This window comes from Pipra filicauda, unplaced genomic scaffold (assembly GCF_003945595.2).
Source record: "Pipra filicauda isolate LSUMZ 115617 unplaced genomic scaffold, ASM394559v2 scaffold597_size247288_pilon, whole genome shotgun sequence".
NCBI lineage: Eukaryota > Metazoa > Chordata > Aves > Passeriformes > Pipridae > Pipra > Pipra filicauda.
In genome coordinates this window covers 1-247,274 of record NW_024104750.1, presented here as the reverse complement: position 1 = coordinate 247,274, position 247,274 = coordinate 1, and the positions used below count along the sequence as shown (strand labels likewise).

General features: G+C 50.2%; 5 protein-coding genes and 1 long non-coding RNA gene across 22 annotated transcripts; 3 read left to right on the top strand and 3 right to left on the bottom strand.

Moving 5' to 3' along the window:
* Positions 1-2,793: 2,793 nt before the first annotated feature.
* LOC114002489 (PHD finger protein 7-like) lies at positions 2,794-9,084 on the bottom strand. 4 transcript variants are annotated; one of them, XM_039387879.1, is made up of 14 exons: positions 8,713-9,084; positions 8,524-8,615; positions 8,337-8,438; positions 8,056-8,180; positions 7,815-7,977; positions 7,622-7,728; positions 7,316-7,408; positions 4,971-4,991; positions 4,753-4,871; positions 4,407-4,620; positions 4,134-4,281; positions 3,566-3,830; positions 3,285-3,409; positions 2,794-3,207 (listed from the first exon to the last, which is right to left on the bottom strand). In XM_039387879.1, exons 1-10 carry the CDS (start codon positions 8,753-8,755, stop codon positions 4,547-4,549), a joined length of 939 nt encoding a protein of 312 aa, XP_039243813.1. In that variant the 5' UTR covers positions 8,756-9,084; the 3' UTR covers positions 2,794-3,207; positions 3,285-3,409; positions 3,566-3,830; positions 4,134-4,281; positions 4,407-4,546. The 4 variants fall into 4 exon arrangements, with proteins under 4 accessions (XP_039243813.1, XP_039243811.1, XP_039243812.1 ...); XM_039387877.1 differs by having other exon boundaries at positions 4,134-4,278; XM_039387878.1 differs by having other exon boundaries at positions 4,134-4,278; positions 4,971-4,995; positions 7,320-7,408.
* Positions 5,151-32,961, bottom strand: LOC114002488 (PHD finger protein 7-like). 12 transcript variants are annotated; one of them, XM_039387872.1, is made up of 22 exons: positions 18,949-19,488; positions 18,760-18,851; positions 18,573-18,674; positions 18,292-18,416; positions 18,051-18,213; positions 17,858-17,964; positions 17,531-17,644; positions 17,280-17,398; positions 15,983-17,108; positions 15,794-15,885; positions 15,607-15,708; positions 15,206-15,319; positions 14,954-15,090; positions 14,563-14,650; positions 14,375-14,476; positions 14,145-14,257; positions 13,894-14,012; positions 13,569-13,724; positions 13,298-13,440; positions 12,730-12,994; positions 12,449-12,573; positions 12,339-12,371 (listed from the first exon to the last, which is right to left on the bottom strand). In XM_039387872.1, exons 1-9 carry the CDS (start codon positions 18,989-18,991, stop codon positions 16,033-16,035), a joined length of 1,941 nt encoding a protein of 646 aa, XP_039243806.1. In that variant the 5' UTR covers positions 18,992-19,488; the 3' UTR covers positions 12,339-12,371; positions 12,449-12,573; positions 12,730-12,994; positions 13,298-13,440; positions 13,569-13,724; positions 13,894-14,012; positions 14,145-14,257; positions 14,375-14,476; positions 14,563-14,650; positions 14,954-15,090; positions 15,206-15,319; positions 15,607-15,708; positions 15,794-15,885; positions 15,983-16,032. The 12 variants fall into 12 exon arrangements, 9 of the variants coding, with proteins under 9 accessions (XP_039243807.1, XP_039243808.1, XP_039243806.1 ...); XM_039387873.1 differs by lacking the exons at positions 12,339-12,371; positions 12,449-12,573 and adding an exon at positions 5,151-5,215; XM_039387874.1 differs by lacking the exons at positions 12,339-12,371; positions 12,449-12,573; positions 12,730-12,994; ... (5 more) ...; positions 14,563-14,650; positions 14,954-15,090 and adding an exon at positions 7,086-7,162.
* Positions 32,962-65,768: 32,807 nt separating this feature from the next.
* FBLN2 (fibulin 2) lies at positions 65,769-178,181 on the bottom strand. Its single transcript, XM_039387881.1, has 18 exons — positions 178,108-178,181; positions 140,297-141,740; positions 101,263-101,374; positions 96,561-96,690; positions 92,378-92,564; positions 90,846-91,052; positions 88,495-88,611; positions 87,965-88,066; positions 86,495-86,629; positions 81,055-81,189; positions 78,822-78,959; positions 78,386-78,529; positions 74,593-74,721; positions 73,934-74,059; positions 73,201-73,317; positions 72,085-72,213; positions 67,932-68,055; positions 65,769-66,682 (listed from the first exon to the last, which is right to left on the bottom strand). Exons 2-18 carry the CDS (start codon positions 141,615-141,617, stop codon positions 66,325-66,327), a joined length of 3,711 nt encoding a protein of 1,236 aa, XP_039243815.1. The 5' UTR covers positions 141,618-141,740; positions 178,108-178,181; the 3' UTR covers positions 65,769-66,324.
* Positions 178,182-219,840: 41,659 nt separating this feature from the next.
* On the top strand, positions 219,841-225,101 carry LOC114002499. 3 transcript variants are annotated; one of them, XM_039387883.1, is made up of 11 exons: positions 219,841-219,858; positions 219,947-220,018; positions 220,106-220,612; positions 221,304-221,375; positions 221,464-221,535; positions 221,623-221,721; positions 222,178-222,285; positions 223,329-223,400; positions 223,603-223,674; positions 224,213-224,378; positions 224,902-225,101. In XM_039387883.1, the coding sequence occupies exons 3-11, from the start codon at positions 220,507-220,509 to the stop codon at positions 225,098-225,100; spliced, it is 966 nt and encodes a 321-aa protein (XP_039243817.1). In that variant the 5' UTR covers positions 219,841-219,858; positions 219,947-220,018; positions 220,106-220,506; the 3' UTR covers position 225,101. The 3 variants fall into 3 exon arrangements, with proteins under 3 accessions (XP_039243817.1, XP_039243818.1, XP_039243819.1); XM_039387884.1 differs by lacking the exon at positions 223,329-223,400; XM_039387885.1 differs by lacking the exons at positions 223,329-223,400; positions 223,603-223,674.
* A 3,113-nt stretch (positions 225,102-228,214) lies between these two features.
* LOC120324575 lies at positions 228,215-246,637 on the top strand. The gene is made up of 13 exons (XM_039387882.1): positions 228,215-228,648; positions 229,004-229,075; positions 229,164-229,235; positions 241,638-241,682; positions 242,037-242,144; positions 242,837-242,908; positions 242,997-243,068; positions 243,156-243,254; positions 243,711-243,818; positions 244,865-244,936; positions 245,133-245,210; positions 245,749-245,914; positions 246,438-246,637. Exons 1-13 carry the CDS (start codon positions 228,552-228,554, stop codon positions 246,634-246,636), a joined length of 1,260 nt encoding a protein of 419 aa, XP_039243816.1. The 5' UTR covers positions 228,215-228,551; the 3' UTR covers position 246,637.
* LOC120324576 lies at positions 232,541-233,472 on the top strand. The gene is made up of 3 exons (XR_005565994.1): positions 232,541-232,572; positions 232,775-232,846; positions 233,385-233,472. It is a non-coding gene; the product is annotated as an uncharacterized LOC120324576 (long non-coding RNA).
* Positions 246,638-247,274: the final 637 nt, after the last annotated feature.

Here is a 247,274-nt window from a genome sequence, read left to right as displayed (position 1 = left end):
GGTGGGTCTCTGTCCTTGGAACACCGAGGTCTCCTTCAGGTGCTCCTCCACTGGTTCTGAGGCAGATGTGAGACGAGTTTGCAACACAGGGCCAGAGCCCTGAGGCGTAGAGCCCCCTGACTCGCTGGTCAGCCCTGTGTGAGCCCGGTCTCTCTCTGCCGTCTCTTTCTGTCGTCTGGTTGAGGAACACCAAGGTCTCCTCCAGGTGCTCCTCCACTGGGTCTGAGGCAGAAGTGAGACGAGTCTGCAACACAGGGCCAGAGCCCTGAGGCGTAGAGCCCCCTGACTCGCTGGTCAGCCCTGTGTGAGCCCGGTCTCTCTCTGCCGTCTCTTTCTGTTGTCTGGTTGAGGAACACTGAGGTCTCCTCCAGGTGCTCCTACACTCTCTGTGCAAAAGAAGCGAGAGGCGTTTGCAAAAGAAGGGCTGTCCCTCCTCTTCCTTCTCCTCTCGTTGTCAGGTAACACTGACACTGGGCCTGAGCCCAGAGTCCCGTTTTGTGCCCTTGGCCTCACGGGTCACAGTGGCCACTGTGACATCAGCATCCTGCACCTGAAATACGGGCAGGGATGGCCCCAGCCCACCCCCCCCACTGTGAGGCAGCCCCTTGGTAACCGAGGTTCCGAGGCGGGTCCCAAGCCCTCGGTAAGCACAGAGCCGGGGCGGCTGCTGCTGCAGCAAGCGCAGGCTCAAATGCCAGGCCCTGGGGCAGCCACCGAGGACTCTTGGGCAGCCACTGTTGCACAAAAAGTGCTGTTCAGGCAGTGCCACTCCAGGGCTCCGGCCCTGGCCAAGGCAGATCTCTGCTCCTGCCCCTGGCCCAGGGAACACTGCCAGCACATCAGGGACGCTGATTCCCCAGCAGAGGTGCCTGAGGACTGCAGGAAAGCCGACATCACTGCAGTCTTCAAAAAGGGCAGCAAGATGGACCCAGGAAATGATGGGCCCATCAGTGTCACCTCCATCCCCAGAAAGGGGACAGAACAGCTCATGCTGCATGTCATCTCTAAGCCTGTGGAATAAAAGGAAGGGCAAATCATGCTTGACCAGTCTCCTAGCCTTCTCTGCTGGGGTGACTAGCTGGGTACATGAGGGGAGAGCAGTGCCTGTTGTCTGCCATGACTTCAGCAAGGCTTTTCACCCTGCCTCCCAGAACACCCTCACAGACAGCTCAGGAAGTGTGGCTTAGATGAGTGGACACTGAGGGGGTTGAGACCTGGCTGAATGGCAGAGCTCAGAGGGTTGTGAGCGCGGCGCTCAGTGCTGGGGCCAGCCTCCTTTGACCGGTTGCCCGGTGACCTGGCAGAAGGGACGGAGAGCACCCTCAGCATGTTTGCTGATGATATGGACTGGGAGGAGTGGCTGAGGCACCACAAGGCTCTGTTGCTGTCCAGCGAGTCCTGGGAAGGCTGAAGCTTTGGGCACAGAGGCACCTAGTGAATAGCAAAAAAATCCGGTAGCTGGGTCTTTGTCTCGCTGCCTGAATTCAGGCTGGCAGGCAGATTTTAAACCAGCACAGGGCATAGCTGCCCCTTGTGTAAGCACCACACTGCAGCGCAGATTAGAGCCGTAGAAGGGTAGAAGGCTTGGGGTTGGGAGAGCCCTTTAAAGGCCACCCCGTGCAAATCCCACAGCCTCGGGGCTTCCACAGGCAGCCCCAGGGCTCTGGGTAGGGCTCGGCCCACAGATGTGTCTGGGGGACAAGGCTCCTGTGCTGGAGCCTCTGTGGAGCTGCTGGGAGCCGGATGTTTTTCCTGGAGCTGGTTGGAAGGGATGAGGTTTCTTTCCTGGGCTCTGGGCAGGGCGCAGCTCTGATGTCCTGTCCCACTCGGCAGGTTTGGGGAAAGGTCGATGGATAACCTCTGGATGGCGCACGGTGCAGTTTTTGCCTCCAGGGCAGCGAAGCCCAACCCGCGGCACTCGCCGCTCGCCGTCCTCTCCTGCGCTCCATTGGGCGGGACCCTCGGGACCCTCCCCCGCTGGGACCCGCGATCGTCTGGGTGCCCAAGTTCCGCGCCCGCGCTCCCCTCGGTGCCAGAATGTTCCCGACGCTTTCCCGGGCTCGCGGCGCTCCCTCGAGCCCGAGCGCCGCCACTCCAGCGCCGACCGCGGCCGTTCCCAAAGCGCCGCCGTGTGCGGGGAGGGCGGGAAGGCTCGGGGCGACTGAGTGCGGGGGCTGCCCCGGGCAGAGCTCCCCCTGCGATCCCAGCGCGCTCCCGGCGGGCAGTTTGGAGCCAGGCAGCCATTCCTGCGGGCTCTTAGAGCGGGAAGCGGTCGCCGCTGGGTCACAGCGCACAGATGTGCCTGCGGGACGAGGCTGCCCCGGCAACACCGCCGTGCGCGGGCAGCGGGGCCGCCCTGAGGGGAACCCGCCATGGCACCGCCGGGGCCGCCCCGCACAGCCGGGCTGCGGCTGCCCGCACCTGAGGGGAACCCGCCATGGCACCGCCGGGGCGCTCCTGCCCCCGGGCCGCCGGCAGCAGGGACAGGACGGGGCTGCCAACACCCCGCCACTGCTTCCCTGCCTTCAGTGCATCGAGGCGGTGGCACCGCTGGATTGCAAAACATTCCAAACGTCTCCCTTGCAACACCAAGGGGAAACCATAGAATAGGAAGGAAAGGAAAGCTGTGCCAAAAGCCAAGGGGGAGGAAAGGGAAACCTGCGCAAAGATACTACTGAGCCTTGGGCTTTGCAATAGCCTCCACTGTGTCAGGTGAAACATTAGGATGAAACAATCTACTAAACACTGCGACATCGAAAGTGCCATTTGCATAATTTTGCAAATACACAAAAATATTTTAAAAAGCAGTCCTATACATTTATTGAAGGGATTTGATAAGTTGCTGACAGAACCAGTTTCACGTCTGTGATGTTCTTGATGCTTCCTGGATGGGGGTGCATCTCCCAGCACTTGGGGCTGCCACACGGCTCCTGTCACGGCAACTTCTAGATTGGCTGCATTAATTTGGAGTCTGACGTTGCTGGTTTTGCCTTTGGGATGTCCTCGATTCTTCCTGGCCGCTGTTGCACCTCCCAGCCCTTGGTGATCTCACGTGGCTCCTGTCACGATGACTTCTGGACTGGCTCTGTGTATTGGGGGTCTGATATTGCTGCCAGAAGTGGTTTCGCTTGCAGGATGTCTCTGTTTGTGCCTGGCTCTGGAGTCACCTCCACTGCCTGCTCTGGGCTGTGTGCGGGGCAGTAGGAGCTGGGGGGAAAAGGGGTGGGTGAGCTGAGAAGTGCTGGGCCCTTCCCTGGTGGTGGTGAGAAGGAGACAGGAGGTACCTGTACGGTGGAATGAACTGGGTGACACAGTGTCCCTGCTTGGCACAGGGCAGGTGGAAGCTCAGGTCACAGACTGTTTCCCAGCAGGAGATGGTGGCCCCGCTCTGGCCACAGATGCAGCAGCTCTGGAAAGAGCAGAGCAGCCCCATCAGCAGCAGCCTCAGGGCCTCCTCCTTGTCCCAGAGCTGGTTGGAAGGGCTGGGCTTTCTTGCTTGGGGTCAGGGCTAAGCTCCAGCAAACCTCGCCTGGCACAAATCTCCCTGCTCTTCTCAGGCTCTCACCTTCTGTGCTTCCCGGGAGACTACATCTAGGATATCCCTTGGGAGAAAGCCCTGGAATCCTACTTGATCATCATTGTGCAGAGGAAGGTGGCTGGCAAAAACCTGTAGAAAAAAGGACACGTACTGATGAGGAGAGAGTGGCAGGGACTGCCTGTCAAAACATGAAGCAACTCACCCGGCAGAACTCGTGGAAACAGAGCCCATTTATCTGGATTTTTTCTCCACGCGTCCGGGTCAGCCTCTGATCGTCCACACAGCTGGCATGCTGGAGGGGAGAGAGACCATGGCACCTCTGCAGGGCTGGGGCAGCTTCCCTGCAGGATTGACCCCAAGGGCTGCTCTGTCCCTGCCTGGCTGGCTGAAGGGCAGGGCTGGAGGCCTTGGGGAGGACGGGACATTGTGGGCACGGGTGTCCCACCAGGTGTCCCCTGCCCCAGCTGGGCCCTGCTTGCTGAGGAAAGGAGGGTCCCAGCCCCGGGATGCCTGGACAGCTCCTGCCTCCCCGTGCCACTGCTCCTGGCACCAACAGCCCCTCTGCCAGGCTGAGGGAGGGGCACTTTGCTCTCACCTGGTTCCCTCCCTTCGGGGGGCTCCTCCTCCCTGTCTGACGTGGGACGTGTCAGCGGTGGGTCCCTGTCTCACCGTCCCACTGGTGAGTGGAGCTCCCAGCACTGGGTGCTCTAACACGGCTCCTGTCACGGTGACTTCAGGATCTGCTGGATGAATTTGGGGTATGACAGTGCTGGTGGGAGCAGTTTCACCTGCAGTCAGGACTCCGACTGCTGGAGCAGCTGCTGTCCTCAGTTGCTGGGAAGCAGCTGTGGGATGACCCCGATGTTACCTGACTGTCAGGGCTGGAGCTGCTTGTCTTTTGTGAGAGGGATTTCAGAGTCTCCTCCGATGTTGCCTGTCAGTTTGTATGGAGTTTGCTTGTACTGAGGGTGATGGTCTCGTATTCCTTGAAGTTGTCAGAAGAGTCCTTCATGAGATCAACAAGCTCTGGGTCTTAACTGGACGCTGTAAGGGGAGCAGGAGGGTCAAGGCTGCTCCAGGCCCTGGATAAGATAGGCCAGAGCAGTGTCTCCAGTCCTCCTGGAGCAGACAGGCTCTGCCAAGCCAACCCTGGACACCCCTTTCCAGGCCCAGGGGCACCAGGCCCAGGGTCATCAGGGTGCTTTGCCTTTTACCTGTGCCCAGGACTGCACAGCCATCACATTCCCAGCTGGTTATGATGTCCCTCAGGCCAGAGCAGTGCCTGGGGGTGCCCTCGGCAGCACAGGAGGAGCACAGGAGCAGTTCCCAGGGCCTGGGGAAGCAAACGGGTTCATGGAGGTGCTGAGCTCTTCTCCTGGGTCCTTGTGCTTCAAGCCCTGCAGAGCCCTGGGGTGCACCTTTGGCAACTTACCCCTCCTCCTCTGCCTCCTGCCTGCCTCCTGGAAAAAGGCACTCACTGGCATCGCAGTGTCTGTGTCTGTCTCCTAGCTGGGCAAATGCATTAAAGCCCTGCCATGATGGTGCTCTGATGGGAAAAGGAAAACTGATGAGCTACCTCTGCCCTGGCATCGGGCAGGTGCAGGGTGTCCCTGCTCTTCCCCCTGTGCCATCCCAGCAGGCGATGGTGGCCCCGCTCTGGCCACAGATGCAGCAGCTCTGGAAAGAGCAGAGCAGCCCCATCAGCTGCAGCCTCAGGGCCTCCTCCTTGTCCCAGAGCTGGTTGGAAGGGCTGGGCTTTCTTGCTTGGGGTCTGGGCTAAGCTCCAGCAAACTTCACCTGGCACAAATCTCCCTGCTCTTCTCAGGCTCTCACCTTCTGTGCCGCTCGGTTGACTGCATGTAGGATATCCCTTGGGAGAAAGCCCTGGAGTTGTACTTGATCATCATTGTACAGAGGAAGGTGGCTGGTAAAAAACTGCAGGAAAATGAAACTCACTGATGAGCAGAGAGTGGCAGGGACTGCCTGTCAAAACATGGAGGGAGCCCAGAGAGCAACTCACCAGGCAGAACACGTGGGAACAGATCCCATGTTTCTGCATTTTCTCCCCACAGATGTCCGGGTCAGCCTCTGGTTGTTGACAGAGCAGTCATGCTGGAGGGGAGAGAGACAATGGCCCGGGCATGGCACCTGTACTGCCCACCCCGACAGCCCCTCTGCCAGGCTGAGGGAGGGGCACTTTGCTCTCACCTGGCTCTCTCCCTTCCGGGCCTCCTCCTCCCTGTCTGACGTGGGACGTGTCAGTGGTGGGTCCCTGTCTCACCGTCCCACCGGTGAGTGCGCCTGGCAGTACTGGGTGCTCTAACACGGCTCCTGTCGTGGGGACTTCTGGATCTGGTGGATGAGTTCCATGTCCGACGCTGCTGGCGGGAGTGCTGTTGCCTTTGGGAAGTCCTGGCTGCTGTCTCCCTTGAGTTTCGCCTGCCAGCACTCGGTGCTGGCGTGCAGTTCCTGTCAAGGGGACTTCTGGACCGGCCGGATGGATTTGGGGTCTGACGTTGCCGGCGGGAGCGGTTTCGCCTGCGGGACGTCCCTGATGCTTCCTGGCTGGGGATGCGGCTCCCAGCACTTGGTGCTCTCACACAGTTTCTATCACGGCGACTTCTGGACCGGCCAGATGGATTTGGGGTCTGATGTTGTTGGCGGGAGCGATTTTGTGTTCGGGATGTCCTTGATGTCTCCCGGCTGCGGCTGCTCCTCCCAGCACTGGGCGCTCTCACCTGGCTCCTGTCGTGGCGACTTCTGGACCGGCCGGATGGATTTGGGGTCTCACGTTGCAGGCGGGAGCGGTTTCGCCTGCGGGATGTCCCTGATGGTCTCGGCCTGGGCCTGCGCCTCCCAGGACTTGGTGATGGCTCATGGGTCCTGTCCAGGGGACTTCTGGACCGAAAGTGTGGATTTTGGGCCCGACGTTGCCGGCGGGGGTGGTTTTGCCGGCGGTCAGGCCCCCGACTGCTGGAGCTGCTGCTGTCCTCAGTTTCTGTGAAGGTGCTGTGGGATGACCCCGATGTTACTTGACTCTCAGGGCTGGAGCTGCTCGTCTCCTGTGAGGGAGTTTGCACAGACTGCTCCCATGTTGTCTGTCGGTTGGTACGGCGGTGGCTGGTCTGTGGTGTTGAAGATCCAGGGGCAGGCACCTGGGCGCTAGTGCTGGGGCTGATGGTCTCCAGTGGTGCAGAACTGGGAGACAGCCCTGGTAGCACGAGGATGCCTGCGTTGGTGCTGGTGGTCTGGGGTTCCCTGGAGCCATTACAAGGCTCCAGTACTGACTGCCTGGCCATGCTGACACCAGGAAGCCGGGAGTCAACTCGGGAGGCTGTGAGGGGAAGCAGGAATGTCAAGGCCTCTCCAGACCTGGGGCAGGATAGGCCAGAGCAGTGCCTCCAGCCCTCCTGGAGCAGACAGGCTCCGCCAAACCCACCCTGAGCATCCACTGCCATGCCCAGGGGCACCAGGCCCAGGGTCAACAGGGTGCTTTGCCTCTTACATGTGCCCAGGCCAGCACAGCCATCACATTCCCAGCTGGATCTGCTGTCCCTCAGGCCAGAGCAGTGTCTGTGGGTGCCCTCGGCAGCACAGGAGGAGCACAGGAGCAGTTCCCAGGGCCTGGGGAAGCAAACGGGTTCATGGAGGTGAGGACAAAGTGTCCAAAGCGTGGGAGTATCTGGCTGAGCTCTTCTCCTGGGTCCTTCTGCTTCTAGCCCTGCAGAGCCCCAGGATGCAGCTTTGGCAACTTACCCCTGTCGCTCTGCCTCCTGCCTGCCTCCTGGAAAAAGGCACTCACTGGCATCACAGCGCCTGTGTCTGTCTCCCAGCTCATCAAATGCATTAAAGTCCTCCCATGTTGGTGGTCTGATGGAAAAGGACAACTGATGAGCTCCCTCTGCCCCGGCATCGGGCAGGTGCAGGGTGTCCCTGCTCTTCCCCCTGTGCCATTTCCAGCTCCTGCAGGAAGCTGAACCTGGGACTCACGGAACAGGGCAGGGCCAGGACTGCTGGGGCAGGCCCTGGCACGGCACAGCACTTGCACCCCCTGTGTTGTGAGCCAGGCAGAAGGACACCAACCTGAAGGGGATTCGGATCCCCATGGTGAGCAGATCCTTGCGAAATGCGTCATCATTTCTGCAGAGGGGGCACTGGATGGAGAAATAACCAGCATGCAGAGCCTGTCCCTGCAGGAGAAACACAACAGCCAGAGTGAGGCCCTGGTGCTGCTGAGCCCATGCTGTGCCCCCAGAGGTGACAGAATCACTCCTACTTGGATGCAGTCCCTGTGGAACCAGGCACTTTTGCAGGCTGGGCACACCAGGGTGTTAAAGGTCTTTCTGTCCTCCACAGGCTCCATGCAGATGAGGCATTCGGTGCCCGGCTCTGGAGTCGCCTCCACTGCCTGCTCTGGTCTGTGTGCTGCACAGAAGGCCCTGGGGGGAAAAAGGGTTGGGTGAGCTGAGAAGTGCTGGGCCCTTCCCTGGTGGTGGCAAGGAAGGGACAGGAGGTACCTGAATGGTCTGCAGAACTGGGTGACACAGCCTCCCTGCTTGGCACAGGGCAGGTGGAAGCTCACATCACAGTGTCTTCTACAGCAGTAAATGGTGGCCCCGATTTGGCCACAGATGCTGCAGCTCTGGAAAGAGCAGAGCAGCCCCATCAGCAGCAGCCTCAGGGCCTCCACCTTGTCCCAGAGCTGGTTGGAAGGGCTGGGTTTTCTTGCCTGGGGTCTGAGCTAAGCTCCAGCAAACCTCGCCTGGCACAAATCTCCCTGCTCTAGTCAGCCTCTCACCTGCTCTGCCGCCTGGGAGACTACATCTCGGATCTCCCATGAGTGAAGACACCAGAGTCCTCCTCGATGAACCGGGCGGTCAGGAAAGTTGTTGGCAAAAAACTGCAGGAAAATGCCACACACTGATGAGCAGAGAGTGGCAGGGACTGCCTGTCAAAAAGTGGAGGGAGCCCACAGAGTAACTCACCAGGCAGTTCTCGTGGGCACAGAACCCATGTATGAAGAGTTTTTCCCCGCAGATGTCCGAGTCAGCATCTGATTGCCGACACAGCAGGCATGCTGGAGGGGAGAGAGACAATGGCCCCGGGCATGGCACCTGTACTGCCCGCCCTGACAGCCCCTCTGCCAGGCTGAGGGAAGGGCACTTTGCTCTCACCTGGCTCCCTCCCTCTGGGGGCCGCCTGCTCCCTGTGTGACATGATGACTGTCAGCGGTGGGTCTCTGTCCTTAAAACACCGAGGTCTCCTCCAGGTGCTCCTCCACTGGTTCTGAGGCAGAAGTGAGACGAGTCTGCAACACAGGGCCAGAGCCCTGAGGCGTAGAGCCCCCTGACTCGCTGGTCAGCCCTGTGTGAGCCCGGTCTCTCTCTGCCGTCTCTTTCTATCGTCTGGTTGAGGAACACCAAGGTCTCCTCCAGGTGCTCCTACACTCTCTGCGCAAAAGAAGCGAGAGGCGTTTGCAAAAGGGGGGCTGTCCCTCCTCTTCCTTCTCCTCTCGTGATCAGGTAACACTGACACTGGGCCTGAGCCCAGAGTCCCATTTTGTGCCCTTGGCCTCACGAGTCACAGTGGCCACTGTGACATCAGCATCATGCACCTGAAATAGGGGCAGGGATGGCCCCAGCCCACCCCCCCACTGTGAGGCAGCCCCTTGGTAACCGAGGTTCCGAGGCGGGTCCCGAGCCCTCGGTAAGCACAGAGCCGGGGCGGCTGCTGCTGCAGCAAGCGCAGGGTCAAATGCCAGGCCCTGGGGCAGCCACCGAGGACTCTTGGGCAGCCACTGTTGCACAAAAAGTGCTGTTCAGGCAGTGCCACTCCAGGGCTCCGGCCCTGGCCAAGGCGGATCTCTGCTCCTGCCCCTGGCCCAGGGAACACTGCCAGCACATCAGGGACGCTGATTCCCCAGCAGAGGTGCCTGAGGACTGCAGGAAAGCCGACTGTGGTGGATGAGAAGACAGAATGGGAGAGATATGCTGCCTGGTAAAACATAAATGGGATCTAAATGGACCTGTTGCTTACTGAATAATTCACCCACCGGACTGACAGTTTTTCCCCAGTTTATTGTTGTGTGTTTATGAATTCTTATGCACCCCAGTTTATTGTTAAATTTTATGAATTCTGGCATACCTCCATATTGTCTCCCTTTCTCCCTCAGATTTTCCCTCCAAAAGTTGTTTGTTACCCTGTCTCCCCAGTTTTCCCGCTCCTCTGCCGCTGATTGGTCACAGCCTGCCACAGTGCAGGGAGAGCTACCATTGGCCCTTTCCCTCAGAGACCCGAGAGTTCCACCCACCTTTCCCCTGTCTCCCTATCACACTTTTCCCTGAGTTGTCAATCTCTTGCGCCTCCCCAGGTTAGAATCCACCCCTCAAACCTACTTTATTTAAACCCTTGTTTCCCCTAAATAAAGTGGCATTGCTGCACGAGACCTCAACTGTGCCGAGAACCCTTATTGCAGTGCCCGGTCCCATTTCCCTTCCCCCCACGGACTGTGGCAGCCGACATCACTCCAGTCTTCAAAAAGGGCAGCAAGATGGACCCAGGAAATGATGGGCCCATCAGTGTCACCTCCATCCCCAGAAAGGGGACAGAACAGCTCATGCTGCATGTCATCTCTAAGCCTGTGGAATAAAAGGAAGGGGAAATCATGCTTGACCAGTCTCCTAGCCTTCTCTGCTGGAGTGACTGGCTGGGTACATGAGGGGAGAGCAGTGCCTGTTGTCTGCCATGACTTCAGCAAGGCTTTTCACCCTGCCTCCCAGAACACCCTCCCAGGCAGCTCAGCAAGTGTGGCTTAGATGAGTGGACACTGAGGGGGTTGAGACCTGGCTGAATGGCAGAGCTCAGAGGGTTGTGAGCGCGGCGCTCAGTGCTGGGGCCAGCCTCCTTTGACCGGTTGCCCGGTGACCTGGCAGAAGGGACGGAGAGCACCCTCAGCATGTTTGCTGATGATATGGACTGGGAGGAGTGGCTGAGGCACCACAAGGCTCTGTTGCTGTCCAGCGAGTCCTGGGAAGGCTGAAGCTTTGGGCGCAGAGGCACCTAGTGAATAGCAAAAAAATCCGGTAGCTGGGTCTTTGTCTCGCTGCCTGAATTCAGGCTGGCAGGCAGATTTTAAACCAGCACAGGGCATAGCTGCCCCTTGTGTAAGCACCACACTGCAGCGCAGATTAGAGCCGTAGAAGGGTAGAAGGCTTGGGGTTGGGAGAGCCCTTTAAAGGCCACCCCGTGCAAATCCCGCAGCCTCGGGGCTTCCACAGGCAGCCCCAGGGCTCTGGGTAGGGCTCGGCCCACAGATGTGTCTGGGGGACAAGGCTCCTGTGCTGGAGCCTCTGTGGAGCTGCTGGGAGCCGGATGTTTTTCCTGGAGCTGGTTGGAAGGGATGGGGTTTCTTTCCTGGGCTCTGGGCAGGCGCAGCTCTGATGTCCTGTCCCACTCGGCAGGTTTGGGGAAAGGTCGATGGATAACCTCTGGATGGCGCACGGTGCAGTTTTTGCCTCCAGGGCAGCGAAGCCCAACCCGCGGCACTCGCCGCTCGCCGTCCTCTCCTGCGCTCCATTGGGCGGGACCCTCGGGACCCTCCCCCGCTGGGACCCGCGATCGTCTGGGTGCCCAAGTTCCGCGCCCGCGCTCCCCTCGGTGCCGGAATGTTCCCGACGCTTTCCCGGGCTCGCGGCGCTCCCTCGAGCCCGAGCGCCGCCACTCCAGCGCCGACCGCGGCCGTTCCCAAAGCGCCGCCGTGTGCGGGAGGGCGGGAAGGCTCGGGGCGACTGAGTGCGGGGGCTGCCCCGGGCAGAGCTCCCCCTGCGATCCCAGCGCGCTCCCGGCGGGCAGTTTGGAGCCAGGCAGCCATTCCTGCGGGCTCTTAGAGCGGGAAGCGGTCGCCGCTGGGTCACAGCGCACAGATGTGCCTGCGGGACGAGGCTGCCCCGGCAATACCGCCGTGCGCGGGCAGCGGGGCCGCCCTGAGGGGAACCCGCCATGGCACCGCCGGGGCCGCCCCGCACAGCCGGGCTGCGGCTGCCCGCACCTGAGGGGAACCCGCCATGGCACCGCCGGGGCGCTCCTGCCCCCGGGCCGCCGGCAGCAGGGACAGGACGGGGCTGCCAACACCCCGCCACTGCTTCCCTGCCTTCAGTGCATCGAGGCCGTGGCACCGCTGGATTGCAAAACATTCCAAACCTCTCCCTTGCAACACCAAGGGGAAACCATAGAATAGGAAGGAAAGGAAAGCTGTGCCAAAAGCCAAGGGGGAGGAAAGGGAAACCTGCACAAAGATACTACTAAGCCTTGGGCTTTGCAATAGCCTCCAATGTGTCAGGTGAAACATTAGGATGAAACAATCTACTAAACACTGCGACATCGAAAGTGCCATTTGCATAATTTTGCAAATACACAAAAATATTTTAAAAAGCAGTCCTATACATTTATTGAAGGGATTTGATAAGTTGCTGACAGAACCAGTTTCACATCTGTGATGTTCTTCATGCTTCCTGGATGGGGGTGCATCTCCCAGCACTTGGGGCGGCCACACGGCTCCTGTCACGGCAACTTCTAGATTGGCTGCATTAATTTGGAGTCTGACATTGCTGGTTTTGCCTTTGGGATGTCCTCGATTCTTCCTGGCCGCTGTTGCACCTCCCAGCCCTTGGTGATCTCACGTGGCTCCTGTCACGATGACTTCTGGACTGGCTCTGTGTATTGGGGCTCTGATATTGCTGCCAGAAGTGGTTTCGCTTGCAGGATGTCTCTGTTTGCGCCCGGCTCTGGAGTCGCCTCCACTGCCTGCTCTGGGCTGTGTGCGGGGCAGTAGGAGCTGGGGGGAAAAGGGGTGGGTGAGCTGAGAAGTGCTGGGCCCTTCCCTGGTGGTGGCAAGGAGGGGACAGGAGGTACCTGTACGGTGGAATGAACTGGGTGACACAGCCTCCCTGCTTGGCACAGGGCAGGTGGAAGCTCAGGTCACAGACTGTTTCCCAGCAGGCGATGGTGGCCCCGTTCTGGCCACAGATGCAGCAGCTCTGGAAAGAGCAGAGCAGCCCCTTCAGCAGCAGCCTCAGGGCCTCCTCCTTGTCCCAGAGCTGGTTGGAAGGGCTGGGCTTTCTTGCTTGGGGTCTGGGCTAAGCTCCAGCAAACCCCGCCTGGCACAAATCTCCCTGCTCTTCTCAGGCTCTCACCTTCTGTGCTTCCCGGGAGACTACATCTTGGATATCCCTTGGGAGAAAGCCCTGGAATCCTACTTGATCATCATTGTGCAGATGAAGGTGGCTGGCAAAAACCTGTAGAAAAAACAACACGTACTGATGAGGAGAGAGTGGCAGGGACTGCCTGTCAAAACATGAAGCAACTCACCCGGCAGAACTCGTGGAAACAGAGCCCATTTATCTGGATTTTTTCTCCACACATCTGGGTCAGCCTCTGATCGTCCACACAGCTGGCATGCTGGAGGGGAGAGAGACCATGGCACCTCTGCAGGGCTGGGGCAGCTTCCCTGCAGGATTGACCCCAAGGGCTGCTCTGTCCCTGCCTGGCTGGCTGAAGGGCAGGGCTGGAGGCCTTGGGGAGGACGGGACATTGTGGGCACGGGTGTCCCAGCAGGTGTCCCCTGCCCCAGCTGGGCCCTGTTTGCTGAGGAAAGGAGGGTCCCAGCCCCGGGATGCCTGGACAGCTCCTGCCTCCCCGTGCCACTGCTCCTGGCACCAACAGCCCCTCTGCCAGGCTGAGGGAGGGGCACTTTGCTCTCACCTGGCTCCCTCCCTTCGGGTGCTCCTCCTCCCTGTCTGACGTGGGACGTGTCAGCGGTGGGTCCCTGTCTCACCGTCCCACTGGTGAGTGGAGCTCCCAGCACTGGTGCTCTAACACGGCTCCTGTCACGGTGACTTCAGGATCTGCTGGATGAATTTGGGGTATGACAGTGCTGGTGGGAGCGGTTTCACCTGCAGTCAGGACTCCAACTGCTGGAGCAGCTGCTGTCCTCAGTTGCTGGGAAGCAGCTGTGGGATGACCCCGATGTTACCTGACTGTCAGGGCTGGAGCTGCTCGTCTTTTGTGAGAGGGATTTGCCTGTCAGTTTGTATGGAGTTTGCTTGTACTGAGGGTGATGGTCTCGTATTCCTTGAAGTTGTCAGAAGAGTCCTTCATGAGAGCAAAAGCTCTGGGTCTTAACTGGATGCTGTAAGGGGAGCAGGAGGTCAAGGCTGCTCCAGGCCCTGGATAAGATAGGCCAGAGCAGTGTCTCCAGTCCTCCTGGAGCAGACAGGCTCTGCCAAGCCAACCCTGGACACCCCTTTCCAGGCCCTGGGGCACCAGGCCCAGGGTCAGCAGGCTGCTTTGCCTTTTACCTGTGCCCAGGCCAGCACAGCCATCACATTCCCAGCTGGTTATGATGTCCCTCAGGCCAGAGCAGTGCCTGGGGGTGCCCTCGGCAGCACAGGAGGAGCACAGGAGCAGTTCCCAGGGCCTGGGGAAGCAAACGGGTTCATGGAGGTGAGGACAAAGTGTCCAAAGCGTGGGATTATCTGGCTGAGCTCTTCTCCTGGGTCCTTGTGCTTCAAGCCCTGCAGAGCCCTGGGGTGCAGCTTTGGCAACTTACCCCTCCTCCTCTGCCTCCTGCCTGCCTCCTGGAAAAAGGCACTCACTGGCATCGCAGTGCCTGTGTCTGTCTCCCAGCTCATTGAATGCAGTATGGTTCTCCATGATGGTGGTCTGATAGGAAAAGGAAAAGTGATGAGCTCCCTCTGTCCTGGCATCGGGCAGGTGCAGGGTGTCCCTGCTCTTCCCGCTGTGCCATTTCCAGCTCCTGCCTCCTAGTCAGGCTCTCACCTTCTGTGCCGCCCAGGAGACTACATCTAGGATATCCCTTGGGGTGAAAACACTGAGTCCTACTCGATCAACTGCTTGGTGAAGGAGGTGGCTAGCAAAATACTGCAGGAAAAATGTTACGCACTGATAAGCAGAGAGTGGCAGGGACTGCCTGTCAAAACATGGAGGGGGCTCACGGAGCTACTCACCAGGCAGAACTTGTGGACACACAACCCATTTATCTGGAGATTTTCCCCACACATGTCCGGGTCAGCCTCTGTTGACACAGCAGGCATGCTGGAGGGGAGAGAGACCATGGCACCTCTGCAGGGCTGGGGCAGCTTCCCTGCAGGATTGACCCCAAGGGCTGCTCTGTCCCTGCCTGGCTGGCTGAAGGGCAGGGCTGGAGGCCTTGGGGAGGATGGGACATTGTGGGCACGAGTGTCCCAGCAGGTGTCCCCTGCCCCAGCTGGGCCCCGCTTGCTGAGGAAAGGAGGGTCCCAGCCCCGGGATGCCTGGACAGCTCCTGCCTCCCTGTGCCACTGCTCCTGGCCCCGACAGCCCCTCTGCCAGGCTGAGGGAGGGGCACTTTGCTCTCACCTGGCTCCCTCACTTCGGGGGGCTCCTCCTCCCTGTCTGACATGGGACGTGTCAGCGGTGGGTCCCTGCCCCTCAGGCCAGAGCAGTGCCTGAGTGTGACCTCAGCAGCACAGGAGCACAGGAGCAGTTCCCAGGGCCTGGGGAAGAAAACAGGTTCATCCCCAAAGCGTGGGATTATCTGGCTGAGCTCTTCTCCTGGGTCCTTCTGCTTCAAGCCCTGCAGAGCCCTGGGGTGCAGCTTTGGCAACTTACCCCTCCTCCTCTGCCTCCTGCCTGCCTCCTGGAAAAAGGCACTCACTGGCATCGCAGTGCCTGTGTCTGTCTCCTAGCTGGGCAAATGCATTAAAGCCCTGCCATGATGGTGCTCTGATGGGAAAAGGAAAACTGATGAGCTACCTCTGCCCTGGCATCGGGCAGGTGCAGGGTGTCCCTGCTCTTCCCCCTGTGCCATCCCAGCAGGCGATGGTGGCCCCGCTCTGGCCACAGATGCAGCAGCTCTGGAAAGAGCAGAGCAGCCCCATCAGCTGCAGCCTCAGGGCCTCCTCCTTGTCCCAGAGCTGGTTGGAAGGGCTGGGCTTTCTTGCTTGGGGTCTGGGCTAAGCTCCAGCAAACTTCACCTGGCACAAATCTCCCTGCTCTTCTCAGGCTCTCACCTTCTGTGCCGCTCGGTTGACTGCATGTAGGATATCCCTTGGGAGAAAGCCCTGGAGTTGTACTTGATCATCATTGTGCAGAGGAAGGTGGCTGGTAAAAAACTGCAGGAAAATGTAACTCACTGATGAGCAGAGAGTGGCAGGGACTGCCTGTCAAAACATGGAGGGAGCCCAGAGAGCAACTCACCAGGCAGAACACGTGGAAACAGATCCCATGTTTCTGCATTTTCTCCCCACAGATGTCCGGGTCAGCCGCTGATTGTTGACAGAGCAGTCATGCTGGAGGGGAGAGAGACAATGGCCCCGGGCATGGCACCTGTACTGCCCGCCCTGACAGCCCCTCTGCCAGGCTGAGGGAGGGGCACTTTGCTCTCACCTGGCTCTCTCCCTTCCGGGCCTCCTCCTCCCTGTCTGACGTGGGACGTGTCAGCGGTGGGTCCGTGTCTCACCGTCCCACCGGTGAGTGCGCCTGGCAGTACTGGGTGCTCTAACACGGCTCCTGTCGTGGGGACTTCTGGATCTGGTGGATGAGTTCCATGTCCGCCGCTGCTGGCGGGAGTGCTGTTGCCTTTGGGAAGTCCTGGCTGCTGTCTCCCTTGAGTTTCGCCTCCCAGCACTCGGTGCTGGCGTGCAGTTCCTGTCAAGGGGACTTCTGGACCGGCCGGATGGATTTGGGGTCTGACGTTGCCGGCGGGAGCGGTTTCGCCTGCGGGACGTCCCTGATGCTTCCTGGCTGGGGATGCGGCTCCCAGCACTTGGTGCTCTCACACAGTTTCTATCACGGCGACTTCTGGACCGGCCAGATGGATTTGGGGTCTGATGTTGTTGGCGGGAGCGATTTTGTGTTCGGGATGTCCTTGATGTCTCCCGGCTGCGGCTGCTCCTCCCAGCACTGGGCGCTCTCACCTGGCTCCTGTCGTGGCGACTTCTGGACCGGCCGGATGGATTTGGGGTCTCACGTTGCAGGCGGGAGCGGTTTCGCCTGCGGGATGTCCCCGATGGTCTCGGCCTGGGCCTGCGCCTCCCAGGACTTGGTGATGGCTCATGGGTCCTGTCCAGGGGACTTCTGGACCGAAAGTGTGGATTTTGGGCCCGACGTTGCCGGCGGGGGTGGTTTTGCCGGCGGTCAGGCCCCCGACTGCTGGAGCTGCTGCTGTCCTCAGTTTCTGTGAAGGTGCTGTGGGATGACCCCGATGTTACTTGACTCTCAGGGCTGGAGCTGCTCGTCTCCTGTGAGGGAGTTTGCACAGACTGCTCCCATGTTGTCTGTCGGTTGGTACGGCGGTGGCTGGTCTGTGGTGTTGAAGATCCAGGGGCAGGCACCTGGGCGCTGGTGCTGGGGCTGATGGTCTCCAGTGGTGCAGAACTGGGAGACAGCCCTGGTAGCACGAGGATGCCTGCGTTGGTGCTGGTGGTCTGGGGTTCCCTGGAGCCATCACAAGGCTCCAGTCCTGACTGCCTGGCCATGCTGACACCAGGAAGCCGGGAGTCAACTCGGGAGGCTGTGAGGGGAAGCAGGAATGTCAAGGCCACTCCAGACCTGGGGCAGGATAGGCCAGAGCAGTGCCTCCAGCCCTCCTGGAGCAGACAGGCTCCGCCAAACCCACCCTGAGCACCCACTGCCATGCCCAGGGGCACCAGGCCCAGGGTCAACAGGGTGCTTTGCCTCTTACATGTGCCCAGGCCAGCACAGCCATCACATTCCCAGCTGGATCTGCTGTCCCTCAGGCCAGAGCAGTGTCTGTGGGTGCCCTCGGCAGCACAGGAGGAGCACAGGAGCAGTTCCCAGGGCCTGGAAAAGCAATCAGGTTCATGGAGGTGAGGACAAAGTGTCCAAAGCGTGGGAGTATCTGGCTGAGCTCTTCTCCTGGGTCCTTCTGCTTCTAGCCCTGCAGAGCCCCAGGGTGTAGCTTTGGCAACTTACCCCTGTCGCTCTGCCTCCTGCCTGCCTCCTGGAAAAAGGCACTCACTGGCATCACAGCGCCTGTGTCTGTCTCCCAGCTCATCAAATGCATTAAAGCCCTCCCATGTTGGTGGTCTGATGGAAAAGGAAAACTGATGAGCTCCCTCTGCCCCGGCATCGGGCAGGTGCAGGGTGTCCCTGCTCTTCCCCCTGTGCCATTTCCAGCTCCTGCAGGAAGCTGAACCTGGGACTCACGGAACAGGGCAGGGCCAGGACTGCTGGGGCAGGCCCTGGCACGGCACAGCACTTGCACCCCCTGTGTTGTGAGCCAGGCAGAAGGACACCAACCTGAAGGGGATTCGGATCCCCATGGTGAGCAGATCCTTGCGAAATGCGTCATCATTTCTGCAGAGGGGGCACTGGATGGAGAAATAACCAGCATGCAGAGCCTGTCCCTGCAGGAGAAACACAACAGCCAGAGTGAGGCCCTGGTGCTGCTGAGCCCATGCTGTGCCCCCAGAGGTGACAGAATCACTCCTACTTGGATGCAGTCCCTGTGGAACCAGGCACTTTTGCAGGCTGGGCACACCAGGGTGTTAAAGGTCTTTCTGTCCTCCACAGGCTCCATGCAGATGAGGCATTCGGTGCCCGGCTCTGGAGTCGCCTCCACTGCCTGCTCTGGTCTGTGTGCAGCACAGAAGGCCCTGGGGGGAAAAAGGGGTGGGTGAGCTGAGAAGTGCTGGGCCCTTCCCTGGTGGTGGCAAGGAGGGGACAGGAGGTACCTGAATGGTCTGCAGAACTGGGTGACACAGCCTCCCTGCCTGGCACAGGGCAGGTGGAAGCTCACATCACAGTGTCTTCTACAGCAGTAAATGGTGGCCCCGATTTGGCCACAGATGCTGCAGCTCTGGAAAGAGCAGAGCAGCCCCATCAGCAGCAGCCTCAGGGCCTCCACCTTGTCCCAGAGCTGGTTGGAAGGGCTGGGTTTTCTTGCCTGGGGTCTGAGCTAAGCTCCAGCAAACCTCGCCTGGCACAAATCTCCCTGCTCTAGTCAGCCTCTCACCTGCTCTGCCGCCTGGGAGACTACATCTCGGATCTCCCATGAGTGAAGACACCAGAGTCCTCCTTGATGAACCGGGCGGTCAGGAAAGTTGTTGGCAAAAAACTGCAGGAAAATGCCACTCACTGATGAGCAGAGAGTGGCAGGGACTGCCTGTCAAAAAGTGGAGGGAGCCCACAGAGCAACTCACCAGGCAGTTCTCGTGGGCACAGAACCCATGTATGAAGAGTTTTTCCCCGCAGATGTCCGAGTCAGCATCTGATTGCCGACACAGCAGGCATGCTGGAGGGGAGAGAGACAATGGCCCCGGGCATGGCACCTGTACTGCCCGCCCTGACAGCCCCTCTGCCAGGCTGAGGGAGGGGCACTTTGCTCTCACCTGGCTCCCTCCCTCTGGGGGCCGCCTGCTCCCTGTCTGACATGGTGACTGTCAGCGGTGGGTCTCTCTCCTTGGAACACCAAGGTCTCCTCCAGGTGCTCCTACACTGGTTCTGAGGCAGAAGTGAGACGAGTTTGCAACACAGGGCCAGAGCCCTGAGGCGTAGAGCCCCCTGACTCGCTCGTCAGCCCTGTGTGAGCCCGGTCTCTCTCTGCCGTCTCTTTCTATCGTCTGGTTGAGGAACACCGAGGTCTCCTCCAGGTGCTCCTACACTGGGTCTGAGGCAGAAGTGAGACGAGTCTGCAACACAGGGCCAGAGCCCTGAGGCGTAGAGCCCCCTGACTCGCTGGTCAGCCCTGTGTGAGCCCGGTCTCTCTCTGCCGTCTCTTTCTATCGTCTGGTTGAGGAACACCAAGGTCTCCTCCAGGTGCTCCTACACTCTCTGCGCAAAAGAAGCGAGAGGCGTTTGCAAAAGGGGGGCTGTCCCTCCTCTTCCTTCTCCTCTCGTGATCAGGTAACACTGACACTGGGCCTGAGCCCAGAGTCCCGTTTTTGTGCCCTTGGCCTCACGGGTCACAGTGGCCACTGTGACATCAGCATCATGCACCTGAAATACGGGCAGGGATGGCCCCAGCCCACCCCCCCACTGTGAGGCAGCCCCTTGGTAACCGAGGTTCCGAGGCGGGTCCCGAGCCCTCGGTAAGCACAGAGCCGGGGCGGCTGCTGCTGCAGCAAGCGCAGGGTCAAATGCCAGGCCCTGGGGCAGCCACCGAGGACTCTTGGGCAGCCACTGTTGCACAAAAAGTGCTGTTCAGGCAGTGCCACTCCAGGGCTCCGGCCCTGGCCAAGGCAGATCTCTGCTCCTGCCCCTGGCCCAGGGAACACTGCCAGCACCTCAGGGACGCTGATTCCCCAGCAGAGGTGCCTGAGGACTGCAGGAAAGCCGACTGTGGTGGATGAGAAGACAGAATGGGAGAGATATGCTGCCTGGAAAAACATAAATGGGATCTAAATGGACCTGTTGCTTACTGAATAATTCACCCACCGGACTGACAGTTTTTCCCCAGTTTATTGTTGTGTGTTTATGAATTCTTATGCACCCCAGTTTATTGTTAAATTTTATGAATTCTGTCATACCTCCATATTGTCTCCCTTTCTCCCTCAGATTTTCCCTCCAAAAGTTGTTTGTTACCCTGTCTCCCCAGTTTTCCCGCTCCTCTGCCGCTGATTGGTCACAGCCTGCCACAGTGCAGGGAGAGCTACCATTGGCCCTTTCCCTCAGAGACCCGAGAGTTCCACCCACCTTTCCCCTGTCTCCCGGGCTGCCCCGGCAACACCGCTGTGCGCGGGCAGCGGGGCCGCCCTGAGGGGAACCCGCCATGGCACCGCCGGGGCCGCCCCGCACAGCCGGGCTGCGGCTGCCCACACCTGAGGGGAACCCGCCATGGCACCGCCGGGGCCGCCCCGCACAGCCGGGCTGCGGCTGCCCACACCTGAGGGGAACCCGCCATGGCACCGCCGGGGCGCTCCTGCCCCCGGGCCGCCGGCAGCAGGGACAGGACGGGGCTGCCAACACCCCGCCACTGCTTCCCTGCCTTCAGTGCATCGAGGCGGTGGCACCGCTGGATTGCAAAACATTCCAAACCTCTCCCTTGCAACACCAAGGGGAAACCATAGAATAGGAAGGAAAGGAAAGCTGTGCCAAAAGCCAAGGGGGAGGAAAGGGAAACCTAAACAAAGATACTACTGAGCCTTGGGCTTTGCAATAGCCTCCAATGTGTCAGGTGAAACATTAGGATGAAACAATCTACTAAACACTGCGACATCGAAAGTGCCATTTGCATAATTTTGCAAATACACAAAAATATTTTAAAAAGCAGTCCTATACATTTATTGAAGGGATTTGATAAGTTGCTGACAGAACCGGTTTCACGTCTGTGATGTTCTTGATGCTTCCTGGATGGGGGTGCATCTCCCAGCACTTGGGGCGGCCACACGGCTCCTGTCACGGCAACTTCTAGATTGGCTGCATTAATTTGGAGTCTGACATTGCTGGTTTTGCCTTTGGGATGTCCTCGATTCTTCCTGGCCGCTGTTGCACCTCCCAGCCCTTGGTGATCTCACGTGGCTCCTGTCACGATGACTTCTGGACTGGCTCTGTGTATTGGGGCTCTGATATTGCTGCCAGAAGTGGTTTCGCTTGCAGGATGTCTCTGTTTGCGCCCGGCTCTGGAGTCGCCTCCACTGCCTGCTCTGGGCTGTGTGCGGGGCAGTAGGAGCTGGGGGGAAAAGGGGTGGGTGAGCTGAGAAGTGCTGGGCTCTTCCCTGGTGGTGGCAAGGAGGGGACAGGAGGTACCTGTATGGTGGAATGAACTGGGTGACACAGCCTCCCTGCTTGGCACAGGGCAGGTGGAAGCTCAGGTCACAATCTGTTTCCCAGCAGGAGATGGTGGCCCCGTTCTGGCCACAGATGCAGCAGCTCTGGAAAGATCAGAGCAGCCCCATCAGCAGCAGCCTCAGGGCCTCCTCCTTGTCCCAGAGCTGGTTGGAAGGGCTGGGCTTTCTTGCTTGGGGTCTGGGCTAAGCTCCAGCAAACCTCACCTGGCACAAATCTCCCTGCTCCTCTCAGGCTCTCACCTTCTGTGCTTCCCGGGAGACTACATCTTGGATATCCCTTGGGAGAAAGCCCTGGAATCCTACTGGATCATCATTGTGCAGAGGAAGGTGGCTGGCAAAAACCTGTAGAAAAAAGGACACGTACTGATGAGGAGAGAGTGGCAGGGACTGCCTGTCAAAACATGAAGCAACTCACCCGGCAGAACTCGTGGAAACAGAGCCCATTTATCTGGATTTTTTCTCCACACATCTGGGTCAGCCTCTGATCGTCCACACAGCTGGCATGCTGGAGGGGAGAGAGACCATGGCACCTCTGCCAGGCTGGGGCAGCTTCCCTGCAGGATTGACCCCAAGGGCTGCTCTGTCCCTGCCTGGCTGGCTGAAGGGCAGGGTTGGAGGCCTTGGGGAGGACGGGACATTGACGGGTGTCCCAGCAGGTGTCCCCTGCCCCAGCTGGGCCCTGTTTGCTGAGGAAAGGAGGGTCCCAGCCCCGGGATGCCTGGACAGCTCCTGCCTCCCCGTGCCACTGCTCCTGGCCCCATGCTGGCCGCCCTGACAGCCCCTCTGCCAGGCTGAGGGAGGGGCACTTTGCTCTCACCTGGCTCCCTCCCTTCGGGTGCTCCTCCTCCCTGTCTGACGTGGGACGTGTCAGCGGTGGGTCCCTGTCTCACCGTCCCACTGGTGAGTGGAGCTCCCAGCACTGGGTGCTCTAACACGGCTCCTGTCACGGTGACTTCAGGATCTGCTGGATGAATTTGGGGTATGACACTGCTGGTGGGAGCGGTTTTGCCTGCAGTCGGGACTCCAACTGCTGGAGCAGCTGCTGTCCTCAGTTGCTGGGAAGCAGCTGTGGGATGACCCCGATGTTACCTGACTGTCAGGGCTGGAGCTGCTCGTCTTTTGTGAGAGGGATTTGCCTGTCAGTTTGTATGGAGTTTGCTCGTAGTGGGGTTGATGGTCTCGTATTCCTTGGTGTTGTCAGAAGAGTCCTTCATGAGAGCAAAAGCTCTGGGTCTTAACTGGACACTGTAAGGGGAAGCAGGAGGGTCAAGGCTGCTCCAGGCCTGGGTCAAGATCGGCCAGAGCAGTGTCTCCAGTCCTCCTGGAGCAGACAGGCTCTGCCAAGCCAACCCTGGACACCCCTTTCCAGGCCCAGGGGCACCAGGCCCAGGGTCATCAGGGTGCTTTGCCTTTTACCTGTGCCCAGGACTGCACAGCCATCACATTCCCAGCTGGTTATGATGTCCCTCAGGCCAGAGCAGTGCCTGGGGGTGCCCTCGGCAGCACAGGAGGAGCACAGGAGCAGTTCCCAGGGCCTGGGGAAGCAAACGGGTTCATGGAAGTGAGGAAAAAGTGTCCAAAGCATGGGATTATCTGGCTGAGCTCTTCTCCTGGGTCCTTGTGCTTCAAGCCCTGCAGAGCCCTGGGGTGCAGCTTTGGCAACTTACCCCTCCTCCTCTGCCTCCTGCCTGCCTCCTGGAAAAAGGCACTCACTGGCATCACAGCGCCTGTGTCTGTCTCCCAGCTCCTTGAATGCAGTATGGTTCTCCATGATGGTGGTCTGATAGGAAAAGGAAAAGTGATGAGCTCCCTCTGCCCTGGCATCGGGCAGGTGCAGGGTGTCCCTGCTCTTCCCGCTGTGCCATCCCAGCAGGCGATGGTGGCCCCGCTCTGGCCACAGATGCAGCAGCTCTGGAAAGAGCAGAGCAGCCCCATCAGCAGCAGCCTCAGGGCCTCCTCCTTGTCCCAGAGCTGGTTGGAAGGGCTGGGCTTTCTTGCTTGGGGTCTGGGCTAAGCTCCAGCAAACCTCGCCTGGCACAAATCTCCCTGCTCTTGTCAGGCTCTCACCTTCTGTGCTTCCTGGGAGACTACATCTAGGATATCCCTTGGGAGAAAGCCCTGGAATCCTACTGGATCATCATTGTGCAGAGGAAGGTGGCTGGCAAAAAACTGTAGAAAAAAAGGACACGTACTGATGAGGAGAGAGTGGCAGGGACTGCCTGTCAAAACATGGAGGGAGCTCATGAAGCAACTCACCGGGCAGAACTCGTCGGCACAGAGCCCATTTATCTGGAGATTTTCCCCGCAGATCTCCGGGTCAGCCTCTGATCGCTGACAGAGCAGTCATGCTGGAGGGGAGAGAGACAATGGCCCCGGGCATGGCACCTGTACTGCCCACCCTGACAGCCCCTCTGCCAGGCTGAGGGAGGGGCACTTTGCTCTCACCTGGCTCTCTCCCTTCGGGGGCCTCCTCCTTCCTCTCTGACATGTAACGCATCAGTGGGGAGTCCCTGTCTCACCGTCTGAGCGGTGAGCGGGGCTCCCAGCACTGGGTGCTCTATCACGCCTCCCATCACGGCGACTTCTGGATCTGCTGGATGAATCTGAGATCCGACGCTGCTGGCGGGAGTGCTGTTGTCTTTGGGAAGTCCTGGCAGGTGTCTCCCTTGAGTTTCGCCTGCCAGCACTCGGTGCTGGCGTGCAGTTCCTGTCAAGGGGACTTCTGGACCGACCAGATGTATTTGAGGTCCGACTTTGGCGGCGGGAGCTATTTCGCCTGCGGGATGTCCCCGATTCTTCCTGGCTGGGCCTGCGCCTCCCAGTACTTGGTGTTGGGACATGGCTCCTGTCACGGCGACTTCTGGACCGAAGGCGTGGATTTTGCGGCCGACGTTGCTGGCGGGAGCGGTTTCGGCTGCGGGATGTCTCTGATGCTTCCTGGGTGGCGGTGCAGCTCCCAGCCCTTGGTGTTCTCACATGGCTCCCGTGACGTCGACTTCTGGACCGCAGGTGTGGATTTTGGGGCCGACGTTGCTGGCGGGAGCGGTTTCGGTTGCTGGATGTCTCTGATGCCTCCTCGCTGCAGCTGCGCCTCCGAGGACTCGGTGGTGGTGGCAAACAAATCCTGTCATGGGGACTCGGGGACCGGAGGTGTGGTGAACATCTCCTGTCATAGGGACTCGGGTACCGAAGGTGTGGATTTTGGGGACGACTTTGCCGGCGGGAGCGTCTTCGCCTGCAGGATGGCCCTGATTGTCTCTCCCTGGGCCTGCACCTCGCAGCAGTTGGTTCCGGCACATGGCTCCTGTCCAGGGGACTTCTGGACCGATGTTGTGGATTTTGGGGCCGACTTTGCCGGCGGGTGCGGTTTTGCCGGCGGTCAGGCCTCCGACTGCGAGAGCAGCTGCTGTCCTCAGTTTCTGGGATGTTGCTGTGGGATGGCCTTGATGTTACCCGACTATAGAGGCTGGGGCTGCTCGTCTCCTCTGAGGGAGATTGCACAGACTGCTCTGATGCTGCCTGTTGGCTGGTGCTGGGGTTGATGGTCTCGTCTTCTGTTGACACAGCAGGAGACTCCTCCATGAGTCTAGCAAGGATTGAGAATTCACTGGAGGCTGTAAGGGGAAGCAAGGAAGGTCAAGACCGCCCCAGGCCCAAGGCAGAATAAGCCAGAGCAGCGCCCCCAGCCCTCCTGGAGCTGACAGGCTCTGCCGAGACCACCCTGGGCACGCATTGCCAGGCCCAGGGGCACCTGACCCAGGGCCATTCAGGTGCTTTGCTTCTTACATGTGAAGCGCTCAGCACAGCTGTCACAATCACAGTTGTCCGCGCAGACTGTCGTGCCACGGCGTCTGCGGCTGCTCTGGCGAGCACAGTTGTCACATTCCCAGCCGGTTATGGTGTTCCGCACACCAGAGCAGTATCTGTGAGTGCCCTCGGCAGCACAGGAGGAGCACAGGAGCAGTTCCCAGGGCCTGGAAAAGCAATCAGGTTCATGGAGGTGAGGACAAAGTGTCCAAAGCATGGGATTATCTGGCTGAGCTCTTCTCTTGGGTCCTTCTGCTTCAAGCCCTGCAGAGCCCCAGGATGCAGCTTTGGCAACTTACCCCTCCTCCTCTGCCTCCTGCCTGCCTCTTGGATAAAAGCACTCACTGGCATCACAGCGCCTGTGTCTGTCTAACAGCTCGGCGAACGCATCATTCTCCTCCCAAGTTGGTGGTCTGATGGAAAAGGAAAACTGATGAGCTCCCTCTGCCCCGGCATCGGGCAGGTGCAGGGTGTCCCTGCTCTTCCCCCTGTGCCATTTCCAGCTCCTGCAGGAAGCTGAACCTGGGACTCACGGAACAGGGCAGGGCCAGGACTGCTGGGGCAGGCCCTGGCACGGCACAGCACTTGCACCCCCTGTGTTGTGAGCCAGGCAGAAGGACACCAACCTGAAGGGGATTCGGATCCCCATGGTGAACATCTCCCCAAGAAATGCCGGCCTGTTTCTGCAGATGGGGCACTGGAAGGAGGAAAATCCAGAGCGCAGAGCCTGTCCCTGCAGGACAAACACAAGTAGTGAGAGTGAGGCCCTGGTGCTGCTGAGCCCCTGCTGTGCCCCCCGGGTTAGGGAACCACTCCTACTTGGATGCAGTCCCTGTGGAACCACGTGGTTTTACAGGCTGGGCACACCATGGTGTTGAAGGTCTTTCTGTCCTCCACAGGCTCCATGCAGATGAGGCATTCGGTGCCCGGCTCTGGAGTCGCCTCCACTGCCTGCTGTGGGCTGTGTGCAGGGCAGTAGGAGCTGGGGGGAAAAGGGGTGGGTGAGCTGAGAAGTGCTGGGCCCTTCCCTGGTGGTGGCAAGGAGGGGACAGGAGGTACCTGTACGGTGGAATGAACTGGGTGACACAGCCTCCCTGCTTGGCACAGGGCAGGTGGAAGCTCAGGTCACAATCTGTTTCACAGCAGGAGATGGTGGCCCCACTCTGGCCACAGATGCAGCAGCTCTGGAAAGAGCAGAGCAGCCCCATCAGCAGCAGCCTCAGGGCCTCCTCCTTGTCCCAGAGCTGGTTGGAAGGGTTGGGCTTCCTTGCTTGGGGTCTGGGCTAAGCTCCAGCAAACCCCGCCTGGCACAGATTTCCCTGCTCTTGTGAGGCTCTCACCGTCTGTGCCGCTCGTTTGACTGCATGTAGGATATCCCTTGGGAGAAAGCCCTGAAGTCCTACTCGTTCATTCTCTTGCTGGTCAAGGATGCTGGCAAAATACTGCAGGAAAAGGACACGCACTGATGAGGAGAGAGTGGCAGGGACTGCCTGTCAAAAAGTGGAGGGAGCCCACGGAGCAACTCACCAGGCAGAACACGTGGGCACAGATCCCATGTTTCTGGATTTTATCTCCACATATGTCCAGGTCAGCATCTGATCTCCGACACAGCAGGCATTCTGGAGGGGAGAGAGACAATGGCCCCAGGCATGGCACCTGTACTGCCCACCCCGACAGCCCCTCTGCCAGGCTGAGAAGGGGCACTTTGCTCTCACCTGGCTCTCTCCCTTCAGGGGCCTCCTCCTCCCTGTCTGACATGGTGACTGTCAGCGGTGGGTCTCTGTCCTTGGAACACCGAGGTCTCCTTCAGGTGCTCCTCCACTGGTTCTGAGGCAGATGTGAGACGAGTTTGCAACACAGGGCCAGAGCCCTGAGGCGTAGAGCCCCCTGACTCGCTGGTCAGCCCTGTGTGAGCCCGGTCTCTCTCTGCCGTCTCTTTCTGTCGTCTGGTTGAGGAACACCAAGGTCTCCTCCAGGTGCTCCTCCACTGGGTCTGAGGCAGAAGTGAGACGAGTCTGCAACACAGGGCCAGAGCCCTGAGGCGTAGAGCCCCCTGACTCGCTGGTCAGCCCTGTGTGAGCCCGGTCTCTCTCTGCCGTCTCTTTCTATCGTCTGGTTGAGGAACACCAAGGTCTCCTCCAGGTGCTCCTACACTCTCTGCGCAAAAGAAGCGAGAGGCGTTTGCAAAAGGGGGGCTGTCCCTCCTCTTCCTTCTCCTCTCGTGATCAGGTAACACTGACACTGGGCCTGAGCCCAGAGTCCCGTTTTTGTGCCCTTGGCCTCACGGGTCACAGTGGCCACTGTGACATCAGCATCATGCACCTGAAATACGGGCAGGGATGGCCCCAGCCCACCCCCCCACTGTGAGGCAGCCCCTTGGTAACCGAGGTTCCGAGGCGGGTCCCGAGCCCTCGGTAAGCACAGAGCCGGGGCGGCTGCTGCTGCAGCAAGCGCAGGGTCAAATGCCAGGCCCTGGGGCAGCCACCGAGGACTCTTGGGCAGCCACTGTTGCACAAAAAGTGCTGTTCAGGCAGTGCCACTCCAGGGCTCCGGCCCTGGCCAAGGCAGATCTCTGCTCCTGCCCCTGGCCCAGGGAACACTGCCAGCACCTCAGGGACGCTGATTCCCCAGCAGAGGTGCCTGAGGACTGCAGGAAAGCTGACATCACTCCAGTCTCCAAAAAGGGCAGCAAGATGGACCCAGGAAATGATGGGCCCATCAGTGTCACCTCCATCCCCAGAAAGGGGACAGAACAGCTCATGCTGCATGTCATCTCTAAGCCTGTGGAATAAAAGGAAGGGGAAATCATGCTTGACCAGTCTCCTAGCCTTCTCTGCTGGAGTGACTGGCTGGGTACATGAGGGGAGAGCAGTGCCTGTTGTCTGCCATGACTTCAGCAAGGCTTTTCACCCTGCCTCCCAGAACACCCTCCCAGGCAGCTCAGCAAGTGTGGCTTAGATGAGTGGACACTGAGGGGGTTGAGACCTGGCTGAATGGCAGAGCTCAGAGGGTTGTGAGCGCGGCGCTCAGTGCTGGGGCCAGCCTCCTTTGACCGGTTGCCCGGTGACCTGGCAGAAGGGACGGAGAGCACCCTCAGCATGTTTGCTGATGATATGGACTGGGAGGAGTGGCTGAGGCACCACAAGGCTCTGTTGCTGTCCAGCGAGTCCTGGGAAGGCTGAAGCTTTGGGCACAGAGGCACCTAGTGAATAGCAAAAAAATCCGGTAGCTGGGTCTTTGTCTCGCTGCCTGAATTCAGGCTGGCAGGCAGATTTTAATCCAGCACAGGGCATAGCTGCCCCTTGTGTAAGCACCACACTGCAGCGCAGATTAGAGCCGTAGAAGGGTAGAAGGCTTGGGGTTGGGAGAGCCCTTTAAAGGCCACCCCGTGCAAATCCCACAGCCTCGGGGCTTCCACAGGCAGCCCCAGGGCTCTGGGTAGGGCTCGGCCCACAGATGTGTCTGGGGGACAAGGCTCCTGTGCTGGAGCCTCTGTGGAGCTGCTGGGAGCCGGATGTTTTTCCTGGAGCTGGTTGGAAGGGATGGGGTTTCTTTCCTGGGCTCTGGGCAGGGCGCAGCTCTGATGTCCTGTCCCACTCGGCAGGTTTGGGGAAAGGTCGATGGATAACCTCTGGATGGCGCACGGTGCAGTTTTTGCCTCCAGGGCAGCGAAGCCCAACCCGCGGCACTCGCCGCTCGGCGTCCTCTCCTGCGCTCCATTGGGCGGGACCCTCGGGACCCTCCCCCGCTGGGACCCACGATCGTCTGGGTGCCCAAGTTCCGCGCCCGCGCTCCCCTCGGTGCCAGAATGTTCCCGACGCTTTCCCGGGCTCGCGGCGCTCCCTCGAGCCCGAGCGCCGCCACTCCAGCGCCGACCGCGGCCGTTCCCAAAGCGCCGCCGTGTGCGGGAGGGCGGGAAGGCTCGGGGCGACTGAGTGCGGGGGCTGCCCCGGGCAGAGCTCCCCCTGCGATCCCAGCGCGCTCCCGGCGGGCAGTTTGGAGCCAGGCAGCCATTCCTGCGGGCTCTTAGAGCGGGAAGCGGTCGCCGCTGGGTCACAGCCCACAGATGTGCCTGGGGGACGGGGCTGCCCCGGCAACACCGCCGTGCGCGGGCAGCGGGGCCGCCCTGAGGGGAACCCGCCATGGCACCGCCGGGGTCGCCCCGCACAGCCGGGCTGCGGCTGCCCACACCTGAGGGGAACCCGCCATGGCACCGCCGGGGCCGCCCCGCACAGCCGGGTTGCGGCTGCCCACACCTGAGGGGAACCCGCCATGGCACCGCCGGGGCGCTCCTGCCCCCGGGCCGCCGGCAGCAGGGACAGGACGGGGCTGCCAACACCCCGCCACTGCTTCCCTGCCTTCAGTGCATCGAGGCCGTGGCACCGCTGGATTGCAAAACATTCCAAACCTCTCCCTTGCAACACCAAGGGGAAACCATAGAATAGGAAGGAAAGGAAAGCTGTGCCAAAAGCCAAGGGGGAGGAAAGGGAAACCTGCACAAAGATACTACTAAGCCTTGGGCTTTGCAATAGCCTCCAATGTGTCAGGTGAAACATTAGGATGAAACAATCTACTAAACACTGCGACATCGAAAGTGCCATTTGCATAATTTTGCAAATACACAAAAATATTTTAAAAAGCAGTCCTATGCATTTATTGAAGGGATTTGATAAGTTGCTGACAGAACCAGTTTCACGTCTGTGATGTTCTTCATGCTTCCAGGATGGGGGTGCATCTCCCAGCACTTGGGGCAGCCACACGGCTCCTGTCACGGCAACTTCTAGATTGGCTGCATTAATTTGGAGTCTGACATTGCTGGTTTTGCCTTTGGGATGTCCTCGATTCTTCCTGGCCGCTGTTGCACCTCCCAGCCCTTGGTGATCTCACGTGGCTCCTGTCACGATGACTTCTGGACTGGCTCTGTGTATTGGGGCTCTGATATTGCTGCCAGAAGTGGTTTCGCTTGCAGGATGTCTCTGTTTGTGCCCGGCTCTGGAGTCGCCTCCACTGCCTGCTCTGGGCTGTGTGCGGGGCAGTAGGAGCTGGGGGGAAAAGGGGTGGGTGAGCTGAGAAGTGCTGGGCCCTTCCCTGGTGGTGGCAAGGAGGGGACAGGAGGTACCTGTACGGTGGAATGAACTGGGTGACACAGCCTCCCTGCTTGGCACAGGGCAGGTGGAAGCTCAGGTCACAGACTGTTTCCTAGCAGGAGATGGTGGCCCCGCTCTGGCCACAGATGCAGCAGCTCTGGAAAGAGCAGAGCAGCCCCATCAGCAGCAGCCTCAGGGCCTCCTCCTTGTCCCAGAGCTGGTTGGAAGGGCTGGGCTTTCTTGCTTGGGGTCTGGGCAGTGGCACAAATCTCCCTGCTCTTCTCAGGCTCTCACCTTCTGTGCTTCCCGGGAGACTACATCTTGGATATCCCTTGGGAGAAAGCCCTGGAATCCTACTTGATCATCATTGTGCAGAGGAAGGTGGCTGGCAAAAACCTGTAGAAAAAAGGACACGTACTGATGAGGAGAGAGTGGCAGGGACTGCCTGTCAAAACATGAAGCAACTCACCCGGCAGAACTCGTGGAAACAGAGCCCATTTATCTGAATTTTCTCCACACGTCTGGGTCAGCCTCTGATCGTCCACACAGCTGGCATGCTGGAGGGGAGAGAGACCATGGCACCTCTGCAGGGCTGGGGCAGCTTCCCTGCAGGATTGACCCCAAGGGCTGCTCTGTCCCTGCCTGGCTGGCTGAAGGGCAGGGCTGGAGGCCTTGGGGAGGACGGGACATTGTGGGCACGGGTGTCCCACCAGGTGTCCCCTGCCCCAGCTGGGCCCTGCTTGCTGAGGAAAGGAGGGTCCCAGCCCCGGGATGCCTGGACAGCTCCTGCCTCCCCGTGCCACTGCTCCTGGCACCAACAGCCCCTCTGCCAGGCTGAGGGAGGGGCACTTTGCTCTCACCTGGCTCCCTCCCTTCGGGGGGCTCCTCCTCCCTGTCTGACGTGGGACGTGTCAGCGGTGGGTCCCTGTCTCACCGTCCCACTGGTGAGTGGAGCTCCCAGCACTGGGTGCTCTAACACGGCTCCTGTCACGGTGACTTCAGGATCTGCTGGATGAATTTGGGGTATGACAGTGCTGGTGGGAGCAGTTTCACCTGCAGTCAGGACTCCGACTGCTGGAGCAGCTGCTGTCCTCAGTTGCTGGGAAGCAGCTGTGGGATGACCCCGATGTTACCTGACTGTCAGGGCTGGAGCTGCTTGTCTTTTGTGAGAGGGATTTCAGAGTCTCCTCCGATGTTGCCTGTCAGTTTGTATGGAGTTTGCTTGTACTGAGGGTGATGGTCTCGTATTCCTTGAAGTTGTCAGAAGAGTCCTTCATGAGATCAACAAGCTCTGGGTCTTAACTGGACGCTGTAAGGGGAGCAGGAGGGTCAAGGCTGCTCCAGGCCCTGGATAAGATAGGCCAGAGCAGTGTCTCCAGTCCTCCTGGAGCAGACAGGCTCTGCCAAGCCAACCCTGGACACCCCTTTCCAGGCCCAGGGGCACCAGGCCCAGGGTCAGCAGGCTGCTTTGCCTTTTACCTGTGCCCAGGCCAGCACAGCCATCACATTCCCAGCTGGTTATGATGTCCCTCAGGCCAGAGCAGTGCCTGAGGGTGCCCTCGGCAGCACAGGAGGAGCACAGGAGCAGTTCCCAGGGCCTGGGGAAGCAAACGGGTTCATGGAGGTGCTGAGCTCTTCTCCTGGGTCCTTGTGCTTCAAGCCCTGCAGAGCCCTGGGGTGCACCTTTGGCAACTTACCCCTCCTCCTCTGCCTCCTGCCTGCCTCCTGGAAAAAGGCACTCACTGGCATCGCAGTGCCTGTGTCTGTCTCCTAGCTGGGCAAATGCATTAAAGCCCTGCCATGATGGTGCTCTGATGGGAAAAGGAAAACTGATGAGCTACCTCTGCCCTGGCATCGGGCAGGTGCAGGGTGTCCCTGCTCTTCCCCCTGTGCCATCCCAGCAGGCGATGGTGGCCCCGCTCTGGCCACAGATGCAGCAGCTCTGGAAAGAGCAGAGCAGCCCCATCAGCTGCAGCCTCAGGGCCTCCTCCTTGTCCCAGAGCTGGTTGGAAGGGCTGGGCTTTCTTGCTTGGGGTCTGGGCTAAGCTCCAGCAAACTTCACCTGGCACAAATCTCCCTGCTCTTCTCAGGCTCTCACCTTCTGTGCCGCTCGGTTGACTGCATGTAGGATATCCCTTGGGAGAAAGCCCTGGAGTTGTACTTGATCATCATTGTACAGAGGAAGGTGGCTGGCAAAAAACTGCAGGAAAATGAAACTCACTGATGAGCAGAGAGTGGCAGGGACTGCCTGTCAAAACATGGAGGGAGCCCAGAGAGCAACTCACCAGGCAGAACACGTGGGAACAGATCCCATGTTTCTGCATTTTCTCCCCACAGATGTCCGGGTCAGCCGCTGATTGTTGACAGAGCAGTCATGCTGGAGGGGAGAGAGACAATGGCCCGGGCATGGCACCTGTACTGCCCGCCCTGACAGCCCCTCTGCCAGGCTGAGGGAGGGGCACTTTGCTCTCACCTGGCTCTCTCCCTTCCGGGCCTCCTCCTCCCTGTCTGACGTGGGACGTGTCAGCGGTGGGTCCGTGTCTCACCGTCCCACCGGTGAGTGCGCCTGGCAGTACTGGGTGCTCTAACACGGCTCCTGTCGTGGGGACTTCTGGATCTGGTGGATGAGTTCCATGTCCGCCGCTGCTGGCGGGAGTGCTGTTGCCTTTGGGAAGTCCTGGCTGCTGTCTCCCTTGAGTTTCGCCTGCCAGCACTCGGTGCTGGCGTGCAGTTCCTGTCAATGGGACTTCTGGACCGGCCGGATGGATTTGGGGTCTGACGTTGCTGGCGGGAGCGGTTTCGCCTGCGGGACGTCCCTGATGCTTCCTGGCTGGGGATGCGGCTCCCAGCACTTGGTGCTCTCACACAGTTTCTATCACGGCGACTTCTGGACCGGCCAGATGGATTTGGGGTCTGATGTTGTTGGCGGGAGCGATTTTGTGTTCGGGATGTCCTTGATGTTTCCCGGCTGCGGCTGCTCCTCCCAGCACTGGGCGCTCTCACCTGGCTCCTGTCGTGGCGACTTCTGGACCGGCCGGATGGATTTGGGGTCTCACGTTGCAGGCGGGAGCGGTTTCGCCTGCGGGATGTCCCCGATGGTCTCGGCCTGGGCCTGCGCCTCCCAGGACTTGGTGATGGCTCATGGGTCCTGTCCAGGGGACTTCTGGACCGAAAGTGTGGATTTTGGGCCCGACGTTGCCGGCGGGGGTGGTTTTGCCGGCGGTCAGGCCCCCGACTGCTGGAGCTGCTGCTGTCCTCAGTTTCTGTGAAGGTGCTGTGGGATGACCCCGATGTTACTTGACTCTCAGGGCTGGAGCTGCTCGTCTCCTGTGAGGGAGTTTGCACAGACTGCTCCCATGTTGTCTGTCGGTTGGTACGGCGGTGGCTGGTCTGTGGTGCTGAAGAGACAGGGGCAGGCACCTGGGCGCTGGTGCTGGGGCTGATGGTGTCCAGTGGTGCAGAACTGGGAGACAGCCCTGGTAGCACAAGGATGCCTCCTTCACAACAACCACAGCCCACACAGATGACAAAACACACTACTCTGCCATCAGTAACAGCACTGCCAGTGTAGGGGTTGGTTTTATTTTATTCCCCCTGAACATGATCTATCACATACTTAACAGTATTGTTTTTACAGATGCTTTATTTTGTACTTCTGAAAACTGACTGCAGCAAAATGTGATGTTCCAGGTGGCAGCCTCTTGAGAAATAAGGAGGAAGGAACTGATGTTTTGAAAAAAAAAAAAAAAAAAATTAAGTGATTTAAAGGTAGAAAGGAACATTGGAAAATTATTACTTTATGCAAACACAAGAAGAATAAAATCAATTAGAGGCGAAGGTTTAAGGACTGGCTTAGAGATTAGAAAATCTGTTCTTGGAAAGTGCTTGATGAACTTATTTATTTTTTTGTAAGCAGGCTCTGAGTCTTAACTACACTGCTTTATATGGCAGATGATTTATTTGTCACCAACATATGAGAACCTCCTTCCACATCACCAATGAGTGATGCTGGCAAAGTGTGTACCAGGGGACATGATCCTCACAGGATAAGAATATTTGTGGGTTGGAAGAGACCCACCAGTTTGTCAGGGGCTCTCTTCTGAACCCATGGGCAGCAGCAGCAGCAGCAGCAGTGTTACTTCCAGGCAGCTGGTTTATGTGGCCGTGGAACTACTCATTAAAATCCATAATGTTTATTTGCAATATGCAGCTGGCAGGGATTTCCCTGGGACTCAGCTCTGCCAGCAGGTAGAGTTTTCAGCTGGTGAAGAACTGCCTGTCAGCAGCAGACTAAAACCAGGCATTTCTCTGTACAACTGAAAGGCAGGTGAGCAGTGTCACTATAGGGGGGCAAAAACGCCCACGTTAAAATCAATGCATGCAGCTATAAAGGCCACGGCACCTTTTCCCCACCCCTTTCCTCAGTACTGAGGCAAAACCAGAGCTGGGTTAGAAGCAAACTCTGGTGTGTGCACAGTTCAACATAATGTGACCTGGGAAGACTTCAGGACATTCCATCTACTGTGCAAGTCCCCAAAAGGCAGTTCTAGCACAAACCCTCATTCTGTCCTGCTTTTACCCCTCATACAGACGTATGAGATAGAGACAAAGGCAACACCCAAAGAGAGGGAAATTCCCTTAATGCCATCTCTGTATTTCACTTCCATTCAGGTCCTTGCTTAACTGGATGTTACCTTGCTCCCTGCTCCTAATTCTCACCTAAATTATGTGTTTTCCTCTTGTGCAGAACAAATGGAATCCTAAATCCTCTTGAGTTCATCTCTTGGCCTCAGTGCACACAACAGCACGGGCTTTATGCTGCTCACAGTAGTGTGCTCCTCAGAGGTTCACTTTGCCCACACAAAACAACTCCAGACACAACACACCTGAGGTTATACAGGCAAACAGACCCTGAGAGACCACAGAATGTGAGATTCAACTTTTTACTCCAGCACAGAATCTGATCAGGGAAAAATCCATGAGGTAAGTGATGCCTCTGATGCAGTTAGGGATAGAGGCATCAGGATATGAATTCCTGCAGGACCCTGGACTGCCTGGGGTACTAAACCTCCCTGCAGCACTTTTCACTTACTTAACCTTAGAGTAAATGGGTAATTTGAAAGTGAATTCTGAAATTGTTCAAAGAAGGATTCTTTTTCTATCTATATTCTCTTTTATTACTTACACTGAATTTTTTCTTCTGAAGAAAAAGGAGGGGTGAAACAAAACCTTCTGCCCAGAGAAGCTGTGGCTGCCCCATCCCTGGAAGCATCCCAGGTTGGGTGGGGCTTGGAGCAACCTGGGCTAGTGGAAGGTGTCCCTGCCCATGGCAGAGGTGGAATGAGATGGTCCCTCCCAACCAACCATTCCATGGCAGTCACACCTTTGGCTGCAATTTAAACTTATCTCAACTGTCCTTATGGTCTTTAACATAACAGAAGTCCAGTGTTACAAATCTTGAAATAAATAACATTGCCAACAAGAACCTACTTTCATTTAAAAGGAGAAAGAGGATGAGAAGTTATAAAGCACATTATTCTTAAAGCTACTCACTGTCTCAGCCTCTGTGCTTTCTCCAGCCCAGTTCCTGCCTGTTCCTCACTCCAGCACATCCCTTTGCTTGCCCATTTGTGGAAGGAGAATACAGTTCTCAATTTATGCCATTAGCAACACCAGTCCCTTAGAGAAAGTTCTCTTGTTCTTCCTGGAGTTGGTCCCGTCCTGATTCAGATTAATCAAACAAAAAACCCCCACCTGGCCAGTGCACCTGGAGGAAAAAGGGGCTCTAAATGCAAAATCGGACTTTAACCTAAGGTAGGAAAGCATGAAAGAGTTCTTTCCCCCTCTTGCAAAAGCATTGAAGGTGGTAAAAAACCAAAATCCAGCCTGAAAAACCCTGGTTTCAAAGAAAGCATGGTCATGTTACTGTCAATACTTGGTATAAAACTATTAGCAAGGGGTTGTTTATTTTTCTTCTTCCAGGCACAGAAAGTTAAGACACTCAAAAGCATTCTGAGGAGTATCAGAACAACCTTGCCATGACAATACTAGTGATTCTGTCTCAATATCACCAACAGAATTCCTTGCCTTAAGTAAGCAACTCTGTCTCTGAGGCATTTCACACACACCCCCAAAAATTAAAAGAGCAAAAAATCCCCAAGAACAACAAAACAAATAGAAAAAAAATCCACCTACGAAAAACCCAAACCCAAATCCAAACAAAAATCCCAAACCTAGACCCACAAACCAAACACATCACACACACAAAAAACCCCAGAACAACCCATCCTCTCCCCCCAAAAAAATCAAAACAAAACAGACCCCCAAAGTAAAACCAAGCCAGACAACTCTCAGAGCAGGTGGGAGGATTAATTGCACAAGTGAGCTACTTAATGCTGAGGGTAAAACCAAGTAGAGTAGAGCTGAAGTAACAAATGAAATCACAAGAATCCAGGAACTGTTTATTATTTTTAAAGAGGTACAAGGCACTCAGATGTTTCCTTCAGACATACCACAATGCCCTTTATTTATATAAAATTTTCATTCTTTGTAGGCAAGAGCATTCTACAAAACTGGGGACATTTTCCCAGGCTCATCCAACCCACCTCAGCATTTATATTCTGGGTTTTTTCAGCATTAGTACAGGTGTATTTATTTATTTTTACCACTAAAAAAATAATTAAAGTAGAAGCTTGACATCCTGGCTCGCAGCCCAGGAGCTCTTAAATATGTTTAAAAACAAGAATCCCTTGAGTCTGTACAAATACAGAAGTATACAAATAAAAATATAAATCTGAGGGGCCATCCTTCAGAATTTCTTCTTCATTTTATTTTTTCCTTGGGCAGGGTCTCCCTCCTGCCAAACAGGGCAGATTTTCTGGGAGGATATATTTTAACAAAACAGCCTGTGGAGAAATATGAAGTAGCTTCTGGCACACAACAAATTCTCTTAATTCTGATTTACTGTGGAGGTGGACCTGCATAAGATTTACATACCTTGTAAACTATGGATTTATGGGGTACATAAGTTGTAAATGGGCACCGTGTTTTTGTGAACAGGCACTTTTTATATTCCTTGTGATTCAAGCATGATTTAATATGCATATTTGCAAAGTTTCCAAGAGGAAGTTGGATTAATTTTGCTCCATTTATGATCCTCTGCATCACTCGCTGTAGCAGCCAGTGTTTGCCAGGTTTTAATCTGCCTGGGATTGTTAGAAATAAGTGTTGAATAAATAAGTACCTGACTAATCAGATTGGTTGGCCAAGGTCCCAAGGCACAATTAACCTGCCTAAACCATGTGGCGGAGCTGGAAGTTCTGAGCTGTGCTCTGAGCTGCTCTGATCTCCTCCCAGGCCCAAGCAAACCAACCTCCCCTCAGCAGCATCTTTCAGCAATGAGATTATTTAGGTGGCTCTGCTCTGATGTAAATTCCTCATCATTTATGCAGAAAAATAACTGTGCCTTGTGCCTCCTTGTGTCTCAGAGGAGCACATATCCCAGTCCATCCTGCTTTTTAGCACACACTTTCAGTGGGACTTTTCATAGGAAACCCATGCCCAGAAATGTTTGCAGTCAAAGCACACCCAATCCATACCCCTGGGAGGTGACTTACTCCTCTCCTCTCCACCTGGAGCACAGCATCCAGCTCTGTGGGCCTGCAGGAACAAGTCCAGAGGAGGCCACTAAGTTGATCACAGAGCTGGAACCCCTCTGCTCTGGAAACAGGCTGAGAGCTGGGCTTGGGCAGCCTGGAGAAGAGAAGGCTCCAGGGAGAGCTTAGAGCCCCTTGCCCCAGGACAAGGAGGAATGGCTTCCCACTGCCAGAGGGCAGGTTAGATGGGATATTGGGAAGCAATTCCTCCCTGTGAGGGAGGGTGACCAGGGACAGAAGCCAGGGAATGGCTGGAGCTGTGTCAGGGCAGGCTCAGGTTGGATCTCAGCCAAAGGTTCTTCCCCCAGAGGCTGGTTGGGCACTGCCCAGGCTCCCCAGGTCAGTGGGCACAGCCCCAAGGCTGCCAGAGCTCCAGGAGGGTTTGGCTGATCCTCTGGGGCACAGGGGGTGACTCTTGGGGATGGGCCTGTGCAGGGCCAGGAGTTGGACTGGATGATCCTTGTGGGTCCCTTCCAGCTCAGCATATTCTGGGATTCTGTGCTCTGTGGGGAGGCCCTGGCACAGGTTGCCCAGAGAAGCTGTGGCTGCCCCATCCCTGGAGGTGTCCAAGGCCAGGCTGGACAGGGCTTGGAGCACCCTGGGCTGGTGGAAGGTGTCTCTGCCCATGGCAGGGGTTGGAAGGAGATGGTCTTAAAGGTCCCTTCCAGCCCAAACCATTGTACGGTTCTGTGTAACTTACCTTGAAACAGTAAAACTGATAAAGATTTCAAATTCCCAAACCAGACTTTCATATCTTGCTTTGCCACTGATCACTATTGCCTGTGCAAATCACTTAATCTTTGTGGCAGTTTCCCTTCAGGCTCATGTCTTTAGGACCAGGACAGTCTCTAACCATCTTTTACAGGTGATCAATGACCCTGCGTATTATTAACAAGTCTCAGCTGAAAACGAAGTTGAGCTCCTACAAAAATTAACCTTTTGCTTCTTTCTAAGGAGGGAGAAAAAAAAAAAAGGCACCTTTCCAAACTGTTCTAAACTATCTTTATATAATATATTCACTGAAGTTTGATTTCAGAAGCCTTCCATATCGATTTGTCAGCTTTGTGGCAGCTGAAGTCGATTCTGCTTTAGCAGTACACCACAGTAAATCACAGCTTTCCTCTCCCCCTTCTCATTTTTCAACACTAACAATACCTACAGGATCACTGACAGATTTTCCTTGCTAACCTGCTTCTGGTTGTTAACACACCACTCCATGTCAAAAACCATCTCCTGCCTGCTTGGAGCTGTGGAAATGAGTACAGGGATGGAAGCAGGGGATAGGAGGGTGTGTTTAGTGCTGAATGCACCCACTCTGAAGTGGCCCCTAAATCCTAAAGAAAGCAGTGTTTTTATGCACATGGCTCAAGACCAGCCAGGTGTTTGTCCAAGTCTTCTCTGCACTTCGCGAGGTGTTTATTTGGTCATAAGACATCACTATAATTTGTTTCTGGATTTGGTTCCTGTTGTGAGGGGTTTTTCCCTAAAGCATTTGAAAAAACATAATGACTTTCTCGCAGGCCACATTTGGATTATTTCCATAAAACCTGCATGCCTTGCATTGGAAGGTGCAAATCTTTTGGGGACAGCAAGGATTGTTCGGGACACTCTGCACCCTGGGGAGGGCTCCTGTGGGGACACACCCTGAGTCCAGCTCAGGAAGAGAGAAAGGGTTCACAACAAAAACAGTGTCCAGGAGGGAATACAGGCACAAGGGGATAAGGACATCAAAGCACACCAGAGGATTAAGGTATTGCCTGCACAGCCTCTCCCCAAGGGTTTTGTGGTGACAGGCATGGAAGGAACACACAAACGTGCAATATGCATTCTCTCTGGGTACTTTGAGTCTCTGCTTTAGTAACACAGGTTTTGAACCATCTATATGAGGCTAAAGAACTGATAAACACAAAAAATAACACTTTGTGACCAAAAAGAGTTGTGATGGAAATGTTATTTAGAGCACATTTCTACAGAGATCGACACAGAGGTACTGACAGCAGTCACATCACAGCAGTGCTGCACAGGGCACGATTTATTTTCTTTCCAGTTCCTCACGATCGTATGCAGCAAAACAGAGCAATTCTGTCCTAAGGAGTGAGAGTTTTGGAAAGCCCCACAGCAAAGGGCGACCCCCTGAGCAGCCCTGTGCAAATGCTGTGCCTCCCTGCAGGCAGCAGTGGAGCAGAACTGGGCACTAGGTGGTGGTCATGAACCACTGCAGAGCAGCAGCCGCACGCTTGGGTAAGGAGGAGCTCCAAAGCAGCGGGGAGGAAAAAAATGTTATAAGCGTTTAAAGTAATAACATTTAGCTGGTCCACGTAGAGTTGACTTCGGTATTCATTGGGCACACACACTCACTAGTGCCCACATCTCTTCCCTGCAGGAAGGAGGGTGGCTCAGCCAGGAGCCCCTGGGGCTGCTCAGCTGAGGAGGATCTCCAGGAGGGACCCAGGCACAGTCTGCAGTTGTTGTCTGGAAGAAGGGAAGGAATATGCTCAGTGCATCTTCAAAGTCCTCTCTGAGCATCACAGCAGTGCTGAGAACTGGGGACAAGGGGAAGAAGGCAGGGCCTTCCACTGCCTCATGACTCCATGTCCTACTGGACATGATGGTGGAAGAACTGCTGGCACAGCACCTGCACCCAAACAGGGGGCATGCAGGGTGAGAACCCTCCATATCCCAAGCTGCAGGATAATCTTTTCCCAGAGGCTCTGTCTTAGGAGGGAACAAACTCAGATTTTCACAGGATCTCTCAGTGTTTTGTTCAGAGTAGCAAACTATGCTGCTTTGTCAGGTACAGAATGATTTTTCCACCATTAGGTTTTTCAAGCTGCAATTGTGTTTAAAAATACTTACATTCTTCAAAGAAAAAAAATCGAGGCCACACTTAACAGCAAGCCCTTTAAAAGCCCTCTCTTGCTTTCCTATTTCTAGAAGCAATGTGTCTTTAGAACAACTCTTCTCCCTAACTCCTTTAGGCAATCCAAGATGAAAAAGGTGAAGGCAGGGGTGGGAGCAATGCAGTGAAGCTGCAGCAGGAAGTTCAGTGACAAAAGCCATCTGTTTGGCTTGATTTAAACTTCAGTCCTCACATTAGAGACTACAATAAAGCTGAAGGTCAAGAGCTGATAAGCACTGCTGAAGGACAACCTCCGCCCCCTCCATGACACTCCAGCAGGGTTAGAACAGCAGTGGTGTCACAGCTGTGCCACCCTCCCATCCCAGCTGGCCTGCTTTAGTAATTCCAGGAATAGAGACAGGAACTGCACCAGATTGGGAGATTCAGCCCCAATGCCATATTTCAGCCTACTCTTTTTCCTTTTCTTCCCTTCCCTTCGTGCACTTAATATATTGTATTTCAACCCTATTGACTGTGCCCCACTGCAGAAACTGTCCCTTCCCAGCCGTCTGCCCACTGGAGCCAGCTGAGAAGACAGCAGACATCTGGATGCCTCGAAGCCCAGCGAGTCTTTTCAGCAAAAGTTTTTCACACACTCTGGGCCTGTCTCCTGATGAAAGGAATTCCGAAGCAGAGCCCGTTTAGCAGCAGGAGCAGTAACGGGAGTAATAGGGGAGTGCAGTGCTAACCGTGGTGCTTAGTGACTGTGACACTGCCTGAGTGATTGATTAAGAGCTTGAAACTCTGACTGTGGCACTGGGCTGTTAAGAATAAAAGGAACTTTCACTTCTCCCTCGTACACATCCATCACGAGCAGACAAGCGTCAGCTTCTCCAGTAATGACTGCGGCTCCTTCTGGGAGAGGGAGTGCGAGATGGAAACGCAGTTTCTTCTATGATTTGAAAAGCATTTTAATTCATCAGGTTTTTTGAAAGGATCTTTAAAGAAGAAATAACACTCTTTGGTAACACAGCTGGGTTTCAGCGTGTTCAGCATCTCAGCTCTCAAAGCCTCTTCCTCGTTTGCTGAGAACCTGGCTGGAGATTTGGAAGGGAATGGCTGTTGTTGTTCCCCTGAGGATGAGCAGCAGTCCCCAGGGCAGGACAGCCATCAGCACCTACCAAATGCCAGGGGCTTGTCTGTGTCTTCAAAGCTATGGATGCTCTGAAGCCCTGCCTTGAACAGAGAACACATCTGGATGCTGTAAAGGGCATATCTGTGGGATCAGCTGGTGTGTTACAGGGTGCTCTCATGTTTCTGTACTGTCCTGTATGCACATCTCCAACTATTTTGGTTTCAGTATGGACTGTGATGGGAACTGTGTGATACAGGGCCTGGTTAATGCAAGTGAGAAAGGTCTGTGAATTGGATCACAGAATCCCAGAATGGCTTGGCTTGGAAAGGACCTTAAAGCTCATCCAGTCCCACCCCCTGCCATGGGCAGGGACACCTTCCACTAGCCCAGGTTTCTCCAAACCCCGTCCAACCTCTCCTTGAACACTTCCAGGGATGGGACATCATCCAGTTCCAACTTAAACATATAAGTGGGCTCCCCCTTCTTTTGGCTTCTACCTTCGGCCTTAGGGGACCCTCATGCCAGCAGTTCTTCCTGTGACTGCTGTGGCCATTGTGTCACAGGGCTGCTGTGGGAAGGTGCCCGAAAACTTCATCAAGATATCAAGTCACAACACTGAATCATAAGGAGTAAGCCAATCCAAGCTGCTAGAAAATAAGGATTATCTTTAGGAATAATGACAATACCACAAATCTCTGGAGAGGTAATTGTCCTCAATAAGACAATATTACAAAGTCATTTAATGCTGCAATTTAAAAATGTCACTAAAGAGAGACAGAGAGTATGAAAACACGAAGACAAACTCAGCTAAGTATTAAAAGCAGCAAATCATCGGATGAACCATTTACTGCCTGGACTGGCTCACATGAAGGTGATTTGCTGAACCAACTCTCTCGATGCTGTTGGCATGGCCATGTAGGAACAATATTACAGTTTCCAGCACTGATCTCTCTTGTTCAGATCATAAAACAACTTGGGGTTTTGTAAAGTAGTTTCACATTTCCCTCAGCTGCATTTAGCTCCACTTTACTTTGACCTCTCTTTCTCAAGCTCTTCCAACTTTGGCCTATCTTCAAAAAAAAAAAAAAAGAGAAAAGAATTTACATTATGGTCAAATTAAGGCACATTCAAACATTTGCCACTTTAAGAAGCTTATTTGCCTTTCCAAAAATAGCAAAATCTTCAGCACAAATTTCAAGAGAATTTCATCTATGCATCCAGAACATTTCAATTGCTTGCAACATGACACTTCTCTGCTCCATTAGCCTCCTCACAGTGCTGTTGCAGCATCCAAGTCAGATAATGGCTACAGGAAAAAGCTTATTGAGACCATGTACACCTGCAATATCACTTGCTTAGTTCCTCATTTCATCCTTCTCAGCTCTTCTTTCAATCTGTCTCATCCACTTACTGTATCTTGTCATAACCTGGACTCAGCTCTCTCAGAGATGGACAGCCAGGCTGTCACAGAACTGCACATCCCTTGTACTCTGGGGCTCCAAGATGCCGTGCTCTGAGGTACCAAAGAGCACAGGGACTTCCATGGCCAGTTGTCTCTGAGTCAGCAGTGCCCTGGCAGCCAGGAGGGCCAACCCTGTCCTGGGACATCAGGGAGGGGATTGTCCTGCTCTGCTCTGCCCTGGGGCGGCCTCACCTCAACATTGGGGCAGTTTGGGGGGACACAATGGAAGGAAGGGATTGAGCCATCAGGGAGTGTCCAAAGGAGGCAACAGAGATGGGGAAGGGCCTTGATTTGAAGCCGTGGGAGGACACTGAGGGCACTTGGTGTGTTCAGCTGGAGCAGAGGAGACTGAGGGGAGACCTCAGTGCAGTTCCAGCTGCCTGGGCAGGGGCAGAGGAGGGGCAGGGACTGAGCTCTGCTCTGGGGGGACCAGGGACAGCCCCCAGGGAATGGCTGGAGCTGTGTCAGGGCAGGCTCAGGTTGGATCTCAGCCAAAGGTTCTTCCCCCAGAGGCTGGTTGGGCACTGCCCAGGCTCCCCAGGGCAGTGGGCACAGCCCCAAGGCTGCCAGAGCTCCAGGAGGGTTTGGCTGATCCTCTGGGGCACAGGGGGGGACTCTTGGGGATGGGCCTGTGCAGGGCCAGGGTTGGACTGGATGATCCTTGTGGGTCCCTTCCAGCTCAGCACATTCTGGGATTCTGTGATTCACTGCAAGTGAAAAATGGAAGCTCCCCAAAGTCAAGCTCTGCTTCATTCAGACCTTAATTAGCCTCAGTTAAAAAACCATACAAATGTACACATCAACTAACAGCATTTGAACAATTCATTTATTAGCCAGGCTTTACTATTAGAGTAATGAGCTGCCCAAACAGGTAACAGCAGCTTCTGTTATTCCCAAGACACACATTGTTCTAGTTCACTAACAAGATGAGCAAAACTTTTTATATTCTTGATCAAAACAGGCTTCAAAAGCACAATTAAAAGTCAGCATTTGCTGGTGTCCACGGTTCCAAGCTAAAATTAGCCTGAAGTGAACATACCCACAGCAATAAAACCCCCAATGCCTGGCTGTTCATACAAGAGGCAAACACAAAGGGGGTGTGAGTGTAGCCAAAGCTAATCCATTCAGCAAGTTGAAGAGCTATCTGCAGAAAGCTTTTTTGGAGTAGTCAATCAGCACAGACAGCTACGATGCTTTCCTCTTCAAAGCACGCCGGCCTTTCATGTGGGCTGGCTTTGTGCATAAGGAAAGTATTTTTAGCAATGCATTGAGTGGTTTGACATTGAGAGAACTGAGGGACATTGTCAGACTGGGAGAACTTGGATTGTTATTACTTGTACTGAGGACTTTCTGGGGCTGGAGAACAGCTCTCCTCTGATAGCAGGCTGGAAGCACTCACAGACTGCAGCAGTTCACATTTCTGCATTCAAAGGAAACCCCCGTGCTCTCAAGTCATTGTCCAGTCTTCCCAGTGGTTGATAAAATATTCCTGTGTGGGCTTCCCTCCTCCTATTTCAGACTCAGGATTTAGGTAGACACAAGGTCAAGAACATTGGAACGGATGTTAACAGATGTTAAGATATAAAACACAAATAGAAGCAAATTTATTTGCAAATATAATCCGCCTCCCCAGGGAGTACAGAGCCAGGACAGCAGCTGCATCATTATGGAGCTTGCAGTCTCAGGAACATAAGATTTCATGAGTAAAGAGGGTTTCCACAGAAAATCTCTTCCTTGGTCATCCCTGTTGCAGGAGACAAATCTTTGGGGCCACAGCATCCAACCTGATCTGGCTTGGGCAAGGAGCTGCCTCATCCCAGCAGCCTTTGGATGCAGGAAGGTGTGTGTGGGCAGTGTCCTCCCTCACTGTCCCTGCCCAGCACAACTTCCCTGTACCAGAGACACCTCACCAGTGCCAAGAACCAACGCCACCAGTGAAAAGAACCCCCTTCACCAGTGCCAAGAGCCAAGAGACACCCAAGGCTAATGCTGCTTACTCAGATTATCACAGACTTAAAAGGAGAGAGCAGGTAGATATAGACAGCACCTACAGTCAGGAAATTATATTTTCACCTTCACTACCAAAGTTTTTAGTCATCACATTAACATTCTGCCACTGCAATTGCTGAATTCTGTACGTAGTTAATTAGGAGCCAAGTGTTATCTATACTGTATAAAACAGATCTGTGCCATTGCTTGCTGTTACATGAAAACCTGCAGTCCTTAAACTAGTCAAAGCACAACAATCTTTATGTCTAACTGAAAAATAAGAGAACCAATCAGTATGCACAGTCTTTCATCAACCAGAAGTCTTAAATTAAGACTGGTATTAATTGTATATAATTGAAATTATAGTTCCCCAAGATAAATTATATCTCACTCGTAAATCTTACAAATACTTTTTTCCTAACATTTATAAATAAGTTCTCATTCGTAAGCATTTAGAGATTAATGCAGAGCTATGGATGTAATTTCTTTGCAAATGAAGCTATGTCAATGTCACTGCTATTTATAAATCTCTAGACTCCGTATTTTTTTAATCAAGTGTAACAGGTGATGAATCAAGGCTTTTTTTTATTGTTTGGTGTATAAGCCCTAAGAATCAGAAACAGGTTCTATAATCTAATTTCCCCAGAGATTATGTAACAAAAGTGATAAACTTCTAGTTAGTACAGCAATGGTTTTGACAGCTATAGTTTTTTTTCCCCCACAAGAAAGTAATTTGAATTTAGATTAAGACACATCACTATAGCTTTCCTTATAAACTGTTGGATTGGGTTTCTTGATCGTTCCGTGCGCACATTTGACTGAGGAAACCAAAATGTGGAAATTAAAAATGTAGGAAGAGAGGAGCTTCTGCATTCCATTGACCTTTATATTAGTTAAGCATTTTGAATTTTAATATATGTATGATACATGTTTTAATTAAAGTGTAAATCAGAACTCTGAGTTCCTCAGATTTATGAGCCATGCATCACCCAAGCTTCATTCTAACACCTTGCAGCCAGCAGGCTCCTTCATGGAGCAGCACTGGTGCTGGATGGAACACTGCTAGATGCTGAGAGTAGAAGCATTTATAGGTTAAAGGTGGGAACTTCTGCCCAGTTATCTTTGGTTTTAATTTAATTTTGAATACGAAGGCAATCAGAAGAAAATATTAGAGATAGAAAAGGTTCTAGCTGGGTGTGTGAATTAATAGTGACAGAGGAGTAAAAGCCTCTTTCTGCTTGTAACTAATGATTTTACAATATAGTCTCTCAGCATTTTCCCCCAACCATACAGAGAATCACAGAATTGTTAAAGTTGGAAAAGACCTTTAAGATCATCACCAAGTCCAACTGTCAACCCAGCATCACCCCTGAATTCACCACTAAACCATGTCCTCAAGTGCCACATCCACGTGTCTCTTGAACACTTCCAGGGGTGGTGCCCTGGGCAGCCTGTTCCCATGCTCAGCCACGTTTTCCATGAGGAAATTTTGATGAGCACATACATGAAAAGAGTTTACACAATTCTTTGTGCTACATCTAAGTATATTGAGATAATAAGGGGTCTGCTGGGTTCCCTGCGGCCATGGAAGGGAAAGGGGGACTCCTGCTTTCAACAGCATTCCATAAAAAGCCATTCAGGAAAAAACAAACAAAAAACTTAGAAAAACATCCCCTTCCCAAACGAGAAAACACTCCCTCAGCACAAACTCCTGTGAAGTACACGATGCTCAGAAACCTGCCTCTGTACATTGTTTATATAAGTGGAACACAATAAGCACATCTTTCACAAATAAGCACTCTGAAGGATGTTAAAAAATAATTCCTCAGATTGGCTGTTTATTACCTTCCCTCACAGATCTTTTACGGTAAGTTGTGTATTTATAGTAGCTGAAATACATTCATCACAATTGCCATTACTCAGTCCAGCATTTCCAGCATGTTCTCTTTCTCTCTTACCTTTTGTACTGCAAAGCTGCACAATTCTCGGAGATGCTAAAAAATAACTCTGGTGGAAGAGATCATTCCCACTGCCTTTCTTTAGATCACTCACATGAATAAATGAGTTCTAAGAAAACAGTTTGGATGGAAAACTTCAAACAAATTGGTTTCTTGTTTGGGTCTCACCTGCCAAGGGGGCGTCCAGGATTATGTAAGATAGACCACCCTGTAACCCTGCTGCTCCCAAAGAAAGGGGGGCATGGCTTAGCCCCAGTTTGAAAGCCTGTGGGTAACTCTGATGTGTCTGGAAAGCAGGATCACAACAGAAATGATTCCCTGGTTGGAAAATTGCTGGAAGTTTGCTTAGTTCTGAAAGAAACCCCAAAGCTCTGGGGTCTGATGCTCGTACTGTTCCTGTGTGCAATAGTGGTACCCATCATCATTCCGACTCTTCCTGCTGATGGATGAAATGTAGTGCTCTGAATTTTATCTGGTTTTAGAGCAGCTGATGCTCCTCTTTAAAAAGAGCCCTTTATCCTCTGAAGCTGAGAAACAGTTCTTGCAACAATTCATCATGAATGACAAAATCCTTAACAATGCTGTTCTCATTGCAGCGTATCTATAATTCTTAGATGCTGTTTCCGCTGGGAACAATGTTATCTGGGGAGAGCAGAGTGGTTGGGCTGCAGTGCTGTGCACACAGATGTGGGAGCTGAGCCTCCCAGCCCCTCTGCTCCCTGCAGGCAGCCCCCTCCTGCCCATGAGATGGGCAAAGGGAAGGGACAAAATCCAGAAGGCAGAACTTCAGGAATGAAGGGAACATATGGAAATGAGAGGCTATAAGTAACTCTAGAGTTAAATAAATCATTGAATCCCAGAAGGGTTTGGCTTGGAAGGACCTTAAAGACCATTTCATTCAACCCCCTGCCATGGGCGGGGACACCTTCCACTAGCCCAGGTTGCTCCAAGCCCCATCCAACCTGGCCTTGGACACTTCCAGGGATCCAGGGGCAGCCACAGCTTCTCTGGGCAACCTGTGCCAGGGCCTCCCCACCCTCAGGGAAATTCTTCCTAGAAGGAAGGATTTCTTCCTAATATCTAATCTAAATCTACCCTCCTTCAGCTTAAGGCCATTCCCCCTTGCCCTGTCTCTCCAGGCCCTTGTCCCAAGTCCCTCTCCAGCTCTCTGGGAGCCCCTTTTTGGCACTGGAAGGGGCTCTCAGGCCTCCTTGGAGCCTTCTCTTCTCCAGGCTGAACAGCCCCCAGCCTGGCTCCAGAGCACAGGGGTTCCAGCCTTGTGATCAACCTTGTGGCTCTAGAGAAAACTACCCATCTGCACTGCCCATCACCTCTGAAAGATGTTTGTTGCCCCCTGTGCATCCTGCAAGTTTTGCTTCTTGGTTCCCAAAATAACACAGGCCCAGCTCACGCCCTCACTGCACCGTGCTCCCCCTCAGCTGCTCCGTGCCTTCCTTTGCAGCCAGGCTACATGGGTTGCAGAAATTCATGCCATAACTGAAGGCAGTGGCCATTAGCCTCACTTTTATTGTGACTGGTAAACCCCACAACATTTGCCCAGGCAGAGGAAACAATGGAACGAGGGGAATGGCCACTGGAATGTCATGAGCACACTGTGAGAGCGTCACTGACTGCCCACAGCAAACAGAGCCTGTCTGCAATGTCAGTGCAGCATCAGGCAGTTTGCAGAGGCTGATTTAGCACCAATTTATGCAATGCAGGGAGATAATTAAGCAAGGTCACCGTGGGTATAACTCTGCAAAGCCACAGGATTACATCAGGAATGACTTGGGCTCAAGGCAAGTGGTGTTGGCACCTCCGAGCCTGACTAACCATTGGGGCTGCAGCCAAAGAAGGTGAATGGGTGCAGGTGTGGGCTGCAGTTCCTGTGAAAGTGCTGTGGTAAGAGAACTGCTAATTAATTCGATACCAAAATACTTGCTTAGGTGAAGGCTGCTTCTGTAATCCCTGCAGCTTGAAGCAGCCCGACTGCAGCTTTGGCCCCGCTCCGGGGTTTGCAGCCCTGTCCTGGAAGACTCTGAAGATGTTCATCCTAGCAAAGGAGTGAGAGAACTGCAAATTGGCTCTTCCCTCAGGCAGATGTGGTGGGACCCCCGTTCAGCCCACACAGCAGAGCTCCCCCCCCGTCCTCGCAAGTAACTTCTCTAAGACTGTCCTGCTGCCCATTCCCTCTGTGCCTCAGCCACGGGAGCCCCTCCAGATTCCAAGGGGAGCAGAAAGCATTTCCCTACACACATCTGGGGGATAAAGAGCACACAGGTCACTGCCACTGGGGGATGGTAAGCCCCTAGGAATGTAAAATAAATCTGAGGAGCACTGGCTTGCTCAAAGCCTTGGAGAAGCTGCATTTGTTTTATCTAACACAAATGCCCTTGACTCTCAAGGGCAAAGTCCTCTTTTCCCTGAAGGCTTTTTCCCTTGGGCAGCTTGGTCCCTTCCCTGCTACCCTGGATCATCCTTCCTTCCCACCCATCCTGCCTTCCCTCCTCTGCTGGCAGAGCAGCCCCATTTACCTTCCAGCTATGGCTGCCGTTTCTTTCTCTCCAGTTACCATAATCCAGTTTTTTCCTGGAAGAGACTGAGAAGACATTGCAGCACCATCACCCCTTCAAGAGCTCAAACAAAGCAAGAAAAGGGATTGCCTCCCAAGTTAACTGTTCTTTCCCCATGTTGCTGCAGAAGTACAGGCAATGTTTTAAAAGGGTTGTTATTCCTTCCATTTCAAACAGGAAGGGAGGAAACTGTTGCAAGGATGGTGCACTGAGATCCAGGAAAGGTCACCTGTGCTGGGCTCAGAGGTACCACAGAATCAGCTCAAAGTGCTGAAACCCAGGAAATTCAGAAGGCTTTTGTCAGTGTTCCACTTCACTCCCTATTAATGCTTCACCCAAAGATGAGCTTTTCAGAAGTTAATGCAAAACATCCAGCAAGCACCATACTTTTGATACAAGTTTTTGATGAAGAAAATCCCTAAGGTTGTCCTTTCAATCAACCTGTTTGGATATACCTTATTGCTGTTACAACTACTTCTATAGAAGACAGATAATTTAAGATTCAGCTCTATTATGATGAAGTAATTCTCTAGCTTAACATAGAGCCTGGGTGTGTTTCACTTGTACAAGGCAGGAGAACATATTATTTCCTGATATGTCTGATATCAGGTAGTGATATCTGATAGTGAGGTCGATGGACCTGACAGGCAATGAACACTTTCCAGTTTGAGCATTTTACCTAATTTAGGGAATAAATAAATAAGTAAATAAGTAAGTAAATAAATAAATAAATGAAATCTTGAAAATATTTTACAACCATAAGCCAGCTGCCTCGAGTTAGATAGGATGTCTTCTGGAAGAAACCCAAGCTCTCCCAAACCTTGTGAACATCTTGTAACTTATCTAGTCTGACAATCCTCTACATAAATAGCAAATAAACACAATTACTGCCTTAACAGTAACCATACAGCTAAGGGAGACAAAGAAAAGGGGGGCGGGAGGAAGAGGCAATTGTGTTCCTTCCTTACTTATTCCTTGAAAGAAAACAAGCAGCATCTCTTTCAGTGTCTTTTTGCCCATCTGTTTTGAAATCCCCCACAAAAGCTGTTAATTGTCCTTGATAGCATGTGAGGTTATTTTTGGTTTCAGCTTACACAGTGAGATCAGTGACAGCTCTAACTTTGTTAGTCTGGATGCTGCATCTAACTGGGAGCAGCAAACCTCATGGCCATGGCAGTGATCTGCATAAACAGGGGAAGACAGTGGTCTCCTTTACTGCTTGTATTTATTTAATTACTCTGTAATAAACTCTTTCTAAAGATTCTCTGTGTCACGTGAAAGAAAATTGGAGATGACAAACTTTGTCCCCAAAAAACCACACCTACCTTCTGCATTCCTCAGTGCTGGTGCCTGGGGAGGCCATCAGGGTAAAGCCCAGGATTCAGGAGAAACTGGAGGGAGGTGAGGGGCAGTGATCCTGGAGTCCCAGGAAAGGTTGGCCTGAGCCATTCCTCTTCTAATGATTCTCATGGCTTCCACCAGGAGACTGGTGGAGAAAAAACTGAGCCTTCCTGTTCTTTGGACACCTTGTGTTATTCTGTGTGATAACACCACCAGCTTCTCCGTTTGCAACTTGACCTTTCCCAGTGCAGCCCTGACCCTTCCAACAGCTTTGGGAGCACCAAAATCCAAGTGGTGGGAGGAGGGTCGAGCAGAGAGCTCCTGTGCTGCTCAGCAAGTCAACACTACTCCTAAGGTTCAGTTTTTTGCCCAAACTTATTTAGTAGCATCCCAATATACAGCCCACATTAAATTAGAGCTTCAATGTTTCTCAGTTCTTCTGCAGATAAATCATTAGATCTGTCCCCACCATTTACCATCCTACCTCTGCCTGTCCTAATGAGCAACATGTTCCATTTATCACCACCTCTGTCATCATTTATCACGGTGTAGTCCCTTAAAATCCTTGGACAAACCTCTTCTCTGCACTGAGGAGCTGCAGGATTTGACCCACTTAAATTTAATAAGAAATAGATTCTTTCTGAAGTCTCTCTCATGTTAGTAATTCACATGGATTTCTTTTTTTAGATTTGGTATCATTGCCTGGCATTTAAGGCTCACATAATTAAGGAGATTTATATTTATATTGTCTTATTATTTACTCATGCCTGTTACTTCAAACCTAATGACAAACAATGACATTATTACTCAAGTACTTAGGATATCCATAATCTAAATTAGGATCCAGCACAAATGACTGCTTATTCCAATTTGATGGATAAATAAATATTCATCAGTAAAAGCAATGAGGACACCAAGTAAGCCCTTGCTCTCTTTATCCTCTGCCACATATCCAGGACATACAGTTTGCCTTAAAGGTGAGAAAATGCAGACATCAGTACCAAGGATGGGGAAACAGGTTAAAAAGTCAAATCCTACCAGAATAATTTTGGATGTGAAGATCTTGAGATACAAGCAAGACAAGGTTTGAGGGAAGAGATAACATCTTTATTGCATAGGATAGAATGGTAAAAAGAAAGAAGCTTTCAGGCTCAAAATGCTTTTTCACCTTGCATGCTGTAAAGCTTGTCTACTTTTCCAAGTATATCATTATGTCTCAGGAATGATATTATCTCTCCCTGCAGATTTTATAGTGCTTAAAATGTCAGCTCTTCTTGAAGATGTCTGCTTTGCACCTTCCATCTGTTCTCAGAGCTGAAGCTGCTGTCCATCTCTGCCCCTCACCCCTCCCACAGCAACATGGGACAAGCTACACTTCAGTAGAGAAGAGTTTCCAAATAAATTATGGCTTTTAGATGAATATTAATGTCATTTCCATACCTAAAACTGTTGGCAGAGACCACAGAGCATGGCTATTATATGCTTGCCATGTGAAATTCTATTTATAGGACCCAGTTCTCAGAGAAGGCACAAGAAAAAGTTACCACTTGTTTCAGTCTAATATGTACACAGTAAAATCAGTTTAAAATCCTTAAGAAAAATCGTTCACTAGGAGAAAAAAAAGAAAAAAGAGTTAAGAGGTAAAGAGTTGGTGGGTGTAATAAAATCAGGTTGAGTTCTTTCCAAAAAAGAAATAAGGAAAACTAAAGCAAACAGGAAATACCCTAAACTCACATTTTAAATGCTTAGGTAGCATTTATTTTTATTGGAACTGGAAAAAAAAAATCAGATTGTTGTGTTCGTGCAATGTGGTTTAAGGCACAGTGTATTTCCCATTTGGAGAGGAAAGCAAGGCAGAGAGGGTTTAGCTGATTTGCCCACTCACATCAGGGAATTAAACCCTGGCCCTTTCCCAAGGAGGTGCCCACACACACCAGTGTCCTTTGGACAGAGCAGCCCCATGAAGGCCCAAGGCCAGAACAGCTCTCCCAGGTGAAGGTCCATGACATTGTTACAGAGGGCAGAGGGGAGGAATATGAGGCCTTCTGGCCAACAAGGCATCTTTTACACTCAAACATTTTGCAGCAACCTGCCAGGGTGAGGTGGCCTTACAGTGCCCACAGGCACAGCTTCCAGCCCCAGAAATGCATTGATACCCTGATGGGGGGGCTGGTGGCCTCAGCACCAGTGACAGTGAGGCCCAGGGACTCACTTGGTGTGTTCTGGGCTGGTTTCTGTCCCAGCAGTGCCACCACCCAAACGTAAGGGACAGGTCACAGCCAAACACAGCAACGCCTGCGCTCCCAGGAGAGATCACGAGGCAAGACAGCCAGGAGACAGCATCTTTTCATGGAATCACAGGATATGCTGAGTTGGAAGGGACCCACAAGGATCATCCAGTCCAACCCTCAGCCCTGCCCAGGCCCATCCCCAAGAGTCACCCCCTGTGCCCCAGAGGATCAGCCAAACCCTCCTGGAGCTCTGGCAGCCTTGGGGCTGTGCCCACTGCCCTGGGGAGCCTGGGCAGTGCCCAACCAGCCTCTGGGGGAAGAACCTTTGGCTGAGATCCAACCTGAGCCTGCCCTGACACAGCTCCAGCCATTCCCTGGCTGCTGTCCCTGGTCCCCCCAGAGCAGAGCTCAGTCCCTGCCCCTCCTCTGCCCCTGCCCAGGAATTGGAACTGCACTGAGGTCTCCCCTCAGTCTCCTCTGCTCCAGCTGAACACACCAAGTGCCCTCAGTGTCCTCCCACGGCTTCAAATCAAGGCCCTTCCCCATCCTCTTTGCCCTCCTTTGGACACTCTCTAATGGCTCAATATCTTCCTTATATTGTGGTGCCTAAAAGTGCACCAATATTGCAGGTGAGGCCGCCCCAGGGCAGGGCAGAGCAGGACAATCCCCACGGCTGCTCCCTGGGGCAGCCCAGTCTTTACCAGCCCGCTGGCCCTGTGCCCTCCCACGACAAATGCAACCCACGCTCCCATCCTCAGAAGCACCAGCGACATCCACCCACTCTTCTGGCTCCTTCCTCCAGCATGATGTCAGTCTGTTCTACACCACCAGAGCCAGCTTGTTCTCCCCTCAGAGTCCTGCACTCAGAGACTCAAAAATATCCCTCCCTTCTGTTCCTGCCAGCTTCCAGCAAGGGGGAGTTCTGCTGCGCTCCATTTTTAAGCCACACTGCAGTGACTTCATGCAAGTCTATAGACTCATCTTGCCAAGAGCCCAGAACCAACCTGCCTCCCTTGAATTGTGGTAAACCTCGGCCTTAGGGTTTGGGGGATGTGCTTCCTGCCAGCGAGCCCTTGAAATGGTGCTTTTCAACTCTTCCCAGTGGGAAGGCTCCAAAAGCACGTCTGTCCCAGTGTTCGGTCTCCGGCGTGTTGAGCACCACGTGAGGAGCTGGTGAGAGCTGAGTGGGGAAAGCTCATCCCTCCTGAGTGGGGAAAGCTCATCCCTCCTGTGTGGGGAACAGCTCTTCCCTCCTGTGTGGATGTGCATTTCTCCTGGCTGGCTCTGGAAAACGTGGGCACAGCAGAATGAATGGAAGTGCCTCGAGCTGTGCTACTTCCCCAACAGGCACTAATTTAAAGTAGGTTATGAACCATCCAGTTTATTGGTGTAGAGTCCTTACAATTTTGTACTGTTAAGGCTAGTTTTAAACATTTATTCTGTCTGCTAGCTGGGCAGTGGCTGCCAGCAGGGCTGGGATCACTGCAACTAGTTCAGTCATTGTTTTTACCAACTGCACTTAAAACAAAATCTGAATTTTTTCATGGGTAACACTCCTCACCCCTCTCCCCACACCATTTGTTTCCCTTTTTATTTGGTTCCTACATATATGGTGGTCCTCTCTGGCAAATTGATAATGATCAGGTAAACAATCCCAGGGAGCATTTTTTCTGCCCCTGCCATTCTTTCACAGTCCAAGGAAAGCCAAGATAAAGAGTGCCCAGAGATCCAATCTATTCCCAGGTCTTTCTGCTTTTCTTCTTTTTAAAGCAGAAATACTACATTGATTTCATCCCTGTCATGAGTTTCTTGATGTCAGCAGTAAAATCAGGAGTGATTTTACCCTGTGCTTCCCTAGAATATCCATAGAGAAATATTCTTATTCATACATGCAAATGCAGGTCAAAGACACACTAAACCCAACTGAAATCAAGTCAGACCATCAAAACTAATTTCCTCCATACTCAAAGTAAAACACTGAGCCATCTTGAATTATTAAGACTATTTAAATGCCACCTTTTCTTCCAATAAATACATATTAATTAACACTTTCAGACACTTTTCCTCTCTTGTTCTGAGTCAAGTAGTCATTTGTTGTTTCCAAGATTTCCCTTCAGTACAAGAATGCAGGACAGTAGCAATTTCCCCAGGAAGCTCATAAAAATCCCCTTTCAGAGGATTTCCAGAACACTATTCCAAGAAATAAAAAGCAAATTAGAGCATCTCCCACATTTCTGGGAGTCTTTACATGTACTATGGGTCTTGAGATGATTAAATGCCACTAAGTAAGCAGGGAGGTTTCTACCAAAAAAAACCTCTAAGCTTTCTTTGAGATAAAAAATTATCTTTCATCTCAGCATCAAATTAAAAAGTGAGGATTATCAAAGACACCAGTATTTCTGTGAAAATGGTGTTTATGAGATGACAGGGAAGGATCTGCACAGGGGCTCTCCAACACCTTCCCTCAGAGCCCGTCCTGCTGCTGTGACCATCCCAGCCCCAGCTTCCTCGGGGAATGTCAGCCCTCCAAGCCACTGTGGGGAGCTCCTGGCCCTTTGCCACCCGTGCAGGATATTCTTGGCAACAGTGATAAAGGCACTTGTTCCAAATAAGGAGAAATCTAGAAACTGGTTTGTCTTGGCGCTCTTGGAGCCGAGCAAATCTGCCAAAGCTCCTGGAGCCGGACACGGGAGGGGGGGAAAACACCCACAGCAAACCCAAATGAAGCAAGAGTGAACTTCTGACTGTCTGTCTCTCCAGTACCAGCCAAATCTCATTAAAGAGCAACGAGGATGAAATACATTGACAGTAAGTGCAACGGACTTGATGAAAGACCTTCAATTGTTTATGCTAACCCAAAGTTTCAGTTTCACATTCCACACAAGCTTTCCAAACAAGAACAGTGCCAGAAAACATGGAAGAATGATCTTAATTTTACCTTTTTCTTTTTTTTTTTTAACCTGTCCTGCAAAATACACAGGCTACGAGGAAAAACCGGGCAGCTGGCATTGGGTGCTTGTGGGTTTTGTTTGTTATTTTGGTTTTTTTTAAAAGAGGGCTTTCCTAGCTGGGATAAAAATGCTTTGGCTTGGTTGTGAGACAGAGCTACATGTTCCTTCAGATCCCAGCGTGGCCAAAGATTTAGCACTTGGAGAAACAACATGCAGCTGGTGGAGGCAACAGAGCTGCACACACCTTGTTAGGCACCATGGAGCAACTACCCTACAACCCTCACAGTTACTACACACCCGCCAGAGAGACACCTCTACGAAAACTGAATAATTTGGAAAATAAAAACTCCAAGCTCCAGTCCCACTTCTACTCCAAATATTTATGATTTAGTCTGACTGCCCCCGCTCTATTTCCTCCACTTTGATCAACTAATGACCAAGAAAAGCAATTACCAGCATAAGAAAAATATATTCGTGGTATCTTTGAACTGTTGTGGCAAGTGTAAATGCATTACTGCTGTGAGAACAGAGGAAATAGTTCTTCAGTGGCTAAGATGAGAAATGAGGGCAAAACAAGTAGGAGGAGGTAGGGGAGAGACTATTATTTTATTAACTAATTAGATCAGTGTGGAAAGAAAAGGAGCCTGCAAATCTCTGCGTTATTGATTCTGAAGAGGAAGCTGCAATATACAACAGAGATAATGAAACACTGGGATTTGCACTCAAAAATGGCTTGTCCTGCCTGGACAGGGGAACAGAGTGACCTACAAAATAATGTAGTCTTGGGAGTGGGGGGATAAATGGATAAATACATCACTGACAGCTGTTTGGGAGAAAAAAACCCTGGTCTTGTACTCTGCTCTTCAAAGTCTTCCAGTGCCAGCACATGAAAGAGAAGAAGAAATCCTCTGCCCTTTCTCTATTTCTTGTAACCAGCTTATGAATCATTATTATACTCCCGCTTTCCATGGACATCTCCACTTCCACTGTTGTAGACTGTCAGCTATAGCACCACCAAAAAAACCCAGAATAAACCCAAGCAGGTCTGCAGGCCCAGTGGGCCCAAAACTGACTGAACTACTTCAACCCCAGCTGTGGGTTGGGTCAGACCCTGTCACAGCAACGCCTACCACACTGTTTCCCAGAGTGAAGATGGTGCTTAAGGACACCAACTGAAAATTCCAATAACCTCTCCAAAAAAATTTACATGACAAACACATGGGAACAAATATTTAACACTAAACTCTGCATTTCTACAAAAACACTCCAAGAAAGAACGGAACATAATGCCTTAATACAAAACAAAACTAAATGTATAAACAAAGAGTGGAATTCGGAAAAATATAAATCATCCTTTATTAGTGATTTCCCAGGGTGCTCATTCGAAAACACACTCTGAAGCCCAGAGGTGCACAGGCAGCTGCTTTCCAAACCTGCAACATTGCAGTTTAAAGCCATGGTGTTATTTAGAATAATATTATTCCTGAGGTTCTGGCCTGGCAGCTCAGAGGCACTGCCAGCTCCCAACACAGGTGCAGGCTCTCAGGCATCCATGAGAAAGGGTTGATGGATTTTGGGATGTTTCTCTTTTTGACCTGTGCCCCTTTAGGAAGAAGTGATGAAACGAAACCCTCCTGGCAGTGGGGTAATGGCAGGAGAACCCACAGGAGGGAGCTGCAGGAGAGGGGAGGCTGCAAGTGGGACTCACAACAGCAGGAGATGGAGATTGTTGGGGGTTAATGGTGCCAAAGTTACCAAAGAGGCTGAACTCCAGGGATTTCCAAGGGTGGGAAAGCTGTGAGGTGAGGCTGATGAGGACTTTCAGAACCCTGAAAAAACACCACATGTGAAAACCAACTGCACCACCTGCCACGGGATGTACTGCCCAGGTGAGGTGCAGATCACCTGCTCAACACCCCCATGGCAGGGATGTGAACACTCACTGTCTCCTCCTCTGGACACTCACAAATCCAAACCACCAAACACACAAAGAAAACTTCCCAAACTTCAACCACCAACAACCAAACTCCTCCTACAGCCCCTTCCCACAAAAGGTGGAGGAGCCTCCTGGTGCAGCTCTAATGCTTCCTGTGAGCTTTGAGTGTCCTCCCAGACTGGAGCCCTGGCCTCCACCCTCTTCAGATCACTTGATTTACCAGTGGAAATGTGCTTTTGAACAAAAGTATAGGCACCTACATGGACTAATCACATTTTTAAATGGCCTTCATCATTACATGTGTCAGCATCTTCCAGATGTGGTTCAGGCAACGTCACAAGCACGTCATTTGTGTCTTTGTTCCTCTCCCCAGAGGAAAATTAAGTTATGATTAAAGCTGTGCCTTCACTTCACTCAGCCCATACACTTCAGTGGAGCTCTGTGCCAACAGCTGGGGGAACCTGTGGAAAACACTTTCTTGAGAATATTAAGTGTTTTTTTCTCAGGAACTCATTATTTTCAAGGTCATTGAGGTTGGGGGGTTTGTTGTTTGGTTGGTTTTAGTGCTACCTGAGTCAGCAGGACATGCCTGGTGGTATCCAGCACAGCCCCCCACAGCTGCATGTTTGTGGCACCAGAGAACACTCTGGGCCCCTCACCCTCCAGCCCTGGCACCACCTCCTCTGGAAACCCTCAGGGAAGGAACCAACACTCAGCAGGATTTTTTCCAGCCTCTTACTTGGTAACAACAGATGTAGAACCACAAATGCCCTTACAGGGTGACAAAGAGGGGTTGGTTTAGAACTCTTACGGCGGATGCAAGGACACGAAGAGGTTGTGACCATGACGTGCATCACAAGTGCTTGGCACCCAGTTATGTTTGGACAGAGCCCAGCACAGACTCCAGCTCCCCCAGATCCCAAGAACTCCAGCCTTCCCAGTGACTGGCATTACTCACAGCAGTAGCTGCTGGTTTGGTACAGACAGTGCAGACTCCTGCCCATGCAAATCATAGTTCAGAGCAGTGTTGTCCAGTCCAGAGGAAAGCACAGGAGAGCCTGCCTGCTCTGGAAAAGTTGACAGATACCTGCACCTCCCAGGTCTGCAAAGGTAGGAAGCATTATGCTGACTTTGGGAATCCCTCAGCTTTGTGACTGAGCTCCACACCTGTGCCCTCTCAGCTCATGATGATCCAGTACAGGGCTGTGATTTGCTCTCCTCGATGCCACAGCACCTTCATGGCCATCAGTGGTGGGCTGAGCATTGCAAGACATGATACAATATTGCCTGTCTACCCCAAATCTGTGTTAAACACCTCCAATGGGGAGTTCTCTGATGGCCTGTCACTGCTGATCACACTGATGGCCAGCACAGTCCTTCCCCTGCCCACAGGAACAATTCTACACTATATTGTGGCATTACTCCAGATTTACACTTTTACATTAGGGTAAAGCACCAGTCCTAAGCCACACACTTGCCTGGGTGGTTTAGTTATATTTAAGACTCCGAGAGTTTTGCCTACACAAACTCTTGCAAAGCTTTAAGTTCTTTGATACCTTGAATCATGTAAAGAGAACTTTTAATTTAGTGAGAAAATAAGTGTTTTGGCAAAAGGGTTTTACAGGAGTAACAGCCAACCAAGGGGAAGCATTCCACAAAGGTACCCAGCAAACACCAACCCCATGCAACTTGCTGAAAAACAATCCACTGGTTTTAAGTCACCCACAAGAGATTAAGGAAGGAGGGAAGCATAAAGAAAGAAAGAAAGATAAAGGGAAAAGAAAGAAGTAGAGAAAGAGGTTGGAATGAATAAGGTTGGTATAGCCACCTGCAGCTCTGTCTGAAATAGCCCTGCTCGCTGTGAATGCCATTTCTCCAAGGTGCAACTGGAAGACTGCAGCATTTACTGCAAGAGGCCTCTGCAACAGCTCAAATGAGCAGGGATTAGCACCTACACAACTGCTGGGAAGAACATCCAGAAGAGAAGGAAATGCTAATTTTACATTTTGCTGGCTGGAACCCCGGTGTGGTACAAGCTGCTCCACCTCAGCACAGGATACTTGAGGAATTTTTGGTGCCAGCACAGGAAGGGGTATCCTCATCTCCCCACAGTGAGTTTGGGAGCTGGGCTGCACCATCCCAACACAGGGAGGTCAGAGGGCACCTCCTCCCCGTGTTCCAGGCCGTGGAGCTGCATCTATTCCATCTTCCAGGCACAGTTAGATGTGGGAAATGGCCTGTCAGCCTCCCAGGCACACCAAGGGCTTCTCTCTCCATTGGTCAGGGCGTTTGCTTTCTCATCACCAACAACCCCCAAACATTTCCCCATGGTGTGTTACCTGCAAAAGATCCCTTGGGGTTTGTCAGTCCTGTACCTCTGGTTTACATGGTCTACTCCAACTCCAAAAATGGCAATGCTCCACCTCAAGCATCCTCCAGTGAGGATTAGCAGGGTTTTTTCCCCATACTGAAAGTATTCCACATACATTTTTCTCCTGGCTATCAGTGCTGGGGAGGACCTATCCCCTTCTATGGTGCATCTAGTGGCAACCAGTAATTCTGTCATCAGAGTGAGCCAAAAACTCTCTCTGGAGAGTAGCCCAGTGGAGTCTGTGCTGCTGTAAGGTACCTCATTTACAGAGAGAAAGGCATCTCCCCCCTCCCATTCTCTCCAGGCATTTATGTCTCCATTTTGGATGTATTTTCCTTAAATTGGATCAACTGGTGTTACTGTTTCATAACTACTTTCTAGAAATGGTGGCACAGAGGAGAGTTTAGTACTCTGCACATTGGACTATTATTCCTAAATAAAATTCGATTTGAGACCTTCTCCCCCCAGAAAAGGAGAGCATTCCTCACTTGTTCCACTGGGAACACTTTGTTAAACTCCGACTCCTTCAGATGGCCCTTCCCACAATCTGTTTCTCTTCAGGAACTCAGCGTTTCACTGTGAGATCTGGTTTAATGCTTTACTTACAGACTCTTCCCAGTGAACCAAACCTCATGAACCCTGCACAGAACTAATTTCCACTCCCTTCTCACACATTCTGTGTTGACCCACCTGACCTTGGATCACCTGGATCACCCGGAAGCACCAGGTAATCTCACCTGAGGCCAATTCTTTACCCGGAGAGAGCTCAGGGTAACTGTCCCATCGTGCTGATCTCAGCCTGGGAGATCAGAAGCCCCTTTTGCTGCAGCAGCTCCCCAACCCCACACCACCAGTTCAGCCCTTCCATCCCACCACTGCACCATCCCACGCTCCAAGCAATTAAAAATCCTGCTGTGAATTTATGCAGTTAACACAATTCTTGGCTACCACACAGAAGACTCCCTGATGTACAAAGGCTCTCCTCCCACCCCTCCCATCACAGCATGAAGGGCACCACACTGGCATCCTCTTCCTCTCCAACCCCAGCTAAAAAAAGAAAATGCACAGCAGATGTTGGAATTTTTAACCCCACCATGACGGGAGCCTCAGCTCATGGGAAGTCAATGCCACTGTCTGCCCTGAAAAAGCCCCCTGAACAAGCTTCCCTGAACAAGCTTCCCTGAACAAGCCTCTGCACTGGGGTGCAAGTGGAAAATTCCATCTTTCCCACAGTGCCAGCAGGGATGAGAGGATGGGGCAGGCTCAGCACAAGGAGTGACACTGAGCTGGCTCCTCCAGCTGCAGATGCCAGGGGACATCAGGCAGGACCCTCGAAGGGGGGGAGCTCATTTGAAAGGGCTCCAAAGCCCTGGAACAGTCCCACACGCTGCCTGCTCTTTGGAGGGAAGATGCAAGAGAAAGAATTGTGCCTTAGAAGACAAAAGGCTCAAGTCTGTGACTTCAGTTTCACATCATTGAAACTGGATATAATTAAATCCTGCTTTTCAAGAGATGTTCAATTCCAAAATTAATGTCTCTGGGATGCAGAGAACACTGAAAGTGTGAATACACTTTTTATTTAACCTCAAAATCTATTTTTACTCCAGAATCCTAATGCTCCACGACTGGAACTTTCTCTTCCTGCCAGCATGGCCGGGACCAATGGAAAGATGAAGAAAATAAAGGTAAATGAATGGGAATAACAGCTCCCCAGGTGTGAGGCAGGTCTGCAGAGGGAGTCTGTCTGCAGGGAGCTGTCTCCTCAGCAGCCCCTCCTGAGGGAACAGGAGGAGCAGGGCACAGCCCAGCTCTTCCCTCAGTCTCTGCCACGACAGAGGCCCCATGACCAGGACCTTTGCAGGGCAGGCCCTGATGCCCTGTTGTTAAAGCATTATTGTAGCATGGCCCTTATTCCAGCTTTAACCTCCAGGGATGATCCAAACCATGAAATATGTCTGAAATCTGCTTCTGTCCTGAATCACCAGAGTGAACAGAAAGATAGAGAAATAAAGGTGAATGCAGGTCTGTTTGTGGTAACTTGGGGGTAAGGTGAGAATTCTGGCCCATTGGGGGTACCAGCTCCCTCTCCCATGACAGGGGTGCCCTGCTCTGGTCCTGCAGTGGGAGGAGAAGGAGCAAGGCCCCAGCTGAGCAATCCAATGCCTTTTCCCCATGCCAGGCTCACAGAGGAATGCTGGCATGGACTGCATTCCATGCACTGATCCACATACGTGTATTTTTTACATACAAAGACATTGTAAAATACCCCCTCCCTGGTGCAGAAAGGGAACAGTTTAAAATATTAGGCAAAAACATCACTCTGACCCATCAGCTGCTGTTTCAACTCTATGTGATGCACATTCCAGTCAAAAGAAAACCTGATGTTTCTTTCTGTAATAGGCTTATTCCAATTTCCAGCAAACACACAGAACAACATCTCTTCTTGCTTCCAGTGGCTCATTTGACCTTGCTCAGTCTCTGGGATCACTGGATCTCCCAAGGAATACAACAGCAGAGTGCAGAGAGGTCAGATTTCACAGAGGCAGGACTAAGTAACCTGCAAAGCCAAGCAGAACACACATTGTTCAGGCAGGTCACAGCAAGGCCATTTCCATCTTGGGGAACACACCAATAATCTGAGTTTTTACACATGTAGAATCAGATGCCCCAAGCCTGCTGTAATTCTTTATTAGCTTTGCAGCTGTTGTCTTCCTCATGAGTTTATGGGCTTGCACAGCTCTTGGGTAGCTGTTCTTAATTCACCTCAGCCAGGCAAAGGGTGGGGTGGCCACAAAGAAGCAAAGGGAATAAACAAAAGCTACACAACTCACGGGTTAGAAATGGAGAAGGAAAAGTTAAAACATTTTTTTAAAAAAAAAGGCTGTTCAAGAGGGAATTCAGGAAAGTTATTGCTGTTTTAAGAAATTATAAGGGGCCATAAAGGTACAGCCCAGGCCTGAACTCTTTCCACTGAGACCTCTTTTGCACATGGATACACTCACTCATTATCTGTCCAGGTTACTCACCCAAATAAAGGGGGAGCAGCATTCCTGGAGATGGGGACTGGGCCTTTTAGGACCTAGACTAGTTGAAGGAGACCAAAATTCCAGTCCAAAGCCATTGCAACCCGATGAAAGCACATCCTTGCTGGTGAGTGGGGCTGTGCTGGTGTGTCTGCTCAGGTCCAAGCACGAGCACTGCCCCACCAGACAAAGCAAAAGCCACAGTGCAGCTGCTGCTAAACCTGACAGGGTGAACACTGTGGGCTGGGAAGAGCTAAAAAAAACATTCCTCTGGTTATTTGGGAAGCAGAAAATGTGACATTACCTACTGTAATCCTTTCCTTTGCTTTGACCAGTTGCTCCAAGCAACATTTTCCCAAACTTTTTGAACAGCTACTGGGCACAGTGCTGATGGAGATGCCTTTTTTCCTTACGTAGCATTTTCCTCATAATAGTATGCAAAGCCTCCCCTAAAACTTTCTTCATCAATTACCTGCCTAGAAAATGAAGAGTTGGTGTTACAGACTGCCAGACTGTTAATATGATTGACTGTGGCTGGTTTTAGTCAGCAAAAGGTCTCCAAGTAACAAATGACTTGTCCATTTGTTCTCTAACAAGAAGGGCTGTCAAGGCCTGAATATCATTTATGCTCAATCAAATCCTAATGCTGATGGAAAACTCTGGCTTTTGGTGACTCTTGATGTGCCCCACTGGGGCTTGGAGAAATGTATCCCCACTTAACATGTCCATGGATAATGGATCTGAGAGCCTTCAGCTCATGGCTCCTTCGGGCCAGGCCTGGAGCTGTAAGGTATGAATTAACTGAGATGACAAATTGCATAAACATGTGTTTCTCAGTTGGCACTTCCCTGCTAAATGCTTATGAAACTGTGAACTATGGAAAACAAAAGATGGATGGAAGAAGATCTCTTTTTACAAAATTATTTTTATAGGAAAAAATCCCTAAAGAAAAGCTTGATGTGTGCAAGCTCACAGATATTCCTTATTTTACAGCTGGGGAACAGCAGGAACTTTTCCCTGCTAATGAGACTTTATGATCTCGGATACAGAAAGATTTGCACTTTATTATCAATAAGAAAGTCCAAATTCAAGAAGTGACTTGAAATGGTAGAGACTGGCCTGGGGATATAGTGAATACAGAACATTTCCTCTCACCATACAGGTGGTGTTTACACGATTTTTAGATGCAGTTCAAACAAATCTTTTACAATATAATAAAATCATTGACTAAGGCAGAAAAAGCCATAAGATTTGATTTCTCCATTTTTTTTCTTTGTGTACACACTGGTCAAAATAAGATTGACTATAGAAAAGGACAGATTATTATTTTGCCAAGAATGGGTCAGATGATCCTTGAGGTCCCCTCCAACCTGGGATTGTAGGATTATTAAACTGCAGTGTAGCTGACATCAGTATATTGTAACTATGCTCTTCCTTTAAAACATTTTGCAGAATAATTAGAGCTGGAACAAAGGGAGCTCAGAAAATTGCAACACTAGAGATTTTTTTGTTTTTTTGGGAGAAAAAAAAAAAGAGCTGCAAGGAAGTTCTGATATTCCTTCTAAATTCTAACAAATACTTTGATTATACTACACTTTGCCAGATCTGGCCTCCAACTTTGGATTTCATCCAGTTTCCTGAAGAACGAGAGGAAATCCAGCACAAAACTTTGGTTGTGCTCTTTTCTAAATGGCAAAATACAACCCACCAATTTCACTGGCCTTTCCCTCTGTGTCGTTCAGCAACACAACTGAAGGAATTTTCCTGAAGCAGAGAAGCAACTGCCCTTTCTGTCTGTTTAAAATTGACTCAGTGGCACACCCAAGCTTTACAATAAGGAGCAGTAAAGATTATTTCATTATTTCCATTTGGATATTCCTTTAAGAATTCCAAAGCAGTGAATCTGCAGTTCTATATAGCAGAATGAGGAACAGAGGAGCCTCAGCACCTATAAAGAAAACTACTAAAAATGGCAATGTGAGCTTTTACCCCGAAGTGTAACATTCTGTGAAGGCCTCAGTCTTTAGCATGTGAGGAGTTCCTACTAAAGCAAGATTCATCCATCTTTTTCACTGGAGGAGTTTTCTTTTATTTATATATATTTTAAGGCAACATATTATGAAAGTTGGAAGGAAGAGAATAATCCCAGGAGGTGGGTTGACCATCAGTGTCCACGTACGGCCCCGACACAGCATCTCAGCCCCAGGGAAGGCTCTGGCTGAGCCAAGCCACGACTTTGTGTCAGCAAGAGAAAGCCCTCAAAGCTTTTTTCCCCAATGCTCCCACGTGAACATCTTCCCTCTCTAGTGCAATACCCTGCAGAGGCGACTACACCTAAAAACAATGGCTAGGAAAAGGTTCCAGCATTCAGCACAAGGCATGTGCTGCCTTCCAACCCTTCCTTCGTTGGCTGGCAAATGATGATGCACAGAACTGCATAAGGAAACAAAACATCAAAAGATAAAAATTAACTTAATTTACACAACCAATAAAAAAGTTTAAAGCAATGATAGAAAAATAATATAAAGGCTAGATACATTAAATGCCAGTTCAACAGTATTAAGCTTTGGTAGAACAGGTAAAGAGCATAGCACCAATCAAATCCCACGTCAGCACAGGCCTCAGTACGCATGAGCCGTGATGAAGATGTAAATTTTGGCAAGAAAAGTGGTGTATGTTCCCTGGCGCCACAGTTTCATCTCCACGTCCAACAGGAAGTCTTTGGGCTCCTTGACTTGGCGCTGCAGGTACACGATGCCGGTGTAGGAGTTGAGCCTGCGGGTGCTGAAGTAGCCCTCCTCGTTGCCCTGGGTGATGGTGAGGATGATGTTGTCCCCGGCGTAGGCAGGGGAGGGGCCGATCCGGAAAATGTGGGCTGGGACCACGATGTTGGTCTGGAAGTTGAGCTGGTAGTAGGTGATTCTCACCGGGGTGTTCTGGCAGTCCAGGTAGTTAAAGCAGCTGATGCGTTCACACCTCCTGGGGAATGAGACAGGGAGAGCCTTCAGTGTCCAGGGGACAGCAGGGAAAATGCATTTACCTCAGAGTGCTGCCAAATATCAGCTAGACCACAGTCCCAAACTTCAGAGTGTTATTAACAGGGATAGCACCCAGGGAATGGACTGTCAGGGCAGGGTCAGGATGGATCTCAGCAAAAGGTTCTTCCCCCAGAGGCTGGTTGGGCACTGCCCAGGCTCCCCAGGGCAGTGGGCACAGCCCCAAGGCTGCCAGAGCTCCAGGAGGGTTTGGCTGATCCTCTGGGGCACAGGGGGTGACTCTTGGGGATGGGCCTGTGCAGGGCCAGGGGTCGGACTGGATGATCCTTGTGGGTCCCTTCCAGCCCAGCATATCCTGTGATTATCCTTGTTCTGCTTTTCCAGTGTCCATAAAGCATTTGTAAATTATGTAACTGTACTGTAGTGTCAGGAAAAGATCACGGACATGGGGAGCTGCATTGGGAAGCTCCACAGCAAAGAAAGAGCCAGTCGTGCTGCAAAGCATGAGCTTGGAAGAGGAGTCAGTGGTTCCTCACTGACAGCACAGGGCTGGGACAATGCTCCAAGAAAATAAGACTAAAAACTCTTGAAAAGATAGCTGAAACATGGGGCTGGGAAAGAAGCTCCTCAACTGGCAAAGCAGCTTAATTCTGTAAGGCAGGAAAAGTATTTTTTTAAGCATAAGCAACTAAATATGGGTTCCCAAAGCACTGGCAGATACTAAGGCAGGAAGAGGGAAGGGATATTTTGGGGCTCCCATGCTCCTCAGCAGCTGGGGGTGTGCCCTTCCCAGAGCCCTGTGGCCTGGCAAGCTCAGTATCCTGCTCCCCTCCAATGTTTCAGCAGCCCCTGAGGAACTGCAATCTGAACATTAACCAGGGAGCCCCAAACCCACTGTAAAAGTGGAGCTCTGAGCAGCCTGGCTGCTGTGATAGAAGCAGCATAAAAGATCTTACTTTTTTAGAACTAACTTATAAGCAGAGCCCTTTCAGAGCTGCAACAAGGAGAGCTCCAGGCTCTGGTGCTTGCTGTTCCAGCAGCAGCTGGGGAGCAAACAGGGGCTCCAGGGCTTGGAAGAAGGAAGGATAACCAGACACAAACTACATGGGGAATGTTTATGTGCTCCAGGTACTAAAGCAGTTTCTCAGAGCTCTGAGCATCTACACCCACCCACAAACTAAGCACTACAGGACTGGCCTGGTTGCTGGTGTTGTTCCAAAGGCCACACTCACATGTCAGACACTTTTCTGTAGTTGGAAGGGCACTCGAAGGACAGGCAGCGGAAGCTGCCCTGGATGTTGTAGCAGGTCTCTGTAGTTGAGCAGTTATGGGTTCCTATTGCACACTCATCAATATCTAAGAAGAAACACAAGAAAAAGGCATTCTAAGTTCAAAAGTGAGAATTAATCACAGTTGATGGGCTGTGATTTGCTTATGAGACTGTGTGCCTGAGGAGTCTGTGGGTTTGGCTCTACAAGCCGAGGGCTCTCGTCCTCACCCCCCAGTCACTGTGTGTCACCTCCACAGTACCTGTGCCCCAGACCAGGGCTCTGGGAACCCCCCAGGGCACACCTGGGGTGGGAAATGCACACCCAGGTGAGGTGTGTCAGGTCCATCTCTGTGCACAGACACTCACTGGCATTTGCAGTGACAGAATAAACCACGGTGATGCCAATTCTGACAAAATTCTTCAATGTCTAAAAATGTCTTCTATGGAAAAAACCTCCTTCCTTGACAATACCAGGCAATAAGAGATAACAGACCCACCTGGCAGCATGTGCAGTAAACAAGGGAGCCCACTCTTCCCTACAAGCAGCTTGTGACACTTTCCATGGTGTTTGACAGTCTCTCTGCTTGGCAGAAAGAGTCCACCCAGCACATGACCATGCTGGCCTTCTGCTGCAGGGGAACTGTGTTTCTTTACCTGTACTTTAGAACCACTGGCACACTCCTGTAACCCACCTGTCCTCATCCACACACAGCTGACCAACACAGGGTTTTACTTTCCATGGAGAATAAACACGAGAAGGGAAAAAAGTTCGCAAACCCAGAGATCCCACTTCCCACTGCAAGAAAGAGCAAGCATGAACACCTAGACAGATTTGCTTGTGTAGCCACGTTGTCCCTGCTCCCGAGGTGTCAGAGATGTAACTAATATTAAAGCCAGGCTGGAGGCAAACAGAATTAAGTGAGTAGGTAGCAGCAGTCTAAGGCAGCGGAACCCTGGAAGTCCCAGACCAGCCCACAGCTGTATAAGCTTCTCCCAGCTCTTCTGATGGATGAGAGCTTTTCGTTTCCTGAAAGTGATGGGCCAATTTTTACAGCTCCACAGGTCACTGGGACTCCCTGAACCAGCCCAGTTTCACACTTAGAGCTTGCCTGGGTCCCGTGAGGGGTCTCCAAGCCAACGAGGTGCTCCTGCTCCGTTCAGCAGGTGAGGGCAGTGCAGTGTGTCAGCTCCAGGGCTGGGGAAGCAGCCAAATGCTTTCCAACAGCAGGGCCACAGACTTGGGCATGGTGTGGGCACTGTGGGCAAGCCCTGGAGCACGAGGGACAGTCCTTGAAGAAAGGAGGCCATGTCTATAAATCCCTCACTCACTGCAGAACCTGTGAGAGAGCGATGGCTCCTTCCCATGGATGAGGCTGCACAGGGTCCACGAGGAAACAAACACCCCATCACCCAGCTGAGAGTGGCCTTCCCCTCCCCAGAGCAAACACACTCTGGTGTGCATGGATACCCTCTGTCTGACTCCACATTAACCATTCACAGCCTAGTGCACAAAAGCTATCCCTCAGGAATAAACAGATCCTGTCAGGATAGAACCAACCCATGCTAAGGCCAACAGGACCTTCTCACTGACTTTTTGAGAAGGGATAAACTTGGGCTGTGTCAGAAGAATTATCTGTGCGTGAACGTTGCTCTGGATGAAAGCAGAGCAACCAAATTAAACCTGGATTTAAGGCAAGCAAATCCAAAGCAAAGTTCTCACTGCACAATCCAGGAGATGGGAGCTCTACCAGGGCACTGTGAAACATGGGAACTCAGGAACAACACTTCAGAACAAGGCACACAGTTTTGAACATTTAAGATATATACATAAATATCTCCCCACAATGAGATGTAATTACAGAAGGCAGTAAAGAACATTTAAAGCTCAGAGACACTTTATGGCCCAGAGCATAAACGTGGTTACCTAAATAACACATATCCACAAGCCCAAGCCATGGGCCTTAAAATGCTGAAAAACAGATGCAGCATCAAGGATCCAGCTTGAGCAGCCAACATTGGCAAAGATCATCTCCCAGTCACATTGTGTACTCCCAAAAGTCTAGACAATGCACGGAGGCTTTAAAATGAAATAAATGCTAACAGACAAGGCATGTGGACTGTGCAGGGCCCTGCAGCTCTGCCAATTGTCACAGAAGAGACAGACTCCTAGAGGGAAACTATAACCTCCCACTCCCTCCATTCCCCTGGGATGAGAACTGATCTCATACACTGAACTGGTTGGTTTAAAAGTCTTGCAAGGAAAAGTATACAATAGGAAGTAGGAGAGAATCAAAGCAAAGTAAATCCCTTGCTGATTCGGAGCAGTGCCCCTAAGGTGAAAAGAAAATTTCTTCCACATTGCAATCGTTGTCATGAAAGCACTCCCTCCCTGCACCACTTTGGCTGCACTGCAAAATACCACAGGCAGTTCCTCCAAAAAAGATCCATATGTTGAGACAGTGTTCCATGAGATACAGCTCGTCTGTTTGAAACTAAAGGTACAAAGAATGTGCCACCAGTAACTCCGAAGAACTGGTCAGACGATGAGTAACTGGAGCCAGACCTTTAGCTGGTGGAAACCAAGATTATCTCCTTGAGCTTAGCACAGCCAACATCAATTCAGTGTTTCTCTGACCATGTTTTCAGAAAGAGCTCAATATCTAAGCCTGCCCTAACTTGTAATACAGACTTGCAGAGCTCAAAAACAGGGAATGTGTCTGGGGGGCTCCTTCCAGAGCCTGACTAAACTGCAGCTCCAGAGCTGTTGAGTTTTGCACGTAGAACAACTTCACCCTCCAAGGAGGTGCCTGGACCAGGTGCCAGAGACACTCGGAAATGCCCTTCCAAGGTTTTCTGTTTGGGCAAGTTGTGCACTGGGAAGCCTCTCCACACAGGTGAGGGTCGTGCAGGGAGGGTTCCACCACACAGACAACCCAAGTGCAGGTCTGGGTGGATGTCCCTGCCCTCTGCCTCCAGCACACTGGGTGCCTGTGGGAGAGCCGTGCTGGCTCAGGAACACAGTGACTCACACTATTAACTCTGCAATACATTCTCAGCCCAAATCTCACTGCTGGCAGAGGTGGCAACTAACATGCCAGCACTCAAAGTTAGGAGGAAAATACAAACCAAGCCTGTGGAGAGTTACAGCTGCAGTTTTCTAAAGGTGAATTTTTACATAAGAATTTAAATGCACATGGATACCACTGCATTTATACTTAAAAACACATTCTAAAAAATATTTTAAACTTTTTTTAAAGGATTTTAATTGTCATTTAATCTGCTTCCCTGCTCCAAAGTCAGGATTAAGTACACACATGCTGCTCATGATTTACACAATGCAAATTCGTTGCCATTACCGCCAAGAATTCAAGCCTAGGAGATACATAACCAAAAGTTATATGAAGGGTTCCTGAAAACTAAGGGCAGGAAATGCCTGGTAGTTAATGTAACCACTGCAGGAATGTGTGCAGTGTGTGCAAAGGTAATCAGATCTTCCATCATCATTACACAGGCAGGGCATCCTTTGGAAATGGGGGTTCAGCTCAGAACCAGACAGCTGTGCACCAGATGAAAACCACCACACTCCCAGCAGGCATTTCTATGGTTCTGGAGAAAAGGGGGGTGTGAGGGGAGGGTACTTGTCGTTGCACTAACATTTCCTCATGCCAACATAATTAAGGTGACAAACTGCTGGATGACCAAGTTCCCATTACAGCTCCAACATTTAATCTCCCAGTTTTCTGGGGCAGAAAACTGCAACTCATAATGAAGGCACAGATTTCTACACCTGGCCCCTCTAAAAGCCCAGATCATTCAGTGCTGTGCCAAGGTGCACACACAGCTCACACGAGTAATCCAGTGCTCCAGCTGGAAGGATGACATGGGCTCCCTTGGGAATTCATTTAAGCAATTCCCTCACATATGCAGCCCAGTTGCCACAGCACTTTCTTGTAACACAGGAGAGAGCTGTCTTTGCAGATACCAATATCTGGCAACTTTGTCAAAAACTGGCTTGTTAATAGTGACTGAAACATGGAGGCTTGACTGAATAACCATAATGGCTCGTTCCAAGGATTAAAGCCTCATGATATATAATCTTGCAGTCCCCTCCTTACCTCGACAGGTCCTTCCATTGGCTGCCATGGTGTATCCCTGCTCAGGACAAGCACACTGGTAGCTGCCAGGAACGTTCACGCAGCGGAAGGTGCAGAGGATGCCTGCACTCTGTGTGCACTCATCAATGTCTGGGGAGAAAGCACAGGTACCAACGTGGGAAACCAAGCAAAACAGAAAGCTGGGAAGGGCAGCTGTAGAACAAGGAAATTCTCATCAGACACATTCATAATATATTGCTAAACATGAACGTGACCATGGAAGTGTCATGTTGCTGGAGGACTGCTGATGGTGCTTTCTGGAATGCTGGACACAAGACTGCTCCCAGAAATACTGGCTGCAAGTGGTATGGACTCCTGGAAAAGAATAATGAGTCTAGGACACATTCAAGTTTGAAAGAGTCTCTCTGGTACCTCTGTAATTCACAGATTCATAGAATCCCAGAAGGGTTTGGGTTGGAAGGGCCTTGAAATCTCATCCAGTGCCACCCCCTGCCATGGGCAGGGACACCTTTCACTAGCCCAGGTTGCTCCAAGCCCTGTCCAACCTGGCCTTGAACACTTCCAGGGATGGGGCAGCCACAGCTTCTCTGGGCAACCTGTGCCAGTGCCCACAGCAAAGAATTCTTCCAGAATTTCTTGGGGAGCTTCCTTGTGCCAGGAAGAGAGTGGGCTTCTTCACCACTTCTTAAATAGAGACTCTCCAATGTGTCAGTGTCAGTAACTCCAATTAAACAGGTAAACCCCCTCCCTCCTCCATTCTGACCACTCTGCTCCTCATTCACCCACCACGAGCAGCATCAAGAGCAAACCTTCACTCAACCATGGCTGAGTGGAGGCTTTCATTGCTGCAACACAGGTAAACACATCTTCCCACCTGATTTTTCCAATCATAAGCTCTGGCCCCATGAAACTAGTCTGATAACCCCCCTGTTCCATGGTCACCCAGGTGTGTTCCATCCAGTGCACTGTCCAATAGCTGGAGTTCCCTTGAGCAGCTTCAGGGGCAGCTGGAACCCACCATCACCCTCAGGCAGCACCTGCAGCATTCGGTGCTGCAGAGAGTCAGCTCCAGGGAATAAACACATTTACCTTGAGCTGATGGAGCAGCAGCCTTACCTTTACAGGAGTGCCCATCTTCTGCCAGCTGGAAACCTTGCCTGCAGTAGCACTGGTAGGAGCCATAAACGTTGGCACACTCCTGGCTGCAGGGACTGTTATCACATTCATTCACATCTGCAGCCAAAAACAAACCCACACACATGGCCACAGGGGCTCACAACAGTGTCTCCCACCTTTTCCTGCCCCTGAAAACAGCCCCCTTCTGGTCAGAGTGACTAAGGATGGACTGATTTGCCCCAGTTTGTCTCAGCTCCAAGAAGCCTGAGGCTGCCTGTTGCACCTGAATTTCATTTCTATATATGCCAATACATAAAACACACACACATGCAGACATTATGGGTTACAGCTGATCAAAAATATGTAATCATTGCCTTACAAAAATCACGGAGAATTAAACAAATTTCCATTCAATTCAAAATCATTTTTTTAAAGTTTGATTACTACCAAGTTTCATCTTTATCAAAATTTGAATTAAGAGTCTCCTATTCTGTGTTTGTTCTGTTCTCCTTTTCTCCCATCTGAAAGGGAAGCAGAAGTATGTGGGGGAAAGGAAGAAGGGAGAAACTTGTCGATGCTCATCTGACAGTTTGAGTGTTGAGTGCTTGACTGAATATCTGCAAATCTGAGCACACATAAGGTTTACTGTATTTATATTTCACCTCAACTCCTTCTCTAAAGTCCCTGAACTCCCTCTGCAGTTTCTTCTTCACGGAAAAAAGATGTCTGGTACCTTCACAATGTTTGCCATCGTAGGACAAGCGGAACCCAGAGGAGCAAGTGCAGTGGTAGGAGCCAGGGGTGTTCTCACACGTGTGCTGGCACAGGCGCCCCGGGTAGTTCCAGCACTCATTTATATCTGCCAGCACAACAAGCAAATACACAATCAGCTGAGGAACACAAGCATCAATATACAATCAACTGAGCAACACAAGCATCAAACAAGATGCAGGAGGATATTTTTAGAAGTGTCAGAGATTGATTTGCAGCATGTGAAGTGCTGCAAGCTCAGGTGTGAGGCTGACTCTGTGCCCTAATTGGGGTACAGTGGGGATAAAATACAAAGGGCTATCTCGTGGGTCTTAGGAAGAAAGTGGTGAAATCTTCAGACAAATTTCTACAGCAGCTGAAGCACAGCCCTCAGGGAATACTTTGCAGATGACTTTAACTGATGACTTGCAGTTAAACCAAGCCAAGGACACCTGGTCAGAAATCCCAGCACGGAGGGACAGAGCTCTAAGCTGTAGGACATCAGCTTTGGAGGTGATTCCATCATCTTCTGAGGCACTGCATTGCAGAACTAATGCCTGCACACTGCAACAGTGCTGAACAGTGCCTGGAGGGCCGAGGCTCCATCAATCAGTGCTCCCACCTCCCCCGTGCCTCACATACCGATGCAGCTCCTGCTGAAGGCGTCGTACTGAAAGCCCATCCTGCAGTCACAGCGATAAGCCCCGGGGAGGTTGTGGCAGATCTGCCCCTCCCCACAGCGGTGCACACCAGTCTGACACTCATCCACATCTGCACAGACAGACAGAGCAATTTGCTTAAAGGTAGTTTGCTTAAAATCAATGTTTATGAAGAGAGAGGGGAAAAAATTAATAAATAACAGGAATAGAAACTGTTATGGTTGTCCCCTGGACAGAAGAACTACCATCAGCTTTTCCCACTCTGCTCTTCTCCAAGCCAGCTCTGTGTGTCTGTAAGTCAAACCTCTGAAAAGCAGAACATTCTCTTCACAGTGAAACCATCCTGGAACTGCAATGGAGCTCTCCCAGTATATTCTGCATTTCAATGTAAACACTTTTTGATGCTGATCAGACCCTGACATTTAAACACCCCCTGTGATGTTCTGTCTCTCCGTGACTCACATCAAGCCATTTAAAGCAAAACAAGAACCAGCCAGAAACTCTGCTCATCCCTTCAATTAAAGCAATTGCTATTTTCATCTCCAGTTGCCCTTTCAGTCTCGCTCCTGCTGTCTAACTTTTGCTCTTTCCCAATGTTGATCTTTTTTTTCTTCTCTCAATCAACTCCCATTTAGATATTCCTCATGGCCTCTCATCCAAAATCCAATACCAACAAATTAGTTGCTTCTCCACTCACATGCATCACTTCCAATCTCATTTAAACATCCTCAGATGAAGATGAGAGTTTTCAATACACACTGATTTACAAGACTTGCAACATGACTAAATAGCTCATCAGTCTCTAACAAATCCCTCTTGCCATCTGTGACAAGAAGCATCAAAAAGTCTGATTAACCCTCAGAATTGTTTGTTTCTTCACGTATTCAGAGTTCTGCCATTTCCTAAACCATCAGATCCTGCTTTCTTTCCATTATTCACATCTTCTACTAGTTTTACAACCCAAATCTCTGTTCATGTAATAATAATTAGAATGGAAGTCTAAGGCTGGAGGTTCTCCATGCTGCTCTATTTGAAGTCATAAATTTGAGCACTGAATCATTCAAAGGGTTCCTGGGCAGTTCTCCATCCAACAGCAGCTTGGTGAGTGCTCTGGGAAGCAGACCCTTCCTGAGGGACTGATGGGGAAGTGAGAGCAGAAACTTGGATTTGGAGAAGTGGAGATCATATCAACACTGGTGAGGGGCACTGACAAATACTCTGTTCAACATTTCAGCAGATTCCCACCTACACAGTCCCTGCTGGCCCCAGGGTCAGGAATGGCAGGGAATGCCAACCCAAGGAATCTCTGACAGGCTCCAAGATTTCTGCTGAAACACGGACCCCTCATTTTCTTGTAAGATCAGAAGTAGCACCAAAGCAAGGAAGTCTCTAATGCAGATACAAATTTGTAAAGCAGCAGCTTTATTTGTAATGAATTCATGTGTGCAACCACTTCATTAGTTTGTCCAAAATTACATATTCCATTGCCTTTACACTTTAATTAGTTCTAGGGCATTACTCCATCAGAACTGTGCCATATTTCACAATACTTACAGCAGTTTTCAGTTAAGCCTAGGAGGTTGTTTTTAATAACTCATTTACTAAATCAGTAAATCTGAACATTTTAAAGACAGATGAATCCTCTAAACAGAGGAGATGACCCTACGAGTGTCGTTCGGCTGGAGAAACATGTGCAGATGATGTTTTTACTACTGTGAATAAATCTGAATCAGGAATCTAATTAGCTATTGTAATGCCTCAAAGAAACTAGTCTTTATCACAGAGAGGGGAAATTAGGACCATATGCTTTTCCTTTTTCTTCTCTGTTCTCTCTGCCTGCTTAAAAAAAGCCATTCCAAAAAAATACCAAAAGCTATAGACCAGCAAGAGGGACAGAGTGCACACAGCAAAGTCAGAGAAATCATCAATTAACTTTAAATTTGTTTTGCCAAAATCAAGCTAGAGAAGCTTCCTTATACCTGCTCCTTAACAACCTTGTCAACCATTTAAAGCAGAGACAGAGGGCCATCAGTAATCACATTGCATTGTGTTATCTCCTCTTGCTTTAGAGACAGAGATGCTGTCTGAATAATGGCAATCTCCTCCTCTGTCACATATTGGCACATAATCACTCCTTTTTAGGAACAACTGGGGTGAAAAGCTGGATTCTTTCTCTTCCATCAATTTGAAATTTAGGAATGTGATTTGCCCAGTCATTATAGAATCACAGAATTGTTAAGGATGGAAAAGACCTCTAAGATCACCAAGTCCAACTGTCAACCCAGCACCATCCCCATGGTCACCACTAAGCCATGTCCCCAAATGCCAAATCCACATGTTTTCTGAACACTTGCAGGGGTGGTGATTCCTGCACCCTGGGCAGTCTGCAGGGCAGGGCAAAGGGCTGCAGCCAGGACTTCTGTGCTGCTCAGGGATGACAAGGCAGTGAAAACAATGGAGACACTGGCATGGTGGTCCCCTAAAAACAACGTCAGGGTCACCACTCCAGCAGGTGTACCTGGCCCAGCAGGCCTGGCTTAAAAAGGACTGATGGAAAGCAGTTGAAGAATTGTCTTCACAGCAACTGAGAGGGACAGGACCTTTGGACCTACTGAGATACTTCAGGCTGCTCTATAACAGGACAGCAAATAAGACTGCACTACCCCCACATTTATGAAACACCACCCCAGAGCTGTATTAGGAAGGTTTCTCAATTTCCTCAGTTACACACAAGAACTGTCCCTGTCTTCTGCCCCTTCCAAACCTTCCCCGTCTTCTCACTGGCTGAGCATGGTCTGGATAGTCCTGGGGGCAAAACCATGAGGGGACATAGAACACAATGAAGGGCAAAAAGGTGAATACAGAAGTTTCTGGGGAAATAGGGTCTGGTTGTACCACTGTTTTTCACTGCAGTCATGGCCAAATTCATGGCTGCCACCCACCTGCAGCATCACAAAGCATATTTTGTTTATTTGTCATCCTTCCTTTTATTCAAAGGGAAGGTAGGTAGAGATCACTGGGATATCATCACTAACCCAACTGCTGATTTCTCATTTCTTTTTTGTTTCCTCCTCTGTCATTTTTTTTTTTGATTTCCTACCTCGTGTAACTCGGAATACAGGGAACTAGAGAACACCCAGCCAGCCTTGCCTTGGGCACCAAGGACTGAGCTTTCCTTTCCTTCATACCTCCTGTGCTCATTTACAGAACAAATGCTAATAACAGCTAAAATCTGCTATTCTGAGTCAGTAACTCCCTAAATACATTGGAACAAACACAAATCAGGATCAAGCTGCATGCCAGCCTACATGAATATTTCATACATTCCTTCTTCTCTGAATTCTTTTCACAACGTAGGAATTTATCCTAAACATCCCCACAAGTGGATGTAATGGGGAACACCATTCACAGCCCTACGAAGAACATCCACTTGGTGCTACTCCTGTGAGAGCACAGACTCAGTGATTGCTGCAGATCACATCACTCACAGTGAGATGTTGGAACGTACAGCAAGGGATCACGGCTTTGACTGACAGCACGAGCCTAAAAAGTAACTAAATCCCAATTCACTCCAGAATGGAAGCCAGTGACTCCCACCTGCAGTCAGAGCCAGCGCTGCTGAGCGTGCCAGGAGGAATCCAGGGAGCAAACAAATCCCTGAGCTGCTGGGACAGCAAATTCCCATTCCTCAGACACGTCTGGGAATCTGGAGGTAACTCAAAGCCTCTTTTTAGAACTGAAATGTACTTTTTCCTCTGACCCCGAGCCCCCCTTACCGACGCAGCGGGTGCCCTCCTCGTTGGAGTGGTATCCTCTGCTGCAGCTCAGCATGTTCCTCTGGCAGGTGTAAGACCCAACTGTGTTGATGCAGTTGAATCCTGGTTTACAGGGCTCAGGGAGGGACGTGCATTCATTAATATCTGGTGAAAAAAAATGAATTAGAATAGTGAGAGATGCTATTTAACCTTTCTAGCCTGTTTTCTTCCAGCTGCCACTTCTTTTCCTTCATTTCAGTTCCTTGTGCTCCAAAGATAAGGCCGATGAAGGTCTGCTGTGGGAAGACTTTCAAATGCAATAACTTTAAAAGGACAGCAATGTTTACATTAAATTCACAACAGGGTTTGAGGCAAACCACATATACAAGGGTCAATACACCCCCCTTGGACAGGCTGGAAGGCCCAGGAGTTACAAACACACTCTGGTCACACCTACCAACACAGTTTCCCTCAGGATCTTGCAGAAACCCATCCATGCAGCGCTGCTTTGACTCACAGTAGAAGGACCCTTCCGTGTTCTGACAAACAAAGTTGACTTTGCAGCTGTGAGTTCCTCTCTCACACTCATCAATATCTGTTAATCAGACCAGAACAGCAAACTGGGATTAGTTGAGCTCTAACTTTCAGCAATCTTCATGACTAGCTAACTTCCAGAAAGGAAATTAGGAGGCACTATTTAAACCAGACACATGTTGCTAGTGGGAAATCTGAGGTTTAGGTGTGTTTGTTCTTGGACATCCACTTCAGTACAGGCTTCAGGATCTGTCAGGTCCTGCAGCAAATTTGACTCAGGTCCCTACTGCCTCGTTTGCAGCATCTCTTGTAACCCACAAATACCAAAATACCTGCAGTTTTAAAATCCTAAAGATCCACATTAAAACTACAAATCAGGTGCTCATAATAAAATACGTACCACAGCCTTTCCTAAGCAAAATGGGCTCTTATTCCTTATATACCTCAGGAATTCAGGGATGTAGAAACCTGCCTCCTCTGAATTTGATTCTCACAGGTAACCTTGTTTGAAGGGCTGGGATTTCACTGTGTACACACAGACATGCAGTCATGCAGGTGTATATATATATATATATTTATATATATATACTTATGTACACACAAAACCCACTTACCCAGCTCGTAAAACTATGTGGAAAAAATCTAAATGAGGCAGTAGTATTGGTAGCAAATTTTGCTTTTTTTCTTATTCTGCAGCCAGAGCCCACCACAACTTTCTCATTTTTTATTAAGTATATGAAATTATTTCCCAAATTATGTTCACCAACTCAGTGTTTGCTTTCTAGAGACGTTGAAAACACCTCCTGCAGGTTTCGAACTTATAAATTTACACCCAACTACTCTGTGCTGAGTCACTGTGGTGTAGTGGTGTGGCTTCCATCTTCCAGCTGAAGAAATCCCACCTTGGAGCAGACTCAGCTATAAATATGTTCAACATTCAGCTCCTGTGCACATTTTCAAATGGTGCTTTAACACATGGTGGTTCCCAAGGAATATCTTCACTAGAAGATAAAGACAAATGGAAGGAAGTCCCCAGTGGAAGAGTCCCCACTCCTCCAGGCAGACAAGGGGAAAACTGCTGGCACTTCTCCTTCTACTCCAACTCCTCATTAAATGTTAAGGTCATGAGGGAACATCACCAGTCCCTCACAAGGCACTATATTAATAACTCTGCCTACCACAGTTACAGACTGAGACAAAGAAAAATGAGTATTTCATAAACCTCACATTAATAAAATAAGATTCAATAGTTATCTGTAGGCAATTTTGCATAGGGTACTTCTGAAGTTCTAGCCTTTCCTATAAGGCATGAATTTACAGGCTACTTTAAAACAATTTGTAAATCTTACAATCCCCTATTATCTAACTTTAAGACTAGAAAGTAAATTAGATTAGTAATAAATGTTAGAAATGCTCTAGAATGAGACAACTGAACAAGACACAAACAGCCTCTTTAAGCAAACCAAGCTTTACTTATGACAGGGAGATTGCTGGTAATTTCTGGTTTATGGCCTAATGTTCTGGTTCAAAGGCTAAGCTCTTCCCTTGGGCATCTCTTACTCCAGCTGTCAGGGAACTGGGTGAAAATTTAGGAGTAAAGAGCACTGACTGTGCCCTGAAGGCAGGGCAGGGTGTCCTGCACACTCCTGAGCTGCACAGCTGCTGCTGCTGCAAGGGCTGATGTTGCCTGCCCTGTTAGACACCTCCAGATCCAAGATGGGGGGATGCAGAGTAACTTCTTAACCCCACGGCCATTCCAAGCATAACTAAGTGCAGGCAGCCCTCCTGAACACAGGAAGGCTGGGGCTGTCAGCCCGTGAGCCCTCCTGGCTGTGATCCAACAGCAAACAGCACCAGCCCCTCCGGAGCACAGCAGAGCCAGGCAGAGTTAAGGGGAATTCCTCCATCAGGGAATTCTCTCCGTAATGCCTTAAAAACAGGGCAAATCCTAGTTCACAAGGTTTCACCCATTTTCTAAATAATTTATCACTGGAAACCATTTCAAATAAATGAATGTACAGAAGGGGCCTACAGAGCCCAACACTTCCACGATGCCTTTTGTAGCTACAACCCTCATATCCCAGATCAGCAACAACAAAATCCTTTGCAATCCCTTTCCCTTCCTTCCTGTAACAGCTGAAAAACACTTGTCTTACCAACACAGTCCCCATCCTTGAGCTCATAGCCTGGCTGGCAGGTCAGCTCCTGCAGGCACCTGAAGGAGCCCATGGTGTTGACGCAGTGCTCTCTGCGCTGGCAGGTGTGTCTCTCTGTCACACACTCATTAATGTCTGCAACAAAGAGTTAAACCAATCAGTGCCACGCTTTCATCAAGTGATCCCCCTCTTCCTGCTCTTTTGGAAGGAGTCAAAAGCTCCAGTGAAACCATTTCTTCCAAAAGATAGTCAGTGTAGGCTTTGTTACAGCGATGTGATGAGTGACTCAAGGTCTCCAGAGCAACTGAAGAGACACAAATGCCATGGAGATTTCCTTCTCCTCCCCTCTTCCCAAATGGATGGTGCAGGCACTGAGGACAGGGATGGAGAGAACTGATTGAATGCAGGGTGGGCAGAGGATTGATGATCAGCCACTGGGTTACTGGATTTCCTGGGTGGGAACCCCCTGGACAACTGAATGAGGAAGTGATTGATGCTTTTTGCTCCCCACCAGCTTCTCACAGCCCAGGCTATTTATCAGTCCTGCTGCTCTAGGCCAGGCAGGAGCTGCTGGGCTGGAACTGCTGCAAGAGAGGGGTTCTGAAGCTGCCTGCTCTGCTGAGGGGGAGGAATCCAAACACCCATTTCCTAAGAAACACATCATTAGAACTGGATAGCAAGAACACAGGGAGAGAGGAACCCTGGGGGCTCAATCAAGTTGCAAATTCCTATTTCAATCTTTAAAGAGATCTGATTTCAGCAGGTGGAGTAGGGGAAAAGTTCTTTTTTTAAAAAAAAAATCACTTAAACACAAGGTTGCAGAGTGTAGGACAATTAGGAAAGGAATATGAAACACCTTTGATAGGCTGGGCTGAAATCATCTCAAATCCAGGTTTTGCTGATGTTAATAATGAAAGCTGGAACAGCATGATGAGCAAATACCTAGAAGTTACAAAAAGGGGCAGAGACTGGGAAGAGAAACTTTCTTGCCAATCTCCACAAAATCCCCCATGTTCCCATCTCTATATAAAGCTCAGGAGTATTTCCAGAGCTAACAAAAGCCAAATGTGACCAGAGCCATTACCAGTCATCTGGCTGCTCTGTGCATGAAGCTGTTTTCATACTACACAATAAAACAAGTATCGTTTAAATCAGATTTTCATTTTGGCTGTAGAACCTCATTCTCAGATAAGTACATCAGATATATGACTTCTTCCGTGGAGCACGAAAACAGGAAGAGCCATTTTTAAAAGCTTTTTGTCTTACAAAACATCTCAGCTTGTTTTCTACCAAACAGATGAACAGGGGCACCAAGAAATTTCAGTTCCTGATGGACTAACTGGTGACATGCACTGAGCTCTGCAAGGCCACAACATGAACTTGGTGGCATTTCACTTCTCATTTATTTGTGTTTTCCTTTTGTTTGTTATTGCTGTTCTTTCCATGCTGTGGACCTGCTTCCCAAAGCCAGCTGGGTGAAACCCTGCAAGGTCCCCACCATCACCTGGATCTTTCTGCCTGTCCCACAGGATCTTTGATGCTCCCACAGAGGGGCCCCAAAGCTTCTATAGGGTTCTGTCCTCCCAGTGCAGTTTCTATACATCAGGATGAAGAGCAAGGAGCAATATTCTCATGGGTGATCTTGGGGGGGGAAAAACCCACACTCAAAACACACAAACAAAAAATCCCTCACGCTGGGAGAAGAATATCAGGTGCTGTGGTAGAACTTTCCCACCTCACTAGAATTCATTCTTAAATAAATTTGAGATTTATTAATTAATTGTTGAGAAAACCAGCTATGGATAATCCACCTAAAAGCACCCAACACACTGCAAGTCTCTCTACTGGTTGTACCACAGATATGAGATTATCTTTTCTTGCAAACCAGAAAAAGACCTCTCATATAAACAAACTTTGACCACCACACTGCATCTTGAGAACTTCAGTCAGTCCAGCACCATGTCAAAACAGCCACCAGGAGGACAGTGTGCTTGCCAGAAATACAGCCAAAGAAGGGAGGAAGTATTCCACCTGACCAGCAGGTTTTAAACAGGGACAAAGAAGGTTTTTTTCACAGAGGGGAAAAAAAAAATCTAATACAGTTCCATGTTTTGTCTCTATTTTTTGATTCAATTTTCAAACTTCTGAGTACAGGAGAAAACACACAGAACTGGCTGGAACACATCTGAGGAAATTAAAATGATGGAAACTGGCAGATTCCATCCAGAATTTTGTTTTCAGTGGAAGGTTTGGGCACATGGGATACACTGACAAAGCCCAAGGACTGTGAACTGGGTTGAGGTGCAAGGCTTAAACTTGAGCCTTGGGCATGCAAAGCCCTGCCCAGTGACAGGGCATGAACGTCCATCTCTGAGATCAGACCAGCTGCCAGCTCACCAAAGTTCCTTTCCAGTTAATCAAACAAATATGCCTTTTTTTATTCATTTTTCTAATTAAATTCCTAAATGTTCCATAAAATCCAGAGTGCCCATAACCTGTGCCTCTTCCATCCTGGAAGCCAACCCAACAAGTCAGTGAGATGCTTGACAGAGCACTAGGAATAACAGGAGTTCTGTTTGCAGTTTGGAACACAGTTAATTCCAACACTGCACCAGCTGTAGTCTTCATCCAACCCAATTAAGACTGTGAGGTAGGGTAAGATGATATTTACTAAAAAAAACAGGAATAAGAGGAAAAATACTTCAGTACTATATTAAAAACAAGTCACAAGGTTAATTTGAAGAAATCTCCACAGTCATGTGTGTGGCAGTGACTTTATTAACTCCTCATTTTATGTCAGCAAAACACAGGATGAAATGTAATCATGGAATATCTCCTTTTTTCCCAGGAATTGTGGATGCAAACAGCACCATACCCAGGATCCCTGACCCATCTGTTGCTGGCATAAGGAATATCAACATTTACCTCCTGCTATTTGTTTCAATACGTACTTTGACATTAAAAATGAATTTTTACGGCCTTTCTATAAAAATGTGAAATGGAGGCTTTTCTTGTCCTGCCTCTGTAGTTTACCCTTATTTTTTTTCCTCTTCAAATTGCTTCAGCTCTATTTGTTTTATAGGATATATCTGTGTAATTTAGGCATGTGGTTATTTTGCAACACACATCTTGTGCTTAAGCAGAGCCCTAAAGTTCAGGGATAACGTGGCCACTCACTGCTCCTCCTGTCAGGAGGGGAAACTGAGATGGGAGTAGCAAAGAAAGGAGTAAAATAGTCACTGTGTAAGTGGGTGGTGGTAATGACTCTGCCTGAAAGCCACCAGGAAAAGCAATTCCCACTAACAACATCCAGCCTGGCTCTTATCTCTGGGGAACATGGAGCTTTCCAGCCTGCAGACATTTCATTATCTGCTCTCAAAGTGACACAAAGGTGGGGTGTGGGAGCTATTTAAACAGCTGGTGACTCTTCACTGTGCATGGTTGGCTTTCAGGAATCCTGGATATCTGGAATTCCACAGTTTGACTAAAGGAAATTCGACAGATAAAAGGTTAGCAGCTGGTTTGTTGCTGTGCACAGATTGTTCCTCCCCGTCCCTAAAATATGCAAAGAGTAACATCATTAAACCAAGGGGATTCTGCAAACACACCACCAAAGGTTTCCTCGTGGTGCTGAGACAGCTCGAGGTGTGGCACAAAGGCAGTGAGGCTGGAAAAGGACATCTCAGAACGAGACAGTGAACAGAACCCAAACCACAGTGTGCTTGTGGCTTTCCCCTTGGACTAGAAAAGTAGGAAAAAATGTTCAATACTGCAAATGTTCTCCTGGCATCACCCTCAGAGCAGAGCTGGATACCAGCAGGGAGCACACAGGGTGGATCTGTTCAAAAAGAAGGAAGAGAAATTTCCAAGTTTTCTGGATTATTTAAACGGATATCTGTAAAAACACACTTGCATTAGAGGAACACAGAGGTTTGGTATTTAGTGAGGGAGAAAAAGGTCCTTCAGCTTCACAAATGAGAGCTATGTCTTTCCTTTCATTAGCAGTGCCTGAGGTTTATCTTATATCAGTCATAATAAACCTCTATCATAATGTCATGGGAGAGAGGAAGAAAGTGAATAAAGGGAAGCACTTGGCACCTGCCACAGCAGCTCCTGCCAAAGCTGCAGACACACATGCACTGGTTTAGTTTCAAAAGGCTGTGGAAAAGGACAGATCTATCCTTCCTGCAAAGTCCTAGGAAAACATCAGGGAATTAAGTGGCAAGACAGAAGCAGAACACAAGGAGGGGCAGTTCTGCAGCTGCTCACCTGGTGGATGCAGCAGAACACACACCATGGGCAACTCCAGCTCCACCCTCCAGCTCACAGCCTGATTCTGCCTCTGAAAGGCCTCCTGCCTTCCAGTGCTGTGCTCTCAGCCATTTCATTTAAACTAAATCATTTCATTAGTTTTCCACACTTACCAGTATCTCTGATTTCAAAATAAATATTAATAATAATAATAAAAGAATTAAAAATGCAGTTTTGGCTAGTTAAGGAAAACCCAGAAGGTGGTAAATCACATTTCTTCTCCAGACCCTGACACTGCAGAAAATTTTCCTGCTCATGCCCCCAGGCCACATGGTGCTCATTAGTAAGATGAGGTCATAGAGCTTTAAAGACAGAACAAAACCAAAGCTGCTATGGTCAGAAAAACAATGTTCTAAACGTAGGGAGGAGGACAGGGCTGGAAGAAGGCACATGCATCCACACATGACATTATAGTCACAGGCACTGCTGCTTCCAGAAATGACTTGAGGTCTCCAGGTGCTCTGTTTTTCCAGGCAGCACTGCTGCAGCTCAGGTGCCTCCTAAACCAGCCTCTAGAAAAGTGCCCAAAAGAGAAAGTATTTCATAAGCTCAGGCCTTGGCTGCTGGGAAAAAATTAAATCCTCGTAAATACACTTGTAAAGATCGACTGGTTTCTCAGATGGACTCAAACAGCAGGGATGATACAGCAGAATCACAATGCATCTCTGACTTTTACACAAAGAAATCTGTGCCAGAATCAACAAAGGACTGATGTGAAGTTTAGAATCCCATCCCTTTGGAATGGATCTTTTCCACTGCCCGGCCTCACGCAGATCCCTTGAGCTGTGTTTCTGGAGTTTGGTTGCTCCACGGTGCCTGGGAAGCATTGACAGTGTCCAGAGAGATCAATTCTCTGTTTTTTGGAGGATTTATCAGTGCTGCTGTGGTCATCACACCCCTGGCTGTGCACAGAGTTATCTGTAACCCAAGGATGTATCGCTGGGGAAGGAGCCAAACAGCACAGGACTCATGAGGTGGAGTGGCTGAGCAAATGGTGCACATGTGTTTCCACTAACTGGGATTGAAATGTCATATGCAAGGATGGCCTTGGAGCACAAATGGTTTAAATGCATTGCAGAGCATGGAGCATTATGATGTTGTGGTGAAGGGCTGAGACCTCTCGTCTTACCAACACATTTCCTATGCCTGTTGAGAATAAAGCCCTCTGCACACATCCCACTGTGGCTGACACAGGAGAATGATCCCAGTGTGTTCTCACATAATTGTCCGCTGGAACAAGCACCTGTGAGGCACTCATCCAAATCTACACCAGCACGAGGCAGCCAAAAGGGAAAAACAGAGTTCTATTAGAACAATTGCTGAAATGAAACAACAGTTCTTTCGCGCTGGAGATGTCTGAATGAAGTGTGCTGGAGCTTCCACATCAGCACCACGCTGTAATAAATGCAGTGTTACACTGAAAATAGGGCTGGAATAAGGAATAAACCCTCGGAGATCATCTAGTCCTTGCTCACACCCCAACACTTTTGTCATGCCAGAAAGAAACATCCTTGGAACCAGGCAGGCAGTCCCACAGAGCCAGTGCACACTGTTCCAGTGCACCCCTACCATCAAATCCTTGCTGTAATTTAGATTAGAAATGGCCCTTGCTACAATTTAAACTCACTGCTTCCACTGACATTTATAAATTTTTTCATTTCCTGTAGGAAAACGATTGCCTTGAAATGCCCCTTTTGATTCTGACATTAATTAATCAAATTAGCTTCCACCACACTTCAGTAAGCACTGCACTGTGAATATTTCATCTGGTGATATTAAAATCCCATTTTCTTCACAGACTGTCCAGAATTTCATGAAAATGATTTGTAATTCAATAAGACCTGAGATTAAGAGGGATGTGGATCATTTGTGAGCAATTCTGAGCATCGGAAGCTTCTCCCTGCATTTATTGTCACTGCTCCCATACTTAGAGATTTATAATTAAGCTATGCCACAGGGCATTGCTTCTGACCCCCAAATCTTCCCTGGCCAAACATATCCCTTGTCACTACTCCAGCATGTCCACTTAAAATGTCTGTCATGTGAATGGTCATGGTGCAGCTTTGGAATTCACTGCTCATCACTGTGCAAGGCTGAGCTCCAGTGTCAAGTGGAACAACTGGAGCTGGACCAGCTCCCATGGCTGTGGAGCCTCCCTGAGTTCAGGTTTTCAAGGCAAGAGGAAATAAACCCCAACAAAGCAGATGTCGGGCAGAGCTGTGGCTCTGGGGCTCCCCCCCCCCCCAGGACAGCAAACCTGCCTCTGTCCTGCTCACTGCTCCAGAAAGAAAAGCTGCGTGTCCATAGCTGTGCAGACAGGCCCTGGGCAGGAATGGCAGTGGGAAGAGAAACCAAGAGGGTTGAAGAAAAGCCTGGAATGTCAGAGGAAAAGAGCACAAATCCAGGCTTGCCTTCACCTGAAGTCCTCAGGTAGCAGCACACTGTGCTTCAGGAGTTATCTGTGGAGCAGATCTGGGATTCCTTCTGCCAAGTGGTCTCTGCACTGCCACTGCAATTCACAGCACCGACAGCGAGGAACCCTTAGAGGGACACCCAGGGGGGTGAGAGATAAAACCCCCTCTCTGTGGTGAGCACTTACCTTCACAGGACACCCCATCAGCCATGAGGGTGTACCCAGCCAGGCAGGAGCACACGGCCTCTCCTTCCACCACGTTGCAGAGGTGCTTGCAGGGCCCGTTATCTGCACGAGGCACAATTACAAATCACATCAGCACCCACGGCACGGATCAGCTGCAGTTACACACCTCCAGGTCCCAAAAACCACCCCAGCTTAGGCAACAGGGACTGCAGTCTGTAAACAACGTGTCCAACAGCCCTAATCACTGCTGACAGCCCTCCCCTGGCATCCAACCCCCCCGTGCCACCCTCCCTGCACTGCTGCCACGTGCTGCTGCTCCCCTCACACCCATGGGGGTAATGACACTGAAGGTAGAGTGTAGCCCCAAATTCCTTCCTCAGGAATTCCCCTGACAATTCCTCAGCCTTGTGCCAGAGGTAACAAATTAGGGATGTGTGTTGAGATCAGACTGGGGGAGGGATGAGTGGAATTTTATTCCATCTCCAGACATTCCTCACTCCCTGCATGAGTAGTTCCCACCTCCAGCATACCTTTACACTGGTCCTGCTCCTCCTGCAAGGACACCACCAGAATGGGCTGAGAGGGAGAGGCTACTGGAGGGATGGTGGCTTCAGCTTCCAGCCTTGTCACCTGTGCCCTGTCAGGATCTGTAAGGCAAGGGAGGCCGAGAGGATCAGGGACAGCACCATCCCCACTCCACATGGCAAGGGGCCTGGTCCCATCCATCCCACCCCATCATGTCTGGAGGAGGAAACATCATCACGGATTACAGATCAGGGAGCCTGGCTGAAAACAACCTCTGTGGAGTAAAATATTGCAACATCTCAATAAACCAGAAAGTGATAATTTTATTTTTAAAAATCTCTGCTATATTGTAAATACAGTGGCTGTCCTCCATTCAGTGTTTGATGGAAAAGAAATCCAACCCCCAAACAAGCCTTTGACCTTATTCTGTCCATCCTATTTCAACACAGATGAACAGCAGACACTCACCTTTATAAGCACAGGATACTTTGGAACAGCTTTTGTACAGCCAAGGGGAAAACATGACAGCTGCTGTCTGTCATTAAGATTTCCATCAGACAGTAATATTAAAGGTATCAGGAAAAAAAAGAGCTCTGACACATCAATAAGAGTAATCCAGTTTATCAATATCACCAAAACAGAAGCCTAAATCCATAAGGCTGAATTCTTCCATAAGAGGGGGGTGTCCTGTTCCCGCTGACTCAAGTTCAAGTGTCACCCAGAGCAAAGTGTGAGCCACCAAACAGTGACAACATTAAATGACTAAGGGTGATTGCAGTGCAGGTTTGGGGTATGGGAAGAGTGATTTCATGAAAAAAAACCAAAGTCATCACAGGCATACAACGGGCTGTGGCACAGAGACAAACAAAATCACCTGCTTGTGGCACAGCCTGAGTGATTTCCCCAGAAATGCCAGAGATGGGCACACACACAGAGGACAAACGAGAAATAAAAGGCCAGGCAGAGCACATGTGGTTTAGCCAAGTGTAACCAGTGAGGTTCAGAGTCACAGAATCCCAGAATGTGCTGAGTTGGAAGGGACCCACAAGGATCATCCAGTCCAACCCTGGCCCTGCACAGGCCCATCCCCAAGAGTCCCCCCTGTGCCCCAGAGGATCAGCCAAACCCTCCTGGAGCTCTGGCAGCCTTGGGGCTGTGCCCACTGCCCTGGGGAGCCTGGGCAGTGCCCAACCAGCCTCTGGGGGAAGAACCTTTGCCTGAGATCCAACCCAAACCTGCCCTTAATTTGACCCAGGAATGACCCAGCAATGACCAACCCTTCCTCCCTTGTTCCTCCCATCCATCTCAGGTGTCCCACACACAGTCCTCTCCCCTCATCACAAGTTTCTACCCCAGCTGAGCTCTGCAAACCCCTCCACACTTCTTGGCACAGCCACAGGCACCACAGTCCTGCAGATCTGCAAGAACACTGACAGCATAACAGGATGTCTTCACCCAAATCTGCACTTCAGCCCAGCTGGTGGGGGGAGAGGCAAAGCAAAGCCAAACAAAAGCACACACACGCTCCAGGTGAGCCAAATTTTGCAGTGCTAAAATAAGAACCTTTTCTTTTGCCCCTTTTGGATTAGGTTCCTTCCCCAGAACTTTAATTCAAACAACAGAGCAGACAGCTGCCACAGGAACAGTCAAAGACATCACTGATGTAACACCACGTTGAGAAGGATGACATAAATGCTCATTGTTTGGCTTGGGCAGAGAGTTGGGAAGCCTAAGGGATTCTGTCATTGGATGGAAACACTGGTTTTGCTCATTAAATAACTGAAAGCACTTGTAACTAATATAAGGTTTCAACTTTTCGGGTTATCTGATTTGAAATCCTGCCACTGGAGAACTGCAGAAATCAAAACAATTACAATATAATAGACTTTCTTTTCCAGACTTCCACTACACTAGATAAATTTAGAGTTTGTTATCATTGAAAGATGTTAATGATTTTAGATAAAAATCAAAGCTCAGGAAGCAATGCTGATTCTGTCTGAACTGAGTTAAGTTTATCTAAAGGAAACCTAACTGTGAAATACAAAATTTCTCTGAGAAGAAAAGATAATTCATTAAAAACCTTTAGAAATCCTCCTCTGAAAAGTGCAAACACTCTTAATTTGAACATGTGAGATACCACCCTGAGCTCACACCACCAAAACACAGAAATACGGTATAATTAAGTTTCCTAAATTATTATTTTTCTTTATATTTTACGATTTCTACAGAACATGTCCATGCATCAACACCCAAAAATAACCTCACGGAAACCAAAGAGAAACTAAAGAAAAGCTTAGAAGAGCAATGCAGGTGACACAAAGATATTGCCACTCCTGGTGTTCCCTGCCCATCTCACCTGGAGAGCAGCTGGTCCCATCATCCTGCAAGGTGAAATCTGGGAAACACGAGCACTTGTAGGAGCCCACGGTGTTGATGCACAAATGCTGGCAGAGCTCCCCACCATAGAGGAGACACTCATCCAGGTCATCTCCAGGCAGGCTGTTTGACAGTTCAGCTTCACTGCTGATGGACAGAGCTTCATTGTGATCTTCCCTCTCTGAAACTACAACAGAACAGCACCTGTTGGTCCTCTGATGGGTGTTTTTGCAGTGGGACTGGACAGAATGGGGTGTTTGGTCACACAAACTCCAAATAAAGGCAGAGCTACCCAAAACAGTTACTCCAAGGATAGAGCAAATGAACCCATCCTGGAATAACACCACTGTGCTGAAGGTCCACCTTCTCCCTCTGTAAAGCTGGAAGGACAGACATTTTACAGGAGCCACTGAGAAAGAGGGAGACCCTAGGAGGTCACAAGCTCCCCTTTCACACTGACTGCCAACACCCTTGCTATTTGTATTTGAACTAAGGTATCACACTGAAGCCTCATCTGAAATCGGCCCCATCAAAGAACCACACTGAATTTCAAATTTCAGGAGAAAAACGCACCCAGTTCGTTTGGAAACTCTTCTCAACACCACAATTTATTGGCTCCTTCTGTACCAGCATCACCAACAGCCTGGGAGCCACTGAGCAGTGACATGGCTGCCCTATCCACTGCTTTTGAACGCAATCCTTTTCCATCCCCAACCAAGTCTGACAAGACTTTCTGTGACACCAAAATGAATTGTTCAGCGAGTTTCTCAGCCAGTTTTTCTTAAATAAACCTTTTCCCTTGTTGGTGAGAGAAAATACACATTTAGTTAATGAGAACAGAGACCAAAATTGTACCCTCACATATGCAGGAGGTTACCATGAAACTCGTGTGACAGGTGGGTACAGAGTGATGCCAGAGAGAACGTGATCTTGGGCTGAGCCTCATGGCTGTCCAAGCTCCAGATTTGCCACGTTCCCTCTGTCAGGCCTCTCTGGCTGCAGGATTTGCCTCAGCTCTGCAGTATCACTATGTTTATATGTTTAAAGTGTGAAAACACACTTGCAGTGCTCTGGGTCTGTTCCAGAGTGTGCTGTGAGAAAGCTGCCATTCTGTATGAAAATCTACTCCCAGGATGTTTCATTGATATCACAGTCCATGGGATTACTTTGAGTGGACAAAAGTCATCCTTTGCTTTATACAGAATCCTGCAGGATTGCTCCTGCTAAAACACACCTTCAGTTTGCTCCTTATGGAGGGCTGGTGGAGGCCTCTGGACTGTGTGACTCAGGGGGGAAAACCAAACAAAACACCAAACTGCTCAAGAAGGTCTGTTTAAGGATCAGAAACATCCACATATTCTTTGCTTTTTAAAAAGTGTTTTAAGAACAAGTCTATACTTGATCTGAGAGGCAAAGCAACTGTTCACACTACTCCTTCCAGCAGCTCCCTGTATGACCTTGTGACACACAGACCTTGTCTGCGATGTCTCCAGATGACAAATGGGCACTTACCCTTCTCAGGTGTCACTGTTGGCAGAGGCTCAGGATGCCTTTTGATTTCTGGATGGATGAAGTGGTCCCCCCCCTCACAGCAGGACAGCATCACATGGCTGCAGGGGTAGCCCAGGTTGATGTTGGACTCGCAGGTTTTGCCCTCACTCCTCAGTCTCAGGCCCAGATTGCAGCAGTCACAGCATTGCTGCAAGGGAAGGGCACTGTCAGGAACAAGGATCTGGGAGCACTGGCACGGGCTGCCAGGGCAGTGGTGGAGTCACCAACCCTGGAAGTGTTCAAAACACGTGGATGTGGTGCTTGAGGACATGGTTTGATGGTGAACATGGTGGTGCTGGGTTCATGGTTGGACCTGGTGATCTTAGAGGGCTTTTCCAACCTTAACAATTCTCTGATTCTGTGATTTAATACAGCTTCAGGGATGAGCCCCCACACATCTGGAACTGATCTGCACTTCCCTCAGCATCTGGAAAAGCACTTTGGGTTTAGACAGTTGCAAACATCAAAGCTTTACTTGTGCTTGTTTTTGCCATTCTGCACAGAGGGGTCAACTGCAGCCCCAGTAAACACAAAGTCTGGCTGTGCCAGGGATTTCAGCAGCTCCACGTGCAAGGAAGGAGTGGTGCCACAGACCAGCTCCTCCCAGCTCTTGCACAGCCATTGCTTGTGTGTGGTATGAATAAAAATCATAAAGAAAACAACATAGATCTACACCTCTTAGCATTAGAGCTCAAGAAATGGTCAGTTGTTGGACACAGTGTGACAGGAATTGGAAAGAGCCTGCACGGACAGGAGGATCAGCAGCACCTGAGCCCTGTCAGGGTGTCAGGAAAGACTCTTTCTCTCTGCATCACTGCCCTGCAAACCTGCTGTGACCTTTAATTACCCGACTGTGCTGGGCACATCCTGCTGAGACAGTGGCTGGAGGAAGGCCAGGGTGCACTTCCTGAGCTCTTTGCCTTCCTTTTCCTTCCTGAGAGCATCCAAGCAGCAGCAGCTTTGCTGACAGGTTGATGCAATGGGGCCTCCCACCTCTTGCAGTTTGCTCTGCTGCAGGTGGCAGACAAAACCTGTGTGGTGCTTTACTGAGTCCCTTACAGACCCACTGCACAGTCAGGCCACAAACCCACATCAGACAAATGATATCAAATTCAAAAAGATTATACTGTGCATGCAGAGAGGACACCTAACCCAGCAGGGAAGGTGAGGAGCTGGGAGTCTCTGCTGCAGAGACAGCAGGGGTCGTGTGGGAATTGAAGATGCTTGTCTGGATTTAGATTTAAAATGTCCTCTTATATTTATATATTTTAATATATTTTTATATATTTTAATTTTATATATATATATACACATTAAACTGTCAGATTAGTTATAAAATCTTTCCCTCTGCAACTCCTCTGATAATCATCCACTCCAGTAACTCATAGTTTGCAGCTGCACTAAAACAGCCTCTCTGAACCCAGAGAGGTGATTTCAGTCTATCCAAATATTCAGCCAATGCAAAGGATCAGACACAGAAAAGAAGGGAATATTTGAGCTGGCACCAGTGAGCTCTGCCAACAGAAAGTCCAAGGCTGGAGAAGCAGCAAATTGAACTCAGCTCCCACTTCCCAGGAGGGAGATCCCTCACCTGAGGAGGGCAAGTAAGAGAAGGTTGGATGAGCATGGAAATGGGAAGGAATCATGTTTCATGATTAGCAATCCCAGGGGGGCATTCCCATTAAATCAGAGCCTGTCTCCCGTAGGGAAATGGGAAACTCATCCACTGACAGCTCAATCTGCAGAAACTCCTCCACAAAGTCACTTTTTTCAAGACTCAAATGCTGCAGCTTTGGGGTTTCTTGAGCATTTCACACACAATACACAGCGTTGCATGTTCAGCCAATACTTATGGCTACAGCTCATAGTTTATGTCCCTGCTTCCTAACCCGAAAAATCCCCAAATATCATAACTAGCAGACGTTACTCACGTTTGCAAATATGCACAGCCAGAAGGAGTTGCCTTTACGTGCTCAAATACATGTTTGTGAAAAATTTACAGTACAGGTCCTGAGGAAGATGAATTATTTTGGACACTGAATAGCTAAATCATCTTTCCAAAAGAAGTATTAAAAAAAACCCAACCTAGCTATAATGGATTGTGGTCGTGCTAGAAAAGGGAAAATTCCTGTTTCCTTCCTCCCCAAATCCAGAATCCTCAAATTCAAAATTTTATGGAAAGAAAATCCTATTTTCTGTAATTTTTTTAAATTTTGTCTCCATTTTTTTTCAGCTTCAATATGCCAAACAGAAGTTCAGGGTAGTACGTGTTTTTACCGAAATACTATAAAATACGTAATATTTGCCTTGAAGAACCTGGCTTCTTTCAGTCATAGTTTGATTCCCAATTTATCCCATGTGCAGGTGTGATAGGGAGTGTTAAATCAGTCAGACACCTTTAGGTTCACATATTTTCCAGGTGAACAAAACAGTCTCATTTTCCAGTGGAAAAACTTGTTCGCTGAAAAGTTCCTTCTACAATGCAAAAACTTGAATGCCTTGATCTTCTATCAACTACTTTCTGAACTCCACAGGAATTCTACGGCTGATTTAATAGAAAATGCAACTATTTTAACCTTCCAGTTGAGAAACATACCTTGAGAACCATTCTGTGGTTCACACCTTTCTATGTTCCTCTCACAACTATCTTTGCTGGAATCCAGCATAACTGGATTTGCTATGGTGGTATCTCCATCCTCTAGGAAAAAATCCCTAAGCATGTATTTTTTGTATAAAATGAGAAAACCTTTCTTGTGATACAAAGCATTACAAACCTTTGTATGTTTGATTATATAAAGTTTGATTATTTTCTATTACAATAGTACATATTGTAATACAAAAGAAACACGAAGTCTCAACAGTCTTGATGTTTATTGATTTAAATTCTTTTTTTTCAAGCAGTAGCTGCAATGACTGAAGAGCTGAATGGGCTAAATAGGTGAGCAAAGCTGTTCCTTCAGTAATTTTACCATTTCAAATGGTTTCTCTTGAAGGAAAACATCCCACTGGAACTGGCATGAGGAACCATTCCACAAAAGTATTTTGTCCCGTGTTTCAATTCAGACAGGAATGAGGGAGTTATCCCTCTCCACCTCTTCCTGAGGAATGACTGTGTAATCAGACTTACTCTACAGCTTGGGCTCTGCCTGGCATGCAAACAACCCCTGGGGAAAACCTAAGAATAACAATTCTCTCCCATTTCAAACATTAATGTCTTCTCCCAAATGCACAAATTCTCTTTTTACTCTACTGATACACTGCAGACCCGAATAAACAGTAGTTTTGAAAATGAGAAATTGGTATAGCTAATTAAACTTCAAACTCCCCAGTAGATGGCCATGGATTTTGCCTCCCCAGTGAACAATTATCTGGGAGAATCACGGATGTACCAGGACAGACAGAACTAATCAGGTTCCTGCTGAGATGACGGAAGCTGCATTTAAGCTCAGCTCTAGCCCTGGACATTATTATCAGAGGGAAACGAATTCCAGAATGCACCCTTCTGGTGGAAACAAGACAAGTGAGCAAGCAAGCTGCTGAATCTTCAAACTGGTTTAAATTGGTTGGGCTCCAGTGACTCTCATAAAGCAAATCTCATTTATCCAAGTGGGGGCTGTGGCTCAGGGTTTGTGATTTGCAGTGTCGGTTAATGGGCTGCCTTTATTTATGAGCAAAAGCTTCCATCACCATCTAAACGCTTGCTCCTCTAGTCCATCATTGTGTTTAACTGAAAAATGGGGTCACAATTCAACATTGGGGCCAAGTAAACTGTCCAGTAATGGGTTTTGCATTATATCTTCAATTAAGTTTTGCCCCATCATTTTCTAAATTCTTTCACACAATAGATATAGAAACTAAAACGGACTTTTCAGCTACTTCCAAAGTGAGGAAGCAAAAGTAATACAGCCAGTTAAGTCTACAGAATGGAGATGGAAAGAATTCAAAACAACATTACTGTAAAATTTTAAAAGGGGTTGTAAACCTTAATGCAAACAACCTAATGTCCCTAATGTCCCTGTTACATTCCTGCAACCTTATCTTTTCTGTGCTCCATAATAATGCATGAAACATTTCCTGCTAAATGCAGGCAATGAGGACACCTCATGCTGGGAACAAAACCTGCAGAAGCAGCAGAGCAGCTCACCTTGTAGGATGACCCCGTGCAGGGGTCACCGTCCTCGGGGCCGCACGTGTCGCCCTCCTTGGCAGCGACCATCCCGGCCAGGCAGCTGTTCTCCCGCACCGTGGACACACAGCACTGCTTCTGGGCAATCCTGCAGAGGGGCAGGGGGAACACAACAGCATGGCATGCAACCCCCCCGAGCTATTGGATTCATAACACATTCCACAGATTCGGTCTCTCCGACAGCTGGGGCAGAGGAGGGGCAGGGACTGAGCTCTGCTCTGGGGGGACCAGGGACAGCAGCCAGGGAATGGCTGGAGCTGTGCCAGGGCAGGCTCAGGTTGGGTCTCAGGCAAAGGTTCTTCCCCAGAGGGTGGTTGGGCACTGCCCAGGCTCCCCAGGGCAGTGGGCACAGCCCCAAGGCTGCCAGAGCTCCAGGAGGGTTTGGATGATCCTCTGGGGCACAGGGGGTGACTCTTGGGGACAGGCCTGTGCAGGGCCAGGGGTTGGACTGGATGATCCTTGTGGGTCCCTGCCAACTTGACATATTCTGGGATCCTGTGTGATGTGTAAATACCCCCCTGGCCCCAGCTTGTCCCAGCCATGGTGTGTCACAGGATCAGGGCAGGGCCCGTCCCTGTGCTGGCACTGCTGAGGCCCCTCAGTCCTGGGGGCAGTTCTGGGCCCCTCAGGAGAAGACAGACATTGAGGGGCTGGAGTGTTTCCAGACAAGGGAACGGAGCTGGGAAGGGGCTGGAGCAGCAGGAGGGGCTGAGGGAGCTGGGGGGGCTCAGCCTGGAGCAAAGGAGGCTCAGGAGGGACCTTCTGGCTCTGCAACCCCCTGACAGGAGGGGGGAGCTGGGGGGGTCAGGCTCTGCTCCCAGGGAATGAGGGACAGGAGGAGAGGGAACGGCCTCCAGCTGTGCCAGGGGAGATTTAGCTTGGATATTGGGAAAATTTCTTCATGGTTGTCCAGTACTGGAACAGGTTGCCCAAGGAAGCAATGGAGTCCTCATCCCTGGAAGTGTTCAAAAAACATGTAGATGTGGTGTCTGGGGACGTGGTTTAGTGGTGGACCTGACAGTGCTGGGTGACCAGGTGGACTCAATGATCTTCTCCAGCCTTAATGTTTCTCTGATTCTATGAATATTAGTATAATACAGAGAGTACCACTGGCCTTTGCAGGAGGTATTTTATTTCTAGTAAAAGGTGTCCTGATAAATACTCAAGAAGTCTTGTGTTTAGGTCACTGTCTCTCAAAGTCTCGTCACCAATATCCCTCACAACTCATCATTGTTTGTGTGACAGTCCCTCTTCCCCGTGTTTTGTTTCTCAGAAGTATTTTGGAAGGTTTCAGAAATCAAAAACCAGACAGAAATCTTGTTCCATGTAAAGTGGGGAAAGGGAAACACACCTGTACACATTTCCTCCTTCACCAGCCAGAGGGCTGAAGCCCTGGACAGGGCTGGAGGAAAGCATCACATCACAACACACCTATGAACTCTCCTTTATACCACCACAGAGTGTAACCCAGAACTAACTTTGGTTATCAAAGAGAAGGTTATGGGTGACTAGATCACTGTATATGAAATACTTTGGGAATGTACATTTCCTAGACATGGTGCTTCAAATCAAACATTTTAACAAGTTTCAGTGAAGGCTGACATGATGAAAAATCTAAATGTCAAATTCCTAAATGGATTTTAATAGATATTCATTGAAATACTAAAATACTCTTCCCTGCTATTTTTAAGTCTATAGTGGATTCCTCTCATTCAAAGAGGGATGTGCCTCCTTCATACATATACAGAAGGGCAGATAAATCCCGTAGTGCCTTTGGCTTTACTCTGTAGCATCATTTAGGTTAGAAAAGATCTGCAGGATTAATTGCCAACTGGAGAAATACAAATTTTTGAGCAATGAATTATTACTACCCAAATGTATTCAGGTATCAGTAATATAACTGTTATTTCTTACAGAAGACATCCAAACTTTCATTACAATTTTAAAAAAAAAGACCACCAAAACCAATCAAAAGTTATTATTGTCTGTAGAAATGACAAAATGCTATTAGAAGCATTTTTTATATGCTCAAAGTATTTACTGTATTTAAACACTGAAATCTCTATAGATTCATGTTCTCTGAAATGTGACATTTAGCCATGAGAAATTCCTGGGGCACTGGAGTGTCATTAGCCACATTTTAGTATTTTTTACCTATCAGCACAACTCAGTTTCAGTTCCTCTAACCCCAGAAAATGAACTGGGAACAGCGTTAACCACATTCTCTTGGCTTTTATCTTCTTCACAAACCTACTCTATGCAGAGCAGATAAGTCAGTTTGTGGTTCAAAGAAGCTTCAGACCATTTCTGCTTCGGGAAAGAGTTAACAAGTTAAGATCAGTGAATGTTTTAAACTGCTGTGAGTCTCTAAATGGGACATGGTGTCAGCAAAAAGCAGGATCTGTGCTGGGACAGCTGATGCAAAAGCCACTCAGATAAACATTGCTCTGTTATGATAAAACATAACAATTATAAGATAAAAATTACTATGCTGGGTCAGATGAGATTTCATCAAGCCTAACATCCTATTTCTGACACAGCCTGGGAGTACAAGCTCTGGGAGTATTTTTACATCTGACTATCAATTGATTATCTTAAGATTTCCTGTTCTTGCTTTAGTTTAAGTTCAGTCATCAAGTTATTGCCCATGATCTCATTTAGGCAGTCCCAGTGTCCATCCTGCAGCCCATGTTGTGGTCTCTAAACAGAGATGAGCCAAGTTGGGACATGAATGTCCAGAGACATCAAGATACATCAACAAGCAGCTTTAACACTGAAGTTTTTTGCCACCTGAACATCCCAAGAGGGCATTTGGAAACAACCTCGGTCTGCAACCTCCATATGAACAACTTACAGCAGACACAGGGGAGGCTTCACTTCTCTGTGGGGACCAGGGACAAGACTCAAGGGAATGGCTGGAGCTGTGTCAGGGCAGGCTCAGGTTGGATCTCAGCCAAAGGTTCTTCCCCCAGAGGTTGTTTGGGCACTGCCCAGGCTCCCCAGGGCAGTGGGCACAGCCCCAAGGCTGCCAGAGCTCCAGGAGGGTTTGGCTGATCCTCTGGGGCACAGGGGGTGACTCTTGGGGATGGGCCTGGGCAGGGCCAGGGTTGGACTGGATGATCCTTGTGAGTTCCTTCCAACTCAGTATATTCTGGGATTCTGTGACTTGTTTGCCTCAGCCGAGAACATCAACCCTTTGTCATGGTGATTGTCACTTGTAAACCCAAATATTTATGGAAAACTATCCTGGCAGAATAGGAGCTAATTTTTAAAATTCGTATCTATCTTCTATCCCCACCCCTTTGAATTGTCCAAGGCCAGGTTGGACGGGGCTTGGAACAATCTGGGATAGAGGAAGGTGTCCCTGCCCATGGCAGGGGGTGGAATGAAGCTTTAAGGTCCCTTCCAACCCAAACCAGTCTGGGATTCCATGACTTTACTTTTTACCATCTTTAGATACTGAGTGGAGTCAGAGGCAGACTCTTGGGAGCCTGCCTTTCTTCCAGCACCCAGATGGTGCCCAGGGGCTGGATCAGTGCAGGGTCACCAGCCCTGCACACTGGCACATCTCCCAGTGGCAGCACCAAGTTTTTGTCCTTGCTGTCAAGGTTCTGAGGCCACATATTTGAATATTTTTTACATTAAATATTTTCTTTAGACGTAACATTTATAGGTGGGTTTAAATCTTTAAAACAGGGACACAACTGAAATTTTAGAAGTAAAACAGCTGAACCCCTGATCTCTTATTCCTTTAAATCCCAATAGATTCACAGGGACCGAAACATTTAGGATCTGGCTTTTTCATCTAAACACAGCCTCAGATGTGCAGGTGCAACTCATTAATGTATTGGATTTGCACCTACTTAGGCCAAGGCTGGAATTTTTTAATCTGTCTTGACTTCACAGACAGTTGGTATGTGTCAGTTATGTCATGCCAGACCCCAGTGAGGAGGATTTTCATCTCTCAGTGACTTCAGAAAGGTGTAATGATGCAAAATTTGATAAAAGTGATTATGCCAAACCTTTTCAATGCTGTAAATGGTGGGATCACTCCTTGAGAATCTGAGTCTGGAGTAACTTTGCCTTCATCCCTCCCTAAGGCCTGTTTCAGACTAGGGGGAAGGGAACTGGATGAACTGCAGCCAGTGGAATATTGAATCCATGTTACTCTGCACCCACTCTCCTCCTGCTGTGCAGGAGCCACTGGCAGCATTATCAGGGTGCAAGATCCCCCCTCCAGCTGAACACAGGCACCACAACCAGGGGCCATTCACCCTGGGCAATAAACAAACCATTTCATGACACAATTAACAACTGATCACTGCATTTAGCACTTGCCAAAGGGAAGCCAAGCTCTGCCCTTCTATTTATCTGCCCTTCTATTTATCTCCACAAATGTGCTGAGAACGGGAAAAAAAATTCCTCTGCTCACATAAGAGAGGAAAAAATCTTAACAGACTTTGTTTAGAATAGATTTTAGGGAAATGGAGGGGGAAATCCTTCTTTCTAATTTGCCATGACATATTGCCAGTCTACTAACAAATCAGACCATGAATGAAACTGTTCTCAGCCTCCTGGACATCCCACGAATTATATTTGATTTCTCCTAAAGGACTGTTCTTTATTTTAACCCAAAAATGTTGGGGGTTGCCTCACATACCTGCAAATGTCACCATCCATTCCACTCACAGGGATTTCTGTGCACTCCCCATTGTCTATGGCCCACTGTTGTCCAGCTCCACAGCAGCTCTCAATCAATTCCTTCGTGGAACCTGTGTAAAACATACACCCAGAATTTTTTATATGGAATGGATTGGGTTTAGCTCTGTTTTCTTAACTGAGGAGATCTTAAAAATTGCAATAGTTCGGCCTTTTATTTTCCTTTATTTCCACATTTCATTTGGTTAAATGCAAAAAAAGAAACAGGCAACTGATATCTGAAGCATCTTGATATAATTGATCACCTGGTGATGCCTTTCAGGAAGGAACAGCAGAAGGAAATTAGAGTTTTAAATACAATAAAAGACATAACTGGTTTAAAGAAAACTCCACATTTGACATCTCTGAACAAAAAAACCTGTGAAAAATCATGCTTGGTTACCAAGGTGTAACAGTGCCTTCACTATCACAGGCTGGATTAGCTGACAGTGTCCCAGCCCTGGAGGGTTCAGCTGGTTTAAAACCATAATGAAAAGGGTTTGAGGACATAACTCTGCCTCTGCTAATGAGCTCCTGTAAAACACTGGCACCAGGATGCAGTGAAAGAGATGGATGTGAAGAATTGCTGCACTAGTTTTCACATTTTTCCTTGTGGACTTCCAGCTAAGATGTAAATTTGCAGGTTACAGTGAAATATGACTTAATTTGCAATATCCTACATCCCTGCTGTATAGAACAGACTAGGGCACATCACACTGGGCAGGAACAGTGTGTTTTGGAGCCTGGACAGCAGTTTGCTTCATGGAGGGACACTTGCCATGCTCTGGGGTGCAAACACCAGGCACTGCCACAAACCAGCTGAGGAGATGCCAGTGCCAGGATCCTGCTCCATGGGGCACCGTGCTGGAATATTGGGAGCATCCCTCCTGCAACTGCTCCTGCTCTGGGAGCAGTTACACAGGTACCAGGAGAGAAAATGATTCAGAGATGCCTTTTAGAGGGACATGAGGTGCATTAGAAGTGCTTGGGGGCTGTGATTTGGATCTACATGTCAATGCACACAACAAAGATGGTCTATCAGGCTCCCCAGAGCCCATGGTCCTGTGCTGAGCTGGAACAGCACCTGCTCTCTCCCTTGGCCCATCAGAAGTGCTCCATTTCTTCTTAAAGCCATTTACATGGATATGAGGAACATTTTGTGCCTTTTAGTCGTATTTCCAGGCCAGTCTCTGGCATGGTTTGGTGTTACCAATGAGAAGGAAGAAAAGAAAACCAGCCCCAAGTTGATGGAGACGTGTGGGTGCAATGGACCTTGGGCAGCCCCAGAGCTGAGCTCTCCTTGCCCAAGGCCCAGCACTCCACACTGCAGAACTATGTCTTCTCAAGAATCTATAGCCAGTTTTTACATCCATCACTTCTGATCGATCTAAATCACTTCTGCTTGCAGCAGGAGGGTGGAACCACTTTCTCTGCAAGGATTTTAGGAATAATGCCACTGCTGCAAAGGGCCCTGTTGAAGGTGCAATGCTCTCCTGACAAGACTTAGCAACAAAACTTAACAACTGGGAGCCAAGCTCTGCTGGTCTGGCCTTGCACAGTTTTGATCTGTCAGGGAACTGCATTCAGGTTGGCAGGAGGACTCTGCAGTCACCCCATGTGAACCCAGACCCAAACCCTCTCCTCCTGTGTGTTAACAGCAGCATTGCAGGGCAGCTCCTCCAACACGTCCGGTTTGATGAAAAAGTTCACTGAATCCTTACTTTTGTCTGCATTTGGTACATGGTACCAAGTCAAATAATATTTCCTTGCAAAACTGTAACACTTAACTATAAGTGAGGCATTTTTAGAAACGGCTGCATCTCAAAACAGCTGGGCCTCCACACTGCACAATTCAGAAAAACACAGACAACCGAAGTTACCAAACATTTCTGCTGCCACAGAACAGCAGAGTGGGGAAGGCTGGAAGGGACCACAGTGGGCCACGCACTTAAAACAGTTATTCTGTGTTTCAAACAACAGTAGGAGCACTTTTTATAGTGTGTTGTAAAGCTAAGCAGTCATTAGATAGCAAGAGTAAGAAGTTTAAGTGAAGTGCTGTCTGCAATGTTAAAAAATATTGGCACTTACACAAATGGTTTGTGTTGGAAGCAATGCTATATCTCCTCTCCTTCCAACCCCCTGCCATGGGAAGGGACACATTCCACCAGACCAGGTTGCTCCAAGCTCTCCCCCACCCTAAATAATACAAACCTCCCCAGCAGAAGGCTATTCCTTTGCACTTTCAACTGTTTATTTAGGAGAAAATATTAGATTTTGGAAACCAAAAAGGTCTCCCCAGTGTGGCTTGCTTTACAAAAAGCAACTAGGAAAAAGAAAGCCATACAAAATACAACGTTTGTGATCGTCAAATGCTCACAAGAAAACAACTTTAAGGAACTATATCTAAGAGAAAACAGACCGTGTAAAATGCCTTCCCCATCAGTGACTGGGATGGATGGGTGAGGGAGGAGGTTACACAGTGACAAGACACAGCTGCAGCCACCAGTGCCCAAACCAGTGGCACCTGTGGCCTGGAGCATCAGCCCCTGCACCCCCTTCACCCCCTGTGCCCCCCTCAGCCCTCGCCCTTCCCTGGGTTTTGTTGGTGCATCAATAAACAGGAACCCCAAAAACACAGTCACAGTTTGATACTTGTCACTAAGAAGGAGAGTTGGGCTTCCAGGACCAAAGTCAACCTTTTTGTGCCCACAGACTCCAGCTGTGCCAGGGAATGCTGTGGGAAAATCCCAGCTCTGCAAGGGCTGCAGAGAGATCCTGGCACACAGAGCTTCATCTCCACCCTGACTCCTCACTCACATGCTGAAAACAATTAGGAGCAAGGGGGCAGGAGGGTGCACTTCACCCTATGGTGAATTTTATTTGTTCTCTCTGGGGAGAAACAACCCAGCCCCGAGTTGAGGCCACTTTGCTCTCCCCCCGTGTGGCCCAGCTGAGGGGTTTGGTGACCAAAGCCATTCCCGTCCCCCTACACTGCCCCAGTCAGCTCACAGCCCAGGGCACCAGAACAAACTGCAGCCGGCCTGCAGTCCATGCAATGCCTCCACTTCACACAGCACGTTAACAGTGGGAAATACTCCTGAGCCCTGAGAGCTGCCTCAGGGGTCAGAGCTGCTCTGTGACACGAGAGCATTGATCTGATCAGCTAAACTGGCAGGAAATACACCCAGCACCAGGTAATTACAAAACATTGCTAGAAAATACTTCTTTAACATCATTTTAATTCACTCCCTTGGTGGAAACTCCACTCATTTAACCAAGCACTGAAATACATTTGTTGCTCTTGCTAGAACACAAGAATAGAGCAGAATTTACTTATCTATATTGCAGTAATCTACATGATTTATAACGCAAATAAAAGTGAGTTACTCATTCCTCACTAAAGATTCAATATCAGATTGCTCTCCTGAAGAGTCACACTATTAAACAGTCATATTTGCAAAATATATTCCCTTTTGTTGTGATCTTATGAATAATTAAATCCTGAATGAAGTTATAATAAAATGATCAAATACTGCATTTTATCTCAACCAGGAATTAAAAAAAAAAACCTAAAAAATAACTTATAATAGGGCTCACAGTCATTAGCATGGATTTGTAATATTTTAATTCTCCATTAGCAAAACCAAATATATACAACTGGATACATGCACAGGACTGAAGATCACAGAGCTTCTATTCTGGATGGAGACTTTCACCTCTATGTATAACAGACTTTGAAATACTTAAACATTCAAACAGAGCTTTGTTTATTCAGGTATTCCATTATATTAAGCAGATTTAGAAGCAGATTTGCATCTGCTCAGGGAAAACAAAGTAATTTTATTTGAGAACTCCATAATCCTGATTTTTTTTAACACTGTATGACTCTGATACTTCATAGAGTAATTTCACAAGACACCTGTTAATAGATAATTTGCTATTTATAGATTTCTTGACTAGGGAAAAAAAAGCCTAATTTCTGTCAGGCTGTATCACAGAACAACAGCACTTCTTGCAATTCAGGAACTCATTCCTGCAATTATCACTTTGAAGATATGAACTGAAGAACATTCTGGCCTAATCTCCAAAATTGGTGTATCCTCTTTTTTAAAAAACATTGAGAAATTAATTCAAATATTTAGAAAAACCTTTTCCTCTCAGAGAATTTTAACTCCTCCCCGTCTGTGCTTTAAAGTTGTCTCTATGCCTGATCCAATCCATGGCCTCCCACCCACTCAGGGACACATCCAGGTTTTCCATAGTCCTATGACAGACATGCTGCTAAACAGGAATTTCAGCTTTCAGCTGGAAAAATCTGCTATGGGTTTAAAATGTGTGTATTTTATAAAGCATAGGTTAAGCTCAAACATCATACAGAAGAAAACACACAATTAAAGGCTACTAAATTGTTTCCCCCCACTGACATAGTGACCCATAGGTTTGTTAGAGCAACAAAGGAGACAAAAGGGATTTTCAAAAACCTTCCTCCCCTTTTTCCCTCACAGTGTTCACAAACTATGTTTCAAGAGTGATAAAACATCAGCTCTAGAAGGCCAAGAAGGGATAGCATATCTCAGTTTCTTGCCAGAGCTTTTTTCACACCGAAGTTTCCCTGACTTGAGCTTCACCTGAGTTTCCACTCAGACCATTTCAGTGTTGGACACCTCCAATTTCGTTGCTTCCTCGGGTTTGCAGCTCTCCAGAACATTTGCATGGACTGAATAACTCCCTCTGTGCAGATCCCATTCTCTGAGCACACACACTGAGCTGTCAGGCAGCTCTGCCCACCACTCTGGTCCAAGGGTTTCTTTTGTCTATGGAGAACAGACAGACCTTAAAACTTGAGCACTCCCCTGGGAGGGTGGGGAGGCCCTGGCACAGATTGCCCAGAGAAGCTGTGGCTGCCCCATCCCTGGAAGTGTCCAAGGCCAGGTTGGACGGGGCTTGGAGCAACCTGGGCTAGTGGAAGGTGTCCCTGCCCATGGAACCAGATGGGCTTTAAAAGTCTTTTCCCACTCAAACTATTCTGTGATTCCTCACATTATGGGAGCAGTGAACACTGACCCACCACAGTAACCGACCCATCTAAGCCTCCCACCCACGAGGGGCAAGTGATGGGTTAAATTTGGCTATTGGCTTTAACAGTACCATGATTTCATTTACTTTAAATAAACAGTTATTTTCCCTTCTCCTTAAGTTATTACAGGAGCCATGACAGATTAAGGAGTCTAAGATAGTAATTTTTATCTACAGAGAGACCCATGTAAGGCAGACATAGTGCAGAGGCCTGGATAGAGCCATTTGGTCCAAGCTGGAGGTAAAGTTCAAAACTGATATTAATCCCAAATAAGATGACCTGTCAGCCAGGGAAAGTCAGTGCACTGCATTCCAGAGGGAGCATGAATCACCAGGAAGATCAGCATGCCAGGGGCAGGGTGATGTTATCAGCCCCAGGCAGCTCCATCTCTTCCTAATTTCAGCTGTTAATTGCTGGATCAGCACTCACGTGTGAGAGAGGCAAAGTTCACACACCATAACTGAGCTGAGCTCTTGCTCTTAAGATGAAGCATCCTATTCCATTCCTACGCCTGGGGAAAATAGTTTATCTTCCCCAAAACTATAGTACTTACACTTGGAAGGGAGGGGAAGGTCGGATTAATAACCAACAAACAAAACAGGATCTTACAAGGAAATGAGTTTCTGCACTAAGATTAATTCTGATGTGGAAACTCAGAGATGAGACACTCCATTAGGGCACATCTTCCTTCTGAGGACCTCACTGCTCATCCCCACAGGCAGTAACAGCCAGGATTCTCGAGACATAACACAATTCTGAAAAAAGCAACTGCACAAACCACCCAAGTCCTGAGCTGGCACAAATCACCCACCCCACAGAGCCTGGCGGGGCAGCCCCACAGCCCAACTTCACCTGTGGGAAGGTCCCTCAACATCAGTCACCTGCAATATTGGGGTAGTTTTGGGCACCACAATATAAGGAAGATGTGAAGCCATGAGACAGTGTCCAAAGGAGGGCAATGGAGATGGGGAAGCTGGAGGGGAAGCCGTGGGAGGACACTGAGGGCACTTGGTGTGTTCAGCTGGAGCAGAGGAGACTGAGGGGAGACCTCAGTGCAGTTCCAATTCCTGGGCAGGGGCAGAGGAGGGGTAGGGACTGAGCTCTGCTCTGGGGGGACCAGGGACAGCAGCCAGGGAATGGCTGGAGCTGTGTCAGGGCAGGCTCAGGTTGGATCTCAGCAAAAGGTTCTTCCCCCAGAGGATGGTTGGGCACTGCCCAGGCTCCCCAGGGCAGTGGGCACAGCCCCAAGGCTGCCAGAGCTCCAGGAGGGTTTGGATGATCCTCTGGGGCACAGGGGGTGACTCCTGGGGATGGGCCTGTGCAGGGCCAGGGTTGGACTGGATGATCCTTGTGGGTCCCTTCCAGCTCAGCACATTCTGGGATGCTGTGATGCTGTTTAAGGTACCAGGCTTTGTGAGCAGGTAATGAGTCTCTCTGCAGCACCCAGGGGGTTTGTGCCTTCCCCAGGAGCAAAGCAGGCTGACTCCTGGGGTGCTGGGAGGCACCAGCACCTTCCCACACCTTAGAACAAAGCTGTTCTTTGGGACAGAAGCTGATCCAGCTGGGTGGGCTGCTTTCATCTGCTGCAACCACCCTCACCCACCAGAAATGAGTGCAGAAAGAAGTGGAACAGAGAAGAACAGGAGCAGTTTTCATCACTTTCCATAAGCACACACAGTCAAGGAAGGGATCAAAGCAGTGTCCTGCCTTTCCTGTCTAGTCAGGGCTCATGACTTGTTTCCCACTCCCTTATTAAAAAAACCCAACAAATCTACCTTGAAAACATGTTTATAGGCTTACATACATCTATCTTCCCTTTTGAAGGAAAGGGTATCTAAAACTGCAATGCAGCCAGCACATACATTTTACACGAACTGTTTGCTCATACTGGAGAAAAAGGTGTTGTATTTCCTCATCAAATACCTGCCTGAGAACATAAAACCATATATTATGAAAAATAATGAAAAAGAACCTCACAGAAGAACTTGAAGGAGTTCTTCAAATACTGAAGAATAACTGTTTCCAGTGGGTCTTTTTCCCGCTCCAATCTCTTCATCATTTAAAGCTTTAATAAATAAATAACAAAGTACTGGAGCTTTGCCCCTTAATAGGTTGTCATTCCTTATCTTATCAACAGTCTGAGAGGCTTTATTAAATTCCCTCATTGAATTTCACCATTTAGGTGTGCAGTGTAACATGTTCTTAACTTGATTTATCTGAGATGGCTGGGAAGACATTTTAATGAGTAAGGTAAAGACAAGAAGAACATTTATTTTGGCAGAGACAAGGGAGGGGAGAATGACAACAGAGCCCCAAAGCCAGCTGCTTTCACTCCAGACTGAGCTCTCACTTACGTCAGGAGGGCTGGTTAAGCTCTTCCCAGGACCTGTTCCCAGAGAAATGAGGGATTTACTCTGTGCAGGTTCCTGCAGGCTCCTCCAAGTGCCTCGGTGTTCAGAGCATGTTTGACTCTAAATCCCACTGAAAGGAGAGCAGTGCCCCAGTGTTTCCATGACCAAACCCCTGTTAGCTCAGGATGGGGCTTTAACCCACGGCCACTCCTTGGACCTTGAGGCTCCTCTCCTCGGAAAGAACAAAAAAACAGATCACAGGAGAAACACAAGCTGAGCATTCAACACCCCATGGCCTCAGTGCAGGACCTCATCCTTCTCTCCTCTTTTCCACCATCCTCTTCTTGCTGGACTCGATCTCCCATTCCCTCACCACAGCAGTGTAAGGGAGGTCTGTCACACTTGCAGCAATCTGCCTTCATTTTAAACTTCATTCAGCAGAGTGTTTTTCTGAGCTCTCCCTCCTCCTCTGAAGTCACCTGTGTCTCTCTGGGAACCCATCCACCATCCATCCAGGACGAGTCCCTGTTATATTGCCTTCACTCCTTGGGAGGCATCTGCTTTCTATTTCAACCTGAAAACATTCCGTTTCCTACATTATTCTTTTTCAGGAATTCCTTGTGCTGGCTTGCTTGGCAAAACACAGAGAGTTGTGTCTGCCCAGAGGCACAATGAAAAACTGGATAAACCAAACCCAACATTCTCATTTCACTACACACTGAACAACAGAGACATACATCAACACAGCCTCAGCCAGGGTTGTTTGGCAGATTTTGTTCAAAGTGTGAATGAATAGCAACTTTATATTCCCCCTGGCTTTAGTTCTGGATAATCCTTGTAAGTCAAAACTTGTATTACCTGTGCCAGAGGTCAGATAATTTAGACAATGTTTGGTCTTCAACGTTTCCATGACAGAATCCTTTATTAGCTCCAGGTTGAGAGAAGGAGGGGGGGGAACAACTAAATAAATTCTTTAACCTTTTTCACCAGCTAAAAACCCAAGCAATTTTTCTTCCTGCCTTTTAAAAATGTGGCTCCTTTTGCTGTATCTTCTGTCCCTGAATCTGAAGCGGAACAGTTCCTACACAATCACCCTTCTATTGGCTACAATAATAACTCAGAGCAGGCAGAATGTTTCTTGCCCTTCAGCATAGTCTTGGCTGTATTTTCCCCCTCAACCTTCCTTCCCCAGATATTGCACAGAGTATATTTATGCTGGCTATTAACTTTCAAAAGAGCTGAGGCTTTGGAAAGCCTGGTTCCGATTATCCTTGTAATTCCTGTCTAAAGAATTTTATCTTGGGGCAGAGCATGCTTTTTGCATGCTCTGTTTTGTGGCTAGGTAGGCTCCTTCCTTCAAAGCATTTCTGCCAGCCCTGTTTAATTTTAAAGTTAAAATTCAAAGGAATAGTGTTTATCAGGGAATGTAGTCAGGGACTGCCTGTCAGAGCACTTGGGAAAATTAGGCAGGAGCCCTGAAATCTGATGGAACTCAAACACTGAGTAAGCCAAGCACTTTCAGCATGTTCTTAACTTTGAATTGAGCTGAGGTTGTAATGGCAACTAAATTACAGAAATAATATTCCTTTTTCCTAAAAAATATCAAGGCAAACAAACAAAGAGGCAAATCGATGTGGCCTTCATTTAGCTTATGTGTGCCCCTTACTTCTGTATGTTTATCTATAGAAAAAAATGCATTAATTTCACCACATAACCATTCAAACCACACACTGCAGTGGAAGGGACAGCCAACCATTAAGACATCTTGCTGCTTTAAATTTAAGGGTGTAGCAGTAAAAAAGGTCTTTGTTTTGGACTAGGAATGTTGATGAAGGACAAGCCAAGCTGTGCTTTACTGTGCCATTTTAGAGTTCAATTGCTTAAAAACACTAGACACGCTTTAATCATGTAAATACAAGATCTGATCTCATACCCATGACATTGAAATTGTATTTTTGGTTAAGTCCTGAAGGAGGATTGTACATTTGTATGTGAATCATATCTGATTCCCTGGGGCACAGCTCACACTGCACACACCACAGAGCTAACCCCTGATGGGGAACTGGTTATGAATACTCACATGAAGCCAACCCCAAAGTTCAAACATCTTTCAGGTTGCCCTTGTGAGCTTTTAGGTACTTAAATTTTGCAACTTTGGCACCTGAGAACAAAAATCCCCAGCAGCTGCCCAGAGCTCAACCTGTTTCCCCCAGTGCAACACACACAGCACAGGCTAAAAATACACCCCTGAGCTACACTCCAGGAGAACCCATCCAGAAACTGTTCACAGAAAAACTCTTGAATTAATTCAGGAGGAAAAAAAAAAAAAGCCAAGATTTTCCTCGTGGCCAATTCATGCAAAGTAGAAAAACAGTAAAATTCATCCGAGGAGTTATTCAGTGTGAATTGAACGCTCATCTCTATTCAGAACATCACCAAACAAACGGGGCAGATTCACTCACTGACTCATCCCCAGCTGCTGGTGTCAGCTTGTTTTCTCTGCTACATTGCACAGAACAGCTTTCAAAGCACCTCCACAGGGTATGGCAGCAGCCCTTGAAAAGGTAAGGAGAGATGACATGACACAACAGCATCAGTGACCTGAACACGCCCCAGGAGCCCGAGTGCTGCTGGTGAAGTATGTGCCCTCCAGCTCTGCTTGGGCTGAGCATTGTTGACCAAAATTGCTGAATATCAGAGGAAGGAACCTCTGAGTTTCATTAGGTTTCTAATTAGCGCGTAGGGATGTTAAACGGAACAGAAAAGTTGTTGTAGGGCTCCATGTCCTTCACTCCTTGCTAGTCCTTGTCAGGTTTATAATCATAAATTACAAAGTTTCTTTACTTTATGATGTTCTGAAGAGCTCTGTCATTTCCTCAGGCTTTTCTTTATGAAGTTCTGCAATCGGGGTTTGGACAAGAATTTCAGCAGCAGTGATTGTGGCCCAGGGCACTTCCTGCATTAATGACAGGCTGGAGGAGCTGATGGCCCACGGCTCTGCCTTGATCCAGTAACCCCAAGGAGGTTTAAATTCTCCAGGAGGCACCCACTGCCAGAGCAGTTATTGTGAAGGAATTTCAGTGGGATACTTAAGTCCAGAGCAACAAAACAAACTTCCTTTTATCCCTCACAAAAGTAGGAGGAACTATTAATTTGAATGGGCTGATAATGATGTTTAGATTGTTCCTGGGGAATGTAGCACCTCCAGCAGGAAGCACAGCAGGAAATCTCTCCTTTCCCATACAGTTTGCCTCAGAACCACAGCTCTTTGGAAACTAGGGGTTTCAGTTCCCTAAGAAGGTAATGATTTGGGGTAGAAATTAGGGAAATGGACTTTTTAACTTCTAAATGAATGCTGTTACTGTGGTTTCACACAGGAGTATTGGGTGACTCATTTTGCTCATTCCCACTTCAGACTTTGCCTCCAGCTCAGACTGGAGGTGCATCTCAGTGTAACCCCACTGGAGCCTTTGGCCACGACACACCAGAGAAATAAAATAAATTCCTTAAGTCCTTCCTGTCAAAAATCTCCAGCGCTCAGATCCCACACAGAATTCCTATGTTTTGTTTCAACTCTGTTTTCCTAATTGAACCTAGCACGGCACTCTGGTATGTGTTCATCAGGATAAATGACACCACTGTATTCCTGCCAGCTCTGTTACTGAAGTCACCCTCACACAAGGCAACATTTGCAAATGATTGTAAATTCTGGCAGAAGTGGCTGTTTTCACCTAAAGCTGGGCTTTGACCCCGTGCCCATGGAGGCCTACAGGCACTGCCTGCTCCTTTACTACAAATTAAAGCACAAAGCCCTTGCATACAGAGTCATACAATCCCTAAGGTTGGAAAAGACCTCTGAGATCATTGAGCCCAACCATCCACACAGTGCCACCACTGTGCTCAACAAGACACCACGTCCCAGGTGCCACATCCACAGGTTTGGAACGCTGCCAGGGATGGTGACTCCAGCACTGCCCTGGGCGGCCTGTGCCAATGCCTGACAACCCTTTCCATGAAGAAGTTCTCCCTAATATCCGATCTAAATCACTCCCAGCACAACTGGAGGCTGTTTCCTCTTTCCCTGGGAAAAGAGACTAACCTGCTCCCCACTCCTGTCAGGGAGTTGCAGAGAGCAAGAAGGTCCCCCCGAGCCTCCTTTTCTCCAGGCCAAACAACTCCAGTTTAGCCTGGGGTTGTTTATATGTAGAATAACTATGAACATGTTTATATTTAGGCAGTGCAGCAGCACTGATGAAACTCAGACACAAGCTGAAGTCCAGTGCTGACTCCAGCCCTGTCAGAGTGAGTGAGGGGATGACAGTGCTTCCTACAGGGAACAGCCAACAAGGAACATCTGTCTCCTACAAAGTATGAAATAATCACAAGGATGTTGTGGATACATCAGCATTTCATTAGCTGACAGCTTGTATCTGTCTCTTCAGAAACTCTTCAGCCATCTCAGCACTTTATGCTTTGTGTGAGCTGCACAGACAGTCACAACCCTTCTCCTTCCCAAGCTCTTACACCACCCAAACAAGGATAAACGTGACTGGACAGACTGGTCCAGTTTAGCCATTCACAGGTGGGAAGAGGGACGTGATGTGGTTCCACCATCCCACATGCAGCACCTGAAACAGGCACAAGTGAAATCTCAGCTGGAAGTGGATCTCCCGCCGTGGACTCTGGCTCACACCTCCTACTTGGAAAACACAGACTGCAGCCACATTTAAAGGAATTTACATCCCGATCATATTTAACTTGGGAAACGGAGAGGAAGAGAGAGAAAAGGGACTGACTTGTGAAAAGCTCCAAATATGTGATTTAAAAGTGTTTTGATGCATTTGGGATAAGGTGGCAGATTCTAATGAAGGGTGGAGGAGTCTCTTCATCTCTCCCACAAAGACTCCTCACAGTTACTGCAGGAGACAACTAAACCAGAGTAAAGGAAAGTATTAAAAGAGGCAGAACTTTACATACCACTTCATCAATATTTTTCCATAAAACCAGACTTTATTATTTGTATGTAAATAAGTAAAGAGTCCACTGCTGAGTTTCTTTCTCTTTTAATATTTGACCACACACTGGGAAAACAATGTCCATTCCCACAAAGCACCTGTGCAAATTATAACTGAATGATCAAAATACCGAAATTTGGAGTTTCTTATACAGGTTTCTAGTTCAGGTCAGCCTGTTAAAAGCTCGTGGTTAAGTGTGCATTAATGCTGCCCTGGAGGCTGTTGAAAATAAGATCCATACAAGGTACATCAGAAAGGAACAAAGTGTGTAGACACTTAAAGCCAGAAAAGTCTGGACATTGCTGGAAAAAGAAAGTAACTCCTGGAGTCATCAGCTATGGAGTAGGGATAGAAGTGGTTGGGACACTGGGCTCTTGGTGGCTGAGGGGTTTTGGAGCACCACCAAGCTGTACAGACCCATGTAGACAAGCACAACACTCGGGAAGGCCATGGTCCCTCCTATTATTCCCAGAATTTTCGTTGTTAACAACTGTGCTCCCCTAGATGAGTTAGGCAATAGCTTCCATCGGGACAGTGTTTGTACCACAAAATGTTCATGCAGAGTCAAGCTTTTTAATGTTCACATGTGTTTAAAATAAAAGTTTTTCCTCACACCCAAGGAAAATGAGCACAATCCTTGCATCTTCACCGAGAAAGGAACTGCCCGTTTTTTCTGGGGAATGGAAAAATACATTCACAGCCCAACAAAGCATAAATTTTATCTTCACATATTGAGTAACTACTTCATGCAGAGCTGCTTGCACGCTGAAGAGCTACAGACACCAGCACAATGCCGGTAACTCCTGACATGTTGTTAAAAGCATCATTTACAGCCTACGTTCAGTCTAGAGATGGTTTCACAGCCTCCAGTGTGTGGTTGCCACCTCAGCTGAGTTTCAGTAATCCAGCTGCTTTTCCATCCTTGAAATCATAGAATCATGGAATGGTTTGGGCTGGAAGGGACCTCAAAGCCCATCTCATCCCACCCCCTGCCATGGGCAGGGACACCTTCCATCAGACCACGTTGCTCCAACCTGGCCTTGGACACTTCCAGGGATGTGGAAGTGTTATATCATAGGAATATATTTATATCCTGCACAGAGACCAAAATCACTAGGCAGATTTTACTTTTTCAGTGCTTTTTTCTTCCTGTGTCAGTACACCTCAGGAAAAACAGATTCTTTAAATAAGGTTAGAGAGCACTGAGAAGATAAGTGAAAGATAAACTCCCAACCCTCTTTAGATCCAGGCCAAGAGGAGAAATATCTTATAAACACTGACCCCATTCTGTAAAAATGTAGATTTTTAATTTTGTAGCTGATTTAATCTAATTTATTTTGTTATTTATGTACACAAAGTTCAATCAGCACAAAACAGGTCTTTTATATACTCCTCCATAGAAGCAGGACTATGCATAATATTTGGTTTCTCCAGCAATTCCAAAATTTTGACCTCTTGCTGCTGAGATCTATTTTGTTTTTATTTGGGTTTGGCAGTTACACCTTTCTCTGCTATATCTGCAACCTCAAATAGAAGCAAAATGGGGCTTTAAAAGCAAGATACAACACTAGGGAGCACCCACAGGCAACTCAGAGACCTCAGTAAAGTGCCAGTGGCATCTCCTCGTTTCCTTCCCCTCATTTCTCTTATCAGATGTAATTTCTCTCTATGAGCCTCCAAAAAATCCTCTCATCTCAAGAAAGGCCTCTAACAAACCAAGCAGCACGTCCCACACGTCCCAGCCTTGGAGGCAGGAAAGGAGGAGGAGTTCCTGTGGGAAGGATCCTCCTCACCTCTGCCAGGCTCCAGGTCGGGCTTAAACCCACTGACTCCACCTCAGTAACTCCTCAGAGGGAGATCCTGTCCCTCCCAGCACTAAATCTCCCACGTCTGAAGGCTTCGGAGGTGACCCCTGCTGTGACACAGACACGAGCTCCAGACCCACGAGGTGAGACCTCTGTGCTCTGCTCTGCTGCATTTCTCCAAGGGCCAGCAGCTGCCAGGCCTCTTCCCACCCTCCACTGCCTCCACCACCCATGAACTGGGCAAGACCTCCGTGGGAAGGAGACAGGGAGCCACGTGCAGGACGCCCTGGAATGGGACAGCACATTCTTGGCTGTTTCTGGGCACCACCAGCTCCCTCCCCCCGCCAGGAATGCATTTTTCTTCATCAAGGGACAGGGTCAGCTTGGAACTTGCTGCTTCTCTCAGTCAACAAACACTCTTTGTTAATTGTCAGCTGTTTCCTAATCACTGCAAGACATCAGCTTTCACATAGGACAAGGGTCAGGCAGGGGGGAAAGGTGAAGAATTGTTCCCCTCTACCACAGAGTTGGAAATACAGGTCAAAATGTGACTTCTGTGCCACTCTGTGTAAACCTGCAGTGAGGAGGAAGAAGGGTGGAGGGAAGATGGGGTGTATATGATGATAACAGCATGTCAACACATCCCTTTGCAGTGTCTGCAAACCAAAATGAAAGCCCGAAACTCTTTGCACATCAGAGAGGTGAAGAAAAACGTCCATGTTTCCAACACAAGAGTGCTCTGGAAGGCCACTGACCCTACCAGCCCAAGCTGCAGGTACCTAAGATGCATTTTGATTTGCAGGATTTTCCAGTCCCTCCTGCAGATGAGATGAAGCTTTCTGAGCTGTCCTACACCGTCCCTACAGCTCTGATGCTCCGTTCAAGGTCATGGGAGAGGCTGTTCTGCAAGGGCAGCACAGCTAAAGGTTAAAGCTGCCATGGCAGGGGCAGCTCCAAAGCTGCTGGGGGAAGACCCACTCTGAGCAAGGGTTAGGACCACCAACAGAGCTTATTGGCAAGGCTGCTTTCAGGGAGGAATTGTTTGTTTTAAAATTCAAGTTAAATGCACTGCAACTACATTATAATGAAAGATTGGCTATCTGGCAAAAGACAATAGAAACCCTCTGGAGATCACAAGCTTCCGAGGCAATTTGTTACAAAAACTTTCATATTAAAATACAAATATTCAGCTTTCAGCAACAGAAAAGTGCCATCCACATGTGTCAGGTTAGGACCTCTCTGTTTAATCTTCTTGTCTCATGCAGGGGGCAAAGGCAGTGCTGTCCCAGTTGTGACCAGGGGCTCTAAACCACAGGGACCCAGCTGTTGGGACAGCCAGGAGTAACTGCAGCAGCCACAGCCCCTTCCAACACTGAGCAATGTCATCTGTGTCCAGCTGGAGTTCTGGAGCTCTTACCCTGGAAGGTTTCCCTGTTTCACTACTGGTTTTTGTCTCAGGAGTCCCTTACTCTTCTCCCTTTACTACCTGCACACTTTAGTCCTATTTTCCTGGACTCTCTTTCCTTATCTCCCCCCAAATGCCATCTCTTCTTCCACATCTTTCTGGAAACTCTCCAACAAAAAAAATAAAAAACAAAAACAACCCCAAAACTATCCATTTCCTCCAAGTCAGGACACAAAACAACCCTCCAGTAAGTCCACCCTGACTGATCTCCTGGCCATGCCCTGCTCATACAGTCTATGTGTTCCCCCTTTATGAGTCCTAAACCTCTTTGCGTGTTCACTGACTCAGCAGAGCTCCTGATTTCAGCCAGGACTCCCAGTGCTCCGTGAATTCCAAGTGCTTTCCCAAGTGCCATGAGCTCGTATCCCCAGGTAGTGAGGGCTGAGGGAGCAGATCCAGGATGCTGTTGGCACTTCCCCACCCCACTGCACAATCCCTGTTTGCAGCACCCGAGCCAGCGGTGAAATCAAAGGAATGTGACACTTCCACTAAATCCACACAATTGGAAGAGATTTTACTGCAGTTCATTGCCTTTTACATGACTTTTAATCTCCAGTGTTGGCACAAGAACTGACTGGCACTACAACCCAGTGAATAACAGCTCAAGAACTTGAGAGAACACGGAAACCTGAGTTAACAGCTCCATGAATTCCCAACAATATTAAGATGCCTTACATTTACAGTGGGTGAAGCACCACTGCCTGGCGTGGTGTAACCACTTCTGATTGAAGGCTAATTACTTTTCCTCATCATCATCTGTTAAAGTAATGATTAGCACAACTCTGTGCACTTGATTCAGGGAGTAATTTTGTTAGGAAGTAATATTTAATACTGAACAGAGTGAAAAGAAGCCTCCTACATACAACTGTGCTTTCCACATCCTCTTCTCTCTACAAAAGTCCCCATGTGATAGTTGCTTAATTTTCTAAGGGTGGGGAAACTGCTTGGCCACTTCCAGCTTTCCAAGGCTTTATGTTAATTTACATTTATGACACAAAAAAGTTCAATGACATCAATTGTCACTGAGAATCGGTATTAGAAAAAGTTACCCTGCAAACCTCTCTACAGTGGGGTTGGTACATAAAAAACAACTGCAAATGAGGAAAATACATTGGCATTTAAACACTGAAGGTTACATTAGTTCCCAAGAGTCAACTGGCCTCAGACAAAATCATCCCAAAAGCCCAAATTGCCCAGTTCTCTGCCAGCAATGATCCAACTCAAACAGAAACGTCACCGACAGGTAAGACTTTCTAAATGCTATTTCCATGGACTACCTCCAAAACACTTCATATGTTTAAGAAGTCAATTAAATTTGATATGTTTGCTTGACATCCAGTGATATTTGCTAAAAAGAAAGACTCCCCATTTTTAACTCTTGATGTAATATTTTCACCATCTAGTCCAGATACCAAAACAAGTCACAAACTGAACTTAAGAACTGTGTACCCACCACCATCCAATACCAGCTCTGCTGGAGGAATGCAGTGATCTGACATTTTACAAAAATCCACCTACAATCAGCAATTAAAACAATTATTATTGATTGTAACTCCAGTCACAGCTCCCAAATTCTCAGTGTGTCCTGATTTTTCTCCATTGCAATGCATCCACTTTTTTAGCAACTATTTTATTACTTTAAATTCTGAGGACAGACTGACCTGACACCAATTAGAATGGCTTCAAGCTGAGGATGCTTTCCCTTCAACATGGCCATAATTTAAATCCCAGCAGTGTAACTCACAATAATCTCTTAATGCATATCTCCAAAATCTCCTCAGTGCCTCAGGAACTGTTTTGGCTGCTGGCAAGAGGTATCATTCCCATCTATAAAGATATGTACAGCATGGCTGAGGTCATCTTCATGTCATACAGATCTCTTCTCACATGACTTGTTCCTTCCTTTTTCACCTCAGATAAATAAATGGGTCCATCCCACACCACCTTTACAGAATGTTTTTTTAAAATAGGACTCAAGCCAGCATGCAATTTTTATATATTTTTAACCATCTTATCAAGGTACTTTTCCCTTAGTACTGGAAATCTTCATTTACCAGAGCTGGTGCAATACAAACCCCCTCTTCCAATCCTTCTTTCCCCATATTAGAAAAGATGATGTAACTTTTCACATTTTACAGAATCATAAAATCATTTAGGTTGGAAAAGATCTTTCAGATCAGCAAGTCCAACCATTAACCCAAAAACCACGTTCATTTTCTTTTTGTAAGTGGCTGGATTTGAGGAAAGGAGGGTACAGGGATGATGACAAAAGAGAAAACTGCGGTGGAGTTAAAGTCCCCTGGGCTCTGAGAACAGCAGGGAGGGACAGACTCCTCCAGACAACAAGGCAAAACATCCCAGTTCATTCCCTGCCCCACGTCACACTCTCGAAGTTTGCCAGTCCTCGTGCCAAAAGCCTCAGAGGTGCCAAGTCCCATCAGCTGCCAAGCCAAGGGGAGGGGAGGCTGCAGGCAGGCTCTGCAGGGAGGTGCCAGCAAATTCCCTGGAGCTGCACGGATGGGCTGACACACCCAGGGCCTGGGATGACCCTCCACATGGAACGGCAGCTCCGTGAGCTGCTCCTGGGCCAGGACCACGCTGTGGTGGCCCAAGGGGCAGAGCCCATGGCTGGGGGGCACCCAAGGGCTCCAGAGCAGTCCACACTCCTCCTCCAGCCGGGAAGGAGCCAACAGATATCCTCCCTAGCTGCAGTTATCCTTTGCCAGCCATCCCCAGCTGCTGCTCCGAGGAGGAGCTCGTGCAGGCTGTGTGCGTTGTTTGCCTGATTCACTCCAAGTGTGTAACCATCCCCACCTCCCCCCAGGAGACCTGGCTCCATCAGCTCACAGGTATGAGCACTGTTAGGCATGATTTACTTCCACACACTTACAAGTTTATTTCAGCAGAGACGGAAAAAATAACAAAAAAAAAAAAGAGGCCAGCCACGTGTTCTACCGGATCAACTTTCTCCAGCTTCATCCGATGCTGTGAAAAATGAAACTCTGCCTTGTCTCACAGTGCAAGGCTTCTGAATGACATTCCCAAGGAATCCATTTGTAAATAAATTATAATTGGAGTAAACTGGAGGACATAGGTCAGAAAAAAAGCAATGCCTTGGCAAGGAGCCAACAAAGAGTAAGAACTACATGTACTACTGCGTTTCTTTCTGCCTTCCTTACAAAAAGGATATGGATATTCACCAACAACCCCCCCCATTTCGCTTACTATTCTGTGTTTCTTTAAAAATATCTGAGAATTTGCAGTGCCAAGTATGCCCATGTGTGTAAAACAGAGAAGAAGCTGCAATTACTTACCTGCTTCTATCTCCCTGACCCACAATACTCCTTTTTCTTTTCTTTTTCTATTTCCCAGAGGATCTCACAAACTGCAAATGATAGGAGTGGGCTTTTTACCTGTAGGGATTGATGCTGCTCATTGTAACACAGGACCTAGAGGGAAGTCATGTTGTGTACATTAATTGCTTGTAGGAAGATGAGCCTTAAAACTGAATTAGGGATGCCAAGTACATCTTCCGTCACTTCAGTCTCTATTCCATGAGCCTCATGGCAGCTTTAAGCTCTGTATGATGCAAATATGTTGGCTTTGCCAGACTGTAAGACAGAATTAGCTTTTTCCTTTTCTTTCCTGGCTGAGGAGCCTGGGTGAATGACCTTTCATCTGACCATGCTGAAGTGCAAGCAATTCACACAGCCCTGTGCAGACCTCCCTGTTACTCATTGCTCCCTGAATTTTAAAGTTCTGATCAGATAAAGCAAAAGAAAACCCCCAAATGCTGTTAGGGGACCCCACTGGATCAGCACACAGATTCTCCTCTGATCTTTTGGCTTTTTCACTTCCACACCTCATGTCACCAGAGATGCCCCACAGACCTGCACACTTCATGTCCTTACAACAACTTCCAGCCTCATACATTGTTTTCATTTTAGAGCCTGGAAGAGGAAAACCAGCTTTGCTAGGCCTTGAAATCCTGACAAGAGGAATCACAGAATATTTAAGGTTGGAACAGCCCTCTAAGATCATCAAGTCCAGCCATCAGTCCAGTACCCCCATGTTCACCATGGCCCCAGTGCCACATCTACATGTGTTTTGGAACACTTCCAGGGATGGTGACGCCACCACTGCCCTGGGCAGCCTGTGCCAATGTTTGACAACTCTTTCCGTGAAGAAATGTTTCCTAATTTCCAGCCTAAACCTCCCCTGGAGCAGCTTGGGGCCGTTTCCTCTGCAGTGAAGGTGATTCTCTCTGGGTCTGCAGTAGAACCTGTAAGGATCCAACACTGAGGTGCTGCTTGGAGAGGTCAGGCCCTGAGAGCCCAGGGGCCAAATTCACCCCTTGCAATCCTGTCCGGTTCCCTTCCTTCCTTTCAGAAAACTAAGTTAAATCCCAGCCAGGTCATCAGTTAGCTAAACCCACTTGTCTTTCCCACAGAGATACACCACGTGGCTCATCCTCTGTTTCAGTCACATAAATCCTCCTCACACAGGAGATATCTCTGTCTGCCTTGGCCCTTCCAAAACCAGGTATTACAGTGTCATGAGCGATCCTCTTCTTTCCTCACACTTGGTGGGGTTTTGTGTCAAACCTGTCTCAGCTCAAAAGAACCCAGGGCAGAGTGAGCCCTGCACAGCAGTGGAGCCACCCCTGCACAAAGCCCTCCTTACTCAGAGCAGCACCATATCTATTTATTTCATATTTCTCTTCAAGTGTTTTTTCTGATCACGACACAGCCCAAACAATGAGAAAAATAACATACAGATATTCATAGAATCATGGACTGGTTTGGGTTGGAAGGGATCTTAAAGCCCATCCATTCCACCCACGGGCAGGGACACCTTCCACTAGCCCAGGTTGCTCCAAGCTCTGTCCAACCTGGCCTTGGACACTTCCAGGCCTGGAGCAGCCACAGCTTCTCTGGGCAACCTGTGCCAGGGGCTCCCCACCCTCACAGGAAAGGATTTCTTCCGAACATCTATTCAGAATCTCATGTCTTTATTTTAAAACCATTCTCCTTGTCCTACCATGATCTACCCAAGTAAAAAGTTGCTATTCATAGAGTTGAAAATCATTCAGGGGTTCACTTTGGCTGCACCAATTCCATTAGGTACCAAATATACAGTCAAAGAAATATCTCTAAAGTAAAAGAGAAAGTTTCTTATCCTCCTTTTGGCAAATGGGTGTATTTAAACTCAAGCTCCATTAAAACCAATAGAAACTACCACACCAGTCCAAGAGATACCAACTTCCATTTTTAAAAAAACAGCCCTCAAGTGACAATCCAAAATTTTAGAGTGACAGAGAAACCTGCTTATCTGCTCATTAAAAGACAATTCGAAAATAAATTCCTCATTCTGATGAACCAAATTACCAGCAAACAGAGAGCCATTAAATGCTACTAAATAAATCTTTGCGAGCCTCAGACTTAATTTCTTGATTGCATGCGTAATAAATACCAAGAGCTCGAGGTAATATAATATGCAAGACGACTGAATCATTTTTTGGCCATAGGAAAGGAGATAATTTTAAAATGTTATGTAATCCTAACAGACTGACAGCTGAAGTAACCACCTCAAATGACATCTATCTAAAGAACTATATGGAGCGTGGCACTGTCCCAAAACTCCCCTCTCTGTCATCATTCATTCAGTGAAAACTATTGTCCATGTGCAACTTTTAACACTAAAACCTGTTTTCAGTATGGAAAGAAAAACCTTTACCCAAATATGACCTAAGAAGCTTAAGTAACTGCCAAAAATATGTAGAGTGGAGAAGTCAATTAAAAGTAAAGATGATTTGCTGTCATGAGTTGCACGTGTGGGACAAGTGACAAGGGGGCAACTCCAAGCAGTGCAATGGCAGAGCTAACTCTGTGGGCAGAACCTGAGTGATGAAAGCCCTAAAAAGCATATTAAATTATTTATTCACTGCAATGAACCCTTTATTGAACATAAGATCCCATTTTGCTTACAGGAGGATGAGGGTGACTTCAAAAAGGCAAAGGAAGCTCGCCTGTACAACTCAAGGCTACCCACGAGCTGGAGAATGAACCTCCTGAGCAGATCTAACCCAGAGCAGCACAGGGAACACTGAGAGCTGGAGAATGAACCTCCTGAGCAGATCTAACCCAGAGCAGCACAGGGAACACTGAGAGCTGGAGAATGAACCTCCTGAGCAGATCTAACCCAGGGCAGCACAGGGAACACTGAGAGCTGGAGAATGAACCTCCTGAGCAGATCTAACCCAGAGCAGCACAGGGAACACTGAGAGGGGAAGGAAAGGCTCATCTGTGCAAGAGGCCTCCTCCTCACTCACACACATCCCCCCACCTGCAGGGCTCCTGGCAGGAGCTTTTGGTGTTTCTTCAGGATCAACAATTTATTGTAGCCTTGAAGTAAGAGCAGAGGGAAGCCTTAAATGCCTGGTTACAGCCAGGGAATTCTAACAGGAGTCACACTCCCTGATACACCAGCACCCTCCACTCCCTCCCAGTGAGCTCAGAACAGGTTGTGCTGCACCCCCAAAGCTGACAAACATCTCCCACTGCCCACCCCAATGTTTGTTAGGCCAGACCTGCCCAGAGCTGCACCCTGGCTCTGAGGGCTCTGAATTCACACGTGCTGGAACATTCTTGTGGGGGCAGTGACACCTCAGAGCATTGCAGCCCTCTAAGCCACATATCCAACGTGCATTTCTTTGAGTCTCATGGGTTTATTGCTTAGTTCACCACCCACCAATTAGCCTTCTTACAACTTTATATTTACCTATAAACCTCAGCAACAGAACCTTGTTCCAAAGGTGAGAGCTGACAGGCACAGACTCCACACAGACCCCTGGCACTTTTAACCCCTTGAAGTAAAGCTTAATTAAAGCTCTAAGATGCACAGATCACACTGGGAATTTGTCATACAGGCCTCCACTCACTGAAAATTTGAAAGGAAGAGAGATTTGCTCCCATTCTAGGCAGACTAAGGACTGAGACACGTGTATTTTTGCAATCTGGGCTTCTCAGCTGCAGATTCAAGATTTGAGATAACCTGAAAATATGAAATGTGAATTTTTAACCGAAAACTTTCTTAAAATCTGAGATTTTGTAGCCAGGAGCACCAGTTATTTTTAGGCTGGAAGGAGACTGAAGTCCTTAGCAGGCATCCATTTCCACAGGATGATAGCAATGAGAGGAGAAGCTGCTGGTGCAGGAGCTGAGTCAGATGGGGAACAGACAGTCTGGGAGCATCTGCAAGGCAGGATGGCCGAGAACTCTGCTGGGATGAGTCACCAGAGAGACGCAGGAAATGAGGATTACTCAAAACAGGAACCATTATCAGAGCAACATTATGTTTTATAATGGGAAATTAATGTTTTATTCAAGTGATGTTTGCTAGATATAATTCCTTGTATCCAAGCAAGTCTAGAACTCCAGCTCCACCTTGGATCTGATTTTCTGCTCAGTTCTGAACTGCACAAGCCTCCTGATTGTGCCTTTTCACAGGCTGGGAAGCTGAATGGCATAAATGAGATTTTTCATACATAATGAGACGTAGACATGGATGAACAGGGGTTTTTTAATAGATAAAAGCTCTCTGGGAACAAACATTTATCCCAGTATATGGTATAAAAGATAAACAAGCACTATAAAATCTTCCATAGATTTTCAGAAAGACTGAACCTCAAAGAACATCCAGCTCCAGCCTTATCCAGAAATGTAAACAGTTTAAGGGGGCTGGTTGTTGTCCACAGCCTGCAAGTAATTAAGCCCTAATTCTCTACCACCTACAGAGCAAGAAATTGGAGGGGGAATATGGCACATTGCTAAGTGTGCACTTTTCAGCCAGACTGCACTGCTGCATCCTGGGAATCTCCATCATCCTCACCGGAGCAGGGAGCACTGTGGATCTGCCCTCCCCCGCCAAGAGCTGACAGATGACACCAGAAATCTCCAAAGGCACAACGACAGATTGTTATCTCAAAGGGAGGCATTTCCAGAGTCGGCTGAAACATCCAATGCCACCCACAAAGCCAAGCCGGAGGACAGGGAGAAACATTCCCAATTCCCTTCAGTGGGACTCATTTGTGATAACCAAATCCTTGAAAAGACCTTCATTCATTTCACCAAAACATTTTCCACATTATTTGCAGATTTTTTGCACTGAAGGAAGATGAAAGGCTTAGTTGCCTTATCTGTAATTAGACACACATTTGTTACACATTCCTGGGACAAATAAACAGAATTTACCTTAATAGGGTGCTGAACTACTTTAAATTTGCTGCTGCTTTGTGGCACGGTAACATTTCACAAATAAAACCCCAGCCCAGTGCCAGGAAAGTAGCATTCTGCAGCATTTTTTTGAGTTCTACAGACCTCCTGGGGCAAAAAAAAAGGAGAAAACAGGAAGGATTTTTCCCTTCCCAGAGTCTCCAGGCCCATGTGAAGCCTTGCTGGAGCTGCTGGGTGACGTCAAACACATCCCCATCCTCTGTGAGCTCCAACAGGGCTCCTCCAGCCCACTCAGGTTTCAGCACTCGGGTCCAAGTTTGGCTCTGGCCAGCAGACTAAAAGCTTGGGCCAGACCTCTATTTTCAATTTAGACAAGTATCTATGGCAACCACAAGACTATTTTAAACCCTTCCTATTTGGCCACCTCCAGGTTGACAGTAAAACAGACCGAAAAACTGAGCCCACCCCATCACCCACTGCTGTAACAGCTCAGTGTAGAACAAAGCAATACCTGTCTGCTCATCTCCCTTCTCTTGTCCAAAATGGAATCAGGCTTCATTTCCCCTCCTTAGTACTTTCTGTGGGTCTCAGCAAGAGAAATGCCTTGATTTGGCTCTCATACCCCCAATTTGTCTGGCTGCTCCGGGCTTCCTCCGTGTTGCAGTGCCCTTCCTAACAATGTGCTCCAAGTGCACACGAGGAGAGGAGCTGGGAAAGGTGTTCCCAAGGGTCAGGGCCACCCCCCACGGCCCTGCCACCACCCCACACTGCCCACGGGGCACAGGGGCTGGGGAAGGACTGCAGCTGCTGAGGAGCAGAAACAGGACTCACAGAATCACCAAGTGGTTTGGGTGAGAAGGGACTTCACAGTTCATCTTGTTCCCTGCCATGGGCAGGGACACCTTCCACTAGACCAGGTTGTTCCAAACCATCCAACCTTGAACTTTCAGGGATGGGGCAGCCACAGCTTCTCTGGGCAACCTGGGCCAGGGCCTCACCACCCTCTGCATAAGGAACTTATTCCTAACATCTCATCTAAACACTACAGTCTAATGAACAGTCTGAATTCTTTTCATTTTCTCTCCACCTGCAGGGTAGCTGGGTTTTGTTTGGTTTCAAACACTTGAGATTTAGTTTTTCTCCTAGAGGAAAACTGTGTGGGTTTCCTACTTCTTTTAAAAACATCTTTTAAGTGAAAAGTGATGGCTTTGGGCAGCCACACGAGTCCAGGGGATGGAACCTTACAAATAACCTCAAATATCAGATTATTTGAAACATGTTGTAGGATTTGGCACTCTTTCCTAAATTTTTTAGGTGATGTCCAAGGCATACATTTCCATGCTGGAAAGAGTTTTTTAGTCTCCTTTACATGCACAGCACTTGACAAGCAACTTTTACCTCATAGTAGATTTCTCCTCCTCCTTGTTCTGAACATGATTTGCTACTAAAGGCAGAAATTTGTCAAATTCATCAATTTGCACAACTGGCAAGAAAAATCCAGGCAAGTGTTGCATCTAAACATGAAACCAGGTTCGGTCTGTTTACACATCCTTGTTATCAAGCTACAGTCAGAAACAAATTTGCTGGGCTGTGTTTGCTTTGCAAACCAGGCCCTACTTTGCATTACTTTGAGGATTTTCTCAGCCCTGGGGCCCAGCTCAGTTCCCCAAGCCAAGGCTCCCTGTTTCTCTGCAGTTTGGCTTGACCTCCAGCTACCAAACCCCCGGGGCTCTGCAGCACCTTTTAAGGTGCAAAATTTCCATCTGTCTATATTCCAAGCCTTTACGTTGAGCCAGCAGGCATTCCCACAGCCCTGGGGAGTAACTGCCACTTATAAACTCCTGCTTACAAAGCTTTTATTTTAAATTGCATCAGTTGTGGCAGTGGCCATCACTGCTGTAGGACTGAACTCTCCCCTTCTTGAGAGGCTGATTCGGGGAAGTGGTGGGAACCATTTCTGACCAAGGTGCCTTTTGAAGTACACACAAGTAGTTAAAAATTGCTCAGCAGTTTGAAAGTTAACAACCAAGTCTTACTATGAGAGAATAAGAAAAGAGGGTAAACAAGATAAAAGCCTTTTCCAGTGTCCCCACACAGCTGGAAGTTGCTTTGCACCTTGCTGAAGGCATTTGATACCCACCGGAGTCCCACCCATCAGTGCTGGCTGTGTTTACACACCCTGTGTGCTGTGTGTGACTTCTGCACTGAACACCAGCTTTGGATACTGTCCTGGAGCTCGGCCTGCACATCAGTGTGTGTGGGGACAGTTGTGTCCTTACTCTGCACCAGCTGCACTCACAGGCAGGTCCTGGAGCTGCTCCACAGGAGCCCCCACGCAGCACCTTCATCAGGAGATACAGAACAGAGGAAGGTTAAACTTGACCTCCCCAGTCCCACGAGAGGCTGAACAAACCTGCAGCGACCACCAGCACTGCCAGAGCAGCAGAGAGGAGGAGACAGGTTATCAAAGCAGATCATTTGCTTTTCATTTGGGAAAATACACACACAGGGCAACACATACCCACAGTTCTGAGAGTGCCATGGGCTACAACACCAAAAATATTCCTCCTCAACACCCACTGCTAACCTGCATTCTCCTTGCACTGCACCAATACTTGCTCCTTCTTATTTGTCATCAGCTTTGGCAGCTTTCAGGTTCTGAAGTCTGGAGTGGATTCAAGCAGCAAAAGGAAAATCTCAGCAAGGTGGCAGCAGACAGCCAGCCAAAACAAACGAGAGAGGGTCAGGAAACCTCCCACTTCATCTTTGGGAACAGAATCAATCACCACGACAGCAGTGTGGTCCTTTGGCCCCCCAGGAAATAGGATTCTTTCCTGGATCTTGCAGCAGAGAACTTGGACTTTACGATCTCTGAGATCTTTTCTAACCTTAATGACTCTTTGATTCTATGATATAATTTGTTTCTTGCCATTAAAAAACTGAAATATAGAAGTGTTATGAAGATTTCTTTACTAGTTCCAGGGCCTACACCAAACCAAGCCAAGATTTGCTCCAAGACAGCAGCATCCTGACCTAGTTTGAAGGCAGTGCACCAGGACAATTCTCATGCTAAATACTTAGAAAACTGTGCAGTTACTCTGTGTTTAAAACTGACCATATGGTACAACACTGACCATAATCCAGATACTTACGGTCAAGTGCAGGGGAGTCTGGACTTGTCTGTGTCACATTTGAATCACAGCAGTGAGAATCTCAGTTCTGTGATACAGGCAGGGGTGGGGGAAGCACAGCCATCAATCACCACCAGCTCTTTTTCCCTAAAGGAATGTGGCTGGTGAGACTGGATCAGGAGGCACCAAGCCCTTTCCTGCCTGTCATGGGAACAGGGGCTCACTGACCATGCCAGGGGCTCAGTGCTGTCAACTGCATGTCCATAAACATCCATTTCCCAGACATTCAGTTTGGGGAATTTACAAACAAAAAGACAAATGGCTATAATAAAGTATTTGTGTAATGATCATATGTTTATGAGGTATTCATTTACTATAAATTAACTGTAAGATCTGGGAGAGGAATTTCAGTCTGACCGAAAAATACAACAAAGTTATTTGTGACTGCAAAGAAAGTCTTGTGAAGAGAGACCAACTTTTTTATGTTCACATGGGATGCAGGGAGCTCTTTCTTAAAGATAGTATTTATTTTTTAGCATTTCTAATGCTTATCAGCTGCACTTCACCATTTTGAAGTCACGCTGGAGGAGCAATACAGCCAAAATGAGTGTATACCTTACTGAAACTAATGGGGTTAACATGGCATTGACAGGACAGAATTTGACCTTCAAAGTCTTTTTTTCAAGAAACATTATTGACTCCATTTAAAAGCTGAATAACAGTGAGCAATCTCTCTGAAATACCAGGGTCAGATTTCAAAGCTGTGTAAAGCTGTTCACCAGACCAAACTGGGACCTCAATATTACCTAATAAAGGTCAGATCCGGTGGTTTAAAGGAGTGCAGACACACAGCAGTGCTGATGAAGCACTGGCACTCTGCACAGTCCAAACCTTCAGGACTGAAGGTTAAAGGATGCTCACAAGGGTTAAACTCATTCATCCTCAGGACAGGAGTGTGAGCATCAATACTGAGCCCAAACTGGCCTCTGCCACATGCCACAATTGTTCTGCATACCAAATTCTTCACACTGGAGAGCAAGTGGAACTTCCAACTCCAGAAGCTCCTGTTCGTTTTAGCTGGTTGGTTACATTTGCCAAGACAAGAAAGCCAGCAGTATAACCCTTTTTTCATGTTTCATTGGGTTATCTCCACCTAACACCAAGGCAGGGAGAGTCCCTGCCTGTCCCACAACAGATTCTTGGCCATGCCACAGTCCAAACCTGCTCCTCTTGTCCCTGGGGCCATGTGTGAAGGAGAAAGAGCACAGACACTACCAGGAAAATTGTTTCCTGGGGCCATAGGCCAAGCAAGGCAAGAGTCTGTATTTCAAGGAACACATGTAAGGCACATTCATTACTTTAATGCATCATCTGAAACGTCTGAGACCAGGGGACAAAATTTTGGAAAGTCTCTATATTTATCTTCCACCTCACTTAAAGATACAAACAAAACCACCACAGTCAATCCAAACTGACTGAAATCAAACATTTATGGAGCCTTCTAACGTCAAACCTCACCCTCGCTGATCTTTGCTACTCTTTTCTTTTTACTTCAATGCCATGTGTTCAGACAAGACTTATCAACTTTGATCCAGAACCAGGAAAAGTGCAAATTTTATCATTGTTACACGAGACATTACTTAAGTGTATGTTATCTTCAATGAAAACAGTTCCTGGGAGTAAATTTCTTACAAAATCATTTGGCTCAAACCCTGTTCATTTGAATCTGGAAATGAAAACTCCAAGCAGTTCCATGCAAGGCAATTCCAACTCCAGGAAAATTAATGACCAGTGCAGAGGAAGAATTCTTGGAGAAGAGGGAGAACTGTACTAATCTTCATCTGCTTATAGGCCATAAACAATATATTTTATAGGGGTAGCTGCAGAATTACAATTGGGTCTACTTGAGCTTTAGAGCCATCAGCTGAAAGCTTGAGAACCAAACTCTGCCAGCACTTGGCAGAGATGGGGGGTGTGAGGTTTTCCATGCCACCAAGCAGGCAGTGGATTGACTCAATACTGTTATCCAAAAGTCCTTGTGATTTCTCACAATCCTTATTAAAAAAACCCTTCCTTGAACACCAATAAACCAGCTGGAAGTTTCCCATCCTGCCTGTTCAGTGTGAAAGAACTCTTTAACCTTACAGAAAGAACCATAAGAAATGACCATTATATAAGCTCTCTTTTCATTAAAAGGATGTGTTTTCCTATATTTTCATTTAAGAGCAATGAACTTCACCTTTTTTAATGACAAACGAGACAAGTTTGAACACGAGTCTTCTACAAAACCCTTCCTGCCCTGGCACAAGAGGCCATAAACCAGCCTGAGCACAGGACATGCTTTTCATTTCAGTGTTTGATTTTCAGGAAATTCTGTTCCCTGCTGCAGCAAGGTTTGTGTTTCTGGAATTCCTTCTGCACGAGCCACGTGTTGTCGGCACACGGCAGGTTTGGTATCAAGTACAACAAATCCTAAGTCACAAACCACTGACTGCAAATATAAATGGTTCCTAAGTCCCTGTAGGATGTTTCCACCAGAATATAAATACAAGAAGCACTTTTGATGCTTCACTTCATACAAGATGTATAATTCTATACTATTAATCAATTTAACTCGTGCTCAGAAAATGATTCCAGTAAGTAGCACGTACAATGTCTTTGAAAACTCAGACTGAAAACAACTTATAAATAGTGAGAGGTGAGAAGAAAAGGAAACTGAGGTATAGCCAGATGTTCTGGTTGCAAGAGCTCATTCATTTCCTTCTCAGTTCTGTCCCCACATACGAGCCAGCTCCAGTCAAACTCCAGCTCCCCTGCTCCAAACACAGCTGGGGCTGCTGCTCCCAGGGAATGCAAGGAGGAGGTGAGTGCTGGTACAGCTCAGTGCCAGACTAACCCTCACACGCTGCTATTGGGCTTGTGACTCAAAAAAAGACACCAAAAGCATCTCGGTGGCATTCTAAGACTGGAATATATTGTGTAAAATTGCCTTAAAATTGCTTGCACTATGTACAATATCCATGGCAAATGCTATTTTATCCAACCTGGTACTTTGTCCCTTCTCAGCAGCGCTCACTGATGATCCTGTGCTGAGCACACACTTGCTTTTTCAGTTGATGTGGATTTTGGTGACCTGTTGGCTTCCCTTACACCACTGGAGGAATGTCCTCCTCCATTTCTTTGCTGCAGCTCTCCCAGGAGGGTTCCTGTACTGGCTCCCAATGTCTGGTGGCCAACACCAGCTGCAGCAACCAGCACCCCCAGGGCCCTGACTTAGCTGAAAGGAACATTTCCTTAATTTCAAAGCCACAGAAGTTGGCTCCTCAAGGGCTCTGGGAAGGGAAGGAGGACACACAGCAAACAAGGAGGCCCCGTGGCAGCCAAAGCCAGGAAGGTAAAGATGCAACACAGGAGAAAAGATGTAAATTCTTCTTCTAGACATAACATTTCTACATACTAACCTCATACAAAATAAAGCTCATCTTAAGCACTCACCTTCTTTACCCTTGATGATTTTCATTATTTTTAAGATGTCCATTATATACAGAGCAACAGCTCACAAGAGCATCAACTTTTATAACACCTTTTAAAAGTGACTGATGCAAATTCTCCCCTTTCTGGCAACTGTTTATACTGTTAAAAGGTTTTAAACCCAGAGCTGTTGAAGCCATAAACATTTATTTTAGTACTTGGTAATTCAAAACTATGGTCAAACAACTCTGGGCCTTTCTGAATGCAGTCAGGAATCCCTGTGCTTCACAACAGCACCACAAAAGCAACCAGCACTCAGAGCGACAAGGGACAAGGAATTATTGCTCTGTGTGTTTTTCTAAATGGCTCCTTTTTTTGGCGTAGGAAGGGGCTGAATAAACTGCAGCCAGAACTGCCCCCAGCAAGGCCAGGCTGTAGACCTGTGTGTGGGACCCACCAGAGAACTGCCACCACCCAAGCAGCTACTGCATCACCACCGGCACGTCCCAGTGGGGGAGGAACACCAGTAATTCCAGCAGGCAGTGACCAGTTGCAGAGCCAGAGGCTCTGGAATGCTGCTGCTCACCAGTCCACTCTCCAGAGGGTGCCTGAGGGTCCCAGACACTTCCCAGGCAGGGTGGGAGCAAGGGGGGTGGATGAGGGTGGGCACTGCAGCTCCCTGGCATCAGGCACAGGCAGGGGAGGGCAAAATGTGCAGAGGAGTTTTGCTGGTCCTAAAGAAACCACAATTACTTCTTTCCCCTCTCTGTGTCTCAGCCTTTGGCTCAGTGTCACCACAGCCTTGGGAAGGTGCTTTAGGACTTTTTGGTGGCTTTGGAAGAGAACTGGTCATCTCAGGCACAGCACATACAGACTGGGAATGGTCAAGAAAACATAAAACCTGCTCACACATAAAGGGATCTTTATAAAATTCCAGTTACTGCTGCCTTGTTACCTAAGAATCCCTGAGAGGTAACAGATACTGCTCTCTGTGAGGCCCAGGGTAATGAAATTACAGATCCTTTCATGAGTAAGCATGTGCTAGAAAGCTACATTTATTTGGCCTACATATTTGAAACTGTTCAAAAGGTTATTGTCTCTCAAAATTTGGATCAAAAATTACTACTTGCACTCGCCTTTCTCTGACAAGGAGCTATATTCACAGTTGTTCTTAATTCCTTGGTGATCGATTAGAATAACAGACACACTACTGCAAAGAAGTCTCATTTAAATTCTGCTTTCTGAAGAAGTATCAATCATGCATACAAAAAAAAATACTTTCAGATACCTACTATAAATAACCAGCAAATGGAGTCCTCCTGAGAAACCTGGTGAGCCCAACAGCCTCGTCTGTTCAAGTGGGTAATTAATTTGTACAAGAAAACGCCCATCTTATTTTCATAGTTTGTCTACAGCATGTTTGAATTTCAGAATTGAGATTAAATGTTCTTGTCGCAAACCATGGATGGAAATAACTTTGCATAAATGATGATTTTTGCCTCGACAGAACAGGTACACGGGGGTGGGTTCCTAAAGATAACAGGTTAGGGGCTCCACTCCAGCTGTATTATTGCAACATATAAGATTAAACTATCTTTGTAACTAAATCCCATGAAGTCAAGGACATCTGAGAACCTTTGTCTGTGCTCACTGTCGCTGTGGAAAGCCTGTCCTATGCAGGTGTTGCCCTTTGGGCTTGTGCCAGCAGTGCCATGCTCCTCCAGGGAGGATGGGACATGCCAAAATACACACCCCACAGGAGTGAATGTGTCACCCTGTTTCACTTTCAAACATTCTCTGCACATTCCCTTGGTGCCAACACTGAACACAATGGATTTCCTTATCCAAAACTGCTCCAGCCACCTGTGAGTGAGGGTCCTTGTGCTGCAGCACAAACACCTCGGTGTACACAGGCACTGTGAGCGGAGGGGAAGTGTGGCTGCACCTCAGCACCACCAAGAACTGTGCTCTTCAGGGTGCGCTGCATGAAGGTAAGACTAGCTGGAGCTGAAGGAACACACACATTTGTCCCACCCTGCATATTGTACCTGCCTGTCACGGTGCCCAGGCATTCACAGGCTCATCCCTGTGATCACACTCCAGTGTGGAGCTGTTACATTAATTTTGTGAGTAGCACAGGCAGACAGAGAATCACCTTCTTACACATCTCTGTGTACTGAACTGGCAGGTGCTGGGGTTTAAACAGAAAAGAACTCCAGACCTGAGCATTTCTGCAAGTTGTTTAGGCTCTTCAAAGTCTGCATTCCTCTGACTGTGACAGGCTACACAGCTTTTAGCAAAGCATGGCACTGAAACTTGGCACTGTGAATACCAGGCTTGTGCCTGCACCACTGCACAGATCTTTGCAGCTTTAAGAAAAGATCCTCTATATAATCTCTAACTAAAGATCACGAGCTCCTGGTTCAATATACAGTCACTACTTAAAATACTCTTTAAGAGACAAGGACCAAACCAGCCCCATAAAAGCCTGACACCAAAGTGCTGGCACCCAGGAGCTCCTGAGCTGTGGTTCATAGCTCAGTTTGAGCAGGGAGATGCACATGAGGAATGGAAGACGGTCTGTGGTGAGGAGGGTTTGGGTTCCAAAGGGGGATTCCTGCAAACCTGAAGCCCAGCCAGCTGGAAAGGCAGCAACCAAGCTCTGACCCAGAGCAGTTCCCAAAACACAGACAGACAAGCAGCAGCCACGCAGCAACATGTCCAGAGACATCACCTAGACACAAAGCAAAGCCCCAGAACTCTGCTCCTGGCTAGGACGGGTCTGGACACTCTACATTCAGCTGCTGCCTACAGGCCTGGGCTAGATCAGCCCTCCTGATCCCAGCTGCAGTTCCTCATGTGGGACTACTCAAAGCACTTGATACAGGCCTAATGCTGCACCCACTGAAAGCCAGGTCACATCTGGCAGTCCAGTGCCTGGAGATTGGATATTTGGCTACTGTTTATTTCAGAGTCTGCAAACAATTATTCTCAGGCCACTTCTTCATGTCATCAGGGCAGGTTTGGGTTTTCCTTGCACCCTTTGCTCACAAATTCATGCCACAAGCAGTGTCTGGCACACGCACACTTAAAATCACTGGTCTTGTTAAAATGGAGAATGCCAATGGGCTCAATCCAGCACAAGTGGTTCCCTTCAACACAAAATCACGGAATGGTTTGGGTTGGAAGGGAACTTAAAGCCCATCCAGTCCCACACCCTGGCAGGGACACCTTCCACCAGCCCAGGTTGCTCCAAGCCCCGTCCAACCTGGCCTTGGACACTTCCAGGGATGGGGCAGCCACAGCTGCTCTGGGCAACCTGTGCCAGGGCCTCCCCACCCTCCCAGGGGGGAATTTCTTCCTAATATCTAATCTAAAGCTGCCCTCTTTTACTTTAAAGCCATTCCCCCTTGTCCCATCACCATCTGCACGTGTAAAAAGTCGCTCTCCGTCTTTTTTAAGAGCTTCCTTGAAGTACTAAAAGGCCACAACGAGGTCACCTGGCTGTCCAACCTCAGCCCTACTTATGCTTTTAGATATTGGAAAGAAGACAAACAAATCTGCCAGGTGGTCCATGGGAGGTCCCTGCAGGAGCCGCTCATGGATTCCCGACCAGGCCGTGGAGCTGGGCCGGGAGGGGCCACAGCACTGAGGGGACAAAGGAAGGGCTGCAGGGAAGGTTGTGCACTCGCAGCCATGAGGGAATCAGCCCCCACATACCACACACGGGATTTTGGAATTAATAGAAATGCTTGAGTTTTTTTCCTTTTCCTCCTAAACCGGCATCCAGCTGCCTCATAAGAGTACCAATGCCATTTTTGGCAGGCCAGGTTAGGTCTATTTTGTGGTTCTCTCTTTAAAAAGTTTTTAATTTTTATAGCATTTTAGTCTTCCTCTGCAAGTATCTCAACCTGCTTTATTCCCATCCACACTGTCTTCCTCTAGGATGTTGCTATCTCTGAACTTCAGCTACCAGGGCCACTGAGCACTGTCACCCCAGGGCTGTAATTCACGCTGACTCACACTTGCTGGCCCAGAGGCTTTTTCTCCTCACACAACACCACTCTCCTGAGGTTTATTTTCATTCCTCAGATATCCTGGTTTGAGGGCTCAAAGGTGATTTCTTCCTGTTACAGAGAGAACTGGGATAAAGGAGAGAACACGGGATTAAGCCTGAGGTAATTCAGGTGAACCTGAGAGAACACTTCACCTGAGAGCAAAAAATAAGAAGTAATTGCAAATAGAGTTTGTTTCCAAAGGACCCTCCATGGCATTCTCCCACCTCCAGTGCTTTTTATGGTGGTAATAAGAGAGAGAAAGGGTGGGTGGGCTCAGGGAATGCTTCAGAAACCCTCCCTGCAGGTCTGCTTTCACAGAACCATAAAATATCCTGAGTTGGAAGGAACCCACAAGGATCATGAGCCCAACTGCTGGCCCTGCACATGGATCTCCTTTCCTTTTTGTCCTCAGTTAGGGAATTCAAGGTCATCTTGCCTCATGAGCTTCAATACCAGCAAACAGGCAGCAGATGGGTTGGTTGACATCTTAGCTACACCCTCAGAAGTTACACAAGAGCCTCGCAGGAGCTGCTGCCTGATCAGGATTCACCTGCAATAAATGCCACTCTCACATTCACTGATCTCAGCTCACAAATTGGTGCAATTCACTTCAGCTGGAGAACAATTATCCTTATCTCTGAACATGACCATGATAAAAAGTCACTAGTCGTGGAGGAGTTTAAGTGGAAAAGTACCTCCATTCTGGAACCCAAACTGCTGTTCAGCCTGCCAAAAACCAGAATGAAAATCATAAAACATTCACTACAAAGCTGCTTGCTACCTGAGTTAACATTTATCCAAGGAACAGCATTCTACTGCCAGAGCACAAGGAAATGGAAAACAGAACGTGACAGTAACTTCTTGAAAGATGTTTTAGTCAGCCCTCCTCTGTTCAGAGCACTTTTAGGACGAGGAAGTAGGAAATAAATAGGAAATTAAAACTCCCTGTGTTTGCTGCTCTTGCAGTGACAGAGTAAGATCAATGTCTGGAGAGAGTGTGTATAAAGAGAACAGTCTTCATTAATCTCATCCTTTCCCATGGTGAGAGTTCTTAATTTACACTTTCTCAGCTGAGTAATTACCTCTACTTTACACTTCCAGTTCCTTCAGGAGTGGAGTGACTAACATTTGCACAGAAACCCCAGAGGGGCTGTGTGCTGCTGAAGGAAGCTGCTCTGCAGTCTGTGTTCAAGACCTAGGACAAGTGCCCTCACACATGGGGTAGAACACAAATATTTCACCCTCAGGCAGTGTTGTGGGCTGGTAGGGTGCCAGAAACCTCTGTGGAACAGCCACTGGACCTGTCAGAGGCAGGAAAACATCCCCTGGGCTCCCACAGCCCTACAGAGCTGGTGCTGGACTTCCCACCTTGCAACCAAAGAAACCAGCTCCCAAAAGAGCCCATTTCTGTGACATCCCCCCGGGGACCACGAGTGGTGCTGCTGCTGCCCCAGGGAGCCACCAGTGAGGGCCTGGCCCCACACAGCACCCAGAAAATCCACAAAACAGCTGCTCCAGCAAAGCTCAGAGCAGCCAAAGGAGAGGGGAGAACATTCCCCAACCAAATGGCAATTCACTGGAGTCCGTGAGAGCAAATGCTACAGAGATCATCTTGGCTGACTGATGTGAATACAGCAGTGTTTCAGATGAAACAGAGATGAAAAATGATGCTCAAAAGGAGAAAGAATCAAAACACAAAACTAACCTTTCCTGAGCACCAAAGTGCTCCATGTTGTTTCCACCATTAGATTACATATGAGCCAGCAGAGATTTGGGAGATGAAAACTCAGCTACATGTAAAACCAAAGTGAGACATAAAATACGAGTAATGAAGCCAAGTTTTTAACAAAAGGCATCAGGATCCAACCACATCAGAGTTCTGGACACAGGATGCAGTTAATAGGAGGAACAAATGGCCATATGACTTGGGCTGAATTGTTAGTGCAGCAAACGCCTCTGTGGAGACTACTACACTTTTCTAAACTCTGGAGAGAAACAAAACTAAAATAAACTATAAAAATATATCTAGAATGTCTGTACAGTCACAGAAATGTCCCCACAGCACTCTGCTGAGAACTGGTTAAACAAAACCTGTGCTCGCTGCCACTGGCTGCAGCCTCCTTAGGAAAAAATGTAACAGCCTTGCAGGCTCTAAAAATTAGGGGATTGATGCAGTTTACATCCTGCTGATGACTCTTGATGGGAGAAAAGAAGTTATTTGGCAATTCTGGTAGATTCTGTCATTTTATAGTTGGAAATACATGTGCAAAATCTATGTTTTCATTCTATATCTGTAGGCGAGGTTAATTTTTCTTTCAAGTCTGACTAATGCCTTCACTCCCCCTCTCCCACTGGCTCAGGAAGAGACAAGATGTGTGTGTTTTATTACTTGAAACGTATGGATCTACTCACATGAGTCACAACCACATCCATTAAAACAACAAAACCCGTGGAAATACCACCATCCCCAGGCATGAGCACTGCCACCAGCAAGGGAGATTCCTGAGTTTTGGAGAAGGCTCTGTTCTGTTTCCACCGATATTCCTAATGGGAATGGTGGAGCAGATGGGGAAGAGGAGCTGCCTGGTCAGGTCCCACTTGTCAGTGACTGGATGGACATGGTGTGATGACACTGGCACTTGCTCCCAGAACATGCAGCAACTCTGTGGGCCAGAGAACCTGCAGCCTCAGAGCTGCATCATCCACAGCCAGACAGAGAGTTCTGTGCTCCCAAGGGATATTTGTTTTCAGTTCCGCTTTTACAATACTTAAAGGAAATCATAGATACCTCAGCTAAGGGGGAAATGGCATCCAGTGATTCCCAGGCCTGCTTCTGTTGGCTAAACCATCCCTGCCTGACGTGACACCCATCACATTCTGCTCCAGGCACCTCAAACTAATCCAGCCCCCAACCAGACCTGTCTCAGCCAAGCAGTTCCCAGGAACCCCAGACTGGAAATCACCCAAGGAGACTCTAAAATGTAGCACTTGGCTCTGCTGCTGAACACTCACCCCAACAGCCTTTCCCAAAGCCTCTCAGTGATAATTTCAGCATGAACCCATCTTTCCTTTTTGAAAGAAAAAGAAAAGGCAACTTAGTTTTAAGGAAGTTGGTTTTTTTTTAAGTTACATCAGAAAACAGGTCATTGCATATTAGTCCTAACTCAGACCCATGTGTCACACACAGAACTGGTGCACAGCTCAGCTCAGATTTTGAGGTGGCTGCAACAAATAAAAGGGCAGTCAAGGAAAAGGAAAAGGAAAAGGAAAAGGAAAAGGAAAAGGAAAAGGAAAAGGAAAAGGAAAAGGAAAAGGAAAAGGAAAAGGAAAAGGAAAAGGAAAAGGCTGCCATCTCCACTGCCTGGTGAACAGTCACGAGGTGCTGCTTGTGTTGGGACCTGGAGTCTCAGCTCCAAATCTGCTTCCTTCTCCTATCTGCCTTAAACTTCTTGAGTAGATGGACTCGACAGCTCAAGATGTTTAAGGGCTCCCTACACAACCCAGGAGAAATATCAGTGCCTGGGGACTAATCAGTATTTCCTGCAAGTGTTCTGCTGCTGAGTCTCGTGAGAACATTTTGTGCCACATCTTGAAAAAGGAGGTATTGCTCTTGATTTGATGACAAATGAATTGGAAATAGGAGCTGTACATGTGCTAATTTCCAGCGATGAAGTTGGCATTCATTACAGTAATGAGCACTGCATAAAGCATATAATCAACTTTCCCTGCAGATGTCAGGAGGAATCCAGAGGCAGGGAGGAGACACATACACTTTCCACAAACACCACAAACTTCCAGCCCCAAAAAACACAAAGCAAGAGGCAGTTCTTTTTCTCCCTACCAGTCCTCAGGGGTATTTGAGTGTATCTATGAAGTTTTTGAACTAATGAGCTTAGACAGGCTTTCAACCATGGGATAAATATTACAACAAGTGCTGTAAATATTTTCATAGTGGAAACACAACTGTTTCACTTTCTTCCCAGAAGCAGCAAAAGCTACAAATGTGATTACATTGAGTTGGTAACTGAGGATAACTAATTAAATCCTTTTGTGTAGAGGAAGATGTTTCTGTTACATCTTGATAGAAATTAAAAGCGAGTAATTGAAGGAAAAGGTGACAGTTTAATAAATCATCATCTGAAATAAAGTAAAAATACCAGAAAACACCGTCCCCATGCTTTGTGAAATCAAAGCAAGGTGGGCAACAGTGAAATGGTACCTGTTATGTGAAATGAAACACGAACATCTCCTGAAGGGATGAATGAAGGTGAGTGGGGGTTTGCTGGATTTCATGCCCACGTGCAGCAGCAAGAAGAAGACATCAGTGGATGCCCCAATGTTATTATGAGTAAGTGTTCCCCAGGCACCCAGACTGGGAGCAGCTCTTACCTTCTGGCAGCCTGGGGTTGGCGTGGATGGAGTTGGGGTCCCCGTCCTCCTCGGGGTGGTACCGATACAGCGTCTGGGACTGCTTTGGGGAGGACTGGCTGCGGTCTTCCTGGATAGCAACAGGAGGGGAGGTCGTTGCACTGAACTTTACCTTGGGGAAATCGTTTCCCTCGAGGGTTTCATGGGAAGACTTTGCCCAGCTCGGCTCTGTTAAATTCCCCTCTGTCAAGCCCTGGTACATGCTGTTTGCTGGCTCTTCTTTCCTGACGTGCTTTTTCATTTTAGAGTGGGGGGCTCTTTCTTGCTCACGCCTCTCTTTGTTCCCTTGCTTCCCCTTTGGTCTCCTCTCCAGCTCCTCCGGGTGCTGCTGGGGGGTCTCAGTGGTGGCCGTCGTGTGCTCCACAGGAGCTCTGGTGGTTTCTGGTGCCTCCCTGTGCGTGCCTTGCCGGAGGGAAGCCGCGGTGGTGCGGGGCACCCTGCGCCTCTCGCCCCTCTCGGTGGCACCGCGCACCTCGGCGGGGCCCTGGGGCACGGCGGGGCTGGGGGGCACCGTCCCCTCGGGGGGAGGACGGGCCGGGGCCGGCACCGACGGGGCCACGCTGGCTGCCGGGTAGTCATAGTCCTCCCCCTGCTCCTGGCTGTCCTGCTCCAGGTGGGATGAGTAACTCCGGTACTTTTTGGGGGACTCCAGCTGGGTGTTGTCCCCCTCGGCCGCCTCCTGGTCGTAGCTGTAGGGATCGTCGTAGTGCCTCTCGGGCTCCCCGTCCTCGGCGTCCCCGGGGCTGGCCGTGTTCAGGGCGAGGGTGTCGCAGTCGGGCAGCCGGTAGCACATGAGCTCCCCGCCGGCGTTGGGGCAGTGGCACACCTTGCAGGGGGGCATGTGGAAGGTGTGCCCCGCCACGTACTTCTGCCCCTCGTGCAGGCAGCCGATCCTGCCGCACTGCGGGCACCCGTCCGCGGGCACCACGGCGTCGATGCAGTTCGGGGGCAGCTCCGGGCACAGCATGAACTGGCAGCTGATCTTGCCGCCGCCCTTGGGGCACGAGCACTCGGTGCTGCCGAAGTCCACGAAGTAGGACTGTCCCTCGGGCACCCTGCCGTTGGTGAAGCCCACGTTGAGGCAGTCGTAGTACTGGTAGCCCTCGCAGGTGCAGCCGTGCTGCAGGCACGTGGCGCAGCACCCGCCGGGCTCCAGCACCTCCTCGATGCAGTTCTCCAGGGCCGGGCACTCGGCGCCCGTGCAGTCCCGCTGGGCCCGGGCACTGCCCGCACACAGCAGCACCAGGAGCGCGGCTCTCCAGCAGCTCGGCTGCCCAGCCATGGCCTCTTCCCGAGCGCAGCTCCAGTCCAAAGGCGCACGTTTAGCGCTGGCTGTTTTCCTGCAGGGTTGGAGGTTCAGCTCCGAATCCGCAGCGGTTTCCTGAGTTACCTTTTCTCATGGATCCTGGAGTTATGAAAGAAAACTCTGTTAAAGACTATACTCGGCACATATCCTGCTAAACATTAGAGGTCTTTAAAACTTGGGACGAAATCCAACATCTGGAAACCGAAGGACAAAATTAATCTTAATGTCTTCCAAGCATTGTAGGCACTAAGTTTGGAGTTCCATGGTTCCCCCACCCCTATTTTGAAAAAGAAAGGAAGAAAAAACAGTTGTGACTGTTCTGTTTTGAATCTGTTAACAAAATGTATATATTTTTCAATAAAAAGAAGGCCTTTATACTTCAGTGCCTTTTTGGTAATCTTCCTAGCTAAAAGGATTTTTTTGGCAGAGAATAAGTAAATACACAGTTCTTCCTCTGCAGATACAAGCTTGAGATAATTATTCTTTATGTTTTAATTACAAATACCCAATCTTAAGGAATTTTTATAGACAAAACTTGGCCCTGGGACGTGAGAATTTGTCTGTACGCATGTTAATACAAAATAAGGACTTTTTTCTGCCTCCTTCCCCCACTGAGCAATCTTTTGCACGTCAGTCTCCAGCATTAACAGTTATTTCTTTGCTCCAGCAGTGCTAAAATAGAACTTCTTTGTGTATTGTGGTTACTTTGTGGTTACACATCATATTAGCTATCCTGTAATACATGTTAGGGGCCGGATTCTCTGCTCACAGAGGTTGGCACAGCTCCACAGCAGGACTGTGGTGCACAGAGGGATCGACTCCGACTTCACTGGAGGACAGTGACACCAACTGAGGATCTGCCACCACTGGCAACCACTTCTTTTAGTATTGACAACACCAGCAGTACTTTATAGTGAACTGTGAACAGAATATATACATATATATATATTTATATATAAATAAATTGGCATAATATCACTTTATTAAAAGGCCTTGAAGAAAATGGTTTGCTTTTTAATTACTAAACCCTTTGACCTTAGAAAAGTTTAAGAGTGAATCAGCTGTTGTCCTTTACATCAAAATTATGCTCAAAAAGCTACACAATTAACATGGAAAACCACTTACAACAACAACAAAAAATTGCCTATAGAATTTTATAGGACTAGTGATCTGATTGTTTTTCCAGAACCCCTCCCATCATCAAAAGAATAATGACCCTAAAACATTTATCTGGGGGGTAAAATACAGTCACATCCCCAAGAACAATAAACCACACATGCAACAGGAATGTTGCCAGAAAATCCATTCAGAAAGATTACTTTGCCCATTCAAAGTGGGCTTCCAACCAGTCTGCTCCATCCCTGCTGGCATGTGGCCAGGCCATGGGAAAAGCGTGCCTGTTCTGATAAGATATGGACAAACTGTGCTAAGAATTTCCACAGTTCTGCCCTGCAATTTCAATTACTTCACTACGTTGCACAGAGATATAATTCTTACAAATGTAGGTTTCCTATTCCTAATTTCAGTATATTTGCTGAATGTGCTAAAGGATAGTGATTGAAGGAAAAATAAAATTGTCAAAAAATACAATAATGGCTTGCAAGAGTCTCACTGTTTCAGAACTGTTCTCAAAATGGGGCTGTTTCTTATGAAGGAGAATTTTCAATATGTGGTGCTGAAATTAATTCTTCAGAACCCAGCCTGGGAATTAATAATTTATCCTACTTTCAGTAGCTTTTCCAGGTAAGCCAAATTTGTAATTGTTACATCACTTGAGCTGGGAAACAGTGAATAGAAGGACAAATACAGATAACTTCTGTGCTTCACAGCAGGATTTTGTCATCCCCTCCCACTGGTACCTCTTGGCTTTAGTGCTGCACCACATATATGTCCCTTGGTCAAACTCCACGGCGGGAGCAGCTGAGCTCAGCTCTCCCCTGGCCCATATTCCCCCTCCCACAGCAGGACTCCCAGGATTAGAGAGCCCCAGCGTCCTGTTTGGGTGTCCCAGCCCCAGGTTTGGCCCCTCTGTGTGTGCACAAAGGCAGGGCACATGTGAAGGGTGAGCTTGTGTCATCACCCCCTTCAGCCCAGTCAGCTCCTGCTGCCCCGGGGCAGCACAGCCCAGCAGGTCAGGGGACCATCAGGACACCCCTGGGAGCTGTGCTTCTCTGCCCTGCTTGGACATTCGGATTTCCCAAAACTCCTCAGGCAGAAACCTGAACTCCTGACAAGAAAGCCCAATGATCCCCTGTGCAGGAGGCCAGTCAGAACTCACCTGTAGCACGTTCAGGGGCAGCTGAGGGTTTACCCAGGGGCAGTCCTGCCTTTGGGAAAGGAGCTGTTCCACTGCCCTCCCCTGGACAGTCACCTCCTGCCCCCCTCCCGCACCCCCCTTTCTGTCCAAGGGTTTGTTTGCTTGTCCAGGTCACCTCCAGCTCTTCCTCTGTTCCCATCCTTGCTCCCTTGCCTCTCGCCCACAGAGAGGCCCGGAGAGCTCTTGGCAAGTCCTGTCCCTGCTCCCACCTCTCACACTTTCTGCTCAGTGCCCTGTTCAGTCCCTCTGTACCCTTTGTCTTCCCACCATTTCCACATCCCTCAGCTTCTGGGTTTTCAGGCTAAACTGATAAGGCTGAAATCCTTACAAACCCTTTCTCTGTCAACACCACAACCTTCCCTACCCTCAGGCTCACTTCCCTTCATCAGAGGCTCCTTGTTTCTGGTGTAATGACTCCAACAAAAGCACCTCTTTTTATTCCTGTAAACCACTGCTGTTTTCCCTGTGCTTTCTCCATCTGTTCCCCACACCCATCACTCCCCCCAATGCACAAACTTGCATATCAAAGAAACAGCCTCTACTTTAGGCACAGAGAAAAGCAGCTTTGAGTGAAGAGCACAGACAGGACTGCTGAGCCTCACTGAGACAACCCATCCCTCCAAACGGGGGTGTGCTCCTGCCAGCCCGTGCAGCCCATGTGCCTCTGCATCCACACCCTTCCCTAGTGCTGGCATGACTCTGGAGACGGCAGCTCTTTACTTGGTAATGGCATCAAAAGCTGGAGCTGTAAATAAAGGTGCCTAAACCTTTAAATAAAAATACGCTGTCCCTGAAGGATAGGGGAGTTTAATGCAGCAGATGTTATTGCAATAATTTGCTTCTAGTAACGATTTTAATACTTCCCTTAATGTCCTTTTACACAACTAGAGTGATACACAAGGACTTCACTTCAATGAGAATTGGGTCTTCCTGCTCTCACCAGTGTCCTTCACCCACTCTTACCAATGTCACTGCCTTTTGCTGCTCCACTGAGGGAGATGCCACAACAAATTAAGCCCTGCGCACCTAAAATAAAGGTCTTTCAAAGGCTCTGTTGAAAGCTTTACAGAGCCTTACAGCAAGGTAACCCAAATGCCACCCACACCAGCCCTCATGCACTGCTTCATGACCCAGAAGGCTCCCATTGATGTCCTTTGTGGAGTTTGGTAACCTGTATATCCTCCTCTCCTTTGGTCCAATATCTAATCTCCTTGGCTTTACTGGGTTTTACTGGGCTGCTATTAAAGCAGTTGTTGCCATTCCTGTGCACACAGTGTGTCCCGAGCAAGGGAGGGATTAAGCAATGGATTAAGACTGAGTCCCTCAAAGCCTACAGAAGCAAACCTGTGAGGTAAACCAGCAGCAGAGGATGGTCAGACCACTATCGTTCCTTAGACCTTGATTCCTTCTTTAAAAATTATTCCCAGGAAATGCAAAGACACCTTATGGAAAACCTGCTTAAAAAAGTAAGAGTCCAAATGAGCATGAACTCCAGGCACATATCTTCCTGGAAAAGGAAAGGAGAATGCTTCACTTTGCAGACTAAACCAGTATCTGTGTCATGGGACATCCAAGGCTCAACAGCAGCAACCATCAAAATTGTAACTAGTCCTGGCTGAAACACATCATATTCCTGTCTCCTGGCAGGGGAAGAAAACAAGATTTCAAGATGCTTTTTTCAATTCAATTTGGGGCCAAAAAGTTATAAATTCTGACATTTTTGCAAAACAATATACTCTGAGTGATTTACTTCAATCAAAGCCATAACATAAAACTAAAAGGAAGAATGTTGACTTGATTAAAACTGTTCAGTCACATTACTCAAAAATGTTGATGAAACCAGCGTGTTCCCACAGAAGATCTAGACATTTTAAATGTGCAACTTCTTTAAATTAAGGGGAGTCTTTTATTGGGAGATTCTTTTTCCAGATGGTTTCATTTCAGTGCTGAACCAGAAAGCTTATTCTAGGTAGGCAGAGGTGACAGGAGGCACTTTCCTTCAAAGACTTCACACAGACACCACCTTTCTGTGAAGGTTGCCCCAGAGACGTGCAGGAGGTGTGCACATGTGGAAGAGATACTTCAGCAGCAACAGCACTCTGTCAAATGTTCACTGAGCAAAAAGAGGCAGCCATTTATAAACAAAAAGCAATAAAGAGAATGAATTCAGAGCACTGTAGAGGACAACATCTGCATGAGAATCCAGTGACTTCCAGCCTTGAAGATGTACCTGCAGTCGTACCACAACAGGTTTAGATAGAACACCACTTTTCTCTATCCTGCCTCTCAATCCCCCGCTAAATTGCCATTTTTGAGGTTAGCAATAACAGAAATGCTGCTTTGATACATATCTTCTACTTCTGAAGAAGGAGCAGGGCCAGATGGCGGCCTGATGTGAGAGCAGAAGGTGTCAGAGCCCTCCTGTGCAGGCACTGGGAGCACAGTCCCTGCTGGGTGTAACTGGGGGCAGCCACTGAGCTCGGCCAGGAACCTCCACCCAAGTTCCCTGCACACTAAGAAAGAAGCTGTGGGAAAGCCAGTGCAGCAGGGAGTGGACAAAGCAAGCTCATCAACCCACAGAGATGCTCTGAACAGTTCTCCTGGTCTCCCAGTGCCACCCAGTCCAAACTGGCTCTCCAGGCACAGGCTGTACATGACCAGGGAGCACACAGCCCTGCTCTGTGATGGTCAGTGTTTTGGTGATGCTGAATCTCTTCTCACAGTGGTGAAGCACTGCAGAAAGCAGAAGCACATGTGCACACCCACCCCGAGGAGCAAGGAGAATGTATTTCCCCAGTCCCTGCATTTTCACACCTCTCCCAGCCAGAGCTCTGTGGCTGCTGCAGCTGCCAGCAGCTCTTCCGTGGCTGCACTCACAGCTCAGACCGAGGGAGGAAGAAGGGAGGGGATGGAAGGAAATAACAATTTAAAACAATCCCTCTTAAATGCAAGAGAAAATGGAAATTTGTGAGAGATCTTTCATGTATGAAAAACAGAAAAAAACCCTAAGCCCAGTAACTCCTGAGTGGGCTGTGCCAACCCATGGATTAGATCTTCCTTTCACACCCTCTCAATCCGGAAACTTGTGATCTCACCAGGCTGGAAGGGATTGCTGCTGGAAGGGATTGCTGTGGCTGCTCCAGGCCCTCTCCTCACAAGGGGAACTGCTGGGCTATTCACTGATGAATGAAAAGGGGAGAAGGGTTTCCTTCACTGCTCTTATGCAACATTCAGTGCCCAGACCTCCCCATCTCTGCCTGCTAATTAACGGAATTTGAGCCAAGCTCAATCCAGCCTTCTCATTTGGAGCACCTGCACTGGCAGAAAGAGCAGAGGGGTGGGATAAACCCCCATGTAAATCCAAATTCAGCGAGCTGCTTTTCCTTACCAAAAGCAAAGCACGAGATGCTTAGTCACTCTGGAGTTGTCAACACTCCAGTTCTTGGCAAAACCAGCCCGTGTTCAGCAGTCATGGCTTTTGCAGGCGGTTTCCCTCAGCTTTATTCTCAATAAGAAATCAGTTACCATTACCCCCCTTGTCATGGAAAAGCTTTAAAAAATGGACATTTGGGAGTCCGGAGGATTACTGCTTAATTCAATAGCAAGCTCAAGAGTGGGACAAACAAGAAGTTTGGATGGGATCAAAACTCACACTGTCTCCCAAAGTTGCTCAGATAAGACCTCCCTTCCCAGCAGAAGCGCCCCCCAGCCTTCCAGGACATTCCCCACCTCAAATCCAAACAGGAACCTGCCACGCTGCAGGAATGAAAAAGCATCCCCCGAGGTATTTCAGCTGGAGTAGCCAAGCATTAGCAAGAGTGACCAGGCAGCTCTGGGATGTGTCCTTCCAGAATGTGCAGCTTTTGAAGGCGTTTTGGAAGTCCTGGAGAGTGAAGGCAGCCTTTTTCCAAGGGAATGACAGGGCAGAGCTGAGGAGGGGAGAATCATGGCTTGGGTGTATTGTGTCAGTGCTCCCCCTCACCAAAGTAACAGGGCAGGTACTTGGCTCACTGAGGGACACAGTGCCGTGTCATGGGATCTGCAGCAGCTCCAGAGTGGCTCAGGGGGAGTGTGGCAGAGGAAGGACTCACATGGGGAAGGAGGCAGAGCCGTCCCACCCCGAGCCCGGGGCTGGTCCCTGTCCCAGCTCTGACACGCTGGCACTGAGAGCTCAGCACGGGGCCGTGCAGGGCCAGAGCAGCTGAGAGTGCCAAGGGCTCTGCCACGGAGTCCCTGACAAACCAACCACGTTTGGATCCTCTGGCTGATGCACAAGAGGCTCAGCATATCCTGGCAGCTGGGCCAGGGTCGCAGCTCTGCTGCAGAAGGAGCCAAACTCTTACTTTTGAGTGAAAATAAATGTGTTTGTTATTGATACACTTTTTTCCTTCTTCCTAAATCGCCAAGTTTCAGGTGACTATATATACTCCTCAGAAACACAATCAAATAATCCAGCTATTTCCACGCCAGCCAAAGAAATCTGGGAAAAGATTAACGCAAACTCGGCAACAGCCACTCGAAAACGTTTCCCAAGGCGCAGCCAACAAAAACTTGTCAAAGCTCATAAGTTATGAACTAATTTGCACAGAGAGAGCTCTTTTGGCAGCAGGCAGGTCCCTGAGCTCCACAGCACCTCGAGCAGCCGCACACACGTGGAGGCATTCCCTGCCCTGGGGCAGCACAGCCCCCAGCCCTGCCCTGCCCCAGGGGCCAGCACCAGCTCGGTGCCTGGGCTGTGCTGAGCACTGTCAGCACTGCAGGCTGCTCGCAGGAGGGAGGGAAAGAATTTGTTCTCATTTACTTAAAGAGCTGCACTCCTCTCCTCCTGCTCAGGGAGAAAAATTCCTAGTTTCCATGATGTTCCCCCATTATTTAGATACTTTTTGGTGGGAAACTCAAGCAGAACAATCTCACAACTGTGCTCCTCGAATGCATCATTTCAAGGTCCTGGGTTATATTTCTTAGCCTGCTTGCTTGCTTGCTTTTCCTGATTTTCCTCCAGGATGCTCCAGCCCCCCTGTCCCTTCCCACTGTTTCACAGAGCTCACATTTGCAGGGCTGCTGCTGCCTCTCACCAAGGAAAAAACCGGCTTGGGTTTTTTTGAGGAAAAAACCTCAAGGGCAGTGGCACACAAAACCCGAGCGTGTCATTCCCACTCCCCCTGTGACCCCCTCTCCCCAGTTCTTGTTTCCTCAGTGTGAAACAATTAAGATGCAGTTTTATAACTTAAAACTCTCTGTAAGCAACAGATTTAAGTTTTGGGGTTTTTTGTTTTTTTTTCATAATAGTCTTCTCCTATGCACTTTGAACCCCACTGCCCTAAGCAGTGACAGTAATACAGATCTTTTGTTGGGAAACGTGTTGGTTGGAACATCTGGGCACTACCTACCTGTTTCAGGCAGCTCTTTTGGAACAGTTGAAACTGAAAATCCCCCCACCCCCACTCTAAAATCCAAATGAGGCAAAAGAAAGTCTACCATTTAAGTGACAGCTTAGCAATGGCCTTTCCTGCCCTGTGCGCTGCCATGTGCCAATTTGGAAATAATTAACAACAGTTTTCATTCAGGGAAGGCTGAAAGGAACTGCAACCCATTTTTCCACCAAGTACCTGTGAGGCAGAACTGCTCCCAGCCAGAGGAGCAGCAGCTCCTCCATGGCCTGAACCTCAGCCTCAGAACTGAAGAGCTGGATTTGAGACTCTCCAGAGTAACTCACAGGGGTTTGCTCCAGCCTGCCAATTAATTCCAAATGAGCATCAAAACATCAATGCAGTAAGTTTGCAGTAAATAATTTTTCAGTAAATGTGTCCTGACTCTGTCATTATCATGATTAATGGTGAAACTCTGCCTGCTGATGTGGAGACAATAACAGGAGCAGTGCAGAGAGCATTTGATCATACCCTGCTAATTTGGTTCACGGTTTCTCCTCGACAGAGCTCTGTCAATGCATCTCCTTTGATCCACAACACGTGCAGTTGCTGCCTACAACCAAGATTTCCCTAGGAAGAAACTGTGAATCTTGACACAAGGCACAATGGTTTTTCACAATGTCGTGAAGTCCCCAGAAGGGCCCAAGATCAAACTCTTCCTTCCTGACTCAACAGGATCCAAATCTGTCCCTCAAGAGAGTAAACGTGCTCTCAGCAACCAACTGTAGCAACAAACCAACTCCTTTCATTAGCTGTGCACTGCTCCACAGCTGAGAAAATACATCCTCCTCTCCCAGCTGCACAACCTACCTGGGGCTCGTGTGACAGCAGGTGAACTTTGCACACCCACGGTCCTGCCTGTGCTCTGGCTCTTAAATAAATAACCCTCAGACAGCACACAAGGCCATCCCTTTGTTCCATACAGAGAGGGCATTCTCTGCCCTGTTCTTCAGGAGAAAGGCTGGGGGGAAAAACTGGAGAAGGAAGACCCCTTAGCTCAAATTTATCCATCCCTTGTGATTCCTTTCAGGTTTTGGAGGCATCAGTGCTGTCACTTCCACCTCCACCTCACACATCAAGGGAATATCTGTCTTGAGCCACTGGGATTGCATTTGCTTCATTATGTTAAGTGCTCTCAGAATTTGCAATTTATAAAGTTTTTAGCCCTTTGTGTAGCCCTGAGCACATTATCACTGCTGGAATAATCCCAGTTCTGTCCTTGGCAGTGCTCCTGAGAGTTTGCTGGGCTCTAATCTGGACAGAGAGTCTTCCTGTTGAAGGAAGGGACATGACTGACACTATTTGTACCTACAAGGCTTATCTGAAGCAAGCCTGAACCAAAGTCTCTGGGTTTCCCTGCAGGACAGGTTGCATAGGACCTCTCCTGGCAGAGCCAGGCTGTGCCTGAAGCTGCACCCAGGATCCACAGCTGTGGATGCATCTCCCACCAAAAAGTGCCACTGGTGTCACCTCCTTTACTTTGCCACTTCTCAGCCTCACTTCTTGATTCCTCAATCCTGTGGTTTTCTACAAGCCATGAAGGAGACAGGATTTAGAAATCAACACCTCAAAGACAGGCTGCGTTAAGGATCCAGCCTTGTAATTCTGCATTGAAAAACATTCAGTTAATTAATCCAGTTTAGTATCTGGCCACATATTCTTTGTTCTGAAGAAAAGGAACTTGGATTTATTTCAGCACTCACACACACGCCCTCTCTCCATCCATGGCCTCCATGGACTGCAGACAAGAGCATATCTATAGTAAATGTAATGGATGTACCATGATATTGGATGGCACAATATATTCCCAATTATAAATTAATAAAGTCCGGAAAAAGCATTAGTGATCATTCCTCGGGAACAGTTTCCTCTCATATGGTGACAAAAGAAAGCCCCTATTAGAGTTATTATATATACCAATTAAATTCTTTAGCTAAAGCAAAAAATTATTATTTTAATGGAGGAAAAAGTAGAACATTTGGTTAAAATGTTCTCATAGAAATGTTAATTACCACAGGCATTAAACAAATGGAAATCAGAGCCTACCATTTGTTGAGCACTTTGAAAAGTTTTAATGCAAAAACTGCTGGAAAGAAACCTTCAATTTTTCCTCATGAATGAAAGCAAATCTCTGTAAATGAAGCTGCATCTATCATGCTGCTAATCAGTCAGCAAATGCAATCCATCAATCCAAAGTGTCCCTGCACAAACTTTCCATAAGAGATAATGGAATTAATTTGGTTTGTTGGATACCAAACTGTGGAAAGATGCTATTCCACCTCAGAGCCCATCACTCAGAGACAACAACGCTGCCAGATGTAGCTCATGGAAGTTACACCACACTACCTCCCATCTCCCACCCTGGGTTTATCCTTCACTCATCCTCAAAGGCTGTGGAGAATTGCCTGAAAGTTCAGAGTTGTGTGACTCTCACTTTTGGAATATAAACCACCCTGTGCCTCACTGGCTGGGCACGAGGCTGAGGAGGGTTTTGCTCCTCAGTGTCCTGTGAGCCCTTGAGGTGATGGGATGAGCAGGATGAGGTCCAGGCACCCAACACACACTGCTGGGACCTTTTACATCTGCTGGAACTGCACTGCACAGAATGTGCTGGGTTGGAAGGGACCCACAAGGATCATCCAGTCCAACTCCTGGCCCTGCACAGGCCCATCCCCAAGAGTCACCCCCTGTGCCCCAGAGGATCAGCCAAACCCTCCTGGAGCTCTGGCAGCCTTGGGGCTGTGCCCACTGCCCGGGGGAGCCTGGGCAGTGCCCAACCAGCCTCTGGGGGAAGAACCTTTGGCTGAGATCCAACCTGAGCCTGCCCTGACACAGCTCCAGCCATTCCCTGGCTGCTGTCCCTGGTCCCCCCAGAGCAGAGCTCAGTCCCTGCCCCTCCTCTGCCCCTGCCCAGGAATTGGAACTGCACTGAGGTCTCCCCTCAGTCTCCTCTGCTCCAGCTGAACACACCAAGTGCCCTCAGTGTCCTCCCACGGCTTCAAATCAAGGCCCTTCTCTTGATGGTGTTGAGCTCCTGCAGACTCAGCATCTGCCAGAGAGGTTTGGATGGGCAGTGCTCTGAGCCCCATTTATCCTCCAAGAGATGCCAAGGCAAGGAATGCCAGCTCATTTGCTGAAGTCTGGAATCTAGAGAAGTGTGGCAGGGGAGGCATCACACTGGTTGCCTCATTCACTTCTTCAGTGATAAGACCTGCCTGTTCTCTTCCAGGCAGCAGATTTATTTATAACCAAGCTGAAAGAGATTTGAAAGTATTTAGGGGTCGTCATAAAATGAAAGGAGTGCTTGCTACCCTGAAACTCATAAAAGCAAAGTTATGTAAAGGAGAAAAGTATTAATTCTTGCTGAAGGATTCAAAATAAACACACACAGAAACATAAATACGCATATTTCTTGCACTCCCCTGGCATCCTTTTGCTCTCTAAGGAAGGTACACAACTCCTTTGCCTGCAGCACATGTGGAATCCTGGATCTTGACCTGTGATTTAGGCCAGATCCAAGTTGTCCAAGGTGTAACCTTAACTTGGAGGAAAACTTCCTGGAGATCAGAGCATTGTTTTTTTTTCTGTATCTGCAGAGAACCCCCAGCTGACATACCCAGTGATAGTTTGCTGAGTGTCCAAATACACTGTGACACCTGCCCTCGGATGCACGGGGGCAGTTCTCATGTTCATAATGATTTGTGGTTCTGTACCATATTTAATCTACAAACCAGAGTGATATTAGAAAAGCAAGTCTTGTTTACTTTGTAAATTATCCACTACATTTTCTATTTCCACAGGAAGCCAGTATGATCTGCTGGGTAAATACACAACCCATACTCCTGAATATTTTAAGATCATTAACTAATGCAATAACTTGGCACTACAGGCAGAACATTTGATATTAGACATCTCAGCAATGCAGAAACACTGATACTGCATTGACAAAAAAAGCTGATTGAATATTTTTGTATTATCTTATATAGGTACATATGATTTAAAGAACAAGAATAGTTCTTTTCCTTTCACAATATCTTGGTTTCATTGAACACACCAACAAAACTGTAAATTCAATCTGATTTTCATCACAATGAACAATATTCCACTAAAGTGGTGTTGATGAGTGCACACAAATTGTTTGGTCTTGGCACATTAAAATACATATATATAGTTTGGACAATGATCTTCTGAAAGGGAAGGAAGTTATTCAATTTTCCAGCTGAGGAAATTCTACAATTAATGCAAGGGGAAAGAATAATTAACACAATGGGGGAAGAAGGAGCTGGTTGTCCCTCCTTCCACATTAGTTATGCACAGTCCAGCACATGACCGGGAAGGAAAATTAAGATGGAAGAGTTGCTGATATGAAAAAAATGAAATCAAGTTTCCCAGAATCACAGAACACTTGGTATTTAAAACAGGAAAAGAGAAAAAAAAAAACCCAAACCAAACCAAACACCAAGGAAAGTAAGGGAAGTGCAATGGGAGGTTTTCCAGCTTTGCAGTGCTCTCTCAAATCCCCTGTCAGGGCTCCCCCGGCGCGAAGGTGCAGCCGCCCGGCAAAGAGGCACCTGCAGAGAGCCTTCCTGTGGCAGACCCCACCTCACCCCGGGGCGGCTGAAACGCTCTGGCAGCCCAGTCAGACGTGCACAGCCAGCCCTCTGACTCGGGAGCCTGGGACAGGCAGGATTTGCGCTGCATTGCCCCGAGTGTGAAGCACATCAGCTCTGCAGAATCACTTCTGAAGGCAGCGGCTGATCCGGTGATCTTGGGTGTTCAAAGTCCAAAGAGCAGGAACAGAACAAAGAGAACCAGGGATTTCAGCTCTCAGAAGATCACAGGGGCGGAATAGGTTCAGTTTTCTAGAAATCACCTCACTGATGAGGTTTACTCTAGAGTCAGTGGAAGGGTGGGTGAAACTTCAGAGGGCAACACTATCACCAATAACCTGTTTGGGATGGAGGGAGGGAGGGAGGGATGGAGGGATGGACTGTGCCCTAGATATGAGCTTGTCTTTATCACAGAATCCCAGAATGATCTGGGTTGGAAGGGACCTTAAAGCTCCCCCCGTTCCACCCCCTGCCATGGGCAGGGACACCTTCCACTAGCCCAGATTGCTCCAAGTCCCGTCCAACCTGGCCTTGGACACTTCCAGGGATGGGGAGTCCACAGCTATGTACCATGGAGGGATCTTACATGAATAGTTACCTTATTTTCAGGTAGATAGAGCTGAAGAGCCTGTGATTTTTCAGTTTGCAAAGGAGAACTCTACGGGGAACACGAACAACATTTATAGAATTGTAAGGAACACAGGTAAACTGAAGGGGATATTCCTTCACCAAATGTGCACCACAACAGGGCAGAGGCCAGGTAGGAGAAATCAGTCATTCCCATGAAGGTCAACTGGAAGAATCCCAGAATTCCAAGTCTGGCCTACCAAGACTTCCCATTTGGGATGTTTAACCAAAATAAGTGTTCACCTTTAAAATAACATTAAGCAGTATCTTCCCACATTACCTACCACCTCAGCCCACAGGCACTGCTTTTCCTTCAGTAGAAGATTTCGAGTTGTTTGACTTTACACACAAATGCTGTTCCTTTCTTACAGATGGATATGATCTGCTGAAGACCTGGAATGTTTTATCCCATAGCAAAACTCATTCAAAAGTACCATCTGTTCCTCCTGCAGGGGCACAGTAATGCCAGAAACTGTTTAACATTCCATAAATTAAGACCATATAATGGATAGCTCATTGTTAAAGTGAAGCGAGGAATCGTTTGGAACCTGATGACAGACATTTTGCTGGGCTTTTTCCTTAAAAATAGTATCCAATGTATTATTTTTGGTTTGCTTCAAGAACTTCCCATTCAACATCAAACAGCAAAGGTGGGTCACAACGTAACCTTAACAACTGCCTTTATCCCCACTTTCAGCAGGATCCTTTCTAATAACTTCAGGAGGAGGCTTGGAGTGGGCCAGGGGTTATAACAAATTCACTGCAACACCAAATTCTGTTCTCCTTTCCCCTGCTGTGTGTCTGTTGTATCTGCAGGATACACTTCCCAAGAGAACAGAATCCAATCTTCCAAGTTTAAGAGCCATTAAAATATGTCTTATTTTATAGATGTTACACTTATTACACTCACACACAGCTCCCTACTCTGCCTCTCACTTACTGGTCAGAAACCTCAGCCAGAAATGAACTGCTTTTGCTATTCCTTTCTACCCAAATGCCAAGATATTTAATCAATAAAAAGGCTGGACATAAAGTCCTGCTATGAGTTTGTGTCATCTGAGTCAACATTAAAACAGCCTTCATTTGCCATTCAATCAGAGAAACCACAGAATAAAGAGGGGAAAAAAGTCTACAGGAAAAAAACCTCACAACCACACACACACAAAAAAAACCCAACCAAAAAACCCCACATACAAAAGAAATCAATAGTGCTTAATTGGAAAAAAATGGCATTCTAAAATCCTCCACCCAGGAGTGGGATGCAAGTGGCTCCGTGCCTGGTTCTTGGGGCTTCCTGGGGACAGGCAATCCCTGGGCATGCAGCTCTTGTGTGAGCTGAGCTCCAGCTCCTCCGAGCAGGGAACCACCACAGACCAGCCTGGCCAGACCCCTCAGTGCCACAGATCAGCACATGGCACTGGCACACTCCAAGTGATAGGAGAGATCGTCTGAAAATTCACTTATTTCAGCCCATAAACTCATCATTTAACACCATGTAAGTGTACATAATTATTACCATCTCTTTGTGAAGCTCCCACACTGCTATAATAAAATCCACAGAAGAAAAGCACTTTTAGCCCACCCATTCCTAATCCCAGAGACAATGCCTATATTTTTCCATCACATCAGATCCTGGACGGTGGGGGAAGGGCAGGAGTGGCGAGGAGAGGGGGAAATGCAACTTGAGAAGTGGTAAGTGTGTCAAAATCTAAATTACTTGGAGATATTTTGCAGCACAATCCTCCTTTATGCCTGTGCAGCTCGGTTCATATGGCTCACATTCAGCCTGTCACAGTGAATCATTGCTACTCCTTGACTTACATTAACAAAAACAAACCCAACTTTCGCTCCAGCCCGTGAGGTAAAACCCTCTCCGAATTCCCAGTCAAAAGGCCAGAAGCAGCATTAAAAATAATTGGTTTTGTAAGAAGCTTGCTTTGAGGAGAAGGCAAAAAAAATAAAAAAAATAAAAAAGCCCGTGAAGATGTGACTAATAGCACAAACATGTGTTGCTTATGGAGTATTTTGCAAAAAAGCAAAAAGCTTTGTCCACGAGCGGAGTAGACCCAGCTTTAGCAGCCTTAACTAACAAAGCAAACCCTCCCCTCTCTACTTAAGTCTTTAAACGGTATCAAACCGAAGATCTTTAACGAGAGCTTTAGAGCCCGACAAACAGTTAGAAAGTAAAGCTGGAAAACTAAGTTTAAAACTCAAAGCGAAACCCAGCCAGATACAGTCTTTGCAACTAGCAGAATACAAGGCACAAAGCAAAGCCAGCACTCAAACAAAGTTATTTTATGCTTCTCCCAGTAAATCTGCAACAAATGTCCAGTGAGGAAGGATTTCTGCTGACCTGTGGATGAGCAGCAATGCAGATGTGGTGAGTTCTCCTGTCACCTTTTGTTCCCAGCCATGTCAGCTGTGCTCTGCTCCAAGTGCTGCTCACACTCCCAAATCCCCTTTTCCAGCTCTATCTTAGGAACTGCCCAGATTTTGTAGTGTAATCTGAGCAGGGAAGTACCATGTGCCTATGATATGGTTAATTCACTTTTTACCCCCCGCAATGCCTAAGGAAGCTGCTTCACATTTCAAAGCCCAGCCTAGGGCTGCCTGACCCAGGTACAGCCAGGGCAGCGCTGGGGCTGCCTCCTGCACTCCAGGGGGCCCCCAAAACGGCTCCTTCCCACCTCCCAGGCCCTGGGCTGGGGGATTCAGGGGGCTGCTGAGGCCCTTGTGTCCCTTCCCTGGTGCCCAGCGCTGAGGGGAGCAGAGCCCAGCACAGAAGGGGCCAGCCCTCCCTGCTGAGGGCACCCCCATCCCCATGGCCAGCACCAAGGATTCCACTGAGGGAGCTCTGGTGAGGCCCCTTGAGACCCAGCAAAGCCCTGGGCATCTGGTCTGGGATCTTTGGCAATGCAGACATCACACAGGTTGGGCTGCAAGAGTCCCATCCATTCCTCTCCAGTGTTGCCACCAGTTAAGTGAGAAACACTCTCCATTTCTTCTGCTAACAGGAGACACCTTTCTACTACCAAAACAAACAAAGAAAAAAACAACAGAAAACAAGCCTCTGAACTTGGTCAATTCGTTCTTCTTTTAATATCCTTCTACATTTATTGATCTCCTTCTGTTTGAATTTGCAATCACCATCGTGCTTAACGATGACAACACTACACTTCAGAGGAGGAAATGCCTCTTGCTCCCAAATTCTGCACAGGGAAGAGTTAAACCAGTTGTGAAGCTGTCAAGCACACACACACACCCCCCAGAGAAGCTGCAGAGAAGGACAGTAGTGCTCAAATCCTGTCACCCAGCCACACCATGAGTTCCTAAACAGTGTGCACCAAACCCAGGGGATCCCAACCAGCACCAGCCTGGTGTAGGTGTTTCCTGAGCAGCAAGGGTGAAGTGCAAACTGATCGTGGTTGGGCTATTCCCAACGTTCTTGAAAGCAAATTCCAAGTAATCCCAATGTCAACAATGTCAATGACCCAAGCACAGTCAGGGAGGCTGAGGGAGCCCCTCCTGGCAGCAAGAGGGGAGGGTTCTGTTACTCCCTCCACCAGCCCCAGGCAGATGGGGGGAGCAGCTCTAGCTGCTTTGGAACAGCCAAGAAAGGGCCCCTAAAAGAGATTAAAGGGAAGAAACAGTCAGGGATCTTGGAAAAGGAAGGATGTAAGACACAAAGACGGCAGAAAATAGGAAAGCTTTGGGGGAATTTTAAGTCTTGGCCAGAAGGCGGCAAAGCAATTTCGTGTAAGGAACCTGCTTTTTAAATTCTTGGCCTTGTGTGTAACACCTATAAATCCCTTGTGTAGGATTTCTAACGATTACATTCTGCATCTGCCAAGTTTTCCTGTTTTCAAACTCTAGACTTCTATTCTAAAGCAAAGATGAGAGTTGTATCTTCCCCGTTGCATAATTTACTAAACCCATTTTTGCCTGAAATTAGCATGTGGGTAAGGTAAACCTTGAAATAATGCAATATATTGGACTATTTCAGAGAAAAAAATATATTCTTCAAGCCTGAATTCAACATCTTAGCTCAGAAATTTGATCTTGACCAGTTATAATGACAATTGTTTAAAAAAAAAAGTAACAAAAAGGAAGTGAAGTGACCTCAGAGGTTAAGAATTGAGGCCAACAGCCATCTCTCTTGCTGGCTGTGTTTATATCATGGAATTATGGAATGGTTTGGGTGGGAAGGGACTTTAAAGCCCATCCAGTCCCACCTCTGCCACAGGCAGGGACACCTTCCACTAGCCCAGGTTGCTCCAAGCCCCGTCCAACCTGGCCTTGGACACTTCCAAGGCTGGGACAGCCACAGCTTCTCTGGGCACCCTGTGCCAGGGCATCACCATAAGGAATCCACAGCCTGTCCCTCTGCCAGGCACAGGCACCATCTCCACTGTGCTCCAGCAGTGCTCTGTGGTCCTCACCCCCCCATCAGGTGCCTCATCCTGATTTATGTGGGTGTCCCCATTATTTCTGTGCCCCCCAAGCCCTCCAGGTGATGCCAGGCTGGTGGGGCTGCAGGGCACAGCTCTCTGCAGGAAGCCAGATCTTCACTCTTTAGTTTCATTAGCCTGTAGAACACGCTATAATTTGCTGAAATGATGATTAATCAAATTTATTTTTCTCTAAGGCAGCTAATGAACAGCCAATTAAGTGTCTCAGTAATTCTGAAATAACAAAGGAATACTCTTGGAGTGACAACCAGCAGCTACTCCACAGCACAAGCGTGCCAGTAAAATCACAGAATATTCCGAGTTGGAAAGGACCCACAAGGATCTTCAAGTCCAACTCTTCAGTGAGTGGCCCCTCCAGGGACTGAACCCACACCTTTGGCATTACTGGCACCAGGCTCTGCCCAGCTGAGCTAATCCAGCCTGGCTGGAAGGGCAGGAGGTGTGTGAGGGCAAGGCCCTTTCACCCTGATCATCCCAGAGCCACCTTTTCTTTCTGCTTCAGACCAGCAGCACCTCCCCTCCCTCGGGGCTGCTCCCGGGCTGCTCCTCAGGCCTGGAGGAGGTGAGGAGGTGCCACCCAGCCAGGGCACAGGGACTGTGGGGAGGGGACACCCCTGGCACCCCCGCACCTGCGGGTTCAGCAGGGCACTGCCTGCCTGCCTTGTGGTTCGGTGCATATCTTTTCCAGGCTCCAAACAAATCCGTGAATCCTTCATTTTGATCACATAAATCAGGGTGAGATTGAGAGATGTAAACACAACTTAGCACAGTACCCAAAAAGCAAGGAGTGACATTGTTAAAAGGATCCATAATCTTGTTTTTTTGAAGTATTTCTTCAGTGGGAATTGTGTTGGACCAAAGAATGCAAAACTTAGAAGCTTCCAAGAGGGGGTCATGTGAAATTACTCTATTTCGAGATTTTTCCAGATCACTAATATTTTGATTCTGAATGTATTTGTAAGAACCTGCCAACAAACCATCAAAACAGAGAATTTTTTGCAGTTTGTAACTGTCTTCCCTTTTTCCAGGTCTTAAAAAAAAAGTGGTTTTGTAGAGACTTATGTCATTTCTGTAGAAAATTCTGCAATCCACAATGACATTGCATATTTTTTTCAAGTAAAAAAGCAAACCTCCCAATAAAGAACAAAGAACATCCTTTGTTTCAGACAAAGAATTTCAGGAGAAACCACAAAATGTTCAAGCAAAACATTAAACATTTGATTTTCCACCCATTCTGCCAACAGTCTAAGTTTTCCCATACTTCTAATATCAGTGTCAATAAGGAGGGGAGGGGAGGCAGGTCAGATGGATGACAAATCCTGTTAATGAAATGAAGATGAAAACAGGACCTTTGCAGAAAGCATTTTTCTTCTTTAACTTAGCTTTTCTTTATAATGAGGAAACGAGACATACTTAATTTACCCATCAGGAAAAAATGCCATTGAGAAACAAGCAGAAGTTGTTACCGGTGTTATTACACAAATCCTGGGCTCTGCTCCTGTGAACACCCAGCTCTGCACCCAGCCCAGTCACCAAATGGGTGCTGTGTCCTCTGCTAAGGGCCAAACACAGGTATATTACTGATGCCAGATGTTATTTAGGCTCTTTAAGTGAGTTTTAGGAAAGGGAACTCAAATGTCCATTTAAAACCAAATGGAAACACTTCCTTTCAAACACACCCAGTGGAGATTATTTGAAACACAGACGTTTCACTGCCTGTTTTCATAGAATGGTCACAGAATGATTTGGGTTGGAAGGGACCTTAAAGATCATTTAGATCCAACTCCAGATCATCTAGTTCCAATTCCCAGTTAGTGGAATTTTTCCCCGTGCAAAGACATCCCACAGCTGTGGCAGCACATGGGACCTCAGCTGCATGTGCCCAGCACTGCACAAACACACAACAAAATGCTATTTACAGCCTCAGAGACAGCAGCCCCAAACTGCAGCAGTGTAACCAAGAATTAAATTCATGAGCTGTCTAGTCTAGAGAGATGCTTCATCTTCACGGCAAACATCATAAAGTGCTGATTTATTTTTTTCCCTCGTTACAGGAGGAGAGATTTTAGTAAATTTAAGTACACCCCAGTGAATTTCCTTTTTGATTACTGGCTCCTTAGTTCAGTCTGTTTTAAATAGAGGAATAAAAGTGGTGCAGTCAAGTTAACCTGTTTGCCCAGACTGGAGAGACATTATTAAATGTTCTTGCTCTTTTACACATCCTAAATATTCAGACACTTGCAGCACCCCAGGGTATAGTGTGCTATGTCAACACCTTGAGAAGAATGCAAACATCTTAATAAAAGCAAAGAGAGATTGCTTATCAGGCACTCTTGCTGTTAACATCTGCATTTTACAAAAGCCCATGAATTATTACAAACCCTTTCCACAGGACACATCCTCCTGGATAAGCAAGCAGCCATGGCAGGAACCAACCAGCAAGTCAGAAAGCAACTGCATTTTTGGTTTCGCTCTAAAGGCAAAGTGTTTCAGAGCATTCTCAGCTGCTCTCACTGAGCAGAGCCACTTCCACCACTTCCCAGTTCAGAACTGAGGGGTAATCCCCCAAACCAAGCTGCTCTGGAAGTCTCAGATGACACCCTTTCCAACCAGTTTTACAGATGGATCACACCCAGCCTTTCAAGCCCATCAGACTGTGTGTGACACTGACTGTATGACAGAGCTCCAGTCACGAGGCAGATCCGATTAGAACAGGAAAATGTGCCGTGCTACCAAGTCTAAGTGTTCTGGTTATGAAAACCGAATAAATGAAAAATAAATAAATAAAAAATAAGCCTCAACAGACCTGGTAGAGGCAGTGGGCAAAGCCTCAGCAGCTCAGTCAAAGAAGTTCTCTTCACTGCTGGCTGTTGGTGAGTCCCTGGTGCCAGTCCCTGGTGCCAGTCCCCTCCCGTGTGCTGGGGAGGCACCTCCAGCTCTGCCCTCACCCCACAACAGCCCAGCTCCCTGCGGGGGTGGCTGGTCCCGCAGCCTCCCTCCGCCTCCCTCATGCCCTTCAGCCCTTCAGCAAGGAGAGGCAAACCCAAAAGCCAGCAGGATTATCTTCAACAGTCTAATTAGTGGCTTGAGATAATCCACTTGGTTTTGCCTAAAGCGAATTAGGAAGTGCTCGTGGGAACTCTGCAGTGACCAGTCACAGCCCCCGACGGGGCAGAGGGGCTGGCAGGGCTCAGAGAGCTCAGGTATCTGCACAAGCTGCCCACCCTTCTCAAGGGGGTTCAGGAGGTGCAAACCAGGTCCAATAACTCCACCCAGGAGAGCTCTCACCATCTTCTGTGCCAACTCCACTGAAAGCCATTCATACACTTAGCAAAGCAAAACTAGATTAAAAATAAAATAAAATTGGGCTTTGCTATCAAAACTCAAATCTGGCAGCCTGTTCCCATGCAAAATCCCTCACAAGTAATACATTTGTGGAGGACAGCTGGAATAAATCCATGACATTTAATGACATGCTAAAAGCAAACCTTGAGCAAACAACTTTAAATCATTTGAAATACTACTGTGAATAGATGAGACTTTGCAGCGCTCACATGTTACAGTAATTAATCATTTCTAAACAGTTGGTTTAATTCTTGAAAAAAAAAATCATTTGCAGAAGTGGGGGGGATTTTTCCCCCATTTCAGGCATATATTTAGAGTAGCATTCTCCTGTGTAAAGGTTTCGCTTCAGAGTTTTAAATGTATGCTCTTGTTCCAATCTAAAGATTCATCACAGCAGCAAAACAGTTTTTCCAGCTTCCACCTTCATTTTTTTATAAGTAACCTGCCCTCTAAAGCCCAGTGCACAGCACAAAAAAGCAACAGTCCTATAAATTGTTTCTATAAAACACTTCAAATGGGATTGCACAGAAACTCAGACAACAAACTGCCTTTTAATTTAAATGGAAATTCATATCTCACAGGCATCCTCTAAACCTCTGTATGTGCATATCCAGTATCATCCTAAGAGGTTCACAAATCCTCAGGTAAAAGAACAGGTCTGTCCTTCCGTGGGTTCAGTGGGAACCAGAGAGATGCCCTGCAGGATTCCAGCTGGTCCCGCCCAGGAGCACCAGGGACCTGTGAGATTTCCCAGCAGGAACAGCGAAGAGCTGGGGGACAGGTACCACCCTGACGTGATTTAGGACCGCACGAACTGAGGGGCACATCTTAAGCTGATCCAGCCTGGTTAAGTTGATACTGGACAAATGGCTCAGCTCTCACTTAAGCAAAGCCTGGGGGACACCCAAGCAGTGTCTCCTGGCCGGGCTGAGCAGGAGCTGGCTGAGCACCAGCAGCTGGCTGGTTGTCCCCACCGCATGTCTGGCAGGAGGGACAGAGGGAACATTCACTGCACTAGTGCAGACTCAGCTCACTTAAGTCAAAAACAAAGGTGGTTTGAGCTAACCTGGCTGAATTTGCAGTGAGGTGGATTAAGAACACCCATAAGACCCCTCCTGCCAGGTCTGGTGGGGATATAATCTTTGCTGGTTGTATTTTCTGTTTCCAAAAAGTCATGTATGCCTGCCCCAGGAATTGCTTCCTCTCTCTTCCTCCATCACCAGTCTAGACAAAACTGCATTAAGATCCTTTTTCTGACTTCCACGTACAGGTGTAATGGGTTAGCAGTTACTAAAAGCTTCTGTGGATACAGGAAAAAATGAGCTCCTTGTCTCTCCAAGGTGTGCTCACTGAAGAGAGTCAGGAGCAGAATCCAGAACTGAGCTAACAGAAGGATTAAAAAAAAAAAAAAAAAAAAAAAAAAAAAAAAAGAGGAAAAAGGGAAAAAAGAACTAGGAGTGTGTGATGGTGGGACTGTTGGGACGTCCTTCTTGATGGCTTTTCCTCCCCGAGGTCCCCTCAGCCCAGCCCAGCCCAGCCCAGCCCAGCCCAGCCCAGCCGTGCCACGGTGGAGCCGCCGCTGCCCAAGGGCTTCTCACGCTCCCGGCTCCGCAATCCCGGATTCCTGGCACCGCTTTGGAGGCTCGGCAGCCACGCCTGCCTTCATTCATAAAAAGGAGCCCACACTGCTGAGAGCCACGGGCTCCGGTGCACCCAGCCATAAACGTCAGGGACATGTCCCGGTCAAACAGCGGCTTCCCCTCCCGCAGGGAGGTCACATCTGCTCCGGGAAGTCGGTGCCTCTGTGACAGTGCTTAACCTTCCCCCCGATTCTGGATCCCATCCACAGAGCTCATTAGCAAACAAGACAGACAGGAATGTATGTCTGTCTTAAAGCAGACCAAGAGATGTAATTAACACAGCTTAATTTTCATGAATAACATCTTAGGTTTGTAACACACACGGATGAAATGGTAACTCCAAGGGTCTGGTCTTGCTCTAATCACATTCAGCAGGAGCAGGAGTGGATCCAGGCCACAAGTGAGCTGCATTTCTTCATATCTCAGTGAGATATATGTTTGTTTCAACAGTTTGATTTCTTACAAAAAGGCCACAATAACATAAGCAGGAGAAAACAAACCACTTGTTGGAAAGCCCCGTTCCAAGTTTCTTTTGTTTAATTCCTGATCTATATGAACATGGAATTGGAAAAGGACTCCTTGGGATATTAAATCCAGGCCACTGTTTTTAAAGGCAACATGTCACTTCCAGCAGAAAGAAAGGTTAATGTTATGCCAATGAGCTGGAAGGAAACCCAAATTTCTCATGCAAGAGAATGGGGGGAAAAGCTACACAAAAGTGAATGTGTGAGACCATATCACGAGATCAGAGCCTTATTCTAAACACATGGGCTGGTGGCACATCGAAGGCGAGATAAGAGGCACAATAATTAGGCGTCAGGGTTCTTCCTACCACCAGGGATCTGCATAGAACTTATGAAAGAAACACCCTGGCTCTGGGATGGAGGAGGAAGGGGAGTTCCCAGGGCAGCGTGAGGCCACCTGAGATGGTGGTGGCCCCAAGGTCAAAGGCTCATGGAAGAGACAAGCAGCCCCCAGCCAGCAGCTCTCTGGTTTCTTCTGCTCAGCAGCCAGAAGGCAGCTGTAGGAAAGCATGTGCCCACTGCAAGTCTTTCAGCAACCACAAAAATCTCTGGAGAATTTAAGGGACACTTCTGCTTTTGCCAGAAGCAGTTCAATCCCACCTCGTACCCACAAACTATGGGAAGAAACTCTCAGGCATGGAAACATTTCCAAAGAACAGTCTGAAAGAGAGGACCAACACTGTAAACATTTGTCATCTCCCGGAATTCAGGCAGCTGTGAAAGGCATGGTTGGCAGGCTTGGCCTGGATTGCATGGGATGCAAAATCTAAGGGCAGAGGGATGAAGGGGAAGTACAGCCAAGGTCCTTTCCATATCCAAAGTCTCCATGCAGGCTTTGAGAGCTGAGAGCAGATACCCGGCACTGCAGCAACGAGAGCAACAGCAGCCCTTAGAGCTTCCAACACACACAATAAAGTGGCACAAAAAGCATAATTTTTAACGTGGAGTGTTAAAACACAGCCTGGAGATGGACTGTAACTACTCTGCTGCTGCAAAGGGACATCCACAGGGCTGGAGGGGTTCTGGCAGTGTGGAAATGGCCCAGCACTGTCCTTCCTGTTGTTGAGGAACTGTCCAGCAAAATAAAATCTTTCCAAAAAGTGTAATGCCAGGGCTCAATCCCAGCCAGAGACAGTACTGGAGCAGATCCCATCAGTTTCTTGTCTTTAGTGGAGAAGGTAAAGCTCCAGTCACCACACTAAGCTCAATAAATCCTGCTCAGAGCCTTGCCTTTGAGACAGAATACATGGATGCAATTAAAATAACATGGCTGTTGAGGAATAAGGCAGCACTGGGAAAGGTTTGCCAACAAAGTAATGCCAATTAAGGGTGTGATTTTTGGGTGATATTTTTAGGCCAACACTAGCCCTATTATTGCTGTTGTAACTGTCTTCAAAGTGATTTTGAAGGTCCAGCTGACTCCACTTGGGAAAAGAACCAGCTAAAAGACCTTTTTTTATTCTCTATAGACTCCATTCTGCCATTCAGGGAAAATCTTTCATAATAAAACTAGTTTCATCTATTCCACTAATAAGGGTGATTTGTGTCTCTCAGATAATTTCACACCCATTAACCACATACCATGAGCTGTAGCTTTTGTTGTTAAATGATTTCTAACCAAGTTATAAGTAAAGCCATGTTATGAGATGTGGCCAGAGCCTCCTTCTGCAACCAAAAGGCCAAGGATGCCTAAAGCAATGACATGTCATGAGGAGGAGCAGGAAAGGAGATCAGGTGCTGCTGGTGTGTTAGAAAACCACAGGAACAGATCCAGTCCCAAACAGCACCCCTGGACTCATCACCTACGAGTGCAATGAAACAAAACCTTGTGCTAAGAGAACTTGGCAATAACACCACCTTCTCTTTCAGTACCAAAGGTTTAGAGGGACAATTTTAGATGAGAAAGAGAGAAAATTCAATGCCAGTGTGGCACACATGAGATCAAAGGCCCTTTCTGCGAGGTGGGACAGACCATGCAGCCAAACCCACCTCCGCTGGCCTTGCTCCCCGAGGGCAGCTCATCTCAGGGCGACCAGCAGGCTCCTGCACAAGCCTTTGAGTGACAAGAGGAAGAGATAAGGTGAGGGGAGGCGTGGGGGCAGAGAACCGGCCGGGTCCTGCTCAGCCCTGAACACACCGGCAGCGATTCTGCTACTGGAGGACGAACTCCTCCACTGACCCTACAAGCCTGGTCCCCAAACCTCCCCAGCAGAGTCCACTGCTCCACTGGTCCCCGAACCTCTCTGACACAGCCCCCCGGTCCCCTGGTCCCCCAAACCTCCCGAGCACAGCTCCTGATCCCCTGGTCCCCCAAATCTCCCCGGCACGGCCCCCTGGTCCATTTAGCAGCTCCAGAAACCCAAGCCCAGCAGCAAAAGCAGGCAGAGAGCACTTTTCTTAGTTATCCCGTACACTTTCTCCTCTGCCTTTCAAACTTCCTACTGGTTTTCTTTCGGCTCACGGGAGTCGGGCAATCCCGCACAACTCGCAGAACACGTTCATGGAAACAATTCCCCCACCTCCGAATGACATTTTGCTTTGCAAACACTCCCACCGCCCCGCGGGGCTGCTCTCGCCTCCTCCACCCAGGGAGTTGTTTTCAATAAAGCAACAGCTCCGAAACATCCACAGCAACTTTTTCTTCTTTTTTTTTTTTTTTACTTTTTGACAATTCGCCACTTTCAGAACAACGGGGGTGCAAAAAAAAAAAAAAAATTAAAAAGGAGAAAGAAAGCAGAGGAACAGCATAAGGAAATACCCGCGGATTGGAGCCGGGAGAGAGGGCTTTGGGTCGTGTCCGCTGCCCCGAGGGGCTGAGCGGGGCCGCTCCGGGACCCCCGGCCGGGCTCGGGGGCTCCGCGCCTGCCCCGCCCGCACTTACCGCCCGCGCCGCCGCTCCGTCCGCTCCGCTCCGCGGGGAAGGGGCCGCGGACCCCGGGAGCCGGAGGAGGGGCCGGAAAGCTGCGGCTTTGGGAGGTTTGTCCAAGCTGACAGCGGGGCCGCGGCCGCGGCCGGGCGGGAGGAGGAGGGACGGGAGCGCCCCGGCCCCGGGGAGCCCGCGGAGCTCGGCGGGCACGGGGAGCGAGGGGATGTGTTCGGGAGCTCGGCGGACACGCCGCAGCCAGGGGATGTGTTCGGGAGCTCGGCGGACACGCCGCAGCCAGGGGATGTGTTCGGGAGCTCGGCGGACACGCCGCAGCCAGGGGATGTGTTCGGGAGCTCGGCGGACACGCCGCAGCCAGGGGATGTGCTCAGCGCTCCCCCAGCCCGCGGCCGCAGGCACACCGGGAGCAGCCGGGGGTGAGAGACGAGCCCCGCTCTGCCCGGGTTAACCCCCCTCTGCCGGTCAAAGGTGGCCTTGAAACTGCGCCGAGAAGGGCTTCTCCTGTTATTTTTGTCCCACGGCTGCTTACGGAGATCCAGGTGGCCCCAAGCTTACCTTGCTGAGAGCCGTCAGGGAGACATCGGATGGTTGGACCCCAGTGTGTTCATCGAGAGGGTCCCGCTGTCATATTTATATGACAATAGAGACTGTTTATAGAAACCCATCCTGGGATAAATTACAGACAAGTCCCCGAGAAAAAAAAAGTCCCTGCAGCACTATGTCATCGGGAAAACATCCTTTCCCAGAGGGTCCTCAGAGAACCCCGGGTGCTGCTCCCCCCAGGCAGCAGGACCTGCCCGTGGGCTCGGCGGGCTGTCACAGGGAGCCTCTCGCCCTGGATGGGAGCTCCGGGACCTCCCTTTAGGCTGCGTTTCTGTCCCTTCAGTACAAGTTGTTTCCAGCCCTCAGCCTGGCTATAGGGCCGGCCCTGGAGCTCTGTCCCAAACCCCTGGGCCAGCACCGGGACAAAACAGCCAGGACGTTTTCACTCTGCAGAGCTCCTCCATCTTCTTGGGCACTGTTATGGGAGGAAGGGACCAACCAACCCCCACTGCATGCCCAGGCCTCACTGCTCAGCCTCTCTGATGTCCACCAGGGCTGTTGGCAGGACAGCTCTGCCCAAGCCTGCAGGGAAGGGCAGCGGGAGCAGGGCACTCACTGTCCCACCAAGGCCACTGTCCAGTCCACAGCCAGCCAGCTCTGCAGCACCAGCCTGCCCCTGGCCCAGGCCAAGCAGACAGCTGCAAACAGCTGAAGGAGGCAGCAGAGCATCCACGGCCTGGCTGCCAGCTTTGCCCTTCCTGGCAACCAAGGGATGGAGCAGAATCGACTGCTGCAGTCAGAGGTGGTGGCTCTGTGCAGTGCTTGGTCACCTTCTGTCACTGCCACCCTGGGGGAGAGGTTCCTCATCATGCCCTCCTCCTCCACTCTCCTCTCTTCCTCATGGCAAACACAGCCCAGCCCGTCTGACAGTAAAAATGAAACATGTTGAAGAAGCTTTTGGGCTGGCTCTGGCTCTCAGCTGCTCCCATTCACGGGCAAGGCTGAAGTCTGCACAGACAAAATGTGTGCACAATTAGGGAAAAGTGGCAGGGTAAGAATTTCCATCTCTGAGTGCTGTGGTATCCTGTCTCCAACACAGCCAAAGCCTGGGAAAGTGGGACTGTCTTACTGTGTGATGCTGCAGTGTGTGTGGGGAGGGGGTTTGCTGCTGGACACCCTCAGGGATGGACCAACCATACAAAATCATTGTGTAACTGTAGCCAGAGAGAAAAATGCTATTTACTTTGTGAGCAAACAGTCAGCCCTTCAAAAATGATCCTGCACAGTCTTGAATTTCATCTGGAGGAAAAATGAAGGCATAGAAAGACCTGAGGACTCTGGTTTCTTCTTCCTCTGCAGAGATGCAGCGTGAACACTGCTGCTCTGAAGGCAGTGTTATAGTCCCCTTTAAATAGTCTGGTCCATGAGCGCCTCTTGCTGTCCCCCACTGTGGCAGGGGCAGATGGGGAGCAGTAGAGCCAGTGGTAACACTTCATCTGGGCTTTGCATTGGGTTTGTGGCTGAGCTGGGAGCGAGCCCACGTCTACCAGCTCCACACCCTGACTGAGTCACACGTGTTTGAGGAAGACCAGGAGAGACCAATGGAGTCAGGACTGTGATAAAACTACAACAGGAATTACAGAAGTCTCCTAAAATCACTCCAACAGCTTTTGCTGTTAAAGCCATGATGGGCTTAGCAAGGCAAAGTTTGTAGGTAGGACTAAAATCTCTCCCAAGACCAACTGATGCACATGGGAGATACTTCAGCAGCTTCCAGGCACACAAACCCTTCCTCAGATCCGGGAGGAGGTGCAAGCTGCACCCCTGGCTCTGTCAGATCTTCAGCATGAAGTTTCCTCTCCCCAAAACACCCTTTAACTGTTACTACCAACACGGCCCACACCGGCAGGAGATCCTGACAATGAGACCCGTTAAAGACAGGAGTTAAAAATCCTTCTTGCCACTTCCACAACCACATTTCCAACGCCCAGAGCTGAGTGTACAGGAATGGGGAGACTTCAGGAGGAGACACAGCCACAAACTTGGGGTTTGTTGGAGCACCTTTAGTAGTGGAGAGATATGGGGAAGCCACGTGCAGGATCTCAGTCTGGTGTCCAGCAGCTGAGCATTGAGCAGCTAGAGAAGAGCAGTGGCACTGCCAGGGTGGGTGACTGTGACATGGGGAGCACATTCTGCCCTGCTCTGACATACCACAGGAGAAACCAGTGCATCCCTTTTCATATCAGAGTAAAACAGCAGTAACACATGCAACACAGCCCCAGAGGGCCTTACTGGAGAGAACAGAAACTCCTCAGCAGAGCAAAACTATGTTTAAGTAACTTGCCAGCTCTGCTCTGCTGCACCTCAGCACAGCACCCAGGAGTGAACCCAGCAAGTCCTAACTGAACCCAAAAGTTGAACTCCTACACTGGTGGCCTGTCTTCAGGCAGTGCTTTCACACAGTTTAGCCAAGTAAAAATATGGCTCAGAAACAGAGTAATTTTTTTAACATCATAAGATTGCCTAAAATGTTTTGGTTTGACTTCAAGTGACACTGAAGAACTAATACATCCAGGATGTATTAGTATTTAGCCTCAATGAAGTGAGGCTAAAGGAAATATCCATCATTTCCCAGTGAAAGAAAACTGACAGCATTGTCTGGGGACTGAAAGGAGGTCGTGTGAATCCACACAAAGATCCAGAGCAGCCTGTCTCATGGGTGGGATAAGCACATACCCACTCAGGGACTAGCTTTGGAAAGCAAAACTAACTCTTTGGAAGTCTGACTTCAGGAGGGAAAATGTTTGTTTGATTCAGCCAGTTTTTGCATCTCCAACACTCCTGAAGCTCTGAGGTCTGCACTGGGACTAAAGGGGAGGGGGTAGCACTGCCTCCTTCCAAGAGACAGCCAGGGAACCAGGACACAGAGGAGCCTCTGGTGTGGTTAATCCTTGACCCACTTCGAAGCAACTTATTTTCCAAATAAAAGCCCCAAAAAAGAAGACGACCCAAACCAGGGGTGAGAAGATGTGACATTGCAGAATTCCAGAGCTAAGACACAAAAACAGGTCTTTTTAGTGTTTTCTAAGCAACAATTTCCTAATTGCAGGCCAGTGGGAACCACACCACCAGTGTCCTCTACCCCCTTCTTCCGCCCCTGTAAATTGTAGGAACTCTTTTGCCCTTCTGTGACTGTCCTTTCCACATGGCTCTGGCATTCCCACTTTAAAGTGGTGCTACTCTGGCTGAACCACCACGGAGCAGAGCAGAACAATTGTCAAGTGCAGGCAGACTCAGACTGAAATATTTGCTCGCGTGTCCTCATCCAACCACAGTTTTTCAGAATTCGGGAAGATGTCACAAAGCAGCAGCAAACAAAGCCTTCTTGGCCAAAGTCAGGCCACTCCCCAGCATGCCTTTCATTGCAATGTATGGCTGGGAAACATAAGAAATGCATAGCTCACATAGGAAAAGCTTTTAGCAGATGCTGCTGCTCTGAAATACCAGGGAGTCAATAATAGAACACATTTCAGAGGAGAGAAAAGTGGCACAATGTATAGACCAGCCCAATCCAAACAAATCAATCACAATGTATGTCTGCTCTGAGCCCACTCCAACTCTTACTGTTCTGGAGCTTTCTGATCACCAGGACTCAAAGATTTGCCGTGACCTGCACGGTTGAACTCTTAACGGGGAAAAGTTAAAGAACCAGCTCACAGGAGAAGATTCCTGCGGTGCTGGATGAATGCAGTGTGAGAATTACTTACTCAGACAGTTTAGGAGGAAAACAGCATCTCCCTTTCTTTATCAGAAGCCAGTTTTTCTGCAGGTGTTTGGTCACATTCACACTCTGTGCCCTGGGAGGAAATATGGCTGTACATGTGAAACAGAGTAAAGCATAATTCTTCAAGCAAGGAGAGAGTGTGCCTGACAGTGACTTCCCATTAATTTAATGTACTGGCAAGCCAAGAGCACTTAGAAGCAGCATTTGATAAAGTATTCTTTCAGATTCTGACATTTTACTGCAAGCTGCTGAGAAATGTACCCAAATCTAACATCAAACAGCTATTCAGGAGAAATAGCAGGAAAATTATCTTTATCTTGGAACCTGACTCGAAACTCTCCCTTATTCTCGAGGTTTTTCACCCTCAGTGAGCACACACTGGAAAGCACAGCTGTGGGAGTTCAGCACTCTGGTGCCAGCAAGTGTCACCTCAGTGAGGAGCTTTCAGGTGGCACAGGATGGAGGGACAGACCCTCTGCCAGGGCAAGCTTTCCCTCTATCCCACAGACATAGAAACAGGTACAATCCACCCTCTGGCAGGGCTTGGTGCCTGTTCTTCACTTTTGTCACATGTAAAGCTCCCAAGAAAACCCAGCTGAGGGTGTGAGACCCACTTGAGTTTGGACTGATTTCCAAATATGCAGTAGTGGCTCAAATCTGACACCTATACAGGTGTGCAGGGAGCAGGTAAAGGTTCAAATCTGACATCCATGCAGATGTGCAGGGAGCAGGCAGAGGAGTGTTTTTCCCCAGCTGCCCCTCCTGGCATCTCCCATTTCGTCCCGGCCGTCCCCATTCCTCTCACAGGATCCTTTGTACCTTTGAACAGTACCTGAACAGTTTGAGAGTGAGAAAGTTGAGGATGAAATTGAAACAACAAGTTTCTTCTTATTGTTTTCTTTTTTTTTTGAAACTGTTCAGTGTTGACCTTGAAAGTTTTCAAAGAACAGATGAAGCTCCAGCTCTTCCCGTGGTGGATGAGGTGACTAATGCAGACTGTCAAAATCCACTTCAGATTTGCTGCAGCAAATTACATGCAGGTTGTAAACAAAACAAATATCCAAGATAAGAGTGACAGCCAACAGGCTGCACCCCGTGAAGCTCCCCTCTGAGTCTGAAACATGCTCCTCATTTAGAAAGGATAAAGTATTGAAATGCCATTTCAGCAGAACTTTACAAATACTTGAGGTTGCCAAGCAGGACCCAGAGCCCACGGGCTCTTTCTGTGTGGGCTCCTCTTATGTGGGTTTTTGCACCCACATCCAGCTCTGCTACTGTCAGCAGGGTTCTCTGTGGGGGCAGAGATCTGTCAGCACTGTGCCCGGCCCTGCTGGATACAGCAGTGGGTAGAACGCAGGAGAGCAGCCAGTGGGAAAGTCAGGATGGATACAGGGTGGAAGAAAGCAAGCAAGGGGAACTGAGATGCAGACCGTGAGCAGGGCCAAAATGCCCTGTGAAGCTGTGCATAAAATCATAGAATACAGTCTACAACTGCCTGGGCAGGGGCAGAGGAGGGGCAGGGACTGAGCTCTGCTCTGGGGGGACCAGGGACAGCAGCCAGGGAATGGCTGGAGCTGTGTCAGGGCAGGCTCAGGTTGGATCTCAGGCAAAGGTTCTTCCCCCAGAGGCTGGTTGGGCACTGCCCAGGCTCCCCAGGGCAGTGGGCACAGCCCCAAGGCTGCCAGAGCTCCAGGAGGGTTTGGCTGATCCTCTGGGGCACAGGGGGTGACTCTTGGGGATGGGCCTGTGCAGGGCCAGGGGTTGGACTGGATGATCCCTGTGGGTCCCTTCCAGCTCAGCACACTGTGTGATGCCAGGTCCCCAGGTGCCACATCCACATGTTTTTTAAACACTTCCAGGTATGGTGACTCCACTGCTTCCCTGGGCAGCCTGTTCCACTGCTTTACATTCTCTGTGGAAAAATGCTCTACACTGAGAATTGGAGTGGCTCTTCATGAGAACAGCAAAGCCTGGAGTCCTCTTACAGTTCTGGTCCCCATTGGTGCATGGAACAAATTATTGTCCCAAGGCAGGAATCTGATTTACTGACAGGGCACATTCAGAGCTGTTCAGGGCTATTCAGGGCAAAGGAGCAACTCCCACAGGGCATCTCCCACAGGGCACCCACTGAGCAACTGGCAGGCAGTAAAACCAGGAGAGGGATTGACAGCAAAGAGAAGGCAGCAAAAGGCCTCTCTTTGGTGACATTGGACCATTTCTTCTCCAGGTCCAGCTGGGATCTGAGCATGGGGCAGGGGCACAGGGAGAACACAGTAGCAGCAGCCCCTGAGAGCTGCCCAGCAGGAGGAAAGGCAGCAACCCCAGCAGGGATGGAGAAGGAATGGAACTGGAGAGGCTGCAGTGTCACACAGCCACCTCCAGGCAGGATGGCAGGGAGAACTTCAAACTCTCCCTTAAGTTTGTGTGGTTTGTTTTTTTTTTTAACCATTGGCCTTTCAGTGCAAGTAAGGACTTGCCAGGCTTCTTGTGTGAAATAAATTGTATCTTCTGTCATTCCTTTACTTAGATATTTATCTTACATACCCTCCTGAGTACTGAATTTTACCTGCTCACCTTCTACTGCCAGGAGCTTTTCCCTTTGTGGAAGTATTTCTGCTCAGAGCAGCACTGTGGCTCGTTTGCATGGCCAGCTAAAATTGATGGTTCTTGCATTTGTTTTCAAGATGAGCACATATCCATCTCCTGCTGCAGTATCCTGTAGGATCAGAGGGAGCTGCTGCTGCTGGAGTCAGAATCTTTGCCCACACACACACTGCTCATGCCACAGAACCCCCCAAAAACGGCCTGTGTGTGTTCACTGTCAGCCCTGCAGGCACATTCCTGTGCACTCCTATTTCTGCTGTTATCAACACTGGGGTTCACTCCCATATCCACAACATCAGTTCTGTGTGCTTTTCATGTGCACCAGCCTATGTGGGATCCCCTCCTGTCCTTTCCAAATTTACAAAATAAATTTGTAAAGGTCACTCTGGGCCTGAATATTCCCATCTAGATTCCAATTGCAAGTTCATAATCCCTGTAACACACTCCATTCCCAACCCCAAATGAGAGGATTATGTCTTCATCCCTGAAGTATGATTTCCATCTGCTACTTCTGCATGTCACTGCATGGGAAGCCCCATTTCCCAGCTTTCTGCTTTGCTGTCTGGAGTTCCCCACTGCCTTTGCCCACTGAATTACCAGAAAATTGCCAGAAACATCAGCCCTTCAAAACCCCTCGAATCACAAACAAGACCAGCTCTGTCTCATCTCTAGTGCTCACAAATGCAGAGAGAAACACTGTTTAAGCCTTCCACAGTTCTCTGCTCTCCAGCAGGATCCCAAATCCCAGCAGCCCTTTACATCCCCTCCTTAACTGAGGCTGTTGCTTTGTCTCATCCCCTGCAGGTACCGGGTGCTGCTCAGTCCTCACACACAGATCTGGTCTGACCAGCACCCGAATCTCTGTGGGACCCCTGGTGTAACCCCAGCCTGCTGACACACAAGACAAAGGAGAGACTCTCACTGCTGAGGTTTCCAGCTCAGCCCACACAGGCACAGACCTCCCTCCAGTGAGTGTGGGTCACTGGCAGTTTGGAAGGTACAGCAAGGTCCCCTTTGACAAAGAAGTGCATAAACCCTTATAATTACTCATCACAGATCGTTGTTCTCCTCTGGTGAATGGCTCAAATACAAATGTTTGCACTGAGGCCAAAAGCACAGGGTCTGAGCTCAAGTAACATCCTGGGTTGGTAATAAATACCCACTGCACAAACAAACCACTGAATGGCTTTTCCCCAGATGTCACAAAGTTACCCCATGCACAAACTGCTGTTTGGTGCCACCTGCTACCCCAGCCTCAGGCTTGCAGCAAAAAACCAGTCTTCTGTTAAAATAAACCCATTGGGATAGAAACTAACTTGCTCTCGTAGAGTATGCAGTTGTCATTGCTGGTTTCCTTGCTTCGTGTAAAATACAAATGATCCAAAGCAGCAAGTAAAGCTGTGTTTTGACTGCTGTGGGGACACGGGTGACTGTCACCAAGGGCTGCCAGACCAGCTCTCTCCTCCAGCCAGCAGCAGGGCCTCATATTAGAGGCTTCCCAAATTGCATAAGGTGTGGAGCTAATAAAAACTTGAACGAGCCTGGAAACCTGATGATTAAATCTTGGAAAGCTGAAAGCCATGTGAGCTGGTTAGCACCGACTTCTGCCATGATGGATCTCTAGCAACATGTGAAAGTTATCAGCCATCCCTGTTGTTGGGCAGTGCAGACACACACAGCCAGCCAAGTTCTTAGCAAAACCAGCTCTTGAGCCCCACAGGGACTATTTGGAGACCTCATCCTGCACAAATATACCCAGTGCACACAAAAACATCTCGGTTCAAAGTTAAAAATTAGTCCTAATGTTACCTTCTCTGGAAAACCCAACTGCAACGTCTCATTTTCTGTTTTCCCACCGTATCTGAAGCTGCAGCGCTCGATCTGTGCAATAGGCACCCACACCCAGCACGTACTGCCTCACTGGATTCATGGATGCTGCTGGCAGGAAAGGAACAAGGCTGGAATACTGTGTGGCCCTGGTTAGCTCGTGCTCAAAGGTCAACTCCTGATAGCCTTGGACATGATTCCCCCATTCCTACTGAAGAGAACAACTGACCCTATAAAACAAACAGCAGCAATGCCCCTTTCACAGCTGTCTCCAGTTTCCCCCCTGAAATTTGGCTGGGTGTTTACTCTGCGACTCAGAACACAGACGTAAACTGTTTAGGGATATCCCTATATCCTTGTTTCTCCTTAACAATGCCAGAGAGAATGAAAAATGCGGCTCATTAGTATTGTAACCATCAGAAAGAAAAAAAAATAAAGAGGAAAAAAAATCCTCCGTAGTGAGGGTCTGACCTGTAGCAGCCCAGACTGTGTCCTCAGCACGTTCCAGTTTCGGGGGAAGGGTTGCTCTGAAGAGATTTTCAGGCAGTGGTGGGCAGATCCCAGATGCCCACAGGTCCCACCCAGGTGGTCTCCAGCGGGAGCCACAAGCCTCTGTGGGGAAGAGAAAGGGTCACAGAGGAAACTGCGTTTGTTTGGAGTGGGTTTTTTGGTTGTCCTCAAAGTGAGATCTGAACACTGGGATTACCAAAGCACTGTGGTAGCTGCTCATCAGAACAACCCCACTTCCCTGTGTCCCCTGTGCACCCCCAGGCTTTTCTGGAATAGTTCTGCATAGTCCAGCATCCTCACAGGGGTGAGGGAAAATGTTGGAGTCACACCTGAGCCCTGTGCAAACCCTGTCCTCAGAGAAGGAAGGGGGATCTCATTTTTCCCCTGATTTTAACCCAAGGAGGAGGGGTGACTGTGTGGCTGCCAAAGGCCCCACCAGCAAGAGGGGACCCCTCAGGGGGCTCCTCATGCAGGAGGGTCTTTCTCCCCCAGCACCTTTGGTGCAGCCAAGCAGGGTCTGGGCTCCCTGTGGCAGACCTGGGGGAGCCAGGGTGTCCTCCAAGAGGCGCTTTGGCTCAAGGAGAGGGAGCAGGGAACCATTAACACAAGGAAAACACAGGAGTGTGCCCTGCCTGGGGTGAGGAGCGGGGGCTGCAGCGGCCCTTCCACCTCTGGGCACCACCCACCATCACTTTCTTCTTTGGAATTCCTCTGGAGCAGCGCAGTGCCTTTGGCCTCTTACGGTGTCCACACACAAAAAGAACCCTTTTCCTCATTTCTCCTCGTGCCTGTGGCAAGGCTGGGGGGCTGCAGAGGCCCCTCTGTGAGGGGAGGCTGGGCTGGTCCCAGGGGGTTCCACAATGGCCCCCTCTCAGCCCCTCTGGGCAGAGGGAGCAGAGAAAGGTTAAAATGCCACTAGTCTGGGAAGAAAAACGTGTTAGAAACAGCCCAGTGACACCCCAGAGAAAAGAGGGGGAGGAACGTGCTTTAGGGTTTTGTTTCTGGCCCATCTCTGTTTCAATCAGCAATAAATTAAACTGATTTTCCCTGAAACTGCAACACTAATGCTGCTGTGACAAGACAGCACCAGTCACTGAGAAACTGGAAACCATAATGAGGATTTTTCCCTCTTTGGCATTATCTATATAAAGTAGCACAAAACATAGTTGGGAATTGCTGCCATAAGTAGAAAACCTCATGACATTTGGGGTGAGTGGTGGCAGCTCCTCACAGTTCCAGATGGAGCCATCCCAGTGCCAGCCCCCCACAGCAACTCTGCTCCCCTCCCGCCACACTGCTGCTGAATTCCACCCCCAGGGGATGCCCACAAGGTGTGGTTAATCCCTTATTTACCTTCCAGGGGAGCTGTGATGTTTAGTAAGTGCTTGGGAACAGCTGTGGAGCCAAAGGAAGTTGCATTCCCATCCCTGCCCCCAGGAATCACCTCAGCGAGTTGTTTTCCAGTGGAACTTCAGCGATCTCCACATGAGGCTCAGAAGGGCTAAATTTAAGCTTGCTGTTAGTTAAGAATTTTATTTTTTTTTTTTTTGCTGAGACATATCTGTGTGCAAAGCTCTTTGCAAAAAGTGTGTGTGGGTTTGAGGAGTGGGAGAGGGCTGTGAATAGATTCAAGTCCTTCAGTGGTTACCAACAGTCTGCTTGAGATGTAAATTCCTCCTTAGCATTGAGATCTTGAAAACATGTGGAGACCTGAGCTGGTATTGGTTTTATTTTATTTTGTGTAGACCTTTATCTGCAAATAATAAACAGAAGCTTTGCCTTATACAAGGCATTGCTGAAGAGGGAGAGAAAATGTCCTTTATCTCTTACATTCTTGTTATGCAGCATCAACACAGCATTTAATAAAAAGCATCTTGATATAATAATAGTTTAAAGCTTGTTTTCCAAACAAAACTGTTGTTTGCCCAGAGTAATGTAAATTTGCAGTTCTCCTTTACACTTCACAGACGGCGAGAGAAAAAGGTTTTAAGATCTCCCCAAAGGAGAGATTTAATTGTAAAACAAAGCACTAAGTATGACATCTAGCTGAAGCTGTAAAGGCTACAGTAATTAAGAAAGGCTAAAACATATGGTGCACTTCATGAGGCTGGTTAATATGAGCTCCCAAACTGCACCTTTTTGTGCCTGAGAAGAAATGAGAGGAAAGCACAGCTATTCTCCTCATCCTTGAACCATACGAAAGCCTTTGCCGTAGTCCCGGTGAAGCAGGAATGGCACCTTCACTCCATCTGGAGGACAGGGATTTCCTTTCACCAGCTAAGCAAGAGATGAGCCACAGTTGTGATCTATTGATGCGTTTACAATGTGATCTGAGGGCAGGAAATGGTCATTAGTGGCCTGTGGCAGCCTGTGGGTGATGCCAGCACAGGACAATGCCACACTCCAGCTGGAGAAGTGTCCTTTAGTCAACACTTACCCTACACCTCGGGCACCCTCCCGAGTGCTGGGTTACATTGCAGTGATGGAGATGTGCTGTGGAGCACAGGGAGCCCTTGTGCAGGCTCTGACGGGCTGGGGATGTTGCAATGTGGTCAAATCCCACAACAGCAGAGATGGAAACAAAACAAACCCACAACAACAACTTGTGTCATCTGATACAGAGAAGCTGAGAGCCAAGTCCTTAGCTGGTGTTAACTAGCACAGCTCTTTCTACACTCAGGGTTTTGGGCTCAGTTCTCATTATTTCATAGCTTTTAAGCTCTACTTACCCACTTCAGTGCTCAGAAAGTCTATAAACTCTGGGTTACCAATTTGAAACTGTGTTTTATGAAAATCACTGCTTGGCTAAAACCCATAAATGTCTTTTCCAAACATGATTTACCTCTTTTGCTGCTGTGGGTGCACAGTTTGGATGGGTGAGGTGCCTGTTCCTGGCAGTGTGTCCATACCTGCTGGGCATACCTCCAGCTGAGAGGGCACTGGCATTTGAACTGAGAGTATTCACAGCCTTTTGGCTCTCAGGAAGACAGTCCAAAAGGAAGCCAAGGAAAAGGATATATTTCTTCTTTGTGCTCCCTGAAAGGGGAGGTCAGAAAAATAAGAATATCAGCAAAAGGCAAATATATATATATGACAAGAAAAGCAGATAGGAAAGCACATCTGACTGCCCTTGAGCCAAACATTGTTTAGTACCACAGGCTTGCCCCTGTCACCCAGGGATGTGATATATCCACTCAGAGGGGCACCTTCAAAGGGAAGGAAAAGAATTTTGGTACATTTTCCCAGGAGGAAGCCTGAAGCTCAGAGCCCTCTGCTAGCAGTTGTGTATAAGACATAATTTGCCTAGTTAATTGGGTCACTGATGGAGAAAGGTGGGCTGATCTGTCAGACCTGCAAAGCAATAAATGTCTGTGCCAGCAGCAGGTAGAGAGCAAGTGCAGAGCAATGACAGCCCAAACCTTTAGCAAAGTAAGGGAAATTCTTCCTGAGAATGAAAAATAATAGCAAGCCCATAAGTTCTGGAGGTGTGTTTCTCTTCTCTTTTTTCTCTTCTTGTGTACAAGCAACATGGAAACAGGAGAAAGAGGATAATTTCTCTGGCACTGAAGTGTTTTCTGACTGCAACTATTTCTGGGTTCCCCCAGCCCCAACGTTTGCAGTTTGATCCCAGGAGAAAATGGCGTGGTTTGCATTTTTAGGGAAAACACCCTCAGATTAATTTGTGCAGATTTGCATATAAATGACTTTCAGGCTCAGCATCCATCACGATGGCAAGTCTGGTTTGTGACTCCCAACTGTCTGTGGTCTCCAGTCATCATAGCAGCCTGTAGGTATTCTCTCAACTTGGGTTTGCTTCATTTGAGTCTGAGCTCAGAGGCAAAAATATGTTCTCTTCTAGCAGATGCCTTATTGAGATGTGATTTACATCAGGGAAAAAAAGCGAGAAATATCAATATTTGCATTATAAACATGATTTTCAGGATGTCTGCTGTGGTTCATTCATCTGGTTTTTTGGCTCTTCCATACACTGAGTTCACTTTTATTTGACTGCACGAGCATATGGGCCTCATTGTCTTAATGACAGGCTGATTTTATTCTCCATCCTTGCTGGCACTTCCTAACTGTGGAGGGGGTGTCAGGTGAACTCTGTTGGTATTCAGAATTATCCATACATATCCTGGCCTGATTGGCATCTCACTGATCCTGGCTAAACACCCAAGGAAATTTTAGATGGCGATCATCTTTTCGGGGAAGATGTGGTTCCTCCCTGCCCAGCAGAGGCTTTGGAGAGGGAAGGCCATCAAGGACAGCTGGAAGTGTTTCCTGGAGGTGACTCAGGATTCGTAGCCCCCAGGTGTGGGTGTTCTGAGTGGACTGTCTGGGCTCCAGTGCTGCCCTGTAGGACCCAGGCACAAACACCCTTCCTGCCAGCAGACAGTGGGATCATGTCCTGCTGGAGCAACCAGAAAAAACCTGGGAGGGGAGGAGCACCTTCCACAGGGGCTGGAAGTCCCCAGCCTAACACAGGCATCATGTGCACTTGTCACCGCCCCAGGTGACACTGGAGTGCCACAGACACCTCCCTGCAACCCAGAGCAACCCCCTGGGCAGTTACTGTGTAGGTCCCATGGTCACCTCTAGCTTTGGTTTCAGCTCCATGACAGTTTTCCCCAGAAATCCCTGCAGGTTCCCTGATCCCCTGGGTGAGTTCCACAGAGGAGCATGCCTTTAATAACGTCAGAATAGCAGATTTTTTACCTCTGCCCTTCCCTGAAGAAAAAGAGATAGAGGTATATAAAATCATTAAGTGACTAAGCCAGCTCCTGGGACACAGAACAAACTGTGTGCTTAGATATGTTCAACAGCCTCAGAGTCTGCAGAGGGAAGGTGGGAAAGCAAGGAATGCTGCTTGGAAAAGCTCCTGAGGAAACGAGGCAGCTGTCTCTGCTCAGGAATTTCTGCCACAGCCATTTCACACTCCAGGCTGAGCCCACATGCCCAGGAAATATGTGGGTAATCCACCAGTTACAGAGTCACAGAATATCCTGAGCTGGAAGGGACCCACAAGGATCATCAAGTCCAACCCCTGGCCTTGCCCAGGACCCCAGGAATCCCACCATGTGCCTGAGGATGTTGTCCAAATGCTCTTTGAGCTCTGATAGGCTTGGTAGTGTTGGTGTTGTGCCAAGCAGTGAAGTTCACAGCCACAGGCTTGTGTGATCCTTGCAGAAACACTCCTCGTTTTTCACTCAAATCCGACTGATAAAAGCAATAGAGCAGTTTTGACCTCCCTTGTAAAACTGTTACATCATTGCTTCCTCGCTGTTTCTGTGTCTCTGCTCACCTCCCCTCCAGCCTGAGCGATGATGGATCGGGGTGCAGGACCCCCGGGGCCCTCCCAGCACCATCCTGCACCGCCCAGTGCCCGCTGTCCCTGGTGCCTGGGAGCCCTGGCTGTGGCTGGGGTCACACTTAGACTTCTTCTTCAGAGCAAATCCCCATGGTGGAAGCAATTTGGAAGCATTAACACCCACCTGACATGCCAGAGCTGAGAAAATTGTTGAAAACTACAGCAACTGAATTTCCTGGCTCATCAAGTGGTGCTGAACAGCCTTCCCCCCCTTCAGATTTCACACCCAAGTCTCTCACTTTATCTTTCTGTAGTTCCATCGCTGCTGACGAGTTTGAAATGTGCCACAGGTTGTAGTGATGGAGAGTTGGTTCCAAAGCTCCCCCTTGCACTGGGGCTCTCTAGCAGGGACACTGAAAAGAGGGATGGTTTGTGCCTCCCAAAACAGTCACTCCCCAGAGCTCACCTTGGCAAATTCCATCTTGTAAGCCACCAAAAATATCTTCTGATTTAAAGTCTGCTTTTTACATGATACACAAGTGCATCATTTCTGTCAAGAGCTACTTTGCATCATAAAGAAAGAGAAATAACACATGAGAAGGACTAAATAGAAAATTGGTTGTGTTTCAAGAACTCAGTTCCATGACAAAAAACTACCAGCTCCCAAAGGCAAAGATATTGTTTCCTTTCAAATTTCTGCACATAGCCAGCAGGAATACCTAAAAAAAAATAATTCCACTGAAATAGGGGGCAAAAAAAAAAAAGGAAAAAAGAAAAAATACACTCTCCAAACTAAAGTCTTCTGTATGCAAAGGCAAGGGAAGCTGATACATTTTTACAGCCAAATTCACTCTGCTGCAGAAGGAATGTCCCCAGGGCCCAGAGATTACATGGCTTATCCAACCTGTCCTACTCCTCACTGCCTCCTGCATCTGCATCTCCCACTCCAGAGGCCCCACCAGCGCTCAGGGTACGGAGTTCTCAGGAGTTTGGAGTCCCATGGGAACTGGGGGATGCTCAGACACCTCTTTCCATTTGGCTCAGGAAGACAATGCAGAATTCTGAGCCTTTGGTTGGGTTTGCATGCAGCACTGCTTCCATCCCAGGCAGATCCCAAAGGCAGAAGTGCTCCACTTTTCCCAGGGGCCTGGTGGGAAGACAGGCAAGCCAGAGGTGCTGCAGACCTCCTCCAGGGTCGTGAGCATTCCCACAGTCACCTTCAGCTAATTCCCCTCACTGCATATGTGGACCTTGCCATTTTTGTATCCTTCCATGTCCATCAAGGGCTGTAATTTAATAGCTGTCTACCTACAAAGCATCTAATAAGATGGAGAAACCATGGAATATTACATAGTTCTGGCAGTGGGAGCCCATGCTGAGCTCAGACCAACCTCTCCCTGTCGTCCCTTCTGCCATCTACCAGTTCCACACTCCCTCTTCAGAGATGCCCTTAAAATGTAGGGGAGAGCATCACCCATCCAGGAAAAGAGCTTAATAAAGCAGTTGGTTGCTGACACGCTCCCAGCTTTTCCCAAAGTGTTCCAAAGTGTTCTGCACAGCTATCAGTTTCCCAGGAGCTGGAATAGGAGCAGTAAAACAGTGGGTAGCATCATTATGGACCAACACACAGAAGAGGGGAAATGAGGCTCACTTGATATTCTGTTTGTGCTTCTGGCACAGCAGCAACAAATGCAGTGAAAGTGCCAGAGCAGCTCCAAGGCTGGAAAAGAGGAGAGTCTGGCTGGAATGGCAGGAACTAAAAACCAGAGGTAATGAATGCTGCTGTGGTCCCAGCACCAGCAGCACTGAGGCTGCACTCTCTTCAAACTCAGACTCACAGGCAGAGTTAGCAGCCAAAAAGAGCATTAAATTGGTCTGCTGTGACAACAGAAAATCCTGCCTGAGAGTGAAGCAATCTGAGCACTGACAATGAGATATTGCAGTTTGGGGCTGGTAAAACATGGACGTGCACACCCCGCAGTGCAACAGGAACCCAGAGCGTCCATCTGAGCCCAGAGATGTTCTCCTACACCAGCAGCCCCACTCTGGGGTCCTCCCTGCCCTCCTGCAGGGGACCTGCTTGGCCGAGGGTGTGTTTGACATCATGGCTCAAGCTGTTCTGTATCTCTTTAACAGAGCACGGCCCGATAACAAGAAATGTTCCCTTAATATTTGGAGAATTAATGATGCATGAGTAATGCAGCAGCCTGATCCAAAAAATGTTCCAGTATACTCTCATATTATCAAGTTTTTCCAAACACCTAATTCCGCTGGTACCCATAGAATATTGGAGGTGACTGGTGCCCATCCCAGGCCGTGGTTGGAGCAGCCGAGGCCGCTCCGGTCCCTGCCGGGCTCACCGGGGGTGTGGGGAGGAGGATCCTCAGCAGGCACCTCTAACACACACACTCATGGGAGGCTGTACAGCTCCTCAAACTCACTTGGACAAGTTATTTGCATTAATTTAGAATTTGCAAAGAAACTTTTCCCCGAAAGCTGTCCACGGGCACACTGACACTGTCTCTGCAGCAGCACCTGGAGCTGCTGAGGGCACTTGGTGTGTTCAGCTGGAGCAGAGGAGACTGAGGGGAGACCTCAGTGCAGTTCCAACTGCCTGGGCAGGGGCAGAGGAGGGGCAGGGACTGAGCTCTGCTCTGGGGGGACCAGGGACAGCAGCCAGGGAATGGCTGGAGCTGTGTCAGGGCAGGCTCAGGTTGGATCTCAGCAAAAGGTTCTTCCCCCAGAGGCTGGTTGGGCACTGCCCAGGCTCCCCAGGGCAGTGGGCACAGCCCCAAGGCTGCCAGAGCTCAGGGAGGATTTGGATGATCCTCTGGGAATGGTCCTGTGCAGGGCTGAGGGTTGGACTGGATGATCCTTGTGGGTCCCTTCCAACATGGCATTTTCTGGGATTCTGGGATCTCCAGGCACCAGCTGCCCGTGCAGTGCAGCCCTGCCTGTGCTGCCTGGGAACTTCACAGCCCTGCTGCTGCTGCTCTGTCAAACCACAGGATTCCTTTTAGCTAAAACCCTCCTCCTAACCAGCATTTCTCAGAGCTGAAGAGGTTTTGGAACTCAGAAGATCATATGGGGTTACTTAATGAATTGCATGTATTGTCTTGCTTCTGGGAGCTGATTTTTGGTAAGATAATTCCCCAGCCTGCCTCACTGCAGTGTCTGTCAGCTGGGCCATGCCCCCACCAAGGTGGGAATGTGGGTGTTACAGCATATGCAACTTCCACACAGCCTGAAGTTTCTTCCCAGAAGGGTGGCAGCAGGTCCTGGACTCTTAGGGTCTGATGTGCTTTCTTGTTGAATCAACCGGCAAAAAAGAGCCATTGCAGGCAGTCAGTAACTGAACACTCCCCAGTTTACCTGCACTTCTCTTTCCCTTCACAAGCACTGACATTCTGTGCTGAGGACACCAGCACTGTCTGGATGAATTTGTGTGTGTATTTCTGAAAGAATGGATAAACTTGGGCCTTTTCAAAAGTATTACTGATTTTCTAAGAGGTTTTTCATGCATTATTTACAACTGAGCTACCTGGCACTGCCCAGCAGTGGTGGTAAAAGACACACAGATGAGGCTGCACAGCCCCTGATTCCACAGGACCCATCACATGCAGGCCCTTTGGTTCAACTCCAAACTCCTGCTATTTTCCAGTTTAATTCCAGTTTAATACTGGGAAGCTGGCCTGGTGGAGTTTCACAATGATCTGGAAATCCAAGGAAAATGATAATGTGTGCTGAGTTCACAGGGGATTTTTTTTTTCCTTTTCTTTTCATTGCCTTTTTTTTTTTTTTTTAATTTATTGCTAAGACTACAAACCCAAATCTGGGATCTGAAAGGCAAGCTGGATTCCTTCCCTGACATACCCTAACTATAAAGATCTGTAGAAAAACCTCACTTAACCTCTCTGCCTAATGAAAACCATCCCAAGCTCTGTCTCCTGAGCAGTTGGGAGGGAGGAGAGAACAAGGCAAGGGCAGAGCAACCACCACAGACTGGAACTGTGTCTTCACTGAATGTTCACCTTCAAAAACTAATAAACTTCTGGGGTTTTATTTTTATTTTTAATACATTTTTTTTTTCAGCAGTGAAAACAAAGAAGTATTTCACATGAAAATTCAGGTGATTATTAGGTTTGCAGCATCACTGTCAGATTCCCCCCAGTTATTTAGAGTGGCTGGATAAAAGGCAAAAGCTTTGACAGAGCAGAAGCAGAGGCTTCATTCATTCCCTCATTTCTCTGCTTTAGTCCCAGTCTCACTTTCCAGCCTTTCCACCACTCCCCAAGGATTTTATCTCTCACTGGCTGATCTGAATTTTGGTTTGTTCTCTACTTCTACCCAAGTTCCCATAGTAAGTCTCTCAGACATTTATCACCCTGAACCTCAGCCCTCTCTTCTCAACCCTTTCTGGGCATTTAATATATAAACCCCTCTTTCAAAACCCTGCTGCTTAGCAAAGGTAAATGCTATGGCTCTGCTATCAGAGCAGTAAATAGGCAAATATTTTGCTTGGCAGTCCTGGCTGCAGCAGGAACATTGTTATGCAAACTGAATTTAATGCCCAGAGCAATGAGTTCTTTTTATAACAAAATATACAGTATACAGAAATGTATGCTCAGATTTCTGTACCTGTTATGGAAAGAAAATTACTATAAGAACCCATAAAAATATGAAATCAATATATCACTTGCTGGCATTGCTCCTGTAAGATGAGGGGCAGGCTGGTAGCTGCAGTTTGAGTTTATACCTGTGAAAATCACACCTCATTACATTCATAAATAAGATGAGATTACTTGAATTGATCCCTGAAGTGCAAAACAAAATTACATTTCCTTTACTGTAAGACAAAGTCAATAAATAGTTGAATTTTAAAGAGCTGTGCAAAAAAAATGCTGAAGCTGCTGTTGTCCCCTTGACAGACAGACACAACCATGTCAACATTTCCCACCAATCCCCATGTGGTGTGAAAAATAAGTGTGGTTTATCTTGCTCCTGGAGAGCAAAAAATTGCTCCATCTCTACCCCAGAGCAGCTCACCCTGTAGTTGTGCAATGGAAAGACATTCCAGCACAGTGTAAATTTGGGACTGCATTTCAAAAATGTTGAGTTTTCCCTTCATGGTTAATGCTGCAAAAAAGAACAGTCTTTGGTGGTACCAAGGCCCCGTTGGTTCACAGCCCAGAGCCCTTTGCACAGGAAAGACATGGTGCAGTGTTTGTTATATCACACACACCCCCTTTACCTTTCACTTGGAGGGGAGGAGAAATTCCTGGGAGACTTGTTGGGCAGGACCTCAGCATGAATTCATGGATGATCATGCTCCAGGACTGCTCTCCATCCCACAAGTCCTGAGGAGCCAGAGAAGTGCCCCATTTCACCCTCCACATCTCCCATGCCAGTGCAGACATTCCTGCTGGGAGGAATCACAATCCTCCTCTCACCCCCATTACTGTAAGGATATTTTCCAAGGATATTTTCTGCATCACTGCAAATACTAGCAGGTTTTCCCAAGAGCAGTAGTGGCCTTCTTGTCTATCCTTCGATGGAACCAGTCACAAAGAGTCAAAAGGCCAATTTAGAGTTGAGGGCAAACAGAGTAACAACTCATAATAGAAAAAACTAATAAATAAACCAACCTTTTTTACTCTATAGGGTTTTTACTACTTGTATTTGACCAGAATACTGATGGCTTCCTGTCAGGCCTAGTTCCATTTCCAAGGAGCCAGCTCTCTGCAAGCTCTCAGGATTCAGGCTGCTGCTTGGAGCAAACTCAGGAGGGGAGGTTGTTGTGAGGCAAAGAACAAGCTGTGGCAGTTGTTCAATAATCCCATTCCCAGAGCCACTCTTGCCATCCCCCCCCAGCACTGGCTGTGCTCCTCACCCTGACATTTCCACACCCAGCTGAGAAGGGCTCCTCTGGGACCCCTTCCAGCCCCCAGGAGAGTTGGCTCCCATTTCCCCCGGAGGATCCCTCTCCTCCTCCTCTGTGCCCGGTGCCTCATTCCCCTGCAGCAGCACAGCCCAAGTGCCCACAACCCCTGGCTGCAGGCACCCGGAGTGGGGAGCACAGCACTCCCAGCTCCTCTTCCTGCTTCCAGGCTCCAGCCCTGTCTGGGGTGGTGGGACCTCATTAGACCTGCAGCCTCTTGGGCTTCAATTTTGCTCCTGTTTTTCCTCACTGCTCAGCTCCTTAGAGAAATTCTGTATGGCCAGCTCAGCAGAGCAAGCACTTTTAAGTGTGGATGCAAAGGGCATTTGGCCTTATGTCTCCCTGCAAATCCTGGCCATGCTCACATTCCCCATTTCTTGCACGGATTGCAAGCTGGACTCCATCCTGGGCAGTACAGGGACAACACGGCCACCACTGTCAGCTGAGACAGCCCTAGAAATTATGAGTCTGCTCCTCTGTTCCTGCAGCCAGAGGAAATCTTCTGTGGCCACAAAAGTTTTAATACAACTTGACTGAGGGGCTCTGAGCTTGGTTTTGCTCATTTCTCCATGTGGTGGATGGAGGAGTCCGATGTCTGGGGGAGCGAGGTGGCTGCAGAGAAGTGTTACCATCCAGCTGGTTCTGGAGCCACAGAACATTCTGGAGGCAGGAGGAAGCTGAGGCTTTGCATTCAGCACGCTCTGAAATTCCCCTTTATCACACTCACATTCCCCACTAACAGCAGAGGCATTTCTGACACAGCAGTGGCCAACTGGCAGGCGCACACAGAGATCAAAGGCTTTCCTGTGCTCCGTGGCTCTCCAGCAGATCCCTCTCCACAGGTCAGGCCAGAGCTTTGTCCTGTGAATTGTGTGACCCCCGTGAACCTGCTGAATCAGGACCAAAGAAATGTTTGTCCCATCCTTGCATCTGTAAAGCCTACAAAGAGCAAAGCAATTTTTCATTAATTGCTAACTATTCCTCTTGGCAAGCCAGTTTTCCTCCCACTTTTATTCACTTTGGAAAAAAAAAACCATCAAGAGCCCATTTAGTCCAGCACTACAATGGGCTGATAGTATATCCCTAGTTTCTCTTCCAAATTCCCATGCTAACTATCAAATGTTGGCACATAACAACGACTAATCCAGCATATCATCTACTGAAATCTGAGAGAATGACATTTTTAAAGATGTCATTTCAGTCATGCTTAGTGGTCAGTCAGAACCACCACCGTGCCTCAGAGCCAGCTGTAACCAGCCATGGGGAGGAACAGGCTGGCAAGTGGTGACAGCATGGGATGGCCGGGGGGACAGGATTTGGGAAGCCAAGCCTGCACCTGGGACTCTGCCCTGGGGCAGCTTTATGCTCCTGACCTGAGGCTGCTGCAGCTCCTGCTTCACCAGCTGCAAACTCCCGTGGCTTCCAAGCTGATTCCCACCAGATGGGATGGGATGGACAGGAAACCCACAGCCGAGACACGCTGGGACTGGGCTTCAATGGCAGCCCAAGCCTGGGATCCACAGCTTCCTGCACAGTTTTAAAATTTAAATGCTTTGAGCATTTTTGGTGTTTTTCTGCCAATGCAGAAATATAAAAAAATTATGCTAACTGCTCTAAAGCAGAATGTAGAGCTCTGCAGCATCCCTAGCACAGAAAGTCCTGATTTCTGATAGGTTTTTGTCACAGCCCAATATGTCTGTCTGTGGAGATGTTCCTGATACAAAATTTACACCTCCTTTTTCCTTAATTTCATGCTAAGTTTCCTTTTTACTTTACATAATTCATTTCTTCTCCCTGCTATTTACAAATTTTACATATTTGCCCCTTTTTTGTCATCCTTTAAGTACCTGGTTTGTCTTCAGTGAGAGTGGGAAGCAGCACAGCCATCGCCTTGTTGCTTGGGAAACTCTAGGAGTTGTCATGAATTAACATGTCAGCAAGGCCCTCTGTCAGGCATTACCCAAAACTAACTGGGGGGTGCAGCAGACCCACAGCACCTGCCTGAAGTTCACCCTCCCTGCTTCTTCTCAGGTGTGAAGGTTACACTGAGTCCACCATCATGGAATCCCAGAATGGTTTGGGTTGGAAGGGACCTTAAAGCCCATCCAGTGCCACCCCTGCCATGGGCAGGGACACCTCCCACTAGCCCAGGCTGCTCCAAGCTCTGTCCAGCCTGGCCTGGGACACTTCCAGGGATGGGGCAGCCACAGCTTCTCTGTGCCAGGGCCTCCCCACCCTCACGGGTGCACTCGCTCACTGGGGAGGAGGGAGACAGGAGTGATGCTCAGAGGGTCCATACCAGGGGTCATTATCCAGTCCCCAGCATGGTCTAACCCACGACATCTTCCAGGTGCCTTCTCTGTGCCACATCCCCTTCCACAAGATTGAAATCACAAATGCAAAATGGTTTGGATACAGCAGAAGCTGAGCCTCCTGGGCCTCCCCAGCCCTTAAAAAGTGAGGGCTATGCAGTTCCACTGCACTTCACAGGGCTCAAGGGCTTTGTTTTAACTGATTTCTTTCTATTTCTTAATATCTTCCACTTTTCAGAGTAAGTTCATGTAATTGCAGTAGAGATGGCTGGGGGGTTGGTTCTTCTCCCTCACTCACAAGTTGTCTCTGGATCAGAGTCCTTTGGGTGGCAACCACCTTCAAAGCTGACTGACAGAACCTCCCTTCTCCCAGCAACTGGAGTTTCAGTCTTGATTCTGATTTGGTAAATTTGGGAGAAGCATTCCTATTTTAACTTAAGAAAACCTGAGGGGAAAAAACCTCCAAGTTTAAAGAATAATTGCATATCCTGAGCTCCCCATAAAGCACCCAGTAAATGTGTCCTCCCCAAGGTGAGCAGGCAGGAAAGCCAACTCTTAGCTCAATCTGGGTAGCTGGCTGCTCTTTTCACTGGTTTGTCCACTCCAATAAAGGTCTTCTAAAAAGCAGTGACCCAGGAAAAACCTGCAATTAGAAATCTGTCTGTTTATGAAATGCCATTTGATATTCCTGGGACACAGACTCACGGAAACCTCTTTTTGAGGTTTTCCCCCTGATTTTGTTACTGACTGGTAACATTGGCCTAGAGATAGAATTCATGTCTCATATGTGATATTATACTAGGATCCATTAGAGAGAGCAAAACCTCTCTAAATTTTTCAAAACCACGTAAACAGAATTTCCCCAGTATGTTCATTGAATTATTAAAGCAATCCAAGTTGGTAATTACAGGATACCATATAGAGCATAATTACATAGAGAACACAATAAAAATTTAATGCAAAACCAGCATTCCCACATGTGCCAAAAGCAGCACAACAGTTTGTAAGAGCATGTCATGTACATGTGTACCAGTCTAACCTGCAAATCTCTGGGGACAAAAAGGCATCTCCCAGAGCACAGGGTGGTATTTCATCACTAGCCACCACCTTTGGGCAATAGTTCATGTTTCCTGTCAAGTTTCATTTTAAACTTATTGTGCCTAGAGGATGAGAAAGATGTAAGAGCAAAATCTTGATGTTTAAAAAAACAAGTCATGTACTTCCTTTTGAGTCAGCAGTTCAGGAAATGCCTTCAAGGCCTCATCTTCAATTTTGTGATACAACACTGGAGCTTCCTGCAGCCAACGACCCACAGAGTGGTGTTACAGATCCCAGGACAGCATCTACCAGGCAAGAGTGGACTTGGCCTTTCTTTTTTGACTGTTTTTCTTTCTGTGCTCCCCTGTGCTCCTCAGACCGTCCGTCTGACCCACACCTGCCCCAGGGCACACAGACACTGCACAGGGCACCACCAGCAGAGCCTTTCTCACTGTACCTGAAGACCATTTCACAGGGAGCTGCTGTTGTTGTAGTGTTTGCCCTGATGATGAGAAGGTCAAGAGGGCTTTCCTTGCAAGTTGTTTCAGCTGCTGGGGTTCTGCAATGACCAGAGACAGCAAAACAGTCAATGCATGTGGATAAACCTCAGGGATGAATCATAGAATCCCAGAACAGTTTGGGTTGGAAAGGACCTTAAAGCTCATATCATTCCACCCTCTGCCATGGGCAGGGACACCTTCCACTAGCCCAGGTTGCTCCAAGCCCTGTCCAAGCTGGCCTTGGACACTTCCAGGGATGGTGCTCCACTCATCTGTGCTTCTGATAACACGGGGCCTCTAAAGGTGTGAGACAACAGGGTTTGTCCTTTAATGGGGCTATTACTTCTTTTCCATCATCTCCAACCAAGTCACCTAATTAAGCTGAATTTAGATTATACTGGAGGCACATGTTTTTTGTTTGGTTTTGGATGGTATTTGACCCTTTTCTTTCTCACCTACCTTCCCCACTGTATACTGCACACACTGCTAGGGAGCCTCGAGCACTCAGCAGTGCTGTGTCACACCAGATCAGAGCTTCACCCCTTCACTCTTTACACACCTTTGAAGTGGTTGTGGTGCTGCAGCTCTGCCCAGAACAAAGACATTCTCATCCCCTGACACACTGCACCACTGAGGAACTTCATCGACCAGGTGGACTGCAAAGGGAAGAGTCGCCACAGATGAGATGCAGTTCATGGTTTCATTAATTCCTGCCACCAGCCACACTGACTGTCATTTAGCAGCAAGGAAGGGATGAACAATTAGTCACAGGAATAAAACTGAGGGAGTAGACCCTTGAAACGAAAAAGGGATTATTACTGCTTAAACATCAAAATGATACTGGCTCCTTTTTGGTGATTAGGTGGAGAATTTATAGGAGATGATGTCAAACACTCAAAAGTTTCTCACTTAATTGTGGCGAAAAAAGGTAAGGGGTGCACGTGCTGTTGTGGTACTGCCACACTGCTGCCAGTGTGAGACCCTCTCCTAAGATCAGGCAATGAGCATGAATTGCATTCAACCCTTATTGCCAAATAGTCATTCATTTATATAGCTATTAGGGGGAAATTTCAATGTAAGAGGAAGAAGTCCAGTTCTGGGACAAGCAGGGACAGCAGCACCAGCCTTCTGCATTTCCAAATGGCCCAAGGTCATAGAATCCCAGAATGTGCTGAGCTGGAAGGGACCCACAAGGATCATCCAGTCCAACCCCTGGCCCTGCACAGGACCAGCCCCAAGAGTTATACCTTGTGTTCCAGAGGATCAGCCAAACCCTCCTGGAGCTCTGGCAGCCTTGGGGCTGTGCCCACTGCCCTGGGGAGCCTGGGCAGTGCCCAACCAGCCTCTGGGGGAAGAACCTTTGGCTGAGATCCAACCTGAGCCTGCCCTGACACAGCTCCAGCCATTCCCTGGCTGCTGTCCCTGGTCCCCCCAGAGCAGAGCTCAGTCCCTGCCCCTCCTCTGCCCCTGCCCAGGAATTGGAACTGCACTGAGGTCTCCCCTCAGTCTCCTCTGCTCCAGCTGAACACACCAAGTGCCCTCAGTGTCCTCCCACGGCTTCCAATCAAGGCCCTTCCCCATCTCTGTTGCCTCCTTTGGACACTCTCTGATGGCTCAATCCCTTCCTTCCATTGTGTCCCCCCAAACTGCCCCAATGTTGAGGTGAGGCCGCCCCAGGGCAGAGCAGAGCGGGACAATCCCCTCCCTGATGCCCCAGGACAGGGTTGGCCCTCCTGGCTGCCAGGGCACTGCTGACTCAGGGACAGCTGGCCACCAACACACAGAGTTGTTTATCCCAAAAGTTCTGGTGATTTCCACAAATTAGACTCAGAGCCCAGCATTTCCAGGTTAAAAGATTACATCTATAAAAATGTTGATATGAGAGCAATATTCCCTGTGGATTTTTAAAGCATTAGAGTCTTTCCCTGAACTATGGTTTATATTGTTTTCTTAATGGAATGCAGCTGGCTTAATGAATAGAAAAAATCAAGAATAATTTATTCAGTGACTGATGGGGGGAAGTATCCCAAATAATTTATTTATATTCTATGACACCAATCTATTAATGAAGGCATTTATTCATAAGAAATATGCTCAACAATGACAGTGAAAATTAATCAAACACATTATTAGCAATTATTATTCCAGCATTTCTAATTGAGAGCTAAAATGTCCTTTAGCTATAGTTTCTATAGAAAGTGCACAGTGAATTATTCAGGTACCAGAAATTGTTCAGTACATTTCAGGGGAAAGGATGCATCAAACAATATCAATTAAACCTGTTCTGACTAAAAAATTGCAATGTTTGCCTATGCGTTTCTGCTACTTTCCAGTTACTTTGCATTATTAATTTGGAGTAATGCTTACACAGAATACCAACAGGAATTTGACAGGAAATTAATGTACAGACTCCCCCCAGAGATGTTAGATGTTGCTAAGCCCATTTTTCCTTACCCAGAGTTAATGAATAATCATCTCCTTGGCAATGGCTCCTGGAGTAGAGACTTGTATTTTGGTTTCTGTTAAATATAGAAAAACAAAAAGTGTCAGATAACAGAGGCATCAGGGGGATTTATCTAAAACAACTCTGTGAGTAAATACCCTCCAAAGCAGTGAGTCATCTCTCCAAACTGCTCAGACTATTGATAGCTAATTCAGATTTCAGGGAATTTTGCTATGCAAGGAACTTTTCTCCCTCTTCATTCTGAATACCTTGATATCTCTTCCACATCCAAAAGCAGCACTCCCTCCTCCCTCAGCCTGATAACCAACTCTTCAATCCAGGGATTTCTTCCATTTTTCTTTCTCAGGTTGCAGGATAACTTCTTCCATAGGTGCTTTTCTGGTATTTCATCACTTAATTTACTGCCTCACCAAGGTGTGGGCTGGCAGTCATTTCCCTGTTGCTTCTGTGCTCAGGAGGAGCTGAGTTCTGGGAAAGCTCTCCAGGAGATTTCCTTGAACAACCTGAGACTCTGAGCTAGAGCTCAACATCCTTCAGAAAACTGATTCAGTTGGCCCAGCTGCTGATCACTGTGGGACAGGGGCTGCTGGGGACCTTAGAGATCATCTCATTCCACCCCTGCCATGGGCAGGGACACCTTCCACTAGCCCAGGTTGCTCCAAGCCCCATCCAACCTGGCCTTGGACACTCCCAGGGATGGGGCAGCCACAGCTTCTCTGGGCAACCTGTGCCAGGGCCTCACCACCCTCACAGGGAGGAATTTCTTCCCAATATCCCGTCTAACCCTGCCCTCTGGCAGTGGGAAGCTGTTCCCTCTTGTCCTGTCTGTCCAGGCCCTTGTCCCCAGTCCCTCTCCAGCTCTCCTGGAGCCCCTTCAGGCACTGGAAGGGGCTCTAAGGTCTCCCCTCTGCTCCAGGCTCAGCACCCCCAGCTCTCTCAGCCTGGCTCAGAGAAAAAATGTTCCCACCCTGATCCAGAATCCCAAATTCCATCCTCTCCAGCACACTGCAGTGGGACCAGAAGGGCACAACAGCCATTTCCAGGGGCAGAGCAACCTTTACAGGCTGATCCATAACATCCACCCTAAGGAGAGGCAGAATTACAGTGTTTTCCCCCAAAGCAGGGAATACTGTGTTCTCCAGAGTCACAAAATGGTCAATACCGAGACCGAAGCTCCAAAAAGACAGAAAAGCTTTTTTGGGTTTCTCCCAGCTGTCTCTCTCTAAGTGCTGGATCCAAAGTCAATTTTTTCTTGCTCCTCAGCTCCCTCCAGTACCTTCTCTTCCCTTGAGGCAGACCCAGGGAGAGCTGGACAAAGCAGAAGAGGAGGCTCAGGACATTGTTTAGTAGGAGACCCACCAGAACACAACTTCCCCATCACTGATCCTGCAAAGGACTAAATGCACAGAGCATAAAAACAATGAGCCACAGGTTTGAGCCCATGGGGGAGAGGAGGTTCTAAGCTGGGTCCCTGTCACTCCTCCAAAGACCTCAGGGCATATCTTGGCTCAGCACATCCTACATGGACATACTGACAAAACAGGGATGCTTTTCCATGTGTTTTCCCCATGCAGTGCAATACAAGAATGTATGTAAACTGGAGCAAATATTATATAAACTTTTTGCATAGACAAGGAACGTGTGATCTAGGATCATTTTCCACTTTTTGATGTTTTAAGGATATTCTGTATCCCTTGAAATCCTTGTATTTTTAATGCACAGCATAAATAAGCTTTTTCCAATAAACATTTGGAATGATCGTGCTGCCATGCAGAAAATTCTCTTTACAAGTCCCATCTCTGTGCCCTTAAATGCACCACATCCAAAATGATCAGCTTGAACAAGGACTGCAGCAGCAGCAAGTCCTGGAAAACACCACAGAAAGCAAAATTCAAATCAGGAATACAAAAATAAAATATGTACATAGCTTAAAACGTAGATCCAGACCTGGAAACATAACCCTCCACATGTGGAATTGCACTTCTATCATTAGTGCTACAGGGAGACCATTCCCCCACATCCCTCTCTACCACATCCACGAATGTGGGCAGGGCAAAGGACCAGGATCCAGCCCCCTAGAAACCTTATCCCAATATTTCCCTTCCTGGACTGCAACCAAGTTTTTCCACTTTGAGGACTGGTTTTTTTGCTTATTCCCCTTTCCCTTTTTAAAACTATATTCTATAGCTATACTCTGATTTGCTTTTATAAGTAACAGAGGTACTGGTAAAGCCCTTTTAATCTGGTCTATATGTACATACCCCTCTTTAAATGACCCTTTCAAGCAGCACTTACATTAGAACTGTTGTTTGAACCACTTCAAGGTAAATTATCTGGGAGCTTCCCCATCCTGCTCATCAGTGACCCTGAAGAACTGGCTTCACCTCTGCTTCCCACCCAAGGGTGCCCCGTGCCCAAAGGCTGGAGGGGAGCAGGGCACAGGAGAGGAAGGAACAGCAAAGGCAAACAGTGGGAGTGAAGGCTCGTGCCCAGTACACCCCACCCATGTGCAGGACGTGGAAAAACAAAGGTGATTTGCAAGTTCAGCCATCCCCCAAGCCCAGCTGGAGCTAAATCCAGCCCTCTAATCAGGAATGGCAAGGGCAAAAGAAATCCATCCCTGCAGCCCCCTGGGGACACGCCGTGGGCACTGCCCTGTGTTTGATTAGCTCTTATTGACGTCATCGAGGCCAGGTTTCTGTCAGGAGAGTTCAGGCTCCTCCTCAAATAACCACCAAAATCAAACCAAAAGGTAAATATACAAAGGGATGTGGCTCATCCCGAGGTCTCTGGTGGGCACTGGAGGCCTCTGAAGATTTCTGAGGGCAGCTCTCCTCTGCCACCTGCGTTCAGCTTTCCTCTCCCTGAGCAGACAGGGGATCATCCCCCTTGCAATAACTTCAGATCACACTCCCAATTTGTGCAGTGTTTCTACTGTTTCTCAGACTCCCTTGCAAACACTGGCAGGTCCAGAGCCCAAAAGGTGATTTTCACAAGGACTGCAAGATGGAGCTGGCAGAGCTCACCGAGATGCAGAAATGAGATCCAAATTAAAATGAGTCCCTGGAGGCTGCCCCCACTGTGACTGAGGGCAGTGTTTAACCAGAGCCTATCCATCCTCCCTGCAAGAATATTTATCACTTAAAAACCCCAAATTTCCAAAATAATTTGGGAAAATCGTGGTCATGGAGCCACTCCACAGAAGGTGGGGCTTTCCAGGTGACATCAGCACACCTTTCAGGGTGGGCAGGTGCCCTCCTGTGTAGAGAACTGGCTCACAGCCCCCTGAGGGGCACACAGCTGAGTCTGGGAGGCCGTGTACTCCACAGCAAAGTCAGGATTTTGGCTTCAGCAGGTGGGTGAGCTGTGCTGAGGGAGGGTCAGAATTAGAAACCTCTGGGTGCACAGAAAGTCCTCACAAGGAGGTGCCTGTCAGTCTGGATGTGGATCATTCCTCTTCGGTTCAGGTGCAAACAAAGGCATTGAAAATAACATTTGCACCCTGTACTGGCTCTCTCAGTCCTTACACAGCACCAAGCAGCAAACAGAGACTTGGAAAAAAGCAATAATTACCTAAAAGTGGTGTTGGGAAAGCAAGAGCACACAGTGCATATGATGTAAAATTATTGTATTGTTTAATTGATATACTGCAGAATATGGTTCTAATGGTAGGAGGGAAAAGAAATAATGATCAGTTAACTCATTATTAATGTTCATTTTCTTTTCCAGAATTGCCAGCGGGTTGAGTTAATTATTAAGCATGACAGTTGGGCTTTAATATATCAGCTATAGATTCCAGTCACAGCAGTCTAGTTTAATAATTGGGTTTCTTTCTCCTTCATTTTGACTAATAGCATACTTACAGCAATTATTAAAATTCATCATAGCACAAAAATAAGCCATTTGAAACCTCACCAAAAATGGCAGCACAGCAGAGCTCTGCTTGATATTTGATGGTGAATTCAAAACAGCTTCTTGGAAAACATGGAGCAGCTTCTCTGATGACTTTTCAACAGCCACAAGGTGAATGTGGACCTTCAGTGAAAGCCATGAGTGCTTCAGGTGAGCCAAGGCAGCGTTGAATAGGCTGCTGCTGCTAAAAAAGTGCATTCAGACTTCACAGGGAAATAAATTCCCTCTGAAAATGCAAATTCACATGTGGTTCTTTAGCTACAGGCAGTTCAGCCAAGCTATGGAAGGTTACTGGTGGAAAGGTGGATATTTTAACACTCTACTATGAAATTGTTCATGGACAATTCCCAATCTCCCTTGGAATGGCCATAGGTGCCAAATGGACACAGCTTCTGCCATGAGGAACTCTAAATCCTCACTGCTGACCTTGCAGATTCTTCAAAGACTATGTTTAACTTCCAACATGAGCACAGCTGTGCAAAAGCACCCTAAGCTTAAGATCTACAGGCATCAAGGTGCCCAGCAGAAGTCCTGCACCTTCCCACCACACCAGACAGAGATGGGATTTACTCCAGGACTGACAATTAGGCAAGATTTTGAGTGTTGAAAGAAATAATTAATTATAAAAATACAAAATGAAAACAGAAAATTTGATAAAAGTCTGGTGTTCGTAGTGACTGGAGAAAGGATGGAAGGACTGTGAGCTGTGTGCTCACCATCTCCTCCTCCAAGGGTTTGATGCAGGAGTTGAAATCACTGGAGACTTGAAGTCTGTTCACAAGTAAAAATAAGGACAAAATAATCATAGAATCACAAAATGTTTTCATTTTTCTTTCTCAGGTTGCAGGATAACTTCTTCCATAGGTACTTTTCTGGTATTTCATCACTTAATTTACTGCCTCACCAAGGTGTGGGCTGGCAGTCATTTCCCTGTTGCTTCTGTGCTCAGGAGGAGCTGAGTTCTGGGAAAGCTCTCCAGGAGATTTCCTTGAACAACCTGAGACTCTGAGCTAGAGCTCAACATCCTTCAGAAAACTGATTCAGTTGGCCCAGCTGCTGATCACTGTGGGACAGGGGCTGCTGGGGACCTTAGAGATCATCTCATTCCACCCCTGCCATGGGCAGGGACACCTTCCACTAGCCCAGGTTGCTCCAAGCCCCATCCAACCTGGCCTTGGACACTTCCAGGGATGGGGCAGCCACAGCTTCTCTGGGCAACCTTTGCCAGGGCCTGCCCACCCTCACAGGGAAGGATTCCTTCCCAATATCCATTCAAATACCTGGCTACACAGACACCAGTCAATGCCTCACTCTACAGAAGGCTGCAATAAATGTGTGCTGAAACACAGCCAGAGGAACCACCACACATTGCCTGGACTCTGCTCAGGGGACAGCCCTCAAAACAAGTCCCACATCTGCTCCTGCTGCCAAGGAGGAGCTGGGAAAAAGCTGTGCCCTGGCCACAGGCTTGGCAAGAGCTCACCACGAGCCATCAGTGGCACCACAGCCCAACAGAAGGAGCAGGGAGAGAATTCCTATTTGCCTCTTGAAGCTGAAAAGGGATGAGTTTGTGTCTGAACAGCACTTTTCCCACTCTGTGTTATCTAAAAGTAGAATACTCAGTAATTAGCAACCCCCAGATTAGTATTTGAGAAAAACTAAAGACTGGAAAGACACCAAAGACTTCCCTCCCAAGATCATTGAGTGACGCGCTGCTTGGGAACTGAAGACAGAACAGGCCACAACCAACCCCATCCTCTGGGAATTACTGAAGAGTCAGGAGGAAAAGACTGTGGAAGCAAGAAAACACCAGTTTGTTGGAAGTTTTGCTTTGAATCCAAACTCCTTTGGCACAGGAGCACCAGGCTTTCCTGCATGATGCTTTATCATTCCACGATGCTGTTAAAAGCTGTGTTTTTTGTGCTCAGCAGCTGCACAGCTGAGCTTTGGAACACCAGAGAATATTCTCAGAGCAGTGGGAATGGTGCTCTAATTGTTGGTTTGCAGAGTTATCTGGATAAATGATCATCTGGGAAAAGAAACATGATGTATGTATAATTAATCTACTTAGAATTTGATGTAAATTAATCATATTGGATATTGAAAATATTCCCTGTTCTCATGTTAAACAAAGTAATTCCTCATTCTGATCTTGCTAGAAATGATGAAGCTGGACTTTGCTATCCACCTATTTTGTTCTTACCTATTGCACTGCCAGGGAAGGTGCTAAAGAGATGAATTGCAAGTTCCCTGCAGTAAAGAGCTGGTCTTTTGGGTCCTCTGACAGGGCCAAGGAGTCAAACAGAGATCTCTGGGGGACTAAAATCCTGTGTCCCTGGGGTGCTCACAGCAGCTGGTCCCAGATAGAAGGTGAGCAGCTGCACAGATGACCTGTGAGATAATTTAAGTATGGCACTCCCCCAGCTGCTCTGCTCTTAATATTTACTGGCTTGAAAAATTCAAGCCTTCAGGAGGGGTGTGAGGGAGGCAGGAAACCAACAGAGATGTACCTGAGAAAGAGGTGGAGACACTGTTCAACGAGACCAGGGAAGATGATCAAGTTAGAAGCATAGGAAGGATCCTAAGGAAAAATCCATCCAAAAGAATGATGTCATGGCCCATAACAGCCCATGGGCCATAATGTTTAAGAATCTCACACCAGCACTAGGGGTAGCAAGGTGGACTTGACGCCAATGGACAAAAAAAAAATTAAAAAAATAAGAACAAATGATTCTAGATCAGAAGAGAAGCTATGGAAGGAAATAGGAGTTAGTCTGGGAAATAAAAATCAGAATTAAGGCAGAAATCCATAGACTAAGCCAGGACCCCAATAGCAGCACGTCCCTGAAGTGTGAGGGTCTCTCACCAGTGAAGGTCAATAGACTCAGTAAATCACTGGCAGGGGCTGAGACCACCAGGCAAGGCTGTGACACAGAGTCAGACTAGAGAGGATCTGATCCCATCACCTCCAACTTAGGTATTTTTCCCAGGAGAAATATTCCCTGAAAGAAAGCTTCAGACCTTTACTGTAAAATATTTATGTTGCTGCTGTGAAAAATTTATAGTTCATCAAAGTCTGTGAGAGATCTCAGTCTCTCCCTTTGCCTTTCCCCTCTACCTGAGCAGCTGAGTCACTTCAGCTGGGAAATAGAGCAAAGTGTTCCAGGCCATACTGCAACCTCTGTGTACCTACAGATCATACCTGCATAGATCATGCTGTATGTGCAGATTGAATCTCCACAGATTTTTGTTTTAAAATGAATGGAGAAAACAGTGACCAAAGACACATGAAGTGCTGACATGACTGCAGGGAAGGAAGGAAGAAGAGAAATGGAGTTAAAGGAATAAATATTTGCAATCCCATGATCCATATGTACAGGGTTATCCTTCTCCATATGGGTAAACAAGCCCTGAAAGCTGCAGTAAGTTTGGTTCAAATTCAGTTGTTCTTAAATCCAGAATTTTGTGCCAACATACATGTGAAAACACAGTTCAGACAATGCTGTGGCAAGAGTTAATTTTCTATAACAAGGAGGCCTCTAGAGATTTACTAAAACACTTTAGGTGAGATAAACATATACATGGCATACAATTGATCTCTTCCCAATTTTGGACAGTAGCTTTCGAGTACATATTAACCCTGGATCACCTGCTTGAGAATCACCCCAAGGTGTTTAATCAACTCACATGAAGGCTTGACATCATCTTTGAGAACCCTGGATACCCTATAAGGGGTTTGTTTTGGTTTTGCTTGGTTGTTTTCCTTGGGGTTTTGTGTCACTTGAGTTAACAGCCACCACAGGAGCTGCAGCACGTTCTCCATGCAGGTGGGGCCTGTCTCAGTCTCTGCATTCCCCAGGCCTGTTGTCCTCACTGATTTAGTGTGAGTTGGTTCAGAGTTCAATCAGCTTCTGCTCCGTGTGCAGTGAACAAATGGAAAATGCTGCTCTGGGATGGGCCTGGAGCCACAGCTTTGGTTACGGGGCTTGCTGCAGGCTGCACATGGAACACTCCCGAGGAGCAGCACTCTCCACCCACCAGGTTTCCCAGTTGCCCTTGCACAGGCAAGGAAAAGGCTTCACAGGAGCTGCTGCTGGGACTCCTTCATCTCCTGCACCCACTGAGGGCTTCCAAAAGCCTCTTCATGCCCTTTATCCAACACATCTTCTCACACCTTTCGTTGCAATCACTACGTGGTTCATTTAGGTATCTTGAAGAAAAACATCACCTCAGCCTGGAACAGTTCCCACAATTTCCTTTCACTTCTCTTTCAGCCTTTTAGACTCATTGTTACTACAATAAAAATGTAGTACCATGTCCCTGGTCCCCACAGAGCAGAGCTCAGGGCCTGCCCCTCCTCTGCCCTCCTGAGGAAGTTGTAACTGCACTGAGGTCTCCCCTCAGTCTCCTCCAGGTTGAACAGACCAAGTGATGGAAGTGTCTATCTTCTTAACAATGATAATGCAAGATCATGGTAGATACAGTTTACACTCTAATCAATACCTGGTCCCCACGGATGATCCAGAGTTACCTGGCTGTTCAGAGGAGTCCCAGCTCCCTCAAATACAACTGCACCACCCAGGACATTTCATTCCAAAACAGCAGAAACCCACAGCTACAAGGCTCTGATGCCAGTGGTCCACACTGCAAGCACAGCAGATACTCTCTTCTCCTCCTTTGCTTCTGGTTTTGTTTGGCCCATTCAACTCAACTGAAGCTAATCAATAGCAGTACCTACAAAACTGGGTTTGTTTTTGCCCCTTCAGGGCTAAGGAGAAGAACTTGTAGGATTTTGGGGGTCATGGTCTGTTCCCAGGTGAAGGAGCTCCTGCCAAGCCCTACCATGAGCTATTTCAGCTCATGTCCTTGTCCCTTTCGCAGGTCCCAGGTCTGCTGTAGAGGAACCCTCCATCTCCACGTGGCTGCCAGGCACTCTGGGGCCACCAGCCCCTCACTGGAAGGGTCCCGGGCAGGCACTGCCAGCTCTGCCTCTGCTGGGCCTGTCACCTCCTGTGCACACACCTCATAAAAGCCTATAAACCACCAGCATTAGAGTGTGGGGGGGTTGCATTACTACAAAGTTATGTCACTGCTTCCATAATAAAGTTATTTCAGTGGGTTGTAAGTCAGGTATAAAACTCTCTTTGGGCTGAGACTTGGCATGTGCACACACACAGAGCCTCATTTCTGGGAAAGGGAGAAGTGGGGAGAGATTCTGCATTACTTCTGAATTCTGCATGGGGCAGAGGGGTTTCCATGGGGTATTTTAATGAGGGTGAAGCCACAGAGCTCCTGCAAGGACAGGGGGGGAAAGCAGAGACTGCTGGAGGTGGAACAGTGCCAAAACCACCCTGCACTGCCATTCCAAGCCTCCTCCCTCCTCCCTCCCAGCCCTGGATATGAAAGGGGAAAGGTAACTTGTCTGATGTTAACGATGCTTAGGTGAGGGATGCACGTTTTCCAAGCTCAGTCTAAAACTCTGAGGGTACAGGGATATCTCAGACTGCCCTGCATGTGCTGCAGCCCACAGTGCAGCTTCCAAGGAGGATTCCTTGGAAGCCTTCAGAGACTAAACCCATCCTTTAAACAGCTTTGCTCTGGAAGAGTTTGGATGCCCCTGACTTACTGCAAACTGCAGAGGGAAAACATCTTTATATTGCCAGGACTTTAGAGCAAAAAGTGCAAATCCCAGTGCTCACAGAGGTCCCTCCTGAGGGGCACTGACACTTCAGCACTAGTACTTGGAGAAGAAATCATGCAACTGGAAGCTACATCCAACAGTGCCTGTACAGGTTATTTAGTGGAAAGAGGGGAGGAATTTTTAAGCAGCATAAAGAAAAAGGGAACCTCTTGCTGTGTCTTGAAACCTCACCCAGTTTGAGCCTGCTCATTTTGGGGCTGGAGCCCAGTTTTGGGTTCTGTTTTGGGGCTGGAGCCTCCCAGCAGCAGAGAGTGGGGCCGTAACCAGAGTCCTTCAGATCATCTGCAGCTGAAGGTGTTTGTACACTTGACCTTTTTAAATGCAACAATGAGGACATTTTCTTCCCACTTACTTCACAAGTCTACTGAGAAACAGAGCAAACTCAAAGCAGTCCTTTGCTGTGATGTTTTGTTCCCTGAATAACACAACGCTCCACCTTTATGTCAGTGTTCCTCTGGTTTGCTGGGGCCAAATCCACGTCTGGCCCATGGGAGGTGAGTCATTTCTCTGGGTGCTTCCACTCCTGCTGCAGCTGCAGCCCTCCTAGATGATCAACATATAGAAAGAAGAAATATAGGGAAAGAACTATAATAACATATTACCATATAATCTGGTAATAAAAAAAGGGAATGTGGTTGACAGTAAGGGTATTCTTATTTAATCTTGTGCAGCCATATTTAGTGAAATTAGTGGTTTGAGCATTACTATCCATCATCCCAACTAGAAATTATCCGACTGTCTGGTTACACACATCATGTGAACTCAGGAAAATGCAACAGTTCCATCTTTTGAGGGAACAGGCAGCACCAGGAGCACAGGGACTGTTTCACACAGCACACCCTGAGCACAGTTTTCTCCAGCTCCGAGCACAGGCTGATCCCAACCTAAAAGCTCCTGAAGGATAAATTATGAGGAATATCATTACAGCAGGAACTCTGATGGCTATCATGAGATAATCATCACACATCTGTATTTATAAGACACAAGGCATAGTCTGGTGCTTTCCAGTCCCCAGTGCCATGACCTCATGGCGACACACCCCTGGAGCTGACGGAGCCGGGGGGAGGATGCATTTCTGGGCTGGGAGAACACAGAATTGGCAGCTCGTGGCTGTAGTTTACATAAAGCTGCTTGTTTCTTGTAAACAGATTTATTTTCCTTCAGTGGGAGGGACCCAGGAGACTCACAGAGCAGCAGCATAACAGAGAAGCATCTTCACTTGGAGCAGAAGCGGGGGCAGGACAGAGTGCTCCCAGGATGGCTGTTTAAATGAAGAGGTGTAGTGGATATGGAAGGGCAGATAAGGGCAGGAAATCTTTTGCTGTATGAATGAACTCCCTACTGTTTGTGTTGCAGAAGTTCCAGGGGTCCTGCTCGGGGGCTGGGCTCCTGCTGGGCTAATAATTCTTCCCAAGCGGAGGTGGAGCCTCATTGCTCAGTCCCTGGGTCTGTCTGTCACTGGTTGTTCCTCAAAAGCTGCTCTGGCCCAACCCTCTGCCTTCTGAGCAGCAGCAGCAGCAAGATTAAAGTGGTCCCCACAATTTTAACCAGCTGATTAAATCAGCTCCCCCTGATCATCTTGTGTTGGTGTTGGAACAGTGTAACCAGGGCCACAGTGCACAGGACAGGCTGCAAAATCTGCTGGGAACACACAGCAATATTTAGGTAGTTTTTTTACACGAACTTCCTTTTTTTTTATGCTGTTCCTGTCACCTGTGCTGGGTGAGCCAGGCCGTGGATGCCCTTTGAGCAGAGATGAACTTCTGGGGCCAGGAGGTGCCAAACTGTTCTGTCACTGGTGTCCTCTCCCTGCCCTACAATTCACAGCCACAAACCACTTCTTTCCCCTCTTATTTCTTCTCCCTGATACCTCTGCCACTAAATCAGCTCCTTGGCCCTCTTGTCTGTCTCTCATCTCCTCTAGAAGTTGCAGGATCTTCTGTTCCCTTCCTGAGGAAAGCAGTGTGCACTCATTTTCCTTGTCCAGTCTTCACACCCGGTTTATTCCTTCCATATGCTGGGAGATGCACTGGGGGATGGAGGTGGACAAAACATCAGAGTGGAGCACATAATTTACACTGAGACAAATTAGGAGAGTACTTAGTTATTGGTCTTTTTTTCATTCCTGGTTTTCCTCCTCTTCCTTCTCCAGCAGCTGAGGGAGCGCTGGAGGGGCTGCCTGACCCCCTGTCCTTTCTCCATGCAAAGCTCCCACAAGATCCTGAGAGAAGAAAGGAGATCTCTGAGCCGGGTTCCAGCAGGTCTGATCCTCCTCCTCTCATGGCAAATCTGCTCACAGTGGGTACTTGCCTACAGGTGTTGGGAGTGTTGGGGAATCTGGTGGGGAGGAAGCCCCTCTGACACCATGGAGGAATTTATGGTAAGGTGTAAGGAAAAGGGAAAGGGAAGAGAATTTGCCTTTTAGGAAAAAAAAAATAAGCTAAGTTGTCCAGAGACTCCTCATCCCTGGATGGGGTTGGAGCAACCTTGTCTAGTGGAAGGTGTCCCTGCCCATGGCAGCGACCATCAAGTCCAGCCATCAACCCAGCACCACCACGCTGTTCACCACTAAACCATGTCCCCAGGTGCCAGGTCCAAATGTTTTTTGAACATTTCCAGGGATGGTGACTCCACCACTGCTCTGGGCTGCATTTTCTAGTGCTTTATGACCTTTTCCATTAAGAAAGTTTTCCGAATATCCAATTTAAACCTCCCCTGGCGCAAGTTGAGGCTGTTTCCTCTTGTCCTGTCGCTTGTTACCTGGGAGAAGAGCCCGACCCCTACCTCCCTCCAGCCTTCCTTCAGGCAGTTGTAGAGAGCAAGGTCTCCCCTGAGCCTCCTCTTCCCCGGGCTGAACACCCACAGTTTGTTTGATTTGATTCCGAGGAACCAACAAATCTGTTCTATGCCTTGTTAAACGATCTCCTCGGATGCCCAGCACCCTGGGTGGCCACTCTGAGCCAGTAAAAACCAGCAAACAAACAAAACAGGCCCAGCAGCTCGGCCTGGTGAGTCGTGCTAGGGGAGAGCCCACTGCAGACCCCAGTGGCACCGGATTTTGGCTGGGGAAGCCTCTGGGAGTTTCCCATGCAGGAATTATTTTGCAGCTGAAATAACAGCCGACCTGCATGAGCTGAATCTTCACAGTGGGCACATTTTTTTCTCCTACTGTTTCCAAACAAAAATCAAACATAAATAGTGAGAAATTACCCGATCTCTACTAATGCATGGCAGCATGAGAACATCAGCAATGTTTTAAGGGAAAATCTCTCTGGTGCACTGAATTACACTATTCCTGGAGTGGAGCAAGAACCTTTGTTTTTGAAAAACGCCTTTTTCAGTAAATTCATGGACTATGGGAACAAGCAGCCTTTTTTTTCTTTTTTTTAACCTTACTTAGTTTTCCATTTGGCCTTCTATACCTTTTAATTGCCCAATACACTGTTAAATTATGTAAGAATCTGGTTCAAAACACTTAAATGAATCATTCAGTCAGCAAGAAGACACAAGACTGAAGTGTCAGTTTATTGTACATCCTATTCTCTTACTGACCACAGTCAGCTCCTCTCTGGAGGAGTTTGCTCCCCTCTTCTCCCTTCCCTCTTCCCACCCTGCCCTCTCCCACCCCTGGCACCAGCATCCTTTAGAGCAGCAGCAGGAAGGGACTGCCAGTAACCCTCAGCCTGCTCCTTCCCTGGGATGAGTTTGAGCAGCACCAAGACACATCTACATGGCAAAGGGGGCTTGGAAAAGTGTCATAGGTTTGAAAGCGATGTTGGAATTTTTTCCCAAATGCCCCCCCATCTGTTTCCTCCGGGATGGGGGGGATGGAGCGAAGCCGCGCACACTGGGCAGCACGGGAGAGGGGACGGGGAGTGCTCTGGGGAAGCGGAGGTTGCTGTGGGGAGGGTGGGGAGTGCTTCGTTCAGGGGTTTTTGGGTTTGGTCCGGGACCAGACAGAGCAGGAGCCCGGTTTTGGGCTGCCTCTTTCCCTTTTCCTGAGAGGAAGTTTTTTCCCCATGGGACATGTCGCAGAGAACGATTGAGAGAGAGAGACCGATCCATCTCCGAGTGAGGTATTCTGCTTTCGGGACTGCCTGCGGGAAGAAGGACTTTTTCATCGTGAGCACACGTGGCTGCAAGCAGCTTCTGAACTGCCGGCACAGTCCTGCCTTCCTGCCCCTGCCCCGGGTTGCTGTGGGTTTCTCCTCCCCCCGCTGGGGATTTGGGACTTTGTTTTGTTTCTTCTGAAAGTTTTTGATTGCATCATTTGTTGTTTATTCAGATTTTGTTAATAAAAAGCTGTTTCTTTTCCTTTTCCACACTTCCACCTGAAGTCTCTTAATTTCTAAATTGTAATCTTGTTAAACTCAGACATTAGTTGGCACCCAACGTGGGGCTTGACTAGAGGAAAGGTGGAAAAGGAATAAACCCTCTTGTTTAATCACCTGTGTATTGCATATAGAGACACCATTAGTCATCATGTGGTCCAACTTCTTTTGGCATTTGGCACTGTATATGGTCTTTCCATTTATGGATCACTTCTTAAAGATGGACACTATGGCTGCAATAGTTGTGACTGCTCTTAAGTTTGTAAATTGGTACCAATGGCTGAAAAATTCTGGCCCTCTTTTGGAATATATATAAATGGATGCATTACTACCACAACCCAGGTTCCTATTTCTGGGGGTTTACTGATAGTGATACCTATTTTGGGAGAGGAACGCAGGCAAATGCTTTTTCCCAACCCTTCACCCACTTCTCATATGGTCCTACCACAGTAGCTGCTGAATGGTTGATTTTTCCCCTGGACGTTTAAGATATTCTATTTTTGATGATGGTTTTGCTGTGTTTGTTCAGCGTGGCCTACCCAGCAGTTAGAGACAGGGTGAGGTTGTCTTTGGTAACTGCCCCAAGACCTACCCCAGTCACTAGGGACCCTACGCAGGAACCTGCCGCTGTGCTACAGCCTGCCATGGTCCAACCACCTGCCACTGTGCAACAGCCTGCCATGGTCCAACCACCTGCCATGGTCCAACCATCTGCCACTGTGCAACAGCCTGCCATGGTCCAACCACCTGCTGCTGTGCTACAGCCTGCCATGGTCCAACCACCTGCTGCTGTGCTACAGCCTGCCATGGTCCAACCACCTGCTGCTGTGCTACAGCCTGCCATGGTCCAACCACCTGCTGCTGTGCTACAGCCTGCCATGGTCCAACCACCTGCTGCTGTGCTACAGCCTGCCATGGTCCAACCACCTGCCATGGTCCAACCATCTGCCACTGTGCAACAGCCTGCCATGGTCCAACCACCTGCCACTGTGCAACAGCCTGCCATGGTCCAACCACCTGCCACTGTGCTACAGCCTGCCATGGTCCAACCACCTGCTGCTGTGCAACAGCCTGCCACCACCTGCTGCTGTGCTACAGCCTGCCACTGTTCAGTCACCTGCCACTGTGCAACAGCCTGCCACAGTCCAACCACCTGCCATGGTCCAACCTCCTGCCATGGTCCAACAGCCTGCCCTAGACATAAATCACTCTGATTGGATGGGAGCATGGGAGGAGATAGGCCAGGTGCTGAAGGAATACTCTCCCCCATTGTTTGGAAGCTCTCCCCTGACCAAACACAGATCCCCTGTAAGGTTGCTGAGTGCCTGAAAGAACATCAGTCCATAAATTCCAGACATGGACAGCTCATAGCAATGTGCTGGACCTTAGCCCATGCTTACCAATAGACATCACAAGTGCTCAGTCCCCGGTCACACCAGAAGGGAAGTCACAGCCAGCAGAAGTGGCCCCAGTGCAGAGGAAGAAGTATAAGGCCAAGTCAATACGCCAAGTTAACAAGGACAGGGAACCAGGGCCTTCACAACCAGTGGAGGACCCAGAGCCTGAGATCATTCCCGAATCCCTGTCATATGACCAGCTCTGCAATACACGGAACGACGTTACTCGATGCCAAAACGAGCCCATTTTGACCTGGCTGATTCAAGAGTGGAACCTTATAGGTGAAGGCTTGCCACTTGATGGCAATGAAGCAAGGTATTTGGGATCCCTGGCCCAGGATCTGGGTATCAAGCAAGCATTCATGAGGGAGTCCTTTCTCACTGGGAGCGACTTCTAACAGGTGTGAGAGACAAGTTTGTTTACAGAGACTTCCTGCAGCAGCACCACTATAAGATGGCCTGGAAGACCATGGAGGAAAGAATCCAATGCCTGAGAGAAATGGCACTGTTAGAGATACTTTTTGATAAGGATGGGCAACCCAGCCACAACCCTGACGATGTCAGGTGTATGTCACAGATGTGGTGGAGCCTTTCACAGCAAGGGCCATCCGTGTACACCAATTTCTTGGCACCACTGCACTTTGGAGGAAACAGAGAGACAGTGGGCTCAGGATGTACGACAGCATAGTCCACACCCCATTATGGGCCCATATCTCCACTATAGAGACAATAGTTGAGAGCCTCGATGTGGATGCAGAAGAAAGAGAAAAAGAAGCCTACCAGAGATGGACTGTAGCCCTAAAAGAATCAGCAGAAGAAGAGGACTTTGTTTAAGACAATGAACGTAACTTAATAAGGGAAACGTTATCACAGTAGAATGATGAGCTTATGTTAAGTTGGTATTTGCAAGTTGAATGGTAAATTCCTATCCCCAGTTTTGTAATGGTTTGTTCCTAGACAAGAGTGTCATCCCTCCTACCTTATCCATATTCAATTGTAGTCCCTCCCCTTGTGTTCTGTATCCAGTTGCAACCTTCCCTTTAACAAACTCCTCCCCCTGTTTGTAATACTCCAGAAAGTTCTCTGAGCTCCCCTATATAAAGAGGAGCCATTTTAATAAAGTGGTTCACTTCTTCACTACCTACAACCTGTGTCAGACCCTGAGTGGACGTTCCCCGTCACCCTTAGCCGGGCTGTGTTACCTCAAGGCACTGACTACAGAAGTACAAGATGAACAGAAGAAACTTAGAGAGGAGATGAAGGAAAACAGCTTCCACATGTCACCAGTGCAAACCAGAGCCTCTGAAGTCAGAGCCAGACATTCTCCAGTTAGAGAGAGCGGACCGAGCCCACGAACCGAGCTGTGGTATTTCCTAGTCAATCATGGAAATGACATGAGACGGTGGGAGAGGAAACCTACCCATGCTCTAGCAGCCCAAGGACAAGAGTTGAAGGAGAGAGAAAAAGGGAAGTCCATGAGAGTAAGTGCAGTACTGGTATCTCATGGACAAGGATCTGACCCACTACAGGGTTCCTCCCGAATGTATTCACAGGGAAAGGGCTGTGATGGCCCCAACCAAGACCAGTGTTAGAGGGGCCCTTCCTCTTATGGATGGTCAGTCCACAGATAAACTAGAAATGTTGGTCCAATCATGGCCAGCTAAAGAGGAACCCCTGAAAACCACCTCAGCCATGGTCCCTCCAGTGATAAAATCACAGAAAGGAGAGGAGAAGGGAAACTTCCCTCTTTGTCTCCAGTAGATAAGCCGGGGGATGAAGGGTGGCTTTATTTGAGAAGGTTTACCAAAAACTCAAAAGGCAACTTATTGCTAACCTGTCCTATTGGTCCCCGTGAAACCCCTCTAACTTTTCTAATAGATACCAGTGCTCAGATATCTGCTCTAAGACTTGAAGACACAGCCTCCTGTGGTGTCACTCCCTCTCGAAAAGGCTTCTTCGTTGCAGATGCTTTCGGTAATATCCAGCCCCAGAGGACAGCAAAGGTGAGATGCTGGCTGCCAGGGGAGGAGAAAGCAATAGAAACCCTAATGATTCTAGGTAAGTTTCCTACAAAGTTACTGGAGTTAGATCTACTACAAGGAAAATCATGGACTGATGAGTGTGGAAGGCACCTGTGGTGAAGAGAAGAAATTTCTTATTTGGAAACAGTAGCTATGAAGGACACTAGCCAAGGCAATAGCAGACGAGAACATCCTGTGAAGTGTTACATTGCTACCATATCAGAATAGAGACTGTTAACTGAATGAGACTATTAGAAACTGTTAATGCATGCACTGAATTTATTGTACCCCTGGTTTTATCAAGTTTTATAGTATTTTCTCCCTCACGTTTATCTCCTGTTTTCTCATTGGCTAAAGTTTGCCGCAATGCAGATCCTTCCCTTATTGGTCCTTGTTAGTCCCATGCTCCCTCCTTCCTTCCCTGATTGGTTACAACCTCTGCCAGTCCCATGCTCCTCCCTTCTTTCTAGAGCCTTCCCTGCCTACCCTATAAATAGAGCAAACCACCCTTAATAAAGTGTGATAGCTGCTCGAACCCTCTCAGTTGTCACGTGGTCTTTTCCTGATCGACTGTGGCACCTCGAGTCACTGTCCAAACACGGGATGGAATAAGTTAGATCACTCTACGTGTATTGCCCTCACTTTCCTTCCTGTTTTCTATGTCACCACCAGTGAGGAGGGCTATATTGATATTCTAGTACCACCTACTTCCCCCCAGCGGTCCTTCCCTGACTGTCTGAGGCTGACTGCACCCAGTTCTCTCACTGGTGGTGGTAAATTTTTTGCACTTTTCCTTTTGTAGCCTTTCCTTTTCCTTATCTCTTCCTCTTCTCCCCCCCCCCCAGCTTTTCGCCTTTTACTTATTGTTACAAATAAAGCGAGTTGTCTGTTTGAGACCTAATATTTGGAGCTGTGTGCCTTGATCTTGCCTCCAAAGTAATCATCTAAGAGAACTGCGTTGCAGCCCCTGACTGGATTGTAACCTCCGTGAGTCATCTCTCACTAGAACATGCTCCCAAATAAGAAGGAATGGGGCCTCACTGACCTAAAGGGCTGTCCAGGTCCAGGAGGACCTGGATGAGTGGGATTGCAGAAGCCTTGCAGGGAGAACAGGCAGGCAGGTTGCTGATGGGGCAGGGCTGGGGCAATGGAAAATCAATGGTGGGAAGGAGACAACAGAGCCTTTGGTATTTTGAAACATAGCTACAGTTTTCCTGTGCATTCTGACTGTGAGTCACCAGGGGTAAGCTGTGAAGTTCCTGATGTCAAGCTCAGGCTGCAGCTCAGGGAGGAGACCAGGGAGACATCTTGGAGTCAGCCAGAGTCTCCCAGGCCAGAGCTGTGGGATCCCACCCCACAAACACAACTTCAGAAGGCTGCTCAGGAGATGTCCTCCCTTAGGGGATGCTGCAGAGGTGCCCGCACAGGGAGGAAAACCTCGGGGAGGGAGGGAAGCAGGCACATGCAGTGAGCTGAGAGACAGAGTTTGCCCTCAGCAGCCACGTCAGCTGAACCAGCCCGGCCTCAAGGCAGACCCCACCCTATAGCCCGGTCTGAAGATAGTCCTGCCCTGCCAGGGTAGGGATTTGGGCCACCTTTATGTACAAATAAATAGAAATAAACCCTCAGCTAAGTGTCTGGGTGGTCCCACCAGCAAAGCCCCAAGGCCCCAGCCCTGGCTGAGCTCTGTGCCCGGGTGCAGCCGTGGATGCCCACGGTGTGGGCAGGCAGGAGCCAGGCTGGGGCTGGGGGAGCCCGTGGTGAGGGACCTTGGGCTGAGGGCTGGCCGCGTGGTCCAGAGGGCAGAGAAAGCCTCCCGCCATTTTGTGTTTGTCAGGGGAAGCCACGGGGCAGCCGCCATTTGGGGGTTTGTCCCCCCTGGCCCCGCACTCCAGCCGGGCCTGAAGGTGGGCCCCCACCAGGGTGAGGGATGGCCCACCCATTCTGTTCAAAGAGAGACTGAGCCCTCACCAAGTGTCCGGGAAAGCTGGGCTGGGGGTCCCCATACTGTTGAAGGTAGAGTTACGCCCTGACTCAACTCTCCTCTCGAGGAAAGAGTTACCAGTTAAAAAGATCAGACTTTTGTAGACTCTTTGAAAATGCGTGTTATGAGTTTATGTTGTGCTTTATGTCTTATTGTATAATTCCTGTTTATTGTACCCCAGTTATCCTCTCTATCCCCTTTGTCCCTAAACTCTGTTTTCCTGTTGATCAGTATTTGGTGCATTGCCGCAGTTATCCATGTATGGTTCTGTTTTCCCTTTATGGTTATAATTTACATGCTCCGCCTTAACTCCTCCTTTTGTTCTAGCACCTTCCCTACCCTACCTTATATAAGGCGGAAGCCATGTTCTATTGGAGCCTTTTCTGCTTGTCTTTGACTTGTTCAGTTGTGTTCTTTTACATTTCCCCATAATAAAGCTGTCTAGCCATTCTCCCGGACGAAGTTGCGGACCTGCTTATTCCTGGCACACGCCGCAGACGGGCAGAGGCAAAGCAAGGTGGGGAGGAGAAGGAGCGGGGACGAGATTGCCCTTGGAAGGCAGACGTGCCCTGGCGCCCGCTCCTGCCCAGGGCCCCTGCCCAGAGCCATCCCCCTGCTCGCTGGGGCCTTGAGGGGCAGGTGTCCACCGGGGCCAAGGTGTGCCAGCAGCTCCCCCGTGCTGCTGAGCCTTGCCAGCTCTGGGCCCTGCTGGGCAGCAGAGTCCCTGTGTGCCCCCTGCAGCTGGGCCTCAGCCACCTCCTCTCTCCACAGGCTCCTCTCTGCTCCTGCTCCAGCCCAGCCAAACACCTCGGGCAGGAAGAGCTGGACCTCTCATCTCTGCTCTTCCTGCCCAAAGCCGGCCGTGCTGACGCGGCTGAAGAACGGGCTTCTCACCCTCCTGGTCCAGCTGCCAGGAAAAGGAGCCCCTCTGCCCCCGAGCCCTGCGGCCCCACCCTCCAGCCCCGTCTAAAGGTGGTCCTGCCCTGCCAGGGTAGGGGTTGGGCCACCTTTATGTACAAATAAATAGAAATAAACCCTCCCTTGAGTGTCTGGGTGGTCCCACCAGCAAAGCCCCAAGGCCCCAGCCCTGCCTGAGCTCCGTGCCCGGGCGCAGCCGTGGATGCCCACGGTGTGGGCAGGCAGGAGCCAGGCTGGGGCTGGGGGAGCCCGTGGTGAGGGACCTTGGGCTGAGGGCACATTCATTGCAGCGGGACCATCTGGGCCTTGTGCTCCTCAAATGGGCTGCTTTATGGTTCCCAAAGCCAGGGGGTGGAGCTTTAGTGATGAATATTCAGAAATCACCTCCTCACCCGGAGGTGTGGACTTGAAAGGAAAAAGCCAAGGTCTAGAAGGGGAAGGGGCCACCCTTCTCCCCTGCGTTGGAGGGCCACCCTTCTCCCCTGCGTCACTTCTCTCAAGGCAACCTGCAGTGGCAATCGCTGCTGGGGCTGCCACTGCCCGCACTGCAGCGAGAGACTTTGCCAGGAAGAGCCCTCCCCGAGATCCAGATTCTGCTGGGTTCTGGTTTTCTGGTTTTTTTCTGTTGCTGAAATTGCAGCGTGGTCTGCCCAAAAGGAGCGAAGGCGGGAGCCTGCAAGTGGCAACTGTTGCTACTGCTGCTCCCTGCCCAGGGAGAGACTGCTGCTGTAGTCACCCCGGCAGATGCCACAGCCCCGCTGGCTACTGCACCCGCTGCTGTTCCTCACAGCAACAGAGAGGGAGAGAGAGGGAGACAGCCTGCCCCCTGCCTCTGTGTCCTGCCATCGTCCTGCGACAGTGTGTTTTAATTTGGGTTTTGATTCCGATTCCATCTTTTTCTTTGCTAACTTTTTTAGTTACTAGATCTCGGGCCACTAATTGGGATATATATATATATATTTTATTTTGGTTTTGTTCCCTTTCCCTTCCCCCTTCCCTTTCCCTTGGGAAATTGTATATTTTAATTGTATATAAGTGTAACATAGGTGTAAATATATTTATATATATCACTTTAGCTGTCTCTCTCTCGTTTCTGGTTTTCTTTAGGTTTTTTTCTCCCTCTTCTCCCTGAGGTTTTGGGGGCGGGGGGGGAGGGACTTCTGGTGGTAAATTTTGGAGACTTGGCAGGGAGCCAGCTTCAAAGCATATCAGACAGGAAGAGCTGGACCTCTCATCTCTGCTCTTCCTGCCCAAAGCCGGCCGTGCTGACGCGGCTGAAGAACGGGCTTCTCACCCTCCTGGTCCAGCTGCCAGGAAAAGGAGCCACTCTGCCCCCGAGCCCTGCGGCCCCACCCTCCAGCCCCGTCTAAAGGTGGTCCTGCCCTGCCAGGGTAGGGATTTGGGCCACCTTTATGTACAAATAAATAGAAATAAACCCTCAGCTGAGTGTCTGGGTGGTCCCACCAGCAAAGCCCCAAGGCCCCAGCCCTGGCTGAGCTCCGTGCCCGGGCGCAGCTGTGGATGCCCACGGTGTGGGCAGGCAGGAGCCAGGCTGGGGCTGGGGGAGCCCGTGGTGTGGGACCTTGGACTGAGGGCACATTTATTGCAGGAGGGAATTTGGAGTCCCCCGTAAGGTGGGACTGGTGTCCCTCAGGAGGCACTCAGGCATATTTGGAGGTGTCTTCTCTGGTGTGCAGGCGTGAGGGCCCCTGAAGAAGTGTGGGGGGGTTGCAGTCCCTTGTGAGGCACCCAGGGATATTTTGGGGTCTCTCCTGAGGGCTGCAGGGGGCTGAGGTCCCCCATAAGACTTGCAGGGGGCTGAGGACTGTCATGAGGAATATGGGGGGGGGTTGGATTTTCCTCTAAGGCGGGCAGGGGGTTTGGGGTCTTTCATAAGCCGTGCAGGGGGCTGCGGCCTCTCATGAGGTTCTCAGGGGGTCTGGGGCCTCTTCTGTGGTGTGCAGGTGCCTGGAGACCCTTTAAGGCACGCAGGGGGCTGGGGTCCCTCGTGTGGCTCACAGGGATATTTTGGGGTCTCTCCTAAGGCGTGCAGGGGGCTGGGGTCCCTCGGCAGGCACGCAGCAGGGTTAAACTTTGGGGGGTTTCTTGCTGTTCTTCCCAGGCCGGGCTCTGAGTCGAGGCCATGCCGAGCTGGGAGCAAATGTGCTGTCCCTGCTCTGCCCGGGCTCCTGGAACAGCGGGCGGGCCCATCCCATCCCATCCCATCCCATCCCATCCCATCCCATCCCATCCCATCCCATCCCATCCCATCCCATCCCATCCCGGGGCCCTTCCCAGGGCAGTCTGGCCGGGCCAGGGACCCACGGGGCGAAGGGGCCGCGGGGCAGCCTGACGAGCCGGGGGGAGGCACAACAAGGGGCCTCCTCGCTGAGCCCTTGGCTGGAGCTTTTCCGAAGCAGAATTCCGGTGTTAAGAGCCTCCAAAGCAGCCAAGAGCCAGAGGAGCTCCCGGAAACTTTCATGCGAATCCAAGGCAGACCCCACTGCACACCCCGCGCTGAGCTCTCTGCCCCTGACAGCGCTCGCAGCCTCTTTTCTCCCGTGCCCGAGCGCGGGTCCCTCCCCGTTCCCCCGCTGGCCCAGGGACCGCGGGGTTACACCTTCCCCACACGCCCACAGCGCCCCCAGTCCCCGGCCAGCAGGGGAAGGGGCCCCGGCCTTGCCCAAAGGGGGGCCCGAGTCTTTGCTGCTGGTTGGTCCCCTTGTCTCTGGGCAAACTGCACCTCTCTGTGTCTGACAACTGCACCACCAGGCCCTTGGCACTGCACCGCCGACTCTGCAAGAGCGCCTCTTCATCCCTAAGAGAGCCCAACACACGCCTACAGCCCCGGCGCTTCGCCAGGGCACAGGAGGCACTGCGGGGGGACAGCTGAGCCCGTGGCTTCTCACACCAGCGGGAGCCTGGCACTGGGAGTTCCGAGGCCACGCCTTAGACGGCAGTGACCATGGCCCACAAGCTGGGAAGGTCTTGAGGGGCAGAGACTTTCAACGCTTCTCCCCGGGAAGAGTGGCTGATCCTGGGTTTTTTTTCATCTTTTCCCCTCAAAACCAATATCTTGACGGGGAGTAACACACCTTAGCTCCACCCTCCTGTGGCCTCTGATGTGCAGGGGTGGTTGTGCAGGCATTTTACAGAAACTGCCCTCCGTTTATTCCCCTGCAGAACCAATGTCATAACATCCCAAAAAGGGGCTTCTTATTCACTGTTGTCATAGCTGAGATACTCGGACAGATGTTACAATTCCAAGTACTTGGATCCAAAGCTGGCTCAAGTCAGCAAAGGATAAAGTGACAGTGGACACTGCTCAGTTCTTAGGGCAGAGGGAGTGGGAACAGAAAGTGCTCTCCCAAATAAAGAGTTCCATGTTCACTGCTGGTGTTTAATACATCCCTTTGCCTGCAGGAGAGCTTGTTATCTCTTTCCAAGGATGGCATTTCTCCGTTCCAGTCACTGGAAGCCCATGGCTGCCGGAATGCAAATGCTATTGCGACCGCCAAGGGAACTGGGAGCCTCAGTTGCAGTAGAGGGACACCCAGCCTTTTTCCTTTAATGTCGTGGCAGTCCAGTCTGCAATGGATGAATTCCTTGCTGCTGTTGGCTAACCCTTGTGCTGGTACCAAGGTGCCATCCCTTGGATGGAGCAGGCAGGGAGGGATCACAGGCCCACGGTGCTGGCGTTGCTGCAGCTGCCCTGATTGCCTGCCTTGGGTTATTTTTATGAATTACGGCATCAAGTCCTTCCCTGTTTCAATATGGGCCACCCCCCAGCCCTGAGTGCACAGCACACACTCGGTGTCGGCGTGGCGGGGGAAGAGCTGGCAGGTGCTGCCGGCAAGAGCGGGAATCACCGACAGGAGGTGAATGTTGGAGCTGGCATTGAGATTGCAGTAGAGCCATGAAACGTCTCACTTGTGCAATGTCATACAAATCAGTTCTCAGGCCAACAAGTCGACTGGACAGAGCTGTGTGGCGGGATGTGCTCCCCTGGCTGGGAGGGCAGCTCCTGAGATCCATCCCCACACAATCCCTGTAAAGTAACATACATGCAGGTATCCCCCAAAAATGCCAAGGCAGTGGAAAGAATTCAAGAAGGTTCATTTTGAAGACAAGAACATTCAAAAGCATCCAAAGGAAATTCTGCACCAGCTACAAGAGCACTGGGCCTGAGAAAGTCACTGATCTCTTCCAGGCTTCTCTATTATCGCTGCCCCCCCGGCTCTCTCGGGCCCTGTAGCGTGTCTGTAAGCGTTCTCTCTGTGCTCCCGTTGCAGACAGAGAGGCTGAGGACTTGTCTGGTAATGGGGGGAGGGAGAAAGCAGCCAAACTGCCTTTGAGAAAGGTGTTCCTTTTAGGCAGAAAAGCCTTCCTAAGGACCTAACTCTGTCTCCTCCTAACAAAATCTTCTGCAAGCCTTTTCTATCCTCACAATCCCACCCAGGCAGTGAGGTCCCAGCAGGGCTGTGAGGTCACAGAGCCCCGTGGTCCCACAGCACCACAATGACCGACCACTCAGTCCCTGACTGCAACTGTTGCGGCAGCAGCGGCGGCGGCAGCGGTGTCAGATTTGGTGGCGTTTGGACAGTGATTACTGGACAGTGATTACTGGACAGTGATTACTGGACAGAGATTACTGGACAGAGATTTTACAGCAGCGGTGTCAGGACAGCGGTGCCAGGACAGGGGTGTCAGGACAGCGGCGGCAGCAGTAGCTGCCGGACGGTGTGAGGGCGAGGGGCCATGGCCCTTGCTCTCCGCCTCTTCCTCCTCCTCCTCCTGGCAGTGGCCCTGCACGCCAGGGCTGCCCAGGCTGCTCCGGTGCCAGCGCGGGGAGCAGGTGAGCTGGCGGCCTGGGGCACCTTTCCCGGCCAGCGGGCTCTTCTCCCCGGGAAGGGTCTGGGATGGTTTTCCCCAGGGCTTTAGCCAGGGTTTCCTGGGTGTGGAGAGAGCGCCAAAGGGTCCTTGGCTGCTCCAGCCGCTCCCCCAGGGATGTTGCACAGGGCCTGGAACGAGTGTGCAGAGTGGCCAGGAGCCAGCCCAGAGCTGCCCAGGCCCCTCTGCAGCTCTGGCCATGTCCATTGACATCTGGATCCCACGGGGCTCCCCGAGCCCTTGCAGTGCCACAGTTCTCTGAGGCAGGAGGGGATCCCAGCATGCCATGGAAACGGTTCCCATCTCTGTTTCTAGATGACAACACTGGGAATGCTTCCCCATTAGACTGGCTGCGTAAAGTTTTGCAACCCTTGCAGCCTCCTGCAGGTAAGTTTTCAATGACTCCTCAAAGAAAAATATTTGACAACATGGCAAGAGCCAGATGACTGAAGCTTCTCTGGCTGTTGAGTTACAGGGGTGTCTGCAGGGAGGACTGTTCCAGCTCCTTTTCTGGTTCCTCGGCCCAAACTCCTCTCACATGGCAGAGGTGAGTAGTCTGTCCCTGCTGACCTCACAGGCTGAGCTCTGGTTTTCTCTAATCCGTTCATGTCAAATGGAACTGCTTGCCATTCAGGTCCTCCAAGAGGCAAGAGCCAACCTCCAGGAGAGAAAAAGACCCGTGAGTCAAATGAAGTTCTGAAAGAAATTTTGAAGGAACTTCAGAAAGGGCGAGGTGGATCTGTTTCCTCAGCCTGAGCCCAGTGTGGACAGGCAGTGGCTGCACAGCGGGAAGGGATCCATCGCAGCCTCGCTGCCCCGCTGCTGCTTTCCCACCTTGCGGGGCTGTTTCCCCGCCTGGCCTGGCTGCAGCTTCTCCCTGGCCTCTGCAGGAAGGCCTTGAGCATCCCCTGACCCCGTGCCCCAAATGCACCACGGGCCTTGCAAAGCAGGAGATCCCTTGTATCGTGAAGATGCCACCTCCTTAACGGAGAATGGTCCCATCTGATCCAGGTGTCCCTCTTGCTTTCCCCAGAGATGGACCAAGGGGCTGTTCACAAGTTAATGTTCCCTGAAGGAAGCAGTGGCTCCGTGCCAGGCTCTGCTGCGGGCAGGGAGGCGATGCCAGGCACGGGCACACGGGGTAATTGCTGAGGCGTGGTCAGCCGGTGTCGGCCATCGGGGTGGCTGTGTGGCAGCAGCTCTTCCCCCAGTGCCCGCTCGGGCCCGTCATAGCAGCAGCCAAAGCTGAAAGCACGACGGGTTGGAGGCATCTGGAGCATGTTCTGCAGCCCCTGGGAAACGGGACTCTGGCCCCAAGGTCCCTCCCGCTGCAGCTGCTCCCAGAGCTGGCCCTGAGTCTCGAGAGGCCCAAGGCACCAGAGCAGCCCAGAGCGGGATCCCTCCCGCGAGCCGAGGGCCGGAGCGCTCCCTGGCTCCCACCCTGGGCAGGGCTCACGTGTCTCCTGAGAGGGTCTGACTTCGTCCTCTTGGGCTGTGGGAGCTCTTCCGGGGCAGGGAGGGATGAGCTGGCACTGCCTGCTGCAGTCTTCCCCAGGGCTTTAGCCAGGGTTTCCTGAGTGCAGGAGACACCCCCGAGGGGCCCTTGGTTGCTCCAGCCGCTCCCCCAGGGATGTTGCACAGGGCCTGGAACGAGTGTGCAGAGCGGCCAGGAGCCAGCCCAGAGCTGCCCAGGCCCCTCTGCAGCTCTGGCCATGTCCATTGACATCTGGCCCCCACGGGGACCCCCAAGCCCCTGCAGTGCCACAGTTCTCTGAGGCAGGAGGGGATCCCAGCATGCCGTGGAAACAGTTCCCATCTCTGTTGGCTTCTAGATGAGAACACTGGGAATGCTTCTCCATTGGATTGGCTGCGTAAAGCTTTGGGGCCCTTGCAGCCTCCTGCAAGTAAGTTCTCAATGTCCCCTCAAAGAAAAATATTTGACAACATGGCAAGAACCAGGTGACAGAAACTTCTTTGGCTGTTGAGTTACAGGGGTGTCTGCAGGGAGGACTTTTCCAGCTCCTCTTCTGGTTGCTCCGCCCAAACTCCTCTCACATGGCAGAGGTGAGTAGTCTGTCTCTGCTGACCTCCCAGGCTGAGCTCAGGTTTTCTCTAATCTGTTCATGTCAAATGGAACTGCTTGCCATTCAGGTCCTCCAAGAGGCAAGAGCCAACCTCCAGGAGAGAAAAAGACCCATGAGTCAAATGAAGTTCTGAAAGAAATTTTGAAGGAACTTCAGAAAGGGCAAGGTGGGTCTCTTTCCTCAGCCTGAGCCGTGAGACCCATCAGCCGGGGGCTTTAGATCCACGTGTGGACAGGCAGTGGCTGCACAGCGGGAAGGGATCCATCGCAGCCTCGCTGCCCCGCTGCTGCTTTCCCGCCTTGTGGGGCTGTTTCCCCGCCTGGCCTGGCTGCAGCTTCTCCCCGGCCTCTGCAGGAAGGCCTTGAGCATCCCCTGACCCCGTGCCCCAAATGCACCACGGGCCCTGCAGACCAGGAGATCCCCTGCAATTGCCTGGTCTGGTCTCCCGGCAGCTCCGGTGTGGCGGCTGTTTGGAGGAGGGAGTGCCCTGACCCAGCCCCAAAAGCCTGGCTGTTTCCCTGGACCTTTCCCATGTTCTTTATAAGCATTGCCTCCTGAAGATGCCACTTCCCTTATGGAGAACAGCTCCCTCTGATCCAGCTGTCCCTCTTGCTTTCCCCAGAGATGGACCGAGGGGCTCTGTGGCAGGCGGCGTTCCCCGAAGGAAGCAGTGGCTCCGTGCCAGGCTCTGCTGAGGGCAGGGAGGCGATGCCAGGCACGGGCACACGGGGTAATTGCTGAGGCGTGGTCATCGGTGTCGGCCATCGGGGTGGCTGTGTGGCAGCAGCTCTTCCCCCAGTGCCCGCTCGGGCCCATCACGATGTGGGTTCAGTGAGGGTTTGCTCTGCACTCCTGAGAGAGTCCCGAGGGGCCCGTGGCTGCTCCAGCCGCTCCCCCAGGGATGTTGCACAGGGCCTGGAACGAGTGTGCGGTGCGGCCAGGAGCCAGCCCAGAGCTGCCCAGGCCCCTCTGCAGCTCTGGCCATGTCCATTGACATCTGGCCCCCACGGGGCTCCCCGAGCCCCTGCAGTGCCACAGTTCTCTGAGGCAGGAGGGGATCCCAGCATGCCATGGAAACGGTTCCCATCCCTGTTTGCTTCTAGACAGGAATCATGACTTGGATGATCTGGAAATCCTGCTGAATGATGCACTGAATTTCCTGGGGTAACCCGGAGGCAAATTCTCAGTGTCCCTTTCCTGACAGAATAATCCCTTTCATGTGGCAAGAGCTCATTCATGTGCCATTTTCCTTAAGACCCTCTCAAGGTTGCTGGATTGTGGCAATCATGGCCGACTCTTTGCTCAGGCCCAAGAGGGATCCCACAGGATCCCTGTCAGGGGGAGCTTTTAATCTTCTTTCCCTGGAGATGCCAGTTGCTCCCTCCGTGTGGACACGGAGAAGGGCAGAGAGGGAAGGGGCCGGGCCCAGGGCTGTGCCCGGGGGGCTGTGCCTGGCGCGGCTCCTTTGCCGGCCCCTCGGAGCCGGAGGTGCTCCCGCTGCGGCTGCCAAGCCATGGCCCTCGCTGGGGCTGAGTTTGGAGCTGGGGCAGCTCCAGGGAGTCCCTGGTGCCCTGACAGCTCTGCGTGGGCTCCTTTGGTGCCAGCGAGGGGCCACTGCTGGCCTGTGGGAGCTCTGCCCCTGCTCCTGAGGGGAGGGCAGAGATGAGGGCCCTGCAGGGATCCCGTTGCCCAGTTGCACTCCCTGCCCCTCCGGCCTGACGGAGAGTCTGGAACTGGGTCACGGGAGCTCTTCTGTCCTGCCCTTCTTTGCAGCCAAGCCTGGGGGTGACGGTGATCAGGAACCTGGAGTGGGGCCCAGGACTGAGCCTCCGGAAGGTCGTGTGGGTACGTTGTGGCTTTTCCCCCTGGGAGAGCTGCCAGCTCAGAGCCCAAAGCTGGGCCAGCCGGGCGCCTCTGCAGGGGCCAGGACAGAGACCTGCCCGTGTGTGCCCTGTCCCTGCGGGATCCCCTCACCCCCACTGTACCTCAGGGCTGCCCGTGCAGAGCCCCAGGGATGACACAAGTGTCTCTGCCTGTTGAGTTACAGGGGTGTCCGCAGGGAGGACTTTTCCAGCTCCTCTGCTGATTCCTCTGAGCAAGACCACCTCATATGGCATGAGTGAGTAGTCTGTCCCTGCTGACCTCACAGCCTGAGCTCTGGTTTTCTCTAATCCATTCATGTCAAATGGAACTGCTTGCCATTCAGGTCCTCCAAGAGGCAAGAGCCAACGTCCAGGAGAGAAAAAGACCCTTGAGTCAAATGAAGTTCTGAAAGAAATTTTGAAGGAACTTCAGAAAGGGCGCTCCCTGGCTCCCACCCTGGGCAGAGGGTCTCGTGTCTCCTCAGAGGGCCTGACTCCATCCCCTTGGGCTGTGGGAGCTGTCCCAGGGCAGGGAAGGATGAGGCTGGCACTGCCTGCTGCAGGGATGGGTTGTGTGCGTGTCCCTCAAAGGAGTGACTGCTCAAGCAGCTCCGCTCCCCCCGGGCTCTCCTCCCGGCCTTCTGGGTTTGCTTTGGTGGGACAGCCTGTCCCCAGGGCTGGGAGCCTCCAGGCACCCGCACTGAGGGAAACAGAGAATGTCCTGGCTGTGTCCAACGTGCTGTCGGCTTAGCAGGGGTGCCCAGGACGGGCTAACGCTCCAAATTGCTCCCGCAGATGCAGCCGGTGCCACAACACGTGCTCCCAAGATCCAGGAGAGCACTGGGAGAGATTTCTGTTGGGGAACCGGCTGTTTGAGTGTGATAGTGGCAAGCGTGTTGGAAGGGCTGCTTGTCTTCCTGTTGTGCTGTGCTGGAATCTGGTACTGGAGGGTGAGAAAACGGTGAGTTGTTTGTTGATCTCCCCCTCAAACAGCTTCTTTTGAAGGCAGCTCCTAGCCATGGAACATTCCCAGCCTGGCTGCTGTGGAGCGGCCAGTTAGTCCTTGGCCAAAGAACTCTGCTGAGGGTTCTGCTGCTGTCCAGTGCTGTCCTGGCCTCTCAGCTGCTGGGCCCCTCCTGGGGAGCCCGCTGGGACTGGAGCCAGTGCTGGCTCCAAGTGAGCCTGCCTGGCCAAGAGCAGCCCCAGCAGGACGGGCAGAGGCAAAGCAAGGTGGGGAGGAGAAGGAGCGGGGACGAGATTGCCCTTGGAAGGCAGACGTGCCCTGGCGCCCGCTCCTGCCCAGGGCCCCTGCCCAGAGCCATCCCCCTGCTCGCTGGGGCCTTGAGGGGCAGGTGTCCACCGGGGCCAAGGTGTGCCAGCAGCTCCCCCGTGCTGCTGAGCCTTGCCAGCTCTGGGCCCTGCTGGGCAGCAGAGTCCCTGTGTGCCCCCTGCAGCTGGGCCTCAGCCACCTCCTCTCTCCACAGGCTCCTCTCTGCTCCTGCTCCAGCCCAGCCAAACACCTCGGGCAGGAAGAGCTGGACCTCTCATCTCTGCTCTTCCTGCCCAAAGCCGGCTGTGCTGACGCGGCTGAAGAACGGGCTTCTCACCCTCCTGGTCCAGCTGCCAGGAAAAGGAGCCCCTCTGCCCCCGAGCCCTGCGGCCCCACCCTCCAGCCCCGTCTAAAGGTGGTCCTGCCCTGCCAGGGTAGGGATTTTGGCCACCTTAATATATAAATAAATAGAAATAAACCCTCAGCTGAGTGTCTGGGTGGTCCCACCAGCAAAGCCCCAAGGCCCCAGCCCTGGCTGAGCTCCGTGCCCGGGCGCAGCCGTGGATGCCCACGGTGTGGGCAGGCAGGAGCCAGGCTGGGGCTGGGGGAGCCCGTGGTGAGGGACCTTGGGCTGCACATTGCAGGAGGGAATTTGGAGTCCCCCGTAAGGTGGGACTGGTGTCCCTCAGGAGGCACCCGGGCATATTTGGAGGTGTCTTCTCTGGTGTGCAGGGGTGAGGGCCCCTGAAGAAGTGTGGGGGGGCTGCAGTCCCTTGTGAGGCACCCAGGGATATTTTGGGGTCTCTCCTGAGGGCTGCAGGGGGCTGAGGTCCCCCATAAGACTTGCAGGGGACTGAGGACTGTCATGAGGAACATGGGGGGGGGTTGAATTTTCCTCTAAGGCGGGCAGGGGGTTTGGGGTCTTTCATAAGCCGTGCAGGGGGCTGCGGCCTCTCATGAGGTTCTCAGTGGGTCTGGGGCCTCTTCTGTGGTGTGCAGGTGCCTGGAGACCCTTTAAGGCACGCAGGGGGCTGGGGTCCCTCGTGTGGCTCACAGGGATATTTTGGGGTCTCTCCTAAGGCGTGCAGGGGGCTGGGGTCCCTCGGCAGGCACGCAGCGGGGTTAAACTTTGGGGGGTTTCTTGCTGTTCTTCCCAGGCCGAGCTCTGAGTCGAGGCCATGCCGAGCTGGGAGCAAATGTGCTGTCCCTGCTCTGCCCGGGCTCCTGGAACAGCGGGCGGGCCCATCCCATCCCATCCCATCCCATCCCATCCCATCCCACCCCATCCCATCCCATCCCATCCCACCCCATCCCATCCCATCCCATCCCATCCCGGGGCCCTTCCCAGGGCAGTCTGGCCGGGCCAGGGACCCACGGGGCGAAGGGGCCGCGGGGCAGCCTGACGAGCCGAGGGGAGGCACAACAAGGGGCCTCCTCGCTGAGCCCTTGGCTGGAGCTTTTCCGAAGCAGAATTCCGGTGTTAAGAGCCTCCAAAGCAGCCAAGAGCCAGAGGAGCTCACGGAAACTTTCATGCGAATCCAAGGCAGACCCCACTGCACACCCCGCGCTGAGCTCTCTGCCCCTGACAGCGCTCGCAGCCTCTTTTCTCCCGTGCCCGAGCGCGGGTCCCTCCCCGTTCCCCCGCTGGCCCAGGGACCGCGGGGTTACACCTTCCCCACACGCCCACAGCGCCCCCAGTCCCCGGCCAGCAGGGGAAGGGGCCCCGGCCTTGCCCAAAGGGGGGTCCGAGTCTTTGCTGCTGGTTGGTCCCCTTGTCTCTGGGCAAACTGCACCTCTCTGTGTCTGACAACTGCACCACCAGGCCCTTGGCACTGCACCGCCGACTTTGCAAGAGCGCCTCTTCATCCCTAAGAGAGCCCAACACACACCTACAGCCCCGGCGCTTCGCCAGGGCACAGGAGGCACTGCGGGGGGACAGCTGAGCCCGTGGCTTCTCACACCAGCGGCAGCCTGGCACTGGGAGTTCCGAGGCCACGCCTTAGACGGCAGTGACCATGGCCCACAAGCTGGGAAGGTCTTGAGGGGCAGAGACTTTCAACGCTTCTCCCCGGGAAGAGTGGCTGATCCTGGGGCTTTTTTCATCTTTTCCCCTCAAAACCAATATCTTGACAGGGAGTAACACACCTTAGCTCCACCCTCCTGTGGCCTCTGATGTGCAGGGGTGGTTGTGCAGGCATTTTACAGAAACTGCCCTCCGTTTATTCCCCTGCAGAACCAATGTCATAACATCCCAAAAAGGGGCTTCTTATTCACTGTTGTCATAGCTGAGATACTCGGACAGATGTTACAATTCCAAGTACTTGGATCCAAAGCTGGCTCAAGTCAGCAAAGGATAAAGTGACAGTGGACACTGCTCAGTTCTTAGGGCAGAGGGAGTGGGAACAGAAAGTGCTCTCCCAAATAAAGAGTTCCATGTTCACTGCTGGTGTTTAATACATCCCTTTGCCTGCAGGAGAGCTTGTTATCTCTTTCCAAGGATGGCATTTCTCCGTTCCAGCCACTGGAAGCCCATGGCTGCCGGAATGCAAATGCTATTGCGACCGCCAAGGGAACTGGGAGCCTCAGTTGCAGTAGAGGGACACCCAGCCTTTTTCCTTTAATGTCGTGGCAGTCCAGTCTGCAATGGATGAATTCCTTGCTGCTGTTGGCTAACCCTTGTGCTGGTACCAAGGTGCCATCCCTTGGATGGAGCAGGCAGGGAGGGATCACAGGCCCACGGTGCTGGCGTTGCTGCAGCTGCCCTGATTGCCTGCCTTGGGTTATTTTTATGAATTACGGCATCAAGTCCTTCCCTGTTTCAATATGGGCCACCCCCCAGCCCTGAGTGCACAGCACACACTCGGTGTCGGCGTGGCGGGGGAAGAGCTGGCAGGTGCTGCCGGCAAGAGCGGGAATCACCGACAGGAGGTGAATGTTGGAGCTGGCATTGAGATTGCAGTAGAGCCATGAAACGTCTCACGTGTGCAATGTCATACAAATCAGTTCTCAGGCCAACAAGTCGACTGGACAGAGAGATCCATCCCCACACAATCCCTGTAAAGTAACATACATGCAGGTATCCCCCAAAAATGCCAAGGCAGTGGAAAGAATTCAAGAAGGTTCATTTTGAAGACAAGAACATTCAAAAGCATCCAAAGGAAATTCTGCACCAGCTACAAGAGCACTGGGCCTGAGAAAGTCACTGAATCAGTTCTCAGGCCAACCCCCCCGACTGGACAGAGCTGTGTGGCGGTCTGTAAGCGCTCCCCTGCTCTGGGAGGGCAGACAGAGAGAGATCCACTCCCCACACAATCCCTGTAAAGTAACATACATGCAGGTATCCCCCAAAAAGGCAAAAGCCTTGGAAAGAATTCAAGAAGGTTCATTTTGAAGACAAGTCTCCTCCTAACAAAATCTTCTGCAAGCCTTTTCATCCTCACAAGAGCCAAACTCCTTAGAGAAAGGTGTTCCTTTTAGGCAGAAAAGCCTTCCTCTGTCTCCTCCTAACAAAATCTTCTGCAAGCCTTTTCTATCCTCACAATCCCACCCAGGCAGTGAGGTCACAGCAGGGCTGTGAGGTCACAGAGCCCCGTGGTCCCACAGCACCACAATGACCGACCACTCAGTCCCTGACTGCAACTGTTGCGGCAGCAGCGGCGGCGGCAGCGGTGTCAGATTTGGTGGCGTTTGGACAGTGATTACTGGACGGTGATTACTAGACAGTGATTACTGGACAGTGATTACTGGACAGAGATTACTGGACAGAGATTTTACAGCAGCGGTGTCAGGACAGCGGTGCCAGGACAGGGGTGTCAGGACAGCGGCGGCAGCAGTAGCTGCCGGACGGTGTGAGGGCGAGGGGCCATGGCCCTTGCTCTCCGCCTCTTCCTCCTCCTCCTCCTGGCAGTGGCCCTGCACGCCAGGGCTGCCCAGGCTGCTCCGGTGCCAGCGTGGGGAGCAGGTGAGCCGGCGGCCTGGGGCACCTTTCCCAGCCAGTGGGCTCTTCTCCCCGGGAAGGGTCTGGGATGGTTTTCCCCAGGGCTTTAGCCAGGGTTTCCTGAGTGCAGGAGACACCCCCGAGGGGCCCTTGGCTGCTCCAGCCGCTCCCCCAGGGATGTTGCACAGGGCCTGGAACGAGTGTGCAGAGCGGCCAGGAGCCAGCCCAGAGCTGCCCAGGCCCCTCTGCAGCTCTGGCCATGTCCATTGACATCTGGATCCCACGGGGCTCCCCGAGCCCTTGCAGTGCCACAGTTCTCTGAGGCAGGAGGGGATCCCAGCATGCCATGGAAACGGTTCCCATCTCTGTTTGCTTCCAGATGAGAACACTGGGAATGCTTCCCCATTAGACTGGCTGCGTAAAGTTTTGCAACCCTTGCAGCCTCCTGCAGGTAAGTTCTCAATGACTCCTCAAAGAAAAATATTTGACAACATGGCAAGAGCCAGATGACTGAAGCTTCTCTGGCTGTTGAGTTACAGGGGTGTCTGCAGGGAGGACTGTTCCAGCTCCTTTTCTGGTTCCTCGGCCCAAACTCCTCTCACATGGCAGAGGTGAGTAGTCTGTCCCTGCTGACCTCACAGGCTGAGCTCTGGTTTTCTCTAATCTGTTCATGTCAAATGGAACTGCTTGCCATTCAGGTCCTCCAAGAGGCAAGAGCCAACCTCCAGGAGAGAAAAAGACCCGTGAGTCAAATGAAGTTCTGAAAGAAATTTTGAAGGAACTTCAGAAAGGGCGAGGTGGATCTGTTTCCTCAGCCTGAGCCCAGTGTGGAGAGGCAGTGGCTGCACAGCGGGAAGGGATCCATCGCAGCCTCGCTGCCCCGCTGCTGCTTTCCCGCCTTGCGGGGCTGTTTCCCCGCCTGGCCTGGCTGCAGCTTCTCCCTGGCCTCTGCAGGAAGGCCTTGAGCATCCCCTGACCCCGTGCCCCAAATGCACCACGGGCCTTGCAAAGCAGGAGATCCCTTGTATCGTGAAGATGCCACCTCCTTAACGGAGAATGGTCCCATCTGATCCAGGTGTCCCTCTTGCTTTCCCCAGAGATGGACCAAGGGGCTGTTCACAAGTTAATGTTCCCTGAAGGAAGCAGTGGCTCCGTGGCAGGCTCTGCTGCGGGCAGGGAGGCGATGCCAGGCACGGGCACACGGGGTAATTGCTGAGGCGTGGTCAGCCGGTGTCGGCCATCGGGGTGGCTGTGTGGCAGCAGCTCTTCCCCCAGTGCCCGCTCGGGCCCGTCATAGCAGCAGCCAAAGCTGAAAGCACGACGGGTTGGAGGCATCTGGAGCATGTTCTGCAGCCCCTGGGAAACGGGACTCTGGCCCCAAGGTCCCTCCCGCTGCAGCTGCTCCCAGAGCTGGCCCTGAGTCTCGAGAGGCCCAAGGCACCAGAGCAGCCCAGAGCGGGATCCCTCCCGCGAGCCGAGGGCCGGAGCGCTCCCTGGCTCCCACCCTGGGCAGGGCTCACGTGTCTCCTGAGAGGGTCTGACTTCGTCCTCTTGGGCTGTGGGAGCTCTTCCGGGGCAGGGAGGGATGAGCTGGCACTGCCTGCTGCAGTCTTCCCCAGGGCTTTAGCCAGGGTTTCCTGAGTGCAGGAGACACCCCCGAGGGGCCCTTGGTTGCTCCAGCCGCTCCCCCAGGGATGTTGCACAGGGCCTGGAACGAGTGTGCAGAGCGGCCAGGAGCCAGCCCAGAGCTGCCCAGGCCCCTCTGCAGCTCTGGCCATGTCCATTGACATCTGGCCCCCACGGGGACCCCCAAGCCCCTGCAGTGCCACAGTTCTCTGAGGCAGGAGGGGATCCCAGCATGCCGTGGAAACAGTTCCCATCTCTGTTGGCTTCTAGATGAGAACACTGGGAATGCTTCTCCATTGGATTGGCTGCGTAAAGCTTTGGGGCCCTTGCAGCCTCCTGCAAGTAAGTTCTCAATGTCCCCTCAAAGAAAAATATTTGACAACATGGCAAGAACCAGGTGACAGAAACTTCTTTGGCTGTTGAGTTACAGGGGTGTCTGCAGGGAGGACTTTTCCAGCTCCTCTTCTGGTTGCTCCGCCCAAACTCCTCTCACATGGCAGAGGTGAGTAGTCTGTCTCTGCTGACCTCCCAGGCTGAGCTCAGGTTTTCTCTAATCTGTTCATGTCAAATGGAACTGCTTGCCATTCAGGTCCTCCAAGAGGCAAGAGCCAACCTCCAGGAGAGAAAAAGACCCATGAGTCAAATGAAGTTCTGAAAGAAATTTTGAAGGAACTTCAGAAAGGGCAAGGTGGGTCTCTTTCCTCAGCCTGAGCCGTGAGACCCATCAGCCGGGGGCTTTAGATCCACGTGTGGACAGGCAGTGGCTGCACAGCGGGAAGGGATCCATCGCAGCCTCGCTGCCCCGCTGCTGCTTTCCCGCCTTGTGGGGCTGTTTCCCCGCCTGGCCTGGCTGCAGCTTCTCCCTGGCCTCTGCAGGAAGGCCTTGAGCATCCCCTGACCCCGTGCCCCAAATGCACCACGGGCCCTGCAGACCAGGAGATCCCCTGCAATTGCCTGGTCTGGTCTCCCGGCAGCTCCGGTGTGGCGGCTGTTTGGAGGAGGGAGTGCCCTGACCCAGCCCCAAAAGCCTGGCTGTTTCCCTGGACCTTTCCCATGTCTTTTATAAGCATTGCCTCCTGAAGATGCCACTTCCCTTATGGAGAACAGCTCCCTCTGATCCAGCTGTCCCTCTTGCTTTCCCCAGAGATGGACCAAGGGGCTCTGTGGCAGGCGGCGTTCCCCAAAGGAAGCAGTGGCTCCGTGCCAGGCTCTGCTGAGGGCAGGGAGGCGATGCCAGGCACGGGCAGCTCTGGTCCCCCAGTGCTCTTCCCCCAGTGCCCCCTCGGGCCCATCACGATGTGGGTTCAGTGAGGGTTTGCTCTGCACTCCTGAGAGAGTCCCGAGGGGCCCGTGGCTGCTCCAGCCGCTCCCCCAGGGATGTTGCACAGGGCCTGGAACGAGTGTGCGGTGCGGCCAGGAGCCAGCCCAGAGCTGCCCAGGCCCCTCTGCAGCTCTGGCCATGTCCATTGACATCTGGCCCCCACGGGGCTCCCCGAGCCCCTGCAGTGCCACAGTTCTCTGAGGCAGGAGGGGATCCCAGCATGCCATGGAAACGGTTCCCATCCCTGTTTGCTTCTAGACAGGAATCATGACTTGGATGATCTGGAAATCCTGCTGAATGATGCACTGAATTTCCTGGGGCAACCTGGAGGCAAATTCTCAGTGTCCCTTTCCTGACAGAATAATCCCTTTCAATGTGGCAAGAGCTCATTCATGTGCCATTTTCCTTAAGACCCTCTCAAGGTTGCTGGATTGTGGCAATCATGGCCGACTCTTTGCTCAGGCCCAAGAGGGATCCCACAGGATCCCTGTCAGGGGGAGCTTTTAATCTTCTTTCCCTGGAGATGCCAGTTGCTCCCTCCGTGTGGACACGGAGAAGGGCAGAGAGGGAAGGGGCCGGGCCCAGGGCTGTGCCCGGGGGGCTGTGCCTGGCGCGGCTCCTTTGCCGGCCCCTCGGAGCCGGAGGTGCTCCCGCTGCGGCTGCCAAGCCATGGCCCTCGCTGGGGCTGAGTTTGGAGCTGGGGCAGCTCCAGGGAGTCCCTGGTGCCCTGACAGTTCTGCGTGGGCTCCTTTGGTGCCAGCGAGGGGCCACTGCTGGCCTGTGGGAGCTCTGCCCCTGCTCCTGAGGGGAGGGCAGAGATGAGGGCCCTGCAGGGATCCCGTTGCCCAGTTGCACTCCCTGCCCCTCCGGCCTGACGGAGAGTCTGGAACTGGGTCACGGGAGCTCTTCTGTCCTGCCCTTCTTTGCAGCCAAGCCTGGGGGTGACGGTGATCAGGAACCTGGAGTGGGGCCCAGGACTGAGCCTCCGGAAGGTCGTGTGGGTACGTTGTGGCTTTTCCCCCTGGGAGAGCTGCCAGCTCAGAGCCCAAAGCTGGGCCAGCCGGGCGCCTCTGCAGGGGCCAGGACAGAGACCTGCCCGTGTGTGCCCTGTCCCTGCGGGATCCCCTCACCCCCACTGTACCTCAGGGCTGCCCGTGCAGAGCCCCAGGGATGACACAAGTGTCTCTGCCTGTTGAGTTACAGGGGTGTCCGCAGGGAGGACTTTTCCAGCTCCTCTGCTGATTCCTCTGAGCAAGACCACCTCATATGGCATGAGTGAGTAGTCTGTCCCTGCTGACCTCACAGCCTGAGCTCTGGTTTTCTCTAATCCATTCATGTCAAATGGAACTGCTTGCCATTCAGGTCCTCCAAGAGGCAAGAGCCAACGTCCAGGAGAGAAAAAGACCCTTGAGTCAAATGAAGTTCTGAAAGAAATTTTGAAGGAACTTCAGAAAGGGCGCTCCCTGGCTCCCACCCTGGGCAGAGGGTCTCGTGTCTCCTCAGAGGGCCTGACTCCATCCCCTTGGGCTGTGGGAGCTGTCCCAGGGCAGGGAAGGATGAGGCTGGCACTGCCTGCTGCAGGGATGGGTTGTGTGCGTGTCCCTCAAAGGAGTGACTGCTCAAGCAGCTCCGCTCCCCCCGGGCTCTCCTCCCGGCCTTCTGGGTTTGCTTTGGTGGGACAGCCTGTCCCCAGGGCTGGGAGCCTCCAGGCACCCGCACTGAGGGAAACAGAGAATGTCCTGGCTGTGTCCAACGTGCTGTCGGCTTAGCAGGGGTGCCCAGGACGGGCTAACGCTCCAAATTGCTCCCGCAGATGCAGCCGGTGCCACAACACGTGCTCCCAAGATCCAGGAGAGCACTGGGAGAGATTTCTGTTGGGGAACCGGCTGTTTGAGTGTGATAGTGGCAAGCATGTTGGAAGGGCTGCTTGTCTTCCTGTTGTGCTGTGCTGGAATCTGGTACTGGAGGGTGAGAAAACGGTGAGTTGTTTGTTGATCTCCCCCTCAAACAGCTTCTTTTGAAGGCAGCTCCTAGCCATGGAACATTCCCAGCCTGGCTGCTGTGGAGCGGCCAGTTAGTCCTTGGCCAAAGAACTCTGCTGAGGGTTCTGCTGCTGTCCAGTGCTGTCCTGGCCTCTCAGCTGCTGGGCCCCTCCTGGGGAGCCCGCTGGGACTGGAGCCAGTGCTGGCTCCAAGTGAGCCTGCGTGGCCAAGAGCAGCCCCAGCAGGACGGGCAGAGGCAAAGCAAGGTGGGGAGGAGAAGGAGCGGGGACGAGATTGCCCTTGGAAGGCAGACGTGCCCTGGCGCCCGCTCCTGCCCAGGGCCCCTGCCCAGAGCCATCCCCCTGCTCGCTGGGGCCTTGAGGGGCAGGTGTCCACCGGGGCCAAGGTGTGCCAGCAGCTCCCCCGTGCTGCTGAGCCTTGCCAGCTCTGGGCCCTGCTGGGCAGCAGAGTCCCTGTGTGCCCCCTGCAGCTGGGCCTCAGCCACCTCCTCTCTCCACAGGCTCCTCTCTGCTCCTGCTCCAGCCCAGCCAAACACCTCGGGCAGGAAGAGCTGGACCTCTCATCTCTGCTCTTCCTGCCCAAAGCCGGCCGTGCTGACGCGGCTGAAGAACGGGCTTCTCACCCTCCTGGTCCAGCTGCCAGGAAAAGGAGCCCCTCTGCCCCCGAGCCCTGCGGCCCCACCCTCCAGCCCAGTCTAAAGGTGGTCCTGCCCTGCCAGGGTAGGGATTTGGGCCACCTTAATGTACAAATAAATAGAAATAAACCCTCCCTTGAGTGTCCGGGTGGTCCCACCAGCAAAGCCCCAAGGCCCCAGCCCTGGCTGAGCTCCGTGCCTGGGCGCAGCCGTGGATGCCCACGGTGTGGGCAGGCAGGAGCCAGGCTGGGGCTGGGGGAGCCTGTGGTGAGGGACCTTGGGCTGAGGGCACATTCATTGCAGCGGGACCATCTGGGCCTTGTGCTCCTCAAATGGGCTGCTTTATGGTTCCCAAAGCCAGGGGGTGGAGCTTTAGTGATGAATATTCAGAAATCACCTCCTCACCCGGAGGTGTGGACTTGAAAGGAAAAAGCCAAGGTCTAGAAGGGGAAGGGGCCACCCTTCTCCCCTGCGTTGGAGGGCCACCCTTCTCCCCTGCGTCACTTCTCTCAAGGCAACCTGCAGTGGCAATCGCTGCTGGGGCTGCCACTGCCCGCACTGCAGCGAGAGACTTTGCCAGGAAGAGCCCTCCCCGAGATCCAGATTCTGCTGGGTTCTGGTTTTCTGGTTTTTTCTGTTGCTGAAATTGCAGCGTGGTCTGCCCAAAAGGAGCGAAGGCGGGAGCCTGCAAGTGGCAACTGTTGCTACTGCTGCTCCCTGCCCAGGGAGAGACTGCTGCTGTAGTCACCCCGGCAGATGCCACAGCCCCGCTGGCTACTGCACCCGCTGCTGTTCCTCACAGCAACAGAGAGGGAGAGAGAGGGAGACAGCCTGCCCCCTGCCTCTGTGTCCTGCCATCTTCCTGCGACAGTGTGTTTTAATTTGGGTTTTGATTCCATCTTTTTCCTTGCTAACATTTTTAGTTACTAGATCTCGGGCCACTAATTGGGATATATATATATATATATTTTATTTTGGTTTTGTTCCCTTTCCCTTCCCCCTTCCCTTTCCCTTGGGAAATTGTATATTTTAATTGTATATAAGTGTAACATAGGTGTAAATATATTTATATATATCACTTTAGCTGTCTCTCTCTCGTTTCTGGTTTTCTTTAGGTTTTTTTTCTCCCTCTTCTCCCTGAGGTTTTGGGGGCGGGGGGCAGGGACATCTGGTGGTAAATTTTGGAGACTTGGCAGGGAGCCAGCTTCAAAGCATATCAGGCAGGAAGAGCTGGACCTCTCATCTCTGCTCTTCCTGCCCAAAGCCGGCCGTGCTGACGCGGCTGAAGAACGGGCTTCTCACTCTCCTGGTCCAGCTGCCAGGAAAAGGAGCCCCTCTGCCCCCGAGCCCTGCGGCCCCACCCTCCAGCCCAGTCTAAAGGTGGTCCTGCCCTGCCAGGGTTGGGGTTGGCCCACCTTTATGTACAAATAAATAGAAATAAACCCTCTCTTGAGTGTCCGGGTGGTCCCACCAGCAAAGCCCCAAGGCCCCAGCCCTGGCTGAGCTCCGTGCCCGGGCGCAGCCGTGGATGCCCACGGTGTGGGCAGGCAGGAGCCAGGCTGGGGCTGGGGGAGCCCGTGGTGAGGGACCTTGGGCTGACGGCTGACCGCGTGGTCCAGAGGGCAGAGAAAGCCTCCCGCCATTTTGTGTTTGTCAGGGGAAGCCACAGGGCAGCCGCCATTTGGGGGTTTGTCCCCCCTGGCCCCGCACTCCAGCCGGGCCTGAAGGTGGGCCCCCACCAGGGTGAGGGTTGGCCCACCCATTCTGTACAAAGAGAGACTGAGCCCTCACCAAGTGGCCGGGAAAGCTGGGCTGGGGGTCCCCATACTGTTGAAGGTAGAGTTACGCCCTGACTCAACTCTCCTCTTGAGGAAAGAGTTACCAGTTAAAAAGATCAGACTTTTGTAGACTCTTTGAAAATGCATGTTATGAGTTTATGTTGTGCTTTATGTCTTACTGTAAAATTCCTGTTTATTGTACCCCAGTTATCCTCTCTATCCCCTTTGTCCCTAAACTCTGTTTTCCTGTTGATCAGTATTTGGTGCATTGCCGCAGTTATCCACGTATGGTTCTGTTTTCCCTTTATGGTTATAATTTACATGCTCCGCCTTAACTCCTCCTTTTGTTCTAGCACCTTCCCTACCCTACCTTATATAAGGCGGAAGCCATGTTCTATTGGAGCCTTTTCTGCTTGTCTTTGACTTGTTCAGTTGTGTTCTTTTACATTTCCCCATAATAAAGCTGTCTAGCCATTCTCCCGGACGAAGTTGCGGACCTGCTTATTCCTGGCACACGCCGCAGACGGGCAGAGGCAAAGCAAGGTGGGGAGGAGAAGGAGCGGGGACGAGATTGCCCTTGGAAGGCAGACGTGCCCTGGCGCCCGCTCCTGCCCAGGGCCCCTGCCCAGAGCCCTCCCCCTGCTCGCTGGGGCCTTGAGGGGCAGGTGTCCACCGGGGCCAAGGTGTGCCAGCAGCTCCCCCGTGCTGCTGAGCCTTGCCAGCTCTGGGCCCTGCTGGGCAGCAGAGTCCCTGTGTGCCCCCTGCAGCTGGGCCTCAGCCACCTCCTCTCTCTAGGTCCCTAAACTCTGTTTTCCTGTCCTGAGCTCAGTATTTGGTGCATTGCCGCAGTTATCCATGTATGGTTCTGTTTTCCCTTTATGGTTATAATTTACATGCTCCGCCTTAACTCCTCCTTTTGTTCTAGCACCTTCCCTACCCTACCTTATATAAGGCGGAAGCCATGTTCTATTGGAGCCTTTTCTGCTTGTCTTTGACTTGTTCAGTTGTGTTCTTTTACATTTCCCCATAATAAAGCTGTCTAGCCATTCTCCCGGACGAAGTTGCGGACCTGCTTATTCCTGGCACACGCCGCAGACGGGCAGAGGCAAAGCAAGGTGGGGAGGAGAAGGAGCGGGGACGAGATTGCCCTTGGAAGGCAGACGTGCCCTGGCGCCCGCTCCTGCCCAGGGCCCCTGCCCAGAGCCATCCCCCTGCTCGCTGGGGCCTTGAGGGGCAGGTGTCCACCGGGGCCAAGGTGTGCCAGCAGCTCCCCCGTGCTGCTGAGCCTTGCCAGCTCTGGGCCCTGCTGGGCAGCAGAGTCCCTGTGTGCCCCCTGCAGCTGGGCCTCAGCCACCTCCTCTCTCCACAGGCTCCTCTCTGCTCCTGCTCCAGCCCAGCCAAACACCTCGGGCAGGAAGAGCTGGACCTCTCATCTCTGCTCTTCCTGCCCAAAGCCGGCCGTGCTGACGCGGCTGAAGAACGGGCTTCTCACTCTCCTGGTCCAGCTGCCAGGAAAAGGAGCCACTCTGCCCCCGAGCCCTGCGGCCCCGCCCTCCAGCCCAGTCTAAAGGTGGTCCTGCCCTGCCAAGGTAGGGATTTGGGCCACCTTAATATACAAATAAATAGCAATAAACCCTCAGCTGAGTGTCTGGGTGGTCCCACCAGCAAAGCCCCAAGGCCCCAGCCCTGGCTGAGCTCCGTGCCCGGGCGCAGCCGTGGATGCCCACGGTGTGGGCAGGCAGGAGCCAGGCTGGGGCTGGGGGAGCCCGTGGTGAGGGACCTTGGGCTGAGGGCACATTTATTGCAGGAGGGAATTTGGAGTCCCCCGTAAGGTGGGACTGGTGTCCCTCAGGAGGCACCCGGGCATATATGGAGGTGTCTTCTCTGGTGTGCAGGCGTGAGGGCCCGTGAAGAAGTGTGGGGGGGTTGCAGTCCCTTGTGAGGCACCCAGGGATATTTTGGTGTCTCTCCTGAGGGCTGCAGGGGGCTGAGGTCCCCCATAAGACTTGCAGGGGGCTGAGGACTGTCATGAGGAACATGGGGGGGGGTTGGATTTTCCTCTAAGGCGGGCAGGGGGTTTGGGGTCTTTCATAAGCCGTGCAGGGGGCTGCGGCCTCTCATGAGGTTCTCAGTGGGTCTGGGGCCTCTTCTGTGGTGTGCAGGTGCCTGGAGACCCTTTAAGGCATGCAGGGGGCTGGGGTCCCTCGTGTGGCACACAGCAGGGTTAAACTTTAGGGGGTTCCTTGCTTTTCTTCCCAGGCCGGGCTCTGAGTCGAGGCCATGCCGAGCTGGGAGCAAATGTACTGTCCCTGCTCTGCCCGGGCTGCTGGAACAGCAGGCGGGCCCATCCCATCCCATCCCATCCCATCCCATCCCATCCCACCCCATCCCATCCCATCCCACCCCATCCCATCCCATCCCGGGGCCCTTCCCAGGGCAGTCTGGCCGGGCCAGGGACCCGCGGGGCGAAGGGGCCGCGGGGCAGCCTGACGAGCCGGGGGGAGGCACAACAAGGGGCCTCCTCGCTGAGCCCTTGGCTGGAGCTTTTCCGAAGCAGAATTCCGGTGTTAAGAGCCTCCAAAGCAGCCAAGAGCCAGAGGAGCTCCCGGAAACTTTCATGCGAATCCAAGGCAGACCCCACTGCACACCCCGCGCTGAGCTCTCTGCCCCTGACAGCGCTCGCAGCCTCTTTTCTCCCGTGCCCGAGCGCGGGTCCCTCCCCGTTCCCCCGCTGGCCCAGGGACCGCGGGGTTACACCTTCCCCACACGCCCACAGCGCCCCCAGTCCACGGCCAGCAGGGGAAGGGGCCCCGGCCTTGCCCAAAGGGGGGCCCGAGTCTTTGCTGCTGGTTGGTCCCCTTGTCTCTGGGCAAACTGCACCTCTCTGTGTCTGACAACTGCACCACCAGGCCCTTGGCACTGCACCGCCGACTTTGCAAGAGCGCCTCTTCATCCCTAAGAGAGCCCAACACACACCTACAGCCCCGGCGCTTCGCCAGGGCACAGGAGGCACTGCGGGGGGACAGCTGAGCCCGTGGCTTCTCACACCAGCGGCAGCCTGGCACTGGGAGTTCCGAGGCCACGCCTTAGACGGCAGTGACCATGGCCCACAAGCTGGGAAGGTCTTGAGGGGCAGAGACTTTCAACGCTTCTCCCCGGGAAGAGTGGCTGATCCTGGGGCTTTTTTCGTCTTTTCCCCTCAAAACCAGTATCTTGACAGGGAGTAACACACCTTAGCTCCACCCTCCTGTGGCCTCTGATGTGCAGGGGTGGTTGTGCAGGCATTTTACAGAAACTGCCCTCCGTTTATTCCCCTGCAGAACCAATGTCATAACATCCCAAAAAGGGGCTTCTTATTCACTGTTGTCATAGCTGAGATACTCGGACAGATATTACAATTCCAAGTACTTGGATCCAAAGCTGGCTCAAGTCAGCAAAGGATAAAGTGACAGTGGACACTGCTCAGTTCTTAGGGCAGAGGGAGTGGGAACAGAAGTGCTCTCCCAAATAAAGAGTTCCATGTTCACTGCTGGTGTTTAATACATCCCTTTGCCTGCAGGAGAGCTTGTTATCTCTTTCCTAGGATGGCATTTCTCCGTTCCAGCCACTGGAAGCCCATGGCTGCCGGAATGCAAATGCTATTGCGACCGCCAAGGGAACTGGGAGCCTCAGTTGCAGTAGAGGGACACCCAGCCTTTTTCCTTTAATGTCGTGGCAGTCCAGTCTGCAATGGATGAATTCCTTGCTGCTGTTGGCTAACCCTTGTGCTGGTACCAAGGTGCCATCCCTTGGATGGAGCAGGCAGGGAGGGATCACAGGCCCACGGTGCTGGCGTTGCTGCAGCTGCCCTGATTGCCTGCCTTGGGTTATTTTTATGAATTACGGCATCAAGTCCTTCCCTGTTTCAATATGGGCCACCCCCCAGCCCTGAGTGCACAGCACACACTCGGTGTCGGCGTGGCGGGGGAAGAGCTGGCAGGTGCTGCCGGCAAGAGCGGGAATCACCGACAGGAGGTGAATGTTGGAGCTGGCATTGAGATTGCAGTAGAGCCATGAAACGTCTCACTTGTGCAATGTCATACAAATCAGTTCTCAGGCCAACAAGTCGACTGGACAGAGCTGTGTGGCGGGATGTGCTCCCCTGGCTGGGAGGGCAGCTCCTGAGATCCATCCCCACACAATCCCTGTAAAGTAACATACATGCAGGTATCCCCCAAAAATGCCAAGGCAGTGGAAAGAATTCAAGAAGGTTCATTTTGAAGACAAGAACATTCAAAAGCATCCAAAGGAAATTCTGCACCAGCTACAAGAGCACTGGGCCTGAGAAAGTCACTGATCTCTTCCAGGCTTCTCTATTATCGCTGCCCCCCATGCTCTCTCGGGCCCTGTAGCGTGTCTGTAAGCGTTCTCTCTGTGCTCCCGTTGCAGACAGAGAGGCTGAGGACTTGTCTGGTAATGGGGGGAGGGAGAAAGCAGCCAAACTGCCTTAGAGAAAGGTGTTCCTTTTAGGCAGAAAAGCCTTCCTAAGGACCTAACTCTGTCTCCTCCTAACAAAATCTTCTGCAAGCCTTTTCTATCCTCACAATCCCACCCAGGCAGTGAGGTCCCAGCTGTGAGGGGCTGTGAGGTCACAGAGCCCCGTGGTCCCACAGCACCACAATGACCGACCACTCAGTCCCTGACTGCAACTGTTGCGGCAGCAGCGGCGGCGGCAGCGGTGTCAGATTTGGTGGCGTTTGGACAGTGATTACTGGACAGTGATTACTGGACAGAGATTTCTGGACAGAGATTGTACAGCAGCGGTGTCAGGACAGCGGTGCCAGGACAGGGGTGTCAGGACAGCGGCGGCAGCAGTAGCTGCCGGACGGTGTGAGGGCGAGGGGCCATGGCCCTTGCTCTCCGCCTCTTCCTCCTCCTCCTCCTGGCAGTGGCCCTGCACGCCAGGGCTGCCCAGGCTGCTCCGGTGCCAGCGCGGGGAGCAGGTGAGCCGGCGGCCTGGGGCACCTTTCCGGGCCAGCGGGCTCTTCTCCCCGGGAAGTGTCTGGGATGGTTTTCCCCAGGGCTTTAGCCAGGGTTTCCTGGGTGTGGAGAGAGCCCCAAAGGGCCCTTGGCTGCTCCAGCCGCTCCCCCAGGGATGTTGCACAGGGCCTGGAACGAGTGTGCAGAGCGGCCAGGAGCCAGCCCAGAGCTGCCCAGGCCCCTCTGCAGCTCTGGCCATGTCCATTGACATCTGGATCCCACGGGGCTCCCCGAGCCCCTGCAGTGCCACAGTTCTCTGAGGCAGGAGGGGATCCCAGCATGCCATGGAAACGGTTCCCGTCTCTGTTTCTAGATGAGAACACTGGGAATGCTTCCCCATTAGACTGGCTGCGTAAAGTTTTGCAGCCCTTGCAGCCTCCTGCAGGTAAGTTTTCACTGACTCCTCAAAGAAAAATATTTGACAACATGGCAAGAGCCAGATGACTGAAGCTTCTCTGGCTGTTGAGTTACAGGGGTGTCTGCAGGGAGGACTGTTCCAACTCCTTTTCTGGTTCCTCGGCCCAAACTCCTCTCACATGGCAGGGGTGAGTAGTCTGTCCCTGCTGACCTCACAGGCTGAGCTCCGGTTTTCTCTAATCCGTTCATGTCAAATGGAACTGCTTGCCATTCAGGTCCTCCAAGAGGCAAGAGCCAACGTCCAGGAGAGAAAAAGACCCGTGAGTCAAATGAAGTTCTGAAAGAAATTATGAAGGAACTTCAGAAAGGGCAAGGTGGATCTGTTTCCTCAGCCTGAGCCCAGTGTGGACAGGCAGTGGCTGCACAGCGGGAAGGGATCCATCGCAGCCTCGCTGCCCCGCTGCTGCTTTCCCACCTTGCGGGGCTGTTTCCCTGCCTGGCCTGGCTGCAGCTTCTCCCTGGCCTCTGCAGGAAGGCCTTGAGCATCCCCTGACCCCGTGCCCCAAATGCACCACGGGCCTTGCAAAGCAGGAGATCCCTTGTATCGTGAAGATGCCACCTCCTTAACGGAGAATGGTCCCATCTGATCCAGGTGTCCTTCTTGCTTTCCCCAGAGATGGACCAAGAGGCTGTTCACAAGTTAATGTTCCCCAAAGGAAGCAGTGGCTCCGTGCCAGGCTCTGCTGAGGGCAGGGAGGCGATGCCAGGCACGGGCACACGGGGTAATTGCTGAGGCGTGGTCATCGGTGTCGGCCATCGGGGTGGCTGTGTGGCAGCAGCTCTTCCCCCAGTGCCCCCTCGGGCCCATCACGGCAGCAGCCAAAGCTGAAAGCACGACGGGTTGGAGGCATCTGGAGCATGTTCTGCAGCCCCTGGGAAACGGGACTCTGGCCCCAAGGTCCCTCCCGCTGCAGCTGCTCCCAGAGCTGGCCCTGAGTCTCGAGAGGCCCAAGGCACCAGAGCAGCCCAGAGCGGGATCCCTCCCGCAAGCCGAGGGCCGGAGCGCTCCCTGGCTCCCACCCTGGGCAGGGGCTCACGTGTCTCCTGAGAGGGCCTGACTTCGTCCTCTTGGGCTGTGGGAGCTGTCCCGGGGCAGGGAGGGATGGGGCTGGCACTGCCTGCTGCAGTCTTCCCCAGGGCTTTAGCCAGGGTTTCCTGAGTGCAGGAGACACCCCCGAGGGGCCGGTGGCTGCTCCAGCCGCTCCCCCAGGGATGTTGCACAGGGCCTGGAACGAGTGTGCAGAGCGGCCAGGAGCCAGCCCAGAGCTGCCCAGGCCCCTCTGCAGCTCTGGCCATGTCCATTGACATCTGGCCCCCACGGGGACCCCCGAGCCCCTTCAGTGCCACAGTTCTCTGAGGCAGGAGGGGATCCCAGCATGCCATGGAAAGGGTTCCCATCTCTGTTGGCTTCTAGATGACAACACTGGGAATGCTTCTCCATTGGATTGGCTGCGTAAAGTTTTGGGGCCCTTGCAGCCTCCTGCAAGTAAGTTCTCAATGTCCCCTCAAAGAAAAATATTTGACAACATGGCAAGAACCAGGTGACAGAAACTTCTTTGGCTGTTGAGTTACAGGGGTGTCTGCAGGGAGGACTTTTCCAGCTCCTCTTCTGGTTGCTCCGCCCAAACTCCTCTCACATGGCAGAGGTGCGTAGTCTGTCTCTGCTGACCTCACAGGCTGAGCTCCGGTTTTCTCTAATCCGTTCATGACAAATGGAACTGCTTGCCATTCAGGTCCTCCAAGAGGCAAGAGCCAACGTCCAGGAGAGAAAAAGACCCATGAGTCAAATGAAGTTCTGAAAGAAATTTTGAAGGAACTTCAGAAAGGGCGAGGTGGGTCTGTTTCCTCAGCCTGAGCTGTGAGACCCATCAGCCGGGGGCTTTAGATCCACGTGTGGACAGGCAGTGGCTGCACAGCGGGAAGGGATCCATCGCAGCCTCGCTGCCCCGCTGCTGCTTTCCCGCCTTGTGGGGCTGTTTCCCCGCCTGGCCTGGCTGCAGCTTCTCCCCGGCCTCTGCAGGAAGGCCTTGAGCATCCCATGACCCCGTGCCCCAAATGCACCACGGGCCCTGCAGACCAGGAGATCCCCTGCAATTGCCTGGTCTGGTCTCCCGGCAGCTCCGGTGTGGCGGCTGTTTGGAGGAGGGAGTGCCCTGACCCAGCCCCAAAAGCCTGGCTGTTTCCCTGGACCTTTCCCATGTCTTTTATAAGCATTGCCTCCTGAAGATGCCACTTCCCTTATGGAGAACAGCTCCCTCTGATCCAGCTGTCCCTCTTGCTTTCCCCAGAGATGGACCGAGGGGCTCTGTGGCAGGCGGCGTTCCCCAAAGGAAGCAGTGGCTCCGTGCCAGGCTCTGCTGCGGGCAGGGAGGCGATGCCAGGCACGGGCACACGGGGTAATTGCTGAGGCGTGGTCAGCCGGTGTCGGCCATCGGGGTGGCTGTGTGGCAGCAGCTCTTCCCCCAGTGCCCGCTCGGGCCCATCACGATGTGGGTTCAGTGAGGGTTTGCTCTGCACTCCTGAGAGAGCTCCGAGGGGCCCTTGGCTGCTCCAGCCGCTCCCCCAGGGATGTTGCACAGGGCCTGGAACGAGTGTGCAGAGCGGCCAGGAGCCAGCCCAGAGCTGCCCAGGCCCCTCTGCAGCTCTGGCCATGTCCATTGACTTCTGGCCCCCATGGGGACCCCCGAGCCCCTGCAGTGCCACAGTTCTCTGAGGCAGGAGGGGATCCCAGCATGCCATGGAAACGGTTCCCATCCCTGTTTGCTTCTAGACAGGAATCATGACTTGGATGATCTGGAAATCCTGCTGAATGATGCACTGAATTTCCTGGGGTAACCCGGAGGCAAATTCTCAGTGTCCCTTTCCTGACAGAATAATCCCTTTCAGCGTGGCAAGAGCTCATTCATGTGCCATTTTCCTTAAGACCCTCTCAAGGTTGCTGGATTGTGGCAATCATGGCCGACTCTTTGCTCAGGCCCAAGAGGGATCCCACAGGATCCCTGTCAGGGGGAGCTTTTAATCTTCTTTCCCTGGAGATGCCAGTTGCTCCCTCCGTGTGGACACGGAGAAGGGCAGAGAGGGAAGGGGCCGGGCTCAGGGCTGTGCCCGGGGGGCTGTGCCTGGCGCGGCTCCTTTGCCGGCCCCTCGGAGCCGGAGGTGCTCCCGCTGCGGCTGCCAAGCCATGGCCCTCGCTGGGGCTGAGTTTGGAGCTGGGGCAGCTCCAGGGAGTCCCTGGTGCCCTGACAGCTCTGCGTGGGGCTCCTTTGGTGCCAGCGAGGGGCCACTGCTGGCCTGTGGGAGCTCTGCCCCTGCTCCTGAGGGGAGGGCAGAGATGAGGGCCCTGCAGGGATCCCGTTGCCCAGTTGCACTCCCTGCCCCTCCGGCCTGAGGGAGAGTCTGGAACTGGGTCACGGGAGCTCTTCTGTCCTGCCCTTCTTTGCAGCCAAGCCTGGGGGTGAGGGTGATCAGGAACCCGGAGTGGGGCCCAGGACTGAGCCTCCGGAAGGTCGTGTGGGTACGTTGTGGCTTTTCCCCCTGGGAGAGCTGCCAGCTCAGAGCCCAAAGCTGGGCCAGCCGGGCGCCTCTGCAGGGGCCAGGACAGAGACCTGCCCGTGTGTGCCCTGTCCCTGCGGGATCCCCTCACCCCCACTGTACCTCAGGGCTGCCCGTGCAGAGCCCCAGGGATGACACAAGTGTCTCTGCCTGTTGAGTTACAGGGGTGTCCGCAGGGAGGACTTTTCCAGCTCCTCTGCTGATTCCTCTGAGCAAGACCATCTCATATGGCATGAGTGAGTAGTCTGTCCCTGCTGACCTCACAGCCTGAGCTCTGGTTTTCTCTAATCCATTCATGTCAAATGGAACTGCTTGCCATTCAGGTCCTCCAAGAGGCAAGAGCCAATGTCCAGGAGAGAAAAAGACCCTTGAGTCAAATGAAGTTCTGAGAGAAATTTTGAAGGAACTTCAGAAAGGGCGCTCCCTGGCTCCCACCCTGGGCAGAGGGTCTCGTGTCTCCTGAGAGGGCCTGACTCCGTCCCCTTGGGCTGTGGGAGCTGTCCCAGGGCAGGGAAGGATGAGGCTGGCACTGCCTGCTGCAGGGATGGGTTGTGTGCGTGTCCCTCAAAGGAGCGACTGCTCAAGCAGCTCCACTCCCCCCGGGCTCTCCTCCCGGCCTTCTGGGTTTGCTTTGGTGGGACAGCCTGTCCCCAGGGCTGGGAGCCTCCAGGCACCCGCACTGAGGGAAACAGAGAATGTCCTGGCTGTGTCCAACGTGCTGTCGGCTTAGCAGGGGTGCCCAGGACGGGCTAACGCTCCAAATTGCTCCCGCAGATGCAGCCGGTGCCACAACACGTGCTCCCAAGATCCAGGAGAGCACTGGGAGAGATTTCTGTTGGGGAACCGGCTGTTTGAGTGTGATAGTGGCAAGCGTGTTGGAAGGGCTGCTTGTCTTCCTGTTGTGCTGTGCTGGAATCTGGTACTGGAGGGTGAGAAAACGGTGAGTTGTTTGTTGATCTCCCCCTCAAACAGCTTCTTTTGAAGGCAGCTCCTAGCCATGGAACATTCCCAGCCTGGCTGCTATGGAGCGGCCAGTTAGTCCTTGGTCAAAGGACTCTGCTGAGGGTTCTGCTGCTGTCCTGTGCTGTCCTGGCCTCTCAGCTGCTGGGCCCCTCCTGGGGAGCCCGCTGGGACTGGAGCCAGTGCTGGCTCCAAGTGAGCCTGCCTGGCCAAGAGCAGCCCCAGCAGGACGGGCAGAGGCAAAGCAAGGTGGGGAGGAGAAGGAGCGGGGACGAGATTGCCCTTGGAAGGCAGACGTGCCCTGGCGCCCGCTCCTGCCCAGGGACCCTGCCCAGAGCCATCCCCCTGCTCGCTGGGGCCTTGAGGGGCAGGTGTCCACCGGGGCCAAGGTGTGCCAGCAGCTCCCCCGTGCTGCTGAGCCTTGCCAGCTCTGGGCCCTGCTGGGCAGCAGAGTCCCTGTGTGCCCCCTGCAGCTGGGCCTCAGCCACCTCCTCTCTCCACAGGCTCCTCTCTGCTCCTGCTCCAGCCCAGCCAAACACCTCGGGCAGGAAGAGCTGGACCTCTCATCTCTGCTCTTCCTGCCCAAAGCCGGCTGTGCTGACGCGGCTGAAGAACGGGCTTCTCACCCTCCTGGTCCAGCTGCCAGGAAAAGGAGCCCCTCTGCCCCCGAGCCCTGCGGCCCCACCCTCCAGCCCCGTCTAAAGGTGGTCCTGCCCTGCCAGGGTAGGGATTTTGGCCACCTTAATATATAAATAAATAGAAATAAACCCTCAGCTGAGTGTCTGGGTGGTCCCACCAGCAAAGCCCCAAGGCCCCAGCCCTGGCTGAGCTCCGTGCCCGGGCGCAGCCGTGGATGCCCACGGTGTGGGCAGGCAGGAGCCAGGCTGGGGCTGGGGGAGCCCGTGGTGAGGGACCTTGGGCTGAGGGCACATTCATTGCAGGAGGGAATTTGGAGTCCCCCGTAAGGTGGGACTGGTGTCCCTCAGGAGGCACTCAGGCATATTTGGAGGTGTCTTCTCTGGTGTGCAGGCGTGAGGGCCCCTGAAGAAGTGTGGGGGGGCTGCAGTCCCTTGTGAGGCACCCAGGGATATTTTGGGGTCTCTCCTGAGGGCTGCAGGGGGCTGAGGTCCCCCATAAGACTTGCAGGGGACTGAGGACTGTCATGAGGAACATGGGGGGGGGTTGAATTTTCCTCTAAGGCGGGCAGGGGGTTTGGGGTCTTTCATAAGCCGTGCAGGGGGCTGCGGCCTCTCATGAGGTTCTCAGTGGGTCTGGGGCCTCTTCTGTGGTGTGCAGGTGCCTGGAGACCCTTTAAGGCACGCAGGGGGCTGGGGTCCCTC

Coding starts and splice junctions, on each gene's coding strand:
- LOC114002489 (XM_039387879.1), bottom strand. CDS start 8,755: ATGTCACACAGGGAGCAGGCGGCCCCCAGAGGGAGGGAGCCAG. Junction 8,181..8,336: donor TCTCCCAGGCGGCAGAGCAG/GTGAGAGGCTGA, acceptor TGCTCTTTCCAG/AGCTGCAGCATCTGTGGCCA. Junction 7,978..8,055: donor CAGTTCTGCAGACCATTCAG/GTACCTCCTGTC, acceptor TTTTCCCCCCAG/GGCCTTCTGTGCAGCACACA.
- LOC114002488 (XM_039387870.1), bottom strand. CDS start 26,910: ATGTCAGACAGGGAGGAGGAGGCCCCTGAAGGGAGAGAGCCAG. Junction 26,337..26,492: donor TCAAACGAGCGGCACAGACG/GTGAGAGCCTCA, acceptor TGCTCTTTCCAG/AGCTGCTGCATCTGTGGCCA. Junction 25,886..25,971: donor TCCACAGGGACTGCATCCAA/GTAGGAGTGGTT, acceptor TTTGTCCTGCAG/GGACAGGCTCTGCGCTCTGG.
- FBLN2 (XM_039387881.1), bottom strand. CDS start 141,617: ATGGCTGGGCAGCCGAGCTGCTGGAGAGCCGCGCTCCTGGTGCTGCTG. Junction 96,691..101,262: donor ATGGATGGTGACATTTGCAG/GTATGTGAGGCA, acceptor GCCCCTCTGCAG/GATTGCCCAGAAGCAGTGCT. Junction 81,190..86,494: donor CAGGCATAGGAAATGTGTTG/GTAAGACGAGAG, acceptor TCTTTGTTGCAG/ACATTAATGAGTGTGTGACA.
- LOC114002499 (XM_039387883.1), top strand. CDS start 220,507: ATGGACCAAGGGGCTGTTCACAAGTTAATGTTCCCTGAAGGAAGCAGT. Junction 221,376..221,463: donor GCCCTTGCAGCCTCCTGCAA/GTAAGTTCTCAA, acceptor GTTGAGTTACAG/GGGTGTCTGCAGGGAGGACT. Junction 223,675..224,212: donor GACCACCTCATATGGCATGA/GTGAGTAGTCTG, acceptor TTGCTCCCGCAG/ATGCAGCCGGTGCCACAACA.
- LOC120324575 (XM_039387882.1), top strand. CDS start 228,552: ATGGCCCTTGCTCTCCGCCTCTTCCTCCTCCTCCTCCTGGCAGTGGCC. Junction 229,076..229,163: donor ACCCTTGCAGCCTCCTGCAG/GTAAGTTCTCAA, acceptor GTTGAGTTACAG/GGGTGTCTGCAGGGAGGACT. Junction 229,236..241,637: donor ACTCCTCTCACATGGCAGAG/GTGAGTAGTCTG, acceptor CTTGCCATTCAG/GTCCTCCAAGAGGCAAGAGC.